General features: G+C 41.3%; 1 non-coding gene and 1 pseudogene across 1 annotated transcript; one reads left to right on the top strand and one right to left on the bottom strand.

Moving 5' to 3' along the window:
• Positions 1–128810: 128810 nt before the first annotated feature.
• Positions 128811–128928, top strand: LOC124790721 (annotated as a pseudogene).
• Positions 128929–145148: 16220 nt separating this feature from the next.
• Positions 145149–145222, bottom strand: Trnas-cga. The gene has a single exon. It is a non-coding gene; the product is annotated as a tRNA-Ser (tRNA).
• Positions 145223–288358: the final 143136 nt, after the last annotated feature.

Below are 288358 nucleotides of genomic sequence, written 5' to 3'. Positions count from 1 at the left end.
AGTATGGCAGTTTGTGGCGATAGGGTTAGTTGCAGCAGTTGCTGTGGGCGTAGTCAGTGTTAATAACTGTGTAAGAGATACGGCGCGCCCTTCCAGGACATCCAAGGTAGGCACAGAATCGGAAATGTCTGTGAGCGCGCCTGGAAACAGCGGGATACTTGAGAACGAGCCATCTGCTCTGGATACATTCGAGGAGCTTAAGGAGTGGTTAAAGGTATTATGTGAATCTCTAACGGACAATAGTTACAGTTATTTCCCGTTTCGATAATAATTAATGTAGTAACTGTTATTTATTGAGCATTACATTACATTACAAACAATGATTTCATTTCGTGTCTTGTTAGAGTGATAAACGTTTGGTAGAGGTGGTATCGGAAGTAGATATCTAATGTGTTATTCAGTATTCTGTAGATGAATTAGTTACGAAGCCACAGTTTATGCTGTTAATTAGCGTCACATACAACTGTATTGTGCTGGCCATTTTACAGGAAATATCGGCTAGAGGCAGCGGCATACTTCAGGATGTGTTAGACACTTTTCAGAAGAATGGACTCGTATTTCTCGATACGCTCAATGAGCTCGTGAAGCAGAAGATGAAGGTAATACAATAAACTGTATCCTACATAAGTTTTGTGACTGTTAGCGGTTGTAGTAGTATTTCATGTGTCAATTGTTATTAAATGATTTTTAAGTTTTATTCCAACCAATGATTTTCTTTAGTGCTGCGTAGAAGTATCAAGGTTCTGTAGTAGTGAGACCGCTATGTATTATCAATTGTCCAGTTCACTGTGTAATCCCATCTTATACCCTGTTGAATCACATCTTAAACAACGATATTAAATTTTACAGGAAGTGTCGGCGAAGGAGTCTGGAAAAGTCAAAATTATTCAGGACGACATGGAGACGACCCAAGAGGAGGACCTCATCTTTCTGGATGTCTTCAAGGAGTTTATGAAAGAGAAGATAAAGGTATGTTGAGAAATTCTATCCTGCATCAGTTATAGTAATACTTTAGGTTATGGTAATATTTAATGCAATAATTATTGTTTGTTAAGCTTCGTATTATGTTTGAAACAATTATTTTAGCTGGTCTCGCGTAATAGCTATAATCGTTCTTTAGAAAAGGAATCAGTCTGCTTTAGACGGGTTTCAGTATAGCTCAGGAAATTTTACAGGCCTTGTACATGGTCTAACCACTCTTCTTCTTTGCAAACTTCGTCTCTGACCAGCGGATCGTGATTATGAAACAAACCTTTTATTATTCTTGTCATGTCTGCATCATTTATCAACTACATTCACATCATGCCACGTAAGCCAATTAATGGTGAGTGGCGGAGGGTACTTCTGCTACGACTGACTGGTCCTCGGTTCCTGCTGCACTCGTCGGTGGCTCCTGGAAAGAATGACTGTCGCTAAGCTTCTATATTAGCTCTAGCTTCCCGAATATTCTTGTAGTGGTCGCTTAATGAGATGTATGTGGGAGGAATTAATATGTAGTCCTACTCTTCCTGGAAAGCGATCTCTCGAAATTTCAATAGGAAACCTCTGTGAGATGCACAGCGCCTCTCCTATAGCGCCTGCCACGGGTGTTTGCTTATCTTCTCAGCAACGCTCTTGCGCCAACTAGGCGATCCTGTGATGGTATACGCCACTATTCTTTGGATCATCTCTGTCATTTCTGTCAATCCTACCTGCGTCTCGTTATAGGATAGTAAAGTAATTCTAACTTATGTCGTTTGTTATCGTGATCATACTCGTTCCTTTGAAAATACCTACACAACAGTGATGAAGGCTGTAATGTTCAAAGTACCACACAACACAGAGTAATGTAAGAAACGTAGTACGTAGGAATGACCTTTTTCTGTGTGGTTCACACTGAAGATATTTTTTTCTGTTGGTGTCCACAGGGTCTTGTGAAAATGCCGGACGTGGGTCCCGATGAGTACTTGTACCTCAGGAATACCATCATCCCAGCGATGCGAGAAGCTGTGCTGTCAGTCCGTCGAACAATGAAGGCCTATGATCGTGAAGTCGCTGCAAGATACATGCGGGAGAGCATTGAAGAGACTATTAAGTGGGTCAAGGAAAATCGTGACTTAATGGTGCATCACTTGATCTGGTACTTAGTGCTGGTGTGGGCCGTTGCACATCATTTCCTACTGGTGATGTTCGTGCATCGATGGTTCTTAAACGAGTGAGAATGAATACCATCCGCAACAAAAAAATGTTACTTCAGTTTCTTTCTGTTCTTTCAAGTTTAAAGTTGAGTTCTGTTCCAGTTTGTGTTATGTTCTGTGTTCAAGTTCAATGTTTTTTCACGTTTCATTTGTTTCTTTGTTTTTCATGTTCATTAATAATGATACTTTATCAACTTAACGGTCTGTGCATTATTTATTCATATTTTTGACCATTATTTGTATGTGTTAAATGCATAAACTGAAGGCTTGACTGAATCAGAGTTCCAACTATGAAAATTCAGAGATATTTCGGGGATAACTCCTGATGATGCTTGTGTAATAGACGCACGATCGCCGGCGGTTCGTTACAGAGTAGTGATGTAATTTCGTTTTAAACGATTTTTAATCGCGATGTCTCTTGTTTCTGTGGAAATGCGGTCAGAGCAGTAAAGGAGCTTTCAGTTTGCAATAACAAAAATGATCACCACCCAACGCTCAACACTGAGTAATGTAACAGCCCAAAGACGAAATATTAATCTGCTGTTGTTATCGTCACAGCGGGAACAGCTGTGAATAACGCAGTTATACTTTTTCTCCGCTGCGTTTATGAACCCATACACGAGGTGCATATCGGCCAGTTCTTCATTACCAGTAAACCTGTCAGTATAGAACGGTGTATCACTGTTAACGTACAACTAACAGTGCTAAGAAAAAAAAACCGCTGACAAAAGCGAACAATACTGAACATAAGCTTGAAGCGGAAGAGTAACATGGGTACTACTGCCGTCGACGACGGGACCCGTGAGCGGATGGAAACAAGACACACACAGATACAAAGGCAACTGGGGCAAAAAGAAAACAATAAAATTGAATACCTCTGTCACTAGCCGCCGGAATCTTTGTTATCCTAATACCAAAATATTCGGGAGGTATCACTGAACAACTTCTGAAAGTGTAGCCTTAGAATTCTGGTCCACCCCGTATGTTGAATGTCCGTTGACAATTTTAATACCTTTTATATTTTTGCATCTACGTTATCATGTTAATGTTATTGTACGTTTTCGTTAATATTAAGAAATGACAAATCCTTCAAGTTGGAATACTGAACACTTTGCGACCAACAAAACTCCATTAAATACACAATGTTTCCTGTTTTCTACATAAAAATACTAACATCTTGGAAGACTTGAAAATGACTGACAGGCTTTTTAGTAACAGAATCAGAAAGTCAGATCAGGAACTTAAACACATCATAAGTAATAAATATTTTTGTGATGAAAAAATTACAACTGTGGGATACTCGTTGTTTCTATTCATTGTCATTGGTTTCGTTTACCTTTTTTTCCCAGTTGGTAAACGTGTTTCTACATCTAAATTAAAGAAATTAGATACTGGAGTGGTCTCGAACGCTGGACCTCACCCTCGCTAACATTGTGCTTTCCCAGTCTCGCTTCATTAAATTTAATGTTCCTCTTCGGAACCGTGAAATTGGAAAGAGATATGCCTTGACAAGCGTTCCTAGTTTAGGGTCACAACGGGAATTATTAAGTATTTATAATTTTAAAGTATCCAGAAATATTTAACTGAGGATGTAATGGATTCAAAAGCATGACTTTAAAGCTACGACAGCAGTCTTGCACCAGCTTTTCTCTTCACGTATAATATGGCTTCGTTATGTTGTTCCCTCGGCATTTCCTTAACCGTCCATATTCGTCCATACCTTCTTTACTCGTGAAGACAACGACGAATGATCGACGTGCTCACACTTAGATGGAGGACGTCCCTAATCTCTGTACTGGACCTGAAATGATCTTAACACTATAGTGGAGTATACTATAGCCCTGGTCCACCGGGGTAGCCTGTGGAGACTCAGGGCGACGAAGGCGATGGACGAGGCTTTTCCTCTTCACTCAGAAATTCATTGTAAATTTTCTGTATTCTAGGAGAAGGGAACAGACAGTGATACAGTATTCATCTTCATAAGGCGCAAGAACGCGATCTTCGTCGAATTCCTTGAATTGTCATACTTCGTAAGTACGAATCTACTGACGAGGCAGGAGGACACGAAGCATGATGTAAGGTGGAGAGCGTTTCTTTCACCTCAGATGTCAAATTCATTCCATTTACATGCTCTGAAAAAATATTTAAGAAATTAGTTACTTGTGGATATTGTTTAGAGTGTCGTGTAAACAACACATGTAGTTCTAACAATGGCGCCATTTTCATACATTAAACGTAAATTTAGATTCAAGTTGTGATACAGGTCATTTTTCTGCCTGTCATAGTTTATTCATCTATGTTGCCCCCCCATGGTACATCGAACAGTAGTTCAAACACGTGGCAAGATAGTAAAGTTGATAGTTGTGTGCGTTTGTACTCTCTTGTTATTGTGTTTGAGTCCTGGCGTTTCTACTAAATTTAACTTAGCTGGAGGCCGCATATTAAGCAATAAGAGAAGTTTCAATCAAAAGGCAGAAGGCCTTATCCTAAAACATTTCATGCAAATTGGGCTGTAGGTTCCATTCAAAAGCATAACAGTCTTATGCCTTAAGGGCAAGGGAAGAAGATTAATTTAAGAAAGGCACATCACCAACAAATAATTAAACGGCTTAAGCTCTAGAAAGAACAGTTTCAGTTTTAAAGGGCAGAAGGCCGTATCTTAAAACATTTTATATAAAATAAAGAATAACAATCTCGTGCCTTAAGGGCAAGACAAGCACATCAATTTGGGAGGTATCAACAAAATATGTTTAATGGATTAAGGTCTAGAAAGTGTTTCAATCTAAAGGGCAGAAGGTCTTACCTTAAAACCTCTCCAGTAAAATTCGGCTGAAGGCCCCAAATACACTCCTGGAAATGGAAAAAAGAACACATTGACACCGGTGTGTCAGACCCACCATACTTGCTCCGGACACTGCGAGAGGGCTGTACAAGCAATGATCACACGCACGGCACAGCGGACACACCAGGAACCGCGGTGTTGGCCATCGAATGGCGCTAGCTGTGCAGCATTTGTGCACCACCGCCGTCAGTGTCACCCAGTTTGCCGTGGCATACGGAGCTCCATCGCAGTCTTTAACACTGGTAGCATGCCACGACAGCGTGGACGTGAACCGTATGTGCAGTTGACGGACTTTGAGCGAGGGCGTATAGTGGGCATGCGAGAGGCCGGGTGGACGTACCGCCGAATTGCTCAACACGTGGGGCGTGAGGTCTCCACAGTACATCGAAGTTGTCGCCAATGGTCGGCGGAAGGTGCACGTGCCCGTCGACCTTGGACCGGACCGCAGCGACGCACGGATGCACGCCAAGACCGTAGGATCCTACGCAGTGCCGTAGGGGGCCGCACCGCCACTTCCCAGCAAATTAGGGACACTGTTGCTCCTGGGGTATCGGCGAGGACCATTCGCAACCGTCTCCATGAAGCTGGGCTACGGTCCCGCACACCGTTAGGCCGTCTTCCGCTCACGCCCCAACATCGTGCAGCCCGCCTCCAGTGGTGTCGCGACAGGCGTGAATGGAGGGACGAATGGAGACGTGTCGTCTTCAGCGATGAGAGTCGCTTCTGCCTTGGTGCCAATGATGGTCGTATGCGTGTTTGGCGCCGTGCAGGTGAGCGCCACAATCAGGACTGCATACGACCGAGGCACACAGGGCCAACACCCGGCATCATGGTGTGGGGAGCGATCTCCTACACTGGCCGTACACCACTGGTGATCGTCGAGGGGACACTGAATAGTGCACGGTACATCCAAACCGTCATCGAACCCATCGTTCTACCATTCCTATACCGGCAAGGGAACTTGCTGTTCAACAGGACAATGCACGTCCGCATGTATCCCGTGCCACCCAACGTGCTCTAGAAGGTGTAAGTCAACTACCCTGGCCAGCAAGATCTCCGGATCTGTCCCCCATTGAGCATGTTTGGGACTGGATGAAGCGTCGTCTCACGCGGTCTGCACGTCCAGCACGAACGCTCGTCCAACTGAGGCGCCAGGTGGAAATGGCATGGCAAGCCGTTCCACAGGACTACATCCAGCATCTCTACGATCGTCTCCATGGGAGAATAGCAGCCTGCATTGCTGCGAAAGGTGGATATACACTGTACTAGTGCCGACATTGTGCATGCTCTGTTGCCTGTTCAAGTGGTTCAAATGGCTCTGAGCACTATGGGACTCAACTGCCGAGGTCATTAGTCCCCTAGAACTTAGAACTAGTTAAACCTAACTAACCTAAGGACATCACAAACATCCATGCCCGAGGCAGGATTCGAACCTGCGACCGTAGCGGTCTTGCGGTTCCAGACTGCAGCGCCTTTAACCGCACGGCCACTTCGGCCGGCTCTGTTGCCTGTGTCTATGTGCCTGTGGTTCTGTCAGTGTGATCATGTGACGTATCTGACCCCAGGAATGTGTCAATAAAGTTTCCCCTTCCTGGGACAATGAATTCACGGTGTTCTTATTTCAATTTCCAGGAGTGTATAATAATGTCATGACTTAAGGGCAAGAGAAGAACATTAATTTAAGGGAAATTGATACTCGGATGAAAGCCACACATCAAGCAAATAACTAAAATCCAAACAGGGCAATGGCGCCTACAACGACCATAAGACCTCAGCTGTCGAACTACACGCCGCACTGGACAGCAACAACACAAGGAAAATACACTGCCTAAAATTACGTCAAAGACCAGGGCAGGTAACCGGAATGTCAACGGCCACCAGGCGTAAGATACCGCTGGTGAACTTCCATAACAAGGAATAAATTAAGTTACATTTCACAGGAAGACGACTGGAATCTTAGCCGACCTAAATACACACTCCTTGTTGATCGCGGGAATGTCCTAAAAGCGACAACCAGGATCAAACGAAGAAATGTAAACAGTTGAGTCTCGATAGTAAGTTAAGTGAGGACTCAACTTTCACGTTCGAGATCGGTGGGCGACGAACTTCGAAGCACTCCTAAGCATCACCTCACACTCCAAACGCGCGTGCACAACGCCAGCGGCTCCAGCCCGACTTCGCGCCTGCTTGCTGCTCCACGCCAACCAGCTGACCCGACTGGTGGTCTGTCCGCGACTGCACTGCTGGCGCGTCTCCCACTCACTCACTACCGGCCACACGACGACCCGGAAATACTATCGGTCGCTCCAGAGATGGTACGACAGAGCGTTTATACATACGCACTACTGCTGCCACTCACGGGCAAGTAAGGCAGGAAGTTAGTCACGCCAGTAAATGGAATAAGAAAACGAGGCGGCACTACTATAACAGAAGACGACAAACATTTAATGGGATGAATATGAGCCGTGCATGGCTCAGCGTGATTTAAAGTTAAAAATGTGCGCAAGTAGTTGCTCAGTTTTAGAGTACAAAGGATTTACTCGTGATACGATGTTAATATTGAATTTTCCATGGATCTCTTTCCGCTGTTAACCGAGTTGCTTTTACCTATTTAGTTTCACATCCCGTGCATAACCAACCATTGATATGAGGAACAACATTTCACAGGTGTAGGAAAACCTTTTAAAGAGTAAAAATACTCCGAAATCTCATACAACTTCGGATAGTCAGATCCTGTCTCAAAACCGCATGTTCATAAAAATTAATAATTTCGCCTCAACACTGCTGAAATTACTTATGTGACTGAGTTAGTTAACTCAGTCTAATGAGTGGTTGTAGTGATTTAGAAATACCACTTACAGTATTAAAATTGAGTTTCGAGCGTTTAGGGCTATTTCAGCAGAAGCAGTGAAGCAGTGGTAAGTTCATATGGGACCAGACTCCTGATGTCATCAGTCTCTAGGTTTACACACTACTTAGTCTAACTTAAACTAACTTACACTGAGGACAACACACACACCCATGCCCGAGGGAGGACTGGAACATCCGACGGGAAGAGCGGCGCGAACCATGGCAAGGCGCCGCTGACTCATCTCTAATGACGCGTTTCGTAGTACTTGCGAGATTGTGGTGTTGATGTACTTCTGGACAGCTTATCTTAGAGAACAGTATTCTCTAGTGATCTCTTGTGTTATCCATTTTGTATAATCAAACGAATGTACTGCGTAGATATTAGAGGACCTGCAAGTCAGCTACTTGCGTGGCCTGAATGCACATCATGCGAAAATTCCCTCGGTCAACCTCAGACAGACAGCGCAGCTTGACATTCTACACAATGACACCACGCTCACACATGTTTCATGCCCCATGTGTATGTATGTGTGTGGGTGGGTGAGTAAGAGTAATTTTTCGCCAGGTGACGCTGCTATCGTCTGGACGGGTTTATATCGATAGTAGTTCGGTGTTTTGGCTGATCAGTGTACTTAAATGTGTTTGTAACAAAAGCTGGTTTTCTTGTAGTGCGGGCGAGCGCGTATGTATATCTGACACTGTGCGTGTATATCTCTGTGTGATTTCGCAGAGAGAGACGTGGGTGGAGGGAGAAGGAGGGAGAGAGAGAAGGAGAGGGGGGGGGGGGGGAGAGAGAACTAGTGGCTGAGGTACAAATAGCACAGAGGAAGTGGATCACAGACGGACTCGCGTCTGTTTACAGACTAAACACAATCCCTTCTCTCTCTGTTCTCTGGAGATCTTGGTACTGACGTTACGCCAAAACTCATAGTAATCTGCTAATGTAATGCAGCGGCTATACAGGTAGGACCGAGAGCACAGAACTGTACAGCTTCTGACTCTATGCTTCGCAATGTTAAGCACCAATTTTTCGGCAAATTTATAGCGACTAGTAAGGTGGCTCGAAGAAATGAAAATGCAATGTTGATTGGTAACAGGTACAACTTTTGCTTTTTTCTATTATGATCAGTAGGATTGGCTGAAATTAATGCCTCGAATTTTTTTCTGTGTAAGCTCTTTAAAGTACTTAAACACGGAGAGCGTTATTAACGTACTGCTTCTACATCCTTAACGTCTCAATACTTATTTGGCAGGGTAGTCATCCTGGCTGTTAACACATTCCTCACAATAAGAGACCAGTTTCTTGACACACTCGGTGTAGACTTCGTTTGATTTCGTTGACGGAGCTGCAATCTCGACTCTGCTTGCAGTGCTTCATCACTATCAAAGTAAAGTCCACGAAGGTGTCTTCAAGTTTTGGAAACAGATGAAAATCGAATGAGGCAAAGGCGTCACTGTATGAAAGCTGATCGATGGAAGTGAACCCAGAGCGTCGGAATGTTGTTAGTATCACACCGCTCAGCTGTTCTCTAACATTTTCATCCTGAAGGAGAACACGTTCCATGGGTGATGAACTCTTCGAATTCTAAACTCAATTACATCACGCTGTTTCTTATGCACCGACGTAGTTACGTTCCACTCCATCATGTTATACGCTAAAATTTGAGCCCTCTAGCGGCAGAAATCTGCAAATGTGTTGACAGGAAGACGAAAGACGTAGAATTTTAATAACGTTTGTGTTATTTAAACAGCTTTAAGAGTTCTCACAAAAAATAGTTTGGAGGAATTCCTTTGCAGCACACCCTTTTATTCATTGGGAACACAGGACAAGGCGAAAGTTTGTCGTAATAGCAAACAAATACGACGTTCAAGCGATTCGCAATGAATTCATTAGCCGAAAGCCTCTTACAGAGAAACCTGTACACTTCAATGTAAAGGTAAACAGCACCACCGACCTCTGAACAACGAACAGTCAACTTCAGGAGTGCCAGCCAGTATTCAGTAAGACCGTAGAATAACGACTGCTGCCGAATTTTCGAAGGAATCACTGAAAGTAGATGAAACAAACAATAAACAAACGCCAAGCGATTTAGGTTTCTAACAAGAATTGTGACATATGTTTCTCCTTGTATAATTCACAGCAGTTAATACTTCTGTGACTAATTTATAGTTGTTGCGTTCGTATTTTACATCGTGCCTGCACTGCATAATGTGTCCAACAAACCGGAATTATCGAAGTGATACAGTACGAGAATACTAGCGGTATAAGTGCTGGATACTTTTCTCTATAAGCTATTTTTCACTAACAGGCCAACTGTTCTCTCACAATGGAAGCGCTAGTTATCCACTGACGACGTATCTAAGGATTAATACATGGTAAATTGATCTTATAACATCCGTCCTGCATATGTGTTGTACGCCTATGAATGTCGACTGATCACAAGGAGGAACAAGCTGATTCACTCGTACAAGAATTAAGAGCCTTATGTTTCGATTATCTGATAAGTCTATAATCCTGAAAGGTGCGAGAATTACTTCTACTTTGTAAGACAAAGACTTTGGCGAAATATCTGTACCAGACACCGAAAATAATTTCGAAAGTGTGTGTTATCGTCCTTCAACACATCACATAAATGGGTAGCTAGGTAAGAAAGATGTTCACATATCTACTAGTACCCCAAGATATTCAATAACATTGAAACTGTTTTTGATTTTTCATTTGAGATTGCATTCTATCTGGTTGTGAAAGATTGCGTGGAAACCTTCTGTGAATATCATCCGTCGACCTCAGTGCGTACACAATTTCCTTGGCTATGTTGAGAGGAACGTAAATATTTTACTACTATCTTTTTGATCTGTTTTGTGCTGTGCCGCAGCAAACAGCGGGGCTGGAAAGTGGCAGAGAGTTGTAGTGGTGAAAATCCTCGACAAGTTTGGCATACAACCATTAATGTAACTCCTCAAATTCGGGCTCGTCCGAAAGAAGATTATAAGGAATAATCCAGCGCAAAATTTACAGATATCAGTTCACTGCTTAGCGCATTGAAACATATAATATAATATTCTGTCCTTTAAAGCATCTTCAGCATCATAATAATACGGGATAAAACGATAAAACATCAACAAGAGAGAAGATGTAAAAGTACAACAAGAAAAACCACAAGAATATAAACTTAGTTCCAAAAACAATAACTTAATATGTTGCCCACCAAACGCCGAATCAATTATACTACGCAACCTTAACAAGAGAACAGAGAATAATAAATGAAACGCAGGAAAAAGGATACGCATTGCTGACCACAGGCCACAAACAGTGAGAGAGAAATTCATTCTATTCAAGCAGTTAAAGAGATCAAACAGTTATAAAACACAATAAGCAACAAAAGACAAATTCTGAAAATTTAACAATTTATGACCCACAGCTGTCTCACCGTTCTGACGATGTGTGCTCTTACCAAATTTAAAATGGCCCAAGTAACACAGTGATCTACACAACACAGGTTTACACGAAAGGAACTGCCACAACCTTCTGTAACTCTTGTAGCCGAAGAATTGTGATCTAGGGGCGCCGGCAGTGTAGCTCAGCGTGCTCGGTTAGAGAGGGGCTGGCCCTCTGTAATAAGAAAACTGAGTAAAAGAATCAACGATCGACTTGAACGGATGTCATATGACGTCCGCCCAGACAAAACGCAACGAACATTAAGGAACAAAAAAAATAAATAAATAAAGGGTAGCGCCTTTCATTAATAATCAAGACGTCCTCGGACCCGTGTTTGAACCACGCCATAGCTTAAATTTTGACTAAAATTCATATGCAATGGCGACAGAAGACTTCCGACAGAAGAAGTTACCTTCGTTCTGCCAACGGATTTGTCAAAGAGGGTGGAGTTGTCGACAGGTGGGAAACTGCCCCGTCAGGCGAAAGAATCAGCGGTGAAAAATGGCAAGAGGATGCCGAAGGTAACATAAACAACTGCACTAAAGACACGACATGTGGCCTGTAGCTGAAAAAGTGCCATGCTGATCTGTCCATTGGCATAAGATGCAGACTACGCCCCATTCAGATCTGCGGGAGGGGATTGCCAAGAAGGAGGTGCCCATGAAAACAGGACTGAATATCCAACGAAAGATTAACTTTCTACGACTCGAGGGGTGCTATATCAGAAGATTAAACGTGATAGGGAAGCGAGGAATTCCGCAAAGGGAAATGGTGAGGCTCAGTCTAGATATAGTGGGTGTCAGTGAAGTGAAATGGAGAATGGTGGAGATTTCTGGTCAGATGAGTATAAGCTAATACCGACAGTAGCAAAATATGTTACAACGGGTGTAGGTGTGGTTATGAATAAGAAGGTAGGACAGAGAATGAGTTACTGTGAACAGTTCAGTGATGGGGTTGTTGTCATCAGAATCGGCAGGAAACCAACACTGCCAACGGTAGTTTATGTACATATCCCGAAGTAGCAAGCTGAAGGTAAAGGAAGAGAGAAAATAAATGAGAATATTGAATGAGTAATGTAGTACGAGTAAGGGAAATTAAAATCTAATAGTCATGGGGCACTGGAACGTGATTGTAATGGAAAGAGTAGAGGAAAGGGATGTAGGAGAATAGGGGCTTGGTACTAGGAACGGGAGAAGAGAAAAACTACTTGGGTACTGTATTAAATATCAGCTAGAAATAGAGAACACCCTGTTCAAGAATGAGAAGAGGCATAGGTACGCCTTGAAAAGGCCTCTTTGAAAAGGCTGAAATCAAATACTGGGTTGCAAGGTGCACCCAGGAGCAGATGTAGAATCAGATCACAATTTAGTTAAGATGAACAGGCTGTAGTTTAAAAGACTAGTCAGAAAGAATCAATCCGCAAAGAAGTGGGATATGGAAGCACTAAGGAATGAAGAGTTATCCTTGAAGCTCTCTACAGCGATAGATCCTGTGATTAGAAAAAGCTCAGTGTGCTGTTCAGTTAAAGGGGAATGGAAATCTCTACGAAGGGCAATCACAGAAGTTGAGAAGAAAGTGATAGTAGAAAGATGATAACTGCAAAAAAATATGGGTAACAGAGGAAGTAATTAAGTTGATCTATGAAAGAAGGAAGTAAAAAGTTTTCAGAGATACTCATAAATAAAGAAATTACAGTCACTGAAGAATACATTTGAATAGTGAGAGCGGGGAAGCCAAATCGAAATGACTTGATGAAAAATGTAAAGAAGGGACGGATTACAGTTCACCAGTATTTCTAAAATCATTGGGGGAAGTGCAACAAAACGAATATTCACGCTGGTGCATAGAATGTATCAGCCTGGCGATATGCCATCGTACTTACAGGAAAATGTCATCCACATAATTCCTGAGACTGTAAAGGCTGACAAGTGTGAGAACCGTAACACAATCAGCTTAATAGCTCATACACCCAAATTGCTGACAAAAGAAATGTACAGAAGAGTGGAAAAGAGAGTTGAGGATGTGTTCCATGTGCATCACTTTGCCTTAAAGGAAAGGTAAAGTCACCCGACATTCAGTTTTGAATATGTGGTTGATGGTGGAATGAAGGCTAAAGAAAAATCAAGAGACGTTCATAGGATTTGTCGACCTGGAAAAAGTATGTTGAAAGGTAGGGGTAAGCTGCAGGGAAAGATGGGTAATACACAATACGTAGAATAGTCAAGGAGGAACAGTAAGTGTAGGAGACTTCAGAACGAAGTGCTCAGATTAACAAGGGTGTAAGACAGAGTAGTAGACTTTCACCGTGCTGTTGAATGTGTAGATCGAAGTAGTAATGATGCAAATACGAGTAAAAGAAAGATTCAGAAATGGAATTTGAATTCAGGGATGAAAGGATAAGATTCGCTGAAGACATTGCTACCCTGAGTGAAAATGAAGAAGAATTACGTGATATGCTGAATGGAAGAAACTGTCTAATGACTACAGAATATGGATTGAGAGGGAATCGAAAAAAAGTGAAAGTAATGAGATGTCGCAGAAAAGAGAACAGCGAAAGATGTAACATCAAAGTTGGTGATCGTGAAGTAGGTCAGGTTAAGGAATTCTCCTACCCATGCAGCAAAATAACGCACGACGGTCGGAGCTAGGAGGATATCTAACGCAGACTAACACTTGCAAAGCGGACATTTGGACAAAAAAAATGTCAACTAGTATCAGACATAGGCCTTAATATTAGCAGTAAATGTCTGAGAATGTACGCTTTGAGCACAGCACAGCATTGCATGGTACTGAAACATGGACTGTGCGACAACCAGAAATGATGAGAATCGAAGCAGTTGAGATGTAGTGTTACAGAGGAGTGTTGAAAATTAGGTGGACTGATACGGTGAGGAAAGGAATGTATGGAAAACACCGACAAGAAGAAGTGGCCGGTCGGTAGGACATCTGTTGAGACGACTAAATAACTTCCATAGTGCTAGAGAAAGCTGTAGGGTGTAAAAGCTGTAAAGGAATACAGTGATTGGAATATATCGAGCAAACAATTGAAACACAGTTTGCAATTCCTGCTCTGGGATGAAGAGGTTGGCACAGGGGAGGAATCTGTCGTGAGCTGCATCGAACCAGTCGGGCGCCTGATGCCTCATAAATAAATGAAAAAAAGGAGCCAAAGCCACTCTTCACCTGACACTAACTTGTATCCTTGCGGTTGCATGCTGCTTGTATCCACAGAGCCAAGAACCATCCACTCGTCCAGACTAGAACCAACGCCCTGTGCTGACCACAAGTCACCACAGTTCGAGATCCCAGTCTCCACGAGGCTGACTCCCCTGCTTTCCTCCATGAACTCCCACTCTGTCCCATACAGCTGGCCACTCTTTTTGATAACTGTCAGTTGTTGGATCTTTTTGCTGTCTACTCCAAACCGTGTGACCGCTACGGTCGCAGGTTCGAATCCTGCCTCGAGCATGGATCAAAGCAATAACCCGTATGTAGGTTTGAACACAACATTGCTTCGCCATCGATGATATTGTGTTATTTTGTATGCTGTTGCCTTCTCAGACCTTTGTACAGGTTAACTCAGCCAGTAATAATGGGTACATACAGTTAATGTAGACCCAGAACACCAAGGTACCACGGCATTATTCACGTCGGAAAACATTCCCAAAGGTGGTAAGTGATACGTTAAAATCCCTGGACGAAAGGTGATCGAACGCGAGATATTTGGATCCGTAGTCTGGTTCGCTACCAGCACACTAAAGAAATAATTTTTGCCATCAAAAGGCTTGGTGAAAATGGCTTTAATTTAGCGGAGCTTTCCGTAGCTCAATGGCCAGCGCACCTGACTTTTATGCGGGAAACCGTGTTTCGAATCCCGGGAGTGCCACGGATTTTTCCTTGATGGGAAGTCTGGGACTGCGTCCAGCTATTCCCGTGGTGCTAGTTACTTGATCGAGCAGTAGCGGCCCCAGGTCACGAAAACTGACAACGGCCGGAGAGTGCTGTGCTAACTGCACGCACCTCCACGCTGCAACCAACGACGCCGTTGACGAAGGATGACACAGTGGTCTGTAAGTGGGGATGGGCCCGCCTGGGTATGTGGGCGAAGTTCACGTTTTTAACTAGCGTTGATGAAGTCCATTTATGGTGAGGGTAAGGTGAGGTACAGGAGGAGAAAGGAGAACCATTAAAGGGACGCAGTAAAAATGAAGAGAGTTCAGCGATAATAAATGTTCTAGATTCTGGCTCCGGCATGATAACAGTGTTAATCTGCTCGGAAGATTCAAAATAAAGTTCACTTCAGCTCAGTGTGAAATTACGTTTAGATGATTTTTTCTGGTTGACCTTTTCTTTTCGCTGGCCTCAAAAGCATACCATTTTGTCATAATGAAATGATGATGAGAGCAACTAAACAGAGCTAACATCTCTTTAAATAGGTTTTGATGTTGATGAGCAAGAGTGAACACACCGTCATATCTCAGTATTGTTGTTTATTTAATTACAAAACAGGTTTCGGGATTTTAAGCCATTATGACACAAACTCAATAACTTGAAAACGGCACAAGAGGCGGAAACCTAGGTCGCAATTAAGTAAACAATACAGTAAATTTCGGTGTGTTCATTTAAAAATTATGTCTCTAGGATTAGTAACTGGAAGTAAATTTGTACCAAGTTCGGGAGCAGTCTAAATGATCGTTTCTACCATTACTAGCTTCGGAGCCTAGAGTTCACTCCCATCGAGGTCGTTCATAACTGTGCGACACAAGCCGCACTACATATGTAACATTTCTGTACTGTCTACTGAGAATAATCGCAGCTGTGTGTACACTGTGAGAGTATTCGAGAATTTAATTCACGGGTTTTAGTTTTCGTTAACACTACAAGCATTATCAGGGAGAGCCCGTCATAAAGAGACTTTTGCTGACGGGTAATGCTAGAGATAAACGCTGTTGACGCCAAGACTAGTCGTAGAAAATACTATTTGAGTGGAGGAAAGCCTCATATGGATCGCAGACAATAGATAGAATCCTTGGTGAATAGATTCTGCGTGAAGCCTTCGTTAGGCCTGAAGAAGTTTTTGCTGGATTTAACCTAAAGTGTCGTCGGTCACGAGACAGTAACGTTTACATGGCGTGTGACATTTATGTCAGTGATGATATTCCCACCCTTGTCCTTTCCTGTAATCACTATGAAGACACTTTGTCGATATCTCTTTGTACGACAGTCAAAACGAACAGAAACTGCTAGCTAAACGGTGGCAGATTCTCAGCTTTTCCATTAGCTCAGAGAATATTTCAACTTTTTTGAGAACTCTCATTGTTTTGTCATGTTTTATGAGCCCTCGTTCTGGCCAGTTTGAATATAATGGTACAAACTACACTCCTGGAAATTGAAATAAGAACACCGTGAATTCATTGTCCCAGGAAGGGGAAACTTTATTGACACATTCCTGGGGTCAGATACATCACATGATCACACTGACAGAACCACAGGCACATAGACACAGGCAACAGAGCATGCACAATGTCGGCACTAGTACAGTGTATATCCACCTTTCGCAGCAACGCAGGCTGCTATTCTCCCATGGAGACGATCGTAGAGATGCTGGATGTAGTCCTGTGGAACGGCTTGCCATGCCATTTCCACCTGGCGCCTCAGTTGGACCAGCGTTCGTGCTGGACGTGCAGACCGCGTGAGACGACGCTTCATCCAGTCCCAAACATGCTCAATGGGGGACAGATCCGGAGATCTTGCTGGCCAGGGTAGCTGACTTACACCTTCTAGAGCACGTTGGGTGGCACGGGATACATGCGGACGTGCATTGTCCTGTTGGAACAGCAAGTTCCCTTGCCGGTCTAGGAATGGTAGAACGATGGGTTCGATGACGGTTTGGGTGTACCATGCACTATTCAGTGTCCCCTCGACGATCACCAGTGTTGTACGGCCAGTGTAGGAGATCGCTCCCCACACCATGATGCCGGGTGTTGGCCCTGTGTGCCTCGGTCGTATGCAGTCCTGATTGTGGCGCTCACCTGCACGGCGCCAAACACGCATACGACCATCATTGGCACCAAGGCAGAAGCGACTCTCATCGCTGAAGACGACACGTCTCCATTCGTCCCTCCATTCACGCCTGTCGCGACACCACTGGAGGCGGGCTGCACGATGTTGGGGCGTGAGCGGAAGACGGCGTAACGGTGTGCGGGACCGGAGCCCAGCTTCATGGAGACGGTTGCGAATGGTCCTCGCCGATACCCCAGGAGCAACAGCGCCCCTAATTTGCTGGGAAGTGGCGGTGCAGTCCCCTACGGCACTGCGTAGGATCCTACGGTCTTGGCGTGCATCCGTGCGTCGCTGCGGTCCGGTCCCAGGTCGACGTGCACGTGCACCTTCCGCCGACCACTGGCGACAACATCGATGTACTGTGGAGACCTCACGCCCCACGTGTTGAGCAATTCGGCGGTACGTCCACCCGGCCTCCCGCATGCCCACTATACGCCCTCGCTCAAAGTCCGTCAACTGCACATACGGTTCACGTCCACGCTGTCGCGGCATGCTACCAGTGTTAAAGACTGCGATGGAGCTCCGTATGCCACGGCAAACTGGCTGACACTGACGGCGGCGGTGCACAAATGCTGCGCAGCTAGCGCCATTCGACGGCCAACACCGCGGTTCCTGGTGTGTCCGCTGTGCCGTGCGTGTAATCATTGCTTGTACAGCCCTCTCGCAGTGTCCGGAGCAAGTATGGTGGGTCTGACACACCGGTGTCAATGTGTTCTTTTTTCCATTTCCAGGAGTGTATTTCGTAACGTCTTTTTTAAGTCACTGTTGTCAGTGTGAAGTTTTGGGTGAGTTGGTTCGCAAGAACGGTTGGCGGGTGCAAAGCCTTGTGGCTTCCTTGTTTCGTGAGAGTGAGCCATTACTACTATGAATCTTTTCTCGTTCCGGTTCTGAACTGGATAGTTGGAGAGACAAGGACGTCATATTTGGCTGGCAGAGCACCACGCTGTTGACGAGACGTTACAATGTCCAAGGAATAATGTAGCATCAATCCAATTTACACTCAGTAACGAAATATAGCTTTGCCTGTGGCGTTAGCTGGTAATGTGTGTTGGTGTCATTCCGCATGTAGGTAATCGAAAGCTTAAGTCCGCGAGGTATAATTGATGCTGAAAGATCGCTAATTGGGAATTGCTGAATATAGCATTTTCCCTTCTTGATATTTCAAAATTGATAGGTGTTACCAGTCCTGAACTGCTGAGATTAATTTTCTCAATGATCTGTAATAACATATTACATGAATGATGTCACATCTGGTTATCACCCCAGTACTTTGGATTGTAGGCTGAAAAATTGTTACGGGATTGTTATGTAACTTTTGAACGCTTGTGGTTAAATTCAGAACCCAATATTTTATATTACAGAGAAACTCGTCAGTCTTTGCCTAAAGTTAATATGAATATCTCATTCTGGTTGGCAGCTATCTTGTTCTATCTCATATATAGTAATTTCCAGAGTCATAGTTACATAGCCAAAGCGTGGGCTTTTCACTGTTTTAAATACAGTTCTCGAGTCTGATCGCGTTGCTGACTTTATCCTCTTGTACATTATGTACTTTAATACCCATATCTTCATAGTTTCATGCCTCATTTGTTACTATCCCGTAGCTTTGTCTATGTTGCTTTTCAAACACACACACACACACACACACACACACTTGTCAGAGTGATTGTATCCACTTTCGAAGGTATTCCCCTGGCGTCTTGGCCTGTGTATGGAACATCAGGAGATGAACAATTTCTAAATAGCGCCATTGCTTGTGCATATACGGCCGACCGCTGTGCATTAGTTGTGCATATATACTTTGGCATGGCGTACCTGACAGTCTATTTTGTTAATCTGTTCGCGAATCCAGAGTGAAAAAAATTACTGTCTGTCCGCCTCTGCACTTTCTTTGGCGCGATTTCGGCGACACCGGTACAAATCCATCAAGTTTGTTCTCATTGTAGACCCTGAATGAGAACTGACGAATTTTGATAGCATGTAAGCGCGAGATGTACAACACCTTTCTTCGACTGTCTAGTACGTAAAAAGCTCGGAACTCGACCAAGAGTGTGGCAGTTCTGGAGGGGACGCTGACAGCCCGGCTGGAAGGATCTACTGATTTGTTACGATGCAGACCGATGGCCAGAGTGGCGCAGTTAGACTCAATAAAATTTTATTCAAGATTACTCCATTTATTGCTTAGCATATAAGTCGTTGCCGCGTCTTCTCCTAGGTCTGCGACGCTGAATCCAACAGCGGACCCAGGGCTGCCAAGGGCGCTACGTCAGCTCGGGGTGGCATCTTGGTGCGGTGGTTAGCCACTCGCCGGCGAGGTGGGAGCGCCCCGTCGGTAGCCATGCTTGGAGATGTCGGTGACTACGATGTGTATATTTGATTCACACGATCTTTCAGGGAGTACTCAATCGCTCCTAGATCAGAGTCCGTGTCATCCCACCAGCCAATTAAATTCCCCATAGGAATATCTCTTAATGTCCCACTACACCATTACAGCCTCCTTGTCCGTACTGTTCACTGTGAAGTCTCACTTCCATATAAAACTGGACTCCAGACATATACATTCTGGAAATACAAACACTTCCAAGCCACTTGGCGTTCTACAGCGACGAGCTAAAATATTATACTACCGTAAAAGACTTTCTAAGACTTTAATCTATATATATTAACAAGTTTGTCTTCGTCAGGTAAGCTTTCTTTTCCATTGCCAACCTGCAATTCATGGCCTCTCTAATTAGGCCATTATCGTATATAGGAAAACTCATGTACTCCTTCAAAGGTCATCGTTATCTTCTTTTGCTGATGTTCACTCTCTCTCTTCTTTTCTAGACACTGCCAATTCCATTCAACTGCTCTTTCAAGTCATTCCCCGTCTCTGAAAGAATTACAAACCTCAAGGTTTTTTTCTGCTAGTTGAACTATAATTCTTACCTCAAATTTTCCCTTGGTTTACTTTATAGCTTGCTCAATGTATAAATTGAATGACATCAGGCATAAGCTACAAGCCTGAGTCACTACCTTCTCAATCACTGCTTCCCTTTACGCCCCTCTATTATTATAGCTGGCGTATGATTTCTTTTAAAGTTGTAAATAGCCTTTCGCTCCGTTTAATTTACCAATGTTACTTCCTGAATTTCCAAGAGAGTATTCCAATAAGTATTGTAAAAAGCATTCTGAAGGTCTGCAGATGCTATAAACGTTTCTCTTTCTTTAACCTATCTTGCAAGAGAAGAGGTAGGGTCAGTGTAGCGTCGTGTGTTCCCACATATCTCCGGAATCCAAATTTATCTTCTCAAAGGTAGGCTTTTATCAGCTTTTTCCATTCTTCTGTGAGATATTCATGTTATTATTTTCATCCATTACTTATTAAACTGATAGTTCTCTAATTTTCATATTTGGAAGCACCAGTTTCATTTGGAATTTCAGTTTCTACATTCTTCTCGATGTCTGACGGTTATTCGTTTGTCCCATACAACTTGTACACCAGATGCGATAGTTTTGGCAGACTGGCTCTCCCAAGTCTATCAGCAGTTCTGATGAAAATATTTCTACTCCATGCGCTTTGTGTCAACTTAGATCATTCACTGTCATGTCAAATTCTTCTAGCACTAACATATCTCGCACCTCATCCTCACCTCCGTGCTCTTCCTTTTCAATTGTAACCTTCGTCTTCTTTGTATGGACCCTCTATTTAATCCTTCTACCTTTCAGCTTTCCCTTTTGTGTTTGTAACACTTGATATTCATATAGCTACTTCTCTTTTCTTCTCAACAGGCAACCTTTCGTGTAACCAGTATCTCTCCTACCCCTAGTTATATGTGCGTCTAAATCCTTGCTTTTGAGCTTTAGACGTTCCTGCATTCCATCTCTCACCTTCCGTCAATGTGATTTCCTATACGTTTATATTTATTTTCCTGCTTCAATGGCCGCAATTTAATATTATCTCCTTTCATTAGTTAAATTGAATATCACCAGAGATGTCCAAGGATTTCTACTAGGCCTTGTCTTTATACCTATTTGATTCTGTGCTGCCTCCACTATTTCACTTCTCGAGATTACCCATTGGTCTTTTTCTGTATTCCTTGCTCTAGCTGTACTCACTCGTTGCCTAATGCTCCCTCTGAAATTGTGGACAACCTGTGGTGCTTTTGACTTTGCCATGTCCTATCTTCTGAATTTCCTACATTTTTGCTATTTCTTCAGCTTTAATCTACGGTTCACAACAACTCAATTCTCCTCAGAATCCACATCTGATTGTGTTATACAATATAAAATCTGGTGCCGAAATCTGTGTCGTATATAATCAATGTGAAACCTTCTGGTGCCTCCAGGTATTTTCCTAGTATACCATCGACTATCATGATTCTTAAACTAGATATTAGCGATGATTAAATTAAGGTGTGTGAGAAATTCACGCAGGCGGTTTCGCTTTTCATTCATTTCCCAAGTACAAATTCACCCACCATTTTCTTCTTCTCGTCATATTCCTAATATCGAATTCCATTTCCCTATCACAATTAAATTTTCATCTCCGTTAACTATCCGAATAATTGATTTTATCTCTATCATATATTTTTCATACTTTGCATGATCTGCAGACCTAGATGACTTATAAATTTGATTTTATATTTGTAACCCTGCGTTCACATGATCATAATTCCTGTTCCGCCTGCCACCGAACTTCACTAACTCCCACTATAACTTCAACCTATCCTTTTCCCTTTTTAAATATTCTAATCCAAATGCAGTGGTCGGAATACACCCAGCAATTAAGTACATAGGTTGCATGTGCTACTTTGAAGTAAAGAGTTTGGCATAGGAGAGGAATTCATGGCGAACCATATCAAACCAACCATAAGATAAATTACTTAAAAAAGGAAAAAAAAATGTGGCAATTAAGGGATCTAACGCTCCACGCTGTACGACGCCTGGTTTTTTTGTCCTGATATCCTTCTGAGTGGTCCCTTCCCAGAGATCGCAAGAAGGGACTAATTTAACCGTACAGTAGTGTTACATCCCATCGGCAATAATATCGGTTGTAGTTTCCCCTTACATTCAACCGCTCACAGTACAAGCACAGCAATTCCATTTTAATTGATGTTACAAAGACGGATCAGTCACTCATCCAGAGTGTCGCCCCTTCAACTACTGGAAAGCCTGCTGTTCCTCTTCATGAGAAACGTGCATGTGCAGCCTGCAAACAGAAGACTGTCTCTCGGGTATGGTTTCGTAATGGTGTCTCACTTGCACGACTGCATGTAAACAGTAGTTTAATCGGCCGGCACTATTTTACAAAGACCTAGCATCACAATAAGAAATAAAAAATAATATTCATTAAGGGTGTGTTACAAGATGGTACTTAACTTCAGTACAGTTTGAGGCTCTACAGCATCCAAAACACTATTTCGAACATAACATAAAGTCCAACAGCTCGTAATACATTCCTGAGATACGGACATGATGGGTTCTCTAAACATACTGATCTGAAATCGGCATGATAGTAGAATTCTGGGAATGATGACGAAGTTCTCAATACGATTGCTGACATCCAAGTATATTTAATTTCATTCTACTTCCTTTATACCTTCAAATTCGACGAACTGCTACAACAAGTGTATAGCGTGCTGAATACTGAGCATTATGTCGAGTGCCCCAACAGTCTTGTATTTTGGGCTAGTGAATGTTGATTACTGCTGCCTTTCTTCTACCAGACGATGACGTGATTATATTACGAACTTCTATATGTAGCCTGTTTTTTCTGTTTCGTCCTAATAAAAGCCCGGACGAAATCTGTAACCTGCTTCTCTTAAGTGGAAATTTATAAAACAGACCTGTTTCCGATCCCGAAAATCAGTTCGGAAATCTTCATTTAAAACACCACAATAACAGTATTGTTCCTCGGCAGTCTGCAATAAAGATTTCTCTATGATGTTTCTGGCTACGAGATATTTCCATAATGCACGACGACGATGTAACAGCTGGATATGAAATTTAAGGTAGCGAGATTTCGTCACAGTAAAACCCAAGGAACATCCTTCAGCAACAGTGGGCTGACGGGGAACTGCACGTCCAGAAAGCAGGATAGTTGTGCTGAAGGAGAATAGTGAGACACCACAAAACAAATCTCAGTTAATGTAAGCTCATCGTAAGTTCTCTCCGGAAGAGCTATGTGTTATCTCATGGAATAAGGTCCACTGCAATAACATTTCTTAACTCTCCAGATCACCACCACTATCAGCTCTGAACACGGTCACAAGTTTCTTTTTCTAGCATCCGTTGCTAAAACCAGTTCCGTACAAAATTATAAAGTTAACGCAGATAACATCATTTTAATCAACATCAAGTAAAAGTTACACACATGCGCAGAAGCCCTGGGGTATTAGAAACCCCACACGTTTATTGTTATGCTGTTCTTACACAAGGGTGCTAATGAATTAGAGATAACCGATCTCTGTGAATGATTCCGCACATTTAAGGTATTAAAAATTCATTATCTGATTGTCATGTTTAAGCAGGAAATAAGCATCATACGTGTTCAATGAGGGCTGCTGACCGCTAATCCATCACACTCAAATGAAATACTGTTCACCAGCTGTGTAAGAGGAAAGTTTGAGATGCCTATCGGCGCAAGTCTCGCCGCCATAACCCTAAACTTACAGAGTAGACTCTTTCGGAAGCGCTTCACATATCAATTTGAGAATATCTGGAGTAACACTAGTACCATCAAATTTCGAGCCCCTATAAAAGCCGTCCCGACAAAAATTACACATCTCTTGTCGATGAGTTTACATCTCGTTCTTAGTCCTTCCCCCATTTTGGTGAGTTAATTTTGTTTTAACAGGTAGGCACTGTGATGGTCAGTTATTTGGTTTCCAAACATTTAGCATAGTCGTGCTAGATACTTACGTTCACCACCAGGACGAGTTTCATCTCCACCAAGACATGGAAAACATACAACATACACTGCAAATTGTTATTAACAGTCGTCCCGTATTTCTGCCTATACTTACTACGTTTTGCAGTCATGAAATGAGTGAACCGGCATGAGACTTTGACGAGAGCTAATGCTTATTGACACAGATATAGAGACCATGAATAATTTGACAGTTTGTTGTCACTCTCTCTCATTCGTGAGACATCAGTGCCAACTTTCATTTGTTGATCACTCCATCTGTATCGAGCATAAATCAAACGCGAGAAATATCGTGATATGTTACGAAATAGCAAGCAAAAAGGTGCATAAAAGAAATGTGATTACGTTACCGGTTTCGGCCACTTAATGCCCTTCTGTAGAATGGAATACCTATCGTATTATTTGCAAGTGTCAGTAATACGATGCCGTGGTCATGCGTTCATAGTGTTATTAGTTGATTAGCTCTTGTTCTGGCTTTGTGTCTGCACTTGATGTTTCGCTTCGTCATACTATTTTTGTACAGTCGTTAAGAACCACATGACCGCTGCAATTTGCTGTACGCATCTTTTTTACTTCAGTGGCAAATAATGGGATGGGAATAACCTTCTTAAGGAGGCCACCAAGTGCCAGAAACCGGTAAAGAAATTAAATTCATTTTATGCAGCAGGTTGCTTATTATTTCGTTACAAACAACACAATTGTTGATTTTGGATAAACTACTAAATACTATGATCTGTCGGAGATCTACAAAAGATGGAGCGACAACCCCTCGTGTATTTTACTGCGAAGCTCCTAGCAGTGTTACTATATATGAGAAACAATCAGGCGACTTTTAGTTAGCAGGACTGTCAAGCCTCTCCACCAGTACATAGTGAGAAGCTGTGTTGTGTGCTATTCATTTTTATCATCGAAGCAGACGTATTTTTGTTGTTAATCGGCTTGTTGAGACTTGGTCACTGTTTCCCTGTGTCCCCGTGAGGGACTCGTCATGATACTTCTGAAGCCATTACATGACGTCACAGTGTAGTAAAGTTTCTTAATCTTTCCTCTGACCAACGTAGGCCCACTTCCACTCCATTGGATTCTGTGGAGTCCATAACTTTCAGAATAGCAAGAAATGCATCCAGCTCTTCTAATGGCGATGACCATTTTGCAACTTTCAACGCTTTGTCGTCCTCTGTTTCAGTGCTTTTTGAATATGTTTGAGAACATATTTGTTAATATGCAAGTGCCAAGCATCATGTACAAAATCACTCATGAAACGTAATTACACATGTGGATAAAGATCAAAATTTCCTGGAGATAATTTAGATTTCCGCTCGGGCTAAGAGTCACAGTATTAGTACTATGTACTTCCTACTTGGTCCATCGTGAGCTTCAATCTCTCTATCGAGATTCAAATTGCTCAGAGATGATTTCTTTTTTTTTAAATACGACACCTTTTAGAACGTGCGTGGCTCAGTTTTGTATCATTTAGCTGTTCTCGTAACTATACTCTGTTCTTCACTGTTACCTTGAAACATATCAACCACAGCAGCTCATGTTGTAAAATTACAAACCATTATGGCAGACTCATCTGTACAACTTCTTATACTCAGGTGACGACATGTTGCCATTTGGGTGAAGTGGTACATACTGACAAGTGAAATGATGTTATTCATGAAAGTAATGCAGCTGCTATGTAAATTGGGAAAACAAATGTATACAGTTCCGAAAACATTTTATTTCTTACTCCTTCCACTAACATGTATAAATGAAGATTCAACAGTATCTTTATTGCTGCCCTATGAGTCATCCGATCTCCCTCCTGTACATAGTATTCCAACACAATCACAATCGGCTGTAATACGTCTTCATACTATTCTTAAAATTCAACTTCCTAGTTGTCATTTATCAACGCAAACGTGTGCTCATCGCTGAGATCCTGACAACGAGTGTTGACGCACTACTTCACAGCTCCTGTATGTCGTATGTATATGACGTTTCATCACAACAAACACGCTGCACTTATAGCTTTGGATCCGCTTTGCAGCAGCAGACCCGACACAGGCTGCCAACAATGTGTAGTAGTCGGCACTGCTTAGTTTATAGTATAGGACATAAATGTCACGTTGTTGGTTCTAGTTATGTCTCCTTTTATTTTCGAAAACTAGGCTTTGACATTTAATTCAAAATGAACTAAGTTAATAACTATTAAAAACCATGAATCCTTGCCCGCCTCCTAAAACAGTTTGGGGAAAATTGCAATATACAGATAACTGTACAGCAGTTACTGAACAAATGACTGGTTACAGTATTGCACTAAATATTTTCCAGTAACATTCCTCCAGTTCAGTTGGCTGACTGTTCTTGGGGACAAGGGACCAGGTCATCAGATAAGATTATTGAACCATTTCAGTGCTTTTTATAATCACTAATGTGGTTGTCTAATGAATACATGGTGTAGAGGTATCACACCTAGGTCGGTAAAAATTTAGCTTCATTTCGATCACGTCTTATACTGCGAATGTTATCAGTCGTGGCCTGCATAGTCATGCATGTGAAGTGTCTTTTTCTGAACCAAGAACACAAGAATCTTACTTTTCTCAGTGCTTTTCCGTCCATAATGGGGGTCTCTGAGCACTATGGGACTTATCCTCTAAGGTCGTCAGTCTCCTAGGTCTTAGAACTACTTAAACCTAACTAACCTAAGGACATCACACACATCCATCCCCGAGGCAGGATTCGAATCTGCAACCGTAGCGTTCCCGATGTTCCGGACTGTAGCATATAGAAACGCTCGGTCACCCCGGCCGGCTTCGTCCATAATCGACTTAATCTTCACATACATACCCAGCGTCATATAAACCGTACGTTGGTCCACTTCCACCTCATTCATATTAAATGTTGTTTATCGGTTTTGTAAGGAAGGGTGCTAACGACTTGCATACCTGTTTTGTAGAGCACGAAATATCTCCTTCTCAGGTATCTCCTTTTCCCTCTATGTGTCGCAGTTTGAATGACATCGTAAATCATGATCAGTAATTCCGTCAGGAAAGTTCCGATATTTTCAGGTCTGTAGCCACAAGGTCCAATCCATGTATCGGGTACATTCGAGCGACGAACGATAATTGGTGTGCAAAACGTAATGACAAAATTAACTTTGGCGTGATGGGTCACTGCCAAGTAACATAGTCAGATAAAACTTGGACCGTAGAAAGAAAGCACTACTACAGTATGCAGATACGTAGATAACGTAGAGAAATAGGCAATAAGATGAGCAGAAACGACGTTTTTGTTGAAATACCATAATTACACGGAAATCGCCGCGATTGATGATGGTCCACTGGACATCAGAAAAGGTGGGATATAGTTCTTAATAGGGTAAGTGATTACCAGGATCGGTAAAGCATGATCTGCAACGTGATCACTGGCTGGTCACGCGCGTGCTAAGGAGTTCTTATGTTAGAGGGTGCTATTGCTCTTTGAAACACGTATGTAACATAGCAGCGATGGCGAGGCATTGTAGCATCTGTGACCAGAGAGTATGCGCTTGACCGCGCGAGTGTTGCGAGCGGTTCTCAGTCTGTCAGTAGTAGTCGTTGCGAGTCTGTCGAGTCAGTCGTTGCGAGTCGGTCAGTAGTAGTCGTACAGTGCAGTACGCTAATAGTCGTCATGCAGAGCGGTCGGACAGTAGTAGCAGCCCAGTGCGGTTGTGTGATGTAGGCGGTCGGCAACACTGGTCAAGATGGTGAATAAGGTATACTGTTAATTAATATAATCATTAGATAATGAAAAATTTTATTTATTGTAATTATTCTCCAACAAGTTCCCCAATAATAATTTTTATTTCAAAAGCATTTTTCAAAAATTTAATTTTTTATTGAACTAAAGATTTCGTTGCACTTTCCATTTCATTCCACTTCTTTTGAAGAAAAATTTCACTAAAATCACAAAAAAAGAGAATATTATTATTTGCAATGCAGTTCCTCCAAGCGGTGCGCAACAACAAGAGCAGAAATGTGACATCCATTTATTGTGAGGTAAGACTTTAATTCTGATTGTTTTGCACAGGGCCAAAGACCGATATTTCGGTTTAATTGAATTTTCTTGTCACTGAACGGACTTTAAATTTTGTGAAGAATTTATATTTGAGTCAGATTGCGAATTTCACATTTTTGTTGCCATTGTCAGTACATTTCATTGTGGGCAGGTTACACTTAGCGCAATGTCCATTAGGATTCATAATTAAATATTGTCATATTTCTTTCTTTCAAATTTTTGTGGGGAGGTTACACTCGGCTCCCATTTCTATTAAGTATTGTCTTTTTTTCTTATAAAATTACGGTGGGAAGGTTACACTTGGCGACACCCAGTCCAGGATCGTATTTCGTTGAGAGTCTTTTGAACAACAGTCAGATATCTGCTCTTGTTTGCTTAGATATAATTAGGATTTGGCGCAACGCTTTTATTAACTTGTAACTTTTTTCTACAGGTCAACGGCAATTCGTTGCTCTATTGTATTTGTGTGTTGCTTTTGCATTTGTGCTTATTGTTTTGTGAATATTTGTGACTGTTGCAAAAATGCCGCGAAAGACTGTGAATAGTGTATCGCGAGGTATTACGAACGAAATTACCGGCTCAAACGACTCTACCGATAGGACATGTGACACGCAGTGTAATGATGACAATCCTGCGTTCACTAACAATCTGTGCATTACATCCACTAGTGATGACTTTTATATTAATGATGAACAAACGAACTCAATTGTCTCGTCTGTTAATTTGACGACAATTGATGACGCGGGACGCTCTATTGTAATGAGCGCTGCCGAGCTTAACACACCCGATTTGGAAAATTCATGTAACATACAAACAAATTTTTCGAATGAAAATGGTCAGTGTAGTGAGAGTACGACGGATCCATTTAATTCCGAAATAATGTGTGACAGTGTACATCCGACTGACAAACCTTTTTGTAAATCTCAGAATAACCAAATGGTTACAGAAAACGAGACAATACCAGATCCACCACTAAACAGTACAGATAATATAAACGCTAATTTTGACTTCGTACGAATTATGACAAGTTTGATACAACAGCAAAGTGAGAAAATGGACAACAATTTCAAACAACTTAATGAAGAAGTCAAACAACAGAGTGTAGATAACAAACAATTTAAAGAGAATTTCAAACAACTTAGTGAACAGCTCAGACAACAAAATGAAAAATTAGACGACAATTCGAGACAGCTTAGTGAACAAATTAGAGCCGTTGCTGCGCAGTGCCATGACACTAAGGAACAGTTGCGCGTAGAAATTGAGGCTTGTTCACAAAAAAATAGCGAAGAAATTAAGTCTGTTGCGCAGGAATTAAGAGAAATGCAAACAGCCGCAACAGATACACTCAGAGACGAAATTAGCGGAGTCGCTAAACAATGCTCTGAAAAAGCTACACAATTACGGGATGAGTTTAAAGCAATGACGGTAGAACTTTCGCGCACTATGGACGCAAAGATAGACGCGAAATTCGAACAGCAGAACACTCAGATTAACGAGCGCTTTAATCAGCACATACAGAACAGTGATACGCGTTTCCGCAGATTTATTCAGGATCAAAACAAAGTAAAACGACAAGTCATGGAAACAATCACTGCACAAAGACAAGAGGACAAACGTAAAATATTCGTGAAAGCGAAGACGTATGTAGACAATAATATTACTACAGTGTCCGACAAAATTAATACCATAGAACAATTGAACGCGGAATTACGGGATGAAATTTCTGACCTTAAATCAAAAACAGATACTCACACAGTAAATATTCAAACAGTGACAGATAGATTCGAACAATTAGATCTAACACAGGATTGTGATGTTATCAAAGCTGATGTTAAAAAACTGAGCGAAACTACGCGCAAGTTGCAAAAACAGATTAATGCGTCTGATTCTAAAACCGACGATCAGGTTAAAATACTGACTGAAAAATGTGATGAATTGGCCAGTCGTATTGATGTTATCGGAAATACTAATGACAATAAATCAGACGATACTGCACCGGTTTCTTTTATCCAAACACCTGAATTTCAAAATTTACAGCAGACAATTAATGAGATCGATTCATCTAACAACACGTTACGTAGGAAGTTATCAAATTTACAACAAGAAGTAACAGAGATGAAAAACATTTCAGTTAATAACATGCCACAACAGACGCCACCTTTTGAACATGAGTCAGACTTACGCAGCGTGTATAATGTGAGCAATTTACAGCAACTACGCGACTTAAAATCCGAAAAGCCACGCGACTTAAAATCTGAAAAACTACGTAACTTGAAGTACGAAATGACACAGACAAACAAATTCACACACAAACCTGAACGTGTTATCAAATTCAGTGACGAGAACGTTAATTATAAGCAATTTGCATTTGTAAGAAAATCTAAGGAATTTAATAATGACAGCGTACAGGTACACGCTTTGCACTGTATACGACAATTTATCTTTGTACATTCACCGCTATTACCTGTAATGCAGAAACTAGCTTTGAACCAGATGCGACAATTTGCTATTGTATTTTCATCAGCATTATCTATTATGCAGAAACTGGAATTAACATGGATACAACAATTTGCTTTTGGATTTTTACCGCTATTGCGTGCAACACAAAAGCTAAAATTTAGTTGCAGTGCGTAAATGACCTCAGGGGATTCATTACGCTTTAATGAATATGTGCCGTAGCGAGCATAGGGCCCCGAGCTGTAGTAGTGCTGTTTCATCTTTAGTTTTCTGCACTGCTGCCTTCTCTTCTACTATCCTTTATATCTATCAAAACTGCTCTTTAACTATTGCTCTATCTAGGATTAAGAATACGTAATGAAAACCCGATAAGACAAATTTTTACCGAATGTGACAATTTTCATTAGGCACTCCAGAATCACGAGAATTTTTAATAACGGATAAAATAGTAATCATCAGTATGTGCAAAATTATCAGCAATAACAGGAACCACATTTTGGTAACAATAGACCTTTTCACCACAATAGCTTGAAAGTCAGCCGCTTAGCATACCTAACCAACAATGCAGTCTACAAGGTCAACCAAACTTTAATGTTTCGCCGCGTGCACGTATAGTCCCAGCTCCAACAAATAGTAACGCATGGCAGCAAGGAAATAACTACGTATAGAAAACACAGTATTTGAATTCTTATCGCAATGCGCCGTATAGAAATTACTATCATGACAGACGTAAAAAAAAAAAAAATGATGAGCACAATTTTCAGCGTACATTTAATAACAGTCAATCTTATGAGCAGGAACAACATCAGCAACAACAAATAATCATGAATGAAACAGACAATAGGTGTCATCCGTAGCGTAATACGTCAGTAAGAGTTAACAGAGCAGTTCAAATAGTGGATATGTCACAGCATCCTCCCGTAAATAATAACACGTACGACAGAATTTGACCAGACACAGTACAGATTGCATATTCCAGTAACGTAAGCAATAATTTTGACACGCAGAATCTTCTTCACGAAAATGTTATTAATTTTGACGCCATCCGACACACGTTTGCATTAAGGACAGAATTACGACGTATGTAGACGATATTCTTATTGCAGAAGCTAACTGGTCCGAACACAATCTGATTCTTGAACAACTGTTACAAACCTTTCATGCACAAGGACTTACAATTAATCTTAGTAAATCGCACTTTGGCAAAACTTCTATAAAATTTCTTGGACACGTAATTTCAGCAGAAGGCATTGCACCTGATCCAGAGAAACTTCAAGCTCTACGTGACATTACTGTTCCTACGACGAAGAAACAATTACGCAGTTTTTTGGGCTTAATTAACTTTTTTCGTAAATTTATTCATCACTCTGCTTTAGACACACCTAGATTGTGCCAATTAACAGGTAAAAACACTATTTGGTCTTGGGATAAGCAAGCACATTTTGAATTCATGAACCTGAAACATGCTCTGTTGAATGCACCACTATTATCGCACCCAGATCTCACCAGAAATTTTTCCATTGCCACTGACAGTTCCAACACCGCTTTAGGCGTACACATTTTCCAGGAAATCGAAGAAGACGGTTCTACAGTAATTAAAAACATCGCATTTGCAAGTCGCATTTTGTCATCCGCTGAACGAAATTATTCCGTTACAGAACTGGAAACATTATGTGTTGTATGGGCTTTCACGAGACTTCGGCACTTTCTTTATGGCAGACATACCACCGTTTACACAGACCATAGAGCTATACAATTTTTGCTTTCAGCTAAATTTACTCACGACAGATTAAGCAGATGGAAACTTTATTTACAAGAATTTAATTTTACAATAGTTCACATTCCCGGCACACAAAATGTTATAGCAGACGCACTATCGCGTTCTCTCGGCAACAATCAGCAAGACGTAGCAACCAACTTCTGCAAAACAAATTTCAGTGTCATGTACATTCAACAAGTTGCATTTGAAAACTTTATTTCATCGTCATTACAGGACATAGCACAAGAGCAAAATAAAGACAATGTGTGGAAAGAAATTAAACAGCTTTGGCAAGATAAGAATAATGTTACGATTAGGAACCACTACACAGTGCGCAATGACATTCTGTTTCGCCGCCCTCATCCTGACAGCAACAATTGGTTATTATGCATTCCTGACGAACTGGTCAACAAATTAATTTGGTACACTCATTTAAGATACGCACATTACGGAGCACGAAAATGTTTTCTTATACTGAGACAGAACTGTTATTTTTCTAACATGGAGAAACGTATACGACGAGTTTTAGCGTCTTGTAAAATTTGCCAGAAAGCTAAATCAGACACCACTTCACATATTCCTCCTTTATATCCCATTATACCTGTTAAATTAAGACATATGGCTGCAGTAGACATTTTTGGTCCGATTCCGAGAACTAACAGAGGTTTTTGCTACATTTTTGTCGCTGTTGAGCTCACTTCAAAATTTGTTACTTTCACTCCGTTACGCAAAGCTACTGCTAAAACTGTTTCGAAAGCATTTGTAAAACATTTTCTATCTCATGTAGGGCATGTGATGAAAGTAATTTCTGACAATGGATCTCAATTTCGTAGTACCATATGGACACGCATGTTACGAGCCAGAAACATTTCTCCGATCTATATATCCAAGTACCACGCTTCTTCGAACCCCTGTGAACGATTAATGAAAGAAATTGGTAAACTGTGCCGAATATACTGCCACAAAAGACATATTGATTGGGACACACACATATTCTCATTCCAAGATGTAATTAATTCCATTCCAAATGAATCCACTATGCTATCTCCGTCTGTTATACTGAAAAATGCCGAACCACCTAACAAAATTAAAGAATTAATAACATTTCCTACATCTCGTCGATTACGACACCACGAAATAATTGACATTGCGCTGAACAACATCAAACGTGCCGCAGAGCGCCGGAGAAGACAGCAAAAACAGGTTTGTACACGCCACGTCTTTCACGTTGGACAGAAGATACTAGTACGTACACACTATTTATCCAGCAAATTAAAAGGTAAGTGCAGTAAATTTGAACTTCTATACGCAGGTCCATATCGGATTCGCAGCATCCCTCACCCCAATGTTGTACATGTCGAAACTTTGAGAACTAGAAAATCGAAAGGCAATCACCATATATCAAACATTAAACCGTTTATTGAGTGAAACCACTGTATGATTCAACACACTATGATGCCATTTATTAATGCAATTATTTCACCTGACTAATTACTGATGATTATCGTATTTTTTTTTTTTTTTTGGCAAGTGCCCGGCAAGGTAAGGTTAGCAGGTCGCTTTTCTTGTCGTTACACATCAGACCGTGCACATTTTCCACTTTTTTGTGTATATGATTGTACTCCAGTTTTGTTTGTATACACTATGAAATAGTTAAGATATAACACACACCAGTTGACTTTGACATTTTTTGTTGCCCTATGACACCTCAAGATCGTGACTGTTTTACATTTTTTTTTTTGCTACTGCATTGTATTATTCTGTGTACATTTTTGCATCTGAACACTGTCAACGTCTTTAACATATTACGTTTTCTGTCATGTTATGCTGTATGGTTAATTGTGTCACCATAAACCAGTCATTATTTAGTGGGTATATGATTTAAATGCAAGACATTAATCTCTGCTCATCAATTTCAGAAAGAAATGATGCATGTAAGAAATAAATTTAACATAAATGGGAATTTCACCTACGGAATAAACGAAAGGAGATGCAATAACTTTATGAGGAAAAGTAAATGGATCAGGATTAACAAGCATTAACAAGAATATACTATACTCATCGTAGAATAGCAGTCTTAACTAATTTTTCTTTCCGAATACAAGGTGATTGATGCAGGCTGTCAGACTGAACTACACATCTTAGTTTTAGTGATGAAATATGCTAGAGATAAGGAATAGTTGTATAATGAGTAATGAAGTGATTTTTTTGCAAATGATAATGAATACTGATGAATAATGATGAAGGAAATGGTATTATGAATAATGAAGTTTTTCTTTACAGGTGATGATGATAATGAAGTTATGATGGTATTGATAATGAAGTTTTTTCTTTACAGATGAGGATAATGTTGAAGTTATGTATTTATGCTACATAGTTATTTAAGTATTTGTTGCAGTTTGTTTTGACAGCAGGTGTTACATTGCATAGTAGGATGACAGAAAGTTTTGGAAAGGACAGCTATGGAACACATTTTATACACATTTCACTACCTGTTAATTCGAAGTTCACTACTTTTCAGCATAGTGTGCGTTTCTTCTTTCAGGTTAATAATCCATTTTGTATTTTTTTCAGGAGAAGCTTTTCATGATACTTACTAAACCTGTTACTTATTATACCTGTTCTAGTACTTGCATTTTTATATTTTTACCCATTTGTGTCTATCGTTTATAAATGTGATCACATGTACTGCCTTGTTACATAATCTTGCTACAGCTGACTCATGACGAATGACGTTACCTATCCTCATTTGCTGCAATAGGTCAAAAGCAAATAGTGTTATGTTTCAGCAATTAATTATCGATCCCAACGCAATGCATTGCTACCAAAAAAATGTATTACCAGTCCCACATAATGTCACTAGTTTATGATAATTCTGAATAATACTGATTAGCTCTGAATAGTATGTCACTTCAGTAATGACTTCTTAAAAATAAAAAAATATATATATAAAATAATGCTTAGTAACTGGCTAGTAACTGCCACTATTTATTGTAATGAGAGTACTTATAATGCCTGTGATTATTAATGCTATGACTGTAATTAACTGATTTTTAATAATGACTTCGTGATGATCTGAATAATACTGAATGATGATTCTATTCAATACTTGCTGGCCACTGAGTGCCAATAATTAATGTCACTTGAAGAATTGTTATTAATTATGCCATTAATTAACTCTTGTTTTCAATGTTGATACTTTGTAACCAGAAAAGAATGTGACTGTTTAATAATGCTTTGTAATTAGGAGAAGACTAATGATTCTTACTATATTAGAATGACAAATGATTAATTAACGACAAATGATTAATTAACTGTAATTAGACAAATGATTAATTAACTGTAATTAGACAAATGATTAATTAACGACAAATGATTAATTAATTGTAATTAGACAAATGATTAATTATCTGTAATTAGACAAATGATTAATTAACGACAAATGATTAATCAACTGTAATTAGGAAAAGGCTAATGATTTTTATTGGAATGACAAATGATTAATTAATTAACTGTAATTAGACAAATGATTAATTAAAGACAAATGATTAATCAACTGTAATTAGGAAAAGGCTAATGATTTTTATTGGAATGACAAATGATTAATTAATTAACTGTAATTAGACAAATGATTAATTAAAGACAAATGATTAATCAACTGTAATTAGGAAAAGGCTAATGATTTTTATTGGAATGACAAATGATTAATTAATTAACTGTAATTAGACAAATGATTAATTAACGACAAATGATTAATCAACTGTAATTAGGAAAAGGCCAATGATTTTTATTGGAATGACAAATGATTAATTAACTGTAATTAGGAGAAGGTTAATGATTCTTAATTATACTCTGTAACTGAAGAGAATGCGATTATTTCATAATATTTTGTAACCAGGAAAAGAAGGCTACTGATTCTATGCAAAACAATTAATGAACATTTTTCTGTAATACTACATACTTGGTACAGAAATGTTCAATAACTGGGCTATGAATGCCACAAACTATCAATGAAGACTGTAATTGTCAATATTATGTGACTTGATGTCCTTCACCTCATAAGCTGACTACCCTGAATTACTGCAATGTCCATTTGTCTTGTTTATCCTAGTGATCATGGAGCACTATATTTGGTTTTTGCACTAATTCTACGTTGGTGTGCCTTGTAAGAGTGTGGTGTTGACACGACATGCTGTCCACCACCGTGAGCGATGAAGACGTTATTATGGTCCCACTGTTTGGTGTACGTAATGTACTGCCAAAATGAAAATATGGAACATTACTACGACAGTTCAGTGTCTTGGCTACACTGATAAATTCTGATGGGAAAAGAGCTTCAAATTGTGTCACTTGGTGTTGTACTTCTGTGGAAAGATATGGACTTTCAGAACAGCTGTGTGCAATCTAAAGTGCTACAACCATGATGCAATCCTTCCGTTTCCTATCCTGATTCTTGTCACATAAAGAAAAAATTTTTTGGTAACATCATTTATGTTCATAGGTTATACATTTTTCGATTTGTTGAACTCCAGTGCGAGTACACTTATGACACTGGTCGACATGATGTTTTGCCATTATGTTTATTTGTTCTGAAAATGCTAAAGACATTTTTTCAGTGCGTGTGCACTTTGGACATGATTTTCTTGCCATTATGTTTATTTATTGCGAAAATGCTAAAGACATTTTTCGATTTGTTCTGAGGTACAGTATATGTACACTCTTGTCTTTTATATTGTATATACATTTTTTTATTTTCTGAACTACAGTGCATGTGCACTTATGTTAGGTGTTAATATGTTTTTTACTGAACTTCAGTGCCTGTGCACTTTTCTCATTTTTCAATATGATTTGTATAACTTTTATGATTTCCTGATATGTTCATTAAGTACACTCATGTCACTTGTCAACATAATATTTTTTGCCAGTCTGTTTATTTGTTCTGAATATGCTAAAGAATTTTTTTTTCAGTGCCTGTGCACTTTGTTATCTGTCAAATAATTTGTATATACATTTTTCTGATTTGCTACTATGTTTTGTACTCACATTTTGTCTTTGTCTGATATATTTTGTACTTAGTGCGTGTGCACAACATTTAAATATTCTGTAAGTTGTAGAATTTTGTTAATTAAAGAAAAATTTTGCCGCGCTTGGCAAGTCCAAATGACTCACCATCGCTGCCAAATTTTTGCCCCCCCAGTGGAGGGTTATGAAACACGTATGTAACATAGCAGCGATGGCGAGGCATTGTAGCATCTGTGACCAGAGAGTATGCGCTTGACCGCGCGAGTGTTGCGAGCGGTTCTCAGTCTGTCAGTAGTAGTCGTTGCGAGTCTGTCGAGTCAGTCGTTGCGAGTCGGTCAGTAGTAGTCGTACAGTGCAGTACGCTAATAGTCGTCATGCAGAGCGGTCGGTCAGTAGTAGCAGCCCAGTGCGGTTGTGTGATGTAGGCGGTCGGCAACACTGGTCAAGATGGTGAATAAGGTATACTGTTAATTAATATAATCATTAGATAATGAAAAATTTTATTTATTGTAATTATTCTCCAACAAGTTCCCCAATAATAATTTTTATTTCAAAAGCATTTTTCAAAAATTTAATTTTTTATTGAACTAAAGATTTCGTTGCACTTCCCATTTCATTCCACTTCTTTTGAAGAAAAATTTCACTAAAATCACAAAAAAAGAGAATATTATTATTTGCAATGCAGTTCCTCCAAGCGGTGCGCAACAACAAGAGCAGAAATGTGACATCCATTTATTGTGAGGTAAGACCTTAATTCTGATTGTTTTGCACAGGGCCAAAGACCGATATTTCGGTTTAATTGAATTTTCTTGTCACTGAACGGACTTTAAATTTTGTGAAGAATTTATATTTGAGTCAGATTGCGAATTTCACATTTTTGTTGCCATTGTCAGTACATTTCATTGTGGGCAGGTTACACTTAGCGCAATGTCCATTAGGATTCATAATTAAATATTGTCATATTTCTTTCTTTCAAATTTTTGTGGGGAGGTTACACTCGGCTCCCATTTGTATTAAGTATTGTCATTCTTTCTTATAAAGTTACGGTGGGGAGGTTACATCTTCCAGAGCAGTTGACAACAGCTGGACGTTCATTGGAGGACGTAGACGTGCTTCAATGCGTCTCCCGAAAGCGTCCCACGCGTGCCAAACTGGATTTAGGACGGGCTAATGGTCAGGCCACTTGATTCGCCGAATAGTCTCTCGTTTCCAGAGCTGCTCCACCTGAGATGTTCGATGTAGCCATAGATTTTCATTCACAAACATGGAGTTAGCACTGAAAGCACTCCTGGAAAGTGGCACATGAGAAACGATCACAACATCTCAATCATGATACTCGCTCAGTGTTCAAAAATTTGGAAGTCAATACAACCACACAGTATTATGCCTGAACACGCCGTAACGCCTGGACCAGCAAAACGATGACGATCGACAAAGTTCCTATGCCTTTTACGCCTCATGAAATGAGGGTACGCCCTGAATCACTATTCAGACCGGGTCTGCCCACGTGTGAGAGGTGCAGCTGACCCAGCTCCTCGCTGGTCCAGTTCTTATCTCCAGTCACCATTGCAAATAGTGCTGCCCATGTGCGGTTGTCAACGGTACACAATGATCTGCTCTTTGGGCATAGAGACCAACACCTTGCAGTCGCCGTGCCGTTGCGGAGCATGAGGTTCAATATCTTGACTTTGCACCTTCTGTTTTACGTGGATCCTTCTCACCTGTTCTCCAAATGTAACGGTAGACTGCTGCTGTCCGAGGTCGACCATCTCCGCTCCTCTGGACAGTTGTGCCTGCCATTAGGAATGCTCCCCTTGCTCCAGAAGCAGTGCTGAGGGCAATATCAACCACCTGGGCTCCACTCCTTCTTCCACTACCGCGATGATTCTTCATCCATATGTCCGTGAACCATATTGTAATGAACACCACCGTAGAGTAACGCAACTGCTCGCTGATTAACACACACTGTCAGTTCCTGTACTGAATGGGTCTTACCAGGAGAAGGTGTAGGAGAGCACATGGCTGTTGTGTGGAGAGGGAAAATAAGAGCAGCACGAAAGCAACACCTTTCGCAGTTAAAAATTTTAACAGCAAATTTATTTAACAATTTTCTAGCTTACTTTCATGTAGCAACCTCTAGTATTTGCATGTACGAGTATTTAAGATAGTGAAATATTGAGTGGGAAAAAAAGAAACTTTTTCAGATGTCATTCAGCTTGAAAAATCTCAGATATATTTAAAATAATTATCTCGACAAAAAAGTGTAAAATAAAGTATCTTAAAGAAGGTAAAGATTTTCTTAAATAATCTGTATCATACATAGGTTTAACAAATCCCAATAAAATATTTAGAGTAACGGTATTTAAAGCAAGATGAGGATGTTTGCTTTACGTATCTAGCAACTATAATTGCAATAAACATGTTGAACATCTAGCAATTCACTGAATTCGTGCCAAAACTTAAGGCTAACAAATACTGACCTTAAGAAAATAACTGTTTATATTTATGACATCAAGAATTCCAACACAAATAAGACCGTAATTTTAGAAACAGTCATTTCTCAGGATACAAAGCTGGCTCAAGTCGTAAAACCAACATTCACTAACTGCCTAGTAAAATTTTCAGAGATTACTATGGTATTAACTGAATTCCGTGCACTCGCATTGAACGTAGGAAATTACTTCTAGCCCCACATTTAAATAAAATTCAATTGCAGAGTGGCAAGCAGATTAAGCGAGGCACTTTAAAGGAACCCTTTAAATATAATAACTTTAAGAGAACTGTTATGTCCATACCTTAATCCAGAATGATCCAAGACCAAGACGCCAACCCATTCTCCATTGTCACAGCAGTATTACAAATATAGTTACTGAATTGGCCAGTTCCCTTCCTCTATCAACTGATCGGCCGAGAGCATTTGGACTGTCATAAACAACTTGTATTTCTTGGCCAACAAAATGGAGGAAATGGTGGCCAATCACAGAATCCCGGGATTAATGCACTGAAACAGACATTACTAAGAAGCAGTAGTTGCCCGCACCGAAGGTATATATTGTTTAAAAGGGTGCTTGGCATATCAGAATTGACACAAGGATAAACTCTGTTATCAGAGAAGTATGAAACCTAAATCTACAAAAATTACTCCCAGTTTGCGCAAATACGGTTCATTGTATGTAATTACAGCAAGCACGACAAGGCAAGAGAGCGTTTACGGTTGTGCATCTTATCAGACTATTCCATGGAATTCAGTTGACCAATCTGTACCACAAAGTCGCATGCAAACTTATCATTGAGCCTACTGCACTTGTGACACGTCTAACCATCGCAAGCAGTTCCAAGCATTAAGCTCGATTCATGTGAAACATTCACACCCAGCTTGTCACCCAACTCATCATAACAAACATTCGTTACACTCACATTTGTCCGAAGAGCAGCAAAGGTCGCCATTTCCAATAGCCGGAAGTAGTCTCACCAGGCTGGATACACACAAGCCCACTTTTTCACAGCATCATGGACCACCTCAGCGAGTCACAATCCTAGCCGAACAAGGCAGCAGCGACCGTCTACGGACCAGTATCCACACCGCATGCGGGCCCAAAGCACTCCACCAAACACCCACTTGCCACTGCCGTCCATACGTGTCTCTTCGTTTGCCCTCAACCCTTACCTCTCGCGGTTGATTTCTCTACTCGACCTCTGGCAACACTCGCAAAGATCTTCTTGCGGAAGGAAAGCGGCCTCCCGCATTGAGCGCCACTCCTCACATACTTTCAAATGCGTTGTGCTCCCGGACAGCGCCATTTGGCGCTATAGTCACGCTGACATCACGCCATGCGAGGCCCCTTTGTGAGCCCGACTCGGTGATTCCTGGCAACACTCTCTTGCAGTTTCATTCATTTCCTTCTAATTGTTAATATCTGTTTTTACTTTGTATCATCTTTAAGTTTTGCAGATCAGAGTAGTTGCTCTACTTAGTTATCGGGGACAGCGTTCAAATCCACTTCCCATCGATAGTAATTCTCTCAGCCTTTACTCGTGCGGTGTTTCGGTATGAAGAGTGCGTGTAATCTCTCCATCGCTGCCGATTTAATGGCGATCATGAACTTGCTCTCTGTCATTTACCACAGATAACTGGTGGATAGCCTTCAAAGGACAAGTACTGTCAGTCATGTGACATGAAGTTGCTACGAGCAGTTGCCGCTGCTGAATGTGACTTAGAGCGGATGTGGGATTCTCTGTTCTACTAACTGATATACCCGGAAAACATGTTGCTCAGGTTTGCAGAAAAACGGCCTTCGAACTTTGTCTGGTACTTTTTTCTGAAGTATTCAAGGACAAGATCGGCATTAGTGAGCTGCAGCCATTGGCACTTGTTGGGCTTCGCTCCACATTAGTGTGTAGACTGAACGTAGTGTTTGTGGGTGCATACCGGTGTGCCGTTGGGTTAATTAAACTAGGTGTATTATATATTTTTTAGCTTTGAGTCAACAATACTTCATTTTAAGAATTCTTTTATGACATAGTCGTTCGTGTAGGATTTTCCAGTTCCTGATTATCCGTTTAGAACACTGATCGTAAATTATGAGTATTACATACACTCTTTACGCGTAATTTATCTTCTACGAATTCTTCCTAATTCCACGTTTGGCAGTTTGCTCCCATCTCAAGCTCTTTAATTTTATAAGAGTTGAAATAATGTTCCTCTGATTTTCTGAAAGACTGTAATTCACATTGATTTTATAGTTGCTCATTTGCGGTTGCATTTTGGAACGCATACAGGTTTTAACGGACGCCTTCGCTTAATGTTTATTGAAATTTGATGTATTGTTTCGGAACACTTGTTAATTTACTGAACTTATTTTGAGACATACATATGACAGACGTGAAACTAATTTGAAACATCGATCGATCGAAGTATTTAAGTGCAATTGTTGCAGAAAAATCTAACAGCCTGTACAGGCATTGTTGCTATTACACACAGAAACGTTCGCATTCACAATATATTTCGTCAATGTTAATCAAAAAACTTGTCTTTATTGCCTTTAATATATCCCCTCCCGGATAAACTTCGGCATATTTCATATTTCACGTTGATTATTCAGAATATTGCTCGTTGTGTCGCTCCCAGCTCTCAGTCATCCCGCTTAGCAGAGAATATGGGGCCTTTGCTAGATACAGGTAGAGACCTCAACTTCACATGTACCACCGGCGCCGGTTTTTGCCAAAGACCTGCACGGCACCTACAGTCAAGCGTTTGTATATGGTTTTTTTTTTTTTTTATTGAGTTTGTGCAGATGGTGCGGGGGAGGGGGGGAAGATGGTTTGAGTTTTAAAGTGTTGAACATGAACGTAACAGCTGTTAGAGAGTCATTGAAGGCCTTGGCTAAAGCCGATTTGGCTTTTAGTTTCAATGTCCTCAGGAGGGATCCATAGACGAGTGAGCGAAAAGGTTTTCGGTGGTATTATTATTATTATATTGGCGGTATTATTATTATGTTAATCCCCTTTGGGAGCGTTATTCCACTATTTTATCTACTAGCGTAAGCAATGAATTGTTTGGCATCATTCAACTGGTGTTTTCTTTTGCTTTTGTTTTCTGTATGTGGTAATTTTCTTGCTGGTTAGGAGGTTTTCTTTATTGTTGATTCTAATTATTTTCATATCTTCTCCTCTAGTGGTTGGTTTGTGGTTATGTTCTCTTAGATGTTCTGCAAATGTGGAGGCTTGTTCCATACCAAAGCAGAAAGAAAAACCGTGTTGAATGATCAAGTATACATGTCAAACTATTAATCGTTTGCACTAACGGATAAAATAATGGAATATCGTGCCCAGAGAGAATTAATATATTGATAATAATCATAATCATAATAATAATAATAATGTCACACAATATAATAGTAAAAAAACCGATCACCTTTCCACTCACTCATCCATAAACCCCTCCACGGGTCATTAAAACCAAAGTCAAATCAGCTGTCACCAAGGCACTCAACCACTTTGTAACTGCTATTACGTTCATATTCAGCACTCTACAATTCAAACCACCAACACCCTCTCCCCTCCACCCCACCAAAACACACACAAAGACACAACAGAAAAAAGATGTGAAAAGAAAACCATATACACAGTCTTCTGTCTTTCCGAAGAGGCGGAAACAACAGTGCACTACAGCCACACTCGTAAACACGGTCGTCATCGTAAACTTGTCCCTGCAGATGCCGCATTCCGACCGCGGCCCGTGTTAGTTACAACACGCAACTGAACGTGGGAGGTTTCAAGCGTCAAATTTAGGTTACAATATCTCCGGATGTAATTAACATTTTACATAGCAACAAACGGCACTGATTACGTATTTGCTTATATGTTCAGATGTGCTAACAAAACTAACGGGGTTCCATTTAAAATAACGCAGGTTTGTGTTAAAATACGTACTTCCGTGAATTTTTTTATGGTTTGTATTAACCAATTACACCAGCCCCTCTCCTCAAGTTCGGTCTGTGGAATCGATTCGTCAGTATTTGATGTGGTTTACGAAATATATCCAGTGGTAATGTTAGGTGACTCACCTTGTATATATAGTTGACAGTTGATGGTTGGTGTGCTGACACATTATCTGAGAATCTAGTACTGCAGGGCAAATGATGGGCTATGCATGGGGATCGTATCAACGTGTACCGCATCAAAACAGCCTGAAGATGACGCAATGAAGCGTCGAAACTGGTAGCGACAAAATAAAATCAAATCATAAGAACGGCTGTAGGTGCTTTATTTTTTGTCACCATAATAAACGGCCGTCGTCCCAGAGATGTCCTGCTAAAAGGATGGACACACAAAAACTACACAACCGGCAGGCCTGAAAGGACAGAAGGACTTCTTCCAGCCAACCAACATCTGTGTTCCTCTGCCAACTGGAAAGGCTCGAAGAAGTCAAACATGGGCAAATGGTCTTCTCCTTCACCAACTCGATGAGCCTCTTCGACGTTGTCGCGTGATACCCTTTCCCGGCCCAGCTCCGTGTCACATGTGGACACCACTAACGATGTTTCTACCCTGGACTCTGCAGGCCGACTGAAGGACAATACTGACGCCTCTGTAGACCTCACGGAGCAGCATCCCCCGGCCTCTGTGCCCTGTAGCAGCCAATGTTCGACGGCAGGCACTCAGCAGCCACCGAAGAGGCACCCATCATCTTTTCCTCGTCATCACTCTCCTACAAAGGCACGTTCGCGGTCTTCGATCCAAACAAAGAGGATTTACGGCTTCTCTTAGTATCGCAGCATCCGCTTGTTCTCTGCCTCCGGGAAAGAAAATTGCTGCCTCATGACTGCTTTTACCTCCCGCATTTCTTCACAGTGCGTTTCACTTTCCCTTCACTGTATTGCAGCTCATGGGGTAGTCATGCTGCTGCTTATACGGAATGACCCTCATAGTGTAATGTAATAAAATAAAAATTATTTGTGATTCCTTTTCTTTGCTATGAGCGTAATGTAATAAAATGAATATGAGCCATGACTTACATGAAAAAGAAACACACATTAATGCAATGTCTCAGCATAAAAGAGAAACAACTGATGTAAGAATATTATTAACAGTGTAATATGTTGTTCAATTTAGCCCGACGAGTATGAGCACTCAGTAAACTAGCTCAATTCTCAGGGTAGTTACGCAATCGTCGATAGTTAATTGCCCTTTTCTTATTTACCCAACACTGGAGATATTATTCCACGGTCGTGAGAAGTCGTGTGCTTATTGTACCAGAGAATATTTGCCAAGTCTGTTCGATGTACACTACTGTAATATGTAACTTAACATCGTGGTTTCGTCTCGATTCCCCAATATAAGATAACAAGAGTAGCATCTACAAATGAAATCCTACAATGGAACTGGAATCCTGTGACCAGACCTGTTCTGCCTGGGGTGTTATCTCGTTGTATAAAGAAAATCTGTAAGTAAAATTCTATATTATTAGTAGCTGCCGGCCGGGGTGGCCAAGCGGTTAAAGGCGCTACAGTCTGGAACCGTGCGACCACTACGGTCGCAGGTTCGAATCCTACCTCGGGCACGGATGTGTGTGATGTCCTTAGGTTAGTTAGGTTTAAGTAGTTCTAAGTTCTAGTGGACTGATGACCTTAGAAGTTTAGTCCCATAGTACTCAGAGCCATTTGAACCATTTTTTTATTAGTAGCTGCCTCCGGTCTCGTGGTATCTAAAACAAGGTTAATTTTCCTAATCGACGGCAGGTCTCGTGGATGAGGTAAAAGTTAAACGTTACAGATGTTTCTAAGATGGCTCCTAAAGGTGAAAATTCTTTGTTAAGGCCCATATCTACTTAGGACAATCCAGGTATCAGACTAGCAATTGCTTGACCACATACACAAATTCTTTTGACGAAATAACCATTATATTTTTCGGGTTTTAAGTACAACTTACATTATCAGCTGGTACAGCAAGATGAGCTTTACACAAGAACGTCCTCTTAGGTCCGAATGCAAGCAGATAAGATAAGTGAAAGACAAGGGAAAGATAGTTCATGCATATAAGTGCAAGAGTCCATGGAATATCATGTCCATTGTAGTTCTATCTCTTCTTCTTTGGCGTACTTGTCGTTTATTTGTAAATTTGGCGTAATATTTAGCTCAGATTTTTTAAAAACCAAGTCCACCCAGGAGAAACAGTACAATAGTCAACACATCTCCGGGTCGACTCGCCTTCAAACTATTGCAGTTCGCCTTTTCCTTCCCCACCAGACATTTTCCCTTCGTACTGCACCCTTCCATCATTCGATGTCACCGTGGAAGACTTTCTCCAGCTTATTGGACAGTTACCTCACCCCCTTTCTACTGCATCGTGCCATTAATATTCACCATCCCCTTTGGGGTTCTCTCAGTACCCGGCCGAGAGGTGCCCTCTTGGCTGACTTTCTCTATCAACATATTCTCGTCTGCCTTAACACAGGAACACCAACGTTCCTCTCTGACTCTACGCACACCTATTCCCATTTGGATTCCACCAATATGCACACCTAAAACGCGGCTTACTAAGGTAGACTGGGGGCTTTACTCCTCCCTGCCGAACTTCGACGAACAACATTCCCCCAGTTGTGATAACCAGACAGAATATCTTACAAACGTTATTCTTACCGCCTCAGAACATTCCATTCCTCGCACTTCCTCTTTACAACGCCACGTCCCAGCCCCTTGGTGTACTGAGGCGTGTGACGACGCATTTTGCGCCCGATGATATGCTCTCCACGTTTTTAACCATCATCCTTGTGTCGTGCGCCCGCATTTAATTTCGCATAATTCCCGCGTATTTGGGATCCCTCTGGCCGCAAGAGTACGTGGAGCGTTACTGTCGCCGGTAGGGGGCAGGTCGGAGGAGAAGGTAGTTAAAGGCTGCGGCGACCTGGAGAAGAGGAGAGAGTGACACGGGCGGCGAGGAGCCCAAGTGAGGCGGCTTGTTGTTGTGGCCACGTGTCTGCCGTGGCCCTTTGGCAAGAGCCTTTGCTCACTGTGAGTGTGGCGGTGCCGAGCGTTGGTCGCAACCGTGAACATCGCTCGTCGAAAGCTACTTTGGCAGTAAATACAATATTCGACGTGTGCTCTTCTACTCAGGCTGCAAGCAGTTTGTGTCAATTGTGGTGCCGGGTTGGAGTCCGGTCTGACCTTTACAAGTACTGGATGCGGTGGCGTCTGCTGGATGATACCCGAGGGTTTCTGACAATGTGTAATCCTCGTTACATCCTTCTCCTGGCGCTCTCTAAGCAAGAGTTTGTCAATGGGCGCTGCATTTTACGAGAAATTACGGTGAGCTTGCGATAGGTGTGCACGTCATTTGGTGTCGAGTGGTGGCTATTTTGAGTCCTTATCCTGGTCGCCCGTTGTTATATATATCTATGTATTATCTATGAAGACATTCCCTGATACTACTTGACTTCAGTTCTGAAAATGTGTGTGGGCTTGTAGCTGTCACCATTCCAAACTGATCTTACAATTCGTACGGTATAGAATGCAGATGTAATTTTTCTGATTAGCGAATTGTACTTTGTAGTCAGAATTGTTTAATCTGTCTACCTTATTTCTCAGTCATGTCTATAGTTACCTGTCGGCTAGTATCGTGAGCTCGAGCTGTTTACTAAACCGTTTTTGCATCTACTAAAAAAAACTCAGTAGTCAAGTCAAAGCTAACTGCATAACGTTCGTACTTCCCTGCGATTGCAGATTGTTTAAATTTTGCTAAATAATTAACGAGTTGTCCTTGTGTTACAGTCTGGGTGATTGTATCTCTTGTTAACTGTGGTCTAGTTAAAGATGCCTGTGTAACGTGACTGAAATTTTTAATGAAGGTTCCCAGTACTGTGGTAGCGACAACCGCTGTCCTATGTTAGTAGACAAGGAGAAATTATTGTTACTGGCGTTGCCTCTGCCAAAGCCTCTACCATCATAAATTTAGGAACGTTAATAAATACATTATGGCTCAGTACCTTAGACTCAACACCAGCTGCCTACCGCATTTCAATCCTTCCATGCAAACTGCGTTCATTATAAATACTTGCGTGCGCAGCGTCGTCACGTTCTTCAGTACAGCAAAAACGCTAGCTCGATTTCGTTCACTAGTTCTCTTAATAGTTCCACCCCCTCTTTCGTCATGTGGGCGAACCTCCGACGGCTCTCTGGGACCAAGATGCATTCCCCAATTTCCGGCCTAACAGTAGCAGACGCTGTCACAGTGAACCGTATTGCTATCTCCAACACGTTGGGTGGCATGTTTGAGGAGATTTAGAGCTCCTATCACTATCAACCTGACTTTCTCCATCGGAAAAGAGCAGAGGAGTCTCAGGAGAAAGCATTCTCTTCTCAGAATCGTGAATGTTGTACAATGCCATCTTTACTATGATGGACTAGATCATGATTTCATTTCATCCTGATCCTTCGCCCCAGGGCCAGACGATGTTCACATGCAGATGTTGCAGCACCCTTCTCTTAGGGGAAAGCACTTTCTCCATCATAAGTACAACTGCATCTGGCCAGAGGTCACGTTTTCAGTCGCTGGGATGAAGCGAGCTTCATACCCATACCTTCCTTCTAGCTACCGCCCCATTTCTCTCACCAGCTGTGTCTGCAAGACGATGCAACGTATGATTCATGACCAGCTGGTATGGTCGCTCAAGCCTTGCAATTTACTAACCACAGCATAGTGTGCACTCCGGCACCAGCCAGTTTGAATTACAGGATAGTATGCCGATTTTACTTAAGTGCTAGTACTTAAGTAACAAAAGTAAAAAGAATTTCAATTTCAGAATAACAACATTGAGCAACACAACACCTGTCAGTTCCCTTAAAATTTAATACTTAAGTTAGTGCTTTGAGTTTTGTCATTAAACAGAGTGATCTTCCAGTCTGAACAAAACAACCCAGTTAAGCAATACAACAAACGCTTATTCATTTAAAACTTCACCACTTAACTTTGAGCTTTACGTACTTGTCATCCAAGAGAATAACCCACAAATTTACTCTAGCAAATGGCGAAACAAGAATACGTGATGACTTGCAGTACCTCTAGAAGACAGCCACCTATTCAGCACTCGGGAATCTACACTCCTGGAAATGGAAAAAAGAACACATTGACACCGGTGTGTCAGACCCACCATACTTGCTCCGGACACTGCGAGAGGGCTGTACAAGCAATGATCACACGCACGGCACAGCGGACACACCAGGAACCGCGGTGTTGGCCGTCGAATGGCGCTAGCTGCGCAGCATTTGTGCACCGCCGCCGTCAGTGTCAGCCAGTTTGCCGTGGCATACGGAGCTCCATCGCAGTCTTTAACACTGGTAGCATGCCGCGACAGCGTGGACGTGAACCGTATGTGCAGTTGACGGACTTTGAGCGAGGGCGTATAGTGGGCATGCGGGAGGCCGGGTGGACGTACCGCCGAATTGCTCAACACGTGGGGCGTGAGGTCTCCACAGTACATCGATGTTGTCGCCAGTGGTCGGCGGAAGGTGCACGTGCCCGTCGACCTGGGACCGGACCGCAGCGACGCATGGATGCACGCCAAGACCGTAGGATCCTACGCAGTGCCGTAGGGGACCGCACCGCCACTTCCCAGCAAATTAGGAACACTGTTGCTCCTGGGGTATCGGCGAGGACCATTCGCAACCGTCTCCATGAAGCTGGGCTACGGTCCCGCACACCGTTAGGCCGTCTTCCGCTCACGCCCCAACATCGTGCAGCCCGCCTCCAGTGGTGTCGCGACAGGCGTGAATGGAGGGACGAATGGAGACGTGTCGTCTTCAGCGATGAGAGTCGCTTCTGCCTTGGTGCCAATGATGGTCGTATGAGTGTTTGGCGCCGTGCAGGTGAGCGCCACAATCAGGACTGCATACGACCGAGGCACACAGGGCCAACACCCGGCATCATGGTGTGGGGAGCGATCTCCTACACTGGCCGTACACCACTGGTGATCGTCGAGGGGACACTGAATAGTGCGCGGTACATCCAAACCGTCATCGAACCCATCGTTCTACCATTCCTAGACCGGCAAGGGAACTTGCTGTTCCAACAGGATAATGCACGTCCGCATGTATCCCGTGCCACCCAACGTGCTCTAGAAGGTGTAAGTCAACTACCCTGGCCAGCAAGATCTCCGGATCTGTCCCCCATTGAGCATGTTTGGGACTGGATGAAGCGTCGTCTCACGCGGTCTGCACGTCCAGCACGAACGCTGGTCCAACTGAGGCGCCAGGTGGAAATGGCATGGCAAGCCGTTCCACAGGACAACATCCAGCATCTCTACGATCGTCTCCATGGGAGAATAGCAGCCTGCATTGCTGCGAAAGGTGGATATACACTGTGCTAGTGCCGACATTGTGCATGCTCTGTTGCCTGTGTCTATGTGCCTGTGGTTCTGTCAGTGTGATCATGTGATGTATCTGACCCCAGGAATGTGTCAATAAAGTTTTCCCTTCCTGGGACAATGAATTCACGGTGTTCTTATTTCAATTTCCAGGAGTGTACATTGATGGTACCCGCTCCGGTGCAGACGGTTTACCAGCGTGTTTTGCTGTCAGTATAGGAACCGGTTGTTGGTGAACTCAAGCCATCAGCTGATAACATTAAGCATGCACCACATACAGGACCCTTCCATGTTTACATATAAACCTTCCTGCTTCCGCAACAGATCTCAGAAAGAACCGTTAATCCACACTAGAGCATGGAAGACAGGACACGCCACATTTCTCAAAGCACTAGCAAACGAAAGTTGCAATACGCACTTGCAGTGGTGCATCGAAGTAGAACTCAGACACTCGTGGTGGATTCCCAGTCGAACACAGGCACCCCACTGGCCCCCTTTCCCCGCTCTCTGGTGCATCAAAACAACCGCCGAATACCGACAGCCAAGGCGCGGCCGCGTCCACGGCCCGTGATTGCGTCAAACCTTCTTAGAGAGAGAACCTCTCCCGTTGACGGCCCACAGCTCACTCTTCAAGGGCAAGAGCAGAGAACTTTTTCTGTGCTCGGACGAGTACGGGCTCTGACTTTAGCCACATAGATACAACTGTAAGTAGGCTGTTTAGGTTTTTATGTTGCTAACGCCACGTAGCGCTCTATATGAGAACACTGACTGTTCTGTGTGAAGTCTGTGGCTGGTTTGCAGTGTTGGTATATTCGCTAATGTAGCGTTGGGCAGTCGGATGTGAACAGCGCGTAGTGTTGCGCAGTTGGAGGTGAGCTGCCAGCCCAACGTAAAGTCCCGAGCGACTGGAAAAAAGCTCAGTTGACGCCTGTACATAAGAGGGGTAGAAGGACAGATTCTCAAAATCACTAACCAATATCCTTAACATCGGTTTGTTGCAGGATTCTCGAACATATTCTCAGTTCGAATATAATGAATTTTCTTGAGACAGAGAAGTTGCTGTCCATGCATCAGCACGGCTTTAGAAAGCATCGCTCCTGCGTAACGCATTTCGCTCATTTTTCACATGATATCTTGCGAACCCTCGATGAAGGGTATCAAACGGATGCCATATTCCTTGACTTCCTGAAAGCGTTTGACTCGGTGCCCCACGGCAGACTCCTAACTAAGGTACGAGAATATGGGTTTGGTTCCCAAGTACGTGAGTGGCTCGAAGAGTTCTTAAGTAATAGAACCCAGTGCTATGTCCTCGATGGTGAGTGTTCATCGGAGGTGAGGGTATCATCTGAAGTGACACAGGGTTCAAATGGTTCAAATGGCTCTGAGCACTGTGGGACTCAACTGCTGTGGTCATAAGTCCCCTAGAACTTAGAACTACTTAAACCTAAGTAACCTAAGGACATCACACACATCCATGCTCTTGATAGGATTCGAACCAGCGACCGTTACAGTCGCACGGTTCCGGACTGCGCGCCTAGAACCGCGAGACCACCGCGGCCGGCAGAGCGATATGAAGTGGGACAAGAATGTAATGGCAGTTGTGGGGAAGGCGGATAGTCGTCTTCGATTCATTGGTAGAATTTTGGGAAGATGTGGTTCATCTGTAAAGGAGACAGCATATAAAACACTAATACGACCTATTCTAGAGTACTGCTCGAGCGTTTGGGATCCCTATCAGGTCGGATTGAGGGAGGACATAGAAGCAATTCATGGGCGGGCAGACTGATTTGTTACTGGTAGGTTTGATCATCACGCGAGTGTTACGGAAATGCTTCAGGAACTCGTGTGGGAGTCTCTAGAGGAAAGGAGGCGTTCTTTTCGTGAATCGCTGCTAAGGAAATTTAGAGAACCACCATTTGAAGCTGACTGCAGTACAATTTTACTGTCGCCAACTTAAATTTCGATCAAAGAGCACAAAGATAAGAGAGATTAGGGCTCGTACAGAGGCATATAGGCAGTCATTTTTCCCTCGTTCTGTTTGGGAGTGGAACAGGGAGAGAAGATGGTAGTTGTGGTACGGGGTACGCTCCGCCATGCACCGTATGGTGGATTGCGGAGTATGTATGTAGATGTAGATGTAGACGTGTGTCCATCAGAAAGAGTAAATTTGTAATATTGTACATCATGAACTGATATATATATATATATATATATATATATATATATATATATATATATATATGACGACTTTTGAACACTATTAAGGTAAATACATTGTCTGTTCTCTATCAAAATCTTTCATTTGCTAACTATGCCTATCAATAGTTAGTGCCTTCAGTAGTTTGAATCTTATATTCAGCTGGCAGTATTGGCGCGCACTGTATTGCAGTACTTTGGGTAACGAAGATTTTTGTGTGGTAAGTGAATCATGAAAGGTATAGGTTATTGTTAGTCAGAGTCATTTTTTTGTAGGGATTACTGAAAGTCAGATTGCGTTGGGCTAAAAATACTGTGTGTCAGCCTAGTGTTGATCAGAATAAGTAAAGAGAGAAATCTTTTAGTACGTTCAGTTCTGCTCAGCTGTTTGAAAATCAAATAACGTAAGAGGTTTACCAGATCGTTATTCATTAATTTTTCTAAGGGGATGTTTCACAACTATACGGTCCATTGATAGGTCCTATCGACAAGCACACATCAAGAAGAGTGTGTATCAATATTTGTCCCGCACACATAGGTTGCATCTCTATACACAACGAGGTAAGGACATCAACACGACTTGATTGAAAGGCAGAACGTGTGCAATTCCTAACTGACAAAAATCATTATGTGTGTGAAGACGTATCACTATGAACCTACCATCAAACTACAAAGAGCAGATATTCAGGTGAAAGTCAACGCTTTGAGAACATAATCGACAATCTAGCCAAATTTGACACAGGGGTTGAACAACATCGCAAAGAAAGACTTGCTTCTATGAACATTCGGTCTGTGTACTCTATTTACGGGACACGTTGTAGAGCTCGTGAAGCTTTAAAGGCAGCATATTAACTTCTCTTCATTTCAGGCAACAGTATCGGAATTGTGAGTCCACCTTGATGCTAAAAATCTTATTTTCTGTTATCTTATTTATCCCCCAAACTTGATTCAGCGACAAATATTACCATCGTCAGTGTGTTCTTTAAATCTAAAACATGCAGAAAATAGCATAGTTATACGAAAACAAAAAAGTGGTTGACATGGCTCTGGGCACTATGGGACTTAACATCTGAGGTCATCAGTCCCCTAGACCTTAGAACTACTTAAACCTAGCTAACCTAAGGGTATCACACACATCCACGCCCGAAGCAGGATTCGAACCTGCGACCTTTCTGTGCTTTTACTATCGCCGTTTTTTCTCAGCATACATCATGTCATCTGCAACTGTGTAGGTGACTGTTAGTGAACAAATAATAAAAGGTGACATACGTATGTCAATGCTATGCTCTTGGGGTGGCGGTAGTGTTGAGGAATACGATTTTGGTGTGTACCGGGATGTTACTTAGTTAATCGTGTACTCACTTTAGTTGGGCGCATGTAGCTGATTCGATACGAAAGAAACAAAACTTTCGCACATTGTTTATGATTCAGAACATTACATCACCTTGCTGTTGCCGTGTATCGCGAGAGATGTGCAAGTAGGCTATGTTGCGAGTAGGCTACGATAACTGCAGCGAGAGTTACGATGACTTCTGTTACTTACTTATGTTTCCGTATGTGATGGGAAGTGTTTCTTTTGCATGCATGTGCTTTCCGTTCTGCATCCTCGGTCAGTTCTCCCAGAGCGGTAGAGAGTCAGTTGTTGCAAAGTGTTGTGTTTTATTATTATTATTATTATTAGCGAATGTCCCCATGGGAGAACGATAAGCAGGTGATTAACATTTCTTAATGTTCTTCTTATTTCCCCAGTATTTCTTCATTGCCTCCCCAAAGGCCTTCTTCCTTTCTTCGGTCCACTTTGGTCGGAAAGGTTTAGATTCCGTCTCTGGAGTAAACTTCCACTTGTCGATTTTTCTTCTGAATGTATCCCGGTCTGATGTGTTTGTTATGTCAATTTTTGCCTTTTTCAAATCCTTCTTAACTTCAGTTACCCAGGGTATTGTTGCCTTAAGTGATGTCATATAGTCCAATAGACGTTTAGTTAACCTGTTTCCAGGTAATCTGTCTATATGTCCATAAAACTTCATCCGCCTCTTCCTGATATCTGCCTCGATGTTTGATATTTTTTCGGTTGTCTCGGTAGTCTGCAGCCTGTATCCATCTTGTGTGTATCGTGGTCCTAGGATTTTTCTAATAATTTTTCTCTCTACTTTCTTAATTTCGTGTAAATCTAATTTTCTATTCAGGGAGAGTGTTTCACTTGCATATGTGACTGTTGGTTTGATGACTGTGTTGTAGTGTCTGATTTTAGTGCCTTTTGATAGACATTTCTTGTTATATATATTTTGAATAAGTCCGAATACTTTCTTGATTTTCTGTAATCGGTTTTTTTGTGCTATTTTCTCAAGTCCTGTTGGTTCAATAACTTCACCGAGATACTTAAAGTGCTTGACTCTAGTTATTTCACCATACTTTGTTTTTAGTTTCGAAATATCTAATTTTGAGCAGATGAATTCTGTCTTCTCAAAGGAGATTTGCAGGCCAACCTTCTCAGCACATTCTTTAAGTGTCTCAATTTGTTTTACTGCTGTTTCTTCACTGTCAGTTATAATTGCCAAGTCATCTGCAAACGCTAAATAAGGGATGTTCAATTTTCCTTTACCTCTTCCTAGTTCAATTGGCTTCCAAAACCTTTGTTTCCTTAGTGTTACTTCCCACTCTTTCATAACTTTGTCCAAAACTATATTGAATAATAGTGGTGAGATCCCATCTCCTTGTCTTACTCCTGTTTTAATTGAGAATGGTTCCGAAATTTCCCCTCTGAATTTAATTTTTGATTTGGTTTCTGTTAGTGTTTGTTCAATTAGTTTTCGGGTTTTAGTGTCTAGGCCTCGTTCTTCGAGAATGTGACATAGAGACTGTCTGTCTATGGAATCGTATGCCTTTTTGAAATCAACGAATGTGCAGATTATTGGTTTTGACCTGATTGCTTTAATCTTTAAAATAGTTTTAAGGTTGAATATCTGTTCCGGGCATGATCTATTAGGACGAAAGCCTGCTTGGTAGTCTGAAATTGTATGTTCTAGTTGTTCTTGTGCCCTCTTTAGGAGACATGCAGATAGAATTTTGTAGGTAACTGGTAAAAGTGAAATGCCTCTGTAGTTGTTTACGTCTGATCTTTCTCCCTTTTTGTGCAATGGGTGAATTAGTGCACACTTCCACTCCTCTGGGATATTTTCTGTCTGACAAATTTCTTTGATGATGCTAGTGATCTCTTTTAACGAATTTGGACCAAGGTTTTTCAGTAGTTCAGCTACAATTCCATCTTCTCCCGATGATTTATTATTTTTGAGTTTTCTAATGTGACTATAAATTTCTTCTTGAGATGGTGGTAGTGAAGTCTCATTCGTGTGTTCTGGTTGTAATCTGGGGAATCTTGTACTTGGTTGTGGGCAATTTAGGAGTTGTGAGAAATATTTAGCTAGTTCTTGGCAATTTTCTTTGTTAGTTAGTGCCAATTTTCCATTCTGTTTCCGGAAGCAGAGATTTTGTGGAGTGTATCCTTTGATTTGATTTGCGAATATTTTATAAAAATCTTGAGTGTTGTGGTTCTTAAAGTTTTCTTCAATTGTGTTTAGCTGTTCATTAAGGTATTTTCTTTTAGTTTGTCTAAGTATTTTAGCTGTTTGTTTTCTCACTTTGAAAAATGTTTGTTGTGTGGTTTCTGATTTGTCACAATTGTAATTTAAAAAGGCTTGTTGTCTCTCTTCTAATGCGTTATCACAATTCGAATTCCACCATGGATGCTTGGATATTTTCTTTAACGGAATCAAATCTCTTGCTTTCTGTATAATTTTCGTTCGGAAATCTTTCCAGTTGTTTGTTGGTTGTTTATCCCATGCTTCTGTAATTTCTGATTCCTTGATATTTTTCAAGTCAAATTTGGGAATTAGTGGTGATTTCCTTTGGCGTTTCCTTTTTGGAGTGAATTTAATTTTAACTCTGGTAAGGTAGTGGTCAGAATCTATATTTGCCCCTCTGCGGACTTGAACGTCGTGTATTTCTTTCTGGAAGTCATAGGAGATCGCAACATGGTCTATTTGAAATTCACCAAGCTGAAGGTTTGGTGATCTCCATGTTTTTTGTTTCTTGGGGTCTTTTCGAAGTGATATTGTCACGATTTTTAGGTTGTTTTGCTGACATAACTCGATGAGTCTCATGCCGTTCTTGTTTGTGAATTTGTGTGCAGGGTAATTACCGACTGTTTTTTTATATTTCCTCTCTTTGCCAATTTGCGCGTTGAAATCCCCTAGAAGAATTTTTACATCCTCCTTTGGAATTTTGGACATTTCAGTTTCGAGTTTTTCCCAAAATTTTTCTGTCTTCTCCGGTTCTTTTTTGTTGGCAATGTTGGTAGGTGCATGAACATTAATAAATGTATATATTTTGTTGGTGTGCTTGATTCGCATGGTCATTAGTCTGTTACTGATTTGATTCATGTCTATAACAGAGTCAAGGGTGTCCTTATTTACAATAAAAGCCATGCCAAATATTGCAGCTCCTTTGCCAATTTTCTTGTCTGTTTTACTTTTAAAGATACGGTAATTGTTGTAGTCTATTGTTTCTGAATCAGTGAATCTGGTCTCTTGGAGAGCAAGGATTTGAATTTTCTGTTTGTTGAGTTCTGTTGTAAGATTATGAAGTTTGCCTGTCTGAATTAGTGTCTGAATGTTAAAAGTGCCAATAAATGTATGGGACTTTCGTGGACGTTTACTAGAGAACTCCGACTTTCTCTGTCGTACGAGCCCAAGCTCCCCAGAATCCGATAGCTTGGTTGTCGCCACAGGGCGAGTGGATTGGCCACCTGGGGTAATATTAATTTTACTTGTACGAATCATACTGCTTGTAATTAAGTTCCAGCTAATGCTGGGTAGTTAGAACCAGGGATTGTTAGTTCCTGGAGCTTGGTGTTCAGCCGCACCTCACATGGTGAACAGACGCTGGCCAGAGTACCGGTGGTTGCCACACAGACGTGTCTGGGCTTTTCAATATGCTTTATCTTGTTGATAATGCTTGCCTCTTCCGCCAGTTCCGCCGTACCGATGATCTTCATCTCCGTCTTCACTACCGTTGAGGTCTTCGCCGTATCCCTGGCAAGGGACCCTCACAAGGTACTATCACCCGGGCCAGGTGAACCAAGGTTTTTTTACGAGGTGTTACTCCTCCCCCTCCTCCTTTTACAACCGGGCTTGGGACCGGCTTAGGCGGTTTTATGTTTATGTTTATTACATTTTTTCATTCCACTATGGTGTTTAGTATGTAGTAATATTCTTCTGGGCAATGGCCTTACCGCAGTGGGTACACCGGTTCCCGTGAGATCACCGAAGTTAGGAGCTGTCGGGTGTGCCCGGCACTTGGATGGGTGACCATCTGTGTCGTCATGCACTGTTGCCATTTTTCGGGGTGCACTCAGCCTCGTGGTGCCAATTGAGGAGCTACTCGACCGAATAGTAGCGGCTCCGGTCAAAGAAAACCATCGTAACGACCGGGAGAGCGGTGTGCTGACCACACGCCCCTCCTATTTGCATCTTCAATGAGGATGACACGGCCGTCGGATGGTCCCGATAGGCCACTTGCGGCTTGAAGACGGAGTGCTTAATTTTCCTCTAATTTTAGTTGTCGGTATAGACTGTTGTTGTGTTTCTGTATATGTAGATGGCTTTCTACAAGCACTGTTATCCATAGCTCAACCAACCACATGACAGTGCATAAATATGCCAGTTTCACAAACATGCTCCACAGGAGAAACAGAACACCTCTTAAACCAGAGAGCTACCCATAAGAACTACATATAATCAAACAAAATGCTGCTGAAAACGACTACAAAACAGACATCACAAACAAACTCTACAACAAGGTAAAAATGAAACATAAAAATAGCGGCCACTCACTCAAGAGCACAACCAAAGGATCTGAAAACCAGAGGCAGTACACACAGACAACACAGCAGACCACACCACATCAGGAAATAGAGACAGATGGTACACTCTAACACACAATAACAAAATATCACATAGAACAGGAAACACCTTGAAAAAGCAAGGGATCCCAGTAACATTCAAAACAAGCAACACACTTCAGAAAAGAGTATGACTAGAAATAATAACATCAGGAAAATTCAGCAACTCTGGAATACATGAGGTCACATGCAACCCCTGTCAGGCCCAGTACATAGGACAAACAAGCATAAATTTCCGAACGAGGTACACAGATCACACGGGGGCGCTAAAGAGTGCCTACACACATTCTACTTTCACGGAACACCTAGTCAACAAAAACCATAACCCCACTAATATCGAAAGCGATCTACATATTCTGAATCACAGCAACAGTCTGTACCGGCAACTAACAATAGAAGAAAATTACTACATACTAAACGCCTTAGTGTAAGGGAAATAGGTAATAAACGATAACACAAAGCTTTACAACAACTCATTCTTTACCGCTCTGGGAGAACTAACCAAGGACACAGAAGAGAAAGCACACACATGCAAAAAAACCATTTACCCATGACACACAGAGACATAAATAAGGAACAGAAGTCCTCGTAACTCCCGCTACTGTTTTCGTAGCCTTCTCGCGCATGCGATTCATCTGTGTTCCAACTCCTATTACTAACCTGTCATCTCTAATTGAAGTACAGTTGGCGTTATCCAGTCTAGATCTACATACTGATAAGTCTGAACAAGATTAAGCCCTACATATAGAATACGGTAGGCATTTGCTGGCATAATTTTAAACACTGAGTAGTGTATTTGATCCAGTCTAAGAGATAGCAAAACAGTCGTTTGACTATACAAAATGGATATCAAAAGAGAATACTAGAGAATGTTGTTCTTTAAGGTAATCAGTCAAGATATAAATCAGCACATACTAGTAAACGCGTCATAATAAACGAGACAGTCTTGAACACGCGAAACTCAATTTTATCACAGTGACATTTCAAAAGCACCATCGCCACTCATTACGATTTGAGTTAACTCGGCAACGTAAGTCATTGCAGTAACTATTAGGCAAAATTAAATATTTTTATGACAAGAGATTTTGAAATATAATCTCTGAAGAGAAGTACTTCAGAAAAAGAAAAAAAAAGAAAAATTTGGGGTAGTAATCATCGCATCTGCCTAGTGTGCTGTTCGAATGCCAGTCGGGCACTAAAATTAAAAAAAAGAAAAAGAAAAGAAAAGGTAGAGTGCCTAGAGTAGTTAAGGCGGCCAGTTAGTTCCCAATCTGCACAAAGGGAGTTCACATTCCGTCAGTTCTATGAATTTAAATTAGTGGTAAGTGTTACTGATTTAGGAGGACAACGAGAATTATTAAGCATTTATAATTTTAAAGAATCCAGAAGTGTACAACTGAGGACTTAGTGGAATCAAAATCCCGGCTTTTAAGTCTTCAGCGCCGGTCTTGCATTTCTTTTTCTCTATGTGTTAATCTGGCATCATTATATTGTTCCCACAACGTTTCCTCATACCTTCCTTTCTCGTGGAGAGGACGACGAATGGTTGATTTGCTCACACTTATCCGAGAGATGTTTCTAATTTCTGTGCTTATCCTGAAAGGGTTCTCTCCTCTGCAGTGGATCCGCTGTGGTAGTCAGTCAACGACCAGAGCGACGACGGTGGTGGACGAGGTTTTTCTCGGTCATCGTCTTCACACAGAGATCTATAACACATTTTCTGTATTCTAGGGCACGAGAAAACACGCTGATACAGTATCCGCATCCACAAGGCGCAAGAACGTGACCTTCATCAATTTCTTTGTGCTGTTATATTTCGTAGGTAAAAATATAGTGACAAGGTAGGAGGAAGTCAAATTCATTCCAAATTACGCACAATGTACAAAGATTTAATGAATTAGTTCCTTACGAGAATTGTTTAGAGTATCGAGTAAATGTATTTTGTGTCTAAACATTATATGTAGCAATAATAATGAAACTGTTTTTAGAGATTATACATAAAATCTAGAATCATGTTCTGATGGCGGTCATGTTGTTCCGCCAGTCGTATTTTAGTCATCTGTGCCACACTGCGTGCCACACCGAAACCTGTAACAGTGCTTCACAGAAGTGGTAGGCTAGTAAACCAGGTATTTAGGTGATTTTGTACTCTCTTGTTATAGGGTTCGAATCCTAGCGCTTCTACAAAATGGTTCATACGGCTCTGAGCACTATTAGACTTAACTTCTAAGGTCATCAGTCCCCTAAACCTAACTAACCTAAGGACATCACACACATCCATGCCCGAAGCAGGATTCGAACCTGCGACCGTAGCGGTCGCGCGGTTCTAGACTGTAGCGCCTAGAACCGGTCGGCCACCTCGGGCGGCTGCGCTTCTACAAATTTTAATTCGTTTCTAATATGGGATCGCTAATTACGGAGGACTACGTCAGTTGTAACTCTAGAAGAACTCGTAGTATTGTAAACATTTGCGTATAAAGCTTCTAATTCTCGTTGGAGAAAGGGAAGGACAACAGTCTCCCCTAGTTTCCCTTTCATAAAACCACCTCAGTTTGAGGTTCAGCTCAGCCTCCGGTTATTAAACGTTTTGCATTTTCAGCGGTACCATGCTCTTAGATGTTAAAATCGGTGTCAACTAATGATTTCCACAGCTACGGGAGTACAACGTGATACCTCTTAGGCAAACTATATAGCAATGCTGTGAGACGAAATGATCCAACTCGTCCAGAGTGTGCAGACCTTGATTCTAAACCTTTTCCTACCTGCACAACAAGCTATTCTTATTTGGTAATTTTGTGAAAAGTACTGCTTAAAATGTTTTGAAAAATAACTAAATTCCTTCGCCTGCAACAAAGTCAAATAAATCTTTTTAACAGCACCACATAGCTCTTTGTGAACCGATTACAGGCCGCATTTTGCCGCCTTTCGCTGGTTAGAAGGGAAAGAAAGCATATGGACCAGAAAACGCATCTCCCAGAAGGATAGGAGGATCGAAATGAAACCTCTTATTTTGGGATGTCAAGCGACTTTTATTTCAGTGAATACAAAATTATTGAATCGCACAACGAAATTGGCAGTTCGAGCACACTGTTGATATCAGTATGACTTTGAAGTTTCTGGGGCCTGAAATGATGTAGCGCCAGTTTAGATCAGCAACAAAAAACATGGAATCCACGGTACTATGAAGTTCTGTAATTCGTATTCATTGCTTCCTCACGAAATTACTGTTGCAGTGTATCCATAGAGCATAATAAGGCAACTGCGTATTTTCCAGGGAGAAAGATCAATAGTAAACTGTGATCCACACAGTTATTATTTCTGGATGGTGACTAGGTTTAAGGCCTCTGAGTCTGATGTGAGTTTTGTAACGCTGAAATATTTTTCTACGTTGTTGAAAGGAATATTACAGTTGGAGCAATTCCTCGAAAATGCGATATTGGACCCCACAGAATGAGTTTATTGCGACGGAATACTATTGATCTTCTGCAGTTTCTCTTCCTTTTTCTAATTGAAACAGGTGACAGCGACAGAGGCATATGGAGACAAAGATTGTGACATTTAATTTTTTTATTTTTTTTGGTCATCAGTCTACTGACTGGTTTGATGCGGCCCTCCACGAATTCCTTTCCTGTGCTAACCTTTTCATCTCAGAGTAGCACTTGTAACCTACGTCCTCAATTATTTGCTTCACGTATTCCAGTCTCTGCCTTCCTCTACAGTTTTTTCCCTCTACAGCTCCCTCTAGTACCATGGATGTCATTCCCTCATGTCTTAGCAGATGTCCTATCGTCCTGTCCCTTCTCCTTATCAGTGTTTTCCACATATTCCTTTCCTCTCCGATTCTGCGTAGAACCTCCTCATTCCTTACCTTAACAGTCCACCAAATTTTCAACATTCGTCCATAGCACCACATCTCAAATGCTTCGATTCTCTTCTGTCCCGGTTTTCCCACAGACCATGTTTCACTACCATACAATGCTGTACTCCAGAGGTACATCCTCAGAAATTTCTTCCTCAAATTAAGGCCGGTATTTGATATTAGTAGACTTCTCTTGGCCAGAAATGCCTTTTTTGCCATAGCGAGTCTGCTTTTGATGTCCTCCTTGCTCCATCCGTCATTGATTATTTTACTGCCTAGGTAGCAGAATTCCTTAACTTCATTGACTTCGTGACCATCAATCCTCATGTTAATTTTCTCGCTGTTCTCATTTCTACTACTTCTCATTACCTTCGTCTTTCTCCGATTTACTCTCAAACCATACTGTGTATTCATTAGACTGTTCATCCCGTTCAGCAGATCATTTAATTCTTCTTCACTTTCACTCAGGATAGCAATGTCATCAGCGAATCGTATTTTAATACCACTCCTGAACCTTTCTTTTATTTCCATCATTGCTTCCTCGATCTACAGATAGAAGAGTAGGGGCGAAAGGCTACAGCCTTGTCTTAGACCCTTCTTAATACGAGCACTTCGTTCTTGATCGTCCACTCGTATTATTCCCTCTTGGTTGTTGTACATATTGCATATGACCCGTCTCTCCCTATAGCTTACCAATACTTTTTTCAGAATCTCGAACAGCTTTCACCATTTTATATTGTCGAACGCTTCTTCCAGGTCGACAAATCTTATGAATGTGTCTTGATTTTTCTTTAGCCTTGCATCCATTATTAGCCGTAACGTCAGAATTGCCTCTCTCGTCCCTTTACTTTTCCTAAAGCCAAACTGATCGTCACCTAGCGCATCCTCAATTTTCTTTTCCATTCTTCTGCATATTATTCTTGTAAGCAGCTTCGATGCATGAGTTGTTAAGCTGATTGTGCGATAATTCTCGCACTTGTCAGCTCTTGCCGTCTTCGGAATTGTGTGCATGATGCTTTCCCGATTTCAGATGGTATATCGCCAGACTCATATATTCTACACACCAACGTGAATAGTCGTTTTGTTGCCACTTCCCCCAATGATTTTAGAAATTCTGATGGAATGTTATCTATCCCTTCTGCCTCCAAAGCTCTTTTAAATTCCGATTCTGATACTGCATCCCCTATCTCTCCTAAATCGACTCCTGTTTCTTCTTCTATCACATCAGACAAATCTTCACCCTCATAGAGGCTTTCAATGTATTCTTTCCACCTATCTGCTCTCTCCTCTGCATTTAACAGTGGAATTCCCGTTGCACTCTTAATGTTACTACCGTTGCTTCTAATGTCACCAAAGGTTGTTTCGACTTTCCTGTATGCTGAGTCTGTCCTTCCGACAATCATATCTTTTTCGATGTCTTCACATTCTTCCTGCAGCCATTTCGTCTTAGCTTCCCTGCACTTCCTATTTATTTCACTCCTCAGCGACTTGTATTTCTGTATTCCTGATTATCCCGGAACATGTTTGTACTGCCTCTTTTCATCAATCAACTGAAGTATTTCTTCTGTTACCCATGGTTTCTTCGCAGCTACCTTCTTTGTACCTATGTTTTCCTTCCCAACTTCTGTGATGGCCCTTTTTAGAGATGTCCATTCCTCTTCAACTGTACTGCCTACTGCGCTATTCCTTATTGCTGTGACTATAGCGTTAGAGAACTTCAAACGTATCTCGTCATTCCTTAGTACTTCCGTATCCCACTTCTTTGCGTATTGATTCTTCCTGACTAATGTCTTGAACTTCAGCCTACTCATCATCACTACTATATTGTGATTTGAGTCTATATCTGCTCCTGGGTACGCCTTACAATCCAGTATCTAATTTCGGAATCTCTGTCTGACCATGATGTAATCTAATTGAAATCTTCCCGTATCTCCCGGCCTTTTCCAAGTATACCTCCTCCTCTTGTGATCCTTGAAGAGGGTATTCGCTATTACTAGCTGAAACTTGTTACAGAACTCAATTAGTCTTTCTCCTCTTTCATTCCTTGTCCCAAGCCCATATTCTCCTGTAACCTTTTCTTCTACTCCTTCCCCTACAACTGCATTCCAGTCGCCCATGACTATTAGATTTTCGTCCCCCTTTACATACTGCATTACCCTTTCAATATCCTCATACACTTTCTCTATCTGTTCATCTTCAGCTTGCGACGTCGGCATGTATACCTGAACTATAGTTGTCGGTGTTGGTCTGCTGTCGATTCTGTTTAGAACAACCAGGTCACTGAACTGTTCACAGTAACACACCCTCTGCCCTACCTTCCTATTCATAACGTATCCTACACCTGTTACACCATTTTCTACTGCTGTTGATATTACCCGATACTCATCTGACCAGAAATCCTTGTCTTCCTTCCACTTCACTTCACTGACCCCTACTATATCTAGATTGATCCTTTGCATTTCCCTTTTCAGATTTTCTAGTTTCCCTCCCACGTTCAAGCTTCTGAAATTCCACGCCCCGACTCGTAGAAACTTATCCTTTAGTTGATTATTCAATCTTTTTCTCATGGTAACCTCCCCCTTGGCACTCCCCTCACGGAGATCTGAATGGGGGACTATTCCGGAATCTTTTGCCAATGGAGAGATCATCATGACACTTCTTCAATTACAGGCCACATGTCCTGTGGATACACGTTACGTGTCTTTAATGCAGTGGTTTCCATTGCCTTCTGCATCCTCATGTCGTTGATCATTGCTGATTCTTCCTCCTTTAGGAGCAATTTCCCACCCCTAGGACAAGAGAGTGCCCTGAACCTCTATCCGCTCTTCCGCACTCTTTGACAAGGCCGTTGGCAGAATGAGGCTGACTTCTTACGCCGGAAGTCTTCGGCCGCCAATTTGATAGAAGGCACTAATATCCTCTGGTAGTGAAAGTGGCGTACAGCGCCTGTATTAGCATTGTAGAAGGGTCATTGATAAGTGCAAGTAAATGAAGTAGTGCAACGCAGCTTCTGCTATAAAGTAATGTCGTCATCGTTTAATTTAGTTTAATGTAATCTACGTATAATTAGAGATGTCCGATGGAGAGAACAAAATAACTATTTGTTACGGTCCAGTTGTCACAACACGCCACAACCATTTGGTACGAGTTAAAACTTTATCTGTTTCTGGGCAACTATTTCTAAAAATGACGATTTGCTGTGAACTAAATATTTACCTGATTGTGGGCAACTGTTTCTAAAATGGCCAAGAAGAATTGAATGCTTCCATCAAGCATGCCTATATCATCAGCAGTCTGACAATGCACATGCAGTTTATTGATTACATGCTTGTAGAAAACTTGTTCTGAGTTAAAGCTGTCAAACAAGGTTTGAAGAAGAATAAAATGCCACTACCAGACGACAGCTAACATAGAAAATAGTTTTCTGACTATTTTGGCACGATGCACTCTCCCCATACATAATACAAAAGCTTCGAGCGCATCTGCTGCCTAGCCGTCTATTAAATCTGTAAAGAACAAAATGACGCAGAAGTTAGCCTTTTTTCCACATGCGACTATTTTGGGTTGAGAAGTGAAGAGAATTATGGTCAAAGTTCCATTAAATTGTTAACTTCAGCAGAGAGCAGAATTGCGTTAAAAAGAAATGTAGTAGCGAATGTAATAGAACACGCGACGTCTTGTCAACAGTGCGCGACGCTTACCGTTGCGCTACTAGCTGTGACGTAGCTACAGCACCTCTGGAAGAGAACAACAGTTCCTCGAGAACTTCGGAATTCCACAATGCTGTGAGATGATGCATATGGTCAGATCTAGACTTCTGAGAGACAGACAGTTCTAGCATTTCTTTTGCACTGCACGATGGTTTCAACAAACAGCGCAATAGAGTAGCTCAAATGGAAAAGAACACTTGCTAATTGTATTTCTGCATCCTACACTGTTGGCAGCTCTGTGTAGGTGGCAGTTACGTTATTTTATTTCGATGATTACAAAATAGAGTCGAATGTATGCACTGGGTAGCCAAGGCAGCTAGTTCATGGCGATTCGGTCAACCAAGTAAATAAATGTACTGAACGTCCTGCAAACGTGCTTGTGTGTCAGAATTTTCTACTTATGTGCCGCAACGGTGTTATAATAGAGAAATGAGGCGTAGAGAAGAGAATTTGGTGGTCTGTTGTACTAATGATAATTTCATATGATGTTGGTCTCGGTTCTATTCCAACTTCTGCTGATGTTTTTTGATAAGGAGAGGCAGATTCAATTCTCTTCTGGCTACGCCAAGTGAAGAAAGCATAATGGCATTGTGGTCTGAAAATCACATTAAACATGATATTCCTTCTCTACCAAGTAGACGTTAGGTTGAATCACAATAAAGTAAGGAGTGGCGACATGTAAAAACTCTATCACCAGTAACCTTTCTTATACTAGTTATTTATTTCTAGTGATGAAACAAACCCTGTGTATGGTCACAGGACACTTATACCGTCTTTTATTAGAGCTTCTGTATGTCGATAAAATTGCTTCTGAACTGGGAATGCAACTCAGACCGCCCTTAACGCGGAATTTGATCCCTTCTGAACACACAGATCGACTAAAAGGTGTTGTTTGTTCAAAACTGCAGATTCCACAAAATCTCCACATATTGTGCATGAATGGGTTGGAATCCTGGCCCAGCACTAAACTTTTCACTAAGTATTATCAAGCTCTATCATGAGAACACCTATCTGCTAGTGGATAATAATTTTTATTTTTAATGCATTTTCATTCGTTGTCAACACTAACGATATCTGACGTTTTTGACTCCCACTGAGACACAGAACTATTTGCGAGATCACTGTAAGTTCAAGGATGTTATTCCGAACTGCTGGTGGAGAAAAATTTGGTAGCTGACGTCTCTTTGTGTGTAGTCAACAACGATATGTGTGGGGTTCGATTCTTAGTCAGCGTTGAACTCTTTGTCATATTATTTCTAGTTCAAACATGCTCACATGTCGCTGCTGGTGTAACAAACCCGTATTTAACGTTCCTTTTCGCTAGAATATAACAGCGATATGTGCCGGGTTGGAGTTCTGGGAAGGAAAAAATTAATGTTTCTTCTCGTCATTTCAGTTAACACATCTAGCTACTGCCGAGAAAATCCGATATGTCAAAGTTGATCGTGCTTTGATAACAATCCGATTAGATTCTGGGTTCGAATCTCTGTCCAACACAAAGCTCCACCTCACTGCATTTCAAGTAAGTTACTTGTGAAGAAGCAGAATTTAACATCTCTCGTAGTTCGTTAACACGGACATTAGATGCTGCGTAGGAATTCGCGATCGTTAAAAATGTTTACGTTATGTAATTTAAAGTTTATATTTGTTAACTGATACTGTCTAAAATCGAGGTATATCACTCTCTTTATGCCTAGTCAGGGATGACTGTTAATTTCCGTCAGTCCTGAAATATGAGTCTGCATGAACTGGGTTTGAATCCATATGCAGAACGAGTCGGTTCGTCGTGTCATTTGAAGTTCATACATATTTTCAACTAGCTGCTCGTGAATAACGTAAATTTTTAATGACATTTTGTGTTAAATAACAGGTATTTTACGTTTCTTTGAAGAGGAAATCATGAATACGACGAACTTACTACGTGCTCTACCTATCTGACGTAATAATGAGAGTGCTAACATTTCAGGTATGTCATTTATTGCAATAAATGTGAGCTTACAAGCCTTAAGGACAATCTTATCTGTGATGAGGTGTTCCCTGATATTTTTAGTATCGTGGTATTACTTTGCATCCTGAGTTATTGCGGTACAGAGCAGTGTTTTCTAGTGGTGACTTGTTGGAGCCATTTTCAATAGTCATACGACTGTATCAAGGTATGATTAGAGGACCTGCTAGACAGCTGCGTTATGTGGGTTGCGTGAGAATCAGGCGATATGCAATCCAGGTCGGTCGGATACTTTTGAGCATGACTGTACTTCGTTAACAATCCGATTAGGTGCTGGGTTCGCACCCTGTCACAAGCTTTATATGATGGCATTTCAATTTTAAACATGAGCATAACTTGTTCCTTGTGAATGACACCATATTAAACACCGTTGGGGGTAGTTCCCAGGACGGTAACTGTTATGACAGGACTCCCAGTTCAGTACAAACATTTTCGTCATTTTTTTTCAGGATCTGACTTGATAACTGATACTGGTGCAAACGTCTATACTTCACGTCTCTTTATGCCTAGTGATCCGGTCTCAATAAGGCACAAACAAAGCTTAGCTTAGTTAGCAATGGCTATAGCTGCTGGATTTCAATCCAGGTCCAGAACGACGACGTTGCTCATGTCATTTAAAGTTCAAATTCGTGTACACGTAGCTGTTGATGTGTTACGAGAACAATGATACTACTGGTGATTCGCTGTTAATGTTGAGATTTCCTTAGAGTGCTTGTTGCCGTTAATCTCGTTTTTCTACTGGTTCGTCCAATATCCAGTTTCCAGAGCCACTCGCCGTTGAGTGACCTTCAGCACGTGGATGGAAAACCTTTTAGAGAGCGAAAAACTTTTTTACAATTGCCGTACAGCTTTGTAACTCCATATATTGTCTCAAGTATTTAATTTTGACTAAGGATTACTGTACGATATATGTAAAATAATCCGTTTTCTCAGAACTTTTGGAATGTCACTTGTAATTAAGGTTAGTTTATGAGTGTAATTGGGTGTCTCATTGCTAAGAACGTGTTTTCTGATATGTTTTGTGTGACGATATTAGTTGACGCTGAGACTGACTCCCATAAAGACCTTTGGTCTCTTAGTAGTCTCTTGCGGTACCCATTGTGTGTAGTCAACGACTGTACCCCACGGGGTTTAGGTGCAACACAGCTACGTTATGTTAGTTGTATTCGGCAGTGACCCCACTTTTTTTGCTGTCAAGTGTACATATGGACTGATACCTTAGAGAAGAGTATGCTCTAGTGATCTGCCGGCCGGAATGGCCAAACGGTTCTAGGCGCTACAGTCTGGAACCACGCGACCGCTACGGTAGCAGGTTCGAATCCTGCCTCGGGTATGGGAGTGTGTGATGTCCTCAGGTTAGTTAGGTTTAATTAGTTCTAATGTTACAGGGGACTGATGACCTTAGAAGTTAAGTCCCATAGTGCTCAGAGCGATTTGAACCATTTTTTTCTAGTGAGCTCTTGTGTTATCCATTTTGTATAGTCAAACGATTGTACTGCGTAGAGACTAGAGGGCGTGGAACACAGCTACATTGTGTGGGCTGAATGCAAATCATGCCGAGCCTCCGGGCCATCACAAGATTCCCTCGGTCAAGCTCAGACAGACCGTGCGCCTTGACATTCTACACAATGACAGCACGCTCACAGGCATTTCATGCCCCGTGTGTGTCTCTGACTAACAGTCATTATTCGCCAGGTGACGCTGCTATCGCATGGACGGGTTTATATCGATAGCAGTTCGGCGTTTTGGCTGACCAGTGTACTTAAATGTGTTCTTTAGTTAGTCTTTCTTTGCAACAAAATTTGGTTTGCGTGTGTGTACGGACGTGCGCGTTTGAGTATCTGACTGTGCGTACGTGATTTCGGAGAGGGAGATGTGGGCGGAGGGAAGGAGGGAGACGGAGAGAAAGAGAGAGAGAGAGAGAGAGGACTAGTGGCTGAGGTGCAAATAGCACAGAGGAAGTGGATCACGGACGGACTCGGGTCTGTTTACAGAGTGAACACAATCCCATCTATCTCTGTTCTCTAGAGATCTTGGTATGACGATACGCTAAAACTCATAGTAATCTACTAATGTAATGCAGCACGTATACAAGAGCACGGAATAGTACAGCTTCTGATTCAATACTTCGCAATGATATGCACGAACTTTTCAGCAGATTTATGGTGACTTGTAAGGTGGCTCCAATAAATGAAAATGCAACGTTGACTGACCGCAGGTACATGTTCTTCTTTTTACTATTACTCGTACCGCTGATTTCTTATATACCTTGCCTCCGAATATTTTATGTGAAAGCTCTTCAAGCTAGTTAAATAAGAAGAGCGTTATTAACTTACTACATCTACTTTCTTAAAGGCTCCATATTTATTTGGCAGCGTAGTCATCCTGGCTGTTAACACATTCCTCGCAATGAGAGACCAGTTTATTGATACACTCCGTGTAGATTTCGTTTGATTTTGTTGACGGAGGTACAATCTGGTCTCTGCTTGCACCGCTTCATCACTATCAAAGTGAAGTCTTCGAAGGTGTTTCCAAGTTTTGGAGACAGATGAAAATCGCATGGGGCAAAAGAGTCACTGTATGAAAGCTGATCGATGGTAGTGAACCGAAGACGTCGGAATGTTGTTAGTATTGCACCGCTCGTCTGTGCTGTAACATTGTCATGCTGAAGGAGAAAAGGTTTCATTCGTGGATGAACCCTTCGAATTATAAACTCAATTACGTCACGCTGTTTTTTATGCACCGACGTAGTTAAGTTCCGCACCATCATGTTACAAGCTAAAATTTGAGCCCTCTAGCGGTAGAAATCTGCAAACGTGTAGACAAGAAGACTAAATTCATAGAACTCTAATAACGTTTGTTTTATTTAAAAAGTTAACACAAAAAATAATTCCTTTGCAGCACACCCTCTTATTCATTGGGGCCACAGGACAAGACGAAAGTTTGTCAGGATAGTAAAGAAATACAACGTTCGAGCGATCAGCAGTGAATCCATTAGCCGAAAACCTCTTACAGTGAGACCTGTACATTTAAATGTAAAGATAAACAGCACCATCGCCTCTGAACAACGAACACTAAACTTCAGGAATGCCAGCCAGTATTCAGAAAAGACTGTAGAATAACGACTGCTGCCATATATTTGAAGGAATCACTGAAAGTAGATGAAACAAACAATACACAAATGCAAAGCGATTTTGCTTTCCACCAAGAATTCTACTTCTGACATCTGTTTCTGCTTGTATAATTCACAGCAGTTAATACTTCTGCCACTGATTTATAGTTGTTCAGTTTGTATTTTACATCGTCCCAGCACTGCATAATGTCTGCAACAACCCGGAATTAACGAGGTGATACAGTACGAGAATACTAGGAGCATAACTGCCTTTTCTATACAAGCTGTATTTCACTGACAGGACAACCGTTCTCTCACAATACAAGCATTAGTTATCCTCTGACGACTTCTTTACAGATTAGTACAGGGTAAACTGATCTTAGAACATTCATCCTGCGTATGTGTTGTACGCCTTATCACGGTGAGTATTCCATATGCCTATGAATCTCGACTGTTCATAAGAAAGAACAAATTGATTCACTCGTATAATAATTAAGAGCCCTCAGTTTCGATTATCTGATAAATCTATAATCCTGAAAGGCGTGAAAAGTTCTTTAGCTTTGTAAGACAAAGGATTTGGCGAAATGTCTGTACCAGACACCAAAAAGAATTTCGAAAGTGTGTGTCATCGTCTTTCAACACATCACGTAAATGGGTAGCTAGGTAAGGAAGACGCTCACATAGGCGCAAGTACCTCAAGTTATTCAGTAATATTAAAACTGTTCTTGATTTTTCAGTTGAGATTTCCTTCTCTCTGGTTGTGAAAGATTGCATGGAAACCTTCTGTGAATATCATCCGTCGACCTCAGTGCGTAAACAATTTCCTTGGCTATGTTGAGACGGGACTAAATATTTTAATACTCTCTCTTTGATCGGTTTTCTGCTGTGCCGCAGCAAACGGCGCGACTGAGAGTTGTGTTGGTGAAAATCCCCAACAAGTTTGGCATACAACCGTTAATAAAACTCCACAAATCCGGACTCGTCCGAAAGAAGATTATAAGGAATTATCCAGCGCTAAATTTACAGATACCTAGCACATTGAAACATATAATAATATTCTGCCCTTTACAGTATCTTCAGCATCATAATTATAGGTGATAAAACGATAAAGCATCAACAAGAGAGAAAATGCAAAAGGATAACAAGAAAAACCACAATAATATAAACTTAGTTCCACAAACAATAATCAAACATGTTGCCCACCAAACGCCGAATTCATTATACTACACAACCATAACAAGAGAAAAGAGCATAATGAATAAATCGCACCAAAAGTAATAGCCGCTGCTGACCGAAGCCCACAAACAGTGAGCGAGAAATTCATTCTATTCAAGCAGTTAAAGACATCAAACTATCACAAAAAACAATAAATAACAAAATACAAATTCTGGAAATTTAACAAATTAGGTCCTACAATGGTCTCGCCGTTCTTACAATGTGTGCTCTTACCCAATTTAAAATGGCCCAAGTAACATACAGTCATCAGCACAACACACGTTTTCACTGTAAGGAACTGCCACAACCTTCTGTAACTCTTGCAGCCGAAGAATTGTGATCTAGGGGCACCGACACGGTAGCTCAGCTTGTTCGGTAATAAAAAAAACTGAGTACAGGAATCTACCATCAACTTGAACGGATGTCCCATGACGTCCGCTCAGTCCAAACGCAACGAACATTAACGAACAAAATAAAAAATAAAAAAAGGGGTAGCGTCTTTCATTAATAATCAAGACGTTCTCGGACCTCTATTCGAATCCCGCCACAGCTTAAATTTTGGCTAAACACCATCTGCATTGGTGACAGAAGACTTCCGGCAGAAGAAGTTACCTTCATTCTGCCAACGGCTTTGTCAAAGAGGGTGGAGTTGCTGACAGGTGGAAAACTGCCCCGTCAGGAGTAAGCATCAGCAATGAACAATGGCAAGAGGATGCAGAGGGTAACATAAACAACTGCACTAAAGACACAATGTGTGTATGTACATGACATGTGGCCTGTAGCTGAAAAAGTGCCCTGATCATCTCTCCATTGGCAAAAGATACAGACTACGCCCCATTCAGATCTGCGGGAGGAGATTGCCAAGAGGGAGGTGACCATGAAAACAGGAAATATCTAACGAAAGATTATCTTTCTACGACTCGAGGGGTGGTATGTCAGAAGTTTAAACGTGATTGGGAAGCAAGGAATTCCGCAAAGGGAGATGTTGAGGCTCAGACTAGGTATAGTGTGTGTCAGTGAAGTGAAATGGGGAGTGGTAGGGATTTCTGGTCAGATGAGTATAAGTTAATACCAACAGCAGCAGAATATGTTACAACGGGTGTAGGAGTGGTTATGAATAAGATGGTAGGACAGAGAATGATTTGCTGTGAACAGTGCAGTAATGGGGTTGTTGTCATCAGAATCGACAGCAAACCATCACCGACAACGGTAGTTTATGTACATATCCCGAAGTAGCAAGCTGAAGATAAAGAAAGAGAGAAAGTAGATTAGAATATTGAACGAGTCATGTAGTACGAAAAGGGAAATTAATATCTAATAGTCATGGAGGACTGGATTGTGCTTGTAATGGAAAGAGTAGAGGAAAGGAATATAGGAGAATATGGGCTTGGTACTAGGAATGGAAGAGGAGAAAAACTACTTGAGTTCTGCATTAAATATCAGCTAGAAATAGAGAACAGCCTGTTCAAGAATGAGAAGAGGCAGAGGTACGCTTTGAAAAGGCCGCTTTGGAAATGCCGAAATCAGTTGCTGGGTTGCAAGGTGTGCCCAGGAGAAGATATAGAACCAGATCACAATTTAGTTAAGATGAAGAGGCTGTAGTTTAAAAGACTAGTCAGAGAGAATCAATCCGCAAAGAAGTGGTATATCTAAGCACTAAGGAATGAAGAGTTATGTTTGAAGTTCTCTATGGCGATTGAACCTGTGAAAGCCCAGTGTGCAGTTCAGTTAAAGGGGAATGGGGAATGGATATCTCTAAAAAGGGCAATCACAGAAGTTGAGAAGAAAGCCACAGGTAGAAAGAAGACAACTGCAAAAAAAAAAACAAAAAAAAAAAACAACATGGGTAACAGAGGAAGTACTTAAGTTGATCGATGAAAGAAGGAAGTAATATTGAATCTGCAAAGAGAATTCCACCGTAAAATTCACAGGAGAGGTCAGATACGTGTAAAGATTAGAATGAAGACGTCTATGATACATGAAGAAACAGGGCACAATATAGAAAAAAATGAGGATCCAATACTAAAATTTAAAAGACTTTCATAGAGATTTGTGAGACATAAGGTCAAATACGGTAGAGGGGACGGATAACATTTCATCAGTATTTCTAAAATCATTGAGGGAAGTGCAACAAAACGAATATTCACGTTGATGTATAGAATGTGTGAGCCTGGCGATGTGCCATCGTACTTTCAGAAAAATGTCATCTACATAATTCCTGAGACTGTAAGGGCTGACAAGTGTGCAAATTGTCACACAATCAGGTTAATAGCTCATACATCCAAATTACTGACAAAAGAAATGTGCAGAAGAATGGAAACGAGAATTGAGAATGTGTTCGATGGGCATCAGTTTGGTTTATAGGAAAGGTAAAGTCACCAGACATTCAGTTTTGAATATGCGGTTTATGGTGGAATCAAGACCAAAGAAAAATGAAGACACAGTCATAGGATTTGTCGACGTGGAAAAAGTGTTCCACAATGTAAAATAGTGCAAGATGGTCGAAGTTTGCTGAAAGGTAGGGGTAAGCTGTAGGGAAAGATGGGTAATATACAAAACGGACAATAGCCAAGGAGGAACAATAAGAGTAGAAGACTTAAGAACGAAGGGCTCAGATTAGAAAGGGTGTAAGACAGAGTAGTAATCTTTCACCATGCTGTTCAATCTAAACATCGAAGTAGTGATGACGCAAATGCGAGTAAAAGAAAGATTCCGGAATGGAATTTGAATTCAAGAATGAAGGAATAAGATTCGCCGCAAACGCTGCTATCCTGAGTGAAAGTGAAGAAGAATTGCGTGATTTGCTGAATGGAGTGAACAGTCTAATGACTTCAGAATATGGATTGAGAGTGAATCGAAAAAAGATGAAAGTGAAGAGATGTAGTAGAAAAAAGAACAGCGAGAGACGTAACATCAGGGTTGGTGATCGTGAAGTAGATCAGGTTAAGGAATTCTGCTACCCAGGCAGCAAAATAACGCACGACGGTCGGAGCTAGGAAGATTTCTAACGCAGACTAACACTATCAATGCGGACATTTGGACCAAAAAAGGTCATCTAGTGTCAAACAAAGGACTTAATAGTAACAATAAATATCTGAGAATGTACGTTTTGAGCACAGCACAACATTGCATGGTAGTGAAACATGGACTGTGCGACAACCAGAAATGATGAGAATCGAAGCAGTTCAGATGTAGTGTTACAGAGCAGTGTTGAAAATAAGGTGGACTGATACGGCAAGAAAAGGAATGTTTGGAAAACCCCGACAAGAAGAAGTCGCAGGACGGTAGGTCATCTGTTAAGACGACTGAATACCTTCCATGGTGCTAGAGGGAGCTGTTGGGCGTAGAAGCTGTAGAGGAAGACAGTGATTGAAATACATCGAGCAAACAATTGAAATACAGTTAGCAATTCCTACTCTGTGATGAACAGGTTGGCACAGGAGAGGAATCTGTCGAGAGCTGCATCGAACCAGTCAGGAGCCTGATGCCTCAAAAATAAATGAAAATAAGGAGCCAAAGCAACTCTTGCCCTGATACTAACTTGTATCCTGGCAGTGGCATGGTGCTTGTATCCACAGAGCCAAGAACCATCCACTCGTCCAGACTAGAACCAACGCCCTGTGTTGACCACAAGTCACCACAATTCGAGATCCTAGTCTCCACGAGGCTGACTCCCGTGGGTTCCTTCATGATTTCCTACTCCCATACAGCTGGCCACACTCTTTGATAGCTGTCAGTTGTTGCATCTTTTTGCTGTCGTCTCCATACTCGCACCTCTTTTCTGAGGCTCCACTCTGGTTATGAAAGCAGCCATCCCGTCCGCCTACAACAATACAACAGGCTGCTATCGCCACGAGCCAGCACACCAACCGGTCGGTGCCAAACGTGAAGTTTTGTGCAATGCGGCCCCCACCCCTCAGCATCAGCTGCCGGTTCATGTTGCTGGTCCACTGCCGTACACCACACAGCTCCTCAGTGTGTCCCATCTCGGCCACATACCTCGTTGTGGCGATATAAGTGGCTGTTTTGCTGCTGCTGGCGATCTCTGCTGTGGTTGACGAGAGCATCAGCGCTGACGAAAACTGTCACTTAGGGTGGGAATAAGACGGTGCCTTGAATCACTTGAACTCTTAGCATTTTATTATTAGTTTTTTCGTGTGCCTCGCGGTAGAGGTTTTCTTGTAAGCGACATAAGAAAGATATCAACAACACGAATTTGTGTTTGAACATAACAGTGCTTTACTATCAATGGTCCTGTATCATTTTGTACGTTGTTGCCGTCTCAGACCTTTATACAGACTTACCCAGCAAGATATGTGTACGTACAGTTAATGTATGCCGAGGACACCAAGGAATTTCGGCATTATTCACATCGGAAAATTTTCCCAAAGGTGGTAAGCGAGAGGTAAAAATCCCTGGACGAAAGGGGATCTAACGCGAGATATTTTGATCCGAAGTCTGGTACGCTACCAGGACATCAACGAAATGTTTATTCCCATAAAAAGGCTTAATGAAAGTAGTGTTATTTTAGCGGAGCATTCCGTAGCTCAATGACTTTTATGCGGGAAACCCTGTTTCGAATCCCAGGAGTGCCACGGTTTTTTCTTTGATGGGAAGTCTGGGACTGCGTCCAGCTATTCCCGTGGTGCTAGTTACTTGATCGAGCAGAAGCGGCCCAGGTCACAAAAACTGACAACGGCCGGAGAGTGCTGTGCTAACTGCACGCACCTCCACGCTGCAACCAACGACACCCTTGACGAAGGATGACACGGTGGTCTGTAAGTGGGGATGGGCCCGCCAGGGTATGTGGGCGAAGTTCACGGTTTTAACTAGCGTTGATGAAGTCGATTTATCGCGAGGGTAAGGTGAGATACAGGAAAAGAAAGGAGAACCATTAAAGGGAGGCATTAAAAATGAAGAAAGTTAAGCGAAAATCAATGTTATAGATTCTGGCTCCGGCATGATAACAGTGTTAATCTGCAAGTAAGATTCAAAATCACTATGAAGATACTTTGTGGATAACTAGTAGAACGATAGTCCAAACGAACAGAAACTTGTAAGAGAACGGTGGCAGTTTCTCATCTTTTCCATTAGCTCAGAAAATATTACAATTTTCTCGTGAACTCCCATTGTTTTGTTATGTTTTATGAGCTCTCGTTCTAAGCAGTTTGAATACAATGATTCAAACTCTTCGGCAACATCTTTGTGAAGTCACTGTTGTCAGTATGAAGTGTTGCGTGAGTCGGTTTGCAGCAACGGTTATCGGGTTGCAGGCCTTGGGTCTTCCTTGTTTCAAGAGAGTTAGCCAATACTACTATGAATCTTTTCTCGTTCCAGTTCTGAACTGGAGAGTTGGAGAGACAAGGAAGTCATATTTGTTTGTCGGAGCTCCACGGTGTTGAAGAGACGCTACAGTGTCCAAGGAATCCTGTAGCATGAATCCAATTTATATTCAGAGACGAAATATAGCCTTGCCTGTGAGTTTAGCTGGCAATGTTTGTTGGTCTCATTCCGCATGTAGGTATTCGAAAGAGTATGTCCGCGCAGTATTAATTGATGCTGATAGGTCGCTAATTGGGAATTGCTAAATATAGCATTACATATTGTTTTTTCTCTTCTTGATATATCAAAATTGAAATGTGTACACCTCCCCTGATGTGTAAGGATTAAATTTCTCAATGATTTGTAATAACATATTACGTGAATGACGTCACATTTGATTGTTAGCCCAGTACTTTGAAATGTAGGCTGAGAAATCATTACTGGATTGTTAAGTAATTTTTGTATGTTTGTGGTGAAATTCAGTACGCAATATTTTATATTAACGAGAAACTCATTAGTATTTGCCAAAAGTTCATATGAATATCTCATTCTGGTTGGCAACTATTTTGTTTTATCTCATAATACGTTAATTACCAGAATCATAGTTATATAGCCACTCCGATAATTAAATCTGCAACTACTGATCCACGATTGAGGCACAGTGTTGATGAACGGACACGCTATTACAGTTACAGGAACTGAGAAACGTTATAAAGCGTGTGCTGTGCAGCTGTATGCTGTTGTGAGACACGTGGCAGCACTGCGTTACTGCACTGTTAGGGTAATACGTTCCATGGAAAGCCAGGATTTTCGCAAATGGGTCTTCTGTTAGTTCAGTATTTTCTACATTTCGTACTTACGTGCACAGTGGTGAGCAAAATGCCCCACTGCACTGCTGCGTGCTTCATCCGATCGCTGATTTATATTCAAAGTATGCTATTCAAATTTCGAAGCAAATCATACATGTAGGCCTACTACACGCAGTATTAATGTATGCAAGTCCTCAAATCTCTCTATCGTAAGGAATTTATGACAGTGTGGGCTTTTGATTGTTTTAAGTACGGTTTTCGAGTCTGATAGCGTTGCTGACTTTATCCTCTTGGACATTATGTACTTTAATATGCTTATCTTCAGAGTTTCATGGCTCATATGTCACTATCCCGTAGCTTTGTCTGTGCTGCTTTTCAAACGCGCGCACACACACACACACACACACACACACACACACACACACACATACACATACACACACACACACACACTTGTCAGAGTGATTGTTTCCACTTTTGAATATATTCCCCGGGCGTCTTGGCCTCTGTAGGGAACATCAGGAGACGGCTGAACAATTTGTAAATAGCCCTATTGCTTGTGTACATACGGCAGACCGCTGTGCATTACTTGTGCAGCTACACTTTAGCATGGTGTACCTGAGGGTCTCTTTTTTTAATCCATTCACGAATCCAGAGCGCGATTTCGGCGATACCGGAACAAATCGCCCACGATTATTCTCATTGTAGACCCTGAATGACAACTCAAGAATTTTCTAAGCGTGTTAGCGTGAGATGTACAACATCTTTCTTCGAGTATCTAGCACATACAAAACTCGGAACTCGACCAAGGGTGTGATGGTTCTGGAGGGGACGCTGACTGCTGGGCTGGAGAGATCTACTGATTTGTTAGGATGCCGACGGAGGACCTGTGTGGCGCTGTTAGATTCAATAAAATTTTATTCAAGTGATGACTAACTGACAACCTCAGCTGCCGACAGGTTTTGTTATACCTCGATGTGGACAGCTGAAAATGTGTGCCCCGTCCGGGACTCCAACCCGGGATCTCCTGCTTACATGGCAGACGCTCTATCCATCCGAGCCACCGAGGACACAGGTGAATAGCGCGACTGCAGGGACTTTCCCTTGCACGCTTCCCGTGAAACTCACATTCCCAACTGTCCACAATTCTACATATGTAGTGTACCTTATAGACATTTGCCCACCCACTCATTACTCGCGCACGCTTTGGCGATTCCCGTAAGAGTTTGGGCAACCTGTGCGCATTCGCCCAGACGAAGGTCAATGGCTGGGTAGCTTTAACTATATATATGAAGACAGTAACTTGTACTCGAAAGAACAGTTACTATTGGTGACCGTGCAGCTTTTCCCTGGTATAAATGATGACTATCTGACAACCTCAGCTGCCTGCAGGTGCTGTTGTTATACCTCGATGTGGACAGCTGCAAATGCCTGTGTCCTCGATGGCTGAGATGGATAGAGCGTCTCCCATGTAAGCAGGAGATCCCGGGTTCGAGTCCCGGTCGGGGCACACATTTTTAGCTCCCCACATCGAGGTATAACAAAAACACCTGTCGGCAGCTGAGGTTGTCAGTTAGTCATCATTTATTCCAGGGAAAAGCTGCACGGTAATCAACAGTAACTGTTCTTTCGAGAACAAGTTACTGTCTTCAGATATATTATTCAAGATTACTGAATTTATCGCTAAGAATATAAGTCGTTGCCGTATCTTCTCCTAGATCTACGGCGCTGAATCCAACTGAGCACCCAGAGCTGCCAAAGGCGCAGCGTCACCTAGGAGTGGCATCCTGGTGCGGTGGTCAGCCACCCGCCGGCGAGGTGGGAGCGGCCCGTCGCTGGCCCCGCTTGCAGATGTCAGTGACTACGATGTGCATGTTTGGCTCACACGATCTTCCAGGGAGTACTCAGTCGCTCTTAGATCAGAGTCCGTGATATCCCATCAGGAGGATGCAGACTTAGGATGCCCTATTGTACTGAATGCTGAACCTGATCCCCTGTATAGCAAGCCATCCGGGGATAGCATAGATATTTCACGATTTAACACATATACTGATTCACTATCGAACAGATGAATAAAACTACGTTATGACGAGAGAGAAGTTACGCCGAAGTTAACAAACTAAGCTATCATCTGTTCTTCACCACAGTGTGGGCTCGGATATACAAACGTTTCTTGGTGGTTTACTCTAGAGCCGTACAGCTGTGTAGGAGAAGGAAATGTAGAAAGATTTGGTGTTACGCAAGAAGTATGGCCAAGATGCTTATCGTTTTCGGTCTAACGTACCTTGTGTAAACAGGAATCCTGCGAATCCTATTATTAATAGAGACAAAGAAACAATTGGGACCCATGATATTAATCCTTCTTAGAGGCCAGCGACCTTCTGGTATGATCTTCGGCTTTCAGCCGGAAGCAAATCCTACTGCTGCCGGTAATTCTGCTTTCCACCGTAGACGGCCAGGTACTCACTGGATATTTAGGTCAAATGTCTTTGGCTTTTCCGTTTGGAACGAAGGAAGCAGGAGTACAACCATCGCAAAGAGCCGCTGTGTACGCTCCGAGAGCAGATGCACCAGGTTCGTGTGTGGTCAATAACTTCACCAGTCTCACATCTGAAATTCGTCCATCCTATTGAGAAAAAGTTGGTGATGCCCCATACTTCGCTATCGACACAAGGCAACAGCAAAACTCTGAAGATGCTGTCACTTCAAACATAAGCTCACACGTAGGACGTCTATGGACTAACAGATTACCTAGTACCGTGTTCAGTAGACACACACGCAGACCTGAATAATTAGTTCAACAAATTTAGATAGTGTACATCTTGGAGCGAAGCCAATGAATTCCTCCGTAGTAATATCACTTAATGTCCCATTACACCATTCCAGCCTCCTTGTCTGTACTGTTCACTGATACAGTCTCACTTCCCTATAAGACTGGACTCCAGACATATACATTCTGGAAATACAAACACTTCGAAGCCACGTGGAGCGTTCCACAGCGATGAGCCAAAACATTAAAGTACCAGAAAAGACTGTCTAACACTTAATTCTACATATGTTAACAAATGTGTCTTCGTCAGGAAAGCTTTTCTTTCCATTGCCATCCTGCAATTTATACCCTCTCTACTTAGGCCATCATCATTTATATCGCTGCCCATATAGCAAAACACATGTACTACTTTAATGATCTCGTTCCTTATTCTGCTTCCTTCAGCATCACTTCATTTAATTCATCTCTATTCCATTATCCTTATTTTCTTTTGCTGATGTTCGTCTTTTATTTTTCAAAACGCTGCACATTCCATTCAACTGGTCTTTCATGTCCTTCCCTGTCTCTGAAAGAATTACAATTGAAAAACTAAAGGTTTTTTTCTTCTCCTTGAACTATAATTCTTACTCCAAATTTCGCGTTGGTTTCCATTATATCTTGCTCAATGTATAAAGTGAATAACATCAGGCATAAGCTACAATCCTGCATCACTACCTTCTCAATCACTGCTTCCCTTTATACACTTCAGTTATTACTGCTGGCGTCTGATTTCTTTTCAAGTTGTAAATAACCATTCACTCCATTTAATTTAATTCTATTTGTTGTGACTTGGCGAGACAGTCAAGCCACTATGAGATAGCCAAAAGGCACGCGTTTAAGCTCACGCAGGCTGGCGTGAGGTCTGGAACAGTTAAAGGAGTTGAGTCTAGTATAAAAACTACGTAGCTTCTGGAATACTTAACTTTAATCCATAATTGGTAAACATCGGTCTGACGGTACATGCATCACAAGATAAATAGCAAATGATAATGGCGCCGTCCTAGGTCGTAGCAAATGACGTAGCTGAAGGCTATGCTAACTATCGTCTCGGCAAATGAGAGCGTAATTTGTCAGTGAACCATCGCCAGGAAAGTCGGCTGTACAACTGGGGCGAGTGCTAGGAAGTCTCTCTAGACCTGCCGTGTGGCGGCGCTCGGTCAGCAATCACTGATAGTGGCGACACGCGGGTCCGACATATACTAACGGACCGCGGCCGATATAAAGGCTACCACCTAGCAAGTGTGGTGTCTGGCGGTGACACCACACTATTACTTTCTGAATTTCCAATAGAGTATTCCAATCAATATTGTCCAAATCTTTCTATAAGTCTTCAGATGCTATAAACGTAGGTTTTCCTTTCCTTTACCTATCATCTAATAGAAGAGAGAGGATCAGTATGGCGTCGTGTGTTCCCACATTTCTCCGCAATCCAAAGTTATCTTTTCGAAGTAGGCTTTTATCTGTTTTTTTCATTCTTCTGTGAGATATTTATGTCATTATTTTAAACCATTACCTATTAAACTGATAGTTCTCTAATTTTCACATTTGTAAGCACCAGTTTCCTTTGGAATCTGAGTTACTACACTCTTCTTGATGTCTGGCGGTATTTCTGCTGTCTCATGTATCTTGCACATAAGACGTTATAGTTTTGGCATGACTGGCTCTCCCAAGGCCATCAGCAATTCTGATGAGAAGCCTTCTGCTTCATGCGCTTTGTTTCGACTTAGGTTTTTCACTGTCTTGTCAGATTCTTCTCGAACTATCATATCTCGCATCTCATCCTCATCTACGTGCTATTCCTTTTCTATTATGTAGCCTTTGTCTCCTTTGTATGGATCCTCTATTTGGTCCTTCTACCTTTCAGCTTTTCCTTCTGTGGTTGTAATATTTGATATGCATATAGCTACTTCTATTTCCTCAACAGGCATCCATACCTTTCCTGTAAGCAGTATCTCTTCTTCCCCTACTTATATATGCGTCTAAATCCTTATTTTTGAGCTCTAGACGTTCCTGCTATCCATTTCTCATCTTCTGTCAATGTGATTTCCTAGACGTTTATATTTCTTTTCCTGCTTCAATTTTTGAAATTTAATATTATCTCCTTTCATTAGTTAAATTGAATATGACCAGTGATATCGAAGGATTTCTACTAGGCCTTGTCCTTTTACCTATTTGATACTGTGCTGCCTCCACTATTTTACCTCTCGAGATTACCCATTGGTCTTTTACTATACTCCTTTCTCCCACTCTACTCACTCGTTGCCTAATGCTCCCTCTGAAATTCTGGGCAACCTCTATGTCATGTCCCATCTTCTGAATTTCCTACATTTTTGCAATTCCTTCAGTTTTAATCTACAGTTCATAACCACTAAATTCTGCTCAGAGTCCATATCTGATCCTGTTATACAATATAAAAACTGGTACCGAAATCTGTGTCGTATACAATCAATGTGAAACATTCTGGTGCCCCCAGGTCTTTTCCAAGGATACCATCAACTTTCATGGTTATTAAACTAAGTCTTAGCGATGATTAACCTACAGTGTGTGCCAAATTCAATGAGGTGCTTTCGCTTTTCATTCATTTCCCCGAGTACATATTCACCCACCATTTTTTCTTCTCGTCATATTACTCCTATCGGATTCGATTTCCGTATAACAATTAAATTTTCATCTCCCTCAGCAATCTGAATAATTTCTTTTGACTCATCATGTATTTTTTCATTATTTTCATCATCTACAGAACAAGATGAGATATAAATTTGAATAGTTGTGGTAGGTGTCCACGAGGCGGTGTTCACAATGCCGTTCATAGTAGCTAGTCGGCATTCATACGCTCTTATTCATTATTAAACCTACTTCGACATTATCTCTATTTGATTTCATATTTGTAATCCTGCGTTCATCTGATCAGAAGTCCTGTTCCATCCTGCCTCCGAACTTCACTAATTCCCACTATAACTTCAACCTATCCTTTTCCCTTTTTAAATATTCTAACCTATCTACAGAGGTTGGAATACATCCAGCAAATAATTAAGTACGTAGGTTGAACTGCTACTTTGAAATGAAGAGTTTGGCATAGGCGAGGGATTCATGGCGGACTGTATCAAACCAACCAGAAGACACATGACTTAAAAAGAAAAAAATGTCTGGCGATTAATGGATCTAACGTCCACGCTTCGACCGGCACAACACCTGGTTTGTTTACCCTCATATCCTTCTGAGTGGTCCCTGCCCAGAGATCAGAAAGAAGGGAATAATTTAACCCTACAGTAGAGCTACATCCCATCGGCAACAATTTCACTTGTTTTTTCCCTTTACTTTCAGCCGTTCACAGTATAATTACAGCAATTCCATTTTACAGTAGAGCTACATCCCATCGGCAACAATTTCACTTGTTTTTTCCCTTTACTTTCAGCCGTTCACAGTATAATCACAGCAATTTCATTTTGATTGATGTTACAAGGGCGGCTTAGTCAATCATCCAGTGTGTCCCCCCTGCAACTACTGAAAAGCCTGCTGTTTCTCTTCGTGAGAAACGTGCATATCTAGCAGTCAACAGATATCGCTCCGTAGTGGTTGCACCTATGATACTGCTGTCTGTGTCACTGAGCCCCATAAGCCACCCAACAACGGCTGTTGTTGTTGTTGTAGTCTTCAGTCCTGAGACTGGTTTGATGCAGCTCTCCATGCCACGCTATCCTGTGCAAGCTTTTTCATCTCCCAGTACCTACTGCAACCTACATCCTTCTGAATCTGCTTAGTGTATTCATCTCTTGGTCTCCCTCTACGATTTTTACCCTCCACGCTGCCCTCCAATACTAAATTGGTGATCCCTTGATGCCTCAGAACATGTCCTACCAACCGCCTAGGTCCGTGGTTCATGTGGAATAATACGTGTTATTGGAACGGTTTTGATAATCGACCGCTGTAAGAGATGGGCGAGCAGAAGCCACGTCCTTCATAGTATTCACAAACTTCTTAGTATTCATAACGATTTGAATGTAGTAACTGAATGCCACTATCAATTTAGCCAAAACATACAAGGTATCAGAAAATCGTCTCTCAGGTATGGTTTCATAATTGTGTCTCATTTGCACGGTTGTAGGTAAACAGGAGTTTGACAGGCCGGCGCTATTTTACAAAGACCTAGCAACACAATAAGAAATAAAAAAAAGAAAATCATTAATCGAGTGTTACAAGATGGTACCAAACTTCAGTACAATTTGAGGCTCTAAAACATTCAAAATACTATTTCGTACACCTCGTAACACAGCTCTGAGATACGGACATGATGGATTCTCTAAACATACTGATCTGAAATCGACATGGTAGTAGAATTCGGGGACTGATGACGAAGTTCTCAATACAATTACTGATATCCAGGTATATTTAATTTTATTCAACTTCCTTAATACCTTCGAATTCGACGAACTGCTACAACAAGTGTGTATTGTGCTGAGTACTGGGCAATTTGTTGAGTGCCGAAACAGTCGTCTATTTTGGGCTAGTGAATAAAGATTACTACTGCCTTCCTTCTTCCACCCAATGACGTAACTATATTACGAACTTCTATATGTAGAGTGTCTTTTCTGTTTCACCCTAATAAAAGCCTGGGCAAGGTCTGCAACCTGGTTGACTTAAATGGTAATTTATAAAACATACTTGTTTCCGATCCCGATAATCAATTGGGAAAGCTTCATGTAAAACACCAAAATAGCAGTATTGATGTTTCTGGCTGTGAGATATTTCTAAGACAACGAGGTTGTGTTATGGTAAAACTCAAGGAACATCCTAAAGCAAGAGTGGGCTGACGGGGAACTGTACGTCCAGAAAGCAGATCAGTTATACGGAAGGAGAATAGTGAGACACCACAAGACAAATCACGGTTAATGCCGGCTTATCGTTAGTTCTCTCCGCTAGAGTTAAGTGTTAGCTCTCGGAATAAGGTCCACTACAGTCACGTTTTCTTAACTCTCCAGATCTCCATCACTATAAGAGTCAGGTCTGAACACACTCACATGCTTCTTTTTTTTTAGCATCCGTTCCTAAAATCAGTTCTGTATAAGATTATAAAGTTAAAGCAGATAATATCATTTTAGTCAACATCAAGTAAAGGTTACACACTTGCGCAAAAGCCCTGAGGTATCAGAAACCCTACACGTTTATTAGTATGTAGTTCTTACACAAGGGCGGTAATGAAACAGAGATAACCGATTTCTGTGAATGATTCCGAGCATTTAAGGTATTAAAAATTCACTATCTGATTGCCCTGTTTAAGCAGGAAATAAGAACCATACGTGCTCAATGAGGGCTGCTGATTATTAATCATCACACTCGAATGAAATACTATTCAACAACTGTGTAAGAGAAAGGTTTCTGATGCCTATCGGCGCGAGTCTTACCCCCATAACACTAAACTTTCAGAGTAGTTACTTTCGGAAACCCTTCACATATGAATTTGAGAATATCTGGAGTAACACTAGAACCATCGAATTTCGAACCCCCTAGAAACCCCGTCCGGCCAAAAATTATAAATCTATAGTCAACGCGTTTACATCTCATTCCTAGTCATTCACCCATTTTGGGGACCTAGTTTCGCTGCAAGAGGTAGCCACTGTGATGGTCAGTTATTTTGCTTCTAAACATTAAGCACCGTTGTGCTAGATACTTACGTTCACCATCAGGACGTGTCTCATCTCCACCAAGACATGTGAAATCATTCAACATATGCTGAAAATCGTTATTGACGGTCATTCCGCATTTCTGCGCATACTTACTACGTTTTGCAGTTATGAAATGAGTGAACCGGCATCAGACTTGGACGGGAGCTAATGGTTATTGACATAGATATATGGACCATGAGTAATTTGACAGTTTGTTGTCACTCTGTCTCATTCGTGTGACGTCAGAGCAAAGTTTCATTTTTTAATCACTTCGTCTGTATTGATCATGAATCAAACGTGATGAATATCGTGGTATGTAACCAAATAGTAAGGAAAAAGGTTCATAAAAGAAATGTAATTACTTTACCGGTTTTGGGCACTTAATGCCCTTCTTCAGAATGTAACACCTTCCTTATTGGCTGGTTCAAATGGCTCTGAGCACTATGGGACTCAACTGCTGTGGTCATAAGTCCCCTAGAATTTAGAACTACTTAAACCTAACTAACCTAAGGACATCACACACATCCATGCCCGAGGCAGGATTCGAACCTGCGACCGTAGCGGTCGTGCGGTTCCAGACTGTGGCGCCTTTAACCGCTCGGCCACTCCGGCCGGCACAACCTTCCTTATTATTTGCAAGTGTCAGTAATAAGATGCATACAGCGAAATGCCGTGGTTATGGGTTCATAGTGTTATTAGCTGATTATAACTTGTTCGGGCATGATGTTTGCACTTGTTGTTTCGTTTCTTTATACTATTTTTGTACAGACATTAAGAACCATATGACCGCTGCAGTTAGCTGTATGCATCTCATGAATGATAATGGCAAATAATGAGATATGAATAACCATCTGAAGGAGGCCACCAAGTGCCCGAAACCGGTAAAGAAATTAAATTTCTTTTATACAGCTGGTTGCTTATTATTTCGTTACATACAAAACAGTTGTTGATTTTGGATAAAAATCTCTGTCGGAGATTTACTAAAGATGTAGCGGCAAACCCCTCGTGTATTTTCCTGTGAAGCTCCTAGCGCTGCTACTACAGATGAGAAACAATCAGGCGACTTCTAGTTAGCAGGACTGTCAAGCCTCTCCACCAGTACTTAGTGAGAAGCTGTGTTGTGTGCCTTCCGTTTTCTCATCGAAGCAGACGTATTTTTGTTGTTAATAAACTTGTTGAGACTTGATCACTGTTTTCCTGTGTGATCATCATGATATTCCTGAAGCCATTACGTGACGTCACAGCGTAGTAAAATTTTTTTCTTCTTTCCCCTGACCAAAGTAGGTCAACTTCCACTCCTATGGATCCTGTGGCGTCCATAACATACAGAATAACAAGAAATGCATCCAGCTCTTCTAATGGTGATGACCATTTTGCAACTTTTAACGCTTTGTGGTCCTCTGTTTCAGTGCTTTTTTGAATATGTTTGAGAACATATTTGTTAATAAGCAAGTGCCAAGCATTGTGTAGAAAATTGCTCGTGACACGTAATTACACATATGGATAAAGATCAGAATTTCCTGGAGATCACTTACTTTTCCGCTCCTGCTAAGAGTTACATTATTAGTACTATACACTCATTACATTGGTCCATCGTGAGCTTCAGTCTCTGTACCGACAGTCAAATTACTGAGAGATGATTTTTTTCGTACATTGCGACACCTTTTAGAATATTCATAGCTCAGTTTTGTATCATTTAGTTGTACCCGTAACTATACTCTATTCTTCACTGTTATAAACCATATACTGTATTTGTCTTTTCGGTAATTTATTAAGCGCGACACACAAAAATGAGGGAGATATTAATCAACAGCTATGTAACTCCCATATGATTCACCAAAGTCTGATGAAGAAATCTGTAAAGCATACACATGGCATTTAATGGCAGACATTATCTTCCCAGCATTTTGAATAGTGTTTTACCACCAGGTTTCACATTTTGCAAGCATCGTTGCTAAGCGCAAATACATAAAGAAAAGCAACACGAGTTCTGCTCACAAATAATGGTTTCAGCAATAAAATTAATTTTAATGTGATTAATCAAGAATTGGGGATTTCCGACATTAAATCGAAAAATATTCCCAGTACATAGAAGGAACTACGTAATTACCATATTTGGGCAGATGGTTCCAAAAATGAACAAAGAGCATATACCTTTCCTTCGATCACATGTGGAGTAGCAACATAATGAAGCCAATAATAGCAATCATGACAGTAATCATCGAATTATCTGGTAACCTCACATGCTGCAGTTGTATTTCTAGAACTACAACATTAGTTTTCATAGAAAAAATGTCATATTGGCATCAAATCGGAGCTATGAAGACTACAATGGTCCTTACATGACGCAGTCATGAGATTACAATAATATCCGCATTAGAAAGTGGCTTGTAATTAATCAGTTAATCGAGAGAGCAGGGTTTTTTCATAGCTTCTAGGTGCATCGTCGCATATAACAACACAATCAGGACGTTGCCAATTGGGAGTTTCCGTGGTCTATTGGGCTGATCGTAGTTCGATAATTGCGGGGTATAAGTTCGATTCTCATTCATGGAGTCCATTTTCAACATTCACGAAAAGACCTAATTCGCCTATGGCAACGCCAAGTCAAGAATATTAGGTGGCACAGTGCTTCAGAATCCGCATTAAACAAAATATCCCTTCGCTACCAACAGCGTCAGAACCTTTTTAAATGGCGCCATAACAAAGGCGGCAGCCGCCGAAGGCACAAACTCTGTAGCCAGTAAACTAGCACTAAAAAGTTTATTTCATTTATTTTAGGAATGGTTATTTCGTTCACAGAGTTCATATTTAATTTGAATTTGAGACGTTGCAATTTTTTTGTTCTAGACTGGAATTCGAATTCGGATCTTTAGGAATGGAACGTATCTGGGTTGCAATCCTGGTCCTGCACAAACATATTCATAACTTCATTTTACGCCCTAGCATGTGCACACTGGCCTACCACCGAAAAATAATTTGCATATTTAGTGTCTGGACCTGGATACTTAATAATAACGATAGGTACCGTTATTTCTAGTGAAACATGCGAGCATCTCACTACTGGAGAGCAAGCAGTTGATACTTAACGTCTATTTATGGAAGGGAAACAGCGAGAGTATGCACCGGGTTCGATTTCCGGGCAAGCAAAATAAAGTTGTACCCTGATCTCATATTGATACAGCTCGCTGCTGGTAAATAAATTCAATTTGTAACATCTGATTTTACTTAGTTAACAATCCGATAACGTGCTGGGGAAAAAATCCCGTCACAACATTTTAAATCACAGAATTCCAATTTTCAGCACATGCATGCTTGGTTACTTGCCAAGGAGAGTATGTTAAACGTCTTTCGTGGTTAGTTAACAGGGCGATAATGGTTTTGATGTAGTAGAAATAATTTCGTCATTTCGTTTCAAGTTCAGATGTGTTAACTAATACTGGTGAAAACGTTTATATTTCACGTCTCTTTACGGCTAGTCAGCAATGATGATCGTTGCCTTGATCAAGTAACGGGCAGGTGCAAAAGTGTATTGTAGTTATTAGTGAATACGTCTGCTAGGTTCTGTCTAGATCCAAAACAAAAAATTTCGTCCTGTAATTTTTAGTTCAAAAATGTGGGCAAATAATTCTTCATGAATAATTTGTACAGCCAAGTTACAGATTATACTACATTATTATCGTGGTTTCTATAGAGCTTTCATCGCTGTTTATCGCCTTTTCTTTAACTAGTTCCTTTAACGACCAGTTTATGCTAAAACCAATCGTTACTGGCACATTTAGCAGGTGCGCGAAAACCTTATACAGAGGAAAAATACTTCGAACTGTCATAGACCATTATTACTCCAGACATTGTCTCAGAATATCTTGTTCATGCAAACATTTACTTTGTTTAAGGATTGCTACATAGTTTATGTGCCATAGTTAGTTGTTTCGGATTGTAATGAGATGGTAACGCTTTTGAAAATCATTCTAACCAGTGCAAGCGTTAGGGACTAACTCATCTCTACTTACGTGCTTTTCTAGTTATTGCAGTATCATGGCGTGATCTTACATCGCACTGATTGCCTTAAAGAACTGTGTTGATTAGTGGTCTCTCGTGGTATCTATTTTGTATAGTCGAACGACTGTATCGCAATGCAATAAAGAGGACCCGCTAGACAGATACGTTATGTTGGTTGCGTGCAAATCCGGCGGATCACAATTCAGGTCGTTCGGAAACTTTTGCGCATGATTGTACATCTGATGAGGAAAGGGTTTCAAGATTTTATTACTTCTCTAGTCTTAATGAAAAGGAGCAACAGTGAGGCAAATCGAACGAAAAAAGATCAAATCTGGTTGATCTTTGATATGTGTGATATCAGAGATGGAGTGCAAGCACATCGTTTGTTAATGATTTGGTGGATTTCATCTCATGGGGTGCAAGGGAAAGCAGAATTTTGTAGTGTCCAAATGAGATACTCAGGAATTTAAATACCTGCTCATAAAGTTTAAAATTTATCGCTCAACTTGCGCACTTACCACGCAGCACTTAGGGTTGGCAATCGACACACATGCAATGTACGTGAATAAAGAGTGTTTCTTTTTTCGCAGTTTTGTTCTAAATCTTGGTCCATTCAAACGACACTCTCTCTTCATAGGTATTGTTGCAACGCGGATGAGTGAAACAAATGAATAGCATCCAACAGTGTCTGGCCGTCTCGTAGCAACAGACTGCTATTAGATGCTGAGCGATAAGCTTGATCAAGCATGGCGATGTGTAAAGTATGGCAGTTTGTGGCGATAGGGTTAGTTGCAGCAGTTGCTGTGGGCGTAGTCAGTGTTAATAACTGTGTAAGAGATACGGCGCGCCCTTCCAGGACATCCAAGGTAGGCACAGAATCGGAAATGTCTGTGAGCGCGCCTGGAAACAGCGGGATACTTGAGAACGAGCCGTCTGCTCTGGATACATTCGAGGAGCTTAAGGAGTGGTTAAAGGTATTATGTGAATCTCTAACGGACAATAGTTACAGTTATTTCCCGTTTCGATAATATTTAATGTAGTAACTGTTATTTATTGAGCATTACATTACATTCCAAGCAATGATTTAATTTCGTGTCTTGTTAGAGTGATAAACGTTTGGTAGAGGTGGTATCGGAAGTAGATATCTAATGTGGTATTCAGTATTCTGTAGATGAATTAGTTACAAAGCCACAGTTTATGCTGTTAATCAGCGTCACATACAACTGTATTGTGCTGGCCATTTTACAGGAAATATCGGCAAGAGGCAGCGGCATACTTCAGGATGTGTTAGATACTTTCCAGAAGAATGGACTCGTATTTCTCGATACGCTCAATGAGCTCGTGAAGCAGAAGATGAAGGTAATACAATAAACTGTATCCTACATAAGTTTTTGACTGTTAGCGGTTGTAGTAGTATTTCATGTATCAATTATTATTAAATAATTTTTAAGTTTCATTCCAACCAATGATTTTCTTTAGCGCTGCGTAGTAGTATCAAGGTTCTGTAGTAGTGAGACCGCTATGTATTATCAATTGTCCAGTTCACTGTAGATAAATTAGTGCAATCCCATCTTATACCCTGTTGAATCACATCTTAAACAACGATATTAAATTTTACAGGAAGTGTCGGCGAAGGAGTCTGGAAAAGTCAGAATTATTCAGGACGACATGGAGACGACCCACGAGGAGGACCTCATCTTTCTGGATGTCTTCAAGGAGTTTATGAAAGTGAAGATAAAGGTATGTTGAGAAATTCTATCTTGCATCAGTTATAGTAATACTTTAGGTTATGGTAATATTTAATGCAATAATTATTGTTTGTTAAGCTTCGTATTGTGTTTGAAACAATTATTTTAGCTGGTCTCTTGTAATAGCTATAATCGTTCTTTAGAAAAGGAATCAGTCTGCTTTAGACGGTTTTCAGTATAACTCTGGAAATTTTACAGGCCTTGTATATGGTCTAACCACCCTTCTTCTTTGAAAACTTCGTCTCTGACCAGTGGATCGTGATTATGAAACAAACCTTTTATTATTCTTCTCAGGTCTGCATCATTTATCAACTACATCCACATCATGCCACGCAAGCCACTTAATGGTGAGTGGAGGAGGGTAGTTCTGCTACGACTGACTGATCCTCGGTTCCTGCTGCACTCGTGGATGGCTCCTGGAAAGAATGACTGTCGCTAAGCTTCTATATTAGCTCTAGCTTCCCGAATTTTCTTGTAGTGGTCGCTTAATGAGATGTACGTGGGAGGAATTAATATGTAGTCCTACTCTTCCTGGAAAGTGATCTCTCGAAATTTCAATAGGAAACCTCTGTGTGATGCACCGCGCCTCTCCTGTAGCGCCTGCCACGGGTGTTTGCTTATCTTCTCAGCAACGCTCTCGCGTCAACTAGGCGATCCTGTGACGGTATGCGCCACTATTCTTTGGATCTTCTCTGTCATTTCCATCAATCCTACCTGCGTCTCGTTATAGGATAAGAAAGTAATTCTAACTTATGTCGTTTGTTATCGTGATCATACTCGTTTCTTTGAAAATACCTACACAACATGATGAAGGCTGTAATGTTCAGACGCAAAAATGTACCACACAACACAGAGTAATGCAAGAAACGTAGTACGTAGGAATGACCTTTTTCTATGTGGTTCACACTGAAGATATTTTTTTCTGTTGGTGTCCACAGGGTCTTGTGAAAATGCGGGACGTGGGTCCCGATGAGTACTTGTACCTCAGGAATACCATCATCCCAGCGATGCGAGAAGCTGTGCTGTCAGTCCGTCGAACAATGAAGGCCTATGATCGTGAAGTCGCTGCAAGATACATGCGGGAGAGCATTGAAGAGTGTATTAAGTGGGTCAAGGAAAATCGTGACTTAATGGTTCAGCACTTGATCTGGTACTTAGTGCTGGTGTGGGCCGTTGCACATCATTTCCTACTGGTGATGTGCGTGCATCGATGGTTCTTAAACGAGTGAGAATGAAGACCATCCGCAACAAAAAATGTTACTTCAGTTTCTTTATGTTCTTTCAAGTTTAAAGTTGAGTTCTGTTTCAGTTTGTGTTATGTTCTGTGTTCAAGTTCAATGTTTTTTCACGTTTCGTTTCATTCGCTGTTTTTCATGTTCATTAATAATGATACTTTATCAACTTAACGGTCTGTGCATTATTTATTCATATTTTTGAGACTGAAGCCTTGACTGAATCAGAGTTCCAACTATGAAAATTCAGAGATATTTCGGGGATAACTCCAGATGATGCTTGTGTAATAGACGCACAATCGCCGGCGGTTCGTTACAGAGTAGTGATGTAATTTTGTTTTATATGATTTTTAATCGCGGTGTCTCTGGTTTCTGTGGAAATGCGGTCAGAGCAGTAAAGGTGCCTGCAGTTTGCAATAACAAAAATGGACACCACCCAACGCACAACACAGAGTAATGTAACAACCCAGAGACGAAATATTAATCTGCTGTTGTTATCGTCCCAGCGGGAACAGCTGTGCATAACGCAGTTATACTTTTTTTTCCGCTGCGCTTATGAACCCATACACGAGGTACATATCGGCCAGTTCTTCATTACCAGTAAACCTGTCAGTATACAACGGTGTATCACTGTTAATGTACAACTAACAGTGCTGAGAAAAAAAACTACAGACAAAAGCGAACAATACAGAACACAAGCTTGAAGCGGAAGAGTAAAATGGGTACTACTGCCGTTGACGACGGGACTCGTGAGCGAATAGAAACAAGACACACACAGATACAAAGGCACTGGGCCAAAAAGAAAACAATAAAATTGAATATCTCTGTCACTAGCCGCCGGAGTCTTTGTTATCCTAATACCAAAATATTACGGATGTAACACTGAACAACTTCTGAAAGTGTAGCCTTCGAATTCTGGTCCACCTCATATGTTGAATGTCCGTTGACCAATTTAATACCTTTTATATTTTTGTATTAACGTTATCATGTTAATGTTATTGTACGTTTTTATTAATATTAAGAAATGACAAATCCTTCATGTTGGAATACTGAACACTTTGCGACCAACAAAACTCCATTAAATATACAATGTTTCCTGTTTTACTACATAAAAATAGTAACATCTTGGAAGACTTGAAAATGACTGACAGACTTTTTAGTAACAGTATCAGAAAGTCAAATCAGGAACTTAAACACATCTTAAATAACAAATATTTTTTTGATGAAAAAATTACAACTGGGACATACTCGTTGTTTCTATTTATTGTCATAGGTTTCGTTTTCCTTTTTTCCCAGTTGGTAGACGTGTTTCTACATCTACATTAAAGAAATTAGATACTGGAGTGGTCTCGAACGCAGGACCTCACCCTCGCTAACATTGTGTTTTCCCGGTCTGCCTTCATTAAATTTAATGTTCCTCTTCGGTACCGTGAAATTGGAAAGAAATATGCCGTGGCAAGAGTTACTAGTTTAGGGTCACAACTGGAATTATTAAGTGTTAATAATTTTAAAGTATCCAGAAATATTTAACTGAGGATGTAATGGATTCAAAAGCACGACTTTAAAGCTACGACACCAGTCTTGCACCAGCTTTTCTCTTCATGTATAATCTGGCTTCGTTATGTTGTTCCCTCGACATTTCATTAACCGTCCATATTCGTCCATACCTTCATTTCTCGTGAAGACAACGACGAATGATCGACCTGCTCACACTTAGATGGAGGACGTTCCTAATCTCTGTACTGGACCTGAAAGGATCTTAACACTATAGTGGAGTATACTATAGCCCTGGTCCACCGGGGTAGTCTGTGGAGACTCAGGGCGACGAAGGCGATGGACGAGGCATTTCATCTTCACTCAGAAATTCATTGTAAATTTTGTGTATTCTAGGAGAAGGGAACAGACAGTGATACAGTATTCATCTTCATAAGGCGCAAGAACGCGATCATCCTCGAATTCCTTGAATTGTCATACTTCATAAGTACGAATCTACTGACGAGGCAGGAGGACACGAAGCATGATGCAAGGTGGAGAGCGTTTCTTTCGCCTCAGATGTCAAATTCATTCAATTTACATGCTTTGAAAAAATATTTAAGAAATTATTTACTTGAGAGTATTGTTTAGAGTATCGTGTAAAAAACATATGTAGTACTAATAATGGCACCGTTTTCATACATTAAACGTAAATTTAGATTCAAATTGTGATACAGGTCATTTTTCTGCCTGTCATAGTCTATTCATCTATTTATCTAAAGTATCTTCAGCATCACAATAATACGGGATAAAACTATAAAACATCAACAAGAAAGAAAATGTAAAATGATAAGAAGAAAAACCACAAGAATATAAACTTAGTTCCAGAAACAATAACTTAATATGTTGCCCACGAAACGCCGAATCTATTATACTACACAACCTTAACAAGAGAACAGAGAATAATAAATGAAACGCAGCAAAAAGGATACCCATTGCCGACCACGGGCCACAAATTGTGAGAGAGAAATTCATTCTATTCAAGCTGTTAAAAGAGATCAAACAGTCACAAAACACAATATGCAACAAAAGAAAAATTCTGGAAATTTAACAGTTTAGGACCCACAGCTGTCTCACCGTTCTGACGATGTGTGCTCTTACCAAATTTAAAATGGCCCAAGTAACACAGTCATCTACACAACACAGGTTTACACTGAAAGGAACTGCCACAACCTTCTGTAACTCTTGTAGAAGAATTGTGATCTAGGGGCGCCGGCAGTGTAGCTCAGCGTGTTCGGTTAGAGAGTGTCTGGCCCTCTGTAATAAGAAAACTGAGTAAAAGAATCAACCATCAACTTGAACGGATGTCGTATGACGTCCGCCCAGACAAACATACGACCATTAAGGAACAAAAAAATAAATAAAAAAAGAGTAGCGCCTTTCATTAGTAATCAAGACGTCCTCGGACCCGTGTTTGAACCCCACCACAGCTTAAATTTTGACTAAAATTCATCTGCAATGGCGACAGAAGACTTCCGACAGAAGAAGTTACCTTCGTTCTGCCAACGCCTTTGTCAAAGAGGGTGGAGTTGTCGACAGGTGGGAAACTGCCCCGTCAGGCGAAAGAATCAGCGGTGAACAATGGCAAGAGGATGCCAAAGGTAACATAAACAACTGCACTAAAGACACGACATGTGTCCCGTAGCTGAAAAAGTGCCATGATGATCTCTCCATTGGCAAAAGATGCAGACTACGCCCCATTCAGATCTGCTGGAGGGGATTGCCAATTAGGAGGTGCCCATGAAAACAGGACTGAATATCCAACGAATGATTAACTTTCTACGACTCGAGGGGTGGTATATCAGAAGTTTAAACGTGATAGGGAAGCGAGGAATTCCACAAAGGGAAATGGTGAGGCTCAGTCTAGATATATTGGGTGTCAGTGAAGCGAGTTGGAGAATGGTGGAGATTTCGGGTCAGATGAGTTATGCTTGAAGCTCTCTACGGCGATAGATCCTGTGATTAGAAAAAGCTCAGTGTGCAGTTCAGTTAAAGGGGAATGGAAATCTCTACAAATGGCAATCACAGAAGTTGAGAAGAAAGCGATAGCAGAAAGAAGATAACTGCAAAAAAAAAACATGGGTAACAGAGGAAGTACTTAAGTTGATCTATGAAAGAAGGAAGTTAAAAGTTTTCAGAGATACTCGTAAATAAAGAAATTAAAGTCACTGAAGAATAAATTTGAATAGTAAGAGCGGGGAAGCTCTTGAAACACAGTTTGCAATTCCTACTCTGGGATGAAGAGGTTGGCACAGGAGAGGAATCTGTCGTGAGCTGCATCGAACCAGTCAGGAGCCTGATGCCTCCTAAATAAATGAAAAAAAGGAGCCAAAGCCACTCTTCACCTGATACTAACTTGTATCCTGGCGGTTGCATGCTGCAAAAAAAGTCAACTAAAATCATTGGGGAAAGTGCAACAAAACGAATATTCATGCTGGTGTATAGAATGTGTGAATCTGGCGATATGTCATCGTACTTACAGGAAAATGTCATCCACGTAATTCCTGAGACTGTAAAGGCTGACAAGTGTGAGAACTGTAACACAATCAGCTTAATAGCTCATACACCCAAATTGCTGACAAAAGAAATGTACAGAAGAATGGAAAAGTGAGTTGAGCATGTGTTCGATGCGCATCAGTTTGACTTAAAGGAAAGGTAAAGTCACCCGACATTCAGTTTTGAATATGTGGTTGATGGTGGAATCAAGGCTAAAGAAAAATCAAGAGACGTTCATAGGATTTGTCGACCTGGAAAAAGTTTTGAAAGGTAGGCGTAAGCTGCAGGGAAACATGGGTAATATACAATACGTACAACAGTCAAGGAGAAACAGTAAGAGTAGGAGACTTAAGAACGAAATGCTCAGATTAACAAGGGTGTAAGACAGAGTAGTAGTCTTTCACCATGCTGCTGAATGTGTAGATCGAAGTAGTAATGACGCAAATACGAGTAAAAGAAAGATTCAGAAATGGAATTTGAATTCAGGGATGAAAGGATAAGATTCGCTGAAGACATTTAGCAATGTGAAGAAGAATTACGTGATATGCTGAATGGAATGAGCAGTCTAATGACTACAGAATATGGATTGAGAGTGAATAGAAAAAAAGTGAAAGCGATGAGATGTCACAGAAAAGAGAACAGTGAGGGACGTAACATCAAAGTAGGTGATCGTAAAGTAGATCAGGTTAAGGAACTCTGCTACCCAGGCAGCAAAATAACGCATGACGGTCGGAGCTAGGAGGATATCTAACGCAGACTAACACTTGCAAAGCGGACATTTGGACCAAAAAAGGTCAACTAGTATCAGACATAGGCCTTAATATTAGCAGTAAATGTCTGAGAAAGTACGTTTTGGGCACAGCACAGCATTGCATGGTAGTGAAACATGGACTGTGCGACAACCAGAAATGATGAGAATCGAAGCAGTTGAGATGTAGTGTTACAGAGGAGTGTTGATTAGGTGGACTGATGGGTGTGGAAAGGAATGTATGGAAAACACCGTCATGAAGAAGTGGCGAGACGGTAGGACATCTGTTAAGACGACTAAATAACTTCCATAGTGCTAGAGAAAGCTGTAGGGCGTAAAAGCTGTAGAGGAAGACAGTGATTGGAATATATCGAGCAAACAATTAAAACACAGTTTGCAATTTCTACTCTGGGATGAAGAGGTTGACACAGGAGAGGAATCTGTCGTGAGCTGCATCGAACCAGTCGGGCGCCTGATGCCTCCTAAATAAATGAAAAAAAGGAGCCAAAGCCACTCTTGCCCTGATACTAACTTGTATCCTGGCAGTTGCATGCTGCTTGTATCCACAGAGCCAAGAACCATCCTCTCATCCAGACTAGAAACAACGCCTTGTGCTGACCACAAGTCACCACAGTTCGAGATCCCAGTCTCCACGAGGCTGACTCACCTGCTTTCCTCCATGAACTCCCACTCTGTCCCATACAGCTGGCCACTCCCTTTGATAACAGTCAGTTGTTGGATCTTTCTGCTGTCGTCTCCAAACCGGGCGACCGCTACGGTCGCAGGTTCGAATCCTTCTTCGGGCATGGATGTGTGTGATGTCCTTAGGTTCGTTAGGTTTAAGTAGTTCTACGTTCTATGGGACTCATGACCTCAGATGTTAAGTCTCATAGTGCTCAGAGCCATTTGAACCTTCTTTTTTGTCGTCTCCATACTGGCACATCTTTCCTGAGGTTCCACTCTGCTTATGAAAGCAGCCATCCCGTCCGCCTGTAACAATACAACAGGCTGCTATCGCCACGAGCCATCCCACGCACCGGCCAGTGCCACAAGTGAAGTTCTGTGCAGTGCGCTCCCCCCCAACCCCCCTCCCCCTCTCTTAGCACAAGCTGCCATCTCATGTTGCTGGTCGACTGGCGTACACCACACAGCTCCTCAATGTGTCCCCAAGCTGCCTCGTACCTCGCTGTGGCGCTCTAAGTGGCTGTTTTGCTGCTGGTGGCGATCTCTGTCATGGTGGACGGGAGCATCAGTACTGGCGGCAACTGTCAGCCAGGGTGGGAATCCGATGGTGTGTTGAATCTCTTGAACTCTTCACTTTTTAGATTTATCTTGTGCCTCGAGGGACACGTTTTATTTTAAGCGACGTAACAAATAAAGCAATAACCCGAATGTAGGTTTGAACACAACATTACTTCGCTATCGATGATCTTGTGTTATTTTGTATGCTGATGCCTTCTCAGACCTTTGTACAGGTTAACTCAGCCAGTAATAATGGGTACATACAGTTAATGTAGACCCAGAGCACCAAGGTACCACGGCATTATTCACATCGGAAAACATTCCCAAAGGTGGCAATTGATACGTTAAAATCCCTGGACGAAAGGGGATCGAACGCGAGATATTTGGATCCGTAGTCTGGTTCGCTACCAGTACACTAAAGAAATAATTTTTGCCATCAAAAGGCTTGGTGAAAAGAGCTTTAATTTAGCGGAGCATTCCGTAGCTCATTGGCCAGCGCACCTGACTTCTATTCGGGAAACCCTGTTTCGAATCCCGGGAGTGCAACGGATTTTTCCTTGATGGGAAGTCTGGGACTGCGACCAGCTATTCCCGTGGTGCTAGTTACTTGATCGAGCAGTAGCGGCCCCAGGTCACAAAAACTGACAACGGCCGGAGAGTGCTGTGCTAACTGCACGCACCTCCACGCTGCAACCAACGACGCCGTTGACGAAGGATGACACGGTGGTCTGTAAGTGGGGATGGGCCCACCAGGGGATGTGGGTGAAGTTCACGGTTTTAACTGGCGTTGATGAAGTCCATTTATGGTGAGGGTAAGGTGAGGTACAGGAGGAGAAAGGAGAACCATTAAAGGGACGCAGTAAAAATTAAGATAGTTCAGCGAAAATCAATGTTCTATATTCTGGCTCCGGCATGACATCAGTGTTAATCTGCTAGGAAGATTCGAAATAAAGTACACTCCAGCTCAGTGTGAAATTACGTTTAGATGATATTTTTCTGGTTGATCTTTCCTTTTCGCTGGCCTCAAAAGCATACCATTTTGTCATAATGAAATGATGATGAGAGCAACTAACATCTCTTTAAACAGGTTTTGATGTTGATGAGCAAGAGTGAACACACCGTCATTTGTCAGTTTTGTTGTTTATTTAATTACAACATTTATGCCATTTTCAAGTGATTGACTTTATGACACAAACTCAAAAACTTGAAAACGGCACAAAAGGCGGAAACCTATGTCGCAATTAAGTAAACAATACAGTAAATTTCGGAGTGTTCATTTAAATATTATGTCACTAGGATTAGTAACTGGAAGTAAATTTGTACCAAGTTCGGGAGCAGTCTAAATGATCGTTTCTACCATTACTAGCTTCGGAGCCTAGAGTTCACTCCCATCGAGGTCGTTGATAACTGTGCGACACCAGCCGCACTACATGTGTAACATTTCTGTACTGTCTACTGAGAGTAATCGCAACTCTGTGTACACTTTGGGAGTATTCGAGAATTTAATTCAGGGGTTTTAGTTTTCGTTAACACTACAAGCATTATCAGGGAGAGCCCGTCATAAATAGACTTTTGCTGACGGGTAATGCTAGAGATAAACGCTGTTAACGCCAAGACTAGTCGTAGAAAATACTATTTGAGTGGAGGAAAGCCTCATATGGTTCGCGGACCATAGGTAGAATCCTGGGTGAATAGATTCTGCGTGAAGCCTTCGTTAGGCCTGAAGAAGTTTTTGGTGGATTTAACCTAAACTGTCGTCGGTCACGAGACAGTAACCTTTTCATGGCGTGTGACATTTATGTCAGTGATTATATTCCCACCCGTCCTTTTCTGTAATCACTATGAAATCACTTTGTAGAAATATCTTTGTACTATAGTCAAAACGAACAGAAACTGCTAGCTGAACGGTGGCAGTTTCTCAGCTTTTCCATTAGCTCAGAAAATATTTCAACTTTTTTGTGAACTCACATTGTTTTGTCATGTTTTATGAGCACTCGTTCAGGCCAGTTTGAATATAATGGTACAAACTCTTTCGTAATGTCTTTTTTAAGTCACTGTTGTCAGTATGAAGTTTTGGGCGAGTTGGTTTGCAAGAACGGTTGGCGGGTGCAAAGCCTTGTGGCTTCCTCGTTTCGAGAGAGGGAGCCATTACTATTATGAATCTTTTCTCTTTCCGGTTCTGAACTGGATAGTTGGAGAGACAAGGACGTCATATTTGTCTGGCAGAGCTCCACGCTGTTGACGAGACGTTACAATGTCCAAGGAATAATGTAGCATAAATCCAATTTTCATTCAGTAACGAAATATAGCTTATCCGGTGAGGTTAGCTGGTAATGTGTGTTGGTGTCATTCCGCATGTAGGTAATCGAAAGCGTAAGTCCGCGAGGTATAATTGATGCTGATAGGTCGCTAATTGGGAATTCTCAGCTTTTCCATTAGCTCAGAGAATATTACAACTTTTTTGTGAACTCACATTGTTTTGTCATGTTTTATGAGCAATCATTCTGGCCAGTTTGAATATAATGGAACAAACCCTTTCGCAACGTTGGATTACCGAGAAACATGTTATTATTTTCTCTTCTTGATATTTCAAAATTGAAAGGTGTCACCAGTCCTGAAGTGTTGAGATTAATTTTCTCAATGATCTGTAATAACATATTACATGAATGATGTCACATCTGGTATCAGCCCAGTACTTTGGATTGTATGCTGAAAAGTCGTTACGGGACTGTTAAGTAACTTTTGAACGCTTGTAGTGAAATTCAGAACCCAATATTTTATATTACCGAGAAACTCGTCAGTCTTTGCCTAAAGTTAATATGAATATCTCATTCTGGTTGGCAGCTATCTTGTTCTATCTCATATATAGTAATATCCAGAGTTCTAGTTGCATAGCCAAAGCGAGGGTTTTCATTGTTTTAAACACAGTTTTCGAGTCTGATCGCGTTGCTGACTTTATCCTCTTGTACATTATGTACTTTAATAATAATATCTTCAGAGTTTCATGCCTCATTTGTCACTATCCCGTAGCTTTGTCTATGTTGCTTTTCAAACACACACACAAACACAAACACACACACACACACACACACACACACTTGTCAGAGTGATTGTTTCCACTTTCGAATGTATTCCCCTGGCGTCTTTGCCTGTGTATGGAACATCAGGAGATGACTGAACAATTTCTAAATAGCGCTATTGCTTGTGCATATACGGCCGACCGCTATGCATTAGTTGTGCATCTATACTTTGGCATGGCGTACCTGACAGTCTATTTTGTTAATCCGTTAGAGAATCCAGAGTGAAAAAAATTACTGTCTGTCCGCCTCTGCACTTTCTTACGCGCGATTTCGGCGACACCGGTACAAATCCATCAAGTTTATTCTCATTGTAGACCCTGTATGAGAACTGACGAATTTTGATAGCATGTAAGCGCGAGATGTACAAAACCCTTCTTCGACTGTCTAGTACGTAAAAAGCTCGGAGCTCGACCAAGAGTGTGACAGTTCTGGAGGGGACGCTGACAGCCCGGCTGGAAGGATCTACTGATTTGTTACGATGCAGACCGATGGCCAGTGTGGCGCAGTTAGACTCAATAAAATATTATTCAAGATTACTCCATTTATTGCTAAGCATGTAAGTCGTTGCCGCGTCTTCTCCTAGGTCTGCGACGCTGAATCCAACAGCGGACCACGGCTGCCAAGGGCGCTGCGTCAGCTCGGGGTGGCATCTTGGTGCGGTGGTTAGCCACTCGCCGGCGAGGTGGGAGCCCCCCGTCGGTAGCCATGCTTGGAGATGTCGGTGACTACGATGTGCATGTTTGATTCACACGATCTTTCAGGGAGTACTCAATCGCTCCTAGATCAGAGCCCGTGTCATCCCACCAGCCAATTAAATTCCCCATAGGAATATCACTTAATGTCCCACTACACCATTACAGCCTCCTTGTCCGTACTGTTCACTGTGCAGTCTCACTTCCCTATAAAACCGGACTCCAGACATATACATTCTGGAAATACAAACACTTCCAAGCCACTTGGCGTTCTACAGCGACGAGCTAAAATATTATACTACCGTAAATGTCTTTCTAACACTTAAATCTATGTATGTTAAAAAGTTTGACTTCGTCAGGTAAGTTTTCCTTTCCATTGCCAACCTGCAACTTATGCCCTCTCTAATTAGGCCATTATCGTATATAGGAAAACTCATGTACTCCTTCAAAGGTCTCGTTCCTTAAGCTGAATCCTTCAGCATCACTTCATTTAATTCATCTCTATTCCATCGTCGTTATCTTCTTTTGCTGATGTTCACCCTCTCTCTTCTTTTCTAGACACTGCCAATTCCATTCGACTGCTCTTTCAAGTCCTTCCCTGTCTCTGAAAGAATTACAAACCCCAAGGTTTTTTTCTTCTCCTTGAACTGTAATTCTTACCTCAAATTTTCCCTTGGTTTACTTTATAGCTTGCTCAATGTATAAATTGAATAACATCAGGCACAAGCTACAAGCCTGAGTCACTACCTTCTCAATCACTGCTTCCCTTTACGCCCCTCTATTATTATAGCTGGCGTCTGATTTCTTTTCAAGTTGTAAATAGCCATTCGCTCCGTTTAATTTACCAATGTTACTTCCTGAATTTCCAAGAGAGTATTCCACTAAGTATTGTAAAAAGCATTCTGAAAGTCTGCAGATGCTATAAACGTAAGTTTCTCTTTCCTTAACCCATCTTCTAAGAGAAGAGGTAGGGTCAGTGTAGCGTCGTGTGTTCCCACATATCTCCGGAATCCAAATTTATCTTCCCAAAGGTAGGCTTCTATCAGCTTTTTCCATTCTTCTGTGAGATATTCATGTTATTATTTTCAGCCATTACTTATTAAACTGATAGTTCTCTAATTTTCATATTTGGAAGCACCAGTTTCATTTGGAATTTCAGTTACTAGATTCTTCTCGATGTCTGACGGTTTTTCGTTTATCCCATACAACTTGCACACCAGATGCGATAGTTTTGGCATGACTGGCTCTCCCAAGTCTATCAGCAGTTCTGATGAAAATATTTCTACTCCATGCGCTTTGTTTCAACTTATATCATTCACTGTCATGTCAGATTCTTCTTGCACTAACATATCTCGCACCTCATCCTCATCTCCGTGCTCTTCCTTTTCTATTGTAAGCTTCATCTTCTTTGTATGGACCCTCTATTTAATCCTTCTACCTTCCAGCTTTCCCTTTTGTGTTTGTAACACTTGATATTCATATAGCTACTTCTCTTTTCTCAACAGGCATCCTTACCTTTCGTGTAACCAGTATCTCTCCTTCCCCTAGTTTTACGTGCGTCTAAATCCTTACTTTTGAGCTTTAGACGTTCCTGCATTCCATCTCTCACCTTCTGTCAATGTGATTTCCTATACGTTTATATTTATTTTCCTGCTTCAATGGCCGCATTTTAATATTATCTTCTTTCATTAGTTAAATTGAATATCACCAGTGATATCCAAGGACTTCTATTAGGCCTTGTCTTTATACCTATTTGATTCGGTGCTGCCTCCACTATTTCACTTCTCGAGATTACCCATTGGTCTAATTCTGTATTCCTTGCTCTAATTGTACTCACTCGTTGCCTAATGCTCCCTCTGAAATTCTGGACAACGTCTGGTGCTTTTAACTTTGCCATGTCCAATCTTCTGAATTTCCTACATTTTTGCAATTTCTTCAGCTTTAATCTACGGTTCACAACAACTCAATTCTCCTCAGAATCCACATCTGATTGTGTTATAGAATATAAAATCTGGTGCCGAAATCTGTGTCGTATATAATCAATGTGAAACCTTCTGGTGCCTCCAGGTATTTTCCTAGTATACCATTGACTATCATGATTCTTAAACTAAATATTAGCGATGATTAAATTACGGTGTGTGAGAAATTCACGCAGGTGGTTTCGCTTTTCATTCATTTCCCAAGTACATATTCACCCACCATTTTTTTCTTCTCGTCGTATTCCTACTATCGAATTCAATTTCCCTATCACAATTAAATTTTCATCTCCGATAACTATCCGAATAATTGATTTTATCTCATCATATATTTTTTCATACTTTTCATGATCTGCATAGCGAGATAATATATAAATTTGATTTTATATTTGTAACCCTGTGTTCACATGATCATAATTCCTGTTCCACCTGCCACCGAACTTCACCAACTCCCACTATAACTTCAACTTATCCTTTTCCCTTTTTAAATATTCTAATCCATATGCAGTGGTCGGAATACATCCAGCAATTAAGTACATAGGTTGCAAGTGCTACTTGGAAGTAAAGAGTTAGGCATAGGAGAGGAATTCATGGTGAACCATGTCAAACCAACCATAAGATAAATTACTTAAAAAAGAAAAAAAAATCTGGCAATTAAGGGATCTAACGCTCCACGCTGTACGACGCCTGGTTTTTTTTGTCCTGATATCCTTCTGAGTCGTCCCTTCCCAGAGATCGCTAGAAGGGACTAATTTAACCGTACAGTAGAATTACATCCCATCGGCAACAATATCGGTTGTAGTTTCCCCTTACTTTCAACTGCTCACAGTACAAGCACAGCAATTCCATTTTAATTGATGTTACAAGGACGGATCAGTCACTCATCCAGAGTGTCGCCCCTTCAACTACTGGAAAGCCTGCTGTTCCTCTTCGTGAGAAACGTGCATGTACAGCCTGCCAACAGATATCCCTACGTAGCGGTTGCACCTATGATACTGCTGTCTGTATCACTGAGGCACCCAAAAACGGCTAGGTCCGTGGTTCATGGGGAAAAATGTGTGTTAATGGAATGGATTTTTAATCGACCGCTGTAAGGGATGGGCGACCAGAAGCCATGTCCTTCATAATATTCACAAACTTCTTAGTATTCACCATATGAATGTAGTAACTGAATGCCACTATCAATTTAGCACAAACATCCGAGGTAACAGAAAACTGTCTCTCGGGTATGGTTTCGTAATGGTGTCTCATTTGCACGACTGTATGTAAACTGTAGTTTAATCGGCCGGCGCTATTTTACAAAGACCTAGCATCACAATAAGAAATAAAAAATAATATTCATTAAGGGTGTGTTACAAGATGGTACTTAACTTTGGTACAGTTTGAGGCTCTACAGCATCCAAAACACTATTTCGAACATAACATAAAGTCCACAACAGCTCGTAATACATTCCTGAGATACGGACATGATGGGCTCTCTAAACATACTGATCTGAAATCGGCATGATAGTAGAATTCGGGGAATGTTGACGAAGTTCTCAATACGTTTACTGACATCCAAGTATATTTAATTTCATTCTACTTCCTTTATACCTTCAAATTCGATGAATTGCTACAACAAGTGTATAGCGTGCTGAATACTGAGCATTAAGTCGAGTGCCCAAACAGTCGTGTATTTTGGGCTAGTGAATGTTGATTACTGCTGCCTTACTTCTACCAGACGATGACGTGATTATATTACGTACTTCTATATGTAGCCTGTTTTTTCTGTTTCGTCCTAATAAAAGCCAGGGCGAAATCTGTAACCTGCTTGTCTTAAATGGAAATTTATAAAACAGACCTGTTTCCGATCCCGAAAATCCGTTCGGAAATCTTCATTTAAAGCACCAAAATAACAGTATTGTTCCTCGGCACTCTGCAATAACGATATCTCTATGATGTTTCTGGCTATGAGATATTTCCATAATGCACGACGACGATGTAACAGCTGGATATGAAATTTAAGGTAGCGAGATTTTGTCACAGTAAAACCCAAGGAACATCCTCCAGCAAAAGTGGGCTGACGGGAAACTGCACGTCCAGAAAGCAGGATAGTTGTACTGAAGGAGAATAGTGAGACACCACAAAACAAATCTCAGTTAATGTAGGCTCATCGTAAGTTCTCTCCGGAAGAGTTATGTGTTATGTCACGAAATACGGTCCATTGCAATAACATTTCTTAACTCTCCAGATCACCACCACTATCAGCTCTGAACACGGTCACAAGCTTCTTTTTCTAGCATCCGTTGCTAAAAGCAGTTCCGTATAAAATTATAAAGTTAACGCAGATAATATCATTTTAATCAACATAAGTAAAAGTTACACACATGCGCAGAAGCCCTGGGGTATTAGAACCCCTACACGTTTATTGTTACGCTGTTCTTACACAAGGGTGCTAATGAAATAGAGATAACCGATTTCTGTGAATGATTCCGCACATTTATGGTATTAAAAACTCATTATCTGATTGTCATGTTTAAGCAGGAAATAAGCATCATACTTGTTCATTGAGGGCTGCTGACCGCTAATCCATCACACTCAAATGAAATACAGTTCACCAGCTGTGTAAGAGGAAAGTTTCAGATGCCTATCGGCGCAAGTCTCGCCACCATAACACTAAACTGACAGAGTAGACTCTTTCGGAAGCGCTTCACATATCAATTTGAGAATATCTGGAGTAACACTAGTACCATCGAATTTCGAGCCCCCTATAAAAACCGTCCCGACAAAAATTACACATGTCTAGTCGATGAGTTCACATCTCGTTCTTAGTCTTTCCCCCATTTTGGGGAGTTAATTTTGTTTTAACAGGTAGGCACTGTGACGGTCAGTTATTTGGTTTCCAAACATTAAGCATAGTCGTGCTAGATACTTACGTTCACCACCAGAACGAGTTGCATCTCCACTAGGTCATGGAAAACATACAACATGTACTGAAAATTGTTATTGACAGTCGTCCCGTATTTCTGCCTATACTTACTACGTTTTGCAGTCATGAAATGAGTGAACCGGCATGAGACTTTGACGAGAGCTAATGGTTATTGACACACATATAGAGACCATGAATAATTTGACAGTTTGTTGTCACTCTCTCTCATTCGTGAGACATCAGTGCCAACTTTCATTTGTTGATCACTCCATCTGTATCGAGCATAAATCAAAGGCGAGGAATATCGTGATATGTTACGAAATAGCAAGCAAAAAAGTGCATAAAAGAAATGTAATTACGTTACCGGTTTCGGCCACTTAATGCCCTTCTGTAGAATGTAATACCTATCGTATTATTTGCAAGTGTCGGTAATAAGATGCCGTGGTCATGGGTTTATAGTGTTATTAGTTCTTTAGCTCTTGTTCTGGCTTTGTATCTGCACTTGTTGTTTCGCTTCGTTATACTATTTTTGTACAGACGTTAAGAACCACATGATCGCTGCAATTTGCTGTATGCATCTTATTTATTTCAGTGGCAAATAATGCGATGGGAATAACCTTCTTAAGGAGGGCATCAAGTTCCAGAAACCGGTAAAGAAATTAAATTCATTTTATGCAGCAGGTTGCTTATTATTTCGTTACATACAACACAATTGTTGATTTTTGATAAATTACTAAATACTATGGTCTGTCGGAGATCTACAAAAGATGGAGCGACAACCCCTCGTGTATTTTACTGCGAAGCTCCTAGCAGTGTTACTACATATGAGAAACAATCAGGCGACTTCTAGTTAGCAGGACTGTCAAGCCTCTCCACCAGTACTTAGTGAGAAGCTGTGTTGTGTGCCTTTCGTTTTCATCATCAGAGCAGACTTATTTTTGTTGTCAATAAACTTGTTGAGACTTGATCACTGTTTCCCTGTGTCCCCGTGAAAGACACGTCATGATACTTCTGAAGCCATTACGTGACGTCACAGTGTAGTAAAGTTTTTTAATCTTTCCTCTGACCAAAGTAGGTCCACTTCCACTCCATTGGATACTGTGGAGTCCATAACTTTCAGAATAGCAAGAAATGCATCCAGCTCTTCTAATGGTGATGACCATTTTGCAACTTTCAACGCTTTGTCGTCCTATTTCAGTGCTTTTTGAATATGTTTGAGAACATATTTGTTAATAAGCAAGTGCCAAGCATCATGTACAAAATCGTTCATTAAACGTAATTACACATGTGGATAAATATCAGAATTTCCTGGAGATAATTTAGATTTCCGCTCGGGCTAAGAGTCACAGTATTAGTACCATATACTTCCTGCTTTGGTCCATCGTGAGCTTCAATCCCTGTATCGACATTCAAATTGCTCAGAGATGATTTCTTTTTTTAAATTACGACACCTTTTAGAACGTGCGTGGCTCAGATTTGTATCATTTAGCTGTTCTCGTAACTATACTCTATTCTTCACTGTTACCTTGAAACATATCAACCGCAGCAGCTCATGTTGTAAAAATACAAACCATTATGGCAGACTCATCTGTAAAACTTATTATACTCACGTGACGACATGTTTGCCATTTCGGTGAAGTGGTACATACTGACAAGTGAAATGACGTTATTCATGAAAGTAATGCAGCTGCTATGTAAATTGGGAAAACAAAGGTATTCAGTTCCGAAAACATTTTATTTCTTACTCCTTCCACTAACATGTATAAATGAAGATTCAACAGTATCTTTATTGCTGCCCTACAAGTCATCCGATCTCCCTCCTGTACATAGTATTTCAACACAATCACAATCGGTTGTAATACGTCTTCATACTATTCTTAAAATTCAACGCAAACGTGTGCTCATCGCTGAGATCCTGACAACGAGTGTTGACGCACTACTTCACAGCTCCTGTATGTCGTATTTATATGACGTTTCATCACAACAAACACGCTGCACTTACAGCTTTGGATCCGCTTTGCAGCAGAAGACCCGACACAGGCTGCCAACAATGTGTAGTAATCGGCACTACTTAGTTTATAGTATAGGACATAAATGTCACGTTGTTGGTTCTAGTTATGTCTCCTTTTATTTTCGAAAACTAGGCTTTGACATTTAATTCAAACTAAACTAAGTTAATAAATATTAAAAAACATGAATCCTTGCCCGCCTCCTAAAACAGTTTGGGGAAGATTGCAATATACAGATAACCGTACAGCAGTTACTGAACAAATGACAGGTTACAGTATTGCACTAAATATTGGCCAGTAACTTTCCTCCAGTTCAGTTCGCTGACTGTTCTTGGGGACAAGGGACCAGGTCATCAGATACGATTATTGAACCATTTCAGTGCTTTTTATAATCACTAATGTGGTTGTCTAATGAACACATGGGGTAGGGGTATCACACCTAGGTCTGGAAAAATTTAGCTTCATTTCGGTCACGTCTTTTACTGCGAATGTTATCAGTCGTGCCCTGCATAGTCATGCATGTGAAGTGTCTTTTTCTGAACGAAGAGCACAAGAATCTTATTTTTCTCAGTGCTTTTCCGTCCATAATGGGGGTCTCTGAGTACTATGGGACTTAACGTCTAAGGTCATCAGTTTCCTAGATCTTAGACCTACATAAACCTAACTAACCTAAGGAATCACACACATCCATGCCCGAGACAGGATTCGAATCTGCGACCGTAGCACCTAGAACCGCTCGGTCACACCGGCCGGCTTCGTCCATAATCGACTTAATCGTCACTAACAAACCCAGCGTCATATAAACCGTACGTTGGTCCACTTCCACAAAATTCATACTAAATGTTGTTAATCGGTTTCGTAAGGAAGGATGCTAACGACTTTATACCTGTTTTGTAGAGCACGAAATATCTCCTTCTCAAGTATCTCCTTTTCCCTCTAAGTGTCGCAGTTTGAATGACATCGTAAATCATGATCAGTAATTCCTTCTGGAAAGTTTCGATATTTTCAGGACTGTAGCCACAAGGTCCTATCCACATTTCGGGTACATAGGAGCAACGAAAGATAATTGCTGTGCAAAATGTAACGACAAAATTAACTTTGGCGTGAAGTGTCATTGTCAAGTATCATAGTCAGATAAAACTTGGACCATAGAAAGAAAGCACTACTACAGTATGCAGATACGTAGATAACGTAGAGAAATAGGCAGTAAGATGAGCAGAAACGACATTTTTGTTGAAATACCATAATTACACGGAAATCGCCGCGATTTATGATGGTCCCCTGGACATCAAAAAAGGTGGGATATAGTGCTTAGTAGGGTAAGTGATTACCTGGAACGGTAAAGCATGATCTGCAACGTGATCACTGGCTGGTCACGCGCGTTCTAAGGAGTTCTTATGTTAGAGGGTGCTATTGCTCTCCCAGAGCAGTTGACAACTGCTGGACGTTCATTGGAGGACATAGACGTGCTGCAATGCGTCTCCAAAAAGCGTCCCACGCGTGACAAACTGGATTTAGGACGGGCTAATGGTCAGGACACTTGATTCGCCGAATAGTCTTTCGTTTCCAAAGCTGCTCCACCTGAGATGTTCGATGTAGTCATAGATTTTCATTCACAAAGATGGAGTTAGCACTCCTGGAAAGTGGCACATGAGAAACGATCACAACATCTCAATCATGATACTCACTCAGTGTTCAAAAATTTGGAAGTCAATACAACCACACAGTATTATGCCTGAACACTCCGTAACGACTGGACCAGTAAAACGATGACGTTCGACAATGTTCCTATGCCTTTTACGCCTCATGAAATGAGGGTACGTCCTGAATCACTATTCAGACAGAGTCTGCCCACGTGTGAGAGGTGCAGCTGACCCAGCTCCTCGCTGGTCCAGTTCTCATCTCCAGTCACCATTGCAAATAGTGCTGCCTTTGTGCGGTTGTCAACGGTACACAATGATCTGCTCTTTGGGCATAGAGACCAACACCTTGCAGTCGCCGTGCCGTTGCGGAGCATGAGGTCCAATATCTTGACTTTGCACCTTCTGTTTTACGTGGATCCTTCTCACCTGTTCCACAAATGTAGCGGTAGTCTGCTGCTGTCCAAGGTCGACCATCTCCGCTCCTCTGGACAGCTATGCCTGCCATTAGGAAAGGTCCCCTTGCTCGAGAAGCAGTGCTGAGAGCAATACCAACCACCTGGGCTCCACTCCTTCTTCCACTACCGCGATGATTCTTCATCCATATGTCCGTGAACCATATGGTAATGAACACCACCGTAGAGCAACGCAACTGCTCGCTGATTAACACACACTCTCATTTCCTGTACTGAATGGGTTTTACCAGGAGAAAGTGTAGGAGAGCACATCGGCTGTGGTGTGGAGAGGAAAAAAAGAGTAGCACGAAAGCAACACCATTCACAGTTAAAAATTTTAACAGAAAATTTATTTAACAATTTTCTAGCTTACTTTCATGTAGCAACCTCTAGTATTTGCATGTACGAGGATTTATGATAGTGAAATATTGAGTGGGAAAAAAAGAAACTTTTTCAGATGTCATTCAGCTTGAAAAATCTCAGATATATTTAAAATAATTATCTCGACAAAAAAGGGTAAAATAATTATCTTAAAGAAGGTAAAGATTTTCTTAAATAATCTGTATCATACATAGTTTTAACAAATCCCAATAAAATATTCAGAGTAGCGGTATTTAAAGCCAGATGAGGATGTTTGCTTTATGTATCTAGCATCTATTATTGCAATCAACATGTTGAACATCTAGCAACTCACTGAAATCGTGCCAAAACTTAAGGCTAACAAATACTGACCTTAAGAAAATAACTGTTTATATTTATGACATCAAGAATTCCAACACAAATAAGATCGTAATTTTAGAAACAATCGTTTCTAAGGATACAAAGCTGACTCAAGTCGTAAAACCAACATTCACTAACTGCCTAGTAAAATTTTCAGGGATTACTATGGTATTAACTGAATTTCGTGCACTCGCATTGAACGTAGGAAAATACTTCTAGCATCACATTTAAATAAAATTCAATTGCAAATTGGCAAGCAAATTAAGCGAAGCACTTTAAAAGAACCCTTTAAATATAATAACTTTAAGAGAACTGTTATGTCCATACCTTAATCCAGAATGATCCAAGACCAAGACGCCAACCCATTCTCAATTGTCACAGCAGTATTACAAATAGGGTTATTGAATTGGCCAGTTCCCTTCCTCTATCAATTGATCGGCCGAGAGCATTTGGACTGTCATAAACAACTTGTATTTCTTGGCCAACAAAATGGAGGAGAGGGTGACCAATCACAGAATCCCAGGATTAATGTTGTGAAACAGACATTACTAAGAAGCAGTAGTTGCCCGCACCGAAGGTATATATTGTTTAAAAGGGTGCTTGGCATATCAGCATTGACAAAAGGATAAACTCCGTTTTCAGAAATGTACCAAGTTACTGCCAGTTTGCACTAATACGGTACAGTGTATGTAATTACAGCAAGCACGACAAGGCAAAAGAGCGTTTACAGTTGTGAACCATATCAGTTTATTCCATGGAATTCAGTTGACCAATCTGTACCACAAAGTCGCATGCAAACTTATCACTGAGCCTACTGCACTTGTGACACGTCTAACCATCGCAAACAGTTCCAAGCATTAAGCTCGATTCATGAGAAACATTCACACCCAGCTTGTCATCCAACTCATCACAACAAACATTCGTTACACTCAGATGTGTCCGAAGAGCAGCAAAGGTTGCCATTTCCAATAGCCGGAAGTAGTCTCACCAGGCTGGATACACACAAGCACACTTCTTCACAGCTTCATGGACCACCTCAGCGAGTCACAATCCTAGCGGAACAAGGCAGCAGCAACCGTCTACGGGCCAGTCTCCACACCCCATGCGGGCCCAAGGCACTCCACCAAACACCCAACTGCTACTGCTGTCAATACGTGTTTTTTCGTTTGCCCTCAACCCTTACCTCTCGCGGTTGATTGCTCTACTGGCAACACTCGCAAAGATCTGCTTGCGGAAGGAAAGCGGCCTCCCTTATTGAGCGCCACTGCTCACATACATTCAAATGCGTTGTGCTCCTGGACAGCGCCATTTGGCGCTATAGTCACGCTGACATGACGCCATGCGAGACCCCCTTTGTGAGCCCGACTGGGTGATTCCTGGCAACACGCTCTTGCAGTTTCATTCATTTTCTTCTAATTGTTAATATCTTATGTTACTTTGTATAATCCTTAAGTTTTGCAGATCAGAGTAGTTGCTCTACTTAGTTATCGGGGACAGCGTTCAAATCCACTTCCCATCGATAGTAATTCTCTCAGCCTTTACTCGTGCGGTGTTTCGGTATGAAGAGTGCGTGTAATCTCTCCATCGCTGCCGATTTAATGGCGATCATGAACTTGCTCTCTGTCTTTTACAACCGATAACTGGTGGATAGCCTTCAAAGGACAAGTGCTGTCAGTCATGTGACATGAAGTTGCTACGAGCAGTTGCCGCTGCTGAATGTGACTTAGAGCGGATGTGGGATTCTCTGTTCTACTAACTGATATACCCGGAAAACATGTTGCTCAGGTTTGCAGAAACACGGCCTTGGAACTTTGTCTGGTACTTTTTTCTCAAGTATTCAAGGACAAGAGCGGCATTAGTGAGCTGCAGCCATTGGCACTTGTTTGGATACGTTCCACATTAGTGTGTAGACTGAACATACTGTTTCTGGGTGCAAACCGCTGTGCCGTTGGGTTCATTAAACTAGGTGTATTATATATTTTTTAGCTTTGAGTCAACAATATTTCATTTAAAGAATTCTTTTATGACATAGTCGTTCGTGTTGGATTTTCCAGTTTATGAAAGAGAAGATAAAGGTATTTTGAGAATTTCTGTCCTGCATCAAATTTTGACTATTTTCGGTTATGGTATTATTCAGTGCAATAATTATTATTTGTTGTGCTTTGTATTGTGTTCTAACAATTATTTCAGCTGGTCACTCATAATAGCTATAAATGTTCCAAAGGAAAGGAATCAGCCTGCTCTAGACGAACTTCCTTGTAACGCTGTAAATTTTACAGGCCTTGTAGGGGTGTAACCACTCTTCTTCTTTAAATATTTTGTTTTTGACCAGTGAATCTTGGATATAAAACAAACGTTTTTTTATTCATGTAATGTCTTCATCTTTTCTCATCTACATCCATACCACGCCTCGCAACCCACTTAATGGTGTGTGGTGGAGGGTACTTCTGTCGCCACTGACTTATCCTCCATCCCTGTTGCACTTGTGGATGGTTCGTGGAAAGATTGACTGTCGCTAAGCCTCCAAATTGGCTTTAATTTCTCGAATTTTCTTGTAGTAGTTGCTTAGTGAGATATAGATGGGAGGAATTAATATACAGTCCGACACTTCCGGGAAAGAGGTCTGTCGAAATTTTAATAGTTAACCCTTGCACAACGCCCCTGCGCCTGCCACGAGTGTTTGCTTATCTTCTCAGCAATCGCTCTCGTACCCCCTACAACATCTCGTGATGATATGCGCCGCTCCTCTGTGGATCTTCCCCGTCTCTTCAATCAGTCCTACCTGCGTCTCGTTATAGAATAATTATCTAATTATGATTTATGTGGTTTGTTATCGCAATCACAATTGTTTATATGAAAATACCTTCACAACAGTGATGAAGGCTGTAGTATTTAACTGCAAAAATGTGTACCACACAGCACAGAGTAATGCAAGAAACCTAAATCTAGAAATGACCTCTTTTTATGTAGCGCGCACTGAAGATCTCTTTATTTCAGTTTGCGTCCACAGGGTCTTCTGAAAATGAGAGACGTGGGTCCCGATGAGTACGTATACCTCAGGAATACCATCATCCCTGCGATGCGAGAAGCTGTCCTGGCAGTCCGCCGAACAATGAAGGCTTATGATCGCGAAGTCGCTGCAAGATACATGCGCGAGAGCATTGAAGAGAGTATAAAGTTCGTCAAGGAAAATCGTGACTTAATGGTTCAGCATTTGATCTGGTACTTAGTGCTGGTGTGGGCTGTCGCACACCATTTCATATTGGTGATGTGGGTGCATCGATGGTTCTTAAACGAGTGAGAAAGAAAACCACTCGCAACAAAAACTGTTATTTCAGTTCTTTCAAGTTCGTTCAAGTTTATTTTGAGTTCTGTTCCAGTTTGTGTTTTGTTTGTTTATTCGATTTCACTGTTTCGTTCATTTTTTGTTTCATTTAATGTACTTTGAGTTCTTGAATAATCGCTTATCAACCCAACGGTCTCTGCATTCATCATTCATATTTTTAACATGTTAAATCCATAACCTGAAGTATACGCTGAATCAGAATTCCAAAGAAAAAAATTCAGACATTTTTCAGAGATAACTCCTGATTATGTTAGTGTAATGGACCCACGATCTGAGGTGGATCGTTACAGCCTAATCATGTAACTGTGTTTTATACGGCTTTTACTCGCGATGACACTTCTTTATTAAAATGGCTTCAAAATACTAAGTAAGCCTGCACTTTACAATAACGAAACGTACGCCACATAACCCACAACACAGAGGAATGCAACGACTCTGAGATAAGACACTACTGTTCTGTGGTTACTTCTCTGCGGGGCAGCTGTGCATAAGGCAGTTATGCTTTTTCTCCGCTGCGTTTATGAACGCATACTCGAGGCCAACTCTTCATTACCAGTAAGCCTGTCAATACAGAACGGAGGAGTAACAGTGCCGGAAAAACAAATACAAGTCTAAAAAGGTCGGACTGCTATTCCTCTCATTGTAACGAAGGTGCAAGAAGGCTGTCGTGCTAGTAATGTCCTCCTGATGTGTAAACAATATTCGCTTTTGGACAAGGAGTTGTATGTGGTTATTAAGACTAGTGGTATATTATATATATATGACTGACGAACCGATTCCACAGACCGAACGTGAGGAGAGGGGCTAGTGTAATTGTTTTAATACAAACCATACAAAAATGCATGGAAGTATGTTTTTTAACACAAACCTACGTTTTTTAAATTGAACCACGTTAATTTTGTTAGCACATCTGAACATATAAACAAATACGTAATCAGTGCCGTTTGTTACATTGTAAAATGTTAATTACATCCGGAGATATTGTAACCTAAAGTTGACGCTTGAAACCTCCGACGTTCAGTTGCGTGTTGTAACAAACACGGGCCACGGTCGGCGAGCAGCATCTGCAGGGACATGTTTACGATGACGACCGTGTTTACGAGTGTGGCTGTAGTGCACTGTTGTGGTTTGGTCTAGCTGTCGCAGTGTCCGCATGTAGCGCTTGCTGCTATTGTTATTCTGCATTCGTCTCCGCACGCAGACCAACTGTAGTACACCGTGTTAACAGACGTCTGTGATAATGTAGTGTTTGTAGGAACTGTGACCATGATGAATTCGAACTCTGAAAAGGCGGAGATGATACTCATCTATGGCGAGTGTCGACGAAATGCAGCTGAAGCCTGCAGGATGTATGCAGAACGGTACCCGGACAGAGAGCATCCAACGTGCCGCACATTGCAAAACATCTACCGCCAACTGTATGGTCGTAGCACGCAAACGGGTCCGTAACAGGCCCGTCACAGGAGAAGCGGGTGCAGTTGGTGTGTTAGCTGCTGTTGCCATGAACCCACACATGAGTACACGGGACATTGCGAGAGCCGGTGGACTGAGTCAAAGTAGTGTCATGCGCATACTGCATCGTCACCGCTTTCACCCGTTTCATGTGTCGCTACATCAGCAATTACATGGTGATGACTTTAATCATCGAATGCAATTCTGTCAATGGGCATTAACAGAGAATGCGTTGCAGTTCTGCCTGTTTACCGGTGAAGCGGGTTTCACAAACCACGGGGCAGTGAATCTACGGAACATGCATTACTGGTCCGTGGACAATCCTCGCTGGCTCAGACAGGTAGGGCGCCAGCGACCGTGGACTGTAAATGTATGATGCGGAATCAATAGCGACCACCTCATCGGTCCTCTCCTCATTGCAGGGGCCCAAACAGCTGTAACATACATCGCGTTTCTACAGAAAGCTCTGCCAACGTTGCTCGTAAATGTCCCACTGGAAACGCGTCGACGTATGTGGTATCAGCATGATGGTGCACCTGCAGATTCCGCAATTAACACTAGGCTGGCCCTTGACAGGATGTTCGACGGGCGTTTCATAGGACGTGGAGGACGCATAAATTGGCCAGCCCGTTCTCCTGATCTTACACCTCTGGACTTCTTTCTGTGGGGTACGTTAAAGGAGAATGAGTACCGTGATGTGCCTGCAACCCCAGAGGACATGAAACAACGTATTGTGGCAGCCTACGGCGACATTACACCAGATTTACTGCGGCGTGTACGACATTCATTACGCCAGAGATTAGAATTGTGTACAGCAAATGATGGCCATCACATTGAACATCTATTGGCCTGACATGTCAGGATACACTCAATTCAACTCCGTAATTCAAAAACGGAAACCACGTGTGTACGTGTACTTCACCCCTCATGGTAAAGTACATGTGCGTCAGTGAAAAAGACCGCCGGCACGTGTGGCCGTGCGGTTAAAGGCGCTTCAGTCTGGAACCGCGTGACCGCTACGGTCGCAGGTTCGATCCTGCCTCGGGCATGGATGTGTGTGATGTCCTTAGGTTAGTTAGGTTTAATTAGTTCTAAGTTCTAGGCCACTGATGACCTCAGAAGTTGAGTCGCATAGTGCTCAGAGCCATTTGAACCATTTTATTGAAAAAGACCAATAAAGGGTGTTAGCATGTGGACGTAATGTGCTGTTCCAGTCTCTTCTGTACCGAAGGTCCATCACCGCTCCCTTTGGATCCCTACGTAATTCGATGCTCTCCGATACACACGATCGAACAGCGGAGGAGTGGTACTCAAGCGTCGACTTTAGGTTACAATATCTCCGGATGTAATCAACATTTTACATTGCAACAAACGGCACTGATTACGTATTTGTTTATATGTTCAGATGTGCTAACAAAACTAACGGGGTCCATTTAAAAAAACGTAGGTTTGTGTTAAAAAACATACTTCCGTGAATTTTTTTATGGTTTGTATTAACCAATTACACCAGCCCCTCTCCTCAAGTTCGGTCTGTGGAATCGATTCGTCAGTATTTGATGTGGTTTACGAAATATATCCAGTGGTAATGTTAGGTGACTCACCTTGTATATATAGTTGACGGTTGATGGTTGGTGTGATGACACATTATCTGAGAATCCAGTACTGCAGGGCAAATGATGGGCTATGCATGGGGATCGTATCAACGTGTACCGCATCAAAACAGCCTGAAGATGACGCAATGAAGCGTCGAAACTGGTAGCGACAAAATAAAATAAAATCATAAGAACGGCTGTAGGTGCTTTATTTTTTGTCACCATAGTAAACGGCCGTCGTTCCAGAGATGTCCTGCTAAAAGGATGGACATACAACAACTACATAACCGGCAGGCCTGAAAGGACACAAGGACTTCTTCCAGCCAACCAACATCTGTCTTCCTCTGCCAACTGGAAAGGCTCGAAGAAGTCAAACATGGGCAAATGGTCTTCTCCTTCACCAACTCGATGAGCCTCTTCGACGTTGTCGCGTGATACCCTTTCCCGGCCCAGCTCCGTGTCACATGTGGACACCACTAACCGTGTTTCTGCCCTGGAGTCTGCAGGCCGACAGAAGGAGAATACTGACGCCTCTGTAGACCTCACGGAGCAGCATCCCCCGGCCTCCGTGCCCTGTAGCAGCCAATGTTCGACGGCTGGCACTCAGCAGCCACCGACGAGGCACCCATCATCTTTTCCTCGTCATCACTCTCCTACAAAGGAACTTTCGCGGTCTTCGATCCAAACAAAGAGGATTTACGGCTTCTCTTAGTTCGCAGCATCCGCTTGTTCTCTGCCTCCGGGAAAGAAAATTGCTGCCTCATGACTGCTTTGACCTCCCGCATTTCTTCACAGTGCGTTTCACTTTCCCCCCGAGGCCTGTATTGCAGCTCATGGGGTAGTCATGCTGCTCCTTATACGGAATGACCTTCATAGTGTAATGTAATAAAATAAAAATTATTTGTGATTCCTTTTCTTTGCTATGAGCGTAATGTAATAAAATGAATATGAGCCATGACTTACATGAAAAAGAAACACACATTAATGCAATGGCTCAGCATAAAAGATAAATAACTGATGTAAGAATATTATTAACAGTGTAATATGTTGTTCAATATAGCCCGACGTGTATGAGCACTCAGTAAACTAGCCCAATTCTCAGGGTAGTTACGCAGTCGTCGATAGTTAACTGCCCTTTTCTTATTTACCCAACACTAGAGATATTATTCCACGGTCGTGAGAAGTCGTGTACTTATTGTACCAGAGAATATTTGCCAAGTCTGTTCGATGTACACTACTGCAATACGTAACTTAACATCGTGGTTTCGTCTCGATTCCCCAATATAAGGTAACAAGAGTAGCATCTACAAATGAAATCCTACAATGGAACTGGAATCCTGTGAGCAGACCTGTTCTGGCTGGGGTGTTATCTCGTTATATAAAGAAAATCTGTAAGTAAAATTCTAAATTATTAGTAGCTGCCTCTGGTGTCGTGGGATCTGAAACAAGGTTAATTTTCGTAACCGACGGCATGTCTCGTGGATAAGGTAAAAGAAAAATGTTAAACATGTTTCTAAGAAAAGTGAAAATTCTTTGTTAAGCCCATATCTACTTAAGACAATCCAGGTGTCAGACTACCAATTGCTTGACCACATACACAAATTCTTTTCACGAAATAACCATTATATTTTTCGGGTTTTAAGTACAACTGACACTATCAGTTGGTACAGCAAGATGAGCTTTACACAAGAACGTCCGCTTAGGTCCGAATGCAAGCAGATAAGATAAGTGAAAGACAAAGGAAAGATAGTTCATGCATATACGTGCAAGAGTCCTTGGATAACCTGTCCATTGTAGTTCTATCTCTTCTTCTTTGGCGTACTTGTCGTTTATTTATAAAATTTGTCGTAATATTTAGCTCAGATTTTTTTAAAACCCAAGTCCACCCAGGAGAAACAGTACAATAGTCAACACATCTCCGGGTCGACTCGTCTTCAAATTATTGCAGTTCGCCTTTTCCTTCCACACCTGACATTTTCCCTTCGTACTGCATCCTTCCATCATTCGATGTCACCGGGGAAGACTTCCTCCAGCTTGTTGGACAGTTACCTCACCCCTTTCTACTGCATCGTGACATTAATAAGCACAATGCCCTTCGGGGTTCCCTCAGTACCTGGCCGAGAGGTGCCCTCTTGGCTGACTTTCTCTATCAACATATTCTCGTCTGCCTTAACACAGGAACACCAACGTTCCTCTCTGACTCTACGCGCACCTATTCCCATTTGGACTCCACCAATATGCACACCTAAACCGCGGCTTACTAAGGTAGACTGGGGGCTTTACTCCTCCCTGCCGAACTTCGACGAACAACATTTCCCCAGTTGTGATAACCAGACAGAATATCTTACAAACGTTATTCTTACCGCCTCAGAACATTCCATTCCTCGTACTTCCTCATTACAGCGCCACGCCCCAGCCCCTTGGTGTACTGAGGCGTGTGACGACGCATTTTGCGCCCGATGATATGCTCTCCTCGTTTTTAGCCATCACCCTTGTGCCGCGCGCCCGCATTTAGTTTCGCGTAATTCCCGCGGATTTGGGATCCCTCTGGCCCCAAGAGTGCATGGAGCGTTACTGTCGCCGGTAGGGGGCAGATCGGAGGAGAAGGTAGTTAAAGGCTGCGGCGACCTGGAGAAGAGGAGAGAGTGACACGGGCGGCGAGGAACGCAAGTGAGGCGGCGTGTTGTGGCCACGTGTCTGCCGTGGCCCTTTGGCAAGAGCCTTTGCTCACTGTGAGTGTGGCGGTGCCGAGTGTTGGTCGCAACTGTGAACATCGCTCGTCGAAAGATACTTCGGCAGGAAACACAATATTCGGCGTGTACTCTTCTACTCTGGCTGCAAGCAGTTTGTGTCAAATGTGGTGCCGGGTTGGAGTCCGGTGTGACCTTTGCAAGTACTGGAAGCGTTGGCGTCTGCTGGATGATACCCGAGGGTTTCTGACTACGAGTAATCCTCGTTACATCCTTCTCCCGGCGCTCTCTAAGCAAGTGTTTGTCAATGGGCGCTGCATTTTACGGGAAATTACGGTGAGCTTCCGATAGGTGTGCACGTCACTTGGTGTCGCGTGGTGGCTATTTTGAGTTCTTATCCTGGTCGCCCGTTGTTATATATATCTATGTATTATCTATGAAGACATTTCCTGATACTACTTGCCTTCAGTTCTGAAAATGTGTGTGGGCTTGTAGCTGTCACCATTCCAAACTGATTTTACAATTCGTAGGGTATAGAACGCAGATGTAATTTTTCTGATTAGCGAATTGTACTTTGTAGTCAGAATTGTTTAATCTGTCTACCTTATTTCTGAGTCATGTCTATAGTTACCTGTCGGCTAGTATCATGAGCTCGAGCTGTTTACTAAACTGTTTGCATCTACTAAAAAAAAACTCAGTAGTCAAGTCAAAGCTCCCTGCATAACGTTCGTACTTCCCTGCGATTGAAGATTGTTTAAATTTTGCTAAATAATTAACGAGTTGTCTTTGTGTTACAGTCTGGGTGATTGTATCTCTTGTTAACTGTGGTCCAGTTAAAGATGCCTGTGTAACGTGACTGAAATTTTTAATGAAGGTTCCCAGTACTGTGGTAGCGACAACCGCCGTACTATGTTAGTAGGCAAGGAGAAATTATCGTTACTGGCGTTGCTTCTGCCACAGCCTCTACCATCATAAATTTTAACCACATTTGGCAATCATTTTGGTTACTTCGGAGGCAATGGCGTTTTCATAATTACTGGCAATAGCCGATGGTTGATATTCGTGATATATTTATTTGATCACATGTTTTGCTGTTTGTAATTTAAATGTATTTCTACTTCATTTAATATTCTTTACTAAAAAGAAGTAATTTTATACTGTTGCCGTTTTGAGGTGTTTGCTATCAGCTGTGTTATGGAAATTTAGCCTTTTCAGTTCTGGAGGCAGTTTGTTATTGATATTCTTGGATTTTTGCTTTTTAAAAATAGATTCATTAGTGTTGTTAGGAACGTGTTAATAAATTCATTATGGCTCAGTACCTTAGACTCAACACCAGCTGCCTACCGCATTTCAATCCTACCATGCAAACTGCGTTCATTATAAATACTTGCGTGCGCAGCGTCGTCACGTTCTTCAGGACAGCAAAAACGCTAGCTCGATTTTGTTCACTAGTTCTCTTAATAGTTCCACCCCCTCTTCCGGCATGTGGGCCAACCTCTGACGGCTCTCTGGGACCAAGATGCATTTCCCAATCTCCGGCCTGACAGTAGCAGACGCTGTCATAGTGAACCGTATTGCTATCTCCAACACGTTGGGTGGCATTTTTGAGGAGATTTAGAGCTCCTATTACTATCAACATGACTTTCTCCATCGGAAAAGAGCAGAGGAGTCTCAGGAGAAAGTCATCTCTTCTCAGAATTGTCAGTGTTGTACAATGCCATCTTTACTATGAGGGGGCTAGATCATGATTTCATTTTATCCTGATCCTTCGCCCCAGGGCCAGACGATGTTCACATGCAGATGGTGCAGCACCCTTCTCTTAGGGGAAAGCACTTTCTGCATCGTAAGTACAACTGCATCTGGCCAGAGGTCACGTTTCCAGTCGCTGGGATGAAGCCAGCTTCATACCCATACCTTCCTTCTAGCTACCGCCCCATTTCTCTCACCAGCTGTGTCTGCAAGACGATGCAACGTATGATTCATGACCAGCTGGTATGGTCGCTCAAGCCTTGCAATTTACTAACCACAGCATAGTGTGCACTCCGGCACCAGCCAGTTTGAATTACAGGGTAGTATGTCGATTTTATTTAAGTGCTAGTACTTAAGTAACAAAAGTAAAAATAATTTCAATTTCAGAATAACAACATTGAGCAACACGACAGCTGTCAGTTCCCTTAAAATTTAATACTTAAATTAGTGCTTTGAGTTTTTTCATTAAACAGAGTGATCTTCCAGTCTGAACAAAACAACCCAGTTAAGAAATACGACAAACGCTTATTCATTTAAAGCTTTACCACTTAACTTTGAGCTTTACGTACTTGTAATCCAAGAGAATAACCCACAAATTTACTCTTGCAAATGGCGAAACAAGAATAAGTGATCAATTGCAGTACCTCGAGCCGACAGCCACCTAATCAACACTCGGGAATCAACATTAATGGTACCTGCTTCGTTGCAGATGGTTTACCAGCGCATTTTGCTGGCAGTATAGGAACAGGTTGTTGGTGAACAAAAGCCATCAGCTGATTACAATAAGCAAGCACCACATACAGGACCCTTCCATGTTTACATATAAACCTTCCTGCTTCCGCAACAGATAGCATAAAGAACCGTTAATCCACACTAGAGCATGGAAGACAGGACACGCCACATTTCTCAAAGCAAACGAAAGTTTCAATATGTACTTACTGTGGTGCATCGAAGTAGAACCCAGACACTCGTGGTGGATTCCCAGTCGAACACAGCCATCCCACTGGCCCTCTCTCCCCGCTCTCTGGTACATCAAAACAACTGCCGAATACCGACAGCAAAGGCGCGGCCGCGTCCACGGCACGTGATTGCGTCAAACCTCCTTAGAGAGAGAACCTCTCCCGTTGACGGCCCACAGCTCACTGCTCAAGGGCAAGAGCAGAGAACTATTTCTGTGCTCGGACGAGTACGGCCTCTGACTTTAGCCAAATAGATACAACTATAAGTAGGCTGTTTAGGTTTTAATGTTGCTAACGACACGTAGCGCTTTATATGAGAACACTGAATGTTCTAATTGAAGTCTGTCCCTGGTTTGTAGTGTTGGAATATTCGCTATTGTAGCGTTGGGCAGTCGGATGAGAACAGCGCGTAGCGTTGCGCAGTTGGAGGTGAGCCGCCAGCCCAACGTAAAAAAGCGCAGGTGACGCCTGTATATAAGAAGGGTAGAAGGACGGATGCTCAAAATTACTGACCAATGTCCTTAACATCGGTTTGTTGCAGGAATCTCGAACATATTCCCAGTTCGAATATAATGAATTTTCTTGAGACAGACAAGTTGCTGTTCATGCATCAGCACGGCTTTAGAAAGCATCGCTCCTGCGAAACGCATTTCGCCCTTTTTTCACATGATATCATACGAACTCTCGATGAAGGGTATCAAACGAATGCCATATTCCTTGACTTCCGGAAAGCGTTTGACTCGGTGCCCCACTGCAGACTCCTAACTAAGGTGCAAGCATATGGGTTTGGTTCCCAAGTACGTGAGTGGCTCGAAGACTTATTAAGTAATAGAACCCAGTGCTTCGTCCTCGATGGTGAGTGTTCATCGGAGGTGAGGGTATCATATGAAGTAAACCAGGGAAGTGTGGTAGGTCCGCTGTTGTTTTCTACGGGAAGGTGTTGTCGTTGAGTGACTGTAGGAGGATACAAGATGATTTGGAGAGGATTTGTGATTGGTGTAAAGAATGGCAGCTAACTCTAAATATTGATAAATGTAAATTGATGCAGATGAATAGGAAAAAGAATCCTGTAATGTTTGAATACTCCATTAGTAGCGTAGCGCTTGACACAGTCACGTCGATTAAATATTTGGGCGTAACATTGCAGAGCGATATGAAGTGGGACAAGAATGTAATGACAGTTGTGGGGAAGGCGGATAGTCGTCTTCGATTCATTGGTAGAATTATGGGAAGATGTGGTTCATCTGTAAAGGAGACAGCATATAAAACACTAATACGACCTATTCTTGAGTACTGCTCGAGCGTTTGGAATCCCTATCAAGTCGGATTGAGGGAGGAAATAGAAGCAATTCAGGGGCGGGCAGCCAGATTTGTTACTGGTAGGTTTCATCATCACGCGAGTGTTACGGAAATGCTTCAGGAGAACGTGTGTGTGTCTCTAGAGGAAAGGAGGCGTTCTTTTCGTGAATCGCTACTGAGGAAATTTAGAGAACCAGCATTTGAAGCTGACTGCAGTACAATTTTACTGCAGCCAACTTACATTTCGCGGAAAGACCACAAAGATAATATAAGAGAGATTAGGGCTCATACACAGGCATATAGGCAGTCATTTTTCCCTCGTTCTGTTTGGGCGTGGAACAGGGAGAGAAGATGCTAGTTGTGGTACGAGGTACCCCCCGCCATGCACCGTATGGTGGATTGCGGAGTATGTATGTAGATGTAGATGTAGACGTGTGTCCATCAGAAAGAGTAAATTTGTAATATTGTATATCATGAACTGATATATATATGACGACTTTTGAACATTATTAAAGTAAATACATTGTCTGTTCACTATCAAAATCTTTCATTTGCTAACTATGCCTATCAATAGTTAGTGCCTTCAGTAGTTTGAATCTTATATTCAGCTGGCAGTATTGGCGCGCACTGTATTGCAGTAGTTTGAGTAACGAAGACTTTTGTGAGGTAAGTGATTCATGAAATGTATGGGTTATTGTTAGTCAGGGTCATTCTTTTGTAGGGATTATTGAAAGTCAGATTGCGTTGGGCTAAAAATATTGTGTGTCAGCTTAGTGTTGATCAGAATAAGTAAAGAGAGAAATTTTTGAGTACGATCAGTTCTGCTCAGCTGTTTGAAAATCAAATAACGTAAGAGGTTTATCAGCACAGTAATTCATTAATTTTTCTAAGGGGTTGTTTCACAACTTCACGGTCGATTGACAGGTCCTATCGAAAAGCACATATCAAGAAGAGTGTGTATCAATATTTGTCCCGCACACATTGGTTGCATCTCTATACACAACGAGGTAAGGACATCAACACGACTTGACTGAAAGGCAGAACGCGTGCAATTCCTAACTGACAAAAATCATTATGTGTGTGAAGACGTATCACTATGAACCTACCACCAAACTAGAAAGAGCAGATATTCAGGTGAAAGACAACGCTTTGAGAACATAATCGACAATCTAGCCAATGTGACACAGGGGTTGAACAACATCGCAAAGAAAGACTTGCTTCTATGAACATTCGATGCGTGTACTCCATTTACGGGACACGTTGTAGAGCTCGTGAAGCTTTAAAAATAGCATATTAACTTTTCTTCCTTTCAGGCAACAGTATCGGAATTGTGAGTCCGCCTTGATGCTAAAAATCTTATTTTCTGTTATCTTATTTATCCCCCAAACTTTATTCAGCGACAAATATTACTATCATCAGTGGGTTCTTTAAATCTAAAACATGCAGAAAATAACATAGTTATACAAAAACAAAAAAGTGGTTGAAATGGCTCTGAGCACTATGGGACTTAACATCTGAGGTCATCAGTCCCCTAGAACTTAGAACTACTTAAACCTAACTAACCTAAGGGCATCACACACATCCATGCCCGAAGCAGGATTCGAACCTGCGACCTTTCTGTGCTTTTACTATCGCCGCTTTTTCTCAGCATACATCATGTCATCTGCAACTATGTAAGTGACTGTTAGTGAACAAATAATAAAAGGTGACATACGTATGTCAATGCTATACTCTTGGGGTGGCGGTAGTGTTGTGGAATACGGTTTTGGTGTGTACCGGGCTGTTACTTAGTTACTCATGTACTCACTTTAGTTGGACGCATGTAGCTGATTCGATACGAAGGAAACAAAACTTTCGCACATTTTTTATGATTCAGAACATTACATCACCTTGCTGTTGCCGTGTATCGCGAGAGATGTGCGAGCAGGCTATGTTGCGAGTAGGCTATGATAACTGCAGCGAGAGTTACGATGACTTCTGTTACTTACTTATGTTTCTGTATGTGATGGGAAGTGTTTCTTTTGCATGCATGTACTTTCCGTTCTGCATCCTCGGTCAGTTCTCCCAGAGCGGTAAAGTGTCAGTTGTTGCAAAGTGTTGTGTTTTATGTTTATTACATTTTTCCATTCCACTATGGTGTTTAGTATGTAGTAATACTCCTGCGGGCAACGGCCTTGCCGCAGTGGATACACCGGTTCCCGTGAGATCACCGAAGTTAAGCGCTGTCGGGTGTGGCCGGCACTAGGATGGGTGACCATCTGGGTCGTCTTGCGCTGTTGCCATTTTTCGGGGTGCATGCAGCCTCGTGGTGCCAATTGAGGAGCTACTCGACCGAATAGTAGCGGCTCCGGTCAAAGAAAACCATCGTAACGACTGGGAGAGCGGTGTGCTGACCACACGTCCCTCCTATTTGCATCCTCAATGAGGATGACACGGCCGTCGGATGGTCCCGATGATCCACTTGCGGCCTGAAGACGGAGTGCTTAATTTTCCTCTATTTTTAGTTGTCGGTATAGACTGTTGTTGTGTTTCTGAATATGTACATGGCTTTCTACAAGCACTGTTATCCATAGCTCAACCAACCACATGACAGTGCATAAATATGCCAGTTTCACAAACATGCTCCACAGGATAAACAGAACACCTCTTAAATCAGAGAGCTACGCATAAGAACTGCACATAATCAAACAAATTGCTGCTGAAAACGACTACAAAACAGACATCACAAACAAACTCTACAACAAGGTAAAAATGAAACATAAAAATAGCGGCCACTTACTCAAGAGCACAACCAAAGGATCTGAAAACCAGATACAGTACACACAGACAACACAGCAGACCACACCACATCAGGAAAAAGAGACAGATGGTACACTCTAACACACAATAACAAAATATCACATAGAACAGGAAAAATCTTGACAAAGCAAGGGATCCCAGTAACATTCAAAACAAGCAACACAATTCAGAAAAGGGTAAGACCAGAAATAATAACATCAGGAAAGTTCAGCAACTCTGGAATATATCAGGTCACATGCAACCCCTGTCAGGCCCAGTACATAGGACAAACAAGCAGAAATTTCCGAACGAGGTACACAGATCACACGGGGGCGCTAAAGAGTGCCAACACACATTCTACTTTCGCAGAGCACCTAATCAACAAAAACCATAACCCCACTACTATCGAAAGCGTTCTACATATCTGAAACACAGCAACAGTCTGTACCTGCAACTAACAATAGAAGAAAATAACTACATACTAAACGCCTTAGTGGAAGGGAAAAAAGTAATAAACGATAACACAATACTTTGCAACAACTCACTCTTTACCGCTCTGAGAGAACTAACCAAGGACACAGAAGAGAAAGCACACACAAGCAAATAAACCATTTACCCATGACACACAGAGACATAAATAAGGAACAGAAGTCCTCGTAACTCCCGCTACTGTTTTCGTAGCCTTCTCGCGCATGCGATTCGTCTGTAGCTTTACACACGAAAAACAAGATGGTGTAATGTTCTGGATCATAAAAAAAGTGCGAAAGTTTTCTTTTTCTGTGTGTAGAGTCAGCCACATGCGCCCAGCGACGTGAGCGCACAAATAACTAAATAGCAGCCCAGCACACACCAAAACTGTATTCCTTAACCCTACCGCAAACCCAGGTGTATAACGATGACATACGTATGTCACCTTTTAGTGCTTGTTTACTAACAGTCGCTCACACAGTTCCAGATGACATGATGTCCGCTGAGAAAAAACGTGTGCTCAGCAGCCACTTTCGTCATGCTTCGCCTCCCAGGTCTTCAGACCTCAGTCCGTGCGATTATTGGCTTTGGGGTTACCTCAAGTCGCAAGTGTATCGTGATCGACCTACATCTCTAGGGATGCTGAAAGGTAACATCCGACGCTAATGCATCACCATAACTCCAGACATGCTTTACAGTGCTGTTCACAACATTATTCCTCGACTACAGCTATTGCTGAGGAATGATGGTGGACACATTGAGCATTTCCTGTAAAGAACATCATCTTTGCTTTGTTTTACTTTGTTATGCTATTTTTTGCTATTCCGATCAGATGAAGCGCCATCTGTCTGACATTTTCTGATCTTTTGTATTTTGTTGGTTTTAATAAAACCCCATGCCATTCCAAGCATGTGTGTCAATTTGTACCTCTCTATCTACATTATTGCGTGATTTATTCAGTTTTCAAATTTATACTGAGTTTTTGATCACCCAGTATATTTAAAAAAACGAGCAGTAAAAATGTAATGATGTGTTGCTGTGTTTTTTATAACCATCCTCTATGCTATTTTCTGCATGTTTTAGATTTTCAAAACCCACTGATGGTCGTGATATATGTCGCCGATACAAGTTTGTGGTATAAAAAAATAAACAAATAACAAAGTGTTTTGCATTAAGACGGACTCACAATTCCGATATTGTGGTTTCTCTATGCAAATACGGATCAAATGGAAGACATCGAAGATAAAGTTATTCCCTGTATTTCTTATTAATCCATTCACGAAAATATTGAACAGTATTTTGGCTGGATGGGTAAACTTTGGCTGCCTCAGAAACAGAAGAGACCAGTATTACTATTTACAGAACTAATTAAATTGAAGCAATGAATCCCTTGCAATGTGTAAATACTCTAGAGATCGGTGAACATAAAATTTTAAAAACTACTCTTGGAATTCTTGTTTACTGCTGGAATTAAAATAATCGATTAATTTGTGTGTGTGTGTGTGTGTGTGTGTGTGTGTGTGTGTGTGTGTGTGTGTGTGTGTGACTGTGTATGTGAGTGGGTGTTCATTTTGCTTGTTTCGGAACCAATCTGAAAACATATGGTGGAGGGACTTCTTTTACACACAGTTTTTTTGTTGTCGTTAGCGCTAATAAAGTTCTGATTTACTTAGCAATGTGTTTATAGGCAGCTGCTCTGTGTTTGAACTCATATTACTAACCTGTCATCTCCAAATGAAATACAGTTGGCGTTATCCAGTCTAGAACTACATACTGGTAAGTCTGAACAAGATTAAGCCCTACATGTAGAATACGGTAGGCATTTGCTGGCATAATTTTAAACACTGAGTAGTGTATTTGGTCCAGTGTAAGAGATAGCAAAACAGTCGTTTCACTAGACAAAATGGATATCAAAAGAGAACACTTGAGATTATTGTTCTTTAAGGTAATCAGTCAAGATATTAATCAGCACATACTAGGAAACGCGGTATTATAGACGAGACAGTCTTTAACACGCGAAACTCAATTTTATAACAGTAAGTGACATTTCAAAAGCACCATCGCCACTCATTACGATTTGAGTTAATTCGGCAACGTGAGTCATTGCAGTAACTATTAGGCAAAGTTAAATATTTTTGTGACAAGAGATTTTGAAATATAATCGCTGAAGAGAAATACTTCAGAAAAAGAAAAAAAAAAGAATAAAAATTAGGGGTAGTAGTCAGCGCATCTGCCTAGTATGCTGCTCGAATGACAGTCGGGCACTAAAGTTAAAAAAGGAAAAAGAAAAGAATAGATAGAGTGCCTTAGTAGTTAAGGCGGCCAGTTAGTTCCAAATCTGCAGAAAGAGAGTTCACATTCCGTCAGTTCTATAAATTTTAATTAGTGGTAGGTGTTACTGATTTAGGAGGACAACGAGAATTATTAAGCATTTATAATTTTAAAGAATCCAGAAGTGTACAACTGAGGACTTAGTGGACTCAAAAGCCCGACTTTTAAGTCTACAGCGGCGGTCTTGCATTTCTTTTTCTCTGTATGTTAATCTGGCAGCATTATGCTGCTCCCCAAACATTTCCTAATACCATCCTTTCTCGTGGAGAGGACGACGAATGGTTGATTTGCTCACACTTATCCGAGAGATGTTTCTAATTTCTGTGCTTATTCTGAAAGGGTTTTCTCCTCTGCAGTGGAGTATGCTATCGTCTTGATCCGCTGTGGTAGTCAGTCAACGACCAGAGCGACGACGGTAGTGGACGAGGTTTTTCTCGGTCATCGTCTTCACACAGAGATCTATAACACATTTTCTGTATTCAGGGCACGAGAAAAGACGCTGATACAGTATCCGCATCCACAAGGCGCAAGAACGCGACCTTTATCAATTTCTTTCTGCTGTTATATTTCGTAGGTAAAAATATACTGACAAAGTAGGAGGAAGTCAAATTCATTCCCAATTACGCACAATGTACAAAGAACTAAGAATTAGTTCCTTTTGAGAATTGTTTATAGTATCGTGTAAATGTATTTTGTGTCTAAACATCATATGTAGCAATAATAACGAAACTGTTTTTAGAGATTATACATAAAATCTAGAATCACGTTCTAATGCCGGTCATGTTGTTCCGCCAGTCGTATTTAGTCATCTGTGCCACACTACATGCCACACCGAAACCTGTAACAGTGCTTCACAGAAGTGGTAGGCTAGTAAACCAGGTATTTAGGTGATTTGGTATTCTCTTGTTATAGTGTTCGAATCCTAGCGCTTCTACAAAATGGTTCAAATGGCTCTGAGCACTATTAGACTTTACTTCTAAGGTCATCAGTCCCCTAAACCTAACTAACCTAAGGACATCACACACATCCATGCCCGAAGCAGGATTCGAACCTGCGACCGTAGCGGTCGCGCGGTTCTAGACTGTAGCCCCTAGAACCGGTCGGCCACCTCAGGCGGCTGCGCTTCTACAAACTTTGATTCGTTTCTAATATGGGATCGCTAGTTACGGAGGACTACGTCAGTTGTAACTCTAGAAGAACTCTTAGTATTGTAAACATTTGCGTATACAGCTTCTAATTCTCGTTGGAGAAAGGCAAGGACAACAGTCTCCCCTAGTTTCCCTTTTATAAAACCACCTCAGTTTGAGGTTCAGCTCAGCCTCCGGTTATTAAACGTTTTGCATTTTCAGCGGTACCATGCTCTTAGATGTTAAAATCGGTGTCAACTAACGATTTCCACAGCTACGGGAGTATAACGTGTGATACCTCCTAGGTAAACTATATTGCAATGCTGTGATACGAAATGATCCAACTCGTCCAGAGTGTGCAGACTTTGATTCTAAACCTTTTCCTACCTGCACAACAAGCTATTCTTATTTGATAATTCTGTGAAAATTGCTGCTTAAAATGTTTTGAAAAAGAACCAAATTCCTTCGCCTGCAACAAAGTCAAAGAAATCATTTTAACAGTACCACATAGCTCTTTGTGAACCGATTACAGACCGCATTTTGCCGCCTTTCGCTGGTTAGAAGGGAAAGAAAGCATATGGACCAGAAAACGCATCTCCCAGAAGGAAAGGAGGATCGAAATGAAACCTCTTATTTTGGGAAGTCAAGCGACTTTTATTTCAGTGAATACAAAATAAGTGAATCGCACAACGAATTTGGCAGTTCGAGCACACTGTTGATGTCAGTATGACTTTGACGTTCCCGGGGCCTGAAATGACGTAGCGCCAGTTTAGATCAGCAACAAAAAACATGGAATCCACGGTACTATGAAATTCTGTAATTTGTATTCATTGCTTCCTCACGGAATTACTGTTGCAGTGTATCCATAGAGCATAATAAGCCAACTGCGTATTTTCCAGGGAGAAAGAGCAATAGTAAACTGTGATCCACACAGTTATTATTTCTGGCTGGTGACTAGGTTTAAGGCCTCTGAGTCTGATGTGAGTTTTGTAACGCTGAAATATTTTTCTACGTTGTTGAAAGGAATATTACAGTTGGAGCAATTCCTCGAAAATGCGATATTGGACCCCACAGAATGAGTTTATTGCGACGGAATACTACTGGTCTTCTGCAGTTTCTCTTCCTTTTTCTAATTGAAACAGGTGACAGCGACAGAGGCATATGGAGAAAATGATCGTGACATTTAACAGAAGACACTAATATCCTCTGGTACTGAAAGTGGCGTACAGCACCTGTATTAGTATTATAGAAGCGTCATTGATAAGTGCAAGTAAATGAAGTAGTGCAACGCAACTTCTGCTATAAAGTAATGTCGTCATCGTTTAATTTAGTTTAATGTAATCTACGTATAATTAGAGATGTCCGATGGAGAGAACAAAATAACTATTTGTTACGGTCCAGTTGTCACAACACGCCACAACCATTTGCTACGAGTTAAGACTTTATCTGTTTCTGGGCAACATTTCTAAAAATGACGATTTGCTGTGAACTAAATATTTACCTGATTGTGGGCAACTGTTTCTAAAATGGCCAAGAAGAATTAAATGCTTCCATCAAGCATGCCTATATCATCAGCAGTCTGACAATGCACATGCAGTTTATTGATTACATGCTTGTAGAAAACTTGTTCTGAGTTAAAGCTGTCAAACAAGATTTGAAGAAGAATAAAATGCCACTACCAGACGACAGCTAACGTAGAAAATACTTTTCTGACTATTTTGGCACGATGCACTCTCCCCATACATAATACAAAAGCTTCCAGCGCATCTGCTGCCTAGCCGTCTATTAAGTCTGAGAAGAACAAAATGACGCAGAAGTTAGCCTTTTTTCCACATGCGACTACTTTGGGTTGAGAAGTGAAGAGAATTATGTTCAAAGTTCCATTAAATTGTTAACTTCAGCAAAGAGCAGAATTGCGTTTAAAAAAAATGTAGTAGCGAATGTAATAGAACACGCGATGTCTTGTCAACAGTGCGCGACGCTTACCGTTGCGCTACTAGCTGTGACGTAGTTTCAGCACCTCTGGAAAAGAACAACAGTTCCTCCAGAACTTCGGAATTCCACAGTGCTGTGAGATAATGCATATGTCCGGATCTAGACTTCTGAGAGACAGACAGTTACAGCATTTCTTTTGCACTGCACGATGGTTTCAACAAACAGATAGCGCAATAGAGTAGCTCAAATGGAAAGGAACACTTGCTATTTATATTTATGCATCCTACACTGTTGGCAGTTCTGTGTAGGTGGCAGTTACGTTATTTTATTTCGGTGATTACAAAATAGAGTCGAATGTATGCACTGGGTAGCCAAGGCAGCTAGTTCATGGCGATTCGGTCAACCAAGTAAATGAATGTACTGAACGTCCTGCAAACCACTACAGGGTGCCTGTGTGTCAGAATTTTCATCTTGTGTGCCGCAACGGTGTTATAATAGAGAAATGAGGCGTAGAGAAGAGGGTTTGGTGGTCTGTTGTACTGATGATAGTTTCATATGATGTTGGTCTTGGTTCTATTCCAACTTCTGCCGATGATTTTTGATAAGGAGGGGCAGATTCTATTCTCTTCTGGCTACGCCAACTGAAGAAGGTATAATGGCATTGTGGTCTGAAAATCACATTAAACATGATATTCCTTCTCTACCAAGTAGACGTTAGGTTGAATCACAATAAAGTAAGGAGTGGCGACATGTAGAAACTCTATCACCAGTAACCTTTCTTATACTAGTTATTTATTTCTAGTGACGAAACAAACCCTGTGTATGGTCACAGGACACTTATACCGTCTTTTATTTGAGCTTCTGTATGTCGATAAAATTGGTTCTGAACTGGGAATGCAACTCAGACCGCCCTTAACGCGGAATTTGATCCCTTCGTGACAACACAGTTCGACTACAAGTTGTTGTTTGTTCAAAACTGCAGATTCCTCAACATCTCCACATATTGCGCATGAATCGGTTGGAATCCTGGCCCAGCACTAAACTTTTCACTATGTATTATCAAACTCTAGCATGAGAACATCTATCTGCTAGTGGATAATAATTTTTATTTTTAATGCATTTTCATTCGTTGTAAACACTAATGATATCTGACGTTTTTGACTATCACTGAGACACAGAACTATTTGCGAGATCACTGTAAGTTCAAGGATGTTATTCCGAACTGCTGGTGGAGAAAAATTCGGTAGCTGACGTCTCTTTGTGTGTAGTCAACAACGATATGTGTGGGGTTCGATTCCTAGTCAGCACTGAACTCTTTGTCATATTATTTCTAGTTCAAACATGCTCACATGTCGCTGCTGGTGTAACAAACGCGTACTTAACGATCCTTTTCGCTAGAATATAACAGCGATATGTGCCGGGTTGGAGTTCTGGGAAGGAAAAAATTAATGTTTCTTCTCGTCATTTCAGTTAACACATCTAGCTACTGCCGAGAAAATCCGATATGTCAAAGTTGATCGTGCTTTGATAACAATCCGATTAGATTCTGGGTTCGAATCTCTGTCCAACACAAAGCTCCATCTCACTGCATTTCAAGTAAGTTACTTGTGAAGAAGCAGAATTTAACATCTCTCGTAGTTCGTGAACACGGACATTAGATGCTGGGTAGGAATACGCGATCGTTAAAAATGTCTGGCTCTGAGCACTATGCGACTTAACTTCTGAGGTCATCAGTCGCCTAGAACTTACAACTACTTAAACCTAACTAACCTAAGGACATCACACACATCCATGCCCGAGGCAGGATTCGAACCTGCGACCGGAGCGGTCGCTCGGCTCCAGACTGTAGCGCCCAGAACCGCACAGCCACTCCGGCCGGCGTTAAAAATGTTTACGTTATGTAATTTAAAGTTGATATTTGTTAACTGATACTGTCTAAAATCGAGTCAGGGATGACTGTAAATTTCCGTCAGTCACGAAGTCTTAGTTTGCATGAACTGGGTTTGAATCCATATGCGGTTCGTCGTGTCATTTGAAGTTCATACATACTCTCAACTATCTGCTCGTGAATAACGTAAATTTTTAATGACATTTTGTGTTAAATAACAAGTATGTTATGTTACTTTGAAGAGGAAATCATGAATACGACGAACTTACTACGTGCTTTACCTATCTGACGTAATAATGAGGGTGCTAACATTTCAGGTATGTCATTTATTGCAATAAATGTGAGCTTACAAGCCTTAAGGACAGTCTTATCTGTGATGAGGTGTTCCCTGATATTTTTAGTATCGTGGTATTACTTTACATCCTGAGTTATTGCGGTACAGAGCAGTGTTTTCTAGTGGTGACTTGTTGGAGCCATTTTCAATAGTCATACGACTGTATCAAGGTACGATTAGAGAACCTGCTAGACAGCTGCGTTATGTGGGTTGCATGGGATTCAGGCGAAATGCAATCCAGGTCGGTCGGATACTTTTGAGCATGACTGTAATTCGTTAACAATCCGATTAGGTGCTGGGTTCGCACCCTGTCACAAGCTTTATATGATGGCATTTCAATTTTAAACATGAGCATACCTTGTTCCTTGTGAATGACACCATATTAAACATCATTGGGGGTAGTTCCCAGGACGGTAACTGTTATGATAGGATTCCCAGTTCAGTAGAAACAATTTCGTCTATTTTTTTCAGGATCTGAATTAATAACTGATACTGGTGCAAACGTCTATACTTCACGTCTCTTTATGCCTAGTGATCCAGTCTCAATAAGGCACAAACAAAGCTTAGCTTAGTTATCAGTGGCTATAGCTGCTGGGTTTGAATCCAGGTCCAGAACGACGACGTTGGTAATGTCATTTAAAGTTCAAATTTGTGTACACGTAGCTGTTGATGTGTTACGAGAACAATGATATTACTGGTGATTCTCTGTTAATGTTGCGATTTCCTTAGAGTGCTTGTTGCCGTTAATCGCGTTTTTCTACTGGTTCGTCCAATATCCAGTTTCCAGAGCCACTCGCCGTTGAGCGACCTTCAGCACGTGGATGGAAAACCTTTTAGAGAGCGAAAAACATTTATCCAATTGCCATGCAGCTTTGTAACTCCATATATTGTCTCAAGTATTTAATTTTGACTAAGGATCACTGTACGATGTATGTAAAATAATCCGTTTTCTCAGAACTTTTGGAATGTCACTTGTTGTAATTAAGGTTAGTTTATGAGTGTTATGGGGTGTCTCATCGCTAAGAACGTGTTTTCTAATATGTTTTGTATGACGATATTAGTTAACGCTTAGACTGACTGCCATAAAGACCTTTGGTCTCTTAGTCGTCTCTTGCGGTACGCATTGTGTGTAGTCAACGACTGCACCCCACGGGGTTTTGGTGTTTACAGGACCTGCAGCACAGCTACGTTATGTTGGTTGTATTCGGCAGTGACCCACTTTTTTGCTGTCAAGTGTACATCTGGACTGATACCTTAGAGAAGAGTATGCTCTAGTGATCTGCCGGCCGGAATGGCCGAACGGTACTAGGCGCTACAGTCTGGAACCACGCGACCGCTACGGTCGCAGGTTCGAATCCTGCCTCGGGTATGGATGTGTGTGATGTCCTCAGGTTAGTTAGGTTTCATTAGTTCAAATGTTATAGGGGACTGACGACCTTAGAAGTTAAGTCCCATAGTGCTCAGAGCGATTTGAACCATTTTTTTCTAGTGATCTCTTGTGTTATCCATTTTGTATAGTCAAACGATTGTACTGCGTAGAGACTAGAGGGCGTGGGACACAGCTACATTGTGTGGGGTGAATGCAAATCATGCGGAGCCTCCGGGCTATCACAAAATTCCCTCGGTCAAGCTCAGACAGACCGCGCGCCTTCACATTCTACACAATGACACCACGCTCACAGACATTTCATGCCGCGTGTGTGTCTCTGACTAACAGTTATTATTCGCCAGGTGACGCTGCTATCGCATAGACGAGTTTATATCGATAGTAGTTTGGTGTTTTGGCTGACCAGTGAACTTAAATGTGTTTTTTAGTTAGTCTTTCCTTGCAACAAAATTTGGTTTGCGTGTGTGTACGGACGTGCGCATTTGAGTATCTGACTGCGCGTACGTGATTTCGGAGAGGGAGATGTGGGTGGAGGGAGGGAGGGAGACAGAGAGAGAGAGAGAGAGAGAGGACTAGTGGCTGAGGTGCAAATCACGGACGGACCCGGGTCTGTTTACAGAGTAAACACAATACCATCTCTCTCCGTTCTCTAGAGATCTTGGTACTGACGTTACGCTAAAACTCATAGTAATCTACTAATGTAATGCAGCGCCTATACAAGAACACAGAATAGTACAGCTTCTGGTTCAGTACTTCGCAATGATATGCACGAACTTTTCAGCAGGTTTATGGTGACAAGAAGGTGGCTCCAATAAATGAAAATGCTACGTTGACTGGCCGCTGGTACATGTTCTTCTTTTTACTATTACTCGTACCGCTGATTTCTTATATATCTTGCCTCAGAATTTTTTATGTGAAAGCTCTTCAAGCTACTTAAATACGAAGAGCGTGATTAACTTACTACATCTACTTTCTTAAAGTCTCCATATTTATTTGGCAGCGTAGTCAACCTGGCTGTTAACACATTCCTCGCAATGAGAGACCAGTTTATTGATACACTCCGTGTAGTCTTCGTTTGGTTTTGTTGACGGAGGGACAATCTGGTCTCTGCTTACACGCTTCATCACTATCGAAGTGAAGTCCTCGAAGGTGTCTTCAAGTTTTGGAGACAGATGAAAATCGCATGGGGCAAAAGAGTCACTGTATGAAGGCTGATCCATGGTAGTGAACCCAAGGCGTCGGAATGTTGTTAGTATCGCACCGCTCGTCTGTGCTGTAACATTGTCATGCTGAAGGAGAAAAGGCTCCATTCGTGGATGAACTCTTCGAATTGTAAACTCAATTATATCACGCTGTTTTTTATACACCGACGTAGTTAAGTTCCGCACCATCATGTTACAAGCTAAAATTTGAGCCCTCCAGCGGTAGAAATCTGCAAACGTGTAGACAAGAAGACTAAAGACATAGAACTTTAACAACGTTTGTTTTATTTAAAAAGTTAACACAAAAAATAATTCCTTTGCAGGACACCCTCGTATTCATTGGGGCCACAGGACAAGACGAAAGTTTGTCGGGATAGTAAAGAAATACAACGTTCGAGCGATCAGCAGTGAATCCATTAGCCGAAAACCTCTTACAGTGAGACCCGTACATTAAATGAAAAGATAATCAGCACCATCGACCTCTGAATAACGAACACTCAACTTCAGGAATGCCAGCCAGTATTCAGAAAAGACTGTAGAATAACGACTGCTGCCGTATTTTTGAAGGAATCACTGGAAGTAGATGAAACAAACAATACGCAAATGCAAAGCGATTTAGGTTTCCACCAAGAATTCAACTTCTGACATCTATTTCTGCTTGTGTAATTCACAGCAGTCAATACTTCTGTGACTGATTTATAGGTGTTGCTTTCGTATTTTAAATCGTACTAGCACTGCATAATGTCTGCAACAACCCGGGATTAATGAAGTGATACAGTACGAGAATACTAGGAGCATAACTGACTTTCCTATACAAGCTGTATTTCACTGACGGGCCAACCGTTCTCTCACAATACAAGCATTAGTTATCCTCTGACAACTTCTTGACAGATTAGAACAGGGTAAACTGATCTTAGAATATTCATCCTGCGTATGTGTTGTACACCTTATCACGGTGAGTATTCCATATGCCTATGAATCTCGACTGTTCATAAGAAAGAACAAATTGATTCACTCGTACAAGAATGAAGAGCCCTCAGTTTCGATTATCTGGTAAATCTATAATCCTGAAAGGCGTGAAAAGTACTTTTGCTTTGTAAGACAAAGGCTTTGGCGAAATATCTGTATCAGACACCAGAAAGAATTTCGAAAGTCTGAGTCATCGTCTTTCAACACACCACGTAAATGGGTAGCGAGGTAAGAAAGACGCTCACGTAGGCACTAGTACCCCAAGTTATTCAGTAATATTGAAACTGTTCTTGATTTTTCAGTTGAAATTTCATTCTCTCTGGTTGTGAAAGATTGCATGGAAACCTTCTGTGAATATCATCCGTCGACCTCAGTGCGTACACAGTTTCCTTAGCCTTGTTGAGACGAGACTAAATATTTTAATACTCTCTCTTTGATCGATTTTCTGCTGTGCCGCAGCAAACGGCGGGACTGGAAACTGGCTGAGAGTTGTGTTGGTGAAAATCCCCAACAAGTTTGGCATACAATCGTTAATAAAACTCCACAAATCCCGACTCATCCGAAAGAAGATTATAAGGAATTATCCAGCGCTAAATTTACAGATACCAGTTCACCACCTAGCACATTGAAACATATAATAATATTCTGCCCTTTAAAGTATCTTCAGAATCATAATTATAGTTGATAAAACGATAAAACATCAACAAAAGGGAAAATGCAAAAGGATAACAAGAAAAACCACAAGAATATAAACATAGTTCCATAAACAGTAATCAAACATGTTGCCCACCAAACGCCGAATCCATTATACTACACAACCTTAACAAGAGAAGAGAGCATAATAAACAAATCGCATAAAAAAAATAGCCGCTGCTGACCGAAGTCCACAAACAGTGAGCGAGAAATTCATTCTATTCAAGCAGTTACAGACATCAAACTATCACAAAAAACAATAAATAACAAAATACAAATTCTGGAAATTTAACAAATTAGGACCTACAATGGTCTCACCGTTCTTACAATGTGTGCTCTTACCCAATTTAAAATGGCCCAAGTAACATACAGTCATCGGCACAACACAGGTTTTCACTGAAAGGAACTGCCACAACCTTTTGTAACTCTTGCAGCCGAAGAATTGTAATCTAGGGGCGCCGACACGGTAGCTCAGCTTGTTCGGTCAGAGATGGGCTGGCCCTCTGTAATAAAAAAACTGAGTACAGGAATCTACCATCAACTTGAACGGATGTCCTATGACGTCCGCCCAGTCCAAACGCAACGAACATTAACGAACAAAATAAAAAATTTAAAAAAGCGGTAGCGACTTTCATTAATAATGAAGACGTTCTCGGACCTGTGTTCGAATCCCGACACAGCTTGAATTTTGGCTAAACACCATCTGCAATGGTGACAGTAGACTTCCGGCAGAAGAAGTTACCTTCATTCTGCCAACGGCTTTGTCAATGAGGGTGGAGTTGCGGACAGGTGGAAAACTGCCCCGTCAGGAGTAAGAATCAGCAATGAACAATGGCAAGAGGATGCAGAAGGTAACATAAACAACTGCACTAAAGACACATTGTGTGTATGTACATGACATGTGGCCTATAGCTGAAAAAGTGCCATGATCCTCTCTCCATTGTCAAAAGATGCAGACTTCGCCCCATTGAGATCTGTGAGAGGAGATTGCCAAGAGGGAGGAGACCATGAAAACAGGATTGAATATCTAACGAAAGATTAACTTTCTACGAATCGAGGGGTGGTATGTCAGAAGTTTAAACGTGATTGGGAAGCAAGGAATTCCGCAAAGGGAAATGTTGAGGCTCAGACTAGATATATTGTGTGTCAGTGAAGTGAAATGGGGAGTGGTGGGGATTTCTGGTCAGATGAGTGTAAGTTAATACCAACAGCAGCAGAATATGTTACAACGGGTGAAGGAGTGGTCATGAATAAGAAGGCAGGACAGAGAATGGATTGCTGTGAAACGGTAGTTTATGTACATATCCCGAAGTAGCAAGCTGGAGGTAAAGAAAGAGAGAAAGTAGATTAGAATAATGAACGAGTAATGTAGTACGAAATGGGAAATTAAAATCTAATAGTCATGGAGGACTGGATTGTGGTTGTAATGGAAAGAGTAGAGGAAAGGAATATAGGAGAATATGGGCTTGGTATTAGGAATGGAAGAGGAAAGGAACTACTTGAGTTCTGCATTAAATATCAGCTAGAAATAGAGAACACCCTGTTCAAGAATGAGAAGAGGCAGAGGTACGCTTTGAAGAGGCCGCTTTGGAAATACCGAAATCAGTTGCTGAGTTGCAAGGTGTGCCCAGGAGTAGATATAGAACCAGATCACAATTTAGTTGAGATGAACAGGCTGTAGTTTAAATGACTAGTCAGAAAGAATCAATCCGCAAAGAAGTGGGATATGGAAGCACTAAGGAATGAAGAGATATGTTTGAAGTTCTCTACGGCGATTGATCCTGTGATTAAAAAAAGCTCAGTGTGCAGTTCAGTTAAAGGGGAATGGAAATCTTTAAAATGGGCAACCACAGAAGTTGAGTAGAAAGCCATAGGTAGAAAGAAGATAACTGCAAAAAAACCATGGGTAACAGAGGAAGTACTTAAGTTGATCGATGAACGAAGGAAGTAATATTGAATCTGCAAAGAGAATTCCACTGTAAAATTCACAGGAGAGGGCAGATACGTGGAAAGATTAGAATGAAGACGTCTATGATACATGAAGAAACAGGGCACGATATAGAAAAAAATGAGGATCCAATTCTAAAATTTAAAAGAATTTCAAAGAGATTTGTGAGACTTAAGGTCAAATATGGCAGAGGGGACGCATAACATTTCATCAGTATTTCTAAAATCATTGAGGGAAGTGCAACAAGATGAATATTCACGTTGATGTATAGAATGTGTGAGCCTGGCGATGTACTTTCAGAAAAATGTCATCTACATAATTCCTGAGACTGTAAGGGCTGACAAGTGTGCGAATTGTAACACAATCAGCTTAATAGCTCATAAATCCAAATTACTGACAAGAGAAATGTGCAGAAGAATGGAAACGAGAATTGAGAATGTGTTCGATGGGCATCAGTTTGGTTTAAAGGAAATGCAAAGTCACCAGACATTCAGTTTTGAATATGCGGTTTATGGTGGAATCAAGACTAAAGAAAAATGAAGACACAGTCATTGGATTTGTCGACCTGGAAAAAGTGTTCCACAATGTAAAATAGTGCAAGATGGTCGAAGTTTGCTGAAGGATAGGGGTAAGCTGTAGGGAAAGATGGGTAATATACAAAACGGACAATAGCCAAGGAGGAACAATAAGAGTAGGAGACTTAAGAACGAAGTGCTCAGGTTAAAAAGGGAGTAAGACAGAGTAGTAATCTTTCACCATGCTGTTCAATCTAAACATCGAAGTAGTGATGACGCAAATGCGAGTAAAACGAATATTCCGGAATGGAATTTGAATTCAAGAATGAAGGAATAAGATTCGCCCCAAACATTGCTATCCCGAGTGAAAGTGTAGAAGAATTGCGTGATCTGCTGAATGGAGTGAACAGTCTAATGACTACAGTATATGGATTGAGAGTGAATCGAAAAAAGATGAAAGTGATGAGATGTAGTAGAAAAGAGAACAGCGAGAGACGTAACATCAGGGATGGTGATCGTGAAGTAGATCAGGTTAAGGAATTCTGCTACCCAGGCAGCAAAATAACGCACGACGGTCGAAGCTAGGAGGATATCTAACGCAGACTAACGCTTTCAATACGGACAAAAGGTCAACTAGTATCAAACAGAGGACTTAATAGTAGCAATAAATATCTGAGAATGTACGTTTTGAGCACAGCACAACATTGCATGGTACTGAAACATGGACTGTGCGACAACCAGAAATGATGAGAATCGAAGCAGTTCAGATGTAGTGTTACAGAGGAGTGTTGAAAATAAGGTGGACTGATACGGTGATTAAAGGAATGTATGGAAAACACCGACAAGAAGAAGTCGCAGGACGGTAGGTCATCTGTTATGACGACTGAATATCTTCCATCGTGAAACTTCCTGGCAGATTAAAACTGTGTGCCCGACCGAGACTCGAACTCGGGACCTTTGCCTTTCGCGGGCAACTGCTCTACCACTGAGCTACCGAAGCACGACTCACGCCCGCTACTCACAGCCTTACTTCTGCCAGTACCTCGTCTCCTACCTTCCAAACTTTACAGAAGCTCTCCTGCGAAGCTGTGAGTACCGGGCGTGAGTCGTGCTTCGGTAGCTCAGTTGGTAGAGCACTTGCCCGCGAAAGGCAAAGGTCCCGAGTTCGAGTCTCGGTCGGGCTTACAGTTTTAATCTGCCAGGAAGTTTCATATCAGCGCACACTCCGCTGCAGAGTGAAAATCTCATTCTGGAAACTTCCATGGTGCTAGAGGGAGCTGTAGGGTGTAAAAGCTGTAGGGGAAGACAGTGATTGAAATATATCGAGCAAACAATTGAAATACAGTTTGCAATTCCCACTCTGTGATGAACAGGTTGGCACAGGAGAGGAATCTGTCGAGAGCTGCATCGAACCAGTCAGGAGCCTGATGCCTCAAAAATAAATGAAAATAAGGAGCCGAAGCCACTCTTGCCCTGATACTGACTTGTATCCTGGCAGTTGCATGCTGCTTGTATCCACAGAGCCAAAAGCCATCCACTCGTCCAGACTAGAACCAACGCCCTGTGTTGACCACAAGTCACCACAATTCGAGATCCTAGTCTCCACGAGGCTGACTCCTGTGGGTTCGTCCATGATTTCCTACTCCCATACAGCTGGCCACACTCTTTGATAGCTGTCAGTTGTTGCATCTTTTTGCTGTCGTCTCCATACTCGCACCGCTTTTCTGAGGCTCCACTCTGGTTATGAAAGCAGCCATCCCGTCCGCCTACAACAATACAACAGGCTGCTATCATCACGAGCCAGCACACCCACCGGTCGGTGCCACACGTGAAGTTTTGTGCAATGCGCCCCCCACCCCTCAGCATCAGCTGCCAGTTCATGTTGCTGGTCCACTGCCGTACACCACACAGCTCCTCAATGTGTCCCCTCTCGGCCACATACCTCGTTGTGGCGATATAAGTGGCTGTTTTGCTGCTGCTGGCGATCTCTGCTGTGGTGGACGAGAGCATCAGCGCTGACGAAAACTGTCACTTAGGGTGGGAATAAGACGGTGCCTTCAATCACTTGAACTCTTAGCATTTTACTTTTAGTTTTTTCGTGTGCCTCGCGGTAGAGGTTTTCTTTTAAGCGACATAAGAAAGTTATCAACAACACGAATTTATGTTTGAACATAACAGTGCTTTACTAACAATGGTCCTGTATCATTTTGTACGTTGTTGCCGTCTCAGACCTTTATACAGACTTACCCAGCAAGATATAATGTGTACGTACAGTTAATGTATCCCGAGGACACCAAGGAATTTCGGCATTATTCACATCGGAAAATTTTCCCAAAGGTGGTAAGCGAGAGGTAAATATCCCTGGACGAAAGGGGATCTAACGCGAGATATTTTGATCCGAAGTCTGGTATGCTACCAGGATATCAACGAAATGATTTTTCCCATCAAAAGGCTTAATGAAAATAGTGTTATTTTAGCGGAGCATTCCGTAGCTCAATGACTTTTATGCGGGAAACCCTGTTTCGAATCCCAGGAGTGCCACGGTTTTTTCCTTGATGGGAAGTCTGGGACTGCGTCCAGCTATTCCCGTGGTGCTAGTTACTTGATCGAGCAGAAGCGGCCCCAGGTCTCGAAAACTGACAACGGCCGGAGAGTGCTGTGCTAACTGCACGCACCTCCACGCTGCAACCAACGACGCCGTTGCGAAGGATGACACGGTGGTCTGTAAGTGGGGATGGTCCCTGCAGAGGATGTGGGTGAAGTTCACGTTTTTAACTAACGTTGATGAAGTCGATTTATGGCGAGGGTAAGGTGAGGTACAGGAGTAGAAAGGAGAACCATTAAAGGTACACACTAAAAATGAAGATAGTTCAGCGAAAATCAATGTTCTAGATTCTGGTTCCGGCATGACAACAGTGTTAATCTGCTAGGAAGTTTCAAAATAAAGTACACTCCAGCTCAGTGTGAAATTACGTTTAGATGAAATTTTTGTAGTTGATCTTTTCTTTTAGCTGGCCTCAAAATCATACCGCTTTGTCATAATAAAATGATGATGAAAGTAACTAAACGGAGCTGACATCTCTTTAAACAGGTTTTGATGTTCATGTGCAAGAGTGATACAAAACATTTTAAGTGAACACACCGTCATTTCTCAATATTGTTGTTTATTTAAGTACAACATAGGTTTCGGGATTTTGTGCCATTTTCAAGTGACTGACTTTGTGACACAATCTCAATAACTTGAAAACGGCATAAAAGGCCGAAACCTAGGTCGCAATTAAGTAAACAATACTGTAAAGTTCGGTGTGTTCATTTAAAAATTATATCTCTAGGACTAATAACTCGAAGTGAATTTGCACCAAGATCGGGAGCTGTCTAAATGATCGTTTCTACCATTACTAGCTTCGGAGCCTAGAGTGCACTCCCATCGAGGCCGTACACTTGTTCATAACTGTGCGATACAAGCCGCACTGCACATGCAACATTTTCTGAGAATAATCGCAGCTGTCTGGACAATGCTGGTGTACACTGTTTCTTTGAGGGTATTCGAGAATTTACTTCACGGGTTTTGGTTTTCGTTAACACTACCAGTATTATCAGGGACAGCCCGTTATAAATAGACTTTTGCTGACGGGTAATGCTAGAGATCAACGCTGTTAACGCCAAGACTAGCCGAAGAAAATACTATTTGAATGGAGGAAAGCCTCATATGGATCGCAGACCATAGATAATCACTATGAAGATACTTTGCCGATATCTATTAGAACGATAGTCCAAACGAACAGAAACTTCTAGGTGAACGGTGGCAGTTTCTCAGCTTTTCCATTAGCTCAGAAAATATTACAATTTTTTCGTGAACTCCCATTGCTCTCGTTCTAAGCAGTTTGAATACAATGATTCAAACTCTTTGGCAACATCTTTGTGAAGTCACTGTTGTCAGTATGAAGTGCTGCGTGAGTCGGCTTGAAGCAACGGTTTGCGGGTTGCAGGCCTTGGGTCTTCCGTGTTTCAAGAGAGTTAGCCAATACTACTAAGAATCTTTTCTCTCACCAGTTCTGAACTGGTGAGTTGGAGAGACAAGGAAGTCATATTTGTTTGTCGGAACTCCACGCTGTTGAAGAGACGCTACAGTGTCCAAGGAATCCTGTAGCATGAATCCAATTTATATTCAGAGACGAAATTTAGCTTTGCCTGTGAGGTTAGCTGGTACTGTTTGTTGGTCTCATACCGCATGTAGGTATTCGAAAGAGTATGTCCGAGCAGTATTAATTGATGCTGATAGGTCGCTAATTGGGAATTGCTGAATATAGCATTACATATTACTTTTTTCTCTTCTTGATATATCAAAATTGAAAGGTGTACACCTGCCCCGAAGTGTAAGGATTAATTTTCTCAATGATTTGTAATAACATATTACGTGAATGATGTCACATCTGATTGTCGGCCCAATACTTTGAAATGTAGGCTGAGAAATCATTACTGGATTGTTAAGTAATTTTTGTATGTTTGTGATGCAATTCAGTACGCAATATTTTATATTAACGAGAAACTCATTAGTCTTTGCCAAAAGTTCATTTGAATATCTCATTCTGGTTGGCAACTATCTTGTTTTATCTCATAATACATTAATTACCAGAATCATAGTTACATAGCCACTCCGATAATTAAATCTGCAACTACTGATCCATGGTTGAGGCACAGTGTTGATGAACGGACACGCTATTACAGTTACAGGAACTGAGAAACGTTATAAAGCGTGTGCTGTGCTGCTGTATGCTGTTGTGAGACACGTGGCAGCACAGCCTTACTGCACTGTTAGGGTAATACGTTCCATGGGAAGCCAGGATTTTCGCAAATGAGTCTTCTGTTAGTTCAGTATTTTCTACATTTCGTACATACGTGCACAGTGGTTAGCAAAATGCCCCACTGCACTGCTGCGTGCTTCATCGGAACGCTGATTTATATTCAAAGTATGCTATTCAAATTTCGAAGCAAGTCATACATGTAGGCCTACCACATGCAGTATTAATGTATGCAAGTCCTCAAATCTCTCTATCGTAAGAAATTTATGACAGCGTGGGCTTTTGATTGTTTTAAATACGTTTTTCGAGTCTGATAGCGATGCTGACTTTATCCTCTTGGACATTATGTACTTTAATATGCTTATCTTCAGAGTTTCATGGGTCATATGTCACTATCCCGTAGCTTTGTCTGCGCTGCTTTTTAAACGCGCGCGCACACACACACACACACACACACACACATACACACACACACACACACACACTTGTCAGAGTGATTGTTTCCAGTTTTGAATGTATTCCCCTGGCGTCTTGGCCTTTGTAGGGAACATCAGGCCCGCATCTCGTGGTCGTGCGGTAGCGTTCTCACTTCCCACACCCGGGTTCCCGGGTTCGATTCCCGGCGGGGTCAGGGATTTTCTCTGCCTCGTGATGGCTGGGTGTTGTGTGCTGTCCTTAGGTTAGTTAGGTTTAAGTAGTTCTAAGTTCTAGGGACTGATGACCATAGCTGTTAAGTCCCATAGTGCTCAGAGCCATTTGAACCATTTGTAGGGAACATCAGGAGACGGCTGAACAATTTGTTAATAGCCCTGTTGCTTGTGTACATACGGCAGACCGCTGTGCATTACTTGTGCAGCTACACTTTAGCATGGTGTACCTGAGGGTCTACTTTGTTAATCCATTCACGAATCCAGAGCGCGATATCGGCGATACCGGTACAAGTCGCCCACGATTATTCTCATTGTAGACCCTGAATGACAACTCAAGAATTTTCTAAGCGTGTTAGCGTGAGATGTACAACACCTTTCTTCGAGTATCCAGCACGTAGAAAACTCGGAACTCGACCCAGGTTGTGATGGTTCTGGAGGGGACGCTGACTGCTGGGCTGGAAAGATCTACTGATTTGTTACGATGCCGACGGAGGACCTGTGTGGCGCTGTTAGATTCAATAAAATTTTATTCAAGTGATGACTAACTGACAACCTCAGCTGCCGACAGGTGCTGTTGTTATACCTCGATGTGGACAGCTGAAAATGCCTGTGTCTTCGGTGGCTCAGATGGATAGAGCGTCTGCCATGTAAGCAGGAATCCCGGGTTCTTGTCCCGGTCGGGGCACACATTTTCAGCTGTCCACATCGAGGTATGTCAACAACACCTGTCGGCAACTGAGGTTGTCAGTTAGTCACCATTTATTCCAGGGAGAAGCTGCACGGTAATCAACAGTAACTGTTCTTTCGAGAACAAGTTACTGTCTTCATATATGTTATTCAAGATTACTGAATTTATCGCTAAGAATATAAGTCGTTGCCGTGTCTTCTCCTAGATCTACGAAGCTGAATCCAACTGCGCACCCAGAGCTGCCAAGGGAGTTGCGTCAGCTCGGAGTGCCATCCTGGTGCGGTGGTCAGCCACCCGCTGGCGAGGTAGGAGCGCCCCGTCGGTGGCCCCGCTTGGAGATGTCGGTGACTACGATGTGCATGTTTGGCTCACACGATCTTCCAGGGAGTACTCAGTCGCTCTTAGATCAGAGTCCGTGATATCCCATCAGGACGATGCAGACTTAGGGTGCCCTATTGTACTGAATGCTGAACCTGACCCACTGTATAACAAGCCATCCGGGGATAGCATAGATATTTCACGATTTAACACATATACTGATTCACTGTCGAACAGATGAATAAAACTACGTTATGACGACAGAGAATTTACACCGATGTTAACAAACTGAGCTTTCATCTGTTCTTCACCACAGTGTGGGGTCGGATATACAAACGTTTCTTGGTGGTTCACTCTAGAGTCGTACATCTGTGTAGGAGAAGAAATGTAGAAAGATTTGGTGTTACGCAAGAAGTATGGCCAAGATGCTAATCGTTTTCGGTCTAACGTACCTTGTGTAAACAGGAATCTTGCGAATCCTATTATTTATGGAGACAAAGAAACAACTGGGACCCATGATATTAATCCTTCTTAGAGGCCAGCGACCTTCTGGTAGGATCTTCGGCTTTCAGCCGGAAGCAAATCCTACTGCTGCCGGTATTTCTGCTTTCCACCGTAGACGGCCAGGTACTCGCTGGATATTTAAGTCAAATGCCTTTGGCTTTTCCGTTTGGAACGAAGGAAGCAGGAGTACGACCATAGCAAAGAGCCGCTGTATACGCTCCGAGAGCAGATGCACCAGCTTCGTGTGTGGTCAATAACTTCACCAGTCTCACCTCTGAAATTCGTCCATCCTATTGAAAAAATGTTGGTGATGCCCCGTACTTCGCTATCGACACAAGGCAACAGCAAAACTCTGAAGATGCCGTCACTTCAAACACAAGCTCACACGTAGGACGTCTATGGACTAACAGATTACCTAGTACCATGTTCAGTAGACATACACGCAGTCCTGAATAATTAGCTCAACAAATTTAGATAGTGTACATCTTGGAGCGAAGCCAATGAATTCCTCCGTAGTAATATCACTTAATGTCCCATTACACCATTCCAGCCTCCTTGTCTGTACTGTTCACTGGTACAGTCTCACTCCCTATAAGACTGGACTCCAGACATATACATTCAGGAAACACAAACACTTCGAAGCCACTTCAAGCGTTCCACAGCGATTAGCCAAAACATTAAGGTACCAGAAAGACTTTCTAACACCTAAATCTATGTATGTTAACAAATTTGTCTTCGTCAGGAAAGCTTTTCTTTCCATTGCCATCCTGCAATTTATACCCTCTCTACTTAGGCCATCATCATTTCTTTCGCTGCCCATATAGCAAAACACATGTACTACTTTAATGGTCTCGTTCCTTATTCAGATTCCTTCAGCATCACTTCATTTAATTCACCTCTATTCCATTATCCTTATTTTCTTTTGCTGATGTTCGTCTTTTATTTTTCAAGACGCTACACATTCCATTCAACTGGTCTTTCATGTCCTTCCCTGTCTCTGAAAGAATTACAATTGAAAAACTAAAGGTTTTTTCTTCTCCTTGAACTATAATTCTTACTCCAAATTTTCCGTTGGTTTCTTTTATATCTTGCTCAATGTATAAAGTGAATAACATCAGGTATAAGCTACAATCCAGCATCACTACCTTCTCAATCACTGCTTCCCTTTATACACTTCAGTTATTACTGCTGGCGTCTGATTACTTTTCAAGTTGTAAATAGCCATTCGCTCCATTTTATTTAATCCTATTACGTTCTGAATTTCCAAGAGAGTATTCCAATCAATATTGTCCAAAGCTTTCTATAAGTCTTCACATGCTATAAACGTAGGTTTCCCTTTCCTTTACCTCTCATCTAATAGAAGAGATAGGCTCAGTATGGCGTCGTTTGTTCCCACATTTCTCCGCAATCCAAAGTTATCATTTCGAAGGTAGGCTTTTATCCGTTTTTTCCATTCTTCTGTGAGATATTTATGTCATTATTTAAAATCATTACGTATTAAACTGATAGTTCTCTAATTTTCACATTTGTAAGCACCAGTTTCCTTTGGAATCTGAGTTACTACACTCTTCTTGATGTCTGGCGGTATTTCTGCTGTCTCATGTATCTTGCACATAAGACGTTATAGTTTTGGCATGACTGGCTCTCCCAAGGCCATCAGCAATTCTGATGAGAAGCCTTCTGCTTCATGCGCTTTGTTTCGACTTAGGTTTTTCACTGTCTTGTCAGATTCTTCTAACACTATCATATCTCGCATCTCATCCTCATCTACGTGCTATTCCTTTTCTATTATGTAGCCTTTGTCTCCTTTGTATGGATCCTCTATTTGATCCTTCTACCTTTCAGCTTTCCCTTTTGTGTTTGTAACATTTGATATTCATATAGCTACTTCTATTTCCTCAACAGGCATCCATACCTTTCCTGTAAGCAGTATCTCTCCTTCCCCTAGTTATATATGCGTCTAAATCCTTATTTTTGAGCTCTAGACGTTCCTGCTTTCCATTTCTCACCTTCTGTCAATGTGATTTCCTAGACGTTCATATTTCTTTTCCTGCTTCAATGGTTGCAATTTAATACTATCTCCTTTCATTAGTTAAATTGAATATCACCAGTGATATCCAAGGATTTCTATTAGGCCTTGTCCTTTTACCTATTTGATACTGTGCTGCCTCCACTATTTCACCTCACGAGATTACCCATTTTTCTTTTACTGTACTCCTTTCTCCCATTCTACTCTCTCGTTGCCTAATGCTCCCTCTGAAATTCTGGGCAACCTCTATGTCATGTCCCATCTTCTGAATTTCTTACATTTTTGAAATTTCTTCAGTTTTAATCTACAGTTCATTATCACTAAATTCTGCTCAGAGTCCATATCTGATCCTGTTATACAATATAAAAACTGTTACCGAAATCTGTGTCGTATACAATCCATGTGAAACCTTCTGGTGCCCCCAGGTCTTTTCCAAGGATACCATCAACTTTCATGATTCTTAAACTAAGTCTTAGCGATGATTAACTTACAGAGTGTGCCAAATTCAATGAGGTGCTTTCGCTTTTCATTCATTTCCCCGAGTACATATTCACCCACCATTTTTTCTTCTCGTCATATTACTCCTATCGGAGTCGATTTCCGTATAACAATTAAATTTTCATCTCCCCCAGCCATCTGAATAATTTCTTTTGTCTCATCATGTATTTTTTCATTATTTTCATCGTCTACAGAGCAAGATGAGATATAAATTTGAATAGTTGTGGTAGGTGTCCACGACGCGATGTTCACAATGCCGTTCATAGTAGCTAGTCGGCATTCATACGCTCTTATTCATTATTAAACCTACTTCGGCATTAACTCTATTTGATTTTATATTTGTAACCCTGCGTTCATCTGATCAGAAGTCCTGTTCCATCCTGCCTCCGAACTTCACTAATTCCCACTATAATTTCAACCTATCCTTCTCCCTTTTTAAATATTCTAACCTATCTACAGAGGTTGGAATACATCCAGCAAACAATTAAGTACGTAGGTTGCAACTGCTACTTTGAGACGAAGAGTTTGGCATAGGTGAAGGATTCATGGCGGACTGTATCAAACCAACCAGAAGACAGATGACTTAAAAAGAAAAAAAAAATCTGGCGATTAATGGATGTAACGTCCACGATTCGACCGGCACAACGCCTGGTTTGTTTACCCTCATATCCTTTTGAGTGGTCCCATCCCAGAGATCAGAAGAAGGGAATAATTTAACCCTACAGTAGAGCTACATCCCATCGGCAACAATTTCACTTGTATTTTCCCCTTACTTTCAGCCGTTCACAGTACAATCACAGCAATTCCATTTTGATTGACGTTACAAGGGCGGCTTAGTCAATCATCCAGTGTGTCCCCCCTGCAACTACTGAAAAGCCTGTTGTTTCTCTTCGTGAGAAACGTGCATGTCTAGCCTGTTAACAGATACCGCTCCGTAGTGGTTGCACCTATGATACTGCTGTCTGTGTCACTGAGGCGCATAAGCCCCCCAACAATGGCAAGGTCCGTGGTTCATGTGGAACAATACGTGTTATTGGAACGGATTTGATAATCGACCGCTGTAAGAGATGGGCGAGCAGATAATTCATAATATTCACAAACTTCTTAGTATTCATAACGATTTGAATGTAGTAACTGAATGCCACTATCAATATAGCCAAAACATACAAGGTGTCAGAAAACCGTCTCTCAGGTATTGTTTCATAATTGTGTCTCTTTTGCACGGTTGTAGGTAAACAGAAGTTTGACAGGCCGGCGCTATTTTACAAAGACCTAGCAACACAATAAGAAATAAAAAAAAGAAAATCATTAATCGAGTGTTACAAGATGGTACCAAACTTCAGTACAATTTGAGGCTCTAAAACATTCAAAATACTATTTCGTACCCCTCGTAACACAGCCCTGAGATACGGACATGATGGGTTCTCTAAACATACTGATCTGAAATCAACATGGTAGTAGAATTCGGGGACTGATGACGAAGTTCTCAATACAATTACTGATATCCAGGTATATTTAATTTTATTCAACTTCCTTAATACCTTCGAATTCGACGAACTGCTACAACAAGTGTGTATTGTGCTGAGTACTGGGCATTTTGTAGAGCGCCGAAACAGTCGTCAATTTTGGGCTAGTGAATAAAGATTACTGCTGCCTTCCTTCTTCCACCCAGTGCCGTAACTATATTACGAACTTCTATATGTAGAGTGTCTTTTCTGTTTCACCCTAATAAAAGCCTGGGCTAAGTCTGCAACCTGGTTGTCTTAAATGGTAATTTATAAAACATACCTGTTTCTGATCCCGAAAATCAATTGGGAAAGCTTCATGTAAAACACCAAAATAGCAGTATTGATGTTTCTGGCTGTGAGATATTTCTAAGGCAACGAGTTTGTGTTTTGGTAAAACCCAAGCAACATCCTAAAGCAAGAGTGGGCTTACGGGGAACTGTACGTCCAGAAAGCAGGATAGTTGTACTGAAGGAGAATAGTGAGACACCACAAAACAGATCTCAGTTAATGTAGGCTCATCGTAAGTTCTCTCCGGAAGAGCTATGTGTTGTCTCACGGAATACGGTCCACTGCAATAACATTTCTTAACTCTCCAGATCACCACCACTATCAGCTCTGAACACGGTCACAAGCTTCTTTTTCTAGCATCCGTTGCTAAAACCAGTTCCGTATAAAATTATAATGTTAACGCAGATAATATACTTTTAATTAACATCAAGTAAAAGTTACATACATGCGCAGAAGCCCTGGGGTATTAGAAAACCTACACTTTTATTGTTATGCTGTTCTTACACAAGGGTGCTAATGAAATAGGGATAACCGATTTCTGTGAATGATTCCGAGCATTTAAGGTATTAAAAATTCATTATCTGATTACCCTGTTTAAGCAGGAAATAAGAACCATACGTGCTCAATTAGGGCTGCTGATTATTAATCATCACACTCTAACGAGATACTATTCAACAACTGTGTAAGAGAAAGGTTTCTGATGCCTATCGGCGCGAGTCTCGCCCCCATAACACTAAACTTTCAGAGCAGATACTTTCGGAAACCCTTCACATATGAATTTGAGAATATCTGGAGTAACACTAGAACCATCGAATTTCGAACCCCTTGGAAACCCCGTCCGGCCAAAAATTATAAATCTCTAGTCAACGCGTTTACATCTCATTCTTAGTCATTCACCCATTTTGGGGAGCTAGTTTCGCTGCAAGAGGTAGCCACTGTGATGGTCAGTTATTTTGCTTCCAACCATTAAGCACCGTTGTGCTAGATACTTACGTTCACCAGCAGGACGTGTTTCTTCTCCACCAAGACATGTGAAATCATTCAACATATGCTGAAAATCGTTATTGACAGTCATTCCGCATTTATGCGCATACTCACTACGTATTGCAGTCATGAAATGAGTGAACCGGCATCAGACTTGTGCGGGAGCTAATGCTTATTGACACAGATATATGGACCATGAGTAATTTGACAGTTTGTTGTCACTCTGTCTCATTCGTGTGACGTCAGAGCAAAGTTTCATTTTTTAATCACTCCATCTGTATCGATCATGAATCAAACGTGAGGAATGTCGGGGTATGTAACGAAGTAGTAAGGAAAAAGGTGCATAAAAGAAATGTAATTGCTTTACCGGTTTCGGGCACTTAATGCCCTTCTTCAGAATGTAACACCTACCTTATTATTTGCAAGCGTCAGTAATAAGATGCAAACAGCAAAATGCCGTGGTTATGGGTTCATAGTGTTATTAGCTGATTATATCTTGTTCGGACATGATGTTTGCACTTGTTGTTTCGTTTCTTTATACTATTTTTGTATAGACATTAAGAACTATATGACCGCTGCAATTTGCTGTATGCATCTTATTAACGATATTGGCAAATAATGAGATATGAATAACCATCTGAAGGAGGCCACCAAGTGCCAGAAACCGGTAAAGAAATTAAATTCCTTCCATCCATCTGGTTGCTTATTATTTCGTTACACACAACTACAGTTGTTGATTTTGGATAAAATGTTAATACTATGGTCTGTCGGAAGTCTACAAACGATGTAGCGGCAAACCCCTCGTGTATTTTCCTGTGAAGCTCCTAGCGCTGTTACTACAGATGAGAAACAATCAGGCGACTTCTAGTTAGCAGGACTGTCAAGCCTCTCCACGAGTACTTAGTGAGAAGCTGTGTTGTGTGCCTTTCGTTTTCATCATCGAAGCAGACGTATTTTTGTTGTTAATAAACTTGTTGAGACTTGATCACTGATTTCCTGCGTGATCATCATGATACTCCTGAAGCCATTACGTGACGTCACAGTGTAGTAAAATTTTTTTCTTCTTTCCTCTGACCAAAGTAGGTCCCCTTCCACTCCTATGGATCCTGTGGCGTCCATAACATACAGAATAACAAGAAATGCATCCAGCTCTTCTAATGGTGATGACCATTTTGCAACTTTTAACGCTTTGTGGTCCTCTGTTTCAGTGCTTTCCTGGAGATCATTTAGTTTTCCGCTCCTGCTAAGAGTTACATTATTAGTACTATACACTCACTACATTGGCCCATCGTGAGCTTCAGACTCTGTACCGACAGTCAAATTACTGAGAGATGAATTTTTTCGTACATTGCGACACCTTTTAGAATATGCATAGCTCAGTTTTGTATCATTTAGTTGTACTCGTAACTATACTCTATTCTTCACTGTTATAATGCATATACTCTATTTGTCTTTTCGGTAATTTATTAAACACAACACACAAAAATGAGGGAGATATTAATCAACAGCTAAGTAACTCCCGTATGATTCACAACAGTCTGATCAAGTCATCTGTAAAGCATACACGTGACATTTAATGGCAGACATTAACTTCCCTGCATTTTGAATAGTGTTTTACCTCCAGATTCCACATTTTACAAGCATCGTTGCTAAGCGCAAATACATAAAGAAAAGCTACATGAGTTCTGCTCACAAATAATGGTTTCAACAATAAATTTAATTTTAATGTAATTAATCAAGAATTGCAGATTTCCGACATTAAATCGAAAAATATTCCCTGTGCATAGAAGGAACTACATAATTACCATATAAGGGCAGATGGTTCCAAAAATGAACAAAGAACATATACCTTTCCTTCAATCACAATGAAGATAATAATAGCAATCATGACAGTAATCATCGAATGATCTGGTAACCTCACATGCTGCAGTTGAATTTCTAGAAATCAAACATTAGTTTTCATAGAAAAAATGTCATATTGGCATCAGATCGGAGCTATGAAGACTAGTATGGTCCTTACATGACGCAGTCATGAGATTACAATAATATCCGCATTAGAAAGTGGCTTGTAATTAATCAGTTAATCGAGAGAGCAGGGTTTTTTCATAGCTTCTAGGTGCATGGTCGCATACAACAACACTATCAGGACGTTGCCAACTGGGAGTTTCCGTGGTCTATTGGGTTGATCGTAGTTCGATAATTGCGGGGTATAAGTTCGATTCTCACTCATGGTGTCCGTTTTCAACATTCACGAAAAGACCTAATTCACCAATGGTAACGCCAAATCCAGAATGTTCGGTTGCACAGTGCTTCAGAATCCGCATTAAACAAAATATCTCTTCGCTACCAACAGCGTGAGAGCCTTTTTAAATGGCGCCATAACAAAGGCGGCAGCCGCCGAAGGCACAAACTCTGTAACCAGTAAACTAGCACTAAAAAGTTTATTTCATTTATTTTAGGAATGGTTATTTCGTTCACAGAGTTCATATTTAATTTGAATTTGAGACGTTGCAATATTTTGTTCTAGACTGGAATTCGAATTCGGATCTTTAGGAATGGAACGAATCTGGGTTGCAATCCTGGTCCTGCACAAACATATTCATAACTTCATTTTACGCCCTAGCATGTGCACACTGGCCTACCACCGGAAAATAATTTGCATATTTAGTGTCTGTTCCTGGATAGTTAATAACAACGATAGGTACCGTTATTTCTAGCGAAACATGCGATCATCTCACTACTGGTGAGCAAGCAGTTGATACTTAACGTCTATTTATGGAAGGGAAACAGAGAGAGTACGCACCGGGTTCGATTCCCGGGCAAGCAAAATAAAGTTGTACCCTGATCTCATATTGATACAGCTCGCTGCTGGTAAATAAATTCAATTTCAAACATCTAATTTTAGTTAGTTAACAATCCGATAACGTGCTGGGCAAAAAATCCCGTCACAACATTTTAAATCACAGCATTCCAATTTTCAGCACATGCATACCTGGTTACTTGCGAAGGAGAGTATGTTAAACGTCTTTCGTGGTTAGTTATCAGGGCGATAATGGTGTTGATGTAGTAGAAATAATTCCGTCACTTCGTTTCAAGTTCAGATGTGTTAACTAATTCTGGTGAAAACGTTTATATTTCACGTCTCTTTACGGCTAGTCAGCATTGATGATCGTTGCCTTGATCAAGTAACGGGCAAGTGCAAACGTGTATTGTAGTTAGCAGTGAATACGTCTGCTAGGTTCTGTCTAGATCCAAAACAAAAAATTTCGTCCTGTAAGTTTTAGTTCAAAAATGTGGGCAAATAATTCTTCATGAATAATTTGTACAGCCAAGTTACTGATTATACTCCATTAATATTGTGGTTTCTATAGAGCTTTTATCGATGTTTATCGCGTTTTCTTTAACTAGTTCCTTTAACGACTAGTTTATGCTAAAACCAATCGTTACTGGGACATTTAGCAGGTGCGGGAAAACCTTATACACAGGAAAAATACTTCGAACTGTCTTAGACCATTATTACTCCAGACATTGTCTCAGAATATCTTGTTCATGCAAACATTTACTTTGTTTAAGGATTGCTACATAGTTTATGTGCCATAGTTAGTTGTTTCAGATTGTAATGAGATGGTAACGCTTTTGAAAATCATTCTAACCAGTGCAAGCGTTAGGGACTAACTCATCTCTATTTACGTGCTTTTCTAGTTATTGCAGTATCATGGCGTGATGTTACATCGCACTGATTGCCTTAAAGAACAGTGTTGTCTAGTGGTCTCTCGTGGTATCCATTTTGTATTGTCGAACGACTGTATCGCAATGCAATAAAGAGGACCCGCTAGGCAGCTACGTTATGTTGGTTGCATGCAAATCCGGTGGATCACAACTCAGGTCGTTCGGATACTTTTGCGCATGATTGTACATCTGATGAGGAAAGGGTTTCAAGATTTTATTGCTTCTCTAGTCTTAGTGAAAAGGAGCAACAGTGAGGCAAATCGATCGAGAAAAGATCAAATCTGGTTCATCTTTGATATGTGTGATATCACAGATGGAGTGCAGCACAACGTTTGTTGATGATTTGGTGGATTTCATCTTATGGGGTGCAAGGGAAAGCAGAATTTTGTAGTGACCAAATGAGATACTCAGGAAATTAAATACCTGCTCATAAAGTTTAAAATTTATCGCTCAACTCCCGCACTTAACACGCAGCACTTAGTGTTGGCAATCGACACACATGCAATGTACGTCAATAAAGAGTGTTTCTTATTTCGTAATTTTGTTCTAAATCTTGGTCTATCCAAACGACACTCTCTCTTCATAGGTATTGTTGCAAAGCGGAAGAGTGAAACAAATGAATAGCATCCAACCGTGTCTGGCCGTCTCGTAGCAACAGACTGCTATTAGACGCTGAGCGATAAGCTTGATCAAGCATGGCGATGTGTAAAGTATGGCAGTTTGTGGCGATAGGGTTAGTTGCAGCAGTTGCTGTGAGCGTAGTCAGTGTTAATAACTGTGTAAGAGATACGGCGCGCCCTTCCAGGACATCCAAGGTAGGCACAGAATCGGAAATGTCTGTGAGCGCGCCTGGAAACAGCGAGATACTTGAGAACGAGCCGTCTGCTCTGGATACATTCGAGGAGCTTAAGGAGTGGTTAAAGGTATTATGTGAATCTCTAACGGACAATAGTTACAGTTATTTCCCGTTTCGATAATATTTAATGTAGTAACTGTTATTTATTGAGCATTACATTACATTACAAGCAATGATTTCATTTCGTGTCTTGTTAGAGTGATAAACGTTTGGTAGAGGTGGTATCGGAAGTAGATATCTAATGTGTTATTCAGTATTCTGTAGATGAATTAGTTACAAAGCCACAGTTTATGCTGTTAATTAGCGTCACATACAACTGTATTGTGCTGGCCATTTTACAGGAAATATCGGCAAGAGGCAGCGGCATACTTCAGGATGTGTTAGATACTTTCCAGAAGAATGGACTCGTATTTCTCGATACGCTCAATGAGCTCGTGAAGCAGAAGATGAAGGTAATACAATAAACTGTATCCTACATAAGTTTCGTGACTGTTAGCGGTTGTAGTAGTATTTCATGTATCAATTGTTATTAAATAATTTTTAAGTTTTATTCCAACCAATGATTTTCTTTAGTGCTGCGTAGTAGTATCAAGGTTCTGTAGTAGTGAGACCGCTATGTATTATCAATTGTCCAGTTCACTGTAGATAAATTAGTGCAATCCCATCTTATACCCTGTTGAATCACATCTTAAACAACGGTATTAAATTTTACAGGAAGTGTCGGCGAAGGAGTCTGGAAAAGTCAGAATTATTCAGGACGACATGGAGACGACGCACGAGGAGGACCTCATCTTTCTGGATGTCTTCAAGGAGTTTATGAAAGAGAAGATTAAGGTATGTTGAGAAATTCTATCTTGCATCAGTTATAGTAATACTTTAGGCTGTGGTAATATTTAATGCAATAATTATTGTTTGTTAAGCATCGTATTGTGTTTGAAACAATTATTTTAGCTGGTCTCTCGTAATAGCTATAATTGTTCTTTAGAAAAGGAATCAGTCTGCTTTAGACGGTTTTCAGTATAACTCTGGAAATTTTACAGGCCTTGTACATGGTCTAACCACTCTTCTTCTTTGAAAACTTCGTCTCTGACCAGTGGATCGTGATTATGAAACAAATCTTTTATTACTCTTCTCATGTCTGCATCATTTATCAACTACATCCACATCATGCCACGCAAGCCACTTAATGGTGAGTGGCGGAGGGTACTTCTGCTACGACTGACTGATCCTCGGTTCCTGCTGCACTCGTGGATGGCTCCTGGAAAGAATGACTGTCGCTAAGCTTCTATATTAGCTCTAGCTTCCCGAATTTTCTTGTAGTGGTCGCTTAATGTGATGTACGTGGGAGGAATCAATATGTAGTCCTACTCTTCCTGCAAAGTGATCTCTCGAAATTTCAATATGAAACCTCTGTGTGATGCACAGCGCCTCTCCTGTAGCGCCTGCCACGGGTGTTTGCTTATCTTCTCAGCAACGCTCTCGCGTCAACTAGGCGATCCTGTGACGGTATGCGCCACTATTCTTTGGATCTTCTCTGTCATTTCTGTCAATCCTACCTGCGCCTCGTTATAGGATAATAAAGTAATTCTAACTTATGTCGTTAGTTATCGTGATCATACTCGTTTCTTTGAAAATACCTACACAACATGATGAAGGCTGTAATGTTCAGACGCAAAAATGTACCACACAACACAGAGTAATGCAAGAAACGTAGTACATAGGAATGACCTTTTTCTATGTGGTTCACACTGAAGATATTTTTTTCTGTTGGTGTCCACAGGGTCTTGTGAAAATGCGGGACGTGGGTCCCGATGAGTACTTGTACCTCAGGAATACCATCATCCCAGCGATGCGAGAAGCTGTGCTGTCAGTCCGTCGAACAATGAAGGCCTATGATCGCGAAGTCGCTGCAAGATATATGCGGGAGAGCATTGAAGAGACTATTAAGTGGGTCAAGGAAAATCGTGACTTAATGGTGCAGCACCTGATCTGGTACTTAGTGCTGGTGTGGGCCGTTGCACATCATTTCCTACTGGTGATGTGCGTGCATCGATGGTTTTTAAACGAGTGAGAATGAATACCATCCGCAACAAAAAATGTTACTTCAGTTTCTTTATGTTCTTTCAAGTTTAAAGTTGAGTTCTGTTTCAGTATGTGTTATGTTCTGTGTTCAAGTTCAATGTTTTTTCACGTTTCGTTTTTTTCGTTTTTTTTCATGTTCATTAATAATGATACTTTATCAAATTAACGGTCTGTGCATTATTTATTCATATTTTTGAGACTGAAGCCTTGACTGAATCAGAGTTCCAACTATGAAAATTCAGAGATATTTCGGGGATAACTCCAGATGATGCTTGTGTAATAGACGCATGATCGCCGGCGGTTCGTTACGGAGTAGTGATGTAATTTTGTTTTACATGATTTTTAATCGCGGTGTCTCTGGCTTCTGTGGAAATGCGGTCAGAGCAGTAAAGGAGCCTGCAGTTTGCAATAACAAAAATGGACACCACCCAACGCACAACACAGAGTAATGTAACAACCAAGAGACGAAATATTAATCTGCTGTTGTTATCGTCACAGCGGGAACAGCTGTGCATAACGCAGTTATACTTTTTCTCCGCTGCGTTTATGAACCCATACACGAGGTGCATATCGGCCAGTTCTTCATTACCAGTAAACCTGTCAGTATACAACGGTGTATCACTGTTAACGTACAACTAACAGTGCTGAGAAAAAAAACAGCAGACAAAAGCGAACAATACTGAACACAAGCTTGAAGCGGAAGAGTAAAATGGGTACTACTGCCGTCGACGACGGGACCGTGAGCGAATAGAAACAAGGCACACACAGATACAAAGGCAACTGGGGCAAAAAGAAAACAATAAAATTGAATACCTCTGTCACTAGCTGCCGGAGTCTTTGTTATCCTAATACCAAAATATTCCGGATGTATCACTGAACAACTTCTGAAAGTGTAGCCTTAGAATTCTGGTCCACCCCATATGTTGAATGTCCGTTGACAAATTTAATATCTTTTATATTTTTGCATTTACGTTATCATGTTAATGTTATTGTACGTTTTCGTTAATATTAAGAAATGACAAATCCTTCAAGTTGGAATACTGAACACTTTGGGACCAACAAAACTCCATTAAATATACAATGTTTCCTGTTTTACTACATAAAAATAGTAACATCTTGGAAGACTTGAAAATGACTGACAGACCTTTTAGTAACAGTATCAGAAAGTCAAATCAGGAACTTAAACACATCTTAAATAATAAATGTTTTTTTGATGAAAAAATTACATCTGGGAGATACTCGTTGTTTCTATTTATTGTCATAGGTTTCGTTTTCCTTTTTTTCCCAGTTGGTAGACGTGTTTCTACATCTACATTAAAGAAATTAGATACTGGAGTGGTCTTTAACGCTGGACCTCACCCTCGCTAACACTGTGTTTTCCCAGTCTGGCTTCATTAAATTTAATGTTCCTTTTCAGAACCGTGAATTTGGAAAGTGATATGCCTTGGCAAGAGTTACTAGTTTAGGATCGCAACTGGAATTATTAAGTATTAATAATTTTAAAGTATCAAGAAATATTTAACTGAGGATGTAATGGATTCAAAAGCACGATTTTAAAGCTACGACACCAGTCTTGCACCGGCTTTTCTCTTCATGTATAATCTGGCTTCGTTATGTTCTTCCCTCGACATTTCTTTAACTGTCCATATTCGTCCATACCTTCATTTCTCGTGAAGACAACGACGAATGATCGACCTGCTCACACTTAGATGAAGGACGTTCCTAGTCTCTGTACTGGACCTGAAAGGATCTTAACACTATAGTGGAGTATACTATAGCCCTGGTCCACCGGGGTAGTCTGTGGAGACTCAGGGCGACGAAGGCGATGGACGAGGCTTTTCCTCTTCACTCAGAAATTCATTGTAAATTTTCTGTATTCTAGGAGAAGGGAACAGACAGTGATACAGTATTCATCTTCATAAGGGGCAAGAACGCGATCTTCCTCGAGTTCCTTGAATTGTCATACTTCATATGTACGAATCTACTGACGAGGCAGGAGGACACGAAGCATGATGCAAGGTGGAGAGCGTTTCTTTCGCCTCAGATGTCAAATTCATTCAATTTACATGCTTTGAAAAAATATTTAAGAAATTATTTACTTGAGAGTATTGTTTAGAGTATCGTGTAAAAAACATATGTAGTACTAATAATGGCACCGTTTTCATACATTAAACGTAAATTTAGATTCAAGTTGTGATACAGGTCATTTTTCTGCCTGTCATAGTTTATTCATCTATTTATCTAAAGTATCTTCAGCATCACAATAGTACGGGATAAAACTATAAAACATCAACAAGAGAGAAAATGTAAAATGATAAGAAGAAAAACCACAAGAATATAAATTTAGTTCCAGAAACAATAACTTAATATGTTGCCCACGAAACGTCGAATCTATTATACTACACAACCTTAACAAGAGAACAGAGCATAATAAATGAAACGCAGCAAAAAGGATACCCATTGGTGACCACGGGCCACAAATTGTGAGAGAGAAATTCATTCTATTCAAGCTGTTAAAAGAGATCAAACAGTCACAAAACACAATAAGCAACAAAAGAAAAATTCTGAAAATTTAACAATTTATGACCCACAGCTTTCTCACCGTTCTGACGATGTGTGCTCTTACCAAATTTAAAATGGACCAAGTAACACAGTCATCTACACAACACAGGTTTACACTGAAAGGAACTGCCACAACCTTCTGTAACTCTTGCAGCCGAAGAATTGTGATCTAGGGGCGCCGGCAGTGTAGCTCAGCGTGTTCGGTTAGAGAGGGGCTGGTCCTCTGTAATAAAAAAACTGAGTAAAAGAATGAACCATCAACTTGAACGGATGTCGTATGACGTCCGCCCAGACAAAACGCAACGACCATTAAGGAACAAAAAAATAAATAAAAAAAGGGTAGCGCCTTTCATTAATAATCAAGAAGTCCTCGGACCCGTGTTTGAACCGCGCCACAGCTTAAATTTTGACTAAAATTCATCTGCAATGGCGACAGAAGACTTCCGACAGAAGAAGTTACCTTCATTCTGCCAACGGCTTTGTCAAAGAGGGTGGAGTTGTCGACAGGTGGGAAACTGCCCCGTCAGGCGAAAGAATCAGCGGTGAACAACGGCAAGAGGATGCACTAAAGACACGACGTGTGGCCTGTAGCTGAAAAAGTGCCATGATGATCTCTCCATTGGCAAAAGATGCAGACTACGCCCCATTCAGATCTGCTGGAGGGGATTGCCAATTAGGAGGTGCCCATGAAAACAGGACTGAATATCCAACGAATGATTAACTTTCTACGACTCGAGGGGTGGTATATCAGAAGTTTAAACGTGATAGGGAAGCGAGGAATTCCGCAAAGGGAAATCGTGAGGCTCAGTCTAGATATAGTGGGTGTCAGTGAAGCGAAATGGAGAATGGTGGCGATTTCTGGTCAGATGAGTATAAGTTAATGCCAACAGTAGCAGAATATGTTACAAAGGGTGTAGGTGTGGTTATGAATAAGAAGGTAGGACAGAGAATGAGTTACTGTGAACAGTTCAGTGATGGGGTTGTTGTCATCAGAATCGACAGCATACCAACACTGACAACGGTAGTTTATGTACATATCCCGAAGTAGCAAGCTGAAGGTAAAGGAAGAGAGAACGTAAATGAGAATATTGAATGAGTAATGTAGTACAATGAAGGGAAATTAAAATCTAGTGGTCATGGGGCACTGGAACGTGGTTGTAATGGAAAGAGTAGAGGAAAGGGATACAGGAGAATAGGGGCTTTGTACTATGAACGGGAGAGGAGAAAAACTACTTGAGTTCTGCATTAAATATCAGCTAGAAGTAGAGAACACCCTGTTCAAGAATGAGAAGAGGCATAGGTACGCCTTGAAAAGGCCTCTTTGAAAAGGCCGAAATCAAATACTGGGTTGCAAGGTGCACCCATGAGTAGATGTAGAATCAGATCACAATTTAGTTAAGATGAACAGGCTGTAGTTTAAAAGACTAGTCAGAAAGAATCAATCCGCAAAGAAGTGGGATATGGAAGCACTAAGGAATTAAGAGTTATGCTTGAAGCTCTCTACGGTGATAGAGCCTGTGATTAGAAAAAGCTCAGTGAGCAGTTCAGTTAAAGGGGAATGGAAATCTCTACAAATGGCAATCACAGAAGTTGAGAAGAAAGCGATAGCAGAAAGAATATAACTGCAAAAAAAAAAAAAACATGGGTAACAGAGGAAGTACTTAAGTTGATCTATGAAAGAAGGAAGTTAAAAGTTTTCAGAGATACTCATAAATAAAGAAATTAAAGTCACTGAAGAATAAATTTGAATAGTAAGAGCGGGGAAGCTCTTGAAACACAGTTTGCAATTCCTACTCTGGGATGAAGAAGGTGGCACAGGATAGGAATCTGTCGTGAGCTGCATCGAACCAGTCAGGAGCCTGATGCCTCCTAAATAAATGAAAAATAGGAGACAAAGCCACTCTTCACCTGATACTAACTTGTATCCTGGCGGTTGCATGCTGCAAAAAAAGTCAACTAAAATCATTGGGGGAAGTGCAACAAAACGAATATTCACGCTGGTGTATAGAATGTGTGAGCCTGGCGATATATCATCGTACTTACAGGAAAATGTCATCCACGTAATTCCTGAGACTGTAAAGGCTGACAAGTGTGAGAACTATAACACAATCAGCTTTATAGCTCATACACCCAAATTGCTGACAAAAGAAATGTACAGAAGAATGGAAAAGTGGGTTGAGGATGTGTTCGATGCGCATCAGTTTGACTTAAAGGAAAGGTAAAGTCTCCCGACATTCAGTTTTGAATATGTGGTTGATGGTGGAATCAAGGCTAAAGAAAAATCAAGAGACGTTCATAGGATTTGTCGACCTGGAAAAAGTTTGTTGAAAGGTATGCGTAAGCTGCAGGGAAAGATGGGTAATATACAATACGTACAACAGTCAAGGAGAAACAGTAAGAGTAGGAGACTTAAGAACGAAATGCTCAGATTAACAAGGGTATAAGACAAAGCGGACATTTGGACCAAAAAAGGTCAACTAGTATCAGACATAGGCCTTAATATTAGCAGTAAATGTCTGAGAAAGTACGTTTTGGGCACCGCACAGCATTGCATGGTAGTGAAACATGGACTGTGCGACAACCAGAAATGATGAGAATCGAAGCAGTTGAGATGTAGTGTTACAGAGGAGTGTTGATTAGGTGGACGGATGGGTGTGGAAAGGAATGTATGGAAAACACCGTCATGAAGAAGTGGCGAGACGGTAGGACATCTGTTAAGACGACTAAATAACTTCCATAGTGCTAGAGAAAGCTGTAGGGCGTAAAAGCTGTAGAGGAAGACAGTGATTGGAATATATCGGGCAAACAATTGAAACACAGTTTGCAATTTCTACTCTGGGATGAAGAGGTTGACACAGGAGAGGAATCTGTCGTGAGCTGCATCGAACCAGTCGGGCGCCTGATGCCTCCTAAATAAATGAAAAAAAGGAGCCAAAGCCACTCTTCACCTAACTTGTTCCTGGCAGTTGTATGCTGCTTGTATCCACAGAGCCAAGAACCATCCTCTCATCCAGACTAGAACCAACGCCTTGTGTTGACCACAAGTCACCACAGTTCGAGATCCTAGTCTCCACGAGGCTGTCTCCCCTGCTTTCCTCCATGAATTCCTACTCTGTCCCATACAGCTGGCCACTCTCTTTGATAACTGTCAGTTGTTGGATCTTTTTGCTGTCGTCTCCAAACCGCGCGACCGCTACGGTCGCAGGTTCGAATCCTGCCTCGGGCATGGATGTGTGTGAAGTCCTTAGGTTAGTTAGGTTTAAGTAGTTCTAAGTTCTATGGGACTCATGACCTCAGAATTAAGTCCCATAGTGCTCAGAGCCATTTGAACGTTCTTTTTTGTCGTCTCCATACTGACACATCTTTCCTGAGGCTCCACTCTGCTTATGAAAGCAGCCATCCCGTCCGCCTGTAACAATACAACAGGCTGCTATCGCCACGAGCCATCCCACGCACCGGCCGGTGCCACAAATGAAGTTCTGTGCAGTGCGCTCCCCCCCAACCCCCCTCCCCCTCTCTTAGCACAAGCTGCCATCTCATGTTGCTGGTCGACTGGCGTACACCACGCAGCTCCTCAATGTGTCCCCAAGCTGCCTCGTACCTCGCTGTGGCGCTCTAAGTGGCTGTTTTGCTGCTGGTGGCGATCTCTGTCATGGTGGACGGGAGCATCAGTACTGGCGGCAACTGTCAGCCAGGGTGGGAATCCGATGGTGTGTTGAATCTCTTGAACTCTTCACTTTTTAGTTTTATCTTGTGCCTCGAGGGCCAAGTTTTATTTTAAGCGACGTAACAAATAAAGCAATAACCCGAATGTAGGTTTGAACACAACATTGCTTCGCTACCGATGATCTTGTGTTATTTTGTATTCTGTTGCCTTCTCAGACCTTTGCACAGGTTAACTCATCCAGTAATAATGGGTACATACAGTTAATGTAGACACAGAACACCAAGGTACCACGGCATTATTCACATCGGAAAACATTCCCAAAGATGGTAAGTGATACGTTAAAATCCCTGGACGAAAGGGGATCGAACGCGAGATATTTGGATCCGTAGTCTGGTTCGCTACCAGCACACTAAAGAAATAATTTTTGCCAGCAAAGGGCTTGGTGAAAATAGCTTTAATTTAGCGGAGCATTCCGTAGCTCATTGGCCAGCGCACCTGACTTTTATGCGGGAAACCCTGTTTCGAATCCCGGGAGTGCCACGGATTTTTCCGTGATGGGAAGTCTGGGACTGCGTCCAGCTATTCACGTGGTGCTAGTTACTTGATCGAGCAGTAGCGGCCCCAGGTCACGAAAACTGACAACGGCCGGAGAGTGCTGTACTAACTGCACGCATCTCCATGCTGCAACAAACAACGCCGTTGACGAAGGATGACACGGTGGTCTGTAAGTGGGGATGGGCCCGCCTGGGTACGTGGGCGAAGTTCACGGTTTTAACTAGCGTTGATGAAGTCCATTTATGGTGAGGGTAAGGTGAGGTACAGGAGGAGAAAGGAGAACCATTAAAGGGACGCAGTAAAAATGAAGATAGTTCAGCGAAAATCAATGTTCTATATTCTGGATCCGGCATGACAACAGTGTTAATCTGCTAGGAAGATTCAAAATAAAGTACACTCCAGCTCAGTGTGAAATTACGTTTAGATGAAATATTTCTGGTTGATCGTTTCTTTTAGCTGGCCTCAAAATCATACCGCTTTGTCATAATAAAATGATGATGAAAGTAACTAGACGGAGCTGACATCTCTTTAAACAGGTTTTGATAATCTATAGCAAGAGCGATACAAAACATTTTAAGTGAACACACCGTAATTTCTCAATATTGTTGTTTATTTATCTACAACATAGGTTTCGGGATTTTATGCCATTTTCAAGTGACTGACTTTATGACACAATCTCAATAACTTGAAAACGGCATAAAAGGCCGAAACCTAGGTCGCAATTAAGTAAAAAATACTGTAAAGTTCGGTGTGTTCATTTGAAAATTATATCTCTAGGATTAATAACTGGAAGTGAATTTGCACCAATGTCGGGAGAAGTCTAAACTATCGTTTCTACCACTACTAGCTTCGGAGCCTAGAGTGCACTCCCATCGGGGCCGTTCACTTGTTCATAACTGTGCGATACAAGCCGCACTACACATGCAACATTTTCTGAGAATAATCGCAGCTGTCTGGACAATGCTGGTGTACACTGTTTCTTTGAGGGTATTCGAGAATTTACTTCACGGGTTTTGGTTTTCGTTAACACTGCAAGTATTATCAGGGACAGCCCGTCATAAATAGACTTTTGCTGACGGGTAATGCTAGAGATCAACGCTGTTAACGCAAAGACTAGCCGTAGAAAATGCTATTTGAATGGAGGAAAGCCTCATATGGATCGTAGACAATAGATAGGATCCTGGGTGAATAGATTCTGCGTGAAGCCTTCGTTAGGCCTGAAGAAGTTTTTGCTGGATTTATCTTAAACTGTCGTCGGTCACGAGATAGTAATGTTTTCATGGCGTGTGACATTTATGTCAGTGATGATATTCCCACCCTTGTCCTTTTTTCTGTAATCACTATGAAGGTACTTTGTAGATATCTATTAGAAAGATAGTCCAAACGAACGGAAACTTCTAGGTGAACGGTGGCAGTTTCTCAGCTTTTCCATTAGCTCAGAAAATATTACAATTTTTTAGTGAACTCCCATTGTTTTGTTATGATTTATGAGCTCTCGTTCTAAGCAGTTTGAATACAATGATTCAAACCCTTTGGCAACATATTTGTGAAGTCACTGTTGTCAGTATGAAGTGTTGCGTGAGTCGGTTTGCAGCAACGGTTATCGGGTTGCAGGCCTGGGATATTCCTTGTTTCAAGAGAGTTAGCCAATACTACTATGAATCTTTTCTCGTTCCAGTTCTGAACTGGAGAGTTGGAGAGACAAGGAAGCCGTATTTGTTTGTCGGAGCTCCACGCTGAAGAGACGCTACAGTGTCCAAGCCACTCCGATAATTAAATCTGCAACTACTGATTCACGGTTGAGGCACAGTGTTGATGAACGAACACGCTATTACAGTTACAGGAACTGACAAACTTTATAAAGCGTGTGCCGTGCTGCTGTATGCTGTTGTGAGACACGTGGCAGCACTGCCTTACTGCACTGTTACGATAATACGTTCCATGGGAAGCCAGGATTTTCGCAAATGAGTCTTCTGTTAGTTCAGTATTTTCTGCATTTCGTACTTACGTGCACAGTGGTGATCAAAATGCCCCACTGCACTGCTGCGTGCTTCATCCGAACGCTGATTTATATTCAAAGAATGCTATTCAAATTTCGAAGCAAATCATACATGTAGGCAACTACATGCAGTATAAATGTATGCAAGTCCTCAAATCTCTCTATCGTAAGAAATTTATGACAGCGTGGGCTTTTGATTGTTTTAAATACGGTTTTCGAGTTTGATAGCGTTGCTGACTTTATCCACTTCGACATTATGTACTTCAATATGCTTATATTCAGATTTTCATGGCTCATGTGTCACTATCCCGTAGCTTTGTCTGTGCTGCTTTTTAAACGCGCGCGCACACACACACACACACACACACACACATACACACACACACACACACACACACACACACACTAGTCAAAGTGATTGTTTCCAGTTTTGAATATATTCCCCTGGCGTCTTGGCCTTTGTAGGGAACATCAGGAGACGGCTGAACAATTTGTAAATAGCCCTATTGCTTGTGTACATACGGCAGACCGCTGTGCATTACTTGTGCAGCTACACTTTAGCATGGTGTACCTGAGGGTCTATTTTGTTAATCCATTCACGAATCCAGAGCGCGATTTCGAGGATACCGGTACAAATCACCCACGATTATTCTCATTGTAGACCCTGAATGACAACTCAAACGTGTTAGCGTGAGATGTACAACACCTTTCTTCGAGTATCTAGCACATGCAAAACTCGGAACTCGACCAAGGGTGTGATGGTTCTGGATGGGACGCTGACTGCTGGGCTGGAAAGATCTACTGATTTGTTACGATGCCGACGGAGGACCTGTGTGGCGCTGTTAGATTCAATAAAATATTATTCAAATGATGACTAACTGACAACGTCAGCTGCCGACAGGTGTTGTTGTTATACCTCGATGTGGACAGCTGAAAATGTGTGCCCCGTCCGGGACTCCAACCTGGGATCTCCTGCTTACATGGCAGACGCTCTATCCATCTGAGCCACCGAGGACACAGGGGAATAGCGCGACTGCCGGGACTTATCCCTTGCACGCTTCCCGTGAGACTCACATTCCCAACTGTCCACAATTCTACATGTGAATTGTATCTTATAGACATTTGCCCACCCACTAATTACTCGCGCACGCTTTGGCGATTCCCGTAACAGTTTGGGCAACCTGTGCGCATTCGTACAGACGAAGGTCAATGGCTGGGTAGCCTTTAACTTTATATATGAAGACAGTAACTTGTTCTCGAAAGAACAGTTACTGTTGGTGACCGTGCAGCTTTTCCCTGGTATAAATGATGACTTAATGACAACCTCAGCTGCCGACAGGTGCTGCTGTTATACCTCGTTGTGGACAGCTGAAAATGCCTGTGTCTTCGGTGGCTCAGATGGATAGAGCGTCTGCCATGTAAGGAGGAGATCCCGGGTTCGAGTCCCGGACGGGGCACGCATTTTCTGCTGTCCACATCGAGGTATATCAACAACACCTGTCGGCAGTTGAGGTTGTCAGTTAGTCATCATTTATTCCAGGGAAAAGCTGCACGGTAATCAACAGTGTTCTTTCGAGAACAAGTTACTGTGTTCATATATATTATTCAAGATTACTGAATTTATCGCTAAGAATATAAGTCGTTGCCGCGTCTTCTCCTAGATCTACGACGCTGAATCCAACTGTGCACCCAGGGCTGCAAAGGGCGCTGCGCCACCTAGGAGTGGCATCCTGGTGCGGTGGTCAGCCACCCGCCGGCGACGTGGGAGCGGCCCATCGGTGGCCGCGCTTGGAGTTGTCGGTGACTACGATGTGCATGTTTGGCTCACACGATCTCCCAGGGAGTACTCAGTCGCTCTTAGATCAGAGTCCGTGATATCCCATCAGGAGGATGCAGACTTAGGATGCCCTATTGTACTGAATGCTGAACCTGACCCCTTGTATAGCAAGCCATCCGGGGATAACATAGATATTTCACGATTTAACACATATACTGATTCACTGTCGAACAGATGAATAAAACTACGTTATGATGAGAGAGAAGTTATGCCGATGTTAACAAACTAAGCTTTCATCTGTTCTTCACCACAGTGTGGGCTCGGATACACAAAGGTCTCTCGGTGGTTTACTCTAGAGCCGCACAGCTGTGTAGGAGAAGGAAATGAATGATTTGGTGATACGCAAGAAGTATGGCCAAGATGCTAATCGTTTTCGGTCTAACGTACCTTGTGTATACAGGAATCCTGCGAATCGTATTATTTATGGAGACAAAGAAACAACTGGGACCCATGATATTAATCCTTGGTAGAGGCCAGCCACCTTCTGGTAGGATCTTCGGCTTTCAGCCGGAAGCAAATCCTACTGCTGCCGGTATTTCTGCTTTCCACCGTAGACGGCCAGGTACTCGCTGGATATTTAGGTCAAATGCCTTTGGCTTTTCCGTTTGGAACGAAGGAAGCAGGAGTATGACCATCGCAAAGAGCCGCTGTATACGCTCCGAGACAGATGCACCAGCTTCGTGTGTGGTCAATAACTTCACCAGTCTCACTTCTGAAATTCGTCCATCCTAATGAAAAAAAGTTGGTGATGCCCCGTACTTCGCTATCGACACAAGGCAACAGCAAAACTCTGAAGATGCTGTCACTTCAAACACAAGCTCACACGTAGGACGTCTATGGACTAACAGATTACCTAGTACCGTATTCAGTAGACATACACGCAGTCCTGAATAATTAGTTCAACAAATTTAGATAGTGTACATCTTGGAGCGAAGCCAATGATTTCCTCCGTAGTAATATCACTTAATGTTCCATTACACCATTCCAGCCTCCTTGTCTGTACTGTTCACTGTGCAGTCTCACTTCCCTGTGAGACTGGACTCCAGACATATACATTCTGGAAATACGAACACTTCGGAGCCACTTGGAGCGTTCCGCAGCGATGAGCCAAAACATTAAAGTATCAGAAAAGACTTTCTAACACTTAAATCTATATATGTTAACAAATTTGTCTTCGTCAGGAAAGCTTTCCTTTCCATTGCCATCCTGCAATTTATACCCTCTCTACTTAGGCCATCATCATTTCTTTCGCTGCCCATATAGCAAAACACATGTAATACTTTAACGGTCTCGTTCCTAATTCTGCTTCCTTCAGCATCACTTCATTTAATTCATTTCTATTCCATTATCCTTATTTTCGCTCCATTTAATTTAATTCTATTTGTTGTGATTTGGCAAGACAGCCAAGCCACTATGAGATAGCCGAAAGGCACGCATTTAAGCTCACGCAGGCTGGCGTGAGGTCTGCAACAGTTAAAGGAGTTGAGTCTAGTAAAAAAAGTACGTAGCTTCTGGAATACTTAACTTTAATCCATAATTGGTAAACATCAGTCTGACGGTACATGCATCACATGATAAATAGCCAATGATAATGGCGCCGTCCTAGGTCGTAGCAAATGACGTAGCTGAAGGCTATGCTAACTATCGTCTCGGCAAATGAGAGCGTAATTTGTCAGTGAACCATCGCTAGCAAAGTCGGCTGTTCAACTGGGGCGAGTCCTAGGAAGACTCTCTAGACCTGCCGTGTGGCGGCGCTCGGTCAGCAATCACTGATAGTGGCGACACGCGGGTCGGACATATACTAACGGACCGTGGCCGATTTAAAGGCTACCACCTAGCAAGTGTGGTGTCTGGCGGTGACACCACACTATTACTTTCTGAATTTCCAATAGAGTATTCCAATCAATATTGTCCAAAGCTTTCTATAAGTCTTCAGATGAAATAAACGTAGGTTTTCCTTTCCTTTACCTATCATCTAATAGAAGAGATAGGATCGGTATGGCGTCGTGTGTTCCCACATTTCTCCGCAATCCAAAGTTACCTTTTCGAAGGTAGGCTTTTATCTGTTTTTTTCATTCTTCTGTGAGATATTTATGTCATTATTTTAAACCATTACGTATTAAACTGATAGTTCTCTAATTTTCACACTTGTAAGCACCAGTTTTCTTTGGAATCTGAGTTACTACACTCTTCTTGATGTCTGGCGGTATTTCTGCTGTCTCATGTACCTTGCACATAAGACGTTATAGTTTTGGCATGACTGGCTCTCCCAAGGCCATCAGCAAATCTGATGAGAAGCCTTCTACTTCATGAGCTTTGTTTCGACTTTGGTTTTTCACTGTCTTGTCAGATTCTTCTCGCACTATCATATCTCGCATCTCATCCTCATCTACCTGCTCTTCCTTTTCTATTATGTAGCCTTGGTCTCCTTTGTATGGATCCTCTATTTGATCCTTCTACCTATCAGCTTTCCCTTTTGTGTTTGTAACATTTGATATTCATATAGCTGCTTCTATTTCCTCAACAGGCATCCATACCTTTCCTGTAAGCAGTATCTCTCCTTCCCCTAGTTATACGAGGGTCGGTCAAAAAGTAATGCCTCCCATTTTTTTTCTACTTAAAGAAATTAAGTTAAGTGAAAAATTTGAATTTGGCGCCATTCCTCAAACCTTCTTCTGCAATCCACTGCAGTAGTAACTTTCTGTGTCAACAGGTGGCAGCACAGCAGAAGTTTGTAAGATGGCCGACATCGATGTTCGTTTGAGACAGCGTTGTGTGATTGAATTCTTGAATGCAGAAGGTGAAACGCCCATACGCATTCATGAAAGACTGAAGAAGGTGTATGGTGTTGTGACAGTGGATGTCAGCACTGTTAGATGATGGGTTCATCGTTGTAAGGAAGCTGAAGGGCAAACACCGTTGACTGACGAAAAGCGGAGCGGCAGGCCGGTGAGTGCAGTGACTCCACACAACATTCAGCAAGTTGATGACATCATTCGTGGTGACCGTCGGGTGACTGCAGATGAAGTGTGTCGCATTATTTCTCTTAGTAAAGGCAGTGTGATCACGATTATTAAACAATTGGGGTACTCAAAAGTTTGTGCACGGTGGGTTCCAAGAATGTTAACCGATCAGAATAAAGAGGCAAGGAAAACAATAGCCTCCCAACACTTGCAGCGCTTCCGTTTGGAGGGAGATGAGTTTCTGAAAAAAATTGTGACCGGGGACGAAACATGGGTGCATTTTTTTGAACCCGAATCAAAGAGGCAGTCAATGGAGTGGCGTCACACAAGCTCGCCGAGGAAGAAAAAATTCAAAACTGTGCGATCGGCAGGGAAAGTTATGGCAACAGTTTTCTGGGATACAGAGGGTGTGATTCTGGTTGATTTTTTGGAGCAGGGATGCACAATAAATTCTGTTCAATACGTCACAACCCTCAACAAACTTAAAGCACGTCTTCAGCGAGTTCGCCCAACAAAATCAATGGCAGATGTTCTTCTTTTGCATGACAATGCAAGACCACACACCAGTCGTCACACCTCTGACGAGATTGTCAAAATTGGATGGGAAGTTTTGCCTCATCCCCCATACAGCCCTGACCTGGCACCATCAGACTTCCATCTGTTCGGGCCACTAAAAGAAGCTCATCGTGGGATTCATTTTGAAGATGAGGAGGCCGTCAAAACATCCGTGCGTCAATGGCTTAAGAAGCAGAGCTGTGATTTTTACCGTGCTGGGATACATGCCCTTGTTCAAAGATGGACCAAAACTGTAGAGATGGGCGGAGATTACATTGAAAAATGACAAAATGATCCTCAATGTTGTGGTTTTCAACCTATGTAATTGCATTTAAATTTCCTGACAATTAAACGTAGAAAAAAAAATAGGAGGCATTACTTTTTGACTGACCCTCGTATATGCGTCTAAATCCTTATTTTTGAGCTCTAGACGTTCCTGCTTTCCATTTCTCACCTTCTGTCAATGTGATTTCCTAGACGTTTATATTTCTTTTCTTGCTTCAATGGTTGCAATTTAATATTATCTCCTTTCATTAGTTAAATTGAATATCACCAGTGATATCCAAGGATTTCTATTAGGCCTTGTCCTTTTACCTATTTGATACTGTGGTGCCTCCACTATTTCACCTCACGAGATTACCCATTGGTCTTTTACTATACTCCTTTCTCCCATTCTACTCTCTCGTTGCCTAATGCTCCCTCTGAAATTCTGGGCAACCTCTATGTCATGTCCCATCTTCTGAATTTCCTACATTTTTGCAATTCCTTCCGTTTTAATCTACAGTTCATAACCACTAAATTCTGCTCAGAGTCCATATCTGATACTGTTATACAATATAAAAACTGGTACAGAAATCTGTGTCGTATACAATCAATGTGAAACCTTCTGGTGCCCCCAGGTCTTTTCCAAGGATACCATCAACTTTCATGATTCTTAAACTAAGTCTTAGCGATGATAACTTACAGTGTGTGCCAAATTCAATGAGGTGCTTTCGCTTTTCATTCATTTCCCCGAGTACATATTCACCCACCATTTTTTCTTCTCGTCATATTACTCCTATCGGATTCGAATTCCGTATAACAATTAAATTTTCTTCTCCCTCAGCAATCTGAATAATTTCTTTTGTCTCATCATGTATTTTTCCATTATTTTCATCGTCTACAGAGCAAGATGAGATATAAATTTGAATAGTTGTGGTAGGTGTCCACGAGGCGGTGTTCACAATACCGTTCATAGTAGCTAGTCGGCATTCATACGCTCTTACTCATTATTAAACCAACTTCGACATTATCTCTATTTGATTTTATATTTGTAACCCTGCGTTCATCTGATCAGATGTCCTGTTCCATCCTGCCTCCGAACTTCACTAATTCCCACTATAACTTCAACCTATCCTTTTCCCTTTTTAAATATTCTAACCTATGTACAGAGGTTGGAATACATCCAGCAAATAATTAAGTACGTAGGTTGCAACTGCTACTTTGAGATGAAGAGTTTGGCATAGGCGAGGGATACATGGCGGACTGTATCAAACCAACCAGAAGACAGATGACTTAAAAAGAAAAAATAATCTGGCGATTAATGGATGTAACGTCCACGATTCGACCGGCACAACGCCTGGTTTGCTTACCCTCATATCCTTCTGAGTGGTCCCTTCCCAGAGATCAGAAGAAGGGAATAATTTAACCCTACAGTAGAGCTACATCCCATCGGCAACAATTTCACTTGTTTTTTCCCCTTACTTTCAGCCGTTCACAGTACAATCACAGCAATTCCATTTTGATTGATGTTACAAGGGCGGCTTAGTCAATCATCCAGTGTGTCCCCCCTGCAACTACTAAAATGCCTGCTGGTTCTCTTCGTGAGAAACGTGCATGTCTAGCCTATCAGCAGATATCGCTCTGTAGTGGTTGCACCTATGATACTGCTGTCTGTGTCACTGAGGCGCATAAGCCACCCAACAATGGCAAGGTCCGTGGTTCATGTGGAATAATACGTGTTATTGGAACGGATTTGATAATCGACCGCTGTAAGAGATGGGCGAGCAGATAATTCATAACATTCACAAACTTCTGAGTATTCATAACGATTTGAATGTAGTAACTGAATACCACTATCAATTTAGCCATAAAAAAAAAGGTATCAGAAAACCGTCTATCAGGTATTGTTTCATAGTTGTGTCTCTTTTGCACGGTTGTAGGGAAACAGAAGTTTGACAGGCCGGCGCTCTTTTACAAAGACCTAGCAACACAATAAGAAATAAAAAAAAAAGAAAATCATTAATCGAGTGTTACAAGATGGTACCAAACTTCAGTACAATTTGAGGCTCTAAAACATTCAAAATACTATTTCGTACACCTCGTAACACAGTCCTCAGATACGGACATGATGGATTCTCTAAACATACTGATCTGAAATCGACATGGTAGTAGAATTCGGGGACTGATGACGAAGTTCTCAATACAATTACTGATATCCAGGTATATTTAATTTTATTCAACTTCCTTAATACCTTCGAATTCGACGAACTGCTACAACAAGTGTGTATTGTGCTGAGTACTGGGCATTTTGTAGAGCGCCGAAACAGTCGTCTGTTTTGGGCTAGTGAATAAAGATTACTACTGCCTTCCTTCTTCCACCCAGTGCCGTAACTACATTACGAACTTCTATATGTAGAGTGTCTTTTCTGTTTCACCCTAATAAAAGCCTGGGCTAAGTCTGTAACCTGGTTGGCTTAAATGGTAATTTATAAAACATACCTGTTTCCGATCCCGATATTCAATTGGGAAAGCTTCATGTAAAACACCAAAATAGCAGTATTGATGTTTCTGGCTGTGAGATATTTCTAAGGCAACGAGTTTGTGTTATGGTAAAACCCAAGGAACATCATAAAGCAAGAGTGGGCTGACAGGGAACTGTACGTCCAGAAAGCAGATCAGTTATACGGAAGGAGAATAGTGTGACACCACAAAACAAATCACAGTTAATGTAGCCTCATCGTGAGTTCTCTCCGCTAGAGTTAAGTGTTAGCTCTCGGAATAAGGTCCACTACAGTCACGTTTTCTTAACTCTCCAGATCTCCATCACTATAAGAGTCTGAACACACTCACATGCTTCTTTTTTTTTAGCATCCGTTCCTAAAACCAGTTCTGTATAAGATTATAAAGTTAAAGCAGATAATATCATTTTAGTCAACGTCAAGTAAAAGTTTCACACTTGCGCTAAAGCCTTGAGGTATCAGAAACCCTACACGTTTATTGGTATGTAGTTCTTACACAAGGGCGGTAATGAAAAAGAGATAACCGATTTCTGTGAATGATTCCGAGCATTTAAGGTATTAAAAATTCACTATCTGATTGCCCTGTTTAAGCAGGAAATAAGAACCATACGTGCTCAATGAGGGCTGCTGATTATTAATCATCACACTCGAATGACATACTATTCAACAACTGTGTAAGAGAAAAGTTTCTGATGCCTATCGGCGCGCTCTCGCCTCCATAACACTAAACTTTCAGAGTAGATACTTTCGGAAACCCTTCTCATATGAATTTGAGAATATCTGGAGTAACACTAGAACCATCGAATTTCGTACCCCCTAGAAACCCCGTCTGGCCAAAAATTATAAATCTCTAGTCAACGCGTTTACATCTCATTCTTAGTCATTCACCCATTTTGGGGAGCTTGCTTCGCTGCAAGAGGTAGCCACTGTGATGGTCAGTTATTTTGCTTCCAAACATTAAGCACCGTTGTGCTAGATACTTACGTTCACCATCAGGACGTGTTTCATCTCCACCAGGACATGTGAAATCATTCAACATATGCTGAAAATCGTTATTGACAGTCATTCCGCATTTCTGCGCATACTTACTACGTATTTGCAGTCATGAAATGAGTGAACCGGCATCAGACTTGGACGGGAGCTAATGCTTATTGACACAGATATATGGACCATGAGTAATTTGACAGTTTGTTGTCACTCTGTCTCATTCGTGTGACGTCAGAGCAAAGTTTCATTTTTTAATCACTCCATCTGTATCGATCATGATTCAAACGTGAGGAATATCGTGGTATGTAACGAAATAGAAAGGAAAAAGGTGCATAAAAGAAATGTAATTACTTTACCGGTTTCGGGCACTTAATGCCCTTCTTCAGAATGTAACACCTACCTTATTATTTGCAAGTGTCAGTAATAAGATGCATACAGCAAAATGCCGTGGTTATGAGTTAATAGTGCTATTAGCTGATTATATCTTGTTCGGGCATGATGTTTGCACTTGTTGTTTCGTTTCTTTATACTATTTTTGTACAGACATTAAGAACCATATGACCGCTGCAATTTGCTGTATGCATCTTATTAATGATAATGGCAAATAAATGAGATATGAATAACCATCTGAAGGAGGCCACCAAGTGCCAGAAACTGGTAAAGAAATTACATTTCTTTTATACAGCTGGTTGCTTATTATTTCGTTACATACAAAACAGTTGTTGATTTTGGATAAAAATCTCTGTCGGAGATTTACGAAAGATGTAGCGGCAAACCCCTCGTGTGTTTTCCTGTGAAGCTCCTAGCGCTGTTACTACAGATGAGAAACAATCAGGCGACTTCTAGTTAGCAGGACTGTCAAGCCTCTCCACCAGTACCTAGTGAGACGCTGTGTTGTGTGCCTTTCGTTTTCATCAGCGAAGCAGATGTATTTTCGTTGTTAATAAACATGTTGAGACTTGATCACTGTGTTCCTGTGTGATCATCATGATATTCCTGAAGCCATTACGTGACGTCACAGTGAAGTAAATTTTTTTTCTTCTTTCCTCTGACCAAAGTAGGACCACTTCCACTCCTATGGATACTGTGGCGTCCATAACATACAGAATAACGAGAAATGCATCCAGCTCTTCTAATGGTGATGACCATTTTGCAGCTTTTAACGCTTACTCTATTCTTCACTGTTATAATGCAAATACTGTATTTGTCTTTTCGGTAATTTATTAAACACGACACACAAAAATGAGGGAGATATTAATCAACAGCTATGTAACTCCCATATGATTCACAACAGTCTGATCAAGTCATCTGTAAAGCATACACATGACATTTAATAGCAGACAGTAACTTCCCTGCATTTTGAATAGTGTTTTACCTCCAGATTTCACATTTTACAAGCATCGTTGCTAAGCGCAAATACATAAAGAAAAGCAACACGAGTTCTGCTCACAAATAATGGTTTCAGCAATAAATTTAATTTTAATGTGATTAATCAAGAATTGGAGATTTCCGACATTAAATCGAAAAGTATTCCCTGTACATAGAAGGAACTACATAATTACCATATTTGGGCAGATAGTTCCAAAAATGAACAAAGAGCATATACCTTTCCTTCAATCACAATTAAGATAATAATAGCAATCATGACAGTAATCATCGAATTATCTGGTAACCTCACATGCTGCAGTTGTATTTCTAGAACTAAAACATTAGTTTTCATAGAAAAAATGTCATATTGGCATCAAATCGGAGCTACGAAGACTAGAATGGTCCTTATTTGACGCAGTCATGAGATTACAATAATATCCGCATTAGAAAGTAGCTGGTAATTAATCAGTTAATCGAGAGAGCACGGTTTTTTCATAGCTTCTAGGTGCACCGTCGCATACAACAACACAATCAGGACGTTGCCAACTGGGAGTTTCCGTGGTCTATTGGGTTGATCGTAGTTCGATAATTGCGGGGTATAAGCTCGATTCTCACTCATGGCGTCCGTTTTCAACATTCACGAAAAGACCTACTTCACCTATGGTAACGCCAAGTCCAGAATGTTAGGTTGCACAGTGCTTCAGAATCCGCATTAAACAAAATATCCCTTCGCTACCAACAGCGTGAGAGCCTTTTTAAATGGCGCCATAACAAAGGCGGCAACCGCCGAAGGCACAAACTCTGTAACCGGTAAACTAGCACTAAAAAGTTTATTTCATTTATATTATGAATGGTTATTTTGTTCGCAGAATTCAAATTTAATTTGAATTTGAGACGTTGCAATTTTTTGTTCTAGACTGGAATTCGAATTCGGATCTTTAGGAATGGAACGAATCTCGGTTCCAATCCTGGTCCTGCACAAACATATTCATAACTTCATTTTACGCCCTAACATGTGCACACTGGCCTACCACCGGAAAATAACTTGCATATTTAGTGTCTGTTCCTGGATAGTTAACAATAACGATAGGTACCGTTATTTCTAGTGAAACATGCGAGCATCTCACTACTGGTGAGCAAGCAGTTGATACTTAACGTCTATTTATGGAAGGGAAACAGAGAGAGTACGCACCGGGTTCGATTCCCGGGCAAGCAAAATAAAGTTGTACCCTGATCTCATATTGATGCAGCTCGCTGCTGGTAAATAAATTCAATTTCAAACATCTGATTTTACTTAGTTAACAATCCGATAACATGCTGGGCAAAAAATCCCGTCACAACATTTTAAATCACAGCATTCTAATTTTCAGCACATGCATACTTGGTTACTTGCGAAGGAGAGTATGTTAAACGTCTTTCGTGGATAGTTAACAGGGCGCTAATGGTTTTGATGTAGTAGAAATAATTTCGTCACTTCGTTTCAAGTTCAGATGTGTTAACTAATACTGGTGAAAACGTTTATATTTCACGTCTCTTTACGGCTAGTCAGCATTGATGATCGTTGCCTTGATCAAGTAACGGGCAGGTGCAAAAGTGTATTGTAGTTAGTAGTGAATACGTCTGCTAGGTTCTGTCTAGATCCAAAACAAAAAATTTCGACCCGTAATTTTTAGTTCAAAAATGTGGGCAAATGATTCTTCATGAATAACTTGTACAGCCAAGTTACTGATTATACTCCATTATCGCTGTTTATCGCGTTTTCTTTAACTAGTTCCTTTAACGACCAGTTTATGCTAAAACCAATCATTACTGGGACATTTAGCAGGTGCGGGAAAACCTTATACTGAGGAAAAATACTTCGAACTGTCATAGACCATTTTTACTCCAGACATTGTCTCAGAATATCTTGTTCATGCAAACATTTACTTTGTTTAAGGATTGCTACATAGTTTATGTGCCATAGTTAGTTGTTTCAGATTGTAATGAGATGGTAACGCTTTTGAAAATCTTTCTAATCAGTGCAAGCGTTAGGGACTAACTCATCTCTACTTACGTGCTTTTCTAGTTATTGCAGTATCATGGCGTGATGTTACATCGCACTGATTGCCTTAAAGAACAGTGTTGTCTAGTGGTCTCTCGTGGAATCCATTTTGTATAGTCGAGCGACTGTATCGCAATGGAATAAAGAGGAACCGCTAGACAGCTACGTTATGTTGGTTGCATGCAAATCCGGCGGATCACAATTCAGGTCGTTCGGATACTTTTGCGCATGATAGTACATCTGTTGAGGAAAGGGTTTCAAGATTTTATTGCTTCTCTAGTCTTAATGAAAAGGAGCAACGGTGAGGCAAGTCGAACGAAAAAAGATCAAATCTGGTTGATCTTTGATATGTGTGATATCGGAGTGTAGCACATCGTCTGTTAATGATTTGGTGGATTTCATCTCATGGGGTGCAGGGGAAAGCAGAATTTTGTAGTGACCAAATGAGATACTCAGGAAACTGAATACCTGCTCATAAAGTTTAAAATTTATCGCTCAACTCCCGCACTTAACACGCAGCACTTAGGGTTGGCAATCCTCAAACATGCAATGTACGTGAATAAAGAGTGTTTCTTTTTTCGCAATTTTGTTCTAAATCTTGGTCTATCGAAACGACACTCTCTCTTCATAGGTATTGTTGCAACGTGGAAGAGTGAAACAAATGAATAGCATCCAACCGTGTCTGGCCGTCTCGTAGCAACAGACTGCTATTAGACGCTGAGCGATAAGCTTGATCAAGCATGGCGATGTGTAAAGTATGGCAGTTTGTGGCGATAGGGTTAGTTGCAGCAGTTGCTGTGAGCGTAGTCAGTGTTAATAACTGTGTAAGAGATACGGCGCGCCCTTCCAGGACATCCAAGGTAGGCACAGAGTCGGAAATGTCTGTGAGCGCGCCTGGAAACAGCTGGATACTTGAGAACGAGCCGTCTGCTCTGGATACATTCGAGGAGCTTAAGGAGTGGTTAAAGGTATTATGTGAATCTCTAACGGACAATAGTTACAGTTATTTCCCGTTTCGATGATATTTAATGTAGTAACTGTTATTTATTGAGCATTACATTACATTACAAGCAATGATTTAATTTCGTGTCTTGTTAGAGTGATAAATGTTTGGTAGAGGTGGTATCGGAAGTAGATATCTAATGTGTTATTCAGTATTCTGTAGATGAATTAGTTACAAAGCCACAGTTTATGCTGTTAATTAGCGTCACATACAACTGTATTGTGCTGGCCATTTTACAGGAAATATCGGCAAGAGGCAGCGGCATACTTCAGGATGTGTTAGATACTTTCCAGAAGAATGGACTCGTATTTCTCGATACGCTCAATAAGCTCGTGAAGCAGAAGATGAAGGTAATACAATAAACTGTATCCTACATAAGTTTTGTGACTGTTAGCGGTTGTAGTAGTATTTCATGTATCAATTGTTATTAAATAATTTTGAAGTTTCATTCCAACCAATGATTTTCTTTAGTGCTGCGTAGTAGTGTCAAGGTTCTGTAGTAGTGAGGCCGCAATGTATTATCAATTGTCCAGTTCACTGTAGATAAATTAGTGCAATCCCACCTTATACCCTGTTGAATCACATCTTAAACAACGGTATTAAATTTTACAGGAAGTGTCGGCGAAGGAGTCTGGAAAAGTCAGAATTATTCAGGATGACATGGAGACGACCCACGAGGAGGACCTCATCTTTCTGGATGTCTTCAAGGAGTTTATGAAAGTGAAGATAAAGGTATGTTGAGAAATTCTATCTTGCATCAGTTATAGTAATACTTTAGGTTATGGTAATATTTAATGCAATAATTATTGTTTGTTAAGCTTCGTATTGTGTTTGAAACAATTATTTTAGCTGGTCTCTTGTAATAGCTATAATCGTTCTTTAGAAAAGGAATCAGTCTGCTTTAGACGGTTTTCAGTATAACTCTGGAAATTTTACAGGCCTTGTACATGGTCTAACCACTCTTCTTCTTTGAAAACTTCGTCTCTGACCAGTGGATCGTGATTATGAAACAAACCTTTAATTATTCTACTCCTGTCTGCACCATTTATCAACTACATCCACATCATGCCACGCAGGCCACTTAATGGTGAGTGGCGGAGGGTACTTCTGCTACGACTGACTGATCCTCGGTTCCTGCTGCACTCGTGGATGGCTCCTGGAAAGAATGACTGTCGCTAAGCTTCTATATTAGCTCTAGCTTCCCGAATTTTCTTGTAGTGGTCGCTTAATGTGATGTACGTGGGAGGAATCAATATGTAGTCCTACTCTTCCTGCAAAGTGATCTCTCGAAATTTCAATATGAAACCTCTGTGTGATGCACAGCGCCTCTCCTGTAGCGCCTGCCACGGGTGTTTGCTTATCTTCTCAGCAACGCTCTCGCGTCAACTAGGCGATCCTGTGACGGTATGCGCCACTATTCTTTGGATCTTCTCTGTCATTTCTGTCAATCCTACCTGCGTCTCGTTATAGGATAAGAAAGTAATTCTAACTTATGTCGTTAGTTATCGTGATCATACTCGTTTCTTTGAAAGTACCTACACAACATGATGAAGGCTGTAATGTTCAGACGCAAAAATGTACCACACAACACAGAGTAATGCAAGAAACGTAGTACATAGGAATGACCTTTTTCTATGTGGTTCACACTGAAGATATTTTTTTCTGTTGGTGTCCACAGGGTCTTGTGAAAATGCGGGACGTGGGTCCCGATGAGTACTTGTACCTCAGGAATACCATCATCCCAGCGATGCGAGAAGCTGTGCTGTCAGTCCGTCGAACAATGAAGGCCTATGATCGCGAAGTCGCTGCAAGATACATGCGGGAGAGCATTGAAGAGACTATTAAGTGGGTCAAGGAAAATCGTGACTTAATGGTTCAGCACTTGATCTGGTACTTAGTGCTGGTGTGGGCCGTTGCACATCATTTCCTACTGGTGATGTGCATGCATCGATGGTTCTTAAACGAGTGAGAATGAATACCATCCGCAACAAAAAATGTTACTTCAGTTCCTTTATGTTCTTTCAAGTTTAAAGTTGAGTTCTGTTTCAGTTTGTGTTATGTTCTGTGTTCAAGTTCAATGTTTTTTCACGTTTCGTTTCATTCGTTGTTTTTCATGTTCATTAATAATGATACTTTATCAAATTAACGGTCTGTGCATTATTTATTCATATTTTTGAGACTGAAGCCTTGACTGAATCACAGTTCCAACTATGAAAATTCAGAGATATTTCGGGGATAACTCCAGATGATGCTTGTGTAGTAGACGCACGATCGCCGGCGGTTCGTTACAGAGTAGTGATGTAATTTTGTTTTATATGATTTTTAATCGCGGTGTCTCTGGTTTCTGTGGAAATGCGGTCAGAGCAGTAAAGGAGCCTGCAGTTTGCAATAACAAAAATGGACACCACCCAACGCACAACACAGAGTAATGTAACAACCCAGAGACGAAATATTAATCTGCTGTTGTTATCGTCACAGCGGGAACAGCTGTGCATAACGCAGTTATACTTTTTCTCCGCTGCGTTTATGAACCCATACACGAGGTGCATATCGGCCAGTTCTTCATTACCAGTAAACCTGTCAGTACAGAACGGTGTATCACTGTTACCGTACAACTAACAGTGCTGAGAAAAAAAACAGCAGACAAAAGCGAACAATACTGAACACAAGCTTGAAGCGGAAGAGTAAAATGGGTACTACTGCCGTCGACGACGGGACCCGTGAGCGAATAGAAACAAGACACACACAGATACAAAGGCAACTGGGGCAAAAAAAACAATAAAATAGAACACCTCTGTCACTAGCCGCCGCAGTCTTTGTTATCCTAATACCAAAATATTCGGGAGGTATCACTGAACAACTTCTGAAAGTGTAGCCTTAGAATTCTGGTCCACCCCGTATGTTGAATGTCTGTTGATAATTTTAATACCTTTCATATTTTTGCATCTACATTATCATGTTAATGTTATTGTACGTTTTCGTTAATATTAAGAAATGAAAAATCCTTCAAGTTGGAATACTGAACACTTTGGGACCAACAAAACTCCATTAAATATACAATGTTTCCTGTTTTACTACATAAAAATAGTAACATCTTGGAAGACTTGAAAATGACTGACAGACATTTTAGTAACAGTATCAAAAAGTCAAATCAGGAACTTAAACACATCTTAAATAATAAATATTTTTGTGATGAAAAAATTACAACTGGGAGAAACGCGTTGTTTCTATTTGTGGTCATAGGTTGCGTTTTCCTTTTTTTCCCAGTTGGTAGACGTGTTTGTACATCTACATTAAAGAAATTAGATACTGGAGTGATCTCGAACGCTGGACCTCACCCTCGCTAACATTGTGTTTTCCCGGTCTTGCTTCATTAAATTTAATGTTCCTCTTCGGAACCGTGAAATTGGAAAGAAATACGCCGTGGCAAGAGTTACTAGTTTAGGGTCACAACGGGAATTATTAAGAATTTTTGATTTTAAAGTATCCAGAAATATTTAACTGAGGATGTAATGGATTCAAAAGCATGACTTTAAAACTATGCCATCAGTTTTGCACCATCTTTTCTCTTCATGTATAATCTGGCTTCGTTATGTTGTTCCCTCGACATTTCCTTAACCGTCCATATTCGTCCATACCTTCTTTTCTCGTGAAGACAACGACGAATGATCGACCCGCTCACACTTAGATGGAGGACGTTCCTAATCTCTGTACTGGACTTGAAAAGATCTTAACACTATAGTGGAGTATACTATAGCGCAGGTCCACCGTGGTAGTCTGTGGACACTCAGGGCGACGAAGGCGATGGACGAGGTTTTTCCTCTTCACTCAGAAATTCATTGTAAATTTTCTGTAATCTAAGAGAAGGGAACAGACAGTGATACAGTATTCATCTTCATAAGGCGCAAGAACGCAATCTTCATCGAACTCCTTGAATTGTTATACTTCATAAGTACGAATCTACTGACGAGGCAGGAGGACACGAAGCATGATACAAGGTGAAGAGCGTATATTACGGCTCAGATGTCAAATTCATTCCATTTACATGCTTTGAAGAAATATTTAAGAAATTAGTTACTTGTGAGCATAATGTAGAGTATCGTGTAAACAACATATGTGGTACTAATAATGGCACCGTTTTTATACATTAAACGTAAATTTAGATTCAAGTTGTGATGCAGGTCATTTTTCTGCCTGTCATAGTTTATTCATCTATGTTGCCCCCCCCCCCCCCACCCTGGTACATAGAACAGTTGTTCATACACGTTGCAAGATAGTAAAGCTGGTAGTTGGGTGAGTTTGTACTCTCTTGTTATTGGGGTCAAGTCCTGGCGTTTCTACTAAATTTAACTTAGCTGGAGGTCGCATATTAAGCAATAAGAGGAGTTTCAATCAAAAGGCAGAAGGCCTTATCCTAAAACATTTCATGCAAATTGGGCTGTAGGTACCATTCAAAAGCATAGCAGTCTTATGCCTTAAGGACAAGGGAAGAAGATTAATTTAAGAAAGGCACCTCACCAACAAATAATTAAACGGCTTAAGCCCTAGAAAGAAGAGTTTCAATTTTAAAGGGCAGAAGGCCGTATCTTAAAACAATTCATATAAAATAAAGAATAACAATCTCGTGCCTTAAGGGCAAGACAAGCACATCAATTTAGGAGGTATCAACAAAATATGTTTAATGGATTAAGGTCTAGAAAGTGTTTCAATCTAAAAGGCAGAAGGTCTTACCTTAAAACCTCTCCAGTAAAATTCAGCTGAAGGCCCCAAATAAAAATGTAATAATGTCATGGCTTAAGGGCAAGACAAGAACATTAATTTAAGAGATATTGATACTCGGATGAAAGCCACACATCAACCAAATAACTAAAATCCAAACAGGGCAATTACTGCATAACACACAAGAAATAGCGCTCCGACGTTTCCAAGGGTCGGCGTTGGATTGCAATACTAACGAAGGTTCAGATGAGACCGGCAGCCTGTCCAAGGACTTCTTAATCTGGAACAACCCAACTGATACACAGCCGACCGACCAATCAACCAAATCATTTCCACTCCACGCAACCAGTGAAACGACCACAAGATTTCAATACACGACACACAGAATATTGGCGCCTACAACGACCAACAAGACCTCAGCTGTCGAACTACACGCCGCACTGGACAGCAGCAACACAAGGAAAAGACCCTGCATAAAATTACGTCAACGACCAGGGCAGCTAACCGGAATGTCAACGGCCACCAGGCGTAAGATACCGCTGGTAAACTTCCATAACAAGGAACAAATTAAGTTACATTTCACAGGAAGACGACTGGAATCTTAGCCGATCTAAATACACACACATTGTTGCTCGCGGGAATGTCCTAAAAGCGGCAACCAGGATCAAACGAAGAAATGTAAACAGTTGAGGCTCGATAGTAAGTTAAGTGAGGACTCAACTTTCACGTTCGAGATCGATGGGCGACGAACTTCGAAGCACTCCTAAGCATCACCTCACACTCCAAACGCGCGTGTACAACGCCAGCGGCTCCAGCCCGACTTCGCGCCTGCTTGCTGCTCCACGCCAACCAGCTGACGCGACTGCTGGTCTGTCCGCGACTGCACGGCTGGTGCGTGTCCCACTCACTCACTACCGGCCACAGGACGACCCGGAAATACTATCGGTCGCTCCAGAGATGGTACGACAGTGCGTTTATACATACGCACTACTGCTGCCACTCGCGGGCAAGTAAGGCAGGAAGTTAGTCACGCCAGTAAATGGAATAATAAAACGAGGCGGCACTACTATAACAGAAGACGACAAACATTTAATGGGATGAATATGAGCGGTGCATGACCCAGCGTCATTTAAAGTTAAAAATGTGCACAAGTAGTTGCTCAGTTAGAGTACAGAGGATTTACTCGTGATACGATGTAAATTTTGAATTTTCCATGGATCTCTTGCCGCTGTTAACCGAGATGCTTTTAAATGTTTAGTTCCACATCCTGTGCATAACCAACCATTGAAATCAGGAACAACGTTTCACAGGTATAAGAAAACCTTTTAAAGAGTAAAAATACTCCGACATCTCATATAACTTCAGAAAGGCAGATCCTGTCCCAAAACCACATGTTCATAAAAATTATTAATTTCGCCTCAACACTGCTGAAATTACCTATGTGACTGAGTTAGTTAACTCAGTCTAATGAGTGGTTGTAGTGATTTAGAAATACCACTTACAGTAATAAAATTGAGTTTCGAGCGTTTAGGGCTCTCTCAGCAGAAGCAGTGAAGCAGTGGTAAGTTTATATGGGACGAGACTCCTGATGTCATCAGACTTGTGATATTCGCTATTTTTGACTTCATTAAAACAGCAAATACGAGTAGTTAATACTTTCAGACAGAAGGCAAATACTTGTTTATAAATAAAGATTAATGTATAATGAGGCGTCGCATGGCGACGGTGGAATTTTCTAAATAATGTAATTCGTCGTCGTTTGGCGGCAATATAAACAGAAAAATACGGATAGATATGCGACCCTTCTCTATTTTGTCCGCTGGAGAACAAATGAAGCCTTGAGCGCTAAAGAGACTTGTACTGTTTTTCTCAAGTAAGACGGACGCAGATTTGTGGCAGTCTGATCTAATTTTTACTAAATGTATAAAAACGTGTTATGTCTAAGTTTGAGTGAAGTGTAAAGAACTGTTATAACTTACCGTGAACACGCACGAGTGACTGAAAGAAGACAATGGCTATATAAATGAGCGCTCAATGGACATGATACGGACATAAAAATCTACCGTCATTGTAGTACTAAGCTTAAGGTACGATATATGTTTTAGTTATAATAAATATTTGTTCTGGGAATACTGAATCATTTAGCAGTGCTCATTCCTATTATCTCCTCAGTATTATTTTCATTTTAATTATGCATTTTGCTAATATTACCGACACCAAGATCAGCAGTCCAATGTGCGTGTTACATTGATAAAAAGAAAACTGTTTTATCGTCTTCTTGCATCAGCTTTAATATTGAATTTCCCTTTTGTGTGATGTTACAGTTGTTTTTGCGCTCTTAAGAACTTTCTGGACCTTTAGGAAATTGTGTTGTCATAACAATAACTTCACAACCGGGTATAACCGTATCTACAATCATGAGGTAATTAGAAAGACGATAACGCAATTTCTTAATCAATAGCACGCTAGTTGTGACTGCCTCAAGCCACGCGAAACTGCAAGTAGAAAACTATTCACATGTCATAATGCAATATTTTATGACAATGGTCAATCCATGATTCTTACGCCAATTGTGATTGATAAAACAGTAAGCTAAATCGCAATTTCCAACTTTCCATTGAATAACAACATCACTTTTATTTTGTAACATCACACTTGGCGCCCGAACAGGGACTTGGCCAAAAATTAGTTCAAATTCTTGGAAAAATTTCTATGTTCGTATGTTAATAAATGTTCCGTCGTTTCATGTACACATCATCACTCTGAGAATGACGGAAAATATGCTGGTCGATAACGCGGTTTAATTACCGAGTGGAAGGAAAAGAAAAGAGACACGAATTTGCTGAGACAACACAACGGTAACCAAGCCATAAAAAATAAGTCAGAATGTTGCATACGCAGTTTAGTGCTTCAGTAGCAACGTTGCTTTTCCAAGTCGATCCACATCCTTTCTAACTCCTTCCCGCTATAGAAAATCTGCTTTATTTTATCTTTCAAAGTAAAATTCTTCGTAGTCTGATAATAGAAATTATTTCTCCCCATTGTTAGTATAGCTGTATTACATTTTCACCATGGTGGATAGTGTGTGAAATTTGCAGTGTAGAGCATCTTCATTCATTTGTCTGAAACGTTTAGGTTCCATCTTGCCTTCTCGCCAGATAGAATGTCATTTGTTGCTCGCGCGAGAGCGGTGCTCTTAGCAGACTCACCACGTCGCTGACAAACGACGAAAGCCTTGCGTAGCACGTGATTTACTGACGAAAATGGCAGATAGTAAACAGAGACAGGTGACAAAAGGAGACGGGAGTGAAGACGTTAATAGTATTCCATACGCTTTACGATCGCGAACGGTAGGTTCCCGTGTGGAAACTGAACTAACCATGTCTGTAACAGGGGAAAGTGACCCTAAAGTCCAAACTCTTCCCGCTGCAGCTACAAATGACCTCGGTGCGTTAATGGAAATGCTGAAACAACAGTTTGACGCAGTAAATGAGACTACAAAAACACCAAATGAGACTGTTAACGCCCGATTAGATGCTATAAGCGAATCAGTAAAAACACAAAATGAGACTGTTAACGCCCGATTAGATGCTGTAAGCGAATCATTAAAAACACAGCTAGGCACAATCAAAACAGACTGCATAAAGAAATTACGGCTGAATTAAGTACCCATTTGGGTGAGGTGCAAACTAAGATCAGTGATCAAATTCAGAAAATGCAGAAACAGCTGGAAAGTGAAATAGCTGAAGTACCTGGAACATTAAACACAAAAATTCAGGCAACTACCAAAGAAATAAACTGAGTTAGAAATGCAGTATCTGACATTGAAGGTGTGGTGGAGGATCTGTCGAGGCAGATAAACTCAATCAATATTGAAGAACAGGTTAAGAGCACCGTGAAAGCACACGCGGAGGCATTGTCGGAACACTACGGTGAATGGATAAAGGGCAAAGACATTTTTATCGAAAAGAAGGTCAGGGAGGAGCTTAGGGAGACTGTCAAGGATGTAACGTATGAAATCTTAGCTGCTCCTGGTAAGTCGGGTGACACAGTGGTTTCTGAATTGGGACAGATTCGAAGGACACTTACACGGGATCTTACCGAGTGGAAGCAGCAAGTAGTGGACGAAGTCAGAATGCTGAGAAACTGGGTAGAAAATCCGCACACGCATACGCAAACTATAGGGAACAACTCTTTAGACGGTGACGAATGTCAGTCAACTCCTTATCGTTCACCGCCTGATTACATGCAAAACAACAGTCCTGTTGAGTTCCGAGTAGGGAAAATAAATGATCCGCCCACAATTGTGAGTTTAATGCAAGAGGAAAGTGTGATTAAGCATCGCACTTTTCCTGATTTTCATCCGCAGAAGCGAGAAATACACCCCATCGTGTTCCTAAAGAATTTTTCCGGCATATTTCCCAGGAGCTGGACAGACAGACAGCGTATTCAGTTCGTCACTGGCTTTACTTCTGGTGATGCAGCATTATGGGGAACGGAAATGGTAGACACGTGTAGGAATTATGAAGAGTTTGAGAAAATGTTCTTGGCAAAATTTTGGAGTAATGGGTACAGCAAAGATTAAGGAAGGAGGTGTATGGTGCGAAAAATTTCAATGAGAAGCATGGAAGTCTCCGGCGATACTTCGAGAAGTATCTAGCAAAAATTAAATTCTGGGATTCTCCGATTTCTTCCAAGGACGTAATTATGATTCTCAAAAGCAAACTCCCTGTGTCTATTCGAGAGAAACTAGTAAATGTGTCCGAAGAAGACACGGATGTATTCCTTTCTGTGCTGGATTCTTTAGATTTAATTAGCGAGGATGTGCGCTCCAAGGTTGGCAGCGGCAACTCTTCCCTGGCAGCCAGCAGAATGTATCGCACGCGGACAACAATGCGCCGAAGGAGTGATCCCGGGTACCAACTTGCCAGCCGTTATGAAAACGCAAACGGCAATTACTTTAACCGGAAGCAGAAAACCAATTACAGTAATCAGCAGAGATACCACCCAATTTAGAACCACCAGGTACAACATCAGTACGGAAACCCACCCTTTAATTCTGCGCCTGAGCAGTATGGAAATTCTCCACAAACGATTGGTAATTTTTCAAATGGGCCAGTGTACAATCAAAGTTATAGGTCGAAAAATAGCAAGTGGCATGGGCAAGGCGGAGGCCACCCAGCACAACATCAGAACAACTTTTCACTGGATAGAGGACCTCCGAACAATTTTCAAACGGCACCAAATGCGAACTTTCCTTCACAAGGAAATGGTTCTGCCGGCAACCAAAAGATCGGGCGACAGCAGCCATCTCAAGTATTCTATTCACAAGTGAATGCACCCATTGGATTTTACCCCTTTACACCGGCATTTGTACCACATAACCAGCGCCAATATGAAACGGAACAAACACTTAAGGCTATGAATGACAAACAGACTAAACATCCTGCGGAAAATTAGAAGCAGTGCCTTTCAGCCTCCAAGAGGCCGCTGCGGATTTTGAGTGGGGGTACTAACGAATACTGTGATTCTGAGTATGTTAATGCGATACGGTACGACCATGAGACCGACTTACGAGATGACCTTGCACCTGACCTAGAAGCTCAAGACATTAACAACATTTATGATGAACAGGTCCAGGCTTCGATTAAGATTTCTATTGCCAACATTCCTTTCACAGCCGTTGTTGATACAGGAGCAAACATCAATGTCATGTCACCATGTCTCTTCAGACAGGTGTTTTCTGTTTCAAAAGTTTTATAATTGCCGATTCAGGGCTGCTCCATATCGGGAGCGATCGGTCCATTGAAACAGAGAGTTAGTTTACAGACACAGCCTCAACTGCAGATAGAATCTGTTTCGGTTTCCTGCCTCTTGCGTACTGGAAATTTCCTTGTGTGAACTGTTAATGATAAGTATTGTGTTGAACAGCGCACGGACTTCGTGGTAACAGCTACTACATGTAAACTTTAAGTATTAAATGCTATGTATGGAAAAGTTGTTTATAGTGATGGACATGAACTGATATTTCTTCAACAAGCTGAAGCAGGAAATTAAGGTTGCAGAAAGAATTTCAATTTAGCTTTAAGTTAGTATAAAAAAAATGTGCTTGCGAGGTGATTGCCAGGATCTATGTAAATATGTAAAGGTGAGAAATGGAGGAGAATGCGTAAATAAGCACTTCTCTCAAGGTACAAGAAGATTTATAGATTTATTTTTAGTAACGTAAGTACTTGAAGTTCTGTTGTAAAAGCCCAAATTACCTGCTTAAAAAAAAAAGGTACATGTTCAAACAGCCCAGACAGTGGACAGGAGTAGAGGAAATAGCTTAAAGTTCAGTTAAAGCGTGCTGTTAAATGGAAAAACAAGTGGTAATCCACATGTGTTCACGCAAGGAGACAATAAGCTGTAGTAAACTAAGTTAGGTGTAATACAGTACAAATGGAGGCAAACCATGAAGCATCAATAATGTAGCGTAAGTACTCCACAAGGCCATTAATTGCTATGAAAGTAAACTATTTCCCTGTGATCTGAGCCCAATGTAAAGAGTATATGAGGAATGTCAGCTGACGAATTGATTTCAGTAGAATCAAGGTACTATATAACCACACAGCAAGCCCCCTGTATCATAAATAAGTCCAAGTAAAGATCTTCAGAAGATTTGTAGTGTAATCTAGCGACCATTCAATACCCTAATTCAAGGCTAATCTAAAGAACAAGCAATGCAGTGATATTTAAACTTAATACTGACTATAACCAGAGTAAGACGTAGAAGTAGCAAAGCATGCTGTAATGAAAGAGGTTGATATTTATATATGTGCCTATGTTTATTATGATAATTTTATTTACATGCAGATTTTATTGCAAAAATGTCTCCTAAGACACTCCTCTTATGAAATCAATTTTCCTTGTGCCCGTTCCTTTTCATCCTGGTTCATTAACCCAGACAAGGGTCGACTTGTAAAAGGCACGTGTGCTTCGAGGCAAAGCAGTGCTTATGAGAAATGAGACACGTAGCGTGATGAACTGCGCTAGCTTTGGTGATGTTTGTTATGGACCGGTTGCGTAAACCCAGTGAACTGTCGGTAATTCCATTCATGCGAAAAATAGTAGACACGCGTTACCCTTTTTTTTTTTAACAGAGAACGATTGCTGAGAACATGAAGCGAAGAGGGAGACCTATTGTTATCCAGTCTGCCCTCAAATATAAAAAAAAAAAATTGGCAAGCACAAAGGAAAGTACAAAAAAAAAGATTCAGCGTTAAATGCGTACTCGTTAAGTAGTAGATATGCTGCGTGGCAGTAGAATATGATCTTGGGTGCACTAAAGAATAAATGAAACGAGTGTTGCGAAACCTGTAGTTTTCATAATGAGGAGATGAGCCCTTAAAAGAAAGTTTGAAAGAATATTTTTAGGTTCACTAGTGAAAGTAAACCTTGAGGTATAAAGAGTCCATTCATAAAGCAGTTGTTCACTGGACTTAATAAAAGGAGTGACCATTAATTGAAAATATTAGCTCGTAAGTGATCTTTTGTAAATAGTAGAATATAAGTCTTTCAGTACCAATGGAGGAAACCTGCAAAATTGATTGTTTTGTAAATGAACTCTATCGGCGAAGGAACTAAGCACGAATGCTGTATGAAGATGCACACTAAAGTGCGACGTGCATAATAAAAATAACTGTTCACTGTATATTAGTGGTAGTGTTGTACTGCAAGTGTAAAAAGAAGTCAAGGATACGACAACAGGTGCAGCGCAAAGTTCAGTGTTGTTCTACGTGCAGCGACAGCTAAAACATTCGTCGTCACTTACCTGTGAGCCTCATGGGAGGCAGTTGACAGAGAAGTATGGAGGCAGCTTCAGTGTCCGGGTCCTCCGATGGAAAACGCGCGCGAGGTGTTTGTATCGATGCACTCGTGTGATACGAAGTTCACAAAAAAAATGAGCAATCGACATCCAGCAGCTCTGTTACAGCCTGAGCGCGAACGGATACTGAGTATTGGAGCTCACGCAACACTGTGCAGCCGCTGTGAGTGGCTGACGTATGGGTGACGAAACAATCCAAACTTTAAACTGCTAACCGCCATGACTTCCATCATACATACTGGAGGAAAGACATTTGTACACTTGTGTGACTACATTTTCATACGTAAATTATGCAATTTTCTTGAGTTGAAGTTAAGATGAGTGAGAAGTAGATTGTTAGATTACTCAGGCCTTAAAGCCATTAATACCGGCCCTCCTGAACACTGCTAAAATGAATTATAATCCTGTCTCTTGATGGACAAAGAAAATGAATGTGCACTATAGGAAGACCCTAAACTCCAGACCAGTCCCGATCCTTAACAAATGTATCCAATAGGTTGTAAGTTATACTAATAATTTTCCACTGTTTCATATTGTGAATAAAAACCCGGGAAGCCACTTGAATTCCTGGCACCACAGTGGAAAGGACAGATGTACTGCATGATGAACGCCGTAGACAGCTAACACAGAAAGTGAAAGCATCGCGAAGTGTAGTGCTACGTTATTAAACTGTAATTGAACCACAATGAGTCAACAGATGCTCGAAGATTGTCCACTCTAGTTTAGTGAAAATAAGCACTCACTGTACTTATGTATTAGTTGTTAAGCTCAAGAGAAAGTAATTTCTGAATTCTATCCCCTGAAGTGCGAAATGAACGTTCACTTATTGTTATAAGCAAATATGGACCAAACTTAAATACGCACATAAATGTTAATCTTGGTATTATGGAATGAAGTGACTGATGAACAAAGAATGCAAAACTTTATTTTGAAAAATGATAAATATCTGATATATGTTTATAAATGTAATTTCAATTTATGTACATAGTACGCCAGTAACATTATGTAAATGTCACACCAAAAATCACGAATATCTCATGAGGACATGAGGATCGAGGTAATCCTTCGGCATTCCCTCTCTCCTCATGGGAGGCAATGTGATATTCGCTATTTTTGACTTCATTAAAACAGCAAATACGAGTAGTTAATACATTCAGCCAGAAGGCAAATACTTGTTTATAAATAATGATTAATGTATAACGAGGCGTCGCATGGCGACGGTGGAATTTTCTAAATAATGTAATTCGTCGTCGTTTGGCGGCAATATAAACAGAAAAATACGGATAGATATGCGACCCTTCACTATTTTGTTCGCTGGAGAACAAATGAAGCCTTGAGCGCTAAAGAGACTTGTACTGTTTTTCTCAAGTAAGACGGACGCAGATTTGTGGCAGTCTGATCTAATTTTTACTAAATGTATAAAAACGTGTTATGTCTAAGTTTGAGTGAAGTGTAAAGAACTGTTATAACTTACCGTGAACACGCACGAGTGACTGAAAGAAGACAATGGCTATATAAATGAGCGCTCAATGGACATGACACGGACATAAAAATCTACCGTCATTGTAGTACTAAGCTTAAGGTACGATATATGTTTTAGTTATAATAAATATTTGTTCTAGGAATACTGAATCATTTAACAGTGCTCATTCCTATTACCTCCTCAGTATTATTTTCATTTTAATTATGCATTTTGCTAATATTACCGACACCAAGATCAGCAGTCCAATGTGCGTGTTACATCGATAAAAAGAAAACTGTTTTATCGTCTTCTTGCATCAGCTTTAATATTGAATTTCCCTTTTGTGTGATGTTACAGTTGTTTTTGCGCCCTTAAGAACTTTCTGGTCCCTTAGGAAATTGTTTTATCATAACAATAACTTCACAACCGGGTATAATCGTATCTACGATCATGAGGTAATTAGAAAGATGATAACGCAATTTCTTAATCAATAGCACGCTAGTTGTGACTGCCTCAAGCCACGCGAAACTGCAAGTAAAAAGCTATTCACATGTCATAATGCAATATTTTATGACAATGGTTAATCCATGACTCTTACGCCAATTGTGATTGATAAAACAGTAAGCTAAATCTCAATTTCCAACTTTCCATTGCATAACAACATCACTTTTATTTTGTAACACCACAGTCTCTAAGTTTACACACTACTTAGTCTAACTTCAAGTAACTTACACTAAGGACAATACACACCCATGCCCGAGGGAGGACTGGAACATCCGACGGGAAGAGCGGCGCGAACCGTGGCAAGGGGCTGAATCATGTCTAATGACGCGTTTCGTAGTACTTGCGAGATTGTGGTGTTGATGTACTTCCGGACTGCTTATCTTAGAGAACAGTATTTTCTAGTGATCTCTTGTGTTATCCATTTTGTATAATCAAATGAATGTACTGCGTAGAGATTAGAGGACCTGCAAGGCAGCTACGTTGCGTGGCCTGAATGCAGATCATGCGATAATTCCCTCGGTCAAGCTCAGACAGACAGCGCAGCTTGACATTCTACACCATGACACCACGCTCACGGATATTTCATGCCCCATGTGCATGTGTGTGTGTGGGTGGGTGTGTGTGTGTGGGCGGGTGGGTGGGTGACTAAGAGTAATTTTTCGCCAGGTGACGCTGCTATCGTCTGGACGGGTTTATATCGATAGTAGTTCGGTGTTTTGGCTGATCAGTGTACTTAAATGTGTTCTGAAGGTAGTCTTTCTTTGTAACAAAATTTGGTTTTCTTGTGTGTGCGGGCGATCGTGTATGTGTATCTGACACTGTGCGTGTATATCTCTGTGTGATTTCGGAGAGCGAGATGTGGGTGGAGGGAGAAGGAGGGAGAGAGAGAGAGAGATGGAGAGAGAGCGAGGGAGAGAGAGAAAATGCAATGTTGATTGGTAACAGGTACAACTTTTGCTTTTTCCTATTAAGATCAATAGGATTGGCTGAAATTAATGCGTCGAATTTTTTACTGTGAAAGCTCTTTAAGCTACTTAATTACGAAGAGCGTTTGTGACGTACTGCGTCTACTTCCTTAACGTCTCCATACTTATTTGGCAGGGTAGTCATCCCGGCTGTTAACACATTCCTCACAATAAGAGACCAGTTTCTTGACACACGCGGTGTAGACTTCGTTTGATTTCGTTGACGGAGGTGCAATCTCGCCTCTGCTTACAGTGCTTCATCACTATCGAAGTAAAGTCCACGGAGGTGTCTTCAAGTTTTGGAAACAGATGAAAATCGAATGGGGCAAAGGCGTCACTGTATGAAAGCTGATCGATGGAAGTGAACCCAGAGCGTCGGAATGTTGTTAGTATCACACCGCTGAGCTGTTCTCTAACATTTTCATGCTGAAGGAGAACACGTTCCATGCGTGGATGAACTCTTCGAATTCTAAACTCAAGTACATCACGCTGTTTCTTATGCACCAACGTAGTTACGTTCCACTCCATCATGTTATACGCTAGAATTTGAGCCCTCTAGCGGCAGAAATCTGCAAATGTGTTGACAGGAAGACGAAAGACGTAGAATTTTAATAACGTTTGTGTTATTTAAAAAGCTTTAAGAGTTCTCACAAAAAATAGTTTCGAGGAATTCCTTTGCAGCACACCCTTGTATTCATTGGGAACACAGGACAAGGCGAAAGTTTGTCATAATTGTAAACAAATACGACGTTCAAGCAATTCGCAATTAATCCATTACCCGAAAGCCTCTTACAGAGAAACCTGTAACCTTCAATGTAAAGGTAAACAGCACCACCGACCTCTGAACAACGAACACTCAACTTCAGGAATGCCAGCCAGTATTCAGCAAAGACCGTAGAATAACGACTGCTGCCGTAATTTCGAAGGAATCACTGAAAGTAGATGAAACAAACAATAAACAAACGCCAAGCGATTTAGGTTTCTAAGAAAGATGTTCACATATCTACTAGTACCCCAAGATATTCAATAATATTGAAACTGTTATTGATTTTTCATTTGAGATTGCATTCTATCTGGTTGTGAAAGATTGCGTGGAAACCTTCTGTGAATATCATCCGTCGACCTCAGTGCGTACACAATTTCCTTGGCTACGTTGATAGGAACGTAAATATTTTACTACTATCTTTTTGATCAGTTTTGTGCTGTGCCGCAGCAAACGGCGGGGCTGGAAAGTGGCAGAGAGTTGTAGTGGTGAAAATCCTCAACAAATTTGGCATACAACCATTACTATAAATCCTCAAATCCGGGCTCGTCCGAAAGAAGATTATAAGGAATAATCCAGCGCTAAATTTAGAGATATCAGTTCACTGCCTAGCACATTGAAATATATAATATAATATTCTGTCCTTTAAAGTATCTTCAGCACCACAATAATACGGGATAAAACGATAAAACATCAACAAGAGAGAAAATTTAAAAGGATAACAAGAAAAACCACAAGAATATAAACTTAGTTCCAAAAACAATAACTTAATATGTTGCCCACAAAACGCCGAATCTATTATACTACACAACCTTAACAAGAGAACAGAGAATAATAAATGAAACGCAGCGAAAAGGATACCCATTGCTGACCACAGGCCACAAATAGTGAGAGAGAAATTCATTCTATTCAAGCAGTTAAAGAGATCAAATAGTCACAAAAAAACAATAAGCAACAAAAGACAAATTCTGGAAATTTAACAATTTAGGACCTACAGCTGTCTCACCGTTCTGACGATGTGTGCTCTTACCAAATTTAAAATGGCCCAAGTAACACAGTCATCTACACAACACAGGTTTACACGAAAGGAACTGCCACAACCTTCTGTAACTCTTGTAGCCGAAGAATTGTTATCTAGGGGCGCCGGCAGTGTAGCTCAGCGTGTTCGGTTAGAGAGGGGCTGGCCCTCTGTAATAAAAAAACTGAATAAAAGAATCAACGATCAACTTGAACGGATGTCGTATGACGTCCGCCCAGACAAAACGCAACGAACATTAAGCAACAAAAAAAATAAAAAAACGGTAGCGTCTTTCATTAATAATCAAGACGTCCTCGGACCCGTGTTTGAACCCCGCCACAGCTTAAATTTTGACTAAAATTCGTCTGCAATGGCGACAAAACACTTCCGACAGAAGAAGTTACCTTCGTTCTGCCAACGGCTTTGTCAAAGATGGTGGAGTTGTCGACAGGTGGGAAACTGCCCCGTCAGGTGAAAGAATCAGCGGTGAACAATGGCAATAGGATGCAGAAGGTAACATAAACAACTGCACTAAAGACACGTCATGTGGCCTGTAGCTAAAAAAGTGCCATGATGATCTCTCCATTGGCAAAAGATGCAGACTACGCCCCATTCAGATCTGCGGGAGGGGATTGCCAAGAAGGAGGTGCCCATGAAAACAGGACAGAATATCCAACGAATGATTAACTTTCTACGACTCGAGGGGTGCTATATCAGAAGTTTAAACGTGATAGGGAAGCGAGGAATTCCGCAAAGGGAAATGGTGAGGCTCAGTCTAGATATAGTGGGTGTCAGTGAAGCGAAATGGAGAATGGTGGAGATTTCTGGTCAGATGAGTATAAGTTAATACCAACAGTAGCAGAATATGTTACAACGGGTGTAGGTGTGGTTCTGAATAAGAAGGTAGGACAGAGAATGAGTTACTGTGAACAGTTCAGTGATGGGGTTGTTGCCATCAGAATCGACAGCAAACCAACACTGACAACGGTAGTTTATGTACATATCCTGAAGAAGCAAGCTGAAGGTAAAGGAAGATAGAAAGTAAATGAGAATATTGAATGAGTAATGTAGTACGAGGAAGGGAAACTAAAATCTAATAGTCATGGGGCGCTGGATTGTGGTTGTAATGGAAATAGTAGAGGAAAGGAATATTGGAGAATATAGGCTTGGTACTAGGAATGGAAGAGGAGAGAAACTACTTGAGTTCTGCATTAAATATCAGCTAGAAATAGAGAACACCCTGTTCAAGAATGAGAAGAGGCATAGGTACGCTTTGAAGAGGCCTCTTCGAAAAGGCCAAAATCAAACACTGGGTTGCAAGGTGCACCCAGGAGTAGATGTAGAATCAGATCACAGTTTAGTTAAGATGAACAGGCTGTAGTTTAAAAGACTAGTCAGAAAGAATCAATCCGCAAAGAAGTGAGATATGGCAGCACTAAGGAATGAAGAGTTATGCTTGAAGCTCTTTACGGCGATAGATCCTGTGATTTGGAAAAGCTCAGTGTGCAGTTCAGTTAAAGGGGAATGGAAATATCTACAAAGGGCAATCACAGAAGTTGAGAAGAAAGTGATAGTAGAAAGAAGATAACTGCAAAAAAAAAAAAAAAAAAACATAGGTAACAGAGCAAGTACTTAAGTTGATCTACGAAAGAAGGAAGCAGAAAGTTTTCAGAGATACTCATAAATAAAGAAATTAAAGTCACTGAAGAATAAATTTGTATAGTAAGAGCGGGGAAGCTAAATAGAAATGACTTGATGAAAAATGTAAAGAAGGGACGGATAACAGTTCATCAGTATTTCTAAAATCATTGGGGGAAGTACAACAAAACGAATGTTCACGCTGGTGTATAGAATGTGTGAGCCTGGCGATATATCATCGTACTTACAGGAAAATGTCAACCACATAATTCCTGAGACTGTAAAGGCTGACAAGTGTGAGAACTGTAACACAATCAGCTTAATAGCTCATAAACCCAAATTGCTGACAAAAGAAATGTACACAAGAATGGAAAAGAGAGTTGAGGATGTATTCGATGGGCATCAGTTTGGCTTAAAGGAAAGTTAAAGTCACCCGACATGCAGTTTTGAATATGTGGTTGATGGTGGAATCAAGGCTAAAGAAAAATCAAGAGACGTTCATAGGATTTGTCGACCTGGAAAAAGTTTGTTGAAAGATAGGGGTAAGCTGCAGGGAAAGATGGGTAAAAATAATACGTACAATAGTCAAGGAGGAACAGTAAGAGTAGGAGACTTAGGAACGAAGTGCTCAGAGTAACAAGGGTGTAAGACAGAGTAGTAGTCTTTCACCATGCTGTTGAATGTGTAGATAGAAGTAGTAATGACACAAATACGAGTAAAAGAAAGATTCAGAAATGCAATTTGAATTCAGGGATGAAAGGATAAGATTCGCTGAAGACATTGCTATCCTGAATGAAAGTGAAGAAGAATTACGTGATATGCTGAATGGAATGAACAGTCTAATGACTACAGAATATGGACTGAGAGTGAATCGAAAAAAAGTGTAAGTTATGAGAAGTTGCAGAAAAGAGAACAGCGAAAGACTTAACATCAAAGTTGGTGATCGTGAAGTAGATCAGGTTAAGGAATTCAGCCACTCAGGCAGCAAAATAACGCACGACGGTCGGAGCTAGGAGGATATCTAACGCAGACTAACATTTGCAAAGCGGACATTTGGACCAAAAAAAGTCAACTAATATCAAACAAAGGCCTTAATATCAGCAGTAAATGTCTGAGAATGTACGTTTTGAGCACAGCACAGCATTGCAGCCATTGGCACTTGTCGGGCTTCGTTCCACATTAGTGTGTAAACTGAACGTACTGTTTGTGGGTGCATACCGGTGTGCCGTTGGGTTCATTAAACTAGGTGTATTATATATTTTTTAGCTTTGAGTCAACAATATTTCATTTAAAGAATTCTTTTATGACATAGTCGTTCGTGTAGGATTTTCCAGTTCCTGATTATCCGTTTAGAACACTGATAGTAAATTATGAGTATTACATACACTCTTTACGCGTAATTTATCTTCTACGAATTCTTCCTAATTCCACGTTTGTCAATTTGCTCCTATCTCAAGCTCTTTAATTTTATAAGAGTTGAAATAATGTTCCTCTGATTTTCTGAAAGACTGTAATTCACATTGATTTTATAGTTGCTCATTTGCGGTTGCATTTTGGAACGCATACAGGTTTTAACGGACGCCATCGCTTAATGTTTATTGATATTTGATGTATTGTTTCGGAACACTTGTTAATTTACTGAACTTATTTTGAGACATACATACGACCGACGTGAACCTAATTTGAAACATCGATCGATCGAAGTATTTAAGTGCAATTTTTGCAGAAAAATCTAACAGCCTGTACAGGCATTGTTGCTATTACACACAGAAACGTTCGCATTCACAATATATTTCGTCAATGTTAACCAAAAAACTTGTCTTTATTGCCTTTAATATATCCCCTCCCGGATAAACTTCGGCATATTTCATATTTCACGTTGATTATTCAGAATATCGCTCGTTGTGTCGTTCCCAGCTCTCAGTCATCCCGCTTAGCAGAGAATATGGGGCCTTTGCTAGATACAGGTAGAGACCTCAACTTCACATGTACCACTGGCGCCGGTTTTTGCCAAAGACCTGCACGGCACCTACACTCAAGCGTTTGTATATGGCTTTTTTTTATTGAGTTTGTGCAGATGGTGCGGGGGAGGGGGGGGAAGATGGTTTGAGTTTTAATGTGTTGAACATGAACGTAACAGCTGTTAGAGAGTCATTGAAGGCCTTGGCTAAAGCCGATTTGGCTTTTAGTTTCAATGTCCTGAGGAGGGATCCATAGACGAGTGAGCGAAAAGTTTTCGGTGGTATTATTATTATTATATTGGCGGTATTATTATTATGTTAATCTTCTTTGGGAGCGTTATTCCACTATTTTATCTATTAGCGTAAGCAATGAATTGTTTGGCATCATTCAACTGGTGTTTTCTTTTGCTTTGGTTTTCTGTATGTGGTAATTTTCTTGCAGGGTTAGGAGGTTTTCTTTATTGTTGATTCTAATTATTTTCATATCTTCTCCTCTAGTGGTTGGTTTGTGGTTATGTTCTCTTAGATGTTCTGCAAATGTGGAGGCTTGTTCCATACCAAAGCAGAAAGAAAAACCGTGTTGAATGGTCAAGTATACATGCCAAACTATTAATCGTTTGCACTAATAGATAAAATAATGGAATATCGTGCCCAAAGAGAATTAATATATTGATAATAATCATAATCATAATAATAATAATAATGTCACACAATACAATAGTAATAAAACCCATCACCTTTCCACTCACTCATCCATAAACCCCTCCACGGGTCATTAAAACCAAAGTCAAATCAGCTGTCACCAAGGCATTCAACCACTTTGTAACAGCTATTACGCTCATATTCAGCACTCTACAATTCAAATCACCAACACCCTCTCCCCTCCACCCCACCAAAACACACAAACACACAACAGAAAAAAGATGTGAAAAGAAAACCATATACACAGTCTTCTCTCTTTCCGAAGAGGCGGAAACAAATAAAGGAGATACAATATTTACGTTGTTAAAAGCACAGTGTTCGAGCAAATACAATATCTAGCGTTAAAAGAACAATAACACATCACAAAAAACAAGAAGAAAAATGATGAACATTGTGAAAAAGATTGGAATACAAAATTGTGTTAATGTGTCTGAAATAAAAGTGGTAGTGCGACTTCCAGAGCAGATGACCGGAAATGCAGATTCCAGCAACCGAAATGAACTGATAATATAAAAATAACAGAACCGTATCGTTGTAGATCACACTTAAAGCAAGAAAAAGGCGAATAGCGTCTGGGAAAAATAAATTAAGTTGCAGCAATAAAATACGGTTTTATTTACAAAACAAGTATACCTGCAATTCTTGAACCTCGAATAGCTTACGGAAATTGATCGACGTTCAGTCTTAGAAAAACGACAAAAATATAAAACTGTTTTATACACAAATGTTGCCACGGGTTGTGGTATGTGACACGAATGCAAGCGTAAAATACGATATTCTTCACGGCAAAATATGTATAAAGCGCCATATGATGTTTAAAATTATCAAAATACTAAACCAAATAATGCTGATAGCTCTACACAAACAGTATGACCGAAATCACTAAAAACAACAAGTTCATCTGATGAGGAAAGGGTTTCGAGAAATTATTGCCTGTTTAGTCTTAATGAAAAGGAGCAAAAGTGAGGCTAATCGAACAAAAAAAGATCAAATCTGTTTGATCTTTGATATGTGTGAGATCAGAGATTCAGTGCAGAACATCGTTTGTAGCTTATTGGGTGGATTTCATCTTATCGGGTGCAGGGGACAGCCCAATTTTGTAGTGAACAAATGAGACACTCAGGAAAATAACTACCTATTTCTCAGGTTTAATATTTATCGCTCACCTCCCTCACTTAACACGCAGCATTTAGGCTTGGCAATTAATACACGTGCAATGTACGCGAATATAGAATATTCCATTTTTCGCGTTATTGTTCTAACTCTTGGTCTATCCAAAAGACACTCTCTCTTCATGGGTATTGCCGTGACGCGGTAGAGTGAAACAAATGAAAAGCATCCAACAGTATATGGCCGTCTCTTAGCAACAGACTGCTATTCTCGATACGCTCATTGACCTCGTGAAGCAGAAGATGAAGGTAATATGAGAAACTGTATCCTAGTTATGTTTTCAGACTTTTTTCGGTTGTAGTAGTAATTAATGCATTAATTGTTATTTAATACTTTTTAAGTTTTGTTCCAAGCAATGATTTTCTTTAGTGTTGCGTAATACTAACAAAGTTCTGTAGAAGTGGGACCGCTATGTGTTATCAGTTGTTCAGTTTGTTGTAGCTAACCTAGTGACAGTCCCATTTTATACCTTCTTCAATAACATCTTCAACTACGGTATTAAATATTTCAGGAAGTGTCGGCGAAGGAGACTGGAAGCAGCAGAATTATTCACGACGAGAGAGTGACGACGCAGGAGGACGACCTGATCTCTCTGAATGTCTTCAAGGAGTTCATGAGAGAGAAGATAAAGGTATTTTGAGAATTTCTGTCCTGCATCAGGTTTTGTACTATTTTCGGTTATGGTATTATTCAGTGCAATAATTATTATTCGTTGTGCTTTGTATTGTGACCCAAACAATTATTTTAGCTGGTCACTCATAATAGCTATAAATGTTCCAAAGGAAAGGAATCAGCCTGCTCTAGACGAACTTCCTTGTAACACTGTAAATTTTACAGGCCCTGTAGTGGTGTAACCAATCTTCTTCTTTAAAAAATTTGTCTTTGACCAGTGAATCTTGGATATAAAACAAACGTTTTTGTATTCATCTAATGTCTGCATCTTTTCTCATCTACATCCATACCACGCCTCGCAAGCCACTTAATGGTGTGTGGCGGAGGGTACTTCTGTCGCCACTGACTGATCCTCCATCCCTGTTGCACTTGTGGATGGTTCGTGGAAAGATTGACTGTCGCTAAGCCTCCAAATTGGCTTTAATTTCTCGAATTTTCTTGTAGTAGTTGCTTAGTGAGATATAGATGGGAGGAATTAATATGTAGTCCGACTCTTCCTGGAAAGAGGTCTGTCGAAATTTTAATAGTTAACCCTTGCACAATGCCCCTGCGCCTGCCACAAGTGTTTCCTTATCTTCTCAGCAATCGCTCTCGTACCCACTACAACATCTCGGGATGATATGCGCCGCTCCTCTTTGGATCTTCCCCGTCTCTTCTATCAGTCCTACCTGCGTCTCGTTATAGAATAATTATCTAATTATGATTTATGTGGTTTGTTATCGCAATCACACTTGTTTATATGAAAATACCTTCACAACAGTGATGAAGGCTGTAATGTTCAACTGCAAAAATGTGCACCACACAACACAGAGCAATGTCCACAGGGTCTTGTGAAAATGAGAGACGTGGGTCCCGATGAGTACGTATACCTCAGGAATACCATCATCCCGGCGATGCGAGAAGCTGTCCTGGCAGTCCGCCGAACAATTAAGGCTTATGATCGTGAAGTCGCTGCAAGATACATGCGCGAGAGCATTGAAGAGAGTATAAAGTGGGTCAAGGAAAATCGTGGCTTAATGGTTCAGCACTTGATCTGGTACTTAGTGCTGGTGTGGGCTGTCGCACACCATTTCATATTGGTGATGTCGGTACATCGATGGTTCTTGAACGAGTGAGAAAGAAAAACACTCGCAACAAAAACTGTTATTTCAGTTCTTTCAAGTTCGTTCAAGTTTATTTTCAGTTCTGTTCCAGTTTGTGTTTTGTTAGTTTATTCGATTTCACTGTTTCGTTCATTTTTTGTATCATTTAATGTTCATTGAGTTCTTGAATAATAATTTATCAACCCAATGGTCTCTGCATTCATCATTCATATTTTTAACATGTTTAATCCATAACCTGAAGTATACGCTGAATCAGAATTCCAAATAAAAAAAATTCAGATATTTTTCGGAGATAACTCCTGATTATGTTAGTATAATGGACCCACGATCTGAGGTGGATCGTTACAGCCTAATCATGTAACTGTGTTTTATACGTCTTTTAGTCTCGATGACACTTTTTTGTTAAAGTGGCTTCAAAATACTAAGTAAGCCTGCACTTTACAATAACGAAACGTACGTCACATAACCCACAACACAGAGTAATGCAACGACTCTGAGATAAGACACTACTGTTCTGTGGTTACTTCTCTGCTGGGACAGCTGTGCATAAGGCAGTTATGCTTTTTCTCCGCTGCGTTTATGAACACATACTCGAGGCCAACTCTTCATTACCAGTAAACTTGTCAATATAGAACGGAGGAGTAACAGTGCCGGAAAAACAAATACAAGACTAAAAAAGTCGTACTGCTATTCCTTTCATTACAACGAAGCTGCAAGAGGGCTGTCGTGCTGGTAATGTCCTGATGTGTAAACAATATTCGCTTTTGGACAAGGAGATGTATGTGGTTATTAAGATACAGGGTGAGTCACCTAACATTACCGCTGGATATATTTCGTAAACCACATCAAATACTGACGAACCGATTCCACAGACCGAACGTGAGGAGAGGGGCTAGTGTAATTGTTTAATACAAACTATACAAAAATGCACGGAAGTATGTTTTTTAACACAAACCTACATTTTTTTAAATGGAACACCGATAGCTTTGTTAGCACTTCTGAACATAAAACAAATACGTAATCAGTGCCGTTTGTTGCATTGTAAAATGTTAATTACATCCTTGCATTGTAAAATGTTAATTACATCCGGAGATATTCTAACCTAAATTTGGCGCTTGAAACCTCCCACGTTCAGTTGCGTGTTGTAACAAACACGGGCCGCGGTCGGCATGCAGCATCTGCAGGGACAAGTTTACGATGACGACCGTGTTTACGAGTGTGGCTGTAGTGCACTGTTGTAGTTTGGTCTAGCTGTCGCAGTGTCCGCATGTAGCGCTTGCTGCTATTTTTATTCTGCATTCGTCTCCGCACGCATACCAACTGTAGTACACCGTGTTACCAGACGTCTGTGATAATGTAGCGTTTGTAGGAACTGTGACCATGGTGTATTCGAACTCTGAAAAGGCGGACATGATACTCATCCATGGCGAGTGTCAACGAAATGCAGCTGAAGCCTGCAGGGTGTATGCAGAACGGTACCCGGACAGAGAGCATCCAACGTGCCGCACATTGCAAAACATCTACCGCCAACTGTATGGTCGTAGCACGCAAACGGGTCCGTAACAGGCCCGTCACAGGAGAACCGGGTGCAGTTGGTGTGTTAGCTGCTGTTGCCATGAACCCACACATGAGTACACGGGACATTGCGAGAGCTGGTGTACTGAGTCAAAGTAGTGTCATGCGCATACTGCATCGTCACCGCTTTCACCCGTTTCATGTGTCGCTACATCAGCAATTACATGGTGATGACTTTAATCATCGAGTGCAATTCTGTCAATGGGCATTAACAGAGAATGCGTTGCAGTTTTATCTGTTTACCGATGAAGCGGTTTTCACAAGCCACGGCGCAGTGAATTTACGGAACATGCATTACTGGTCCGTGGACAATCCTCGCTGGCTCAGACAGGTAGGGCGACAGCGACCGTGGACTGTAAATGTATGGTACGGAATCATTGGCGACCACCTCATTGGTCCTCACTTCATTGCAGGGGCCCAAACAGTTGCAACATGCATCGCGTTTCTACAGAATGCTCTGCCAACGTTGCTCGAAAATGTCCCACTGGAAACGCGTCGACGTATGTGGTATCAGCATGATGGTGCACCTGCACATTCGGCAATTAACACTAGGCTGACCCTTGACAGGATGTTCGACGGGCGTTTCATAGGACGTGGAGGACGCATAAATTGGCCAGCCCGTTCTCCTGATCTTACACCTCTGGACTTCTTTCTGTGGGGTACGTTAAAGGAGAATGTGTACGGTGATGTGCCTACAACCCCAGAGGATATGAAACAAAGTATTGTGGCAGCCAGCGGCGACATTACACCAGATGTACTGTGGCGTGTACGACATTCATTACGCCAGAGATTGGAATTGTGTGCAGCAAATGATGGCCACCACATTGAACATCTATTGGCCTGACATGTCGGGACACACTCTATTCAACTCCGTAATTGAAAACGGAAACCGCGTGTGTACGTGTACTGCACCCCTCATGGTAATGGACATGTGCGTCAGTGAAAAAGACCAATAAAAAGGTGTTAGCATGTGGACGTAATGTGCTGTTCCAGTCTCTTCTGTACCGAAGGTCCATCACCGTTCCCTTTGGATCCCTACGCAATTCGATGCTCTCCGATACACACGATCGAACAGCGGAGGAGTGGTACTCAAGCGTCAGATTTAGGTTACAATATCTCCGGAGGTAATTAACATTTTACATTGCAACAAATGGCACAGATTACGTATTTGTTTATATGTTCAGATGTGCTAACAAAACTAACGGGGTTTCATTTAAAAAAGCGTAGGTTTGTGTTAAAAAACATACTTCCGTGAATTTTTTTATGGTTTGTATTAACCAATTACACCAGCCCCTCTCCTCAAGTTCGGTCTGTGGAATCGATTCGTCAGTATTTGATGTGATTTACGAAATATATCCAGTGGTAATGTTAGGTGACTCACCTTGTATATATAGTTGACAGTTGATGGTTGGTGTGCTGACACATTATCTGAGAATCTAGTACTGCAGGGCAAATGATGGGCTATGCATGGTGATCGTATCAACGTGTACCGCATCAAAACAGCCTGAAGATGACGCAATGAAGCGTCGAAACTGGTAGCGACAAAATAAAATAAAATCGTAAGAACGGCTGTAGGTGCTTTATTTTTTGTCATCATAGTAAACGGCCGTCGTCCCAGAGATGTCCTGCTAAAAGGATGGACACACAAAAACTACACAACCGGCAGGCCTGAAAGGATAGAAAGACTTCTTCCAGCCAACCAACATCTGTGTTCCTCTGCCAACTGGAAAGGCTCGAAGAAGTCAAACATGGGCAAATGGTCTTCTCCTTCACCAACTCGATGAGCCTCTTCGACGTTGTCGCGTGGTACCCATTCCCGGCCCAGCTCCATGTCACATGTGGACACCACTAACCATGTTTCTACCCTGGACTCTGCAGGCCGACAGAAGGAGAATACTGACGCCTCTGTAGACCTCACGGAGCAGCATCCCCCGGCCTCTGTGCCCTGTAGCAGCCAATGTTCGACGGCAGGCACTCAGCAGCCACCGATGAGGCACCCATCATCTTTTCCTCGTCATCACTCTCCTACATAGGTACGTTCGCGGTCTTCGATCCAAACAAAGAGGATTTACGGCTTCTCTTAGTATCGCAGCATCCGCTTGTTCTTTGCCTCCGGGAAAGAAAATTGCTGTCTCATGACTGCTTTGACCTCCCGCATTTCTTCACAGTGCGTTTCACTTTCCCCCCGAGGACTGTATAGCAGCTCATGGGGTAGTCATGCTGCTGCTTATACGGAATGACCTTCATAGTGTAATGTAATAAAATAAAAATTATTTGTGATTCCTTTTCTTTGCTATGAGCGTAATGTAATAAAATGAATATGAGTCATGACTTACATGACAAAGAAACACACATTAATGCAATGGCTCAGCATAAAAGAGAAATAACTGATGTAAGAATATTATTAACAGTGTAATATGTTGTTCAATTTAGCCCGACGTGTATGAGCACTCAGTAAACTAGCTCAATTCTCAGGGTAGTTACGCAATCGTCGATAGTTAATTGCCCTTTTCTTATTTACCCAACACTGGAGATATTATTCCACGGTCGAGAGAAGTCGTGTGCTTATTGTACCAGAGAATATATGCCAAGTCTGTTCGATGTACACTACTGCAATATGTAACTTAATATCGTGGTTTCGTCTCGATTCCCCAATATAAGATAACAAGAGTAGCATCTACAAATGAAATCCTACAATGGAACTGGAATCCTGTGAGCAGACCTGTTCTGCCTGTGGTGTTATCCCGTTGTATAAAGAAAATCTGTAAGTAAAATTCTAAATTATTAGTAGCTGCCGGCCGGGGTGGCCAAGCGGTTAAAGGCGCTACAGTCTGGAACCGTGCGACCGCTACGGTCGCAGGTTCGAATCCTACCTCGGGCACGGATGTGTGTGATGTCCTTAGGTTAGTTAGGTTTAAGTAGTTCTAAGTTCTAGGGGACTGATGACCTTAGAAGTTTAGTCCCATAGTGCTCAGAGCCATTTGAACCATTTTTTTTATTAGTAGCTGCCTCCGGTTTCGTGGTATCTAAAACAAGGTTAATTTTCCTAACCGACGGCACGTCTCGTGGATGAGGTAAAAGAAAAACGTTAAAGATGTTTCTAAGATGGCTCCTAAAGGTGAAAATTCTTTGTTAAGGCCCATATCTACTAAGGACAATCCAGGTATCAGACTAGCAATTGCTTGACCACATACACAAATTCTTTTGACAAAATAACCATTATATTTTTCGGGTTTTAAGTACAACTTACATTATCAGCTGGTACAGCAAGATGAGCTTTACACAAGAACGTCCTCTTAGGTCCGAATGCAAGCAGATAAGATAAGTGAAAGACAAAGGAAACATAGGTCATGCATATAAGTGCAAGAGTCCATGGAATATCATGTCCATTGTAGTTCTAGCTCTTCTTCTTTGGCGTACTTGTCGTTTATTTGCAAATTTGGCGTAATATTTAGCTCAGATTTTTTAAAAACCAAGTCCACCCAGGAGAAACAGTACAATAGTCAACACACCTCCGGGTCGACTCGCCTTCAAGATATTGCAGTTCGCCTTTTCCTTCCGACCAGACATTTTCCCTTCGTACTGTATCCTTCCATCATTCGATGTCACCGGGGAAGACTTTCTCCAGCTTATTGGACAGTTACCTCACCCCTTTCTACTGCATCGTGACATTAATAAGCACAATGCCCTTCGGGGTTCTCTCAGTACCTGGCCGAGAGGTGCCCTCTTGGCTGACTTTCTCTATCAACATATTCTCGTCTGCCTTAACACAGGAACACCAACGTTCCTCTCAGACTCTACGCACACCTATTCCCATTTGGACTCCACCAATATGCACACCTAAACCGCGGCTTACTAAGGTAGACTGGGGCTTTACTCCTCCCTGCCGAACTTCGACGAACAACATTCCTCCAGTTGTGATAACCAGACAGAATATCTTACAAACATTATTCTTACCGCCTCAGAATATTCCATTCCTCGCACTTCCTCTTTACAACGCCACGCCCCAGCCCCTTGGTGTACTGAGGCGTGTGATGACGCATTTTGCGCCCGATGATATGCTCTCCACGTTTTAAACCATCATCCTTGCGTCGTGCGCCCGCTCTTAATTTCGCGTAATTTCCGCGGATTTGGGATCCCTCTGGCCGCAAGAGTGCATGGAGTGTTACTGTCGCCGGTAGGGGGCGGGTCGGAGGAGAAGGTAGTTAAAGGCTGCGGCAACCTGGAGAAGAGCAGAGTGCGACACGGGCGGCGAGGAGCGCAAGTGAGGCGGCGTGTTGTGGCCACGTGTCTGCCGTGGCCCGTTGGCAAGAGCCTTTGCTCACTGTGTGTGTGGCGGTTCCGAGTGTAGGTCGCAACCGTGAACATCGCTCGTCGAAAGCTACTTCGGCAGGAAACACAATATTCGGCGTGTGCTCTTCTACTCAGGCTACAAGCAGTTTGTGTCAATTGTGATGCCGAGTTGGAGTCATGTCTGACCTTTGCAAGTACTGGACGCGTTGGCGTCTGCTGGATTATACCCGTGGGTTTCCGACTACGAGCAATCTTCGTTACATCCTTCTTCCGGCGCTCTCTAAGCAAGAGTTTGTCAATGGGCGCTGCATTTTACGAGAAATTACGGTGAGCATTCGATAGGTGTGCACGACACTGGGTGTCGCGTGGTGGCTATTTTGAGTCCTTATCCTGGTCGCACGTTGTTATATGTATGTATGTATTATTTATGAAGACTTTCCCTGATACTACTTGACTTCAGTTCTGAAAATGTGTGTGGGCTTGTAGCTGTCACCATTCCAAACTGATTTTACAATCGAAGGGTACAGAATGAAGATGTAATTTTTCTGATTAGCGAATTGTAATTTGTAGTCAGAATTGTTTAATCTGTCTACCTTATTTCTGAGTCATGTCTATAGTTACCTGTTGGCTAGTATCATGACCTCGAGCTCTTTACTAAACTGTTTGCATCTACTAAAAAAAAAAAAAAAAAAAAAACTCTCAGTAGTCAAGTCAAAGCTCCCTGCATAACGTTCGTACTTCCCGGCGATTGCAGATTGTTTAAATTTTGCTAAATAATTAACGAGTTGTCTTTGTGTTACAGTCTGGGTGATTGTATCTCTTGTTAACTGTGGTCTAGCTAAAGATGGCTGTGTAACGTGACTGAAATTTTTAATGAAGGTTTCCAGTACTATGGTAGCGACAACCGCCGTCCTATGTTAGAAGACAAGGAGAAATTATCGTTACTGGCGTTGCTTCTGCCAAAGCCTCTATCATCATAAATTTTAACCACATTTGGCAATCATTTTGATTACTTCGAAGGCAATGGCGTTTTGATAATTACTGGCATTAGCCGATGGTTGATATTTGTGATATATTCATTCGATCACATGTTTAGCCATTTGAAATAAATGTATTTCTACTTCATTTAATATTCTTAACTAAAAAGAAGTAATTTTATAATGTTGCCGTTTTGAGGTGTTTGCTATCAGCTGTATTATGGAAATTTAGCATTTCAGTTCTGGAGGCAATTTGTTAATGTTATTCCTGGATTTTTGCTTTTTAAAAATAGATTCATTAGCGTTGTTAGGAACGTTAATAAATTCATTATGGCTCAGTACCTTAGACTCAACACCAGCTGCCTACCGCATTTCAATCCTACCATACAAACTGCGTTCATTATAAATACTTGCGTGCGCAGCGTCTTCACGTTCTTCAGGACAGCAAAAATGCTAGCTCGATTTTGTTCACTAGTTCTCTTAATAGTTCCACCCACTCTTCCGTCATGTGGGCCAACCTCCGACGGCTCTCTGGGATCAAGATGCATTCCCCAATCTCCGGCCTGACTGTAGCAGACGATGTCATAGTGAACCGTATTGCTATCTCCAACACGTTGGGTGGCATTTTTGAAGAGATTTCGAGCTCCTATCACTATCAACCTGACTTTCTCCATCGGAAAAGAGCAGAGGAGGCTCGGGAGAAAGTCTTATCTTCTCAGAATTGTGAGTGTTGTACAATGCCATCTTTACTATGAGGGGGCAAGATCATGATTTCATTTCATCCTGATCCTTCGCCCCAGGGCCAGACGATGTTCACATGCAGATGTTGCAGCACCCTTCTCTTAGGGGAAAGCACTTTCTGCATCATAAGTACAACTGCATCTGGGCAGAGGTCACGTTTTTAGTCGCTGGGATGAAGCCAGCTTCATACCCATACCTTCCTTCTAGCTACCGCCCCATTTCTCTCACCAGCTGTGTCTGCAAGACAATGCAACGTATGATTCATGACCAGCTGGTATGGTCGCTCAAGGCTTGCAATTTACTAACGACAGCATAGTGTGGACTCCGGCACCAGCCAGTTTGAATTACAGGATAGTATGCCGATTTTACTTAAGTGCTAGTACTTAAGTAACAAAAGCAAAAATAATAACAACATTGAGCAACACGACAGCTGTCAGTTCCCTTAAAATTTAATACTTAAATTAGTGTTTTGAGTTTTGTCATTAAACAGAGTGATCTTCCAGTCTGAACAAAACAACCCAGTTAAGCAATACGACAAACGCTTATTCATTTCAAACTTTACCACTTAACTTTGAGCTTTACGTACTTGTCATCCAAGAGAATAACCCACAAATTTACTCTAGCAAATGGCGAAACAAGAATAAGTGATCAATTGCAGTACCTCGAGCCGACAGCCACCTATTCAGCACTCAGGAATCAACATTAATTGTACCTGCTTCGTTGAAGACGGTTTACCAGCGCGTTTTGCTGTCAGTATAGGAACAGGTTGTTGGTGAACAAAAGCCATCAGCTGATAACATTAAGCAAGCACCACATACAGGACTCTTCCACGTTTACATGTAAACCTTCCTGCTTCCGGAACAGATAACAGAAAGAACCGTTAATCCACACCAGAGCATGGAAGACAGGACACGCCACATTTCTCAAAGCACGAGCAAACATAATTTTCAATATTTACTTACTGTGGTGCATTGAAGTAGAACTCAGACACTCGTGGTGGATTCCCAGTCGAACACAGGCACCCCACTGGCCCCCTTTCCCCGCTCACTGGAACATCAATACAACTGCCGAACACCGACAGCCAAGGCGCGTCCGCGTCCACGGCACGTGATTGCGTCAAACCTCCTTAGAGAGAGAACCTCTCCCGTTGACGGCCCACAGCTCACTGTTCAAGGGCAAGAGCAGAGAATTTTTTCTGTTCTCGGACGACTACGGCCTCTGACTTTAGCCACATAGATACAACTGTAAATAGGCTGTTTAGGTTTTTATGTTGGTAACGCCTCGTAGCTATCTATATGAGAACTCTGACTGTGCTGTGTGAATTTTGTGGCTGGTTTGCAGTGTTGGTATATTCGCTATTGTAGTGTTGGGCAGTCGGATGTGAACAGCGCGTAGCGTTGCGCAGTTGGAGGTGAGCCGCCAGCCCAACGTAAAGTCCCGAACGATTGGAAAAAAGCGCAGATGACGCCTGTATATAAGAAGGGTAGAAGGACGGATTCTCAAAATTACTGACCAATATCCTTAACATCGGTTTGTTGCAGGATTCTCGAACATATTCTCAGTTCGAATATAATGAACTTTCTTGAGACAGAGAAGTTGCCGTCCATGCATCGGCACGGGTTTAGAAAGCATCGTTCCTGCGAAACGCGTTTTGCCCTTTTTTCACATGATATCTTGCGAACCCTCTATGGAGGGTATCAGACGGATGCCATATTCCTTGACTTCCGGAAAGCCTTTGACACGGTGACCCACTGCAGACTCCTAACTAACGTACAAGCATATGGGTTTGGTTCCCAAGTACGTGAGTGGCTCGAAGACTTCTTAAGTAATAGAACCCAGTGCGCTGTCCTCGATGGTGAGTCTTCATCGGAGGTGAGGGTATCATCTGAAGTGCCCAGGGAAGTGTGGTAGGTCCGCTGTTGTTTTCTATCTACATAGATGATCGTTTGGATAGGGTGGATAGCAACGTGCGGCTGTTTGCTGATGTGCTGTGGTGTACCAGAAGGTGTCGCCGTTGAGTGACTGTAGGAGGATACAAGATGACTTGGACAGGCTTTGTGATTGGTGTAAAGAATGGCCGCTAACTCTAAATATTGATAAATGTAAATTAATGCAGATGAATAGGAAAAAGAATCCTGTAATGTTTGAATACTCCATTAGTAGTGTAGCGCGTGACACAGTCACGTCGATTAAATATTTGGGCGTAAGATTGCAGAGCAATATGAAGTGGGACAAGAATGTAATGGCAGTTGTGGGGAAGGCGGATAGCCGTTTTCGATTCATTGGTAGAATTTTGGGAAGATGCGGTTCATCTGTAAAGGAGACAGCTTATAAAACACAAATACGACCTGTTCTTGAGTACTGCTCGAGCGTTTGGGATCCCTATCAGGTCGGATTGAAGGAGGACATAGAAGCAATTCAGAGGCGGGCAGCCAGATTTGTTACTGGTGGGTTTGATTATCGCGCGAGTGTTACGGAAATGCTTCAGGAACTCGGGTGGGAGTCTCTAGAGGAAAGGAGGCGTTCTTTTCGTAAGCCGCTACTGAGGAAATTTAGAGAACCAGCATTTGAAGCTGGCTACAGTACAATTTTACTGCCGCCAACTTACATTTCGCGGAAAGACCACAAAGATAATATAAGAGAGATTAGGGCATATAGGCAGTCATTTTTCCCTCGTTCTGTTTGGGAGTGGAACAACGAGAGAAGATGCTAGTTGTGGTACGAGGTACGCTCCGCCATGCACCGTATGGTGGATTGCGGAGTGTATACGAGTATATATATATATATATATATATATATATATATATATATATATATATACACTCCTGGAAATGGAAAAAAGAACACATTGACACCGGTGTGTCAGACCCACCATACTTGCTCCGGACACTGCGAGAGGGCTGTACAAGCAATGATCACACGCACGGCACAGCGGACACACCAGGAACCGCGGTGTTGGCCGTCGAATGGCGCTAGCTGCGCAGCATTTGTGCACCGCCGCCGTCAGTGTCAGCCAGTTTGCCGTGGCATACGGAGCTCCATTGCAGTCTTTAACACTGGTAGCATGCCGCGACAGCGTGGACGTGAACTGTAGGTGCAGTTGACGGACTTTGAGCGAGGGCGTATAGTGGGCATGCGGAAGGCCGGGTGGACGTACCGCCGAATTGCTCAACACGTGGGGCGTGAGGTCTCCACAGTACATCGATGTCGCCAGTGGTCGGCGGAAGGTGCACGTGCCCGTCGACCTGGGACCGGACCGCAGCGACGCACGGATGCACGCCAAGACCGTAGGATCCTACGCAGTGCCGTAGGGGACCGCACCGCCACTTCCCAGCAAATTAGGGACACTGTTGCTCCTGGGGTATCGGCGAGGACCATTCGCAACCGTCTCCATGATGCTGGGCTACGGTCCCGCACACCGTTAGGCCGTCTTCCGCTCACGTTCCAACATCGTGCAGCCCGCCTCCAGTGGTGTCGCGACAGGCGTGAATGGAGGGACGAATGGAGACGTGTCGTCTTCAGCGATGAGAGTCGCTTCTGCCTTGGTGCCAATGATGGTCGTATGCGTGTTTGGCGCCGTGCAGGTGAGCGCCACAATCAGGACTGCATACGACCGAGGCACACAGGGCCAACACCCGGCATCATGGTGTGGGGAGCGATCTCCTACACTGGCCGTACACCACTGGTGATCGTCGAGGGGACACTGAATAGTGCACGGTACATCCAAACCGTCATCTAACCCATCGTTCTACCATTCCTAGACCGGCAAGGGAACTTGCTGTTCCAACAGGACAATGCACGTCCGCAAGTATCCCGTGCCACCCAACGTGCTCTAGAAGGTGTAAGTCAACTACCCTGGCCAGCAAGATCTCCGGATCTGTCCCCCATTGAGCATGTTTGGGACTGGATGAAGCGTCGTCTCACGCGGTCTGCACGTCCAGCACGAACGCTGGTCCAACTGAGGCGCCAGGTGGAAATGGCATGGCAAGCCGTTCCACAGGACAACATCCAGCATCTCTACGATCGTCTCCATGGGAGAATAGCAGCCTGCATTGCTGCGAAAGGTGGATATACACTGTACTAGTGCCGACATTGTGCATGCTCTGTTGCCTGTGTCTATGTGCCTGTGGTTCTGTCAGTGTGATCGTGTGATGTATCTGACCCCAGGAATGTGTCAATAAAGTTTCCCCTTCTTGGGACAATGAATTCACGGTGTTCTTATTTCAATATCCAGGAGTGTATATATGACGACTTTTGAACATTATTAAGGTAAATACATTGTCTGTTCTCTATCAAAATCTTTCATTTGCTAACTATGCCTATCAGTAGTTAGTGCCTTCAGTAGTTTGAAATTTTTATTCAGCTGGCAGTATTGGAGCGCGCCGTATTGCAGTAGTTTGAGTAACGAAGATTTTTGTGAGGTAAGTGATTCGTGAAAGGTATAGGTTATTGTTATTCAGGGACATTCTATTGTAGGGATTATTGAAAGTCAGATTGCGTTGGGCTAAAAATATTGTGTGTCAGCTTAGTGTTGATTAGAATATGTAAAGAGAGAAAGTTTTGAGTACGTTCAGTTCTGCTCAGCTGTTTGAAAATCAAATAACGTAAGATGTTTACCAGCACAGTAATTCATTAATTTTTCTAAGGGGATGATTCACAACTACACGGTCGATTGACAGGTCCTATCGACAAGCACATATCAAGAGGAGTGTGTATCAATATTTGTCCCGCACACATTGGTTGCATCTCTATGCACAACGAGGTAAGGACACCAACACGACTTGACTGAAAGGCAGAACGCGTGCAATTCTTAACTGACAAAAATCATGATGTGTGTGAAGACGTATCACTATGAACTTACCACCAAACCACAAAGAGCAGATATTCAGGTGAAAGTCAACGTTTTGAGAACATAATCGGCAATCTAGCAAATGTGACACAAGGGTTGAACAACATCGCATAGAAAGACCTGCTTCTATGAACATTCGGTGCGTGTACTCCATTTACGGGACACGTTGTAGAGCTCGTGAAGCTTTAGAAGCAGCATATTAACTTCTCTTCATTGCAGGCAACAGTCCACCTTCATGCTAAAAATCTTATTTTCTGTTATCTTATTTATCCCCCAAACTTGATTCAGCGACAAATATTACCATCATCAGTGTGTTCTTTAAATCTAAAACATGCAGAAAATATCACAGTTATACAAAAACAAAAAAGTGGTTCAAATGGCTCTGAGCACTATGGGACTTAACATCTGAGGTCATCAGTCCCCTAGAACTTAGAACTACTTAAATCTCACTAACCTAAGGACATCACACACATCCATGCCCGAAGCAGGATTCGAACCTGCGACCGTAGCGGTCGCGCGTTTCCAGACTGAAGCGCCTAGAACCGCTCGGCCACACCGGCCGGCCTACAAAAACACCGCATCACTTTTACTGTTCGTTTTTTTAAATATACTTTTCTAAGGTACTTTATACTACCATAATTATTGTGTGGCGTGTTTTTAAGAATTATTGTCACTGTTTGCGGCATATTATCTGTGCTTTTACTATCGCCGTTTTTTCTCAGCATACATCATGTCATCTGCAAATGTGTAAGTGACTGTTAGTGAACAAATAATAAAAGGTGACATACGTATGTCAATGCTATACTCTTGGGGTGGCGGTAGTGTTGAGGAATACGGTTTTGGTGTGTGCCGGGCTGTTACTTAGTTATTCGTGTACTCACTTTAGTTGGATGCATGTAGCTGATTCGATACGCAGGAAAACAAATCTTTCGCACATTGTTTATGATTCAGAACATTACATCACCTTGCTGTTGCCGTGTATCGCGAGAGATGTGCGAGTAGGCTATGTTGCGAGTAGGCTATGATAACTGCAGCGGGAGTTACGATGACTTCTGTTCCTTACTTATGTTTCTGTATGTGATGGGAAGTGTTTCTTTTGCATGCATGTACTTTCCGTTCTGCGTCCTCGGTCAGTTCTCCCATAGCGGTAAAGAGTACTATCAAGCTCTAGCATGAGAACACCTATCTGCTAGTGGATAATAATTTTTATTTTTAATGCATTTTCATTCGTTGTCAACACTAACGATATCTGACGATTTTGACTCCCACTGAGACACAGAACTATTTGCGAGATCACTGTAAGTTCAAGGATGTTATTCCGAACTGCTGGTGGAGAAATATTCGGTAGCTGACGTCTGTTTGTGTGTAGTCAACAACGATATGTGTGGGGTTCGATTCCTAGTCAGCGTTGAACTCTTTGTCATATTATTTCTAGTTCAAACATGCTCACATGTCGCTGCTGGTGTAACAAACCCGTACTTAACGTTCCTTTTCGCTAGAATATAACAGCGATATGTGTCGGGTTGGAGTTCTGGGAAGGAAAAAATTAATGTTTCATCTCGTCATTTCAGCTAACACATCTAGCTACTGCCGAGAAAATCCGATATGTCAAAGTTGATCGTGCTTTGATAACAATCCGATTAGATTCTAGGTTCGAATCTCTGTCAAACACAAAGCTCCACCTCACTGCATTTCAAGTAAGTTACTTGTGAAGAAGCTGAATTTAACATCTCTCGTAGTTCGTTAACATGGACATTAGATGCTGGGTAGTAATTCGCGATCGTTAAAAATGTTTACGTTATGTAATTTAAAGTTGATATTTGTTAACTGATAGTGTGTAAAATCGAGGTATATCACTCTCTTTATGCCTAGTCAAGGATGACTGTTAATTTCCGTCAGTCACGAAATCTTAGTTTGCATGAACTGTGTTTGAATCCATATGCAGAACGAGTCGGTTCGTCGTGTCATTTGAAGTTCATACATATTCTCAACTAGCTGCTCGTGAATAACATAAATTTTTAATGACATTTTGTGTTAAATAACAAGTATGTTATGTTACTTTGAAGAGGAAATCATGAATACGACGAACTTACTACGTGCTTTACCTATCTGACGTAATAATGAGAGTGCTAACATTTCAGGTATGTCATTTATTGCAATAAATGTGAGCTTACAAGCCTTAAGGACAGTCTTATCTGTGATGAGGTGTACCCTGATACTTTTAGTATCGTGGTATTACTTTACATCCTGAGTTATTGCGGTACAGAGCAGTGTTTTCTAGTGGTGACTTGTTGGAGCCATTTTCAGTAGTCATACGACTGTATCAAGGTACGATTAGAGGATCTGCTAGACAGCTGCGTTATGTGGGTTGCATGGGAATCAGGCAAAATGTAATCCAGCATGACTGTACTTCGTTAACAATCCGATTAGGTTCTGGTTTCGCACCCTGTCACACGCTTTATATAATGGCATTTCAATTTTAAACATGAGCATACCATGTTCCTTGTGAATGACACCAAATTAAACGTCGTTGGGGGTAGTTCCCAGGACGGTAACTGTTATGACAGGATTCCCAGTTCAGTACAAACATTTTCGTCATATTTTTTCAGGATCTGAATTGATAACTGATACTGGTGCAAACGTCTATACTTCACGTCTCTCTATGCCTAGTGATCTGATCTCAATAAGGCACAAACAAAGCTTAGCTTAGTTAGCAATGGCTATAGCTGCTGGGTTTGAATCCAGGTCCAGAACGACGACGTTGGTAATGTCATTTAAAGTTCAAATTTGTGTACACGTAGCAGTTGATGTGTTACGAGAACAATGATATTACTGGTGATTCGCTGTTAATGTTGAGATTTCCTTAGAGCGCTCGTTGCCGTTAATCGCGTTTTTCTACTGGTTCGTCCAATATCCAGTTTCCAGAGCCACTCGCCGTTGAGCGACCTTCAGCACGTGGATGGAAAACCTTTTAGAGAGCGAAAAATTTTTTTCCAGTTGCTGTACAGCTTTGTAACTCCATATATTGTCTCAAGTGTTTAATTTTGACTAGGGATTACTGTACGATATATGTAAAATAATCCGTTTTTTAAAACTTTTGGAAAGTCACTTGTAATTAAGGTTAGTTTATGAGTGTTATGGGGTGTCACATCGCTAAGAACGTGTTTTCTGATATATTTTGTATGACGATATTAGTTAACGCTTAGACTGACTGCCATAAAGACCTTTGGTCTCTTAGTAGTCTCTTGCGGTACGCATTGTGTGTAGTCAACGACTGCACCCCACGGGGTTTTGGTGTTTACAGGACCTGCAACACAGCTACGTTATGTTGGTTGTATTCGGCAGTGACCCACTTTTTTGCTGTCAAGTGTACATCTGGACTGATACCTTAGAGAAGAGTATGCTCTAGTGATCTGCCGGCCGGAATGGCCGAACGGTTCTAGGCGCTACAGTCTGGAACCACGCGACCGCTACGGTCGCAGGTTCGAATCCTGCCTCGGGTATGGATGTGTGTGATGTCCTCAGGTTAGTTAGGTTTAATTAGTTCAAATGTTATAGGGGACTGACGACCTTAGAAGTTAAGTCCCATAGTGCTCAGAGCGATTTGAACCATTTTTTTCTAGTGATATCTTGTGTTATCCATTTTGTAAAGTCAAACGATTGTACTGCGTAGCGACTAGAGGGCGTGGAAGACAGCTACATTGTGTGGGCTGAATGCAAATCATGCTGAGCCTCCGGACCATCACAAAATTCCCTCGGTCAAGCTCAGACAGACCGCGCGCCTTGACATTCTACATAATGACACCACGCTCACAGACATTTCAGGTCCCGTGTGTGTCTCTGACTAACAGTCATTATTCGCCAGGTGACGCTGCTATCGCATGGACGGGTTTATATCGATAGTAGTTCGGTGTTTTGGCTGACCAGTGAACTTAAATGTGTTCTTTAGTTAGTCTTTCTTTGCAACAAAATTTGGTTTGCGTGTGTGTACGGACGTGCGCGTTTGAGTATCTGACTGTCCGTACGTGATTTCGGAGCGGGAGATGTGGGTGGAGGGAAGGAGGGAGGCAGAGAGAGAGAGAGAGAGAGAGAGAGAGAGGACTAGTGGCTGAGGTGCAAACAGCACAGAGGAAGTGGATCACGGACGGACTCGGGTCTGTTTACAGAGTAAACACAATCCCGTCTCTCTCTGTTCTCTAGAGATCTTGGTACTGACGTTACGCTAAAACTCATAGTAATCTACTAATGTAATGCAGCGCCTATACAAGAGCACGGAATGGTACAGCTTCTGATTCACTACTTCGCAATGATATGCACAAACTTTTCAGCAGGTTTATGGTGACTAGTAAGGTGGCTCCAATAAATGAAAATGCTACGTTGACTGGCCGCAGGTACATGTTCTTCTTTTTACTATTATTCGTACCGCTGATTTCTTATATATCTTGCCTCCGATTTTTTTATGTGAAAGCTCTTCAAGCTACGTAAGTACGAAGAGCGTTATTAACTTACTACATCTACTTTCTTAAAGTCTCCGTATTTATTTGGCAGCATAGTCATCCTGGCTGTTAACACATTCCTCGCAATGAGAGACCAGTTTATTGATACACTCCGTGTAGGCTTCGTTTGATTTTGTTGACGGAGGGACAATCTGGTCTCTGCTTGCACGCTTCATCACTATCGAAGCGAAGTCCTCGAAGGTGTTTCCAAGTCTTGGAGACAGATGAAAATCGCATGGGGCAAAAGAGTCACTGTATGAAAGCTGATCGATGGTAGTGAACCCAAGGCGTCGGAATGTTGTTAGTATCGCACCGCTCGTCTGTGCTGTAACATTGTCATGCTGAAGGAGAAAAGGCTCCATTCGTGGATGAACTCTTCGAATTATAAACTCAATTACATCACGCTGTTTTTTATGCACCGACGTAGTTAAGTTCCGCACCATCAAGTTACAAGCTAAAATTTGAGCCCTCTAGCGGTAGAAATCTGCAAACGTGTAGACAAGAAGACTAAAGACATAGAACTTTAAAAACGTTTGTTCTATTTAAAAAGTTAACACAAAAAATAATTCCTTTGCAGGACACCCTCGTATTCATTGGGGCCACAGGACAAGACGAAAATTTGTCGGCATAGTAAAGAAATACAACGTTCGAGCGATCAGCAGTGAATCCATTAGCCGAAAACCTCTTACAGTGAGACCTGTACATTTCAATGAAAAGATAAACAGCACCATCGACCTCTGAACAACGAACACTCAACTTCAGGAATGCCAGCCAGTATTCAGAAAATACTGTAGAATAACGACTGCTGCCGTATTTTTGAAGGAATCACTGAAAGTATAGGAAACAAGCAATACACAAATGCAAAGCGATTTAGGTTTCCACCAAGAATTCAACTTCTGACATCTATTTCTGCTTGTATAATTCACAGCAGTTAATACTTCTGCGACTGATTTATAGGTGTTGCTTTCGTATTTTAAATCGTACTAGCACTGCATAATGTCTGCAACAACCCGGAATTAACGAAGTGATACAGTACGAGAATACTAGGAGCATAACTGCCTTTTCTATACAAGCTGTATTTCACTGACAGGCCAACCGTTCTCTCACAATACAAGCATTAGTTATCCTCTGACGACTTCTTTACAGATTAGTACAGGGTAAACTGAGCTTAGAATATTCATCCTGCGTATGTGTTGTACGCTCCCGGGTTCGATTCCCGGCGGGGTCAGGGATTTTCTCTGCCTCGTGATGGCTGGGTGTTGTGTGCTGTCCTTGGGTTAGTTAGGTTTAAGTAGTTCTAAGTTCTAGGGGACTGATGATCATAGATGTTAAGTCCCATAGTGCTCAGAGCCATTTGAACCATTTTTCTGTACTACGCCTTATCACGGTGAGTATTCCATATGCCTATGAATCTTGACTGTTCATAAGAAAGAACAAATTGATTCACTCGTACAAGAATTAAGAGCCATCAGTTTCGATTATCTGATAAATCTATAATCCTGAAAGGCGTGAAAAGTACTTTTGCTTCGTAAGACAAAGGCTTTGGCGAAATATCTGTACCAGACACCAAAAAGAATTTCGAAAGTGTGTGTCATCGTCTTTCAACACACGACGTAATGGGTAGCTAGGTACGAAAGACGCTCACGTAGGCTCTAGTACCACAAGTTATTCAGTAATATTGAAACTGTTCTTGATTTTTCAGTTGAAATTTCATTCTCTCTGGTTGTGAAAGATTGCATGGAAACCTTCTGTGAATATCATCCGTCGACCTCAGTGCGTACACAATTTCCTTGGCTATGTTGAGACGAGACTAAATATTTTAATACTCTCTCTTTGATCGGTTTTCTGCTGTGCCGCAGCAAACGGCGGGACTGGAAACTGGCTGAGAGTTGTGTTGGTGAAAATCCCCAACAAGTTTGGCATACAACCGTTAATAAAACTCCACAAATCCGGACTCATCCGAAAGGAGATTATAAGGAATTATCCAGCGCTAAATTTACAGATACCAGTTCACTACCGAGCACATTGAAACATATAATAATATTCTGCCCTTTAAAGTATCTTCAGCATCATAATTATAGTTGATAAAACGATAAAACATCAACAAGAGAGAAAATGCAAAAGGATAACAAGAAAAACCACAAGAATATAAACTTAGTTCCAAAAACAATAATCAAACATGTTGCCCACCAAACGCCGAATCCATTATACTACACAACCTTAACAAGAGAAGAGAGCATAATAAATAATTCGCACCAAAAAACAAAAAGTAGCCGCTGCTAACCGAAGCCCACAAACAGTGAGCGAGAAATTCATTCTATTCAAGCAGTTAAAGACATCAAACTGTCACAAAAAACAATAAATAACAAAATACAAATTCTGGAAATTTAACAAATTAAAACCTACAATGGTCTCACCGTTCTTACAATGTGTGCTCTTACCCAATTTAAAATGGCCCAAATAACAAACAGTTTATCGGCACAACACAGGTTTTCACTGAAAGGAACTGCCACAACCATCTGTAACTCTTGCAGCCGAAAAATTTTGATCTAGGGGCGCCGACACGGTAGCTCAGCTTGTTCGGTCAGAGAGGGGCTGGCCCTCTGTAATAAAAAAACTGAGTACAGGAATCTACCATCAACTTGAACGGATGACCTACGACGTCCGCCCAGTCCAAACGCAACGAACATTAACGAACAAAATAAAAAATAAAAAAAAGGGGTAGCGACTTTCATTAATAATCAAGACGTACTAGGACCTGTGTTCGAATCCCGCCACAGCTTAAATTTTGGCTAAACACCATCTGCAATGGTGACAGTAGACTTCCGGCAGAAGAAGTTACCTTCATTCTGCCAACGGCTTTGTCAAAGAGGGTGGAGTTGCGGACAGGTGGAAAACTGCCCCGTCAGGAGTAAGAATCAGCAATGAACAATGGCAAGAGGATGCAGAAGGTAACATAAACAACTGCACTAAAGACACATTGTGTGTATGTACATGACATGTGATCTGTAGCTGAAAAAGTGCCCTGATATCTCTCCATTGGCGAAAGATGCAGACTACGCCCCATTCAGATCTGTGGGAGGAGATTGCCAAGAGGGAGGTGACCATGAAAACAGGATTGAATATCTAACGAAAGATTAAGTTTCTACGACTCGAGGGGTGGTATGTCAGAAGTTTAAACGTGATTGGGAAGCAAGGAATTCCGCAAAGGGAAATGTTTAGGTTCAGACTAGATATAGTGTGTGTCAGTGAAGTGAAATGGGGAGTGGTGTGGATTTCTGGTCAGATGAGTATAAGTTAATACCAACAGCAGCAGAATATGTTACAACGGGTGTAGGAGTGGTTATGAATAAGAAGGCTGGATACAGAATGGATTGCTGTGCACAGTTCAGTGATGGGGTTGTTGTCGTCAGAATCGACAGCAAACCAACACCGACAACGGTAGTTTATGTACATATCCCGAAGTAGCAAGCTGAAGGTAAAGAAAGAGAGAAAGTAGATTAGAATATTGAACGAGTAATGTAGTACGAAATGGGAAATTAAAATCTAATAGTCATGGAGGACTGGATTGTGGTTGTAATGGAATGAGTAGAGGAAAGGAATATAGGAGAATATAGGCTTGGTACTAGGAATGGAAGAGGAGAGAAACTACTTGAGTTCTGCATTAAATATCAGCTAGAAATTGAGAACACCCTGTTCAAGAATGAGAAGAGGTAGAGGTACGCTTTGAAGAGGCCGCTTTGGAAATACCGAAATCAGTTGCTGGGTTGCAAGGTGTGCCCAGGAGTAGATATAGAATCAGATCACAATTTAGTTGAGATGAACAGGCTGTAGTTTAAATGACTAGTCAGAAAGAATCAATCCGCAAAGAAGCGGGATATGGAAGCACTAAGGAATGAAGAGTTATGCTTGAAGTTCTCTACGGCGATTGATCCTGTGATTAGAAAAAGCTCAGTGTGCATTTCAGTTAAAGGGGAATGGAAATCTCTAAAAAGGGCAATCACAGAAGTTGAGAAGAAAGCCATAGGTATAAAGAAGATAACTGCAAAAAAAAAAACCATGGATAACAGAGGAAGTACTTAAGTTGATCGATGAAAGAAGGAAATAATATTGAATCTGCAAAAAGAATTCCACTCTAAAATTCACAGGAGAGGGCAGATAGGTGGAAAGATTAGAATGAAGACGTCTATGATACATGAAGAAACAGGGCACGATATAGAAAAAAATGAGGATCCAATTCTAAAATTTAAAAGAATTTCAAAGAGATTTGTGAGACTTAAGGTCAAATATGGCAGAGGGGACGCATAACATTTCATCAGTATTTCTAAAATCATTGAGGGAAGTGCAACAAAACGAATATTCACGTTGATGTATAGAATGTGTGAGCCTGGCGATGTGCCATCGTACTTTCAGAAAAATGTCATCTACATAATTCCTGAGACTGTAAGGGCTGACAAGTGAGCGAATTGTAACACAATCAGCTTAATAGCTCATACATCCAAATTACTGACAAAAGAAATGTGCAGAAGAATGGAAACGAGAATTGAGAATGTGTTCGATGGGCATCAGTTTGGCTTATAGGAAAGGAAAAGTCACCAGACATTCAGTTTTGAATATGCGATTTATGGTGGAATCAAGAATAAAGGAAGATGAAGACACAGTCGTAGGTTTTGTCGACCTGGAAAAAGTGTTCCACAATGTAAAATAGTGCAAGATGGTCGAAGTTTGCTGAAGGGTAGGGGTAAACTGTAGGGAAAGATGGGTAATATACAAAACGGACAATAGCCAAGGAGGAACAATAAGAGCAGGAGACTTAAGAACGAAGTGCTCAGGTTAAAAAGGGTGTAAGACAGAGTAGTAATCTTTTACCATGCTGTTCAATCTAAACATCGAAGTACTGATGACGCAAATGCGAGTAAAACGAAGATTCCGGAATGGAATTTGAATTCAAGAATGAAGGAATAAGATTCGCCCCAAACATTGCTATCCTGAGTGAAAGTGCAGAAGAATTGCGTGATCTGCTGAATGGAGTGAACAGTCTAATGACTACAGTATATGGATTGAGAGTGAATCGAAAAAAGATGAAAGTGATGAGATGTAGTAGAAAAGAGAACAGCGAGAGACGTAACATCAGGGTTGGTGATCGTGAAGTAGATCAGGTTAAGGAATTCTGCTACCCAGGCAGCAAAATAACGACGGTCGAAGCTAGGAGGATATCTAACGCAGACTAACACTTTCAATGCGGGCATTTGAACCAAAAAAGGTCAACTAGTATCATACAAAGGACTTAATATTAGCAATAAGTATCTGAGGATGTACGTTTTGAGCACAGCACAACATTGCGTGGTAGTGAAACATGGACTTTGCGACAAGCAGAAATGATGAGAATCGAAGCAGTTCAGATGTAGTGTTACAGAGGAGTGTTGAAAATAAGTTGGACTGATACGGTGATTAAAGGAATGTAAGGAAAACACCGACAAGAAGAAGTCGCAGGACGGTAGGTCATGTGTTTAGACGACTGAATAACTTCCATGGTGCTAGAGGGAGCTGTACGGCGTAAAAGCTGTAGAGGAAGACAGTGATTGAAATATATCGAGCAAACAATTGAAATACAGTTTGCAATTCCTATTCTGTGATGAACAGGTTGGCACAGGAGAGGAATCTGGCGAGAGCAGCATCGAACCAGTCAGGAGCCTGATGCCTCAAAAATAAATGAAAATAATGAGCCAAAGCCACTCTTGCCCTGATACTAACTTGTATTCTGGCAGTTGCATGCTGCTTGTTGATGTGTCGACAGAAGTGCCGACACAGTGTTATTTTGTGGGGGCCGATAGGCACGCTATCTAACGCAGACGGGCGTGAATTCTGGAACAGGATAACTATTGAATGGTAGCAAGAAAAGTACGTAGCTGCTTTATACTTAACTTTAATGACTCCTTGTGATACATCTCTCTTGACTATACAAATGCGACTCGTAAGATACATGCACTGTTACAATTGGCGCCTTGCTAGGTCGTAGCCATGGACTTAGCAGAAGGCTATTCTAACTGACTCTCGGCAAATGAGAGGAAGGCTTTGTCCGTATTGTCGCTAGCAATGTCGCCGTACAACTGGGGCGAGTGCTCTATCGTATATCGAGACCTGCCTTGTGGTGGCGCTAGGTCTGCGATCACACAGTGGCGACACGCGGGTCCGACATGTACTAAATGGACCGCGACCGATTTAAGCTACCACCTAGCAAGTGTGGTGTCTGGCGGTGACACCACACTTGTATCCACAGAGCCAAGAACCATCCACTCGTCCAGACTAGAACCAACGCCTTGTGGTGACAACAAGTCACCACAATTCGAGATCCTAGTCTCCACGAGGTTGACTCCCCTGGGTTCCTCCATTATTTCCTACTCTGTCCCAAACAGCTGGCCACCCTCTTTGATAGCTGTCAGTTGGTGCATCTTTTTGCTGTCGTCTCCATACTCGCACCTCTTTTCTGAGGCTCCACTCTGGTTATGAAAGCAGCCATCCCGTCCGCCTACAACAATACAAAAGGCTGCTATCGTCAGGAGCCAGCAAACCCACCGGTCGGTGCCACACGTGAAGTTTTGTGTAATGCGCCACCCACCCCTCAGCATCAGCTGCCAGTTCATGTTGCTGGTCCACTGCCGTACACCACACAGCTCCTCAATCTGTCCCCTCTCGGCCACATACCTCGTTGTGGCGATATAAGTGGCTGTTTTGCTGCTGCTGGCGATCTCTGCTGTGGTGGACGAGAGCATCAGAGCTGACGAAAACTGTCACTTACGGTGGGAATAAGACGGTGTCTTGAATTACTTGAACTCTTAGCATTTTACTTTTAGTTTTTTCGTGTGCCTCGCGGTAGAGCTTTTCTTTTAAGCGACATAAGAAAGTTATCAACAACACGAATTTATGTTTGAACATAACAGTGCTTTACTAACAATGGTCCTGTATAATTTTGTACGTTCTTGCCGTCTCAGACCTTTGAACAAACTTACCCAGCAAGATATAATGTGTACGTACAGTTAATGTATCCCGAGGACACCAACGAATTTCGGCACTATTCACATCGGAAAACATTTGAAAGGTGGTAAGCGAGACGTAAAAATCCCTGGACGAAAGGGGATCTAACGCGAGATATTTTGATTCGAAGTCTGGTACGCTACCAGGATACCAACGAAATGATTTTTCCCATCAAAAGGCTTAATGAAAATAGTGTTATTTTAGCGGAGCATTCCGTAGCTCAATGACTTTTATGCGGGAAACCCTGTTTCCAATCCCGGGAGTGCCACGGATTTTTCCTTGATGGGAAGTCTGGGACTGCGTCCAGCTATTCCCGTGGTGCTAGTTACTTGATCGAGCAGTAGCGGCCCCAGGTCACGAAAACTGACAACGGCCGGAGAGTGCTGTGCTAACTGCACGCACCTCCACGCTGCAACCAACGACGCCGTTGACGAAGGATGACACAGTGGTCAGTAAGTGGTGATGGTCTCTCCAGGGGATCAACTAACGTTGATGAAGTCGATTTATGGCGAGGGTAAGGTGAGGTACAGGAGGAGAAAAGAGAACCATTAAAGGTACACAGTAAAAATGAAGATAGTTCAGCGAAAATCAATGTTCTAGATTCTGGCTCCGGCATGACAACAGTGTTAATCTGCTAGGAAGTTTCAAAATGAAGTACACTCCAGCTCAGTGTGAAATTACGTTTAGATGAATTATTTCTGGTTGATCTTTTCTTTTAGCTGGCCTCAAAATCATACCGCTTTGTCATAATAAAATGATGATGAAAGTAACTAAACGGAGCTGACATCTCTTTAAACAGGTTTTGATGTTCATGAGCAAGAGTGATACAAAACATTTTAAGTGAACACACCGTCATTTCTCAATATCGTTGTTTATTTAACTACAACATAGGTTTCGGGATTTTGTGCCATTTTCAAGTGACTAACTTTGTGACACAATCTCAATAACTTGGCAACGGCATAAAAGGCCGAATCCTAGGTCGCAATTAAGTAAACAATACTGTAAAGTTCGGTGTGTTCATTTAAAAATTATATCTCTAGGATTAATAACTCGTAGTGAATTTGCACCAAGGTCGGGAGCTCTCTAAATGATCGTTTCTACCATTACTAGCTTCGGAGCCTAGAGTGCACTCCCATCGAGGCCGTACACTTGTTCATAACTGTGCGATACAAGCCGCACTGCACATGCAACATTTTCTGAGAATAATCGCAGCTGTCTGGACAATGCTGGTGTACACTGCTTCTCTGAGGGTATTCGAGAATTTACTTCACGGGTTTTGGTTTTCGTTAACACTACAAGTATTATCAGGGACAGCCCGTTATAAATAGACTTTTGCTGACGGGTAATGCTAGAGATCAACGCTGTTAACGCCAAGACTAGCCGTAGAAAATACTATTTGAATGGAGGAAAGCCTCATATGGATCGCAGACCATAGATAATCACTATGAAGATACGTTGTGGATATCTATTAGAACGATAGTCCAAACGAACAGAAACTTCTAGGTGAACGGTGGCAGTTTCTCAGCTTTTCCATTAGCTCAGAAAATATTACAATTTTTTCGTGAACTCCAATTGCTCTCGTTCTAAGCAGTTTGAATACAATGATTCAAACTCTTTGGCAACATCTTTGTGAAGTCACTGTTGTCAGTATGAAGTGTTGCATGAGTCGGTTTGCAGCAACGGTTTGCGGGTTGCAGGCCTTGGGTCTTCCGTGTTTCAAGAGAGTTAGCCAATACTACTAAGAATCTGTTCTCTCACCAGTTCTGAACTGGTGAGTTGGAGAGACAAGGAAGTCATATTTGTTTGTCGGAGCTCCACGCTGTTGAAGAGACGCTACAGTGTCCAAGGAATCCTGTAGCATGAATCTAGTTAATATTCAGAGACGAAATTTAGCTTTGCCTGTGAGGTTAGCTGGTAATGTTTGTTGGTCTCATTCCACATGTAGGTATTCGAAAGAGTATGCCCGAGCAGTATTAATTGATGCTGATAGGTCGCTAATTGGGAATTGCTGAATATAGCATTACATATTACTTTTTTCTCTTCTCGATATATCAGAATTGAAAGGTGCACACCTGCCCCGAAATGTAAGGATTAATTTTCTCAATGATTTGTAATAACATATTACGTGAATTATGTCACATCTGATTGTCGGCCCAGTACTTTGAAATGTAGGCTGAGAAATCATTACTGGATTGTTAAGTACTTTTTGTATGTTTGTGATGCAATTCAGTACGCAATATTTTATATTAACGAGAAACTCATTAGTCTTTGCCAAAAGTTCATTTGAATATCTCATTCTGGTTGGCTACTATCTTGTTTTATCTCATAATACATAAATTACCAGAATCATAGTTACATAGCCACTCCGATAGTTAAATCTGCAACTACTGATCCATGGTTGAGGCACAGTGTTGATGAACGGACACGCTATTACAGTTACAGGAACTGAGAAACGTTATAAAGCGTGTGCTGTGCTGCTGTATGCTGTTGTGAGACACGTGGCAGCACAGCCTTACTGCACTGTTAGGGTAATACGTTCCATGGGAAGCCAGGATTTTCGCAAATGAGTCTTCTGTTAGTTCAGTATTTTTTACATTTCGTACATACGTGCACAGTGGTGAGCAAAATGCCCCACTGCACTGCTGCGTGCTTCATCGGAACGCTGATTTATATTCAAAGTATGCTATTCAAATTTCGAAGCAAGTCATACATGTAGGCCTACCACATGCAGTATTAATGTATGCAAGTCCTCAAATCTCTCTATCGTAAGAAATTTATGACAGCGTGGGCTTTTGATTGTTTTAAATACGTTTTTCGAGTCTGATAGCGTTGCTGACTTTATCCTCTTGGACATTATGTACTTTAATATGCTTATCTTCAGAGTTTCATGGGTCATATGTCACTATCCCGTAGCTTTGTCTGTCCTGCTTTTTAAACGCGCGCGCGCACACACACACACACACACACATACACACACACACTTGTCAGAGTGATTGTTTCCAGTTTTGAATATATTCCCCTGGCGTCTTGGCCTTTGTAGGGAACATCAGGAGACGGCTGAACAATTTGTTAATAGCCCTATTGCTTGTGTACATACGGCAGTCCGCTGTGCATTACTTGTGCAGCTACACTTTAGCATGGTGTACCTGAGGGTCTATTTTGTTAATCCATTCACGAATCCAGAGCCCGATATCGGCGATACCGGTACAAATCGCCCACGATTATTCTCATTGTAGACCCTGAATGACAACTCAAGAATTTTCTAAGCGTGTTAGCGTGAGATGTACAACACCTTTCTTCGAGTATCCAGCACGCAGAAAACTCGGAACTCGACCCAGGTTGTGATGGTTCTGGAGGGGACGCTGACTGCCGGGCTGAAAAGATCTACTGATTTGTTAGGATGCCGACGGAGGACCTGTGTGGCGCTGTTAGATTCAATAAAATTTTATTCAAGTGATGACTAACTGACAACCTCAGCTGCCGACAGGTGCTGTTGTTATACCTCGATGTGGACAGCTAAAAATGACTGTGTCTTCGGTGGCTCAGATGGATAGAGCGTCTGCCATGTAAGCAGGAAATCCCGGGTTCGGGTCCCGGTCGGGGCACACATTTTCAGCTGTCCACATCGAGGTATGTCAACAACACCTGTCGGCAACTGAGGTTGTCAGTTAGTCACCATTTATTCCAGGGAGAAGCTGCACGGTAATCAACAGTCACTGTTCTTTCGAGAACAAGTTACTGTCTTCATATATGTTATTCAAGATTACTGAATTTATCGCTAAGAATATAAGTCGCTGCCGTGACTTCTCCTAGATCTACGAAGCTGAATCCAACTGCGCACCCAGAGCTGCCAAGGGAGTTGCGTCAGCTCGGAGTGCCATCCTGGTGCGGTGGTCAGCCACCCGCTGGCGAGGTAGGAGCGCCCCGTCGGTGGCCCCGCTTGGAGATGTCGGTGACTACGATGTGCATGTTTGGCTCACACGATCTTCCAGGGAGTACTCAGTCGCTCTTAGATCAGAGTCCGTGATATCCCATCAGGAGGATGCAGACTTAGGGTGCCCTATTGTACTGAATGCTGAACCTGACCCCCTGTATAACAAGCCATCCGGGGATAGCATAGATATTTCACGATTTAACACATATACTGATTCACTGTCGAACAGATGAATAAAACTACGTTATGACGACAGAGAAGTTACACCGATGTTAACAAACTAAGCTTTCATCTGTTCTTCACCACAGTGTGGGCTCGGATATACAAACGTTTCTTGGTGGTTCACTCTAGAGTCGTACAGCTGTGTAGGAGAAGGAAATGTAGAAAGATTTGGTGTTACGCAAGAAGTATGGCCAAGATGCTAATCGTTTTCGGTCTAACGTACCTTGTGTAAACAGGAATCTTGCGAATCCTATTATTTATGGAAACAAAGAAACAACTGGGACCCATGATATTAATCCTTCTTAGAGGCCTGCGACCTTCTGGTAGGATCTTCGGCTTTCAGCCGGAAGCAAATCCTACTGCTGCCGGTATTTCTGCTTTCCACCGTAGACGGCCAGGTACTCACTGGATATTTAGGTCAAATGGCTTTGGCTTTTCCGTTTGGAACAAAGGAAGCAAGAGTATGACCATCGCAAAGAGCCGCTGTATACGCTCCGAGAGCATATGCACCAGCTTCGTGTGTGGTCAATAACTTCACCAGTCTCACCTCTGAAATTCGTCCATCCTATTGAAAAAATGTTGGTGATGCCCCGTACTTCGCTATCGACACAAGGCAACAGCAAAACTCTGAAGATGCTGTCACCTCAAACACAAGCTCACACGTAGGACGTCTATGGACTAACAGATTACCTAGTACCATGTTCAGTAGACATACACGCAGTCCTGAATAATTAGTTCAACAAATTTAGATAGTGTACATCTTGGAGCGAAGCCAATGAATTCCTCCGTAGTAATATCACTTAATGTCCCATTACACCATTCCAGCCTCCTTTTCTGTACTGTTCACTTGTGCAGTCTCACTTCCCTATAAGACTGGACTCCAGACATATACATTCTGGAAACACAAACACTTCGAAGCCACTTCAAGCGTTCCACAGCGATGAACCAAAACATTAAGTTACCACAAAGACTTTCTAACACCTAAATCTATATATGTTAACAAATTTGTCTTCGTCAGGAAAGCTTTTCTTTCCATTGCCATCCTGCAATTTATACCCTCTCTACTTAGGCCATCATCATTTCTTTCGCTGCCCATATAGCAAAACACATGTACTACTTTAATGGTCTCGTTCCTTATTCAGATTCCTTCAGTATCACTTCATTTAATTCACCTCTATCTCATTATCCTTATTTTCTTTTGCTGATGTTCGTCTTTTATTTTTCAAGACGCTACACATTCCATTCAACTGGTCTTTCATGTCCTTCCCTGTCTCTGAAAGAATTACAATTGAAAAACTAAAGGTTTTTTTCTTCTCCTTGAACTATAATTCTTACTCCAAATTTTCCGTTGGTTTCTTTTATATCTTGCTCAATGTATAAAGTGAATAACATCAGGTATAAGCTACAATCCTGCATCACTACCTTCTCAATCACTGCTTCCCTTTATACACTTCAGTTATTATTGCTGGCGTCTGATTACTTTTCAAGTTGAAGGTAGCCATTCCCTCCATTTAATTTAATCCTATTACGTTCTGAATTTCCAAGAGAGTATTCCAATCAATATTGTCCACAGCTTTCTATAAGTCTTCAGATGCTATAAACGTAGGTTTCCCTTTCCTTTACCTCTCATCTAATAGAAGAGATAGGCTCAGTATGGCGTCGTTTGTTCCCACATTTCTCCGCAATCCAAAGTTATCATTTCGAAGGTAGGCTTTTATCCGTTTTTTTCATTCTTCTGTGAGATATTTATGTCATTATTTAAAACCATTACGTATTAAACTGATAGTTCTCTAAGTTTCACATTTGTAAGCACCAGTTTCCTTTGGAATCTGAGTTACTACACTCTTCTTGATGTCTGGCGGTATTTCTGCTGTCTCATGTGTCTTGCACATAAGACGTTATAGTTTTGGCATGACTGGCTCTCCCAAGGCCATCAGCAATTCTGATGAGAAGCCTTCTGCTTCATGCGCTTTGTTTCGACTTAGGTTTTTCACTGTCTTGTCAGATTTTTCTCGCACTATCATATCTCGCATCTCATCCTCATCTACGTGCTATTCCTTTTCTATTATGTAGCCTTTGTCTCCTTTGTATGGATCCTCTATTTGATCCTTCTACCTTTCAGCTTTCCCTTTTGTGTTTGTAACATTTGATATTCATATAGCTACTTCTATTTCCTCAACAGGCATCCATACCTTTCCTGTAAGCAGTATCTCTCCTTCCCCTAGTTATATATGCGTCTAAATCCTTATTTTTGAGCTCTAGACGTTCCTGCTTTCCATTTCTCACCTTCTGTCAATGTGATTTCCTAGACGTTTATATTTCTTTTCCTGCTTCAATGGTTGCAATTTAATATTATCTCCTTTCATTAGTTAAATTGAATATCACCAGTGATATCCAAGGATTTCTATTAGGCCTTGTCCTTTTACCTATTTGATACTGTGCTGCCTCCACTATTTCACCTCACGAGATTACCCATTGGTCTTTTACTGTACTCCTTTCTCCCATTCTACTCTCTCGTTGCCTAATGCTCTCTCTGAAATTCTGGGCAACCTCTATGTCATGTCCCAACTTCTGAATTTCCTACATTTTTGAAATTTCTTCAGTTTTAATCTCCAGTTCATAATCACTAAATTCTGCTCAGAGTCCATATCTGATCCTGTTATAGAATATAAAAACTGTTACCGAAATCTGTGTCGTATACAATCCATGTGAAACCTTCTGGTGCCCCCAGGTCTTTTCCAAGGATACCATCAACTTTCATGATTCTTAAACTAAGTCTTAGCGATGATTAACTTACAGTGTGTGCCAAATTCAATGAGGTGCTTTCGCTTTTCATTCATTTCCCCGAGTACATATTCACCCACCATTTTTTCTTCTCGTCATATTACTCCTATCGGAGTCGATTTCCGTATAACAATTAAATTTTCATCTCCCTCAGCCATCTGAATAATTTCGTCTCATCATGTATTTTTTCATTATTTTCATCGTCTACAGAGCAAGATGAGATATAAGTTTGAATAGTTGTGGTAGGTGTCCACGACGCGATGTTCACAATGCCGTTCATAGTAGCTAGTCGGCATTCATACGCTCTTATTCATTATTAAACCTACTTCGACATTATCTCTATTTGATTTCATATTTGTAACCCTGCGTTCATCTGATCAGAAGTCCTGTTCCATCCTGCCTCCGAACTTCACTAATTCCCACTATAACTTCAACCTATCCTTTTCCCTTTTTAAATATTCTAACCTATCTACAGAGGTTGGAATACATCCAGCAAACAATTACGTACGTAGGTTGCAACTGCTACTTTGAGACGAAGAGTTTGGCGTAGGTGAGGGATTCATGGCGGACTGTATCAAACCAACCAGAAGACAGATGACTTAAAAAGAAAAAAATCTGGCGATAATGGATGTAACGTCCACGATTCGACCGGCACAACGCCTGGTTTGTTTACCCTCATATCCTTCTGAGTGGTCCCTTCCCAGAGATCAGAAGAAGTGAATAATTTAACCCAACAGTAAAGCTACATCCCATCGGCAACAATTTCACTTGTTTTTTCCCCTTACTTTCAGCCGTTCACAGTACAATCACAGCATTCCATTTTGATTGATGTTACAAGGGCGGCTTAGTCAATCATCCAGTGTGTCCCCCCTGCAACTACTGAGAAGCCTGCTGATTCTCTTCGTGAGAAACGTGCATGTCTAGCCTGTCAACAGATACCGCTCCGTAGTGGTTGCACCTATGATACTGCTGTCTGTGTCACTGAGGCGCATAAGCCACCCAACAATGGCAAGGTCCGTGGTTCATGTGGAATAATACGTGTTATTGGAACGGATTTGATAATCGACCGCTGTAAGAGATGGGCGAGCAGATAATTCATAACATTCACAAACTTCTTAGTATTCATAACGATTTGAATGTAGTAACTGAATGCCACTATCAATTTAGCCAAAACATACAAGGTATCAGAAAACCGTCTCTCAGGTATTGTTTCATAGTTGTGTCTCTTTTGCACGGTTGTAGGTAAACAGAAGTTTGACAGGCCGGCGCTATTTTACAAAGACCTAGCAACACAATAAGAAATAAAAATAAAAGAAAATCATTAATCGAGTGTTACAAGATGGTACCAAACTTCAGTACAATTTGAGGCTCTAAAACATTCAAAATACTATTTCGTACACCTCGTAACACAGCCCTGAGATACGGACATGATGGGTTCTCTAAACATACTGATCTGAAATCGACATGGTAGTAGAATTCGGGGACTGATGACGAAGTTCTCAATACAATTACTGATATCCAGGTATATTTAATTTTATTCAACTTCCTTAATCCCTTCGAATTCGACGAACTGCTACAAGTGTGTATTGTGCTGAGTACTGGGCATTTTGTAGAGCGCCGAAACAGTCGTCTATTTTGGGCTAGTGAATAAAGATTACTGTTGCCTTCCTTCTTCCACCCAGTGCCGTAACTGTATTACTAACTTCTATATGTAGAGTGTCTTTTCTGTTTCACCCTAAAAAAAGCCTGGGCTAAGTCTGCAACCTGGTTGTCTTAAATGGTAATTTATAAAACATACCGGTTTCCGATCCCGAAAATCAATTGGGAAAGCTTCATGTAAAACACCAAAATAGCAGTATTGATGTTCCTGGCTGCGAGATATTTCTAAGGAACGAGTTTGTGTTTTGGTAAAACCCAAGCAACATCCTAAAGCAAGAGTGGGCTTACGGGGAACTGTACGTCCAGAAAGCAGGATAGTTGTACTGAAGGAGAATAGTGAGACACCACAAAACAAATCTCAGTTAATGTAGGCTCATCGTAAGTTCTCTCCGGAAGAGCTATGTGTTATCTCACGGAATACGGTCCACTGCAATAACATTTCTTAACTCTCCAGATCACCACCACTATCAGCTCTGAACACGGTCACAAGCTTCTTTTTCTAGCATCCGTTGCTAAAACCAGTTCCGTATAAAATTATAATGTTAACGCAGATAATATAATTTTAATTAACATCAAGTAAAAGTTACATACATGCGCAGAAGCCCTGGGGTATTAGAAAACCTACACTTTTATTGTTACGCTGTTCTTACACAAGCGTGCTAATGAAATAGGGATAACCGATTTCTGTGAATGATTCCGAGCATTTAAGGTATTAAAAATTCATTATCTGATTACCCTGTTTAAGCAGGAAATAAGAACCATACGTGCTCAATTAGGGCTGCTGATTATTAATCATCATACTCTAACGAGATACTATTTAACAACTGTGTAAGAGAAAGGTTTCTGATGCCTATCGGCGCGAGTCTCGCCCCCATAACACTAAACTTTCAGAGCAGATACTTTCGGAAACCCTTCACATATGAATTTGAGAATATCTGGAGTAACACTAGAACCATCGAATTTCGAACCCCCTAGAAACCCCGTCCGGCCAAAAATTATAAATCTCTAGTCAACGCGTTTACATCTCATTCTTAGTCATTCACCCATTTTGGGGAGCTAGTTTCGCTGCAAGAGGTAGCCACTGTGATGGTCAGTTATTTTGCTTCCAACCATTAAGCACCGTTGTGCTAGATACTTACGTTCACCAGCAGGACGTGTTTCTTCTCCACCAAGACATGTGAAATCATTCAACATATGCTGAAAATCGTTATTGACAGTCATTCCGCATTTCTGCGCATACTCACTACGTATTGCAGTCATGAAATGAGTGAACCGGCATCAGACTTGTGCGGGAGCTAATGCTTATTGACACAGATATATGGACCATGAGTAATTTGACAGTTTGTTGTCACTCTGTCTCATTCGTGTGACGTCAGAGCAAAGTTTCATTTTTTAATCACTCCATCTGTATCGATCATGAATCAAACGTGAGGAGTGTCGGGGTATGTAACGAAATAGTAAGGAAAAAGGTGCATAAAAGAAATGTAATTACTTTACCGGTTTCGGACACTTAATGCCCTTCTTCAGAATGTAACACCTACCTTATTATTTGCAAGCGTCAGTAATAAGATGCAAACAGCAAAATGCCGTGGTTATGGTTTCATAGTGTTATTAGCTGATTATATCTTGTTCGGGAATGATGTTTGCACTTGTTGTTTCGTTTCTTCATACTATTTTTGAATAGACATTAAGAACCATATGACCGCTGCAATTTGCTGTATGCATCTTATTAATGATATTGGCAAATAATGAGATATGAATAACCATCTGAAGGAGGCCACCAAGTGCCAGAAACCGGTAAAGAAATTAAATTCCTTTCATCCATCTGGTTGCTTATTATTTCGTTACACACAACTACAGTTGTTGATTTTGGATAAAATGTTAATACTATGGTCTGTCGGAAGTCTACAAAAGATTTAGCGGCAAACCCCTCGTGTATTTTCCTGTGAAGCTCCTAGCGCTGTTACTACAGATGAGAAACAATCAGGCGACTTCTAGTTAGCAGGACTGTCAAGCCTCTCCACCAGTACTTAGTGAGAAGCTGTGTTGTGTGCCTTTCGTTTTCATCATCGAAGCAGACCTAGTTTTGTTGTTAATAAACTTGTTGAGACTTGATCACTGATTTCCTGCGTGATCATCATGATACTCCTGAAGCCATTACGTGACGTCACAGTGTAGTAAAACTTTTTTTCATCTTTCCTCTGACCAAAGTAGGTCCACTTCCACTCCTATGGAACCTGTGGCGTCCATAACATACAGAATAACAAGAAATGCATCCAGCTCTTCTAATGGTGATGACCATTTTGCAACTTTTAACGCTTTCTGGTCCTCTGTTTCAGTGCTTTCCTGGAGATCATTTAGTTTTCCGCTCCTGCTAAGAGTTACATTATTAGTACTATACACTCACTACATTGGTCCATCGTGAGCTTCAGTCGCTGTGCCGACAGTCAAATTACTGAGAGATGATTTTTTTTCGTACATTGCGACACCTTTTAGACTTTGCATAGCTCAGTTTTGTATCATTTAGTTGTACTCGTAACTATACTCTATTCTTCACTGTTATAATGCATATACTCTATTTGTCTTTTCGGTAATTTATTAAACACGACACACAAAAATGAGGGAGATATTAATCAACAGCTATGTAACTCCCGTATGATTCACAACAGTCTGATCAAGTCATCTGTAAAGCATACACATGACATTTAATGGCAGACATTAACTTCCCTGCATTTTGAATAGTGTTTTACGTCCAGATTCCACATTTTACAAGCATCGTTGCTAAGCGCAAATACATAAAGAAAAGCTACATGAGTTCAGCTCACAAATAATGGTTTCAACAAAAATTTAATTTTAATGTAATTAATCAAGAATTGCAGATTTCCGACATTAAATCGAAAAATATTCCCTGTGCATAGAAGGAACTACATAATTACCATATATGGGCAGATGGTTCCAAAAATGAACAAAGAACATATACCTTTCCTTCAATCATAATGAAGATAATAATAGCAATCATGACAGTAATCATCGAATGATCTGGTAACCTCACATGCTGCAGTTGAATTTCTAGAAATAAAACATTAGTTTTCATAGAAAAAATGTCATATTGGCATCAGATCGGAGCTATGAAGACTAGTATGGTCCTTACATGACGCAGTCATGAGATTACAATAATATCCGCATTAGAAAGTGGGAAACAGAGAGAGTACGCACCGGGTTCGATTCCCGGGCAAGCAAAATAAAGTTGTACCCTGATCTCATATTGATACTGCTCGCTGCTGGTAAATAAATTCAATTTCAAACATCTGATTTTACTTAGTTAACAATCCGATAACGTGCTGGGCAAAAAATCCCATCAAACATTTTAAATCACAGCATTCCAATTTTCAGCACATGCATACTTGGTTACTTGTGAAGGAGAGTATGTTAAACGTCTTTCGTGGTTAAACAGGGCGATAATGGTTTTGATGTAGTAGAAATAATTCCGTCACTTCGTTTCAAGTTCAGATGTGTTAACTAATTCTGGTGAAAACGTTTATATTTCACGTCTCTTTACGGCTAGTCAGCATTGATGATCGTTGCCTTGATCAAGTAACGGGCAAGTGCAAAAGTGTATTGTAGTTAGCAGTGAATACGTCTGCTAGGTTCTGTCTAGATCCAAAACAAAAAATTTCGTTCTGTAAGTTTTAGTTCAAAAATGTGGGCAAATAATTCTTCATGAATAATTTGTACAGCCAAGTTACTGATTATACTCCATTAATATTGTGGTTTCTATAGAGCTTTTATCGCTGTTTATCGCGTTTTCTTTAACTAGTTCCTTTAACGACCAGTTTATGCTAAAACCAATCGTTACTGGGACATTTAGCAGGTGCGGGAAAACCTTATACAGAGGAAAAATACTTCGAACTGTCATAGACCATTATTACTCCAGACATTGTCTCAGAATATCTTGTTCATGCAAACATTTACTTTGTTTAAGGATTGCTACATAGTTTATGTGCCATAGTTAGTTGTTTCAGATTGTAATGAGATGGTAACGCTTTTGAAAATCATTCTAACCAGTGCAAGCGTTAGGGACTAACTCATCTCTACTTACGTGCTTTTCTAGTTATTGCAGTATCATGGCGTGATGTTACATCGCACTGATTGCCTTAAAGAACAGTGTTGTCTAGTGGTCTCTCGTGGTATCCATTTTGTATTGTCGAACGACTGTATCGCAATGCAATAAAGTGGACCCGCTAAGCAGCTACGTTATGTTGGTTGCATGCAAATCCGGTGGATCACAACTCAGGTCGTTCGGATACTTTTGCGCATGATAGTACATCTGATGAGGAAAAGGTTTCAAGATTTTATTGCTTCTCTAGTCTTAATGAAAAGGAGCAACAGTGAGGCAAATCGAACGAAAAAAGATCAAATCTGGTTGATCTTTGATATGTGTGATATCAGAGATGGAGTGCAGCACATCGTTTGTTGATGATTTGGTGGATTTCATCTTATGGGGTGCAAGGGAAAGGAGAATTTTGTAGTGACCAAATGAGGTACTCAGGAAATTAAATACCTGCTCATAAAGTTTAAAATTTATCGCTCAACTCCCGCACTTAACACGCAGCACTTAGTGTTGGCAATCGACACACATGCAATGTACGTGAATAAAGAGTGTTTCTTATTTCGCAGTTTTGTTCTAAATCTTGGTCTATCCAAACGACACTCTCTCTTCATAGGTATTGTTGCAAAGCGGAAGAGTGAAACAAATGAATAGCATCCAACCGTGTCTGGCCGTCTCGCAGCAACAGACTGCTATTAGACGCTGAGCGATAAGCTTGATCAAGCATGGCGACGTGTAAAGTATGGCAGTTTGTGGCGATAGGGTTAGTTGCAGCAGTTGCTGTGAGCGTAGTCAGTGTTAATAACTGTGTAAGAGATACGGCGCGCCCTTCCAAGACATCCAAGGTAGGCACAGAATCGGAAATGTCTGTGAGCGCGCCTGGAAACAGCGGGATACTTGAGAACGAGCCGTCTGCTCTGGATACATTCGAGGATCTTAAGGAGTGGTTAAAGGTATTATGTGAATCTCTAACGGACAATAGTTACAGTTATTTCCCGTTTCGATAATATTTAATGTAGTAACTGTTATTTATTGAGCATTACACTACATTACAAGCAATGATTTCATTTCATGTCTTGTTAGAGTGATAAACGTTTGGTAGAGGTGGTATCGGAAGTAGATATCTAATGTGTTATTCAGTATTCTGTAGATGAATTAGTTACAAAGCCACAGTTTATGCTGTTAATTAGCGTCACATACAACTGTATTGTGCTGGCCATTTTACAGGAAATATCGGCAAGAGGCAGCGGCATACTTCAGGATGTGTTAGATACTTTCCAGAAGAATGGACTCGTATTTCTCGATACGCTCAATGAGCTCGTGAAGCAGAAGATGAAGGTAATACAATAAACTGTATCCTACATAAGTTTTGTGACTGTTAGCGGTTGTAGTAGTATTTCATGTATCAATTGTTATTACATAATTTTTAAGTTTCATTCCAACCAATGATTTTCTTTAGTGCTGCGTAGTAGTATCAAGGTTCTGTAGTAGTGAGACCGCTATGTATTATCAATTGTCCAGTTCACTGTAGATAAACTAGTGCAATCCCATCTTATACCCTGTTGAATCACATCTTAAACAACGATATTAAATTTTACAGGAAGTGTCGGCGAAGGAGTCTGGAAAAGTCAGAATTATTCAGGACGACATGGAGACGACCCACGAGGAGGACCACATCTTTCTGGATGTCTTCAAGGAGTTTATGAAAGTGAAGATAAAGGTATGTTGAGAAATTCTATCTTGCATCAGTTATAGTAATACTTTAGGTTATGGTAATATTTAATGCAATAATTATTGTTTGTTAAGCTTCGTATTGTGTTTGAAACAATTATTTTCGCTGGTCTCTTGTAATAGCTACAATCGTTCTTTAGAAAAGGAATCAGTCTGCTTTAGACGGTTTTCAGTATAACTCTGGAAATTTTACAGGCCTTGTACATGGTCTAACCACTCTTCTTCTTTGAAAACTTCGTCTCTGACCAGTGGATCGTGATTATGAAACAAACCTTTAATTATTCTACTCCTGTCTGCACCATTTATCAACTACATCCACATCATGCCACGCAGGCCACTTAATGGTGAGTGGCGGAGGGTACTTCTGCTACGACTGACTGATCCTCGGTTCCTGCTGCACTCGTGGATGGCTCCTGGAAAGAATGACTGTCGCTAAGCTTCTATATTAGCTCTAGCTTCCCGAATTTTCTTGTAGTGGTCGCTTAATGTGATGTACGTGGGAGGAATCAATATGTAGTCCTACTCTTCCTGGAAAGTGATCTCTCGAAATTTCAATAGGAAACGTCTGTGTGATGCACCGCGCCTCTCCTGTAGCGCCTGCCACGGGTGTTTGCTTATCTTCTCAGCAACGCTCTCGCGTCAACTAGGCGATCCTGTGACGGTGTGCGCCACTATTCTTTGGATCTTCTCTGTCATTTCTGTCAATTCTACCTGCGTCTCGTTATAGGATAAGAAAGTAATTCTAACTTATGTCGTTAGTTATCGTGATCATACTCGTTTCTTTGAAAGTACCTACACAACATGATGAAGGCTGTAATGTTCAGACGCAAAAATGTACCACACAACACAGAGTAATGCAAGAAACGTAGTACATAGGAATGACCTTTTTCTATGTGGTTCACACTGAAGATATTTTTTTCTGTTGGTGTCCACAGGGTCTTGTGAAAATGCGGGACGTGGGTCCCGATGAGTACTTGTACCTCAGGAATACCATCATCCCAGCGATGCGAGAAGCTGTGCTGTCAGTCCGTCGAACAATGAAGGCCTATGATCGTGAAGTCGCTGCAAGATACATGCGGGAGAGCATTGAAGAGACTATTAAGTGGGTCAAGGAAAATCGTGACTTAATGGTGCAGCACCTGATCTGGTACTTGGTGCTGGTGTGGGCCGTTGCACATCATTTCCTACTGGTGATGTGTGTGCATCGATGGTTCTTAAACGAGTGAGAATGAATACCATCCGCAACAAAAAATGTTACTTCAGTTTCTTTATGTTCTTTCAAGTTTAAAGTTGAGTTCTGTTTCAGTTTGTGTTATGTTCTGTGTTCAAGTTCAATGTTTTTTCACGTTTCGTTTCATTCGTTGTTTTTCATGTTCATTAATAATGATACTTTATCAAATTAACGGTCTGTGCATTATTTATTCATATTTTTGAGACTGAAGCCTTGACTGAATCAGAGTTCCAACTATGAAAATTCAGAGATATTTCGGGGATAACTCCAGATGATGCTTGTGTAGTAGACGCACGATCGCCGGCGGTTCGTTACAGAGTAGTGATGTAATTTTGTTTTATATGATTTTTAATCGCGGTATCTCTGGTTTCTGTGGAAATGCGGTCAGAGCAGTAAAGGAGCCTGCAGTTTGCAATAACAAAAATGGACACCACCCAACGCACAACACAGAGTAATGTAACAACCCAGAGACGAAATATTAATCTGCTGTTGTTATCGTCACAGCGGGAACAGCTGTGCATAACGCAGTTATACTTTTTCTCCGCTGCGTTTATGAACCCATACACGAGGTGCATATCGGCCAGTTCTTCATTACCAGTAAACCTGTCAGTATACAACGGTGTATAACTGTTAACGTACAACTAACAGTGCTGAGAAAAAAAACAGCAGACAAAAGCGAACAATACTGAACACAAGCTTGAAGCGGAAGAGTAAAATGGGTACTACTGCCGTCGACGACGGGACCCGTGAGCGAATAGAAACAAGACACACACAGATACAAAGGCAACTGGGGCAAAAAGAAACCAATAAAATTGAATACCTCTGTCACTAGCCGCCGGAGTCTTTGTTATCCTAATACCAAAATATTCCGGATGTATCACTGAACAACTTCTGAAAGTGTAGCCTTAGAATTCTGGTCCACCCCGTATGTTGAATGTCTGTTGGCAATTTTAATACCTTTTATATTTTTGCATTTACGTTATCATGTTAATGTTATTGAACGTTTTCGTTAATATTAAGAAATGAAAAATCCTTCAAGTTGGAATACTGAACACTTTGCGACCAACAAAACTGCATTAAATATACAATGTTTCCTGTTTTACTACATAAAAATAGTAACATCTTGGAAGACTTGAAAATGACTGACAGACCTTTTAGTAACAGTATCAGAAAGTCAAATCAGGAAATTAAACACATCTTAAATAATAAATGTTTTTTTGATGAAAAAATTACAACTGGGAGATACTCATTGTTTCTATTTATTGTCATAGGTTTCGTTTTCCTTTTTTCCCAGTTGGTAGACGTGTTTGTACATCTACATTAAAGAAATTAGATACTGGAGTGGTCTCGAACGCTGGACCTCACCCTCGCTAACATTGTATTTTCCCGGTCTGGCTTCATTAAATTTAATGTTCCTCTTCGGAACTGTGAAATTGGAAAGAAATATGCCGTGGCAAGAGTTACTAGTTTAGGGTCACAACTGGAATTATTAAGTATTAATAATTTTAAAGTATCAAGAAATATTTAACTGAGGATGTAATGGATTCAAAAGCACGACTTTAAAGCTACGACACCAGACTTGCACCGGCTTTTCTCTTCATGTATAATCTGGCTTCGTATGTTCTTCCCTCGACATTTCTTTAACTGTCCATATTCGTCCATACCTTAATTTCTCGTGAAGACAACGACGAATGATCGACCTGCTCACACTTAGATGGAGGACGTTCCTCATCTCTGTACTGGACCTGAAAGGATCTTAACACTATAGTGGAGTATACTATAGCCCTGGTCCATCGGGGTAGTCTGTGGAGACTCAGGGCGACGAAGGCGATGGACGAGGCTTTTCCTCTTCACTCAGAAATTCATTGTAAATTTTCTGTATTCTAGGAGAAGGGAACAGACAGTGATACAGTATTCATCTTCATAAGGCGCAAGAACGCGATCTTCCTCGAGTTCCTTGAATTGTCATACTTCATAAGTACGAATCTACTGACGAGGCAGGAGGACACGAAGCAAGATGCAACGTGGAGAGCGTTTCTTTCGCCTCAGATGTCAAATTCATTCAATTTACATGCTTTGAAAAAATATTTAAGAAATTATTTACTTGAGAGTATTGTTTAGAGTATCGTGTAAAAAACATATGTAGTACTAATAATGGCACCGTTTTCATACATTAAACGTAAATTTAGATTCAAGTCGTGATACAGGTCATTTTTCTGCCTGTCATAGTTTATTCATCTATTTATCTAAAGTATCTTCAGCATCACAATAATACGGGATAAAACTATAAAACATCAACAAGAGAGAAAATGTAAAATGATAAGAAGAAAAACCACAAGAATATAAACTTAGTTCCAGAAACAATAACTTAATATGTTGCCCACGAAACGCCGAATCTATTATACTACACAACCTTAACAAGAGAACAGAGCATAATAAATGAAACGCAGCAAAAAGGATACCCATTGCTGACCACGGGCCACAAATTGTGAGAGAGAAATTCATTCTATTCAAGCTGTTAAAAGAGATCAAACAGTCACAAAACACAATAAGCAACAAAAGACAAATTCTGAAAATTTAACAATTTATGACCCACCGCTGTCTCACCGTTCTGACGATGTGTGCTCTTACCAAATTTAAAATGGCCCAAGTAACACACAACACAGGTTTACACTGAAAGGAACTGCCACAACCTTCTGTAACTCTTGTAGCCGAAGAATTGTGATCTAGGGGCGCCGGCAGTGTAGCTCAGCATGTTCGGTTAGAGAGGGGCTGGCCCTCTGTAATAAAAAAAGTGAGTAAAAGAATCAACGATCAACTTGAACGGATGTCGTAAGACGTCTGCCCAGACGAAACGCAACGAACATTAAGGAACAAAAAAATAAAAAATAAAAAAACCGTAGCGTCTTTCATTAATAATCAAGACGTCCTCGGACCCGTGTTTGAACCCCGCCACAGCTTAAATTTTGACTAAAATTCGTCTGCAATGGCGACAGAAGACTTCCGACAGAAGAAGTTACCTTCGTTCTGCCAACGGCTTTGTCAAAGAGGGTGGAGTTGTCGACAGGTGGGAAACTGCCCCGTCAGGCGAAAGAATCAGCGGTGAACAATGGCAAGAGGATGCAGAAGGTAACATAAACAACTGCACTAAAGACACGACATATGGCCTGTAGCTAAAAATATGCCATGATGGTCTCTCCATTGGCAAAAGATGCAGACTACGCCCCATTCAGATCTGCTGGATGGGATTGCCAATTAGGAGGTGCCCATGAAAACAGGACAGAATATCCAACGAATGATTAACTTTCTACGACTCGAGGGGTGGTATATCAGAAGTTTAAACGTGATAGGGAAGCGAGGAATTCCGCAAAGGGAAATCGTGAGGCTCAGTCTAGATATAGTGGGTGTCAGTGAAGCGAAATGGAGAATGGTGGAGATTTCTGGTCAGATGAGTATAAGTTAATGGCAACAGTAGCAGAATATGTTACAAATGGTGTAGGTGTGGTTTTGAATAAGAAGGTAGGACAGAGAATGAGTTACTGTGAACAGTTCAGTGATGGGGTTGTTGTCATCAGAATCGACAGCAAACCAACACTGACAACGGTAGTTTATGTACATATCCCGAAGTAGCAAGCTGAAGGTAAAGTAAGAGAGAACGTAAATGAGAATATTGAATGAGTAATGTAGTACGATGAAGGGAAATTAAAATCTAATGGTCATGGGGCACTGGAACATGGTTGTAATGGAAAGAGTAGAGGAAACGGATATAGGAGAATAGGGGCTTGGTACTAGGAACGGGAGAGGAGAAAAACTACTTGAGTTCTGCATTAAATATCAGCTAGACATAGAGAATACTCTGTTCAAGAATGAGAAGAGACATAGGTACACCTTGAAAAGGCCTCTTTGAAAAGGCCGAAATCAAATACTGGGTTGCAAGGTGCACCCATGAGTAGATGTAGAATCAGATCACAATTTAGTTAAGATGAACAGGCTGTAGTTTAAAAGACTGTAACGTCTAGAGAAACAAAAACAATATATTATGTAGTAATTCGAGAATTAGATGTATCATGTTGTGTCATTGTATAAAATTATGTATTTTTTTTTTATTATTTATTTCTGAAAACGTCTGCGTCGGCGAGTAATAAAACCGACACAGAAGATAAATGTTAAACAGAGATTAAAAAAGGAACTAGTATATAATACGTGTTGAATATGAATGTCTTTGTCTTCTTAATTTGGAAGTTGTGCGAGTAAGATCTCCTGTTGTTGTCGTAGAGAACACGAATGTAGCACTCTTTTGTCGAGACTAAGCAATGTACGCCATTACGTGTGAATTCACAAAGGTCTGTAATCACTGAGATATTTAAAGGTTTTAATAGAGTTGTTTAAATGAAAACTTGTATTATTTATTGTTAAGCTTGCTTGCATATTATCCCATCCTGTTGAGACATTTTTCAGTTATATAAATATTATCTGTGGTGCTGAGCTGCGTGGAGAACGAAGAGCCGCTGCCGCGGCGAATTTAAACGACTTACAATATAGTCGAGCATACCGCAAGGAAGCGGTAAAATAATAGTAAAATAATATTATTTCTTTTAGCTCCCAGACTGGCAGTGAAGATCAGCAGATTTTATGATGTGTTGCAGATTGACGCGGGCTGCTGATAGGATATAATTTACAGTGCAAATAATTTAATGTACCTTCAGAATCTGATAGGAATCTTGCTGTGCTCCGTTCTGATCTGGCAAACTTTATAGTGACAACGTATTTTTTAATGAGAGTCTCATGTTCTTGGGCTAGTCGTGGTATGAAATAGCATTTTAACGAGAAATAAAATCCACTGCGAACTTGTGTTTTTGAACGATCACACGAACTGTAACATCAGCGTTCATAACAAAGTAATTTCAACTTTTAATCAATATGAAGTAGGGAAGATATATTGATTCTTAGCATGAGTTGCAGTTACGAAAAATCGTTCCTTAAATTGTAGGCCAGATACAGAACAATAAGACTTCCATATATACATTTTATTCCGCTAAAAGGTAATGATGATAAAGAAAAGCAAAGCACAGCATTGCTAAAAGTATTTCACGTAACTCTTTTCGTAAATGTGTTGTTACAAAGAGAATAAATAAACCAAAGAGCAACAATTTTACAATCCGCAAGAGAGTTGTACGTGAAACTGTCGCCCAAAAACGCGGGGCCCGAATTTGCAGTGGCCACAAATATAAAATTTTATGTATTTTTCTTTCAGTGTTTATTGTTATATATGTGTAGATATATATGTATTTAGTGGTAAATGTATGTATGTATATCATGATCAATGCTATGTATTAATGAATGTGTAAACACTCTTTCATGACAAAACGTACTACAGCAAACGAGTCTGAGAAGACGATCCTGATAGTACTGAGAAGCTGTAACGACTACGTAATCCGGGGGCAGCCGAACCCCGAGATAAGATAAACTAAAGGTAAGACTACAGTGTAGTTGTCCTGTTTGTAGAAGTCGAGCTCCAGTGAAGTGATCTCATTTCGCTAGTGGTGTGCATATTGTGCGTAGTTTGATGTTAGTGTTTGTGACAGGACAAAGTTGATGGTAGATAGTAATTTTTAGTGTGCAGTTAGTGTAGATAAATTAACGTATTTTGTGTGCAAGGGGCAAAACTGTCAGACTTTGTGGTTTAGTAAGCAATTGATGAATATGGTTAAGTTGCGTAGTCAACGTCCGAGCAATATGGATACTGAGGAACAACAATTAGTTAGTGCAGGAAATGTGGAACGGGGTACCTCAAGTAGTACTAGTACTCTCTTTGAGGATATAACATGTGAGAATGTGGGGGCAGGGGCACAGGAAGGGGTGCCACCGCCCACTAGTCCTCAAGGGGATGTAGAGAAAGAAGTTGTCCCACCACCAGAAAAGCAGGAACCAGAGAGTGGTAATCTGCCTGGTGGGTATTCGCTTCAGGCTATATTAGAGCGCGTGCTGAATTACCAGGCAGAATTTGCGCAACAGCAAGTCGAGCGAGACCGCCAGCAAGCTGAGCGAGATCGTAGGCTAGCAGAAAATTTACTTGCCCAGCAAGCTGAGCGAGATCGCCGGCAAGCTGAGCGGGACCAGCAACTTGTGCAATCGTTAGAAAACATGAAAAAAGAGATTGCAGATATGAAACAGAATTATGAGTCGATACCTAAGGCCGTGCAGGATCTGACTGAACAGGTCAACAACCTGCAAGTAGCAAACACTAACAGGGTAGACGAAATAGGTGTATTAGCCAATCGAGTAGAAAAGCTAGAAATAGATTCCACGCAGCTTGTAGAGCAGAAGTGGAACGAACAAGCAACTAAAATTGAAACAGAATTCAACTCATGGCTAGAAGTGAAGGAGTGTGAGATTGACAAGAACATTAATTCCAAAGTACAAGCAGCCATAGCAAATAGTGGCTCCGAATCGTTCAGTACCGCAGTGAATAGTCAGGTACAGAACGACGTGCAAACCATCAAACAAATACTCAGTGAGGATATTCCGCAGTGGCAAGTGAATATGAACAAACGGATATCCGACCTGGAGAAGGTTTAGCACAAAGCAGAAAACATTTGGAACAGGAACCTCTGTCGCCAACAGCCCATGGTTTTGGCAACGCACAAACTTATACGCGATACAACAATGGGGAATCTGTAGTCGATAATGCGAAGAGCTGTAGCTTCGGTTCGGAGCATACAGCATATGTCCAAGGAGCAAAACCATGTAGTTCAAAAATATTAGTGGAAGAAAGTTTAATCAAAATTGACAATTTCAAACGTTTACTACTGAACGGAAATCAGTACACCCAGTAGTATTCATAAAAAGCTTTAAAAATATCTTGCCCAGTGTGTGGAACGAAACACAGAAAATTCAATACGTAATGTCGTACATCCAAGGTGATGCAGCGTTGTGGGCTACAGAAGTAGCAGACAGCTGCATGACATATGAACAGTTCGAAAGGGCATTTCTATCGAAATATTGGTCGCCTTGTATACAAGAGCGGCTAAGAAAAGAAGTATATAATCCCGAACCGTACTCACCTCGTCTGGGGAATTTGAGACGGTATTTTGAAAAATATATAAACAAAACACGCTACTGGGACGAGCCTATATCACCAAGAGACATAATAAGACTACTAAAATCACATTTACCCATTCATATCAAAGAGAAATTAATACACGTACCAGAAAGCGATATGGAAAACTTCCTGTCTGTTCTAGATTCTATAGACTTGATATAGGAAGACGCAAAATCAGCGTGTGATCACTCGCGGAATAATGGGTCAGGATGTAAACATGACAGAAATAGTAGTGCACAAAACCACAACCATGGATATGGTGGGGGTGGTAACAAGCGGCAAGAACATTCGCAAAATGGTAGTAATGGTAGAGGCCAGAACGGGTATGGACAAACAACTTATAATAAAAAGCGTCGATTTGACGACCGGTACGAATCTGGAATGTCAGGGACCAACCGCTGGAAAAATGCGCGAGGTCAGTGGCAGAGCAATTATAGTGATTGATAGTAATCGAAATTGGCAGCAGAATCAGCGAAGAAGCCCAGAGCGACAGGGTAATGACCGGTATGACAACAATAGACCACCGCCGCAAAACGCGCCTATTGCGCAGCCGTGGCGGCCGACAAATCAGAGTGTACATATAGTGGAGGTCGCGGACAATAGCCTTCCAAGTACTTCACAAGCAACTAATTCAACAAACTAGAATCGGCCTCGATATGCTCTCCATCGATGGCCGAGGGATGGAGTGAGAGCAACACGAGTGATAATAATATACCTGGGATACGTATGCTGCGATACAACAATGGTGTCAGTATGGATAAAGATCTACTGAACGAACCACACGAATGTAAGAAAGATAATAACGAAAATGTGCAAGCTATTATCGAAGCGAAAATCAATGATGTTGCAGTGAATATAATCATCGACACAGGTGCCTCAGTAAGTGTAATGAGTATGGAGTTATTTAAGGCACTGGGAAAAGGACGTAGCATTCCGACTTTCCCGGTTAATAATTGTAAGGTGTCTGGAGCCATTGGTGCACAGAGCCAATCAGTTAAGTACCAGGTGCAGGTGGAGATTTGTAAGGAGGGCGAAGCCATAGTGAGCTCGTTCCTCGTTGTTAAAGGATTGAAGGTGGCCTGCATTCTGGGAGTAGATTTTCTCCGTGAGAGGGACGCATTGATCGACCTCTCCTTGGGGAAATTAAGCATAGTTAATAGGGGTAGGAGGATTGAGTTATCTATGATGAAATCGAAGGAGGTACTTGTGCCGTGTTGTAATCGAATCAATATCAAGGGTTGGAACCCTTGGGTACTACACCTTGATGATTTGTCACATGCAGCAGACCTCTATTACCCGAATTTAGAGGATCGAAATTTTGAAACAAATGTTGAGGCATTTCAAACCAAAGTGCAGGAATCTGAAGGTTTAAGCGGAAAACAAAAGCAACAGTTGACGCAGCTGCTATCGGAATACACTATGGTATTTACCGACCGACCAGGAATAGTCAAAGGGTACCACTATCACATAGAGGTGATGCCCCACAAAACATACTGTCGCGCAACTTACTCCATCCCTTGGTCGAGGAGGGAATTAGTAGCTAAAGAGATTCGGAAGATATTAGAGTGGGATATCATTGAGCCCTCCTTCTCTCCATACAGTAGTCCTCTTGTAGCAGTGGCGAAAGCCAATGGAAAAGTCAGGCTAGTGTTAGATGCGAGGGACATTAACAAAATTATCATACCTGTCCGGACTCGCCCTGAGAATTTAGATGAGCAGATACAAAAATTTCATGGAGCACAGTACTTGACCTCGGTCGATCTGAAAAGTTCATATTGGCAAATTCCCCTTACACCGGAATCCAGGAAGTACACAGCTTTCATATTCGGAGGGCGGAGTTACCAATTCAAGGTACTTCCCTTCGGATTGAATGTGAGTGCTGGAGTGTTTATTACTGCACTAGACACGGTACTGGGTCCAGACTTATTAGAAAAAATCACTGTATATGTTGATGATCTGGTAATCGCTACTGCTACTTGGGACGAACATATGGAATTGTTGCGTAGAGTACTAGAGAGATTTAAGCAAGCAGGTGTGACAGCAAACCTAGATAAGTCAAAATTTGGACGAAATAAAATTAAATTTTTAGGCCATCTTATTACACCACTTGGTATCCGCCCAGACAACAAAAAACTAGAGGCGATCCGAGAATTTCCAAGCCCCCGCACTAAGAGGCAATTGAAAGCGTTCCTTGGGCTCACGTCTTTTTTCAGAAGGTTCGTGCCCAATCAGTTGTTAAATGACACGTCGCTACTAAATCTGCTACGAAAAAGTGTGCAGTGGGTTTGGACTGACAAATGTCAACAAGCTTTTGAAGCGATTAAAACCGCCCTACTGAATGCAAATATTTTGCAGCACCCAGATCTGTCAAAAGATTTTTGTCTTGCGACGGATTCATGTTCCTATGGCCTGGGAGCGTGCTTATTTCAGTGGGAGGAAGGAAACGACCCGACAACAATAAAGACTATCGGCTTCGCCAGTAGGACTTTAACTAGCTGCGAGAGAGCCTACTCGGCAACCGAACTGGAAGCACTTGCAGTAGTCTGGGCTGTGAAAAAGTTTAATTATTATTTACAAGGGAAGGAGATTAAAGTGTATAGTGACCACCAGGCGTTAAGTTTTTTGATGTCATGCAAACTATTCCATACCAGACTGGGGAGATGGATGCTTGTTTTACAAGAATACCGGATAAAGATTATGTACATAAAAGGCCAAGATAACGTAATAGCGGATGCTCTGTCGCGACTGCCGGTAGGATTACCGGATTTAGCAGAAATGTTAGAGCAATCCGCGGAGTATAAAGTGCTGTTAGTGTGTGACAATACTTACATGAAGGATTTTTTATATATATGTAAAAACATGTGCGAATTACAAAGGGCAGATCCGATGTGGAAAAAAATCATTAATAATATTGAAGAGGGTGTTAACAATAGAGATGAGCAAGGTTTTAAAATAGTGAACCATATTTTGTATCATAAACTTAATACGAAAGAAGACTGCTGGGCGGTATGTATACCTAACCAGTCGGCAAAAGTTATGATATGGCACACGCACTTGGCATGGGGCCATGCAGGGATGGGAAAGTGTGCAGAGATCATGGCGAGATACTGCTACTTTCCCCGTAAGAAACACCAGTTTCAGGCAACAGTTAGAACTTGCGTGATATGTCAAAAAGCAAAACATTATAATAGATCCACTAAGTTTGAATTACATCCCATAGTTCCACTCAGGACGCTTCAAATAGTATCTGTGGATGTAGCCGGTCCTTATCCCATGGCCAGAGGAGGTATGAAATATATACTGGCCATGTACGATATTTTTTCCAAATACTTGGCAATTTATTGCATAAAATCAGCTACTGCCAAAACCATGGTCAGGCGGATCAGTCAAGAATACTTACTTCAAGTGGGAAAACCCGAAGCCATAACGATGGATAATGCTTCTTATTTCACGGGTCGAACTTGGAAAAGTTACCTACGGGAACAAAATATACAGCATATTCTGGTATCCCGGTTCCATCCCGAAGCCAGTCTAGTTGAAAGAATATTCAGAGAATTGAATAAGTTCCTTAGAATCTACATAGGGAACCGATATACAAAATGGCCAGGGCTAGTACCGAAATTTGTAGAAATACACAGTTTAACACCCCATTCAAGTACAGGCTATCCACCGGTAGAGATATTGAATGGATTTAATGAGACACCGAATGAATGGCTCACGCCTTTGCCGAGACTACCAGTCAAGGCAGAAACAAGGGAGGAAAGGATGAAAAAGATATGGAACAGACTAACCAGCTGTGCGGCAAAGAGGAAAAGGAAGTACGACCGAGGTGTAACTAACGAACAGAAATATAATGTAGGAGATCTAGTACTTATTCGTAACCACGCTAAATCCTCAGCCACCTTAAAACAGAATAGTAAGTGGCAATTGCTATATTCAGGGCCTTTTGAAGTAATAAGCGTGCCACACGAATTGTTAGCACATCCCCATATGGGGAAGATCAAAGGATTGTATCCACGTAAAGATGTGAAGTTATTTATTCAGTGACATATCACATATAAAGAGTAATAGTTGTAAGAAGATTTTAATTGTGTTTTAGAATATAAGTATGTTAGTATTAAGAAAGAAATTTGTGTGTAATGAAACCTGGAGGAAGTGGATTCAGAAAGTAGGCAAGAGCTTACACAGGAAAGATTTTGTTTACAGACAATTACAGCCATTTAAAAATTATAGGCTCATTAAGCAACGAACAATCTTCTTGTTGATAAAGTGAGGATTAATTTCTTGAATCATTATACAAAGGATTAATTTCTTGAACCATTTTCTATGTGTAGTATGTAAGTGCAATTAATGATGCAATCTAATATAGTAAGGTAACTGTTGTAATTGTATTAGGATAAGGAACTCTGAGAGAGAGAGTCTTGACTAGCCAAACATGGACTCTGTAATATGCAACAATTATGTGATGTTTGTTGCCAGTAGTGATATGAGAACGACACTGGAGCATAAGCTAATCAAAAAACAAGCCCGTTCCGTGGAAAATCCGCTTTGTATATAACAATGCTTCAATTGAAGCCTGTGTACTTGGTACACGCCCTTGAATATTCATTACGCGATACGCGAATTAAGTCAACCAATGTGGAACCTACCCTGTAGTCATATAGAGGAAAAATCATTAAAAATAATGCTAGTGCTAAACGAAGTATTTATTGATCAATATGCCCAAGTCAAGCTGTCATGCACATGGTAAAATCTGTTTGATAGATGGGTGATAACCAGGCAAGCTACACTGATAAGAAAATTAAAAAATTTTACAAAAGGGCTATATACGCCTAGTAACAATATGAAAAGTGTGTTGTGATAAGGTAAAAACAAATAGACGCCATGTAGATGAGAGTGAGTATGCGAAGAACAGTTAAAAGGTATTAAAAAATAAACTGTGTGCATAAACAATGGAGGAAAGGACGGAATATTGTGTGTAGCAGGGACAGAAAATGACTGTTGTATCTGTACCAATATATACGTCGATAAGTCTAGTGTTGAGTGACAGACTGTCCTAGTGCTGTGCTCAACGACAATAGACAGTGTATAAAAACAGTAGTTATTGATCCGTTCGGAGTCGAGTTAAACGAACATCGCTCGACGGGGACATTTAGTATGGGTGTTACGAAACATTTTCACGTGTTGAAAGACGCTCTGGCAGTGTACCAACCGTGGAGTGAGTGAAAATGTGTAGTACAATGTGCGTGTGACGAACCTTGAATACCAGTGTCACAATGCCACAAGAAACCTGTTATCACGCCAAACCATCCTGTGCATACCAGTGAAGCGACGGCTTACTGAACAATAAACGCTTTTAACAAGTTGCATCTTCTTCCACAGCTAGTAATCTGTGTCATTAAAGACAGTACACCGTTGTGGAATGTTTGTTTCATGCGCTACAATGGGGAGCCATGCGGAGAAGCCGAGACGAGTGCCGTGCCGCCAGCCAGCCGGTCGCGGTAAACCACTGCCACTCGCCGACATCGGCGAATGGTTCGCCGCGGTTCGCGACTGCTTGGGCGCCACGTCAGCACGACGTCGCTGTTACTGAGAGCCGGTCGTCGAACCCAGCGGCCGTCGGCACGCGGCGTTCCAGACGACGCTACTCAACAATTGCTTCGCGCCGCCAGCTCCGTACAACATTGTTGTCATTCAAATGAACTATCAAATATGTGTTTAATGCACTAACATGAATAGGGTTTAGTGGACACGAAATGACGTGACAAACATTTGTTTTTTTTTCTTGAGTGATTCAATATGGACTCAAAGTATTCATTGGTTCAGTGATATATAGATATAATATGTTTTCGTCATGTTAATGAAGTATACTCGCATGAATGCTGGACATTTTAAACCAATTGTCGCGAGTAAATGCAAGGACGATTCATGATACTACTGTAAAAATGTGTAATAACTGACTTTCATTACAATCCAAAACACAAATATTGTAAAAATGTGTAATAAGTGACTTTCATTACAATCCAAAACACAAATATTATATGGGTAACAAAGAGACTAAAGGTTTAACATGCTCTCACAAATAGCCTTTGTTATATGTGAACATTGGATAGAATCTGAACTTTTTGTGATCAAACTGGGTATTAAAACAAACCAGACGAGATGACCATGGCTTCGGCGCAGTTTTCCCAGGTTTTCTGATCGCACGTAGCCCGAATGGGGGAGCCAAATAAATGTAATGACCCTGGGACTAGGTTGACGGTCACCTCGCAAAGTGAAAGAACAGTATAAAAAGTGTAATTAAACCTACAGTGTGAAAGAACTAAGAAGTGTAAAGTGAATGATCCAACCAAGGTAACAGACAATAACCAAACAGACGTTAGTGGCAGCATATTGCCAAACATTTCCAACGTTAGTCAATTGCTGCCAGGGGGCATTGTAACGTCTAGAGAAACAAAAACAATATATTATGTAGTAATTCGAGAATTAGATGTATCATATTGTGTCATTGTATAAAATTATGTATTTTTTTTATTATTTATTTCTGAAAACGTCTGCGTCGGCGAGTAATAAAACCGACACAGAAGATAAATGTTAAACAGAGATTAAAAAAGGAACTAGTATATAATACGTGTTGAATATGAATGTCTTTGTCTTCTTAATTTGGAAGTTGTGCGAGTAAGATCTCCTGTTGTTGTAGAGAACGCGAATGTAGCACTCTTTTGTCGAGACTAAGCAATGTACGCCATTACGTGTGAATTCACAAAGGTCTGTAATCACTGAGATATTTAAAGGTTTTAATAGAGTTGTTTAAATGAAAACTTGTATTATTTATTGTTAAGCTTGCTTGCATATTATCCCATCCTGTTGAGACATTTTTCAGTTATATAAATATTATCTGTGGTGCTGAGCTGCGTGGAGAACGAAGAGCCGCTGCCGCGGCGAATTTAAACGACTTACAATATAGTCGAGCATACCGCAAGGAAGCGGTAAAATAATAGTAAAATAATATTATTTCTTTTAGCTCCCAGACTGGCAGTGAAGATCAGCAGATTTTATGATGTGTTGCAGATTGACGCGGGCTGCTGATAGGATATAATTTACAGTGCAAATAATTTAATGTACCTTCAGAATCTGATAGGAATCTTGCTGTGCTCCGTTCTGATCTGGCAAACTTTATAGTGACAACGTATTTTTTAATGAGAGTCTCATGTTCTTGGGCTAGTCGTGGTATGAAATAGCATTTTAACGAGAAATAAAATCCACTGCGAACTTGTGTTTTTGAGCGATCACACGAACTGTAACATCAGCGTTCATAACAAAGTAATTTCAACTTTTAATCAATATGAAGTAGGGAAGATATATTGATTCTTAGCATGAGTTGCAGTTACGAAAAATCGTTCCTTAAATTGTAGGCCAGATACAGAACAATAAGACTTCCATATATACATTTTATTCCGCTAAAAGGTAATGATGATAAAGAAAAGCAAAGCACAGCATTGCTAAAAGTATTTCAAGTAACTCTTTTCGTAAATGTGTTGTTACAAAGAGAATAAATAAACCAAAGAGCAACAATTTTACAATCCGCGAGAGAGTTGTACGTGAAAAGACTAGTCAGAAAGAATCAATCCGCAAAGAAGTGGGATATGGAAGCACTAAGGAATTAAGAGTTATGCTTGAAGCTGTCTATGGTGATAGAGCCTGTGATTAGAAAAAGCTCAGTGTGCAGTTCAGTTAAAGGGGAATGGAAATCTCTACAAATGGCAATCACAGAAGTTGAGAAGAAATCGATAGCAGAAAGAAGATAACTGCAAAAAAAAACATGGGTAACAGAGGAAGTACTTAAGTTGATCTATGAAAGAAGGAAGTTAAAAGTTTTCAGAGATACTCATAAATAAAGAAATTAAAATCACTGAAGAATAAATTTGAATAGTAAGAGCGGGGAAGCTCTTGAAACACAGTTTGCAAGTCCTACTCTGGGATGAAGAGGTTGGCACAGGAGAGGAATCTGTCGTGAGCTGCATCGAACCAGTCAGGAGCCTGATGCCTCCTAAATAAATGAAAAAAAGGAGCCAAAGCCACTCTTCACCTGATACTAACTTGTATCCTGGCGGTTGCATGCTGCAAAAAAAGTCAACTAAAATCATTGGGGGAAGTGCAACAAAACGAATATTCACGCTGGTGTATAGAATGTGTGAGCCTGGCGATATGTCATCGTACTTACAGGAAAATGTCATCCACGTAATTCCTGAGACTGTAAAGGCTGACAAGTGTGAGAACTATAACACAATCAGCTTTATAGCTCATACACCCAAATTGCTGACAAAAGAAATGTACAGAAGAATGGAAAAGTGAGTTGAGGATGTGTTCGATGCGTATCAGTTTGACTTAAAGGAAAGGTAAAGTCACCCGACATTCAGTTTTGAATATGTGGTTGATGGTGGAATCAAGGCTAAAGAAAAATCAAGAGACGTTCATAGGATTTGTCGACCTGGAAAAAGTTTTGAAAGGTAGGCGTAAGCTGCAGGGAAACATGGGTAATATACAATACGTACAACAGTCAAGGAGAAACAGTAAGAGTAGGAGACTTAAGAACGAAATGCTCAGATTAACAAGGGTGTAAGACAGAGTAGTAGTCTTTCACCATGCTGTTGAATGTGTAGATCGAAGTAGTAATGGCGCAAATACGAGTAAAAGAAAGATTCAGAAATGGAATTTGAATTCAGGGATGAAAGGATAAGATTCGCTGAAGACATTTAGCAATGTGAAGAAGAATTACGTGATATGCTGAATGGAATGAACAGTCTAATGACTACGGAATATGGATTGAGAGTGAATAGAAAAAAAGTGAAAGTGATGAGATGTCACAGAAAAGAGAACGGTGAGGGACGAAACATCAAAGTTGGTGATCGTGAAGTAGATCAGGTTAAGGAACTCTGCTACCCAGGCAGCAAAATAACGCATGACCGTCGTAGCTAGGAGGATATCTAACGCAGACTAACACTTGCAAAGCGGACATTTGGACCAAAAAAAGTCAACTAGTATCAGACATAGGCCTTAATATTAGCAGTAAATGTCTGAGAAAGTACGTTTTGGGCACAGCACAGCATTGCATGGTAGTGAAACATGAACTGTGCGACAACCAGAAATGATGAGAATCGAAGCAGTTGAGATGTAGTGTTACAGAGGAGTGTTGATTAGGTGGACTGATGGGTGTGGAAAGGAATGTATGGAAAACACCGTCACGAAGAAGTGGCGAGACGGTAGGACATCTCTTAAGACGACTAAATAACATCCATAGTGCTAGAGAAAGCTGTAGGGCGTAAAAGCTGTAGAGGAAGACAGTGATTGGAATATATCGAGCAAACAATTAAAACACAGTTTGCAATTTCTACTCTGGGATGAAGAGGTTGACACAGGAGAGGAATCTGTCGTGAGCTGCACCGAACCAGTCGGGCGCCTGATGCCTCCTAAATAAATGAAAAAAAGGAGGCAAAGCCACTCTTCACCTGATACTAACTTGTATCCTGGTGGTTGCACGCTGCTTGTATCCACAGAGCCAAGAACCATCCACTCATCCAGACTAGAACCAACGCCTTGTGTTGACCACAAGTCACCACAGTTCGAGATCCTAGCCTCCACGAAGCTGTCTCCCCTGCTTTCCTCCATGAATTCCTACTCTGTCCCATACAGCTGGACACTCTCTTTGATAACTGTCAGTTGTTGGATCTTTTTGCTGTCGTCTCCAAACCGCGCGACCGCTACGGTCGCAGGTTCGAATCCTGCCTCGGGCATGGATGTGTGTGAAGTCCTTAGGTTAGTTAGGTTTAAGTAGTTCTAAGTTCTATGGGACTCATGACCTCAGAATTAAGTCCCATAGTGCTCAGAGCCATTTGAACGTTCTTTTTTGTCGTCTCCATACTGACACATCTTTCCTGAGGCTCCACTCTGCTTATGAAAGCAGCCATCCCGTCCGCCTGTAACAATACAACAGGCTGCTATCGCCACGAGCCATCCCACGCACCGGCCGGTGCCACAAGTGAAGTTCTGTGCAGTGCGCTCCCCCCCAACCCCCCCCCCCCCTCTCTTAGCACAAGCTGCCATCTCATGTTGCTGGTCGACTGGCGTACACCACGCAGCTCCTCAATGTGTCCCCAAGCTGCCTCGTACCTCGCTGTGGCGCTCTAAGTGCCTGTTTTGCTGCTGGTGGCGATCTCTGTCATGGTGGCGGGAGCATCGGTACTGGCGGCAACTGTCAGCCAGGGTGGGAATCCGATGGAGTGTTGAATCTCTTGAACTCTTCACTTTTTAGATTTATCTTGTGCCTCGAGGGCCAAGTTTTATTTTAAGCGACGTAACAAATAAAGCAATAACCCGTATGTAGGTTTGAACACAACATTGCTTCGCTATCGATGATCTTGTGTTATTTTGTATTCTGTTGCCTTCTCAGACCATTGTACAGGTTAACTCAGCCAGTAATAATGGGTACATACAGTTAATGTAGACCCAGAACACCAAGATACCACGGCATTATTCACATCGGAAAACATTCCCAAAGATGGTAAGTGATACGTTAAAATCCCTGGACGAAAGGGGATCGAACGCGAGATATTTGGATCCGTAGTCTGGTTCGCTACCAGCACACTAAAGAAATAATTTTTGCCATCAAAGGGCTTGGTGAAAATAGCTTTAATTTAGCGGAGCATTCCGTAGCTCATGGCCAGCTCACCTGACTTTTATGCGGGAAACCCTGTTTCGAATCCCGGGAGTGCCACGGATTTTTCCGTGATGGAAAGTCTGGGACTGCGACCAGCTATTCCCGTGGTACTAGTTAGTTGATCGAGCACTAGCGGCCCCAGGTCATGACAACTGACAACGGCCGGAGAGTGCTGTGCTAACTGCACGCACCTCGACGCTGCAACCAACGACGCCGTTGACGAAGGATGACACAGTGGTCTGTAAGTGGGGATGGGCCCGCCTGGGTATGTGGGCGAAGTTCACGGTTTTAACTAGCGTTGATGAAGTCCATTTATGGTAAGGGTAAGGTGAGGTACAGGAGGAGAAAGGAGAACCATTAAAGGGACGCAGTAAAAATGAAAATAGTTCAGCGAAAATCAATGTTCTATATTCTGGATCCGGCATGACAACAGTGTTAATCTGCTAGGAAGATTCAAAATAAAGTACACTCCAGCTCAGTGTGAAATTACGTTTAGATGATATTTTTCTGGTTGATCTTTCCTTTTCGCTGGCCTCAAAAGCATACCATTTAGTCATAATGAAATGATGATGAGAGCAACTAAACAGAGCTAACATCGCTTTAAACAGGTTTTGATGTTGATGAGCAAGAGTGAACACACCGTCATTTCTCAGTATTGTTATTTATTTAATTACAACATTTATGCCATTTTCAGGTGACTGACTTTATGACACAAACTCAATAACTTGAAATCGGCACAAAAGGCAGAAACCTAGGTCGCAATTAAGTAAACAATACAGTAAATTTCGGTGTGTTCATTTAAAAATTACGTCTCTAGCATTAGTAACTGGAAGTAAATTCGTACCAAGTTCGGGAGCAGTCTCCATGATCGTTTCTACCATTACTAGCTTCGCAGCCTAGAGTTCACTCCCATCGAGGTCGTTGATAACTGTGCGACACAAGCAGCACTACATATGTAACATTTCTGTACTGTCTACTGAGAATAATCGCAGCTATGTGTACACTTTGAGAGTATTCGAGAATTTAAATCACGGGCTTTAGTTTTCTTTAACACTACAAGCATTATCAGGGAGAGCCCGTCATAAATAGACTTTTGCTGACGGGTAATGCTAGAGATCAACGCTGTTAACGCCAAGACTAGTCGTAGAAAATACTATTTGAGTGGAGGAGAGCCTCGTATGGATCGGAGAGCATAGGTAGAATACTGGGTGAAAAGATTCCGCGTGAAGCCTTCGTTAGGCCCGAAGAAGTTTTTGCTGGATTTAACCTAAACTGTCGTCGGTCACGAGACACTAACCTTTTCATGGCGTGTGACATTTATGTCAGTGATGATATTCCCACCTTTGTCCTTTTCTGTAATCACTATGAAATCACTTTGTAGATATCTCTTTGTACGATAGTCGAACAGAAACTGCTAGCTGAACGGTGGCAGTTTCTCAGCTTTTCCATTAGCTCAGAGACTATTTCAACTTTTTTGTGAACTCGCATTGTTTTGTCATGTTTTATGAGCCCTCGTTCTGGCCAGTTTGAATATGATGGTACAAACTCTTTCGTAACGTCTTTTTTAAGTCACTGTTGTCAGTATGGAGTTTTGGGCGAGTTGGTTTGCAAGAACGGTTGGCGGGTGCAAAGCCTTGTGGCTTCCTCGTTTCAAGAGAGTGAGCCATTACTACTATGAATCTCTTCTCTTTCCGGTTCTGAACTGGATAGTTGGAGAGACAAGGACGTCATATTTGTCTGGCAGAGCTCCACGCTGTTGACGAGACGTTACAATGTCCAAGGAATAATGTAGCTTCAATCCAATTTTCATTCAGTAACGAAATATAACTTTGCCTGTGAGGTTAGCTGGTAATGTATGTTGGTGTCATTCCGCATGTAGGTAATCGAAAGCTTATGTCCGCGAGGTATAATTGATGCTGATAGGTCGCTAATTGGGAATTCTCAGCTTTTCCATTAGCTCAGAGAGTATTTCAACTTTTTTGTGAACTCACATTGTTTTGTCATGTTTTATGAGCCCTCGTTCTGGCCAGTTTGAATATAATGGAACAAACCCTTTCTTAACGATGGATTACCGAGAAACATGTTATTATTTTCTCTTCTTGATATTTCAAAATTGAAAGGTGTCACCAGTCCTGAAGTGTTGAGATTAATTTTCTCAATGATATGTAATAACATATTACATGAATGATGTCACATCTGGTATCAGCCCAGTACTTTGGATTGTAGGCTGAAAAATCGTTACGGGACTGTTAAGTAACTTTTGAACGCTTGTGGTGAAATTCAGAACCCAATATTTTATATTACCGAGAAACTCGTCAGTCTTTGCCTAAAGTTAATATGGATATCTCATTCTGGTTGGCAGCTATCTTGTTCTATCTCATATATAGTAATTTCCAGAGTTCTAGTTGCATAGCCAAAGCGTTGGCGTTTCACGGTTTTAAATGCAGTTTTCGAGACTGATCGCGTTGCTGACTTCATCCTCTTGTACAATATGTACTTTAATACCCATATCTTCAGAGTTTCATGCCTCATTTGTCACTATCCCGTAGCTTTGTCTATGTTGCATTTCAAACACACACACACACACACACACACACACACACACACACACACACACACTTGTCAGAGTGATTGTTTCCACTTTCGAATGTATTCCCCTGGCGTCTTGGCCTGTGTATGGAACATCAGGAGATGACTGAACAAATTCTAAATAGCGCTATTGCTTGTGCAGATACGGCAGACCGCTGTGCATTAGTTGTGCATCTATACTTTGGCGTGGCGTACCTGACGGTCTATTTTGTTAATCCGTTCGCGAATCCAGAGTGAAAAAAATTACTGACTGTCCGCCTCTGCACTTTCTTTGGCGCGATTTCGGCGACACCGGTACAAATCCATCAAGTTTGTTCTCATTGTAGACCCTGAATCAGAACTGACGAATTTTGATAGCATGTAAGCGCGAGATGTACAAAACCTTTCTTCGACTGTCTAGTACGTAAAAAGCTCGGAACTCGACCAAGAGTGTGACAGTTCTGGAGGGGACGCTGACAGCCCGGCTGGAAGGATCTACTCATTTGTCACGATGCAGACCGAAGGCCAGTGTGTCGCAGTTAGACTCAATAAAATATTATTCAAGATTACTCCATTTATTGCTAAGCATATAAGTCGTTGCCGCGTCTTCTCCTAGGTCTGCGACGCTGAATCCAACAGCGGACCCACGGGTGCCAAGGGCCCTGCGACAGCTCGGGGTGGCATCTCGGTGCTGTGGTTAGCCACTCGCCGGCGAGGTGGGAGCGCCCCGTCGGTAGCCATGCTTGGAGATGTCGGTGACTACGATGTGCATGTTTGATTCACACGATCTTTCAGGGAGTACTCAATCGCTCCTAGATCAGAGCCCTTGTCATCCCACCAGCCAATTAAATTCCCCATAGGAATATCACTTAATGTCCCACTACACCATTACAGCCTCCTTGTCTGTACTGTTCACTGTGCAGTCTCACTTCCCTACAAAACTTGACTCCAGACATATACATTCTGGAAATACAAACACTGCCAAGTCACTTGGCGTTCTACAGCGACGAGCTAAAATATTATACAACCGTAAAAGACGTTCTAACACTTAAATCTATATATGTTAACAAGTTTGTCTTCGTCAGGTAAGCTTTCCTTTCCATTGCCAACCTGCAATTTATACCCTCTCTAATTAGGCCATTATCGTAGATAGGAAAACTCATGTATTCCTTCAAAGGTCTCGTTCCTTAAGCTGAATCCTTCAGCATCACTTCATTTAATTCATCTCTACTCCATCATCGTTATCTTCTTTTGCTGATGTTCACCCTCTCTCTTCTTTTCTAGACACTGCCAATTCCATTCAACTGCTCTTTCAAGTGCTTCCCTGTCTCTGAAAGAATTACAAACCTCAAGGTTTTTTCTTCTCCTTGAACTACAATTCTTACCTCAAATTTTCGCTTTATTTCCTTTATATCTTGCTCAATGTATAAATTGAATAACATCAGGCATAAGCTACAAGCTTGAGTCACTGCCTTCTCAATCACTGCTTCCCTTTACGCCCCTCTATTATTATAGCTGGCGCCTGAATTCTTTTCAGGTTGTAAATAGCCATTCGCTCCGTTTAATTTACCAATGTTACTTTCTGAATTTCCAAGAGAGTATTCCACTAAGTATTGTAAAAAGCATTCTGAAAGTCTGCAGATGCTATAAACGTAAGTTCCTCTTTCCTTAACCTATCTTCTAAGAGAAGAGGTAGAGTCAGTGTAGCGTCGTGTGTTCCCACATATCTCCGGAATCCAAATTTATCTTCCCAAAGGTAGGCTTTTATCAGTTTTTTTCCATTCTTCTGTGAGATATTCATGTTATTATTTTCAACCATTACTTATTAAACTGGTAGTTCTCTAATTTTCATATTTGGAAGCACCAGTTTCATTTGGAATTTCAGTTACTACATTCTTCCCGATGTCTTGCTCATCAGATGCGATAGTTTTGGCATGACTGGCTCTCCCAAGTCTATCAGCAGTTCTGATGAAAATATTTCTACTCCATGCGCTTTGTTTCAACTTAGATCATTCACTGTCATGTCAGATTCTTTTTGCACTAACATATCTCGCACCTCATCCTCATCTTCGTGCTCTTCCTTTTCTATTGTAACCTTCGTCATCTTCGTATGGACCCTATATTTAATCCTTCTACCTTTCAGCTTTCCCTTTTGTGTTTGTAACACTTGATATTCATATAGCTACTTCTCTTTTCTCAACAGGCATCCTTACCTTTCGTGTAACCAGTATCTCTCCTTCCCCTAGTTATATGTGCGTCTAAATCCTTACTTTTGAGCTTTAGACGTTCCTGCATTCCATCTATCACCTTCTGTCAATGTGATTTCCTATACGTTTATATTTCTTTTCCTCCTTCAATGGCCGCAATTTAATATTATCTCCTTTCATTAGTTAATTGCTACTAGGCCTTGTCTTTATACCTATTTGATTCTGTGCTGCCTCCACTATTTCGCTTCTCGTGATTACCCATTGGTCTTTTTCTGTATTACTTGCTCTAATTGTACTCACTCGTTGCCTAATGCCCCCTCTGAAATTCTAGACAACCTCTGGTGCTTTTAACTTTGCCATGTCCCATCTTCTGAATTTCCTACATTTTTGCAATTTCTTCAGCTTTAATCTACGGTTCATAACAACTCAATTCTCCTCAGAATCCACATCAGATTGTGTTATACAATATAAAATCTGGTGCCGAAATCTGTGTCGTATATAATCAAAGTGAAACCTTCTGGTGCCTCCAGGGATTAACCTAGTATACCATCGACTATCATGATTCTTAAACTAGATATTAGCGATGATTAAATTAACGTGTGTGAGAAATTCACGCAGGTGGTTTCGCTTTTCATTCATTTCCCAAGTACATATTCGCCCACCATTTTTTTCTTCTCGTCATATTCCTACTATCGAATTCCATTTCCCTATCACAATTAAATTTTCATCTCCGTTAACTACCAGAATAATTTATTTTATCTCATCATATATTTTTTCATACTTTTCATGATCTGCAGAGCTAGATGATATATAAATTTGATTTTATATTTGCAACCCTGCGTTCACATGAGCATAATTCCAGTTCCGCCTGCCACCGAACTTCACTAACTCCCACTATAACTTCAACCTATCCTTTTCCCTTTTTAAATATTCTAATACATATGCAGTGGTCGGAATACATCCAGCAATAAAGTACATAGGTTGCAAGTGCTACTTTGAAGTAAAGAGTTTGGTATAGGAGAGGAATTCATGGCGAACCATATCAAACCAACCATAAGATAAATTACTTAAAAAAGAAAAAAAAATATCTGGCAATTGAGGGATCTAACGCTCCACGCTGTACGACGCCTGGTTTTTTTGTCCTGATATCCTTCTGAGTGGTCCCTTCCCAGAGATCGGAAGAAGGGACTAACTTAACCGTAGAGTAGAGTTACATCCCATCGGCAACAATATCGGTTGTAGTTTCCCCTTACTTTCAGCCGCTCACAGTACAAGCACAGCAATTCCATTTTAATTGATGTTACAAGGACGGATCAGTCACTCATCCAGAGTGTCGCCCTTTCAACTACTGGAAGGCCTGCTGTTTCTCTTCGTGAGAAAGGTGCATGTGCAGCCTGCCAACAGATATCCCTCTCTAGTAGTTGCACCTGTGATACTGCTGTCTGTATCACTGAGGCACACAACAACGGCTAGGTCCGTCGTTCATGGGGAATAATGTGTGTTAATGGAATGGATTTTTAATCGACCGCTGTAAGGGATGGGCGACCAGAAGCCATGTCCTTCATAATATTCACAAACTTCTTAGTATTCACCATATGAATGTAGTAACTGAATGCCACTATCAATTTAGCACAAACATCAGCGGTAATAGAAAACTGTCTCTCGGGTATGGTTTCGTAATGGTATCTCATTTGCACGACTGTATGTAAACAGTAGTTTAATCGGCCGGCGCTATTTTACAAAGACCTAGCATCACAATAAGAAATAAAAAATAATATTCATTAAGGGTACTTAACTTCAGTACAGTTTGAGGCTCTACAGCATCCAAAACACTATTTCGAACATAACATAAAGTCCAACATCTCGTAATACATTCCTGAGATACGGACATGATGGGTTCTCTAAACATACTGATCTGAAATCGGCATGATAGTAGAATTCTGGGAATGATGACGAAGTTCTCAATACGATTACTTACATCCAAGTATATTTAATTTCTTCTACTTCCTTGTATAGCGCGCTGAATACTGAGCATTATGTCGAGTGCCCAATCAGTCTTGTATTTTGGGCTAGTGAATGTTGATTACTGCTGCCTTACTTCTACCAGACGATGACGTGATTATATTACGAACTTCTATATGTAGCCTGTTTTTTCTGTTTCGTCCTAATAAAAGCAAGGGCGAAATCTGTAACCTGCTTGTCTTAAATGGAAATTTATAAAACAGACTCGTTTCCGATCCCGAAAATCAGTTCGGAAATCTTCATTTAAGGCACCAAAATAACAGCATTGTTCCTCGGCACTCTGCAATAACGATATCTCTATGATGTTTCTGGTTATGAGATCTTTCCATATTGCACGACGACGATGTAACAGCTGGATATGAAATTTAAGGTAGCGAGATTTTGTCACAGTAAAACCCAAGGAACATCCTCCAGCAAAAGTGGGCTGACGGGAAACTGCACGTCCAGAAAGCAGGATAGTTGTACTGAAGGAGAATAGTGAGACACCACAAAACAAATCTCAGTTAATGTAGGCTCATCGTAAGTTCTCTCTGGAAGAGCTATGTGTTATCTCACGAAATACGATCCATTGCAATAACATTTCTTAACTCTCCAGATCACCACCCCTATCAGCTCTGAACACGGTCACAAGCATCCGTTGCTAAAACCAGTTCCGTACAAAATTATAAAGTTAACACAGATAATATCATTTTAATCAACATCAAGTAAAAGTTACACACATGCGCAGAAGCCCTGAGGTATTAGAAACCCTACACGTTTATTGTTATGCTGTTCTTACACAAGGGTGCTAATGAAATAGAGATAACCGATTCCTGTGAATGATTCCGCACATTTAAGGTATTAAAAATTCATTATCTGATTGTCATGCTTAAGCAGGAAATAAGCATCATACGCGTTCAATGAGGGCTGCTGACCGCTAATCCATCACACCCAAATGAAATACTGTTCACCAGCTGTGTAAGAGGAAAGGTTCAGATGCCTATCGGCGCAAGTCTCGCCGCCATAACACTAATCTTACAGAGTAGACTCTTTCGGAAGCGCTTCACATATCAATTTGAGAATATCTGGAGTAACACTAGTACCATCGAATTTCGAGCCCCTATAAAAACCGTCCCGACAAAAATTACACATCTCTAGTCGATGAGTTTACATCTCGGTCTTAGTCTTTCCCCCATTTTGGGGAGTTAATTTTGTTTTAACAGGTAGGCACTGTGATGGTCAGTTATTTGGTTTCCAAACATTAAGCATAGTCGTGCTAGATACTTACGTTCACCACCAGGACGAGTTGCATCTCCACCAAGACATGGAAAACATACAACATATACTGCAAATTGTTATTAACAGTCGTCCCGTATTTCTGCCTATACTTACTACGTTTTGCAGTCATGAAATGAGTGAACCGGCATGAGACTTTGACGAGAGCTAATGCTTATTGACAAAGATATAGAGACCATGAATAATTTGACAGTTTGTTGTCACTCTCTCTCATTCGTGTGACATCAGTGCCAACTTTCATTTGTTGATCACTCCATCTGTATCGAGCATAAATAAAACGCGAGGAATATCGTGATATGTTACGAAGTAGCAAGCAAAAAAGTGCATAAAAGAAATGTAATTACGTTACCGGTTTCGGCCACTTAATGCCCTTCTGTAGAATGTAATACCTATCGAATTATTTGCAAGTGTCGGTAATAAGATGCCGTGGTCATGGGTTTATAGTGTTATTAGTTGATTAGCTCTTGTTCTGGCTTTGTATCTGCACTTGTTGTTTCGCTTCGTTATACTATTTTTGTACAGACGTTAACAACCACATGATCGCTGGAATTTGCTGTATGCATCTTATTTATTTCAGTGGCAAATAATGCGATGGGAATAACCTTCTTAAGGAGGCCACCAAGTGCCAGAAACCGGTAAAGAAATTAAATTTCTTTTATACAGCTGGTTGCTTATTATTTCGTTACATACAACACAATTGTTGATTTTTGATAAATTACTAAATACTATGGTCTGTCGGAGATCTACAAAAGATGGAGCGACAACCCCTCGTGTATTTTACTGCGAAGCTCCTAGCAGTGTTACTATATATGAGGAACAATCAGGCGACTTTTAATTAGCAGGACTGTCAAGCCTCTCCACAAGTACATAGTGAGAAGCTGTGTTGTGAGCTATTCATTTTTATCATCGAAGCAGACGTATTTTTGTTGTTAATCGGCTTGTTGAGACTTGATCACTGTTTCCCTGTGTCCCCGGGAGGGACTCGTCATGATACTTCTGAAGCCATTACATGACGTCACAGTGTAGTAAAGTTTCTTAATCTTTCCTCTGACCAACGTAGGCCCACTTCCACTCCATTGGATTCTGTGGAGTCCATAACTTTCAGAATAGCAAGAAATGCATCCAGCACTTCTAATGGCGATGACCATTTTGCAACTTTCAACGCTTTGTCGTCCTCTGTTTCAGTGCTTTTTGAATATATTTGAGAACATATTTGTTAATAAGCAAGTGCCAAGCATCATGTACAAAATCAGTCATTAAACGTAATTACACATGTGGATAAAGATCAGAATTTCCTGGAGATAATTTAGATTTCCGCTCGGGCTAAGAGTCACAGTATTAGTACCATATACTTCCTACTTTGGTCCAATCTCTGTATCGACATTCAAATTGCTCAGAGATGATTTCTTTTTTTAAATTACGACACCTTTGAGAACGTGCGTGGCTCAGTTTTGTATCATTTAGCTGTTCTCGTAACTATACTCTATTCTTCACTGTTACCTTGAAACATATCAACCGCAGCAGCTCATGTTGTAAAAATACAAACCATTATGGCAGACTCATCTGTAAAACTTATTATACTCACGTGACGACATGCTTGCCATTTCGGTGAAGTGGTACATACTGACAAGTGAAATGATGTTATTCATGAAAGTAATGCAGCTGCTATGTAAATTGGGAAAACAAAGGAATACAGTTCCGAAGACATTTTATTTCTTACTCCTTCCACTAACATGTATAAATGAAGATTCAACAGTATCTTTATTGCTGCCCTACGAGTCATCCGATCTCCCTCCTGTACATAGTATTTCAACACAATCACAATCGGTTGTAATACGTCTTCATACTATTCTTAAAATTCAACTTCCTAGTTGTCATTTATCAACGCAAACGTGTGTTCATCGCTGAGATCCTGACAACGAGTGTTGACACACTACTTCACAGCTCATGAATGTCGTATTTATATGACGTTTCATCACAACAAACACGCTGCACTTATAGCTTTGGATCCGCTTTGCAGCAGCAGACCCGACACAGGCTGCCAACAATGTGTAGTAGTCGGCATTGCTTAGTTTATAGTATAGGACATAAATGTCACGTTGTTGGTTCTAGTTATGTCTCCTTTTATTTTCGAAAACTAGGCTTTGACATTTAATTCAAAATGAACTAAGTTAATAAATATTAAAAACTATGAATCCTTGCCCGCCTCCTAAAACAGTTTGGGGAAAATTGCAATATACAGATAACTGTACAGCAGTTACTGAACAAATGACATGTTACAGTATTGCACTAAATATTTGCCAGTAACTTTCCTCCAGTTCAGTTGGCTGGCTGGTCTTGGGGACAAGGGACCAGGTCATCAGATAAGATTATTGAACCATTTCAGTGCTTTTTATAATCACTAATGTGGTTGTCTAATGAACACATGGGGTAGGGGTATCACACCTAGGTCTGGAAAAATTTAGCTTCATTTCGGTCACGTCTTTTACTGCGAATGTTATCAGTCGTGCCCTGCATAGTCATGCATGTGAAGTGTCTTTTTCTGAACCAAGAGCACAAGAATCTTATTTTTCTCAGTGCATTTCCGTCCATAATGGGGGTCTCTGAGTACAATGGGACTCAACTTCTACATCTACATCTACATCTACATTTATACTCCGCAAGCCACCCAACGGTGTGTGGCGGAGGGCACTTTACGTGCCACTGTCATTACCTCCCTTTCCTGTTCCAGTCGCGTACGGATGATACCCGAGGGTTTCTGACTACGAGTAATCCTCGTTACATCCTTCTCCCGGCGCTCTCTAAGCAAGAGTTTGTCAATGGGCGCTGCATTTTACGAGAAATTACGGTGAGCTTCCGATAGGTGTGTACGTCACTTGGTGTCGCGTGGTGGCTATTTTGAGTCCTTATCCTGGTCGCCCGTTGTTATATATATGTATGTATTATTTATGAAGACCTTCCCTGATACTACTTGACTTCAGTTCTGAAAATGTGTGGGCTTGTAGCTGTCACCATTCCAAACTGATTTTACAATCGAAGGGTATAAATTGCAGATGTAATTTTTCTGATTAGCGAATTGTACTTTGTAGTCAGAATTGTTTAATCAGTTTACCTTATTTCTGAGTCATGTCTGTAGTTACCTGTCGGCTAGTATCATGAGCTCGAGCTGTTTACTAAACTGTTTGCATCTACTAAAAAAAAAAAAAAAAAAAAACACTCAGTAGTCAAGTCAAAGCTCCCTGCATAACGTTCGTACTTCCCTGCGATTGCAGATTGTTTAAATTTTGCTAAATAATTAACGAGTTGTCTTTGTGTTACAGTCTGGGTGATTGTATCTCTTGTTAACTGTGGTCTAGTTAAAGATGCCTGTGTAACGTGACTGAAATTTTTAATGAAGGTTTCCAGTACTGTGGTAGCGACAACCGCCGTCCTATGTTAGAAGACAAGGAGAAATTATCGTTACTGGCGTTGCTTCTGCCAAAGCCTCTATCATCATAAATTTTAACCACATTTGGCAATCATTTTGGTTACTTCGAAGGCAATGGCGTTTTGATAATTACTGGCATTAGCCGATGGTTGATATTTGTGATATATTCATTTGATCACATGTTTAGCTATTTGTAATAAATGTGTTTCCACCTCATTTAATATTCTTTACCAAAAAGAAGTAATTTTATACTGTTGCCGTTTTGAGGTGTTTGCTATCAGCTGTGTTATGGAAATTTAGCCTTTTTAGTTCTGGAGGCAATTTGTTAATGTTATTCCTGGATTTTTGCTTTTTAAAAATAGATTCATTAGTGTTGTTAGGAACTTAAAAAATTCGTTATGGCTCAGTACCTTAGACTCAACACCAGCTGCCTACCGCATTTCAATCCTACCATGCACACTGCGTTCATTATAAATACTTGCTTGCGCAGCGTCGTCGCGTTCTTCAGGACAGCAAAAACGCTAGCTCGATTTTGTTCACTAGTTCTCTTAATAGTTCTACCCCCTCTTCCGTCATGTGGGCCAACCTCCGACGGCTCTCTGGGACCAAGATGCATTCCCCAATCTCCGGCCTGACAGTAGCAGACGATATCATAGTGAACCGTATTGCTATCTCCAACACGTTGTGCGGCATTTTTGAGGAGATTTCGATCTCCTGTCACTATCAACCTGAGTTTCTCCATCGGAAAAGAGCAGAGGAGTCTCAGGAGAAAGCCTTCTCTTCTCAGAATCGTGAATGTTGTACAATGCCATCTTTACTATGAGGGGGCAAGATCATGATTTCATTTCATCCTGACCCTTCGCCCCAGGGCCAGACGATGTTCACATGCAGATGTTGCAGCACCCTTCTCTTAGGGGAAAGCACTTTATCCATCATAAGTACAACTGCATCTGGGCAGAGGTCACGTTTTCAGTCGTTGGGATGAAGCCACCTTCATACCCATACCTTCCTTCTAGCTACCGCCCCATTTCTCTCACCAGCTGTTTCTGCAAGACGATGCAACGTATGATTCATGACCAGCTGGTATGGTCGCTCAAGGCTTGCAATTTACTAACGACAGCTTAGTGTGGACTCCGGCACCAGCCAGTTTGAATTACAGGATAGTATGCCGATTTTACTTAAGTGCTAGTACTTAAGTAACAAAAGCAAAAATAATAACAACATTGAGCAACACGACAGCTGTCAGTTCCCTTAAAATTTAATACTTAAATTAGAGTTTTGAGTTTTGTCATTAAACAGAGTGATCTTCCAGTCTGAACAAAACAACCCAGTTAAGCAATACAACAAACCCTTATTCATTTAAAACTTTACCACTTAACTTTGAGCTTTACGTACTTGTCATCCAAGAGAATAACCCACAAATTTACTCTAGCAAATGGCGAAACAAGAATAAGTGATCAATTGCAGTACCTCGAGCCGACAGCCACCTATTCAGCACTCAGGAATCAACATTAATTGTACCTGCTTCGTTGCAGACGGTTTACCAGCGCGTTTTGCTGTCAGTAAAGGAACAAGTTGTTGGTGAACAAAAGCCATCAGATGATAACATTGAGCAAGCACCACATACAGGACCCTTCCATGTTTACATATAAACCTTCCTGCTTCCGCAACAGATAACAGAAAGAACCGTTAATCCACACCAGAGCATGGAAGACAGGACACGCCACATTTCTCAAAGCACGAGCAAACGAAAGTTTCAATATGTACTTACTGTGGTGCATCGAAGTAGAACTCAGACACTCGTGGTGGATTCCCAGTCGAACACAGACATCCCACTGGCCTCCCCTCCCCGCTCTCTGGTACATCAAAACAACTGCCGAATACCGACAGCCAAGGCGCGTCCGCGTCCACGGCACGTGATTGCGTCAAACCTCCTTAGAGAGAAACCCTTCCCGTTGACGGCCCACAGCTCACTGCTCAAGGGCAAGAGCAGAGAACTATTTCTGTGGTCGGACGAGTACGGCCTCTGACTTAAGCCACATAGATACAATTATAAGTAGGCTGTTTAGGTTTTTATGTTGCTATCGCCACGTAGCGCTCTATATGAGGACACTGACTGTTCTGTGTGAAGTCTCTGGCTGGTTTGCAGTGTTGGAATATTCGCTATTGTAGCGTTGGGCAGTCGGATGAGAACAGCGCGTAGCGTTGCGCAGTTGGAGGTGAGCCGCCAGCCCAACGTAAAGTTTCGAGTGACTGGAAAAAAGCGCAGGTGACGCCTGTATATAAGAAGGGTAGAAGGACGGATTCTCAAAATTACTGACCAATATTCTTAACATCGGTTTGTTGCAGGATTCTTGAACATATTCTCAGTTCGAATATAATGAATTTTCTTGAGACAGAGAAGTTGCTGTCCATGCATCAGCACGGCTTTAGAAAGCATCGCTCCTGCGAAACGCATTTCGCACTTTTTTCACATGATATATTGCGAACCCTCGATGAAGGGTATCAAACGGATTCCATATTCCTTGACTTCCGGAAAGCGTTTGACTCGGTGCCCCACTGCAGACTCCTAACTAAGGTACGAGCATATGGGTTTGGTTCCCAAGTACGTGAGTGGCTCGAAGACTTCTTAAGTAATAGAACCCAGTGCTTTGTCCTCGTTGGTGAGTGTTCATCGGAGGTTAGGGTATCATCTGAAGTGCCCCAGGGAAGTGTGGTAGGTCCGCTGTTGTTTTCTATCTACGTAAATGATCTTTTGGATAGGGTGCATAGCAATGTGCGGCTGTTTGCTGATGTGCTGTGGTGTACGGGAAGGTGTTGTCGTTGAGTGACTGTGGGAGGATACGAGATGATTTGGAGAGGATTTGTGATTGGTGTAAAGAATGGCAGCTAATTCTAAATATTGATAAATGTAAATTAATGCAGATGAATAGGAAAAAGAATCCTGTAATGTTTGAATACTCCATTAGTAGCGCAGCGCTTGACACAGTCACGTCGATTAAATATTTGGGCGTAACATTGCAGATCGATATGAAGTGGGACAAGAATGTAATGGCAGTTGTGGGGAAGGCGGATAGTCGTCTTCGATTCATTGGTAGAATTTTGGGAAGATGTGGTTCATCTGTAAAGGAGACAGCATATAAAACACTAATACGACCTATTCTTGAGTACTGCTTGAGCGTTTGGGATCCATATCAAGTCGGATTGAGGGAGGACATAGAAGCAATTCAGAGGCGGGCAGCCAGATTTGTTACTGGTAGGTTAGATCATCACGCGAGTGTTACGGAAATGCTTCAGGAACTCGTGTGGGAGTCTCTAGAGGAAAGGAGGCGTTCTTTTCGTGAATCGCTACTGTAGAAATTTAGAGAACCAGCATTTGAAGCTGACTGCAGTACAATTTTACTGCAGCCAACTTACATTTCGCGGAAAGACCACAAAGATAATATAAGAGAGATTAGGGCTCATACAGAGGCATATAGGCAGTCATTTTTCCCTCGTTCTGTTTGGGCGTGGAACAGGGAGAGAAGATGCTAGTTGTGGTACGAGGTATCCCCCGCCATGCACCGTATGGTGGATTGCGGAGTATGTATGTAGACGTAGATGTAGACGTGTGTCCATCACAAAGAGTAAATTTGTAATATTGTATATCATGAACTGATATATATATATGACGACTTTTGAACATTATTAAAGTAAATACATTGTCTGTTCTCTATCAAAATCTTTCATTTGCTAACTATGCCTATCAATAGTTAGTGCCTTCAGTAGTTTGAATCTTATATTCAGCTGGCAGTATTGGCGCGCACTGTATTGCAGTAGTTTGAGTAACGAAGATTTTTGTGAGGTAAGTGATTCATGAAAGGTATAGGTTATTGTTAGTCAGGGTCATTCTTTTGTAGGGTTTATTGAAAGTCAGATTGCGTTGGGCTAAAAATATTGTGTGTCAGCTTAGTGTTGATCAGAATAAGTAAAGAGAGAAATTTTTGAGTACGTTCAGTTCTGCTCAGCTGTTTGAAAATCAAATAACGTAAGAGGTTTACCAGCACCGTAATTCATTAATTTTTCTAAGGGGATGTTTCACAACTACACGGTCGATTGACAGGTCCTATCGACAAGCACATATCAAGAAGAGTGTGTATCAATATTTGTCCCGCACACAACGAGGTAAGGATATCAATACGACTTGACTGAAAGGCAGAACGCGTGCAATTCCTAACTGACAAAAATCATTATGTGTGTGAAGACGTATCACTATGAACCTACCACCAAACTACAAAGAGCAGATATTCAAGTGAAAGACAACGCTTTGAGAACATAATCGACAATCTAGCCAATGTGACACAGGGGTTGAATAACATCGCAAAGGAAGACTTGCTTCTATGAACATTCGGTGCGTGTACTCCATTTACAGGACACATTGTAGAGCTCGTCAAGCTTTAAAAACAGCATATTAACTTCTATTCATTTCAGGCAACAGTATCGGAATTGTGAGTCCGCCTTGATGCTAAAAATCTTATTTTCTGTTATCTTATTTATCCCCCAAACTTTATTCAGCGACAAATATTACTATCATCAGTGGGTTCTTTAAATCTAAAACATGCAGAAAATAGCATAGTTATACAAAAACAAAAAAGTGGTTGAAATGGCTCTGAGCACTATGGGACTTAACATCTGAGGTCATCAGTCCCCTAGAACTTAGAACTACTTAAACCTAACTAACCTAAGGGCATCACACACATCCATGCCCGAAGCAGGATTCGAACCTGCGACCTTTCTGTGCTTTTACTATCGCCGTTTTTTCTCAGCATACATAATGTCATCTGCAACTATGTAAGTGACTGTTAGTGAACAAATAATAAAAGGTGACATACGTATGTCAATGCTATACTCTTGGGGTGGCGGTAGTGTTGTGGATTACGGTTTTGGTGTGTACCGGGCTGTTACTTAGTTATTCATGTACTCACTTTAGTTGTACGCATGTAGCTGATTCGATACGAAAGAAACAAAACTTTCGCACATTGTTTATGATTCAGAACATTACATCACCTTGCTTTTGCCGTGTATCGCGAGAGATGTGCGAGTAGGCTATGTTGCGAGTAGGCTACGATAACTGCAGCGAGAGTTACGATGACTTCTGTTCCTTACTTATGTTTCTGTATGTGATGGGAAGTGTTACTTTTGCATGCATGTGCTTTCCGTTCTGCATCCTCGGTCAGTTCTCCCAGAGCGGTAAAGAGGCAGTTGTTGCAAAGAGTTGTGTTTTATGTTTATTACATTTTTCAATTCCGCTATGGTGTTTAGTATGTAGTAATTTTCCTGCGGGCAACGGCCTTGCCGCAGTGGATACACCGGTTCCCGTGAGATCACCGAGGTTGAGCGCTGCCGGGTGTAGCCTGCACTTGGATGGGTGACCATCCGTGCCGCCATGCGCTGTTGCCATTTTTCGGGGTGCACTCAGCCTCGTGGTGCCAATTGAGGAGCTACTCGACCGAATAGTAGCGGCTTCGGTCAAGAGTACCATTATAACGACCGGGAGAGCGGTGTGCTGACCACACGCCCCTCCTATTTGCATCCTCAATGAGGATGACACGGCCGTCGGATGGTCCTGATGGGCCACTTGCGGCCTGAAGACGGAGTGCTTCATTTTCCTCTATTTTTAGTTGTCGGTATAGACTGTTGTTGTGTTTCCGAATATGTAGATGGCTTTCTACAAGCACTGTTATCCATAGCTCAAACAACCACATGACAGTGCATAAATATGCCAGTTTCACAAACATGCTCCACAGGATAAACAGAACACCTCTTAAACCAGAGACCTACGCATAAGAACTACATATAATCAAACAAATTGCTGCTGAAAACGACTACAAAACAGACATCACAAACAAACTCTACAACAAGGTAAAAATGAAACATTAAACCGGCCGCGGTGGCCGTGCGGTTCTAGGCGCTCCAGTCCGGTGCCGCGCTGCTGCTACGGTCGCAGGTTCGAATCCTGCCTCGGGCATGGGTGTGTGTGATGTCCTTAGGTTAGTTAGGTTTAAGTAGTTCTAAGTTCTAGGGGACTAATGACCACAGCAGTTGAGTCCCATAGTGCTCAGAGCCATTTGAACCATTTGAAACATAAAATTAGCGGCCACTCACTCAAGAGCACAACCAAAGGATCTGAAAACCAGAGGCAGTACACACAGACAACACAGCAGACCACACCTTATCAGGAAAAAGAGACAGATGGTACACTCTAACACACAATAACAAAATATCACATAGACCAGGAAGCATCTTGAAAAAGCAAGGGATCCCAGTAACATTCAAAACAAGCAACACACTTCAGAAAAGGGTAAGACCAGAAATAATAACATCAGGAAAATTCAGCAACTCTGGAATATATGAGGTCACATGCAACTCCTGTCAGGCCCAGTACATAGGACAAACAAGCAGAAATTTCCGAACGAGGTACACAGATTACACGGGGGCGCTAAAGAGTGCCAACACACATTCTACTTTCGCAGAGCACCTAATCAACAAAAACCATAACCCCACTATTATCTAAAGCGATCTACATATTCTGAAACACAGCAACAGTCTGTACCGGCAACTAACAATAGAAGAAAATTACTACATACTAAACGCCTTAGTGGAAGGGAAAAAAGTAATAAACGATAACACAACACTTTGCAACAACTCATTCTTTACCGCTCTGAGAGAACTAACCAAAGACACAGAAGAGAAAGCACACACATGCAAAAAAACCATTTACCCATGACACACAGAGACATAAATAAGGAACCCAAGTCCTCGTAACTCCCGCTACTGTTTTCATAGCCTTCTCGCGCATGCGATTCGTCTGTAGCTTTACACACGAAAAACAAGATAGTGTAATGTTCTGGATCATAAAAAAAGTGCGAAAGTTTTCTTTTTCTGTGTATAGAGTCAGCTACATGCGTCCAGCGAACGTGAGCGCACGAATAACTAAATAGCAGCCCAGCACACACCAAAACTGTGTTCCTTAACCCTACCGCAAACCCAGGTGTATAACGATGACATACGTATGTCACCTTTTAGTACTTGTTTACTAACAGTCGCTCATACAGTTCCAGATGACATGATGTCCGCTGAGAAAAAACGACGACAGAAAATGCACAGAAAATACGCCGCAAACAGAGACAATAATTCTTAAAAACATGCCGTAACATACAATCAATAAGGTAGTATAAAGTATCTATAGAAAAGTAAAGGGGGATCAAAAAGTCAGTATAAATTTGAAAACTGAATAAATCACGCAATAATGTAGATAGTGAGGTAAAAATTGACACACATGCTTAGAATGACATGGGGTTTTATTAGAAAAAGAAAACAACGTATTGCTAGACCAGTGAAATATCTCTTGCGCGCGTCGTTTGGTGATGATCGTGTGCACAGCAGCCACTTTCGTGATGCTTGGCCTCCCAGGTCCTCAGACCTCAGTCCGTGCGACTATTGGCTTTGGGATTACCTCAAGTCCTAAGTGTATCGTGATCGACCTACATCTCTAGGGATGCTGAAAGGCAACATCCGACGCTAATGCATCACCATAACTCCAAACATGCTTTATAGTGCTGTTCACAACATTATTCCTCGACTACAGCTATTGCTGAGGAATGATGGTGGACACATTGAGCACTTCCTGTAAAGAACATCATCTTTGCTTTGTTTTACTTTGTTATGCTATTTATTGCTATTCTGATCAGATGAAGCGCCATCTGTCTGATATTTTCTGAACTTTTGTATTTTGTTGGTTCTAATAAAACCCCATGCCATTCCAAGCATGTGTGTCAATTTGTACCTCTCTATCTACATTATTGCGTGATTTATTCCGTTTTCAAATTTATACTGACTTTTTGATCATCCAGTATATTTCAAAAAACGAAAAGTAAAAATGTAATGATGTGTTGCTGTGTTTCTTATAACTATCCTCTATGCTACTTTCTGCATGTTTTAGATTTTAAAAACCCACCGATGGTCATGATATATGTCGCCGATACAAGTTTGTGGTATAAAAAATTAAACAAAAAACAAAGTGTTTTGCATTAAGACGGACTCACAATTCCGATATTGTTTTTTCTCTATGCAAATACGGATCAAATGGAAGACATCGAAAATAAAGTTATTCCCTGTATTTCTTATTAATCCATTCACGAAGATATTGAACAGTATTTTGGCTGGATGGGTAAACTTTGGCTGCCTCAGAAACAGAAGAGACCAGTATTACTATTTACAGAACTAATTAAATTGAAGCAATGAATTCCTTGAAATGTGAAAATACTCTAGAGATCGGTGAAAATAAAATTTTAAAAATTACTCTTGGAATTCTTGTTTACTGCTGGAATTAATATAATCGATTAATTTGTGTGTGTGTGTGTGTGTGTGTGTGTGTGTGTGTGTGTGTGTGCCTGTGTATGTGAGTGGGTATTTATTTTGCTTGTTTCGGAACCAATCTGAAAACATATGGTGGAGGGTCTTATTTTACACATAGCTTTTTTGTTGTCGTTAGCGCTAATGAAGTTCTGAATTACTTAGCAATGTGTTTATAGGCAGCTGGTCTGTGTTTGAACTCTTATTACTAACCTGTCATCTCCAAATGAAATACAGTTGGCGTTTTCCAGTCTAGAACTACATACTGATAAGTCTGAACAAGATTAAGCCCTACATGTAGAATACGGTAGGCATTTGCTGGCATAATTTTAAACACTGAGTAGTGTATTTGGTCCAGTGTAAGAGATAGCAAAACAGTCGTTTGACTATACAAAATGGATATCAAAAGAGAACACTAGAGAATATTGTTCTTTAAGGTAATCAGTCACGATATAAATCAGCACATACTAGTAAACGCGTCATTATAGACGAGACAGTCTTTAACACGTGAAACTCAATTTTATCACAGTAAGTGACATTTCAAAAGCACCATCGCCACTCATTACGATTTGAGTTAACTAGGCAACGTAAGTCATTGCAGTAACTATTAGGCAAAATTAAATATTTTTATGACAAGAGATTTTGAAATATAATCTCTGAAGAGAAGTACTTCAGAAAAAAAAAGAATAAAAATTTATGGTAGTAATCAGCGCATCTGCCTAGTGTGCTGTTCGAATGCCAGTCGGGCACTAAAATTAAAAAAAAAAGAAAAGAAAAGGTAGAGTGCCTTAGTAGTTAAGGCGGCCAGTTAGTTCCCAGTCTGCAGAAAGAGAGTTCACATTCCGTCAGTTCTATAAATTTTAATTAGTGGTAGGTGTTACTGATTTAGGAGGACAACGAGAATTATTAAGCATTTATAATTTTAAAGAATACAGAAGTGTACAACTGAGGACTTAGTGGACTCAAAAGCCCGATTTTTTAAGTCTACAACGG

Source organism: Schistocerca piceifrons, chromosome 3 (assembly GCF_021461385.2).
Source record: "Schistocerca piceifrons isolate TAMUIC-IGC-003096 chromosome 3, iqSchPice1.1, whole genome shotgun sequence".
NCBI classification, from domain to species: Eukaryota; Metazoa; Arthropoda; class Insecta; order Orthoptera; family Acrididae; genus Schistocerca; species Schistocerca piceifrons.
Note: the sequence above shows the minus strand (reverse complement) of the source record. Positions and strands in the feature narration are given on the sequence as shown.